Source organism: Bufo bufo, chromosome 5, assembly GCF_905171765.1.
Source record: "Bufo bufo chromosome 5, aBufBuf1.1, whole genome shotgun sequence".
Classification (NCBI taxonomy): domain Eukaryota; kingdom Metazoa; phylum Chordata; class Amphibia; order Anura; family Bufonidae; genus Bufo; species Bufo bufo.
The window spans coordinates 446710080-446929144 of NC_053393.1; the positions used below are offsets into that span (position 1 = coordinate 446710080).

Here is a 219065-nt window from a genome sequence, read left to right on the forward strand (position 1 = left end):
CAAAACTGATTTTGCATACATTGTTAACCCTTTAGGTGTTGCACAAGAGTTATTGGCAAATGGGGAGGAAATTTGAGAATTTCATTTTTTTGTCTAATTTTTCATTTTAACACATTTTTTCCACTAACAAAGCAAGGGTTAACAGCCAAACAAGACTGTATCTTTATTGCCCTGACTCTGCCGTTTACAGAAACACCCAATATGTGGCCGTAAACTACTGTACGGCCACACAGCGGGGCGTAGAGTGAAAGGTGCGCCGTTTGGTTTTTGGAAGGCTGATTTTTATGGACTGGTTTATTTACACCATGTCCCATTTGAAGCCCCTGATGCACCCCTAGAGTAGAAACTCCCTAAAAGTGACCCCCATCTAAGAAACTACACCCCTCAAGGTATTCAAAACTGATTTTACATACGTCGTTAACCCTTTAGGTGTTGCACAAGAGTTATTGGCAAATGGAGATGAAATTTGAGAATTTCATTTTTTTGCCTAATTTTCAATTTTAACCCATTTTTCCACTAACAAAGCAAGGGTTAACAGCCAAACAAGACTGTATCTTTATTGCCCTGACTCTGCTGTTCAAAGAAACACCCCATATGTGGCCGTAAACTACTGTACGGCCACACAGCGGGGCGTAGAGTGAAAGGTGCGCCGTTTGGTTTTTGGAGGGCTAATTTTGCTGGACTGTTTTTTTGACACCATGTCCCATTTGAAGCCCCCCTGATGCACCCCTAGAGTAGAAACTCCATAAAAGTGACCCCATCTAAGAAACTACACCCCTCAAGGTATTCAAAACTGATTTTACAAACTTTGTTAACCCTTTAGGTGTTGCACAAGATTTAATGGAAAATAGAAACACAATTTCAAAATTTCACATTTTTGGCAGATTTTCCATTTTAATATTTTTTTTCCAGTTACAAAGCAAGGGTTAACAGCCAAACAAAACTCATTATTTATGGCCCTGATTCTGTAGTTTACAGAAACACCCCATATGTGGTCGTAAACCACTGTACGGGCACACGGCAGGGTGCAGAAGGAAAGGAATGCCATACGGTTTTTGGAAGGCAGGTTTTGCTGGACTGTTTTTTTTTACACCATGTCCCATTTGAAGCCCCCCTGATGCACCCCTAGAGTAGAAACTCCAAAAAAGTGACCCCATTTTAGAAACGGCAGGATAGGGTGGCAGTTTTGTTGGTACTAGTTTAGGGTACATATGATTTTTGGTTAATCTATATTACACTTTTTGTGCGGCAAGGTAAAAAGAAATAGCTTTTTTGGCACGTTTTTTTTTTTTGTTATTTACAACTTTCATCTGACAGGTTAGATCATGTGGTAATTTTATAGAGCAGGTTGTCACGGACGCGGCGATACCTAATATGTATACAATTTTTTTTATTTATGTAAGTTTTATACAATAACTTCATTTTTAAAACCATTTAGTGTCTCCATAGTCTAAGAGCCATAGTTTTTCAGTTTTTGGGCGATTATCTTGAGTAGGGTCTCATTTTTTGCGGGATGAGATGACGGTTTGATTGGTACTATTTTGGCGTACATGCGACTTTTTTGATCACTTTTATTACCTTTTTTGGGAAGTAAGGTGGGCAAAATTTCAATTTTCTCATAGTTTTTATTTTTTTATTTTTATGGCGTTCACCATGCGGGGAAAGTAACATGACCGTTTTATCAGGTCGTTACGGACGCGGCGATACCTAATATGTGTAGTTTATTTAATTTTTTTTTTTTTTATTCAGTGATAAATGTTTTTTTTATCTTAACTTTTTTCACTTTTTTTTACATTTTTTGGACCCAGACCCACTTGGTTCTTGAAGATCCAGTGGGTCTGATGTCTGTATAATACAGTACAGAACCCTATATAGGGCTCTGCACTGTATTTTACTTACACTGAACAGATTTATGCTTTTAGCATAGATCTGTTCAGCACCATGGACAGCAGGACGCCTGAGCAGGCGTCCTGTTGCCATGGGAACCTTACCCGTCTGCCACAACTTTGCAGACGGGGAAGGGTAAGCACAGGGCTGAGGGGGGCTGTCGGGGGGCTCTCTCCCTCTCCATCAGGGGGCTGCAAAGGCACAGCAGCCCCCGATGGAGAGGGAGGGAGCTCCCTGACCGATGACAGTTAACTTTTTCCATACAGCGGTCCGTACGGACCGCGGTATGGAAAGGGTTAAACGGCTGACATCTGCACAGATGTCAGCCGTTTATACCAGGGTGCCAGCAATGTGCTGGCACCCTGGTATACCCACTAGAAGCCAACGATCATTCAAGGGGAGGCGGGCGGGGGATCGCGATCCCGCCTGCCGCACCGCCCGCCGCCTCCAGCAGCGCCCCCACCGCCTGCGACACCCCCCCGCACCACCCGCCGGCATCAAATCATGCAGGGGTGCAGGGGGGAGTGAAAAATATTTATTTTAGGCACTCTAAAGTTTCTGATCCCCAGAAACTGCAAAAAGCGCAGCAAACCGCAGGTCTGAATTGACCTGCGGTTTGCTGCGATCGCCGACACGGGGGGGTCACATGACCCCCCCTGGCGTTGTGACAGGATGCCGGCTGAATGATTTCAGCCGGCATCCTGTTCAGATTAACCCCTGGGGCGCCGGAATGCCTATTTAAAGTTAGGACGTAACGGTACATCCTTGGTCCTTAAGGACTCGGGAAATAGGGCGTACCGATACGTCCTATGTCCTTAAGGGGTTAAAAAAATAAATTGGGTTAAACTTCTGAATTTCAGAATCCATTCATTTATCTCTAATGGCACCCGTACGGCTAATTTCACACAGGCAAAAAATGCTGCATATTCTGCCACATCAAACCGCCATTTTTATATGGTACTATATGTATCCAAAACACCACAAACTGCTTTCCACTCATATGTGGGAAAAACGCAACCTACAGTAGTGCACATGGGCACCAGTTTGTAAGCAACTGATTTAAAAAATGCTTCAGAAGTGGTTTAGTGGTTTACTGCTTTACCCATTGAAGCTAATGAGAAAGAGGTAAAGATGCGCGAGAGTGGAGAAATGAGTAATACCTGGAGTGTATTTGGCAGCATTCACACCACAAACCACAAGCGTTTCTCAGCGGCAGATTTTCATTCTGACCTGTCAATGACTTTTAAGCTGTTTTTTGCCTATGTGATCATAGCCTGACATCCTTGTATTAAGCAGATTGAGCTGGAATTCTGGCGTACATGCCTTACACAAAATGTATTATTATCCCTAGTATAGGTCATCAGTATTAGATCAGTGGGGACCTCACTCCTGGCACCCCTTGCCCGATTAGCTGTTTAACGAGGACACAGCACAACGGTAAGGGCTGTGTCCTCATCACAGCTTTCCAAGGACAGAGCCATAGGGTGCACAGTTATTAGGCAAGCTGTATTTTTGAGGATTTATTTTATTATTGAACAACTACAGTGCTGTTGGTCAATCCAAAAAGTTAATAAACCTCAAACCTCAATACTTAAGAAAGTAAAAGTGAGATTTTGGCTTTCTTAGGAGAATGTCTATGTGTGCAGAAATATTGGGCAACTGTTAGTGTGCAGTATTATGTAACTAAATGAAAAAAGGAAAAATCTCCAATTTCACTTGTTTATCTTTGTGGTGAAATCAACCTCGCCACTGGGTTTCGGAGGGGCCTGGCTACCAGCCTCTTGCCTCAGGATTATGGCCCATACTGACTTTAAAGGAGAAGACAGACCGGCCGCACAGCTTAAATCTGTCTTTGGAATTGTATTTTATGTTATGTGAGGGTACTCAGATAGATAATCTTATTGTATTCGTGTAGTCTGAGTGCCATTCACCTAATAATATGCACTCAGACTTGAGCTATCTGGGGATATGTTAAATGTCTGTGTTTACTGTAAGGGTTTTGACATTGCATGTTTAACTGGCGATTTCTGTCCTGTTGTTCCCACATGTGTATTAGCGATTTCCCTTTGTCTTGAGAGATAATTTAATTACTCCTCGGGTGTCTCCAGGGCAGAGAGGAGGAAACCATGATGCATTGTGGGGATGTATTGTGCCTGTTTTATCCTTCATCATGTTGAGGCTGGTGTTTGGGTAACTGATCAACACTGGGGGATTGCTATACGCTGAAGATTTGCTATACTCCCCTGGCTTTACTACTAGCTCTTGTAAGAGCTGTTCCTGCTCTCTGGTTTTAGGAGAGGTTCACCCACTGGAGCCTGGAGCCTTGTCGTAGGTCCAGGGTGGGTAGGAGACGGTGAGACCTCAACAAAGCTTCGGCGGTTCGTAGGGTCTGCAGTGCGTACGGTGTCAAGTGGAGTGCTTGGAGTCCTTGGAAAGCACTAGGAGCACCTATCAACGGAGGTACCCGGTCGGGGTGCCAGGAGATCCGTTACATTTGGTGGCAAGCAGTGGGATGGTGTCCTAGTGAGAGGAGAAGCAGCTCGGAGACACCGTTCGTGGATTTACTAAATTGAGGGCAACGCTAGTATCCGTACAGCGCCCCTGGCTACAGCAGGAGGGAATCGGCTAGTCTTCGGACAGCGTTCTATGACGAGGAGGAGGAGGCAGCTGCAGACTACAGGGATTCAGACAGAAAGGAAGTCTAGTATGATGCCCTGGAAAATGCCCAGCGGCGGCAAGGTGAGAGTCTCCCCAGTTATGAGCAGCGGCTACAGAAGCGTGTGGCGATGCGGATGGGTCTCTTGGGAGAGCAGCCTCTGGATGACTGGGTAACAGAGCTCCAGAACCTGGTATGTAAGGAGCTTTGACTAGAGGACGCTTACCAGGCCCTAAGGTGGCATGTCATTCAACATTCCCCCTGGATGGCTGAGCATGACAGACCCGAGGGTGAGGATTACGATGGACCTGGGTTACTATGGGATGCCTTGGAGGAGGACATTGATCTTGGCAGCACAGGGGAGTCTAGGTTTTGGGACATCTACGACTACCGGATGGGCATGCATGTTTATGCTGACGGAAGGGAGGTGAGCAAAGACATGACCCACCTGGTAACAAGGGAGTGGGAGCTGGAGCAGACCTACCAACACCTGCTCAGCTCCATTCATCCCCAACCTACTTGACAAGCAGAGCCAGATCTGCCCTCCTACAACTGGGAAGACTTGCCGGCGATACCCCCTGCTTCCCTACCAACTCCCAAAGTAGGGAACTTCATCGACTGGTTCTGGGAAGACCTCCCGATAGCATTTGGAGATGGGACCGAGGTCTCTCCACCGGCCCTACAGAGATGCTGGGCAGTCGGCCCAGATCCCACACGGCAGCCGGAGTTTCAGGGAGATGAGACAGTTGGTCTGACTCCCCAGCAGCAGTGTGTTGTAAAGAGAGAAGAGACAACCGATCTCTCTCCCCAACCACAGGGGGACAGCACCCCTAACTCCGATGGTGCAGATGGGACCGCGGTCTCTGCACCAAGCCTACCGGGATGCTGGACGGCCGGTTCAGATCCCCCACCAACCCTGCAGGAATGCCAGGAGGAGGAGGTAAGCGATTCCTCCTCTCCACAGCCGATCTGCAACAAGGTCCTGGGGATAGGATTCCCTGACCACATCCCAGCGGAAGAGCTGGCATCTGGGCAGAGCGCAGTCGGCCTCTGGCCTCCCCTATCCTCTTATCCAGAGCCGGACATCCCACAGGCTACCCCAGCAGAAGCGCTGGCATCTGGGCAGAGCGCAGTCAGCCTCTGCCCTCCCTTATCCTCTTCTCCAGAGCCGGACTTCCCACAGGCTACCCCAGCAGAAGAGCTGGCATCGGGGCAGGGCGCAGTCGGCCTCTGCCCACCAAGTACCTACAGCTCCAAGCTAGAGAGCAACAAGGAAGCAAGGAGTAGCAGATGCCCCCTCAACAGCTGGGGACATACAGAACAGAGCCAGGCCCCAAAATTCAACAGGTCCAGTATTGGCTTGTGGGTGGACTGCCAGACTAACTCAGATACCGACCGGCATGAGGTCAGGTATCTGGTTAGTCTTCCCTGGGAGGGGGAGATGTGTGGCGAAACCAACCTCGCCACTGGGTTTCAGAGGGACCTGGCTACCAGCCTCTTGCCTCAGGATTATGGTTTATACTAACTTTAAAGGAGAAGACAGACCGGCCGCACAGCTTAAATCTGTCTTTGGAATTGTATTTTATGTTATGTGAGGGTACCCAGATAGCTAATTTTATTGTATTTGTGTAGTCTGAGTGCCATTCACCTAATAATATGCACTCAGACTTGAGCTATCTGGGGATATGTTAAATGTCTGTGTTTACTGTAAGGGTTGTGACATTGCATGCTTAAATGGTGATTTCTGTCCTGTTGTCCCCACATGTGTATTGGCGATCTCCCTTTGTCTTGAGAGATAATTGAATTACTCCTCGGGTGTCTCCAGGGCAGAGAGGAGGAAACCATGATGCATTGTGGGAATGTATTGTGCCTGTTTTATCCTTCATCATGTTGAGGCTGGTGTTTGGGTAACTGATCAACACTGGGGGATTGCTATACGCTGAAGATTTGCTATACTCCCCTGGCTTTACTACTAGCTCTTGTAAGAGCTGTTCCTGCTCTCTGGTTTTAGGAGAGGTTCACCCACTGGAGCCTGGAGCCTTGTCGTAGGTCCAGGGTGAGTAGGAGATGGTGAGACCTCAACCAAGCTTCGGCGGTTCGTGGGGTCTGCAGTGCGTACGGTGTCAAGTGGAGTGCTTGGAGTCCTCGGAAAGCACTAGGAGCAGTTATCAACGGAGGTACCCGGTCGGGGTGCCAGGAGATCCGTTACAATTTTCATCTGTTAGGGCCAGTTCACACAGAGTTTTTTGCCGCTGATTTTGGAACGTTTCTGCCCCAAAATCAAGTCCAAAAAAACATCTCAAAACAGCCTCCCATTCATTTCAATGGGAAGCAGCACTTGCTTTATTTTACACGCGGAAAAAGAAGCGTGGAAAAAAGTAACAGCATGCCCTATCTTGGGGCAGGATCAGCGCTAAATCTTCCTTTGAAATGAATAGGAAGTTGAAAATAAAACAGCTCCATGCATTTTTTTGCACGTTTTCCGAGTCTTTTTGGCACAGATCTGCTTCAAAGCATGTTTTTTTGTGCTGAAAAAAACATGTGGATTCCGTGCTGAGTTTTTAAGCATGCTTTTTAAAATTACTAGACTGCTCCCTGTCTAGTGTCCTCCACGTGGGATGCCATTTCCACATTTCCAACCACTCTACCATTTAGCGATGCTTTGATAAAGGTCTATCGCACCAAAACGTCTCCCCCAGTTATTGCAATATAGAGTGCTTCACTAAACTTACAAACAGAGATTTGGTTGATTTTTTTATAAAAATTTTTTTTCCCTTTTTTGTATTTTGAGATATATACCTGGTTTGGTGTAAAGGAGCATTACATTAAACCTACCTTTGCATATCATTTTGAGAGTGCGTGGTTTAATTTATATTGACTACAGTGGGTTTACACCCTTATACCACGGCACCTCCCCTTAGTGGAGTGCATTTTCCATTTCTTCTATTTGCTTTTGAAAATTTGTCATGTGAACTGGCTCTTAAAGTGAGAATAATAATTGCATTTAAAAAAAAATGTAAGGCCTTTACTGGCTAGCCAGGCAGAGGAGTACTTTGCTGCATGTGATGGAGAATTGTCCTGCTTAAAAATCATGGTTTTCTTGAAAGATGTATATTTTTCCTATACCACTGCTTGAAGAATGTGTCTTCTAAAAACTGGTAGTAGGTTTGGGAGTTGATTTTGAGTCCATCTTCAACATGAAAAGGTCCAACTAGCTCATCTTAATTAATACAATAGCAGTATGTGGAGCTCCACCTTCTGGAGTCTGAGTTGAGGTGGAGCTCTGTGCCCATTACTGATCCAGGCACAGTCCAATCCATCTGGTCCATCAGGAGTCATTATCATCTCATGAATTTTCATCAATCCATAAAATCTTTGAATCTGTCTTCAGATATTTCTTGGCCCAGTCTTCAACCTATGTGTCTTGTTCAGTGGCGGTCGTATTTCAGGCTTCCTTACCTTGGCCATGCCTCTAAGCACTGAACACCTTGTAATTATGGGCATTCCAGGGACGTTGCAGTTCTTGAATATGACAGCACTGGAAGATAATGGGTTCCTTGTCGCTTCATGTTTGATTCTTCTCAAATCTTTGGAAGTTATGGTAACTCGCGTGTTTTTTTCTCAACACTTTTCTTGCGACCCTGTTGACTATTTGCAACAATACTTTGATGGTTCTGCCATTATGCCCCAATATCTTAGCAATTTCAAGAGTGCCACATCCCTCTGAAAAACTTTTAACAATTTTTGACTTTTCAGTCAATCAGTTAAATCTCTTTTTTGGTCCATTTTGCCTGAGGAAAACAGCTGCCTAATAATTATGCACACTTTGATATATCTTGTTCTCCTTAGGCCACACCCTCCCTCACTACACAAATACACATCACTTGATATGATTCAATCCAATAAGCATTCAGGTTTATACAGCTTGGAGTTGGAAAATATGCATAAAAATTATGATATGGTCATGGATATGGTAACCCAGATCCATTTACTTGAATGGGACTGAGTTGCAAATAGGTCATGTGACCAGTGAGCATGATGTCATTGGTCTTGGAGGAGGTTGTGGGGCTTACCGGGGCCTCTTCAAACAGCTGGTAGAAAGGAATGCTGGGTGTCAGACCCACACCAAACAGATGTTGATGACCTATCCTGAGGAAAATTCCTTTAAGGGTTTTAGACACTTTTCCTTTGCATATGGCAAGGAGGTAGTTTAAAAGGGAGTAGGTTTGGGTTTGTGACAAAAGGGAGTAGTTTAATATGCAACACCTCAAGCCAAATGGCATCAAAATTCTGCCGCAAAGTAAGCCAAGACATCAAATAGATGGCATAAACTTACACTAGGCAGTCTATTGGGGCGCCAAATTCATCCTTTAGCCACCAGGATAAATCTGGCGCATGTTTAGACTGTCTAATCTAAGCTTACACTTTCTAAATCTGCTACAAACCATTCTATATGCGATTAAATATAGTTGCATAAATCCAAGTAGGAGCCAAAATTGCAAGTCTTAACTACTGGACTTTAAAGTGAAGATTCAGGATTTTTGGAACAAAGTTCTTCATGTCAATTTCTATCACATGTTGGTTGCAGATCAGATGTGTTCTTGATGTTCCTCGTTTAGTTCTATTGGAAAGTTAGTCTGCAACAAAACTGAAATGTTCACAAGTTCAAAAAAAAATCAAACACTTTGCTCAATGTTTACAATAAAATACTTCCATGAGAATGCTTCTCTAGTCCCCCACTGGTCTCTGTACCATCCAACTTGAAGCAGCGACGATGTTCGTCACATGTGAACTTTGCAGCCAAACAGAGGTTGCAGAAATTACAAGTAACAAGGCCAGAAAGTGGTGCCATGGGAGAATTAAGGGAGATAAGTATAGTGATATTTTTAGATTACACCATCAGCCGTATTTCTGCAGGAAAAACAGAAACAAGATCTGCACCAAACTCCCTACCTTTTCTTCTCCAACAGTGGGTCATGAAGGTTTTCTAGTTAAATTTCACATTATAATTATAGTTAATGAAACTGACCGCAATGTACGTTGGGATAGGAAATTTAGAGTATACAGTGACAATAATATGTAAAAACAAAAATGTCATCCTGATCAATCAACAAATTATATTCGAAAAATTCCTTCTTTGTTCCCTATGATACTCTGTTCAAAGAAAGCCAGCTAATTAGTAGAAGAATTGCATTTGGCTGTCCTGTAAACCCTTGAAACTATTAGTCACCATGGAAAATGTGTTGCTCAGTTGCTGAACAATAAATTTCAGAATCTTTGGAGGTCACTCTGACACTTGATGTGATCAGATGGTCCGCTGGAAGTGTTGGCATAAGTGCCTGCTCAGTGATGTTGGTGCATACCCAAGACATTGAGGTATCCTAGAAACTGAAATCTCACAAACTAGACAATGTCTTTACTATCATTAGCCCTTGTACTTATTATCTCAAGTAATGAATAGAGGTAACAATAGCATATCAGCATGTTCAGAAGTAAATTACAGGCCAGCGTCTAGGGTTAGAATGTCACATAAAGGTGCCCCACACTAAAACACTGCTAATTTATTAGATCTATTACAATTGTTATATTTAAAAAATACAGCAAAATGATGTTGCATTGTGTAGAATAACTATACTGTATAAAAACAATAAAGCAAACCGGAAACAATGAGGGACCCATGGTGCTCCATTTACCAAGAAGGGAGCATGTTAACTCAGCTTCAAGGATTCAAATAGACATATAATATGCACATATGTTACCCAGGGATGCACCACCAATGAGGCGAGGTGAGGCGATTGCCTCAGGCAGCATCAGGTAGGGGCAAGATGGGGCAGCTGAAGGGGGATTATCTGTTTCTGCAGTATAGTATTGAGAAGCACAGAGGGCACAGTATGTGGCGCTGTATTACCCTGTATGTTTTGTAGCTCTGTATGTAATGTTTTCCAAGAATGTCTTTAACAGTAGGGCTGGAGGGAAGGGGTTAGGTTAAGAAATTGGCATTATGGGGTTGGGGCGTCGTTTCAGTGTTTGCCTCAGCAGCAGAAAGGCTAGGTCCACCCCTGCAGTTACCTATTTAATGCAATTATTTGTATTCCATTTATTCATGACAAATGCTTGGCAATTCTGTTCTAGAATTATTGATGTAAAACAAACACAAATAGAAACAAGTTGCACATTTTCAAAACTCTTATAAATGTAATTCACTTAAAGAGAAATTTACTGTTAAACCAGACACACAACCTTGTAGGTCAAGCTCAGCTGAATGTAATGATGCCTTTCACTTAGCAATCTGTTGCTTCATTCTGGAGGGGGAAAATGTAGTTTTAATCCATATGCAAATTAGCAGTTAAAGAGGTTTTACCGTTTTTTAAAATTGATGACCTAGATCTGTGATGGCTAACCTCTGGCACTCCAGCTGTGGTGAAACTATGACTCCCAGCATTCTCCATTCATTTCTATTAACAGCCAAGCAAGTGTACATCTTGGGAGTCGTAGTTTTACCACAGCTGAGTCCCAGAGGTTAGCCATCACAGATCTAGGTCATCAATATCAGATTGGTTGGGATCTGACACCTGACAACCCCACCATTTAGTGATGTGGCCTCCTTGCAGCTTACCAAGCGCTGTACTGTCCATTGGATACTGGCTGTGCCTGGTATTGCATCTCAGCCACATTCACTTGAATAGGACCGAGCTGCACATTGGCCATTTGACCAATGAACGTGACATCACTGGCCTAGGAAGAGACCACAGCACTCACTGGAGGAAACACCATTCTAGCACAATCTACATGATTGTAGTTTTACCCAAAATGAATATTTTAAGGGGTTATCCAGTAATATATAATGATGACCTATTATCAGGATAGGTCATCATTATCAGATCAGTGGGGGGTCAATGTCCCGGCACCCCTGCCGATCAGCTGTTGCAGAGAGCCGCCACACTCACCAGAGCTCCCGGCATCTCTCCAAGCACAGCACCTTACATTGTATAGAACTGTGCTTGGTATTGCAGCTCATCCCCATTCACTTCAATGGGGCTGAGTTGCAACTAGGCCATGTCACCGATGTACAGGGACATCACATGGCCTAGGAAAAGGCTGCGGCGGTCACGCAGTGCCAGCCTATTCTAACAGCTGATTGGCGGGGGTTCCAGGTGTCGGATCCCCGCAGATCTGATATTGATGTCCTATCCTCGGGATAGGTCATCAATATTTATTACCAGATAACCTATTTAATAATAAATTAATGAGATCATTCCTTTTCATGACCAGTGTATTTTTATCTTAATGGGCAGCTTTTATTTGATGACCTATCAAAATTACTTTGTTTTTGCACTTTTTTTGTGTTTCAAAAAGTTAACATCAAATCTTAAAATTTCTTTGTACTAAAATATAGTCGTAAAAATAGCCACCAAGGCTACTTCCACATCTGCGCTTTGTATTCTGGTTTTGAGATCTGGCAGAGGATCTCAAAACCGGAGCAAAATGCTTCAGTTCAATTTAATACATCAGTGTTCTGCTTCACGTTATTGACTGTTGTATAACACTAGTCAGTCTAACAATAATTCAGAAGTCAAGAAACGTGAGACATCAGATCTGTAGGTATTCTTTGTTCCGAATAACTTTGTAAAACTACAACATAAGCACAAACAAAACATATGTATCAGCACATTAAACATTATACAACAGGCTCATTCCATCAGTGAGAGTACTCACGGACAATTCCATCAAAAGTCCAGGAATAGCACAGAGCTCCACTGAATGCTGCTTGCCAGATCCGGAAGCAGTCACGAAATGGAGGATAGAAAGTGAAAGTTCCAGGTTAAAGGTTACTGTCTCTCTCTCTGTGAGAATTACCACTTCCTGTCAAGTCCTGGCATAATAAAACTAACTCTGACCACTAGATGGCAGCAACGTCTAATTACCATCACAGTATAATCTATAACAGTACATTGCATACATTTGCTTTAACAGAACAATCAGGATTCATCCGTTCCGTTCGGATGCGGTTGTATTAAATCGAAACTGAACAAACCAGATCCGGCACTAAAAACAATGTAAATTAATGGGTGACAAATCCATTTTTTCCAGATCCGAATAGAACAGATCCAGCACCATTGACTTACATTATTTTTGGTGCCGGTTTCGGTTTGTTCCGTTTTGCAACGGTTTTGTGTATGGTCACAAAACAGAACAAAATGGAAAAGAATGCGTCCTGATGCATCCTGATTTGTTTTGTCCCCATTGATAATGCATGTTACACTACCACCCTATACCACATTGATGTGCTGACCACTACTGGTACATCTACAATCACTTTAAAAGCGTTGTCCGAGGTTTTAATACTGATGACCTATGCTCAAGATAGGTCATCAGTATGTCATCGGTGGGGGTCTAACTCCTGGCACACCCGCATCTTCTTCCTATCTTACCAAGCACAGCATTGTGCATTGGATAGCAGCTGTACTTGATATTGCAGCTCAGCCCTGTTCACATGAACAGGGTCATATGACCAATGAACGTGATGTCACTGGCCTAGGAAGAGGCTGCAGTGCTTAAGCAGCTGATTGACAGGGGTGCTGGGAGTTGGACCCCCACCTATGAAATACTAATGACCTATCATGAGGATAACTTAGTGTTGTCCAAGATTTTATTTTTTATATTCTCCTTCACCCAGTGGTACCTCGGAGACATGTACCCAAGAGCAATGCGCAGCAAGCCCCTGAGCCACGGCGGAGAATGGGAGTGGTAGTGGCTCTGGCTGCAGACAGTCGATCATGGTGGCTTTCCTTACACTATTTCTACCTAGGACAAGAGCAGTGAAAGAAGAGAACACCCTTCCTTCCATTGGGGCAGTCCCTGGTGTTGGGGCTCCTGCCGGATGGCAGTTTGGGGTGCTTTTGGTGTCAACGTATGTATGGGTGCAAGGCAGGGCATGTAGGGTGCGTGCTGCAAGCCCCGTAGAAGCTGGTATAGAGGATGGGAGTCAGTGGTAGTGACCCTGATGTAGGGCAGTTGTGTCACACTGTCCTACCTCAGGCTGTCGCTATCTGGGCTTCCTTCCGGGGAAAGTTGTAGCACTGAAGAATGAGGCCAGAACTGAACGTAACAGAGTCCTTTTACTAAGTGCAACGTACAACTTGAAAATACAAACAGTAGCTGCAGGCTTTAGTGTAATTCTCTTCTGTCACCAGCAAGGACATTGAGGCATGTTGGTCAGTGGTGATTCAGCACTTAGTTGATCCTGGCCTTAGTGGTAGTATGGTGATTAGGGTGTCTTTGGTCTCCAGAAGCTGAATATAGCATTTCCCTCGGCTGTCTCTTATCCTCTCAGGGCTTGAATTGAGACAATTTGATAATGGTTCTCTAACCGGAGTAGAAGCACTACAAGCTGCGTCCTCTCCACACTGTAGCTACATAGGAGCTCGCCCTTCTGGCAGGAAGCATGTCCAGCCTACCCTTCGCAAGAGGAGAGGAACAGGATGATTAACCCTGGTCCTACCAACCTTTGCCAAATCTTCCTCGCTGATACTAAAAGCCAGCAAACAAACCGTGAAATGCAATGCATAACAGTAAACAATTTGGCATACTCCTGCTCTGGGGTACTACATGTGCAATGGCCGGAGTATGGTGTAGAAGTTCGAAAACAGGCCAGATTTAATAGAATAAATGTCTCTTTACTATAATGCAAAATGACTAGTACTTGTAGTACTTCCAACTGTCTCAGAACACAGTTCCAACAATGTACAGTGCAATCTTCCCTAGAGGGTGTTGTACGGGTATAGGCCAGGCCTTCCTCTGCAGAATCGGAGGCCGGCAATGATACTTTTTGTAAGATCGCTGTAATAAGCTACTGTGGCGTACAGGTTTAGGAAATGACCAACCTGATCGTATCTAAGTGTGGATGGTGTCTAAGCAGTATTCCACTCACAGCAGTAATGTCTATAGCTTTTGATAGCAGTGTACCTTAATGAATCTCATTACAGCTTCTGTGTAAATTCTGTTTTTATAAAAATGTTAACAGAAATAGGTAATAATTATTTAAAACAGTGCAGTCAAAGGTTCTGTACGGCAATAAGTGATCCCAAATGTACAAGAATAAGTCTATCTCGTAGATAATAACAGTGGGAACATGAATAGAAAATGCACATTACTTGTGAGCTCATGTCAGAAATTATAGGGATCTAATATTTAGCAAATGTATTTGTCAAGTTAACCAAGTTGAGATGGTATTTGTTCAAAACATGTCCAAAGCATCAGCTTTTCCAATGATAAGACATTATTTCAAACAACTATCATTTCTTAAGGGGAGTCCGGCCTAGGTACAACCGAGGCCATTTTGACAGACCAGGACTCTAAGTTTAATAGAATGAGGGGAAGGGAAGAAATAGGAAGGGGGGGAAGGGGGAGGAGAGGAGTAAGGGAAGGAGGGGTAACAGGGGAGAACAGTAAACAAGTAACGTAGTCACATGTATTTAATGAAAAATCTCGGAAGTCAACGGGTAAAGCCCGTTACTCTAGATGTTTATTAAACTTATCAGACGTTATGTAATCATTCCATTTGGACCAAATCTTGAGATACGTTTTGTATTTACCTTGAGCAGACCACTTTACATTTTCAAATCTATTTACTAGACTGATGTCCATAATCCATTCTTTGATAGAAGGGACTTCCTCGCTCAGCCAGTGTTTTGGAATGAGAGCTTTAAAGGAATGGATGAGAAAGGGAAAAAGCCTGTCTTTTAAGTCTCATTACAGCTTCTGGAATTTATTTTCCCTTTATCTTTGTTTCTTCAGGAGTATTGTAATGAAAAGGCAGTCTTCTCATCCTAGATCATGTAGAAATGGTTAATCTCTGTAGCTTGAGGCCTAGTACTGAGGAGTGGAGCACATGGACTTTTCCTCCTCTCTCCTTCCCTGCTAACACTTGACTACTTTACTAGATTAGACCGAGCTACGGGATGGAGCTAACAGTCCACACCTCAGCTTCCTTAGAGGCCGTGCCAGAGTTGGTTCATTACTCCCATACATTACCATACTTGGGATACCAAACATAAATGACAGAACATAAATGAACAAAACAATTTGAAAGTACCCCCACCCTACTCTGGGGTACTGCACATGTCAGTGCTGGCTCACAGGCCCCTTAGGGACATATCATGTCTGAGGGACACATCACCTCTGAGGCCTAAAAGTCATAGAGCTGAGATGGAGCATCAGGGAGCAGGTATTTATACAGTAGATCTCATTACAGATACTTCACAGATACAAAAAAAACAAAACATGGACAATCCCTTTAAAGGGAACCTGTCACCAGGATTTTGGGTATAGAGCTGAGGACATGGGTTGCTAGATCGCCGCCAGCACATCCGCAATACCCAGTCCCCATAGCTCTGTGTGCTTTTAGTGTGTAAAAAAAAACCTGATTTGATACATATGCAAATTACCCTGAGATGAGTCCTGTCCTTGACTCATCTCACATACAGGACTCATCTCAGGTTAATTTGCATAGGTATCAAATCGGGGTTTTTTACACAATAAAAGCACACAGAGCTATGGGGACTGGGTATTGCGGATGTGCTAGCGGCCATCTAGCAACCCATGTCCTCAGCTCTATACCCAAAATCCTGGTGACAGGTTCTCTTTAACCTCACATTTACAACCCAAGGAGTAAATTTTGGTCTTGTTAGTAATAGCAATATGATTTCCTTTTAGAAACCTATTAATAATGAGCTGTGAGATGATCACCAGGATTAATGCAAGAAGTTACACTGCGGGTCTGCGACATCATCTCCTGTATACAGTCATGGGTGGCTGTGTATAGTATATACAGGGAGTGCAGAATTATTAGGCAAGTTGTATTTTTGAGGATTAATTTTATTATTGAACAACAACCATGTTCTCAATAAACCCAAAAAACTCATTAATATCAAAGCTGAATATTTTTGGAAGTAGTTTTTAGTTTGTTTTTAGCTTAGCTATTTTAGGGGGATATCTGTGTGTGCAGGTGACTATTACTGTGCATAATTATTAGGCAACTTAACAAAAAATAAATATATACCCATTTCAATAATTTATTTTTACCAGTGAAACCAATATAACATCTCAACATTCACAAATATACATTTCTGACATTCAAAAACAAAACAAAAACAAATCAGTGACCAATATAGCCACCTTTCTTTGCAAGGACACTCAAAAGCCTTGCCATCCATGGATTCTGTCAGTGTTTTGATCTGTTCACCATCAACATTGCGTGCAGCAGCAACCACAGCCTCCCAGACACTGTTCAGAGAGGTGTACTGTTTTCCCTCCTTGTAAATCTCACATTTGATGATGGACCACAGGTTCTCAATGGGGTTCAGATCAGGTGAACAAGGAGGCCATGTCATTAGATTTTCTTCTTTTATACCCTTTCTTGCCAGCCACGCTGTGGAGTACTTGGACACGTGTGATGGAGCATTGTCCTGCATGAAAATCATGTTTTTCTTGAAGGATGCAGTCTTCTTCCTGTACCACTGCTTGAAGAAGGTGTCTTCCAGAAACTTGCAGTAGGACTGGGAGTTGAGCTTGACTCCATCCTCAACCCGAAAAGGCCCCACAAGCTCATCTTTGATGATACCAGCCCAAACCAGTACTCCACCTCCACCTTGCTGGCGTCTGAGTTGGACTGGAGCTCTCTTCCCTTTACCAATCCAGCCACGGGCCCATCCATCTGGCCCATCAAGACTCACTCTCATTTCATCAGTCCATAAAACCTTAGAAAAATCAGTCTTGAGATATTTCTTGGCCCAGTCTTGACGTTTCAGCTTGTGTGTCTTGTTCAGTGGTGGTCATCTTTCAGCCTTTCTTACCTTGGCCATGTCTCTGAGTATTGCACACCTTGTGCTTTTGGGCACTCCAGTGATGTTGCAGCTCTGAAATATGGCCAAACTGGTGGCAAGTGGCATCTTGGCAGCTACACGCTTGACTTTTCTCAGTTCATGTGCAGTTATTTTGCGCCTTGGTGTTTCCACACGCTTCTTGCGACCCTGTTGACTATTTTGAATGAAACGCTTGATTGTTCGATGATCACGCTTCAGAAGCTTTGCAATTGTAAGAGTGCTGCATCCCTCTGCAAGATATCTCACTATTTTTGACTTTTCTGAGCCTGTCAAGTCCTTCTTTTGACCCATTTTGCCAAAGGAAAGGAAGTTGCCTAATAATTATGCACACCTAATATAGGGTGTTGATGTCATTAGACCACACCCCTTCTCATTACAGAGATGCACATCACCTAATATGCTTAATTGGTAGTAGGCTTTCGAGCCTATACAGCTTGGAGTAAGACAACATGCATAAAGAGGATGATGTGGTCAAAATACTAATTTGCCTAATAATTCTGCACGCAGTGTAGTGTAGCCACTGTGATGTCTCTGTAGATCTGCAAAAAAAAAGGGGGGTTAGTCGGCACCTCCAAGTGCGCAGGTGCACGCTGCCATGGCAAAGACCTAGGGCAAAAAAGAGACAATGCAGCAGCAGGCCATTATGGCACCAAAAAAGGTAAAAGGCAGAGTGGACCCAGCATGCATGTGGATCCAACACTCCCTGAATTTTATGGCGGCCATTATGGCGCATAACAGGTAGTATTTAGTGTTAGGACCCGTCTAACAGAGATCGCCTTGACGTACGGCAGACGGGCTCAGATGGTTTTGTACAAATGCATTGGCCAAGCATCTCACTTTATAAATAAGCGTAGCATTAGCACTATACTTTTTGGCATTATTGTACTTTATCTGATTTGCAGGGTGCTGCTGCATTGTCTCTTTTTTCCTCTAGGTCTTTGTAGAGTTATATGTGGGTCTCCCTTAGATGAGGGCTGTAAGCAGTACTTCAATGTGCCACATAAAAGGACAGATAAAACAAAGAAGGCTGCTTTACTCATCTGTTCTCGGCTAGAGAGAAGCCTCATGTTAAATTATTCATTTAAAAAGAATGACAATGAAGAGACGAGACCCACAGAGGAACATGTTTGATGCAAAATGCTCCCCGGTATCCCATAAATAGCAATATAAATGGATCTTCTGGTTGAGCGTTAAGAAAGACTGTTAGTTCACATTCCCTACAATGGATCTCAGTGGTGAAAAGCTCGTTTGCGAAACGACACATTAAATAAGTCTGTATTTTAGCAAATAAGTTTATGAGAACATTAAAATAAAAAGGGCATTTTGGCTTTTTAAGTAATAACATCTTGTTAAATCCTTCCTCTTGTTTTACTGCCCAGTTTTTTTCCCCACTGATAAATCAGCCCATTGTGACTATAACGATGACCGCAGTAAGTGAGCCTGCTCACCAGAAATGTGCTCCAAATATTCATTGCTGGACCATAAAAACTGTTAAAAGTCGCCTTCATTTATCCGCAGTGACTGAAATGATTGGATTTTTATTATACGTAGGCCTTCGCTGTATGCAGATGCTGCTAATGAGCGGGAGGATCTTCCAGCAGTGTCTGGCTCATTGCATTTCAGTGGTCAGAGAGTCGGTCTGGGGATTTTAGAATTGCCTTTGGCTTTGTTACATGGTTGAGAGGTTGATGGGCATCTAAGGTCATCAGCATCAGAGTAAACGTTTTCATTTAAGTACAGCTGAAGGCATAAATGGCATCATGCTCCTGCGCCACTCATATCTGGCATATGACAATGACAATTTGCTATGTTATGGGCATACCTGAATAGATATGCTGTAGTTAGGAATGGCATGGCACTAAACTTAGAAAATTCCCAGATCCTAATTTTGTGATCAGTGATAGTATAAAGATACAAGTAACAATATACAGTGTAAGGCTAGGTTCACTTCTGCAGTGGAGGTTCCGACAGAAGCCTCCGTCGCAGATTCCAGAATGGAATACATTTGAATGCAGTGGTAAAAATGGCAGTATTTATACCGGACACCCGACGGACCCCATTATAGTAAATCGTATCGCTTGGGCGCCAGCCCTGTCCAGCATATGCCAGATCAGGTGTTTACAGTATTCTGTTCCTATGCCGAACAGAATACTAGAACTCTAGTGCACATGTGCAGCGAGCACCTGAGGAGCTGGAGCAGAGGATGGGAGTGGTAGTGGCTCTGGCTATCACAGTGGTTTCCCTCAGACCGTTGCTCCCTAGGACCGGTGCTTCTCTTAGGGCACACCCTGATTCTGGGGCTCCTGTCTGATGGTAGCTGGGGATGCCCATGATGTCAGGTGTTTGTATTGGTGCAAGGCAGGGCATGGGCAGTGCAATGGCCAGCATGTGGTGTAGGAGTCAGAAACCAGGTCAGATGTAGCAGAAAAAAGTGCCAACTGGGAGTTGTAGTATATTCAAATATTGCAAAACACAGTTCAATTCTTCCCAGATAAATATGGATGGATTTAGGCAAGGATGGAAGTTTATGGCCCTCTTCCCTCTCTATCTGTTTCAAGTCTCTTCCAGCAGAATCTATGGCGGACAATTTTACTGTAATAATGGTGGCTCTAATGTCCACTGCGGCATACAAGGCTTTAGTGATACGACTGGCCAAGTCGTGTCCAGGGGTGAAGGTGGTATTCCTCACAGCAGTAAAGTCTAAATAGCTGAAGTATCAGGTTACCTTGCTGACCACTATGCATGACCATACAGATTTTAAGATCCCCAGTTCTCCACCTTTTTGTTTCTCTCCCTTTCTCTCCTTCTGTAAATCATGCAGAGATCAATGAGTCTCTGTAGCTTGAGGCCTAGTACTAAGGAGTGAAGCACAAGGACTGCATTTTCTCTCCTTCACTGCTAACACTAGATTCCTGGTTAGGGGTGGGACCAGCCCACATCGAATTTTCTACAAGGGCGAATCAAGGATTGCTAAACCTGGCAATGCCATCCATATATAGCTATGCTTGGTATATAACATGGCATAAAATTCAATACACATCAAGACCAAATTTCCTGCAGCAGATTTTAAAGTTCCATCATATACTATGTATGCAGCCAGCCAGTACCGCAGGGCCAACACGTGAGGTGCACGGTGGGCCGATGAGGGGCAAAACAATAACACACAGTTCATCGGTTTACTCACGGTTAGCAGAAAGCCTCCCTGGGCTGGCAGCACAGTGTTGAGGTGGACAGCACGAAATCCTCCGGGGCACGCTCTGAGGTAGGGAAGCATCAGCCAAGATGGTGGTTGAGGTGCCCTTGATGTCAGGGGTGCTTATGGTGCTTGTTGCGGCTGAGTCCCTTGATGGAATTTGTTGTGACGCCAGTACCGTTAATGGTGGAAAGAATGTTGGTTCCAGTTGCAGCATGTACATCAAATAGAATACAGTCCTTTGTAATTTAAAGGAATCTTGCTCATCCACTGTTAATAGGTTTGGCTGGGTTTAGCTTAGCTTGAAGGTTCTGTATCAGTGTAATTTGGTGAGGTTGCCTGCAATACCTATTTGGTATGCTTAGTCCTTTTTGTTTCTGTAACTTCCAAGCCCTTAAACAGGTAGCTAATCTGTATTCTTCAAAGTATGGTGAGGCTGCCTGTAGCTAGATTGTCCTCCACCATGTGCAAAGGTGCCCATTAAGCCTTTAGTAATGGCTGTTATCACCGATGTCTCTCTTTAGCTTGGTTAACTTCTTCCAGAGACGAAAACGCTATCCTCTGGTTTCAGGATCTAGGATCTAAGAAGGTCACAAGAGAAAAACGCTCTCCTGCGCCTCATACCTTGGCTCTACCTCATTTCTGCAGTTGGCTTCACCCACTAATGTGTAGTGTGTAGCCTCAGAGTACCACTGACTCTGCTACTCTCTCACTTTACTTCTCTCCTTCTTCCTCCTTCTCACTACACTAGGCCTGACCTAATTATTTATATGACCTAAGTGCTATCCCCATCTAGTGGTGGGATGTATAAATTACACCAGACCAGCCTAACAGGGATACAACAGGTGTTGCAGTACAAAATGACATGCAATAGGAATATGCCGTTTTAAGCTATATTGCAGTTCCCACGGGGGAAGAAGGAGAAGAAAGAGAAGGCAGCACCACCAGCATGAAGTCCCGTAGGAAAGACACAGGGAGGCACACTAAGGACGTAGGTAACACTACCAAATGATCTACACTAGTGTTATCAGTGGTTTTACATAGGACTGCAGGTAACACTACCGCATTATCAGCACTAGTGTTATCTGTGGTTTTACATAGGACTGCAGGTAACACTACCACATTATCAGCACTAGTGTTGTCTGTGGTTTTACATAGGACTGCCCGTAACACTACCACATTTTCGGTAATCAGAGAGCCATCATTGTGTTATCTGTATTCAGAGAGCTATCACTGTGTTATTTGTGGTGTTTCATAGGACTACAGGTGACAACTACTACATTATCTGTACTCAGAGAGTTAACACTGTGTTATTTGTAGTGTTACATAGGACTGCAGATAAAACTTTTATGGAATATCCACAGGAGTCCCATAGATTCAGATACCACGGGGTTTTGTTCCAACGGCATTCCCTTTGCTGCAAAAGTGACCTGTGCCCTTCATTCTCTGGGTCAGTACGAATACGTACAACGTATGTATACATTTCTTTATTGGCAACTGGGGAGGAGGTGGGATGGGCCAGGGGTGGATAGTGGGCGGGGTTAGGGGCCCAATTCTGATACTTGCTATGGGGCCCAGTCATTTCTATGTACGCCCCTGGTAGTTAATGGGTTTTTTAGTTGTTGTTTTTTTAACACAGAGGGGGCACAGAGGGCTTCACTACTGTGAAGGGGGCACAATAGGCATTTCTACTATGGAGGGAGCACTAGGGTGGCCACACAGGCCACCCTTAAAAGACAGACTTGCAGGGGTGGCAGAGAGGGTGAGTTTTTCCCTGCAGATGATGTTCAGACAGCACAGTGCTGCTGTCTGAGCGTGAGCAGTTCAAATGGACATCTCTGTGGCTGTCCAGGCCCTGCGCTGAACGGAGGACAGGTAGTCTGAAAACCGGACTGTCCGGCCTAAAACTGGACCTCTGGCCACCCTAGGGGGCACAGAGGGCAATACTACCACAAAAGGGCACAGAGGGCATTACTACTATAAAGGAAGCAAAATGGGAATTACTACTATGGAGGGGGCACAATGGGCATTATTACTATGAAGAGAGCACAAAGGGTATTATTACTATGAAGGGGGCACAATGGACATTACTACTATGAAGGGGGCACAATGGGCATTACTACTATGAAGGGGGCACAGAGGGCATTACTACTGTGAAGGGGCACAATGGGCATTAATACGAAGGGGCACAATGGGCATTATTACTATGAAGGGAGCACAAAGGGCATTATTACTATGAAGGGAGCACAAAGGGCATTATTACTATGAAGGGGGCACAGAGGGCATTACTACTATGAAGGGGGCACAAACTGTGCATTACTACTATGAAGGGGGCACAATGGGCATTACTATTGTGGAGGGGGCACAATGGGCTTTACTACTGTGGAGGGTGCACAATGGACATTACTACTGTGGAGGGGGCACAATGGGCATTACTACTATGAATGGGACAGAATGGGCATTATTACTATGAAGAGGGCACATTGGGCATTAATGTGAAGGGGGGACACTGGGCATTAATACTATGAAGAGGGCACAATGGGCATTATTACTATGAAGGGAGCACAAAGGGCATTATTACTATGAAGTGGGCACAATGGGCATAACTACTATGAAGGGGGCACAGAAGGGCATTACTACTGTGAAGGGGGCACAGAGGGCATTACTCCTGTGAAGGGGGTGGGCATTATTACTGTGAAGGGGCACATAGGGCATTACTACTGTTATGGGGGCTCAGTGAGGGCATAACTACTCTGAAGGGGCAGATAGAGGGCATTACAACTGTCAAGGGGGCACAGATAGGGCATTACTACTGTGTAAGAGGCACAGAAAGGGCATAACTACTGTGAGGGGGGCACAGAGAGGTCATAACTACTGTGAGGGGGGCACAATGAGGTCATAACTACTGTGAAGGGGGCACAATGAATGTATAAGTACTTTAAGGGGGCACAATGTAGGCATAACTACTAGTTGTACAGTGAGAGCATAAATACTGTGAGGGAGCACAGTGTGGACATAACTACCGTGAGGGGGCACATTTATGGATAAAACTACTGTGAAGGTTGTACAATGAGGGCAATACTACTGTGAGGGGGTACAATTTTTCAAGTAACAAAGGAAAGAAAAAAAAAAGAATGCGGCACTCACCAAAGCTTGAAGAAGCACAACAAGCGCGAACGGCTGATGCCTCCTAGCTGTGTTTTGCGTACCGCCTTTTTATCTGAATAAAGCTGCAAAGAGTAATTTTTGCTGAGTGTCGCATTCTTTTTTTCTTTTCTCTCCTTGATTGCAAATACTACTTGTTTTTCAGGCTGAGCACCACCACTACTCACATTCGATCAGTGCAGCACCAAATTAAATCCCACACCTAGAGCAGTGCCAACTGTATCCTCTACATGTTACTACAATTTTTTAAGTATTGGGAACCGCCCCAGGTGCCAAACACCCTAGGCATGGCACTGATATAGTGTACATGTTCTGCTCCTCAATACACCACTATTCACCTGTTAGATACCTGGGCAGTTATCTGAAAGCCGGGTCACATGATACTTGTCAGGGTCACAAGTATGAAGCGTGATCTGCGCAAAATGGGTCCCCCTGAGGACACGATGGAGTTCTTTTAATCATGTAAATAAAAGTTACTTTTTATTCTAAATTCCAAGGTGCTGGATACACTGAAAATTTGTCACTTATTTCCGAATGGAGACGTTGAAGAAACAGTCTACATCAGAGGAGACGTCACTGGCTGTAAGAGGTATGTGCGCTGTATTCTCCTGTATACTTTGTAACTTTACATCCATCCAAATATCTCTTTTACAGTAGGGTTGGGGGTGTGGATTGAGAATTTGTCCCATACTGCTGCAAACCGTCCCCAGACTTTAGTTTACACTATGCATATTCTGAATTCTGGGGCCTTCCACTCATCTACTACATTATGTGTACTCAGATAGTTATTACTGTGTTATCTGTGGTGTTACATAGGACTGCAGGTGACATCTACTACATTATGTGTACTTAGAGAGTTATTACTGTGTTATCTGTGGTGTTACATAGGACTGCGGGTGATATCTACTACATTATGTGTACTCAGAGAGTTATTACTGTGTTATCTGTGGTGTTACATAGGACTGCAGGTGATATCTACTACATTATGTGTACTTAGAGAGTTATTACTGTGTTATCTGCGGTGTTCCATAGGACTGCAGGTGATATCTACTACATTATGTGTACTCAGAGAGTTATTACTGTGTTATCTGTGGTGTTACATAGGACTGCAGGTGATATCTACTAGATTATGTGTACTCAGAAAGTTATCACTGCATTATCCGTGGTGTTACACAGGACTGCAGGTAACATCTAAAAAAAAGGGGGCATGTCCACAGGTTGGGGGGGAGGGGGCGCAATACTTGGCTAGCCCCAGGCACTGGCAACCAATGCTATGCCCCTGCATATGAGTATTTAGTAATGAGAAAAAAGTTTTAGATGAATAATGGAAATATTAAACCATTTCCATAACATGTTCCATCAGTTTTCTGCAATGCAGAATGTGGATCCACCCAATTTAAATTAATGGGATAAGTCAAATAATTGATTTTCCTCCTTCCGCCTTCAATTGATGTAATACGCAAAACAACAACAGGATATAGCACTTCTGATTGCTTTCTGTAGTTGCTCACTAAGCACATAAAGTGCTAATTAGTAATTAAATATCTTCTAAAGAAAAACTATTTCCATAAATATTCTCCAGGGGACCCACAAAACATTACACAAATTAGTTAGTAATATCATGTATATTACAGTATAAGTTCAATATGATAGATTTTGGTATATTTTACAAAATAATGGCGGGCATTACCTGACTGACGGGGCAAACATCCCTTATAAATGAATGGCCACAACATGCACGATCAGTGTAGCTTGTGAAAGTAGAGAGGTAATGCACACAGTGATGTCACCACAAATAGTAAATACAGTGATGTCACAGATATGACAGTACAGAGATAATGAATAAACACCAAAAAACGAGGATGCTATTTGTGTAAAAATAATTAATTTTATTGAATTACATAGAACAATAAATATCAGTGTTAGTCAAAAGGGATAGGACATGAAGAAACGAGCCTCTAGAATAGGGCTCAACAATGCGGAGAATTGCACCCTGAGCAGCCACAGTTGCAAAAATGTTAAGGAGTAGGATGACAATAGAATAAGTAATGGATAGTGATGACGATAACATATCACCTCAAACATTTAACATGGCCGTCCAACCCATCCTCGCATCCTCCTCAATGAAACTCAGGCAAATAGTAGGACTGCGGCTGTATAATGATATAGCTGATGGCTAATGACTACTGAATGGTAACTAATACCGCCAATCCCACCCACACAGAGTCTCTCATTACATACCCATGTTGCTGGTGCTGATGGTGTCAATGGATCCCCAAATGCCTCAACCTCGACACGTGTTTCGCCACATAGGCTTCGTCAGGAGGTACATTCAGAGGATAATGCACAGAGATTGTCACTGTAGATAAATGATGCACGCAATGATGTCACAATGCAAGAATAGTGCATACAGCGATATCACTGGACATAAGCAATGCACATAGTGATGTCACAATTCAGGGATATCTACATAACGATGGCATAGTTCAGGAAAATCGCCATCCTTAGGGCTCTTTCACACCTGCGTTCTTGTCTTCCGGCATAGAGTTCCGTCGTCGGGGCTCTATGCCGGAAGAATCCTGATCAGTTTTATCCTAATGCATTCTGAATGGAGAGAAATCCGTTCAGGATGCATCAGGATGTCTTCAGTTCCGGACCGGAACGTTTTTTGGCCGGAGAAAATACCGCAGCATGCTGCGCTTTTTGCTCCGGCCAAAAATCCTGAACACTTGCTGCAAGGCCGGATCCGGAATTAATGCCCATTGAAAGGCATTGATCCGGATCCGGCCTTAAGCTAAACGTCGTTTCGGCGCATTGCCGGATCCGACGTTTAGCTTTTTCTGAATGGTTACCATGGCTGCAAGGACGCTAAAGTCCTGTTTGCCATGGTAAAGTGTAGTGGGGAGCGGGGGAGCAGTATACTTACCGTTTGTGCGGCTCCCCGGGCGCTCCAGAGTGACGTCAGGGCGCCCCACGCGCATGGGTGACGTGATCACATGAATCACGTCATCCATGCGCATGGGGCACTCTGACGTCATTCTGGAGCGCCCCGGGAGCCGCACGGACGGTAAGTATACTGCTCCCCCGCTCCCCACTACTACTATGGCAGCCAGGACTTTAATAGCGTCCTGGGTGCCATAGTAACACTGAACGCATTTTGAAGACGGATCCGTCTTCAAATGCTTTCAGTTCACTTGCGTTTTTCCGGATCCGGCGGGCACCTCCGGCAAATGGAGTGCACGACGGATCCGGACAACGCAAGTGTGAAAGAGCCCTAAGTTATGTGCAAAGTATTTCATAGAGAACGCAGAACAGAAGCAACGCACACAGTTATAATGCAGGAATGCTATAATACACAGATATGGCACAGTGAAGTCAAAGCATAGTAATGATAAACATGGATATACAGTGTCTTAAGTAAAGTAGTGATGTCACAGTGCAAGGACATCACACATAGGAATTTTAAGTATAATGATAATGTATACAGTGATGTCACAGTTTATAAAAGTATAGTCATTATGTCAGAATAAGAAATAAAATATTCCAGATTCTGCAAAATATACAAAATTACTTTATATTTCAGAATATACACAATAATGTCACAAAATTAGAGATGAGCAAGTTCTCAAAAATTCGATTCGGTTGCTTCCCCCGAATTGCACAAAAAAATTCAATCTGTTATGAATTACTTCATCACAAATTGCATTCCATTGTAAGTAACAGGCGCAAGGATGAAGAATGTCTATGGCGCCACTCCCCCCACTCCCCGAACCCCTCAGATGCTGCGTTCATTGCTGATCGCGGATTCTCGGCATCTGACATTAAAATCGAGGGAAAAAATACGTGCTCATCTTATCCATTCGCTCGTGGAGAGGCCATTGCGGCCATCTTGATTGGAGGAACCGTGCAAACTTTTGTGCGGTGACATGATCAAGTCATCACATCATCACGCTGGCTGGGCGTGGTGATGTCATCACTGATGACATCACCACACCCGGCCAGCGTGGTGATGTTGGGACATCACACGTCACCGCATGTGAGATTTTAAATAGATAATAGTGGGGCACTCTCTATTAGTAAAGGGATCTTTATTGAATAAGATAAATTAACAATAAGATATCACAAATATGGCAATAAAATGTCAGCAATAGTTGGTAGTGTTTAACTTGGTAACGTCATAAAACCTAAAGCAATAAAAAATAAAAACATACATGCATATTCAGATCCCAATAATTAAATAAAATCTAAAAGGCAATAATGTGAGGTCTCCGATCCTAAAAGCAATAATAGTCATGAAAGGTAGTCGATCATAGATATTCGATAATAATATTCGATAAAAGTTCTTCAATATAAAATATTCGATAATAAAAATATTCGATAAAAATATCTCTACCGAATATTCAGATTAAATGCCAGCTCATGGCCAGTTCTCAACACACATTCATTTAGTGACCAAAAATTCGAAACACAGATGGAAGTCGATAATATATAGGACGACGTTCCACCTACTCATACAGACAGCGGCGTCCCGCTGTATTTGGCTGGAAAGCGATCGCTTAGTTTGGAATATGCACAGTCTTACCAGGAGGTCTTTTAGCTGGACTATAGGCCCTCGACTCGGTCCGCTTTCTGTGAAGGTTAAGGTTCCGGTCTCAAGGGCTGTTTGATCATATTTGAATTTAGCGCCAAACGAACTGCTGGATACACGTGGTCTTGTGTTTGAAACCAGACGTCTTTCGTGTAGTGATAATTTCCTTCTTTGGCAATTCAATATTCATACGATAATATCCAAGCCTCCTCAGTCTGGCAGTATCCTTCTTCCAAGTAGGGGGGTTAATACCAGACGCGTTTCGGGGTTTTAGAGCAGTGACCCCTTCATCAGTGGTTGACATCCCCCTGTTCATGCCCCACCTTTATAGTGGGCAAGGTGTGTGATTTATCAAGAATTCGCATATCTCTGCATATAAGAAAATTATTCTTCTTACTGATCATACATAAATTGACCATCTTATTACTTCCAAAAATGGGAGACACACTTAGAACATAAATAATAAATAAAACATATATAAAAACATCGAAAATAACTGTTTGCAATTAATTGAATAAAAAAACCTTTCATATGGTTACTCAACATCTCCTTCGGGATCATATGGTATAAAAAACGCACCAATATCGCATGCGATTTCCATGCGGTTTCAGTGCGTTTTTCCTAAAAGATTGGTTAAAACTTTAAAAATTTAAAGGAGGAGTTAGTTCTTATAGTCTCATCTACTTTATGATCATCTAAAAGGATAAAATACAATAAAAGTTAAAAAGTTTTTAAAAATAAAGGAATAATTTTCTCTGTATAGGCTGGCGACAACTTTAATTATCATGTCACTTTATTTTTGTTATATGTAGAATGACTTCTTAGTAGGTTTTGAGTATGCTTTATGCAGATTGTAGAATTATTGGATGGGGGCCGAATTTAGAGGAGAAACTGGACGGATTGAAATATCATCCAGTTAATCATTGACAGACGGCGCCCATCCTATAAGAAACCAAATAATTCAAAGTTCGCACTGATGACATCACCACGCCCGGCCATCACCACGATGTTGGGACATCACAAGTCACCGCATGTGAGATTTTGCTCGGTTTCTTCAATCAAGATGACCACGATGGCTTTTCCCCAAAGAAATGGATAAGGTGAGGCCATCGCGCCCATCTTGATTGAAGAAATGGATGAGGTGAGTATGCTTTTTTTTATCGCGATTACAGGAGAAAAAGATTTGTTAAAACGAAGCGCGAGGAAATTCGGCTTTGTGGCTAATCAAATTTTTTCCTGAAATTTAGGATAAAGTCAGTTCATTTGGCTTCGATTCGCTCAACACTAACAATAATCTTCATTTATAAAGCATCATATTCTGCAGCACTTTACAACCAGAGGATACACGTAAAAAATAAAACCAGACATTACAAAGTAACAAACTAATAAACAAGTCAAACAATAAGATGATAGTCGTAAACCTCAGAAAACATGGGTAGGGTTGTATACAGAGATGAGGAAAGAGATATAGGGCGATGTGAGCTTTGTGGGTGAAAGAAGTTTAAATTAAATCCTATGCTGCGTGGGCAACCAGCGCAATGACTGGCACGGGGTGCAGGTATCACTGTAGTGACTGGCATAGGGTGGAGGCAGGGCCGGCGCCACCAGTAAGGCGCCATTTAGCAGGGGGCGCCCTTTTGCGGTGTAAAAAAAAAAAAAAGTTGGTTATATAAGTTTGGGCAGGCGGTGCACTTAGTGTGCAGTTCCTTTCAGTCCGGCCAGGTACAGGAAACAAATGCTCCTGTACCGCGGACCGAACAAAGCTCGGCCACGCTACATTAGAGGTGACAAGGAAGGGAGGGAGGGGGGGTGTAAAATGAGAGTGACAAGGGGGGGTGTAAAATGAGAGTGACAAGGGGGGGTGTAAAATGAGAGTGACAAGGGGGGGGGTAAAATGAGAGTGACAAGGGGGGTAAAATGAGAGTGACAAGGGAGGGGGGAAATGAGAGTGACAAGGGAGGGAGGGGGGGAGAGAGTGACAAGGGAGGGAGGGGGGAGAGAGTGACAAGGGAGGGAGGGGGGGAGAAGAGAGTGACAAGGGAGGGGGGGGAGAGTGACAAGGGAGGGAGGGGGGAGAAGAGAGTGACAAGGGAGTCCCCAGAGCCAGACCAAGATCCAGACTGCAGCCAGAGACCAGATCATCTTATTGTCCTGGTGGTAAGTAGACAATGCAATATGTTTATTATGTAATTGTTTAGTTATTAATACTACATTGGAAACTAATTTACCTCACATTTAGGGTCCATTCACACATCCGTGTGTGTTTTGCGGATCCACAAATTACGGACAGCGGCAATGTGCGTTCCGCATTTTGCGGACCGCACATTGCCGGCACAAAGAGAATATGCCTATTCTTGTCCGCTATTGCGGACAAGAATAAGACATGTTCTATTTTTTTCAGGATCGGAATTGCGGATCCGGGTCCGCAATTCCGGATCGGGGCCGCACGTCGTGCGGCCCCATAGAAATGTATGGGTCCGCAATTCCATTCCGCAAAAAGACAGCTACAAGATTTTTTATCTTGCCTAGGGTGGCAAAAATCCTTGCACCGGCCCTGGGTGGAGGGGAAAAAAATTGCCTCTGAAGGTGTACATAGCCTTTAACCACCTCAGCCCCCAGTGCTTAAACACCCTGAAAGACCAGGCCACTTTTTACACTTCTGACCTACACTACTTTCACCGTTTATTGCTCGGTCATGCAACTTACCACCCAAATGAATTTTACCTCCTTTTCTTCTCACTAATAGAGCTTTCATTTGGTGGTATTTCATTGCTGCTGACATTTTTACTTTTTTTGTTATTAATCGAAATTTAACGATTTTTTTGCAAAAAAATGACATTTTTCACTTTCAGTTGTAAAATTTTGCAAAAAAAAACGACATCCATATAGAAATTTTGCTCTAAATTTATAGTTCTACATGTCTTTGATAAAAAAAAAATGTTTGGGTAGAAAAAAAATGGTTTGGGTAAAAGTTATAGCGTTTACAAACTATGGTACAAAAATGTGAATTTCCGCTTTTTGAAGCAGCTCTGACTTTCTGAGCACCTGTCATGTTTCCTGAGGTTCTACAATGCCCAGACAGTACAAACACCCCACAAATGACCCCATTTCTGAAAGTACACACCCTAAGGTATTCGCTGATGGGCATAGTGAGTTCATAGAACTTTTTATTTTTTGTCACAAGTTAGCGGAAAATGATGATTTTTTATTTTTTTTTTTTCTTACAAAGTCTCATATTCCACTAACTTGTGACAAAAAATAAAAAGTTCTATGAACTCACTATGCCCATCAGCGAATACCTTGGGGTCTCTTCTTTCCAAAATGGGGTCACTTGTGGGGTAGTTATACTGCCCTGGCATTCTAGGGGCCCAAATGTGTGGTAAGGAGTTTGAAATCAAATTCAGTAAAAAATGACCTGTGAAATCCGAAAGGTGCTCTTTGGAATATGGGCCCCTTTGCCCACCTAGGCTGCAAAAAAGTGTCACACATCTGGTATCCCCGTACTCAGGAGAAGTTGAGGAATGTGTTTTGGGGTGTCTTTTTACATATACCCATGCTGGGTGAGATAAATATCTTGGTCAAATGACAACTTTGTATAAAAAAATGGGAAAAGTTGTCTTTTGCCAAGATATTTCTCTCACCCAGCATGGGTATATATAAAATGACACCCCAAAACACATTCCCCACCTTCTCCTGAGTACGGAGATACCAGATGTGTGACACTTTTTTGCAGCCTAGGTGGGCAAAGGGGCCCATATTCCAAAGAGCACCTTTCGGATTTCACTCGTCATTTTTTACTGAATTTGATTTCAAACTCCTTACCACACATTCGGGCCCCTAGAATGCCAGGGCAGTATAACTACCCCACAAGTGACCCCATTTTGGAAAGAAGAGACCCCAAGGTATTCCGTGAGGGGCATGGCGAGTTCCTAGAATTTTTTATTTTTTGTCACAAGTTAGTGGAAAATGATGATTTTTTTTTTTTTTCATACAAAGTCTCATATTCCACTAACTTGTGACAAAAAATAAAAACTTCCATGAACTCACTATGCCCATCAGCGAATACCTTGGGGTCTCTTCTTTCCAAAATGGGGTCACTTGTGGGGTAGTTATACTGCCCTGGCATTCTAGGGGCCCAAATGTGTGGTAAGGAGTTTGAAATCAAATTCAGTAAAAATTGACCTGTGAAATCCGAAAGGTGCTCTTTGGAATATGGGCCCCTTTGCCCACCTAGGCTGCAAAAAAGTGTCACACATCTGGTATCCCCGTACTCAGGAGAAGTTGAGGAATGTGTTTTGGGGTGTCTTTTTACATATACCCATGCTGGGTGAGATAAATATCTTGGTCAAATGACAACTTTGTATAAAAAAATGGGAAAAGTTGTCTTTTGCCAAGATATTTCTCTCACCCAGCATGGGTATATATAAAATGACACCCCAAAACACATTCCCCACCTTCTCCTGAGTACGGAGATACCAGATGTGTGACACTTTTTTGCAGCCTAGGTGGGCAAAGGGGCCCATATTCCAAAGAGCACCTTTCGGATTTCACTCGTCATTTTTTACTGAATTTGATTTCAAACTCCTTACCACACATTTGGGCCCCTAGAATGCCAGGGCAGTATAACTACCCCACAAGTGACCCCATTTTGGAAAGAAGAGACCCCAAGGTATTCGCTGATGGGCATAGTGAGTTCATGGAAGTTTTTATTTTTTGTCACAAGTTAGTGGAATATGAGACTTTGTATGAAAAAAAAAAAAAAAATCATCATTTTCCACTAACTTGTGACAAAAAATAAAAAATTTGATTTCAAACTCCTTACCACACATTTGGGCATTTTAGGGGCCCAAATGTGTGGTAAGGAGTTTGAAATCAAATTCAGTAAAAAATGACGAGTGAAATCCGAAAGGTGCTCTTTGGAATATGGGCCCCTTTGCCCACCTAGGCTGCAAAAAAGTGTCACACATCTGGTATCTCCGTACTCAGGAGAAGGTGGGGAATGTGTTTTGGGGTGTCATTTTATATATACCCATGCTGGGTGAGAGAAATATCTTGGCAAAAGACAACTTTTCCCATTTTTTTATACAAAGTTGTCATTTGACCAAGATATTTATCTCACCCAGCATGGGTATATGTAAAAAGACACCCCAAAACACATTCCTCAACTTCTCCTGAGTACGGGGATACCAGATGTGTGACACTTTTTTGCAGCCTAGGTGGGCAAAGGGGCCCATATTCCAAAGAGCACCTTTCGGATTTCACAGGTCAATTTTTACTGAATTTGATTTCAAACTCCTTACCACACATTTGGGCCCCTAGAATGCCAGGGCAGTATAACTACCCCACAAGTGACCCCATTTTGGAAAGAAGAGACCCCAAGGTATTCGCTGATGGGCATAGTGAGTTCATGGAAGTTTTTATTTTTTGTCACAAGTTAGTGGAATATGAGACTTTGTAAGAAAAAAAAAAAAAAAATCATCATTTTCCACTAACTTGTGACAAAAAATAAAAAATTCTAGGAACTTGCCATGCCCCTCACGGAATACCTTGGGGTGTCTTCTTTCCAAAATGGGGTCACTTGTGGGGTAGTTATACTGCCCTGGCATTTTCCAGGGGCCCTAATGTCTGGTAAGTAGGTAAATGACCTGTGAAATCTGAAAGGTGCTCTTTGGAATGTGGGCCCCTTTGCCCACCTAGGCTGCAAAAAAGTGTCACACATCTGGTATCTCCGTACTCAGGAGAAGGTGGGGAATGTGTTTTGGGGTGTCATTTTACATATACCCATGCTGGGTGAGATAAATATCTTGGCAAAAGACAACTTTTCCCATTTTTTTTATACAAAGTTGGCATTTGACCAAGATATTTATCTCACCCAGCATGGGTATATGTAAAATGACACCCCAAAACATATTCCCCAACTTCTGCTGAATACGGAGATACCACATGTGTGACACTTTTTTGCAGCCTAGGTGGGCAAAGGGGCCCAAATTCCTTTTAGGAGGGCATTTTTAGACATTTGGATACCAGACTTCTTCTCACGCTTTGGGGCCCCTAAAATGCCAGGGCAGTATAAATACCCCACATGTGACCCCATTTTGGAAAGAAGACACCCCAAGGTATTCAATGAGGGGCATGGCGAGTTCATAGAAAAAAAATAATTTTGGCACAAGTTAGCGGAAATTGATTTTTTTGATTTTGTTCTCACAAAGTCTCCCTTTCCGCTAACTTGGGACAAAAATTTCAATCTTTCATGGACTCAATATGCCCCTCAGCGAATACCTTGGGGTGTCTTCTTTCCAAAATGGTGTTATTTGTGGGGTGTTTGTACTGCCCTGGCATTTGAGGGTCTCCACAATCATTACATGTATGCCCAGCATTAGGAGTTTCTGCTATTCTCCTTATATTGAGCATACGGGTAATGAGATTTTTTTTTTCCGTTCAGCCTCTGGGCTGAAAGAAAAAAATGAACGGCACAGATTTCTTCATTCGCATCGATCAATGTGGATAAAAAAATCTCTGCCAAAAAAAAAAAAAGGAGGGGAAAGGCGTCTGCCAGGACATAGGAGCTCCGCCCAACATCCATACCCACTTCAGCTCGTATGCCCTGGCAAACCAGATTTCTCCATTCACATCAATCGATGTGGATGAATAAATCATTGCCGGGATTTTTTTTTTTATATATACAAAGTGTTTGCCAAAGTATATGAACACCGCCACCTCCTCAGCTCATATGCCTCGGCAAACATATCTTTTACTGCAGAGGAGAAATCTCGTCTTGCAGCGCCGCATACACCGACTTGCGTGTAATCTGACAGCAGCGCAATGCTTCTGTCAGAATGCACATCAGTGCTGCAGCTAGTCGATCGGTTGGTCCACCTGAAAGGTAAAAAAAACAAAACAAAAAAGAAAAAACCAGGCCGCAACGCAATAAATTTATTAACTGTTGAACAGAACATAGAAACTTTTTTTTAACTTTTTTAACTGAACGTTTAACTTTTTTACTTACCGGTAATTTTTTTTTTGTTTAGTTTTTTTTACCTTTATAGAACAAACCTCTCCTTCCCCATGGGACAATGTGCAAAGCGCAAATTGCCCAAAGATGTGGCGAAGTACATTATGCACTTTATCCCAGGTGAAAGGAGAGGTTTGCAGCAGCTGTGAGTAAAAGGGCCCTAATAGCCCTGTGTGCCTGTCCTGTGAGATGCAATCCCTATGCTAGGTGTACCTGTGTGTGGTACTTCCGGAAACACTCACCAAAGCATAGGGCAGGGTGGTCAGGACAGTCAGGACAGAAATAGCGGGTGTCACGCCTTATTCCACTCCTGCTACAGACACGACATTTTTTTCGGGGTGGCGGTTGGGTTGAGGTACCAGCAACGACACTGGGGAAATGTCGCTCGTGTAGACGGCTAACTACACTGGTGGATGGGGCCACGGAGCCTCCTGGGTAAAGGAGGTTCTCGATGATCTCTTCCTGGAATTTGAGGAAAGATCGTGTTCTCCCAGCCTTACTGTAGAGAACAAAACTATTGTACAGCGCCAATTGAATTAAATATACAGACACCTTCTTATACCAGCGTCTGGTTCTGCGGGAAACTAAATAGGGAGCCAACATCTGGTCATTGAAGTCCACCCCTCCCATGAGCGCATTATAGTCGTGGACTGAGAGGGGCTTTTCAATGACACGGGTTGCCCTTTCAATTTGGATTGTCGTGTCTGCGTGAATGGAGGAGAGCATGTAAACGTCACGCTTGTCTCTCCATTTCACCGCGAGCAGTTCTTCGTTACACAAGGCAGCCCTCTCCCCCCTTGCAAGACGGGTGGTTACAAGCCGTTGGGGGAAGCCCACGCGACTAGTTCGCGCGGTGCCACAGGCGCAAATCCGTTCTAGAAACAAATGCCTAAAGAGGGCCACACTTGTGTAGAAATTGTCCACATAAAGATGGTACCCCTTGCCGAATAAGGGTGACACCAAGTCCCAGACTGTCTTCCCACTGCTCCCCAGGTAGTCAGGGCAACCGACCGGCTCCAGGGTCTGATCTTTTCCCTCATAGATCCGAAATTTGTGGGTATAGCCTGTGGCCCTTTCACAGAGCTTATACAATTTGACCCCATACCGGGCACGCTTGCTTGGGATGTATTGTTTGAAGCCAAGGCGCCCGGTAAAATGTATTAGGGACTCGTCTACGCAGATGTTTTGCTTAGGGGTATACAAATCTGCAAATTTCTGGTTGAAATAGTCTATGAGGGGCCGAATTTTGTGGAGCCGGTCAAAAGCTGGGTGGCCTCTGGGACGGGAGGTGGTGTTGTCGCTAAAATGCAGAAAACGTAGGATGGTCTCAAATCGTGTCCTGGACATAGCAGCAGAGAACATGGGCATGTGATGAATTGGGTTCGTGGACCAATATGACCGCAATTCATGCTTTTTAGTTAGACCCATGTTGAGGAGAAGGCCCAAAAAAATTTTAATTTCGGAAACTTGGACTGGTTTCCACCGGAAAGACTGGGCATAAGAGCTTCCCGGGTTGGCGGATATAAATTGTGTGGCATACCGATTTGTTTCTGCCACGACTAAGTCCAAGAGCTCCGCAGTCAAGAACAGCTCAAAAAATCCCAGGGCCGAACCGATTTGAGCCGTCTCAACCCGAACTCCAGACTGGGCGGTGAAAGGGGGAACTACAGGTGCGGCTGAAGTTGGTGACTGCCAATCAGGGTTTGCCAGCACCTCAGGGATTCTAGGGGCTCTACGGGCCTGTCTGCGCGGTGGCTGCGACGGGGTAACTAGTGCACGTGCCACCGTACCAGCTTCAACTGCCCTTCTGGTGCTCGCCACGTCACCATGTTGTACGGCAGTGCTGGTACTAGGTCCAGGAAGGGCTGCGCTGCTGGTGTATGCCTCACCACGTGATCCGGCAGCGACAGCCCCACTCTGCTGCTCTTGAAACGGATCCTGCGTAACCTGTGGTCTAGCGACACGGGGCCGGGTACGCCTGGTGCTGCCAGGGACCTCCACCTCCTCGTCCGAACTTTGGGTCAGAGAGCCACTGCTTTCCACAGGTTCATATTCTGACCCGCTAGATTCATCAGATGAGGGTTCCCACTCCTCATCCGACTGGGTCAGAATCCTGTAGGCCTCTTCAGAAGAATACCCCCTGTTTGACATTTGGACTACTAAATTTAGGGGTATTCCCTGAGACTACCCAAGAAAAAAAGCAAACCTGTCTTACAAAGGGGAGGCTAGCGAAGTACCGGAGGCTGCTGCGGTTGATAAAAAATATCAAAACTGATTTTTTTATCGCCGCAGTGCTTGTAAAGTGAATGTGCAGTGATCAAAAAACAAAATTTTTTTTGTCACTGCGGTGGGGCGGGCGTGGGTGAACGCACGTGTGGGCGACCGATCAGGCCTGATCGGGCAAACACTGCGTTTTGGGTGGAGGGCGAACTAAAGTGACACTAATACTATTATAGATCTGACCGTGATCAGTTTTGATCACTTACAGATACTATAAAAGTACAAATGCTGATTAGCGATACGCTAATCAGCGAATAAAAGTGACTGCGGTGCGGTGGGCTGGGCGCTAACTGACGCTAACTACCTAACCAAGGGGCCTAAACTATCCCTAAAACCTAACAGCCAATACTAGTGAAAAAAAAAAAGTAACAGTTTACACTGATCACTTTTTTTCCTTTCAATAGTGATTGACAGGGGCGATCAAAGGGGTGATCAAAGGGTTAATTGGGGTGCAGGGGGGTGATCTGGGGCTAAAGTGTGGTGTTGGTGCTACTCACTGTGAAGTCTGCTCCTGTGCTGGATCCAACCGACGAAAAGGACCAGCACAGGAGCAGACAAGCCATATAACAGATCATATTTACTAATATGATCTGTTATCTGGCTTCTGATTCGATTTTTTGAAAATCGCCAGCCTGCCAGCCAATGATCGTTGCTGGCAGGCTGGTGACGAAATACTTCTTTAACTTTTGCCGGCCCGCGATGCGCATGCGCGGGCCGGCAATGCACGAAATCTCGCGTCTCGCGAGAGGACGCACCGGCGCGTCCACCCAGAACAACAGGACCGCCGCAAAGACGCAATCCTGCGTACGGCGGTCCTGAGGTGGTTAAGTGAGAAGATCAATAAATGGTAGGTTCACATATGCGTTGACAGGGATTTGGCCACCTTCCAGCATAAATGCACAAAATATTTTTGCACGACCAAAAGCAGACATTTGTGCCAGAAAATTGTGATATTTACCAGTGCAACAAACTGACACAGTATCATAGTATGGGCATGATAAGCATCTTGATCTTGTTCCCATCACGCCTGTGTTCTAGCAGATTCAGGTCATCTTTCTGTTACGCAGCTGCCATGTCATGCTACACACCTGAAGTCAGAAACCCATTTTCCCAATAGTTGAGGGTCCCAACAATACATTTATAGCATGTCCAGGTATGCCATCAATGCTGAAGTTGGGAATACCCTTTGAATAATAAAATGAGGAATTCTTGAAAGCATTGCTATAGTTAATGACATGAGGAAATGCACATTCCTTAATGGTAACAATTACTTCTAGTTTCCCACATTAATTGTACATTATTTCTTGCGTGATTGTTTGGACATAATTATTATCAATTGTTGCCAGTAAACTAATTGCCATGGGGTATATATTATATGGTGCCGCACATTTTACATCAACATTAATGTTAAGACTGTATCTATCATTCTCGGCCTGAAACATCTTTCCTTTCAGAATCTTCTCACTGATAGGCAGGAGTCATTATTGACCACAGTTTCCAATTACATATTACATAACACTGGCAGCAGACAGAATATAAGTACTTAATCAATACTGTCATAAATATACCACAAAGCTGTACAAGAAAAAGTTAAATTTTATGTGGAAGACTATACCCTATGTTGAGTTTTTGCCTAATGCCTACTCACACTACTATCCAAATCCTAGCAGCAACTAGATTTCTGAACTTTCTGGCGTTTTTGACACAACCATATTACAGCTCCATAGTCTATACGCTGTATGTATACAGTAGTATTGTTACTCTATGGAAGTTTTTCTGTACCAACTGTCACGGTCCCTCCTGTGAGAGAGATGAGAAGATCGGATAGACTTGCAGCACATGAGGCTATCTGACAGGTCTCTCTGTTTTCCTCTTTGTATGTTGCGTTCGGCAGGATCTCACCTCTCCTCAGGTGCCGCTCGTTATCAGTGATGAGGCTCTATTTAGATCCGCCTCACACTGCTGAGCATGCCGTTGATAGTTTCTGCTTGGTGTTGCTAGTGCTGGTTTGTCTTGGATCTCCTGCTTCTCCATACATCTCTAAGCTAAGTACTTGTTGCCTTCGCTGTTTATTATTATCTGGTGTGTGTTGTTTCTAGGCCTCATGGAGATGCAGGTTCCTTCATTCTGGAAGGAACCAGCTGTCTCATCCCCTGCTACCTATCCTAGGGCTCGTCAGTTATAGCAGGGCTTTAGGTATCTGGTGTATCCGGATCTGCTCATACTGGCAGGAGTTAGGGAAAGGCCTAGGGATTACTAGGAGGTCACCATCCCTCTTCCTTAGCTTTTGAGGCCTAGATTGTTGTCTATTCGTTGTGGTGTGTATTTGGTGTTTTGCCTTCCCCTTAACCTGTGACACCAACATGTGCCAATGTAAGTCTGTACAAAGATGTAATTGTAAACATTTGAGCAGATTTACTAATACTCTCTAATATTTAGCCAGTGTAAGCTTAGACTGCACCAAATGTATCACAGTGCCTTATTCTAAATGATAAATCTGGCTCAACTTCACACTGTCTAGTCTATCATGGCCACAGTGTACTGCTCACTTGCTTCAGCGCTCTGGTCCCTGGCAGTACAAACCCACCCTCCACCCCCTCTTTCCCAACAGGCCCGAACACCGGAGTAGCTCTGTCTCTACACAGGTTGTGGCCTCTATTGCTAGGGTATATGCATGCTGTTTCCCCATCTCTTAAAGGGCCGGAGCATCCACCCTAACCTTCACCAACCGACAGCTGGCCACCTTGGGGTTCTTAAGGCATCTTAATAGGCTCTAGTCCACTAGTGTCCTGCAAAGGTGTGCTGCTCTAGTTTAACTATTCACCAACTTCTGACTGTTTTCTGACCCTTTGTTTACCTCCATTCTGACTCTGAACTGCCTTCCCTGACCTGGAACTGTCCCTGACTACAGTTTTGCCTCATCCTTTGGTGCTCCGCACTGGTGTCCCTTGACTCCTGTGTGTCAGCAATCTCTTGAACAGAGGGTACTCCAGGAGGAAGTGGCATGGTGCTTCCCCTGCAGCAAAGTCCAGATCCCTGTATATAGGTTAAAGGGTAAAGACCATGGGGAACATAGATTACTAATTTGGGAATAACGCCAAGCCAAATCTGTTGTATTGACACAGTGAGTCGACTGCCACTGCATAACAGCCCATTTACGATGGACCATCCCCATTTTGGAAAAATGTTCTATAAGTGTCTAAAACATTAATAATAAAGCTTATTTTTTTTTAATCAAATCGTTTTCATTGAACAATAAATACATAGTATAACATAAAACAATACGTTGTATTTTCCTTTCTTTACCCTATCCACCGTGTGGAATCAGTGAACAACAGTAATCATAGAGATACCAACACACAGTTTTATCACGTACCTATACATTGCGTGTACACATGCTAAAACAAATATTTTAGACATAAAATTACCAATATCTTAACCTTCCCAACATCCCTCCCCCCCTCACCCTGCCCTAACCCCCCCTACCCTAACAACTGGTCTTGACCATCACGAGCCTATATAACCACATGAGTATGAGATAACCATTCACTCCACATTTTGTCAAACTTCTGAGGACACCCTCTCTTCACATACACCCCTTTTTCAAGTATCAGCATGTCATGCACCTTCGGTTCAAACTCACTCAGTGTAGGCGGACTTCCCTGGATCCACCTCATAGCAATCAGTTTCCTGGCCACATATAGCAATCTCCCCACAGCTACCTTAACCGTTTCAGTCCCTCCAATCTCAGACACATACCCCAGAATACACACCTTAGGATCTTTTTGAATTTTCAATGTCAGTTTGCTATTAATCATATTCCTAACATCCTCCCAATAATTACCAACTACTGGACAAGACCACAGCATATGCAACAAGTCTGCACCATCTTCCATACACTTTGGACACTTGTCATCACTTCTCACTCCTATCTTTTTCAGGAACACCGGTGTTTTGTACACTCTATGTATGATAAATAGTTGGGACAGTTTGCCCTGTTCACTCAAGGACACCTTGGGGACTCCTTCCAATATATCTTCCCACTTATCCTTAGACATATCTCCCACGTCAGCCTCCCATTTTTTCATTCTTGAAAGCGGATACCCCTCTAAGAATTTTTCCAGTAAAAGAGCGTACACCTGTGATATTAACCCTCTTTTTCCCCCACCTGTCGGAAGAACAAGCTTATGAACCACCTCCATTTGAGCTATCTCACATCCTTTCCGCAACGTGACCTCAAGGGCATGCCTTATTTGAAGATATTTATAGAACCACTCCCTAGGGATATTAAATTCCTGCTGCAGGTTTTGAAATGACTTACATATCTTGTCCTTAATTAATTGGCCAATTCTCGTCACTCCATAAGTTTCCCAGTTCCTAAGTCCTGGTATGGCAAATAGTTCTGGCAACAAGTGGTTCTTTCCAATAGGAGAAAGTTCACTAATACCACCCACTCCTCTTAGCTGCTTCACTTTTGCCCAAACTTTTTTCATAAGTTCAATAAGAGGGAGTTTTTCCCTCCCTACATGCATTCCTGAGCCTTCCAGAATGCCCATGAGGTCACGACTGCCCAGCCAATGCTGCAATATCTGCCCAGTCATGTCCGGTGCTTGCAGATCAATCCATCCCTTAAAATGCTGACATTGGGAAGCCAAAAAATAAATCCATGCGTTAGGGACAGCTAGGCCCCCTTCCGACTTAGAATACTGTAATGTCTCCAGTTTGATCCTAGCCTGTCCGTACTTCCAAGTAAGATCTCTAAATATAGAGTGCATTTTCTTGAATCTATCCAGAGGGATCCATACGGGAGCATTATTTAGTACATATAGCAACTGGGGCATCATAACCATTTTTAAAAGGTTAACTCTACCTACCACCGAAAGAAAGAGTCTACACCATGACCTCACTTTAAGCCTAAAAGTAGCCAGCAATGGGGACAGATTAAGTTCTTCAAAATCCGATAGCCTCGGTGTTATATGCAATCCCAGATATTTAAATTTATCCACCCAGGGCACCAAACTATCTACTTGTCTGCCTGCCAGGGCCTGCCCATCAATTGGCATCAAAGAGGATTTTTGCCAATTTATCCGAAGTCCAGAAAAGCTACCAAATCTGTCAATCAATGCCATGGCCGCATCCAGGGACGCACCAGTATCGCCCATGAAAAGTAGAGTGTCATCAGCGTACATAGCCACTTTATTGTGCAGCCCGCCGTATCTAAACCCCTCTATACTTGTTGATAAGCGAATATGCGCCGCAAGCGGCTCTATTGCAAGAGCAAACAATAAGGGCGACAATGGGCATCCCTGCCTGGAGCCCCTGGCAAGAGGAAAACAATCTGACAACCCTCCATTAGCTCTAATTCTCGCCTTAGGACTAGAATACAGGACCTGTACCCACTGAATGAACCGCTCACCAAAGCCCATAGTTCTCAGGACCCCCCACAAATACCTCCATTCCACACTGTCAAACGCCTTAGCGGCGTCAAGCGCAAGCAAGGCCCTGTCTCCACTGTTATCCGCCGGAATATTTAAACTAGTGTACAGCCTACGAAGATTAATAGCCGTCGATTTCCCTGGCATAAACCCCGTCTGATCCGGGTGTACTATGGTCAGAATCACTTTGGACAGCCTGTTCGCCAACACCTTCGCCAGGAGCTTAACATCAGCCGTGAGAAGTGAAATTGGCCTGTAGGAATCCGGTATTTTAGGATCCTTTCCAGGTTTAGGTATAACCACAATTATAGCTTCCTGCATCGAATGTGGTAACGAACCTGCCTCCAATGAGTGCTCAAACACCTTAAGTAATTCAGGAAGTAATATCCCCTGCAACTTTTTGTATACCTCTACTGGGAGACCATCAGCTCCAGGCGCCTTACCACTTGCCATGTCCCCAAGTGCAGCTTCCAGTTCCTCAAGTGTAATCGGCTCCTCCAGCCTTTCTCTATCCTCTTCTGACAGCACCGATAACTGTGCCTCCCCTAGGAAATCATTCAGAGCCTCATCAGAACTAGATCCAGTGGAAGTATATAGAGATACATAAAAGCTTTTTAGAATATCTAATATTCCTTTTGTGTCCTGGCTACTGTTCCCCATGTCATCTCTCAGTTCCTGAATGCAAGAGGAGCCCCTCTGGGCCTGCGAGACCACCGACAACAAATGACCCACCTTCTCTCCTTCATCAAAAGATCTCTGACGATAAAAGCTTCTCTTTCTATCTGCGGCCTGGACTAAATGACATCTCAGCTGCTCCTGAGCTACCGCCAGCGCCTCACTACTAACCGTGGTGGGGGATCTACTAAACTCTCTCTCAGCCTCAGCCACTAGTACATGCGCCTTAACATCCGCCTCCCTGGATCTGGATTTATGCTTGTTAATTTCTTTCATCAAAACTCCCCTCAGGAATGCTTTCATGGCGTCCCATACACCTGGTATCGAAGCCAACCCTGTATTGATATCAAAAAATTCCTTAATTTCCAGAGAAATCCCAGACAGGTCACCCAACACATTCAGCCAATGAGAATTACACTTCCACAGCCTCGGTCCCTGTCTGAGCACCCCCAGGCACAAGTCAATCTGCACCAGAGAATGGTCCTACAACGACCGAGGATGATAAACAACATCCTTAACCAATGGTAGCATTATGTCGTTAACAAGGGCCAAATCTATACGCGATAGCGAATGGTGCGTGGCTGATCTACACGAGAATTCACGCTTATCTGGGTTACGCAATCTCCATACATCCTGTACTCCTACTTCACCCAAAATATTCCTGAGAGCCGCACTCCCCGGTGAACCACCTGCTCCTTCCACCCGGCATCTATCTAGGGAGTCATTCAACGTGCAATTGAAGTCCCCTACCAATAGCCACGGCAACCCAGGGAAGTCCGCCACAAAGCCCATGATCTCTCTTATTAATGGGGAAGCAAACGGTGGAGGCACATACACAGACACCAGCACCACCTGTATTCCATCCACCTTACACACAACACACACATATCTACCCTCAGCATCCACACAATCCTGCATATGTTCATACCTAATACTACTATGCACAATCATACTTACACCTCTAGAATGAGAGGAATGAGTTGAATGTAACGCATGGATCACCCAATTTTTACTCATCCAGTGTAAATGTTTTCCAGTCAAATGCGTTTCCTGAAGGCAACATATAGCCGGCTGAAACCGCCCCAAGTATTGAAAAATGCACTGCCTTTTCCGTGCATCCGCCATCCCTCTCACATTCCAACTTAAGACTCTAATCACCTGTGACATGGTAAAACTTCAAACCATATTTGAATCTCACAGCCCACTCAGACAACATTTGCTCATAGTTCAAGACCTTAACCCTTCCCCCCAACCTTCTCCCTGCCCCCCCACCCCCCTCCCTCCCTCTCATAGTCAGGTTACTGTAACTGGGGATCACTGTCCCCTCAGTATCCACTTCACACATTAAAACAGGGCAATCCGAGAGCAACCTGCCCCCCAACCTACAATAAACATAACAGTTTATAACACATTTCCTCAGGTAGAGAATCCTCCCCACATCTGAGAAATACATTTTACTTTCTTTACCGCCTGCTCCCTCCTCAGGAACTACCATGTGGTAGCATTACATAATACACTCCTTAACTGGTGCAACATTTAAAGCAATCCTAGAGTGCAAATGCATATATAAAGTGAACAAATGAAACCATATATCTGCCTCCTTCAAGTGTCCAGGGCTCCACTTCTCAATTGTCGCTCGTGGACGTCCAGCCACTGCGCCGCCTCCTCCGGATCTTCAAAAAATCTGGTGGATCCCAATGCCACCACACGCAGTTTAGCAGGAAACAGCATAGCGTACTGGACTTGTAGAGCTCTCAGCCTTTTCTTTATATCCATAAATCTACTTCGCCTCCGCTGCACTTCGTTGGAATAATCCGGAAATATGGACACTTTAACCCCATTCAGGACCATCTCCTCATTGTCCCTTGATTGCCGCAGGATAGTGTCCCGGTCTTTAAAATGCAGGATCTTCGCCAGTATGGGACGGGGAGGTCTGCCAGGCGGAAGCGGCCGCATGGGGACTCTGTGCGCCCGCTCCACCGCATATAAGGAAGATAGACCTTTTTCATGAAATAGTTGATGCAACCATTTTTCCACAAATTCGGTGGCATTATCCCCCTCCGTCTTCTCTGGCATACCCACAATCCGCAGGTTATTCCTTCTGGACCTGTTCTCCAGATCATCTGTTTTGGCGTATAAAGCAGCTATATCTTTAGCAGTTGTTTTTGCTGCCATTTGCAAAGGCTGAATAACGTCCTCAATGGTGGACACCCTCTTCTCCAATTCAGAGGTGCGTTCTGAAATTTTGTGTAGGTCATGCCTAATTAAAGACACGTCCGACCTCAGGCTGCCAACTTGCACTGTAAGCACCTTCAGTGTGCTGTTACAACTGGCCACAGCGGCCATGATATCTTTTAAAGTAGGCTCTGCATCAACCACAGCTTTAGGGCCTACCGCATCTTTTGCCGGCCGTGCAGGGGTTAATGGCGGCCAATTCACCGCATCTAGGGCCTCCCCATCGGTGGATCCATCCTCCTGTCCAGAGGAGGTATGAGCGTCCATCTCCTTTCCCTCGGCCCAGTCTCCCACATCGCTATCCGTGCGAGCAAACCTGCTCAGCTTTGCGGCCGCAGTCTGGCTCAGCTTGGGCTGTAAGGCCGGCCCCTCTTCTTCCTCGGCGCCATGCCGGCTCACCTCTGGCCTGTCGGATCGCGGCCCTTTACCGGACTTCCTCGGCATGTCGGCGCTCAGAAATTTACCACAGCACCCTCCTGTCGTCTCTCAACCACCAGATAAGGAAGGATCAGCGATTTAGGGGGTTGCTACCACTCTAAAGTCAGGATATCTGCAGGAGCTCAGTGCGGTGCGACCTACTCATGCGCTCTCAGGCCACGCCCCCAATAATAAAGCTTTTTGGTGGGAATTCTGTCATAAGTCTTGGCATTTTGATTACTAACTCAGTAAACCAATCTGGTTGCCACAGTCTAAAAATGTTGCGTCATACTCCATCAGATGCCATGTGGGTAATAATTTTTCCATAGAAATCCATACTGGGTGAAAAATTGTACCAGAATGCATAGATATGTCTAAAAACCTAAAAGTATGTTTTTCACCCTTAAACTGCTGACATGGGTGACTGCTTTTTAAGCAGATAATGCATTGGATCTAATTTGGTGCCTGTATGAAAAAAAAAAAAATATATATATATATATATATATATACACAGTATATATATATATATATATATATATATATATATATATATATATACATACATATTTTTGTACACAGAGTGCTATATGGTACTAGTTTTTCCAACAGTCATGTGCATGAGGCTTAACATGGTCATTTATGAAAGAAGGAAGGTTTACTTAAATCACTTTTTTCCATCAGTTATAGCAGTTCTCTAAGATGTTAACATTGGTGGTCTATTCTTAAGAGGTTTTATACCAATCAAACATTGATAGCCTATCTCAAGTATAGGCCATTAAAGTAAAATCCCGGAGAACCCCTTTTAATCTTTACTGCTGATAAAATACCAATGAGAATTTCAATATTTTAAGAAACATCAGTGTATTACAGTATGTTGTTTTTTTACAATTTTAGGGTCCATTCACACGTCCGCACTTTGGGTCCGGATCCGTTCCGCAATTATGCGGAACGGGTGCAGACCCATTCAATAGGGATGAACTCAATTCAATAGGGATGGAAAAGATGCGGACAGCACACAGTGTGCTGTCTGAATCCGCATTTCCAGTCTACAGCCCCGAACTTCCGGTCCGCGGCTCCGCAAAAAAATAGAACATGTACTATTTTTGTCCGCAGCGGTGGACAAGATTAGGCATTTCTATCCCCCAGATCCGCAAAACACTGCGTACATGTGAATGGACCCTTAGAGTGAAAAAAGGAAAGGATGACCTTGCACAAGTGTGGAAACCCATGTAGATTTAAGCATTCAGATAACTTTGACCAAGGTATCTGACCTTAAATATCCTCTTAGGGTTAAGGCTTGTTCACAATCATAGTTAGGAAAGGCCAGGTGATGAAAATTTCAAAGCTTTATAAATACCCAGACTCCTCTATCCTTGTCCAAAAAACACAGCAGCTATGGCTTCTCCAAAGCAGCTGCCTAACTTTTTTGAAAATGAAAATGGTTGATGCCCAATAAAGCAGGAGAAGGCTATAAGAAGGTTGCCATTTCCTTAGTTCAAAAAGTAATTAAGCAATCACAGTTAACAGAAGTAGTATAGGGTTGGACATCTCGTCAAATCAAAAGTGACAGGTCAACACGCCCCTTTCCCCACCCATAACCCCACCCACTAAGCACTGAACCCCTCCTAGTCCCTCCCAAACCACGCCTAAACACCGCCCCAAACCACGCCTAAACACCGCCCATTCAAAGCCCCTTATTCTGTTAGATCTGATATTGCGTCAGTAATTCAATTAAGTCTTAATATATTTAAAAATAATATGATACTAAGCTTGTATTAACCTCTTACTAAGCCATTATAAATATTGACAATGGCTAATTGATCCGTCTAGATTCCTAAAGCTAAAGGACCTTTAATGATGTCATACCGCCCATTCAACGCACCTTTTATTTTGTTAGATCTGATAACGCATCAGTAATTTAATTAAGTTTTAATATCTTTAAAAATAAAATGATATTAAGCTTGTATTAACCGCTTACTAAGCCATTATAAATATTGACAACGGTTAATTGATCCGTCTATATTCCTAAAGCGAAAGTAGCTTTGATGATGTCACCGAAGGTCCTGGAAGTTGAACTGACGCAGTACCATTGTTAGTGGATCTGCGATGTTTGAAATTTGCTTTAATTATATACAATCGTGTTTAATAAAATCAAAGGCGTCCATGATTTTAGCAAAATATTTGATCACCGGGTCTAATGCAGATATGTAGCATTTATAAATATTAACAATAGCTTATTGCGGCACCCAACTTTCCCGGGTGGCAACTATCTAGCTTCTAGTTGCCACCCGGGACATTTCCAGACATTTCCCAAGACGTAGCGTACATGGCCTAAGACGTTATTTAACAGTGCTGAAATCATTAAGTTTTATTATCTTTAAAAATAAAATGATATAAAAAGCTGTATGAATCTATCAAAGGTTGTATGAATCTATTAAAAACTGTAGGAGTCTATTAAAAGCTGTATGAATCTATTAAAAACTGTATGAATCTATTCAAAGCATATCAAACTCTGAGTATCAAAAGCAGAATGCAGCATTTCTCGAAGCAAGGCCTGGAAGTGCTGCATTCTGACAGCCCTCTGTGATGCTGGTAACATGTCCACCATCTATTTTTTGTACCTGGGGTCTAAGTACGTTGCCACTCAGTACTGGTCCTTGCCCTTTATGCTTTTTATACGGGGGTCCCTCTTCAAACACTGGCGCATGAATGTCCCCATTTGCACTAAACTGGAAGCGGTGGAGTGGCCTGGCTTCTGCTCATCATCCAGGATAATGTCGTCCTCGGTCTCCTCCCCCCATCCATGGACAACAACAGGGATCCCAGAAAAGTTTAAAGCATGCTCTTCTGGCTCCTCCTCCGCCCCGTCACCATCCTCTTCTGACTCCTCTTCAGACTCCTGTTGACTTGTCTCAGATGGAGTAGCCCCTCCTGGGAATTTATCCAGCATTGTGACTTCTTCATCTTCCTGCTCCTGCTCCTCGATGGCTTGATCAATGACACGATGCAATGCACCCTCCAGAAAGAAGGCATAAGGTACGATGTCACTGATGGCGCCCTGGCTGCGACTGACCAGTTTGGTGATCTATTCAAATGGCCGCAGAAGTCTGCATGCGTCGCTTGAGCAGCCACTGGCGCGGTGAAAAAAAAACAAGCTCCCAGAACCTGTTCTGCTGCAGAGTTCGTACAGGTAGTCGTTAACTGCACGTTTCTGCTGGAGCAGCCTATCAAGCATATACAAGGTAGAGTTCCAGCGCGTCAGGTAGTCACAAATCAGACGTCTGACGGGCAGGTTGTGTCGCCGCTGAACGTCAGACGTCAGCAAGGCGAGCCATTACCGTGTAAGATCTTCTAAAATGGCAAGAGATATTCCTGGCCTGCTGCAAGACGTCCTGGACCCCGGGTATTTGGCAAAGAATCGCTGCACAACTAAGTTCAGGACGTGTGCCATGCATGGCACGTGTGTCATTTTGCCCTGTTTCAGCACGCTCAGCAGATTGGCACCATTGTCACACACCACTTTACCAACTGTCAAATTGAGCGGGGTTAGTCACTGATTGGCCTGTGACTGCAGAGCTGAAAGCAGTGCACAACCGGTGTGGCTCTTGGCTTCCAGGCCACAACACAGCATGGCAACGTCTCACCTGGCACATCGAATAGGTTCTGGGGAGCTTGGGGGGTGCAGCGGAAGAGGTGGTAGCAGTGGAAAAGGAGTCAGACGAGGAGGAGATGGAGGATGGAGTAGGAGGAGGAGAAGAAGAGGCAGGCCTGCATGCAATCCGTGGCGGTAACACCAAATCCACACGGGTGCCACTGGTTGCATGCTTGACGGCTGTCAGAAGGTTTACCCAGTGGGCAGTAAAAGTTATGTACCTTCCCTGCCCGTGTTTGCTAGACCACGTGTCTGTGGTCAGATGTATCTTGGCACAGACACTGTGTGCCAGATATACATTCACTTGCCACTGAACGTGGCCATATAGCTCCGGGATGCCCTTCTAGGAGAAATATTTTCTTCCTGGGACCTTCCATTGCATTGTGCCAATGGCCACAAATTTTCTAAAGGCCCCAAGTCCACCAGTTTATATGGCAGTAGTTGGTGGGCTAGCAGTTCTGACAAGCCAGCGGTCAGCCGTTGGGATAAGAGGGTTATCCGGCGTCATCATCTTTTTACGCTCGAACATTTGGGCCACAGAAGGCTGCTTTTTGCCAGATGAACGCGACGACGGCACGGTGGAAGGTGGAGTGGAGGACAAATTAGAGGAGAGAGGAGAAAGAGAAGGAGAAGAGGTAGGACTTGGAGTGCCGGGAGTGTGACTTTGTGGGTTCTGACAGTGTTGCTCCCACTGGGCTCGGTGATGGGAGGCCAGGTGCCTTCTTAAGGCACTCGTCCCTAGGTGAGTGTTGGGCTTACAGCGACTTATGCGTTGACAGCACAGGCTGCAGATGGCAACACTATTGTCAGCAGCGGACACGTTAAAAAAGCCCACACTGCGGAGCCATGTGCCGGCATCCCGGGAGCGCCAGATGTTACCGTGCATGGTGGATGGCTCGTTCCAGATATACAGTGGGATGCGAAAGTTTGGGCAACCTTGTTAATCGTCATGATTTTCCTGTATAAATCGTTGGTTGTTACGAAAAAAAAATGTCAGTTAAATATATCATATAGGAGACACACACAGTGATATTTGAGAAGTGAAATGAAGTTTATTGGATTTACAGAAAGTGTGCTATAATTGTTTAAACAAAATTAGGCAGGTGCATAATTTGGGCACCACAAAAAATAAATGAAATCAATATTTAGTAGATCCTCCTTTTGCAGAAATTACAGCCTCTAAACGCTTCCTGTAGGTTCCAATGAGAGTCTGGATTCTGGTTGAAGGTATTTTGGACCATTCCTCTTTATAAAACATCTTTAGTTCATTCAGGTTTGATGGCTTCTGAGCATGGACAGCTCTCTTTAAGTCACACCACAGATTTTCAATTATATTCAGGTCTGGGGACTGAGATGGCCATTCAAGAACGTTGTACTTGTTCCTCTGCATAAATGCCTTAGTGGATTTTGAGCAGTGTTTAGGGTCGTGGTCTTGTTGAAAGATCCAGCCCCGACGCAGCTTCAGCTTTGTCACTGATTCCTGGACATTGGTCTCCAGAATCTGCTGATAGTGAGTGGAATCCATGCGTCCCTCAACTTTGACAAGATTCCCAGCCCCTGCACTGACCACACAGCCCCACAGCATGATGGAACTACCACCATATTTTACTGTAGGTAGCAGGTGTTTTTCTTGGAATGCTGTGTCCTTTTTCCTCCATGCATAACGCCCCTTGTTATGGCCAAATAACTCAATTTTAGTTTCATCAGTCCACAGCACCTTATTCCAAAATGAAGCTGGCTTGTCCAAATGTGCTTTAGCCCACCTCAAGCGGCACTTTTTGTGCTGTGGGCGGAGAAAAGGCTTCCTCTGCATCACTCTCGCATACAGCATCTCCGTGTGTAAAGTGTGCCGAATGGTTGAACGATGCACACTGACTCCATCTTCAGCAAGATGATGTTGTAGGTCTTTGGTGCTGGTCTGTGGGTTGACTCTGACTGTTCTCACCATTCGTCGCTTCTGTCTATCCGAGATTTTTCTTGGTCTGCCACTTCGAGCCTTAACTTGAACTGAGCCTGTGGTCTTCCATTTCCTCAATATGTTCCTAACTGTGGAAACAGACAGCTGAAATCTCTGAGACAGTTTTCTGTATCCTTCCCCTAAACCATGATGGTGAACAATCTTTGTCTTCAGGTCATTTGAGAGTTGTTTTGAGACCCCCATGTTGCTACTCTTCAGAGAAAATTAAAAGAGGAGGGAAACTTACAATTGACCCCCTTAAATACTCTTTCTCATAATTGGATTCACCTGTGAATGTAGGTCAGGGGTCACTGAGCTTACCAAGCCAATTTGAGTTCCAATAATTAGTTCTAAAGGTTTTGGAATCAATAAAATGACAACAGTGCCCAAATTTATGCACCTGCCTAATTTTGTTTAAACAATTATAGCACACTTTCTGTAAATCCAATAAACTTCATTTCACTTCTCAAATATCACTGTGTGTGTCTCCTATATGATATATTTAACTGACATTTTTATTATAACAACCAACGATTTATACAGGAAAATCATGACGATTAACAAGGTTGCCCAAACTTTCGCATCCCACTGTATTAGCAGTCTGCTTTTTGCCTCCTGTGCACTGTAAGTTCTGCCTGCTTCTCCTCCTTCTCCTCCCTATCTGCTGCTCCTTCTCTCCCTCTGAACTCCCCTCCTCTGCCTCTCTTGTGGGTACCCATGTGACGTCCATAGACACGTCATCATCGTCCCCTTCACCAACACTGACATTAGAGATCTCGGAGTAGGCAGCAACAGCGGGGACCACCCTCATTGGGCTGATCTGGGTACTGTCATCAGACTGCTGGGTGGCGACCGTTGAAACCTCCTCTTCCTGATCCAATGCCAAGAATGGCTGTGCATCGGTAAGGTTTTGGAATAGATGGGAAAATAATTCCTCTGACTCGAGCGGAGGGGATATGGTGGTGGTGGTGTCTTTGGGGGTGCCCACAGCATATAGTGAAGAGGGTGCAGATAGAGAGGATAAGAAGGGTGCAGAAGCGAAAGGCTGAGTGAGCCACTCAACCAAGTCTGGTGCATCCTTTGACGTAATCGCACGCACCTTCTGCAACTTCCCACTTAGGCTCCAGCCTGGTGCACCTGCCTGACCCCTACCACCCCTGTGGAATGGCCTGCCTCTTCCTCTGCCTGTCATTTTCAAAATGACCATGTGACAAAGGTCCCTATAGAAGAGCAGTATTTGTGGATGAAGGTATATCACACCCCTGCTTCAATAAAAAAATTTTGGGGGGGGCAACTATTATATCACACCAGTAGAAATTATTTATTCCAATAGCGTTTGTCACTCTGTGTAGCTGAGGTACTGCAGCAAAACCGCAAACAAATGCTGCACTACCCAAATGCACTATACAGAAAGTATATTATTGGTATATAACACCCCTGCTTCAATCACTTTTTTTGGGGGGCAACTGGTATATCACACGAGTAGAAATGATTTGTTCCAATATCGTTTGTCACTCTGTCTAGCTGAGGTAACGCAGCAAAACCGCAAACAAATGCTGCACTACCTAAATGCACTATATAGAAAGTATATTATTTGTATATAACACCCCTGCTTCAATCACTTTTTTTTGGGGGGGGGGGGGGGGCAACTGGTATATCACACCAGTAGAAATTATTTGTTCCAATAGTGTTTGTCACGCTGCTGACATTTTCACTTTTTTTGTTATTAAATCGAAATTGACCGAAATTTTTGCAAAAAAATTACATTTTTTACTTTCACTTGTAAAAATTTTCAAACAAAACTACATTTCTATATAAATTTTATTTCTAAATTTATTGTTCTACATGTCTTTGATAAAAAAAATGCAATAAGTGTATATTTATTGGTTTGCGCAAAAGTTATAGTGTTTACAAACTATGGTACAAAAATGTGAATTTCCACATTTTGAAGCAGCTCTGACTTTCTGAGCACCTGTCATGTTTCCTGACGTTCTACAATGCCCAGACAGTAAAAACACCCCACAAATGACCCCATTTCGGAAAGTAGACACCCTAAGGTATTCGCTGATGGGCATAGTGAGTTCATAGAAGTTTTTATTTTTTGTCACAAGTTAGCGGAAAATGATGATTTTTTTTTTTTCTTACAAAGTCTCATATTCCACTAACTTGTGACAAAAAATAAAAACTTCTATGAACTCACTATGCCCATCACGAAATACCTTGGGGTGTCTTCTTTCCAAAATGTGGGGTATTTATACTGCCCTGGCATTTTAGGGGACCTAAAGCGTGAGAAGAAGTCTGGAATCCAAATGCCTAAAAAATGCCCTGTGAAATCCTAAAGGTGCTCTTTAGAATTTGAGCCCCTTTGGGCACCTAGGCTGCAAAAAAGTGTCACACATGTGGTATCGCTGTACTCAGAAGAAGTAGAGCAATGTGTTTTGGGGTGTATTTTTTTTGGGTGAGAGAAATATCTCTCTAAAAGTCAACTTTTCCCATAAGTACACTGGAAAATGGCTGAATCCAAGATGGCTGAGGTTATTTATAGGGCTGTGACATCACAGGGCTGGCTGGCTGCTGATTGGCTACATGCATGGCATTATGGGTGATCCCTCGTTCCCAGTGTTCTTTGCTCCATTTTCTAACATGTGCAGCAGCCATTTTAGAAAAAATTGCGATTCGTTACCACAAAGCGCGAGGAAATTCAGATTCGGTGCAAATCGGATTTTTACAGAAATTCCGATCGAATTCCACTTCATCAACTTCGATTCGCTCATCATTACCTTTGACCTCACCACAAAATTCAGCACCAAAAGATTGCAAAAGAACATCTAAACAAGCCTGATGCATTTTGGAAACAAGTATTTTGGACAGATGAGGTTAAAATAGAACTCTTTGGTCACAATGAGCAAAGGTATTTTTTGAGGAAAAAAAGGGCTCAGAATACCTCTCCAACCATTAAAGCATTCAGGTGGATCAATCATGCTTTGCAGTCGTGTTGCAGCCAATGGCAGAACATTAGGGTAGAGGGAAAAATGAATTCCAACAAATTCTGGAAGCAAACATAACAGCAACTGTGAAAAGCTGAAGTTGAAAAGAAGATGGCTTCTACAAATGTATAATGATCCTAAACACACCTCAAAATCCACAATTGACTACCTCAAAAGGCACAAGATAAGGGTTTTACCACGACCCTCACAGTCCCTTTGATCTGAACATCACTGAAAATCTGTGGACAAGCCTCAAAAGTGCATGGAAGCCGGCCCAGGAATCTCACAGAACTGGAAGACTTTTGCAAGGAAGATCGGATGAAAATCTCTCAATCAAAAATTAAAAGACTCTCGCCTGGTTACAAAAAGCGTTTACAAGCTGTGATACTTGGCAAAAGGGGTTGCTGCCAGGTAACAACCATGCAGGGTGCCCAAAGTCTTGGTTTAGGCCCTTTTCCTGTTTTGTTATTTTGAAAATGTAAAAGATTTTTTTTTTTTTATGATTTTGCTTGAAATACAAAAGGAATGTGTCATCTTTGACTTTATGCTTTTCAGAGATTTTTTCATCTTCAACTTGCTGAACTTTTCACAGTAACAGTAATTTTGACCAGGGGCGCCCAAACTCTTGCATGCCACTGTAAATCTGTTACAAGGGAAAACAACAGCTTTTCATGGTGTTTCCCCTAAGGGGGTTGTGTTATGAAGCATATTCTACATTTTTCAAACCAGCACCTGAATACTTTTGTAATTGCATGTAATTTAAAATTTTGTATAGTCACTGGGCTATTCAATAAAATGTATCTGTATAGCGCCACCTGCTTTTTGTTCTTTTCTTATTTTGATTATCTGTCTCACTGAGCTGGTTGCACGTAATCAGTTTAAATCTTCAACTGCCACCAGCCATATGTTCTGTTAGAAGCTGTGGCAATTGCAGGGAGAGAGCTGCTGCAGAAAGGGCACACCCGTGAGCTGCCAGGCTGAAGAGAATCCAGCAGAGCAATTGGTACACGGCTGGTTCTAGCTTTGTTACAAAGGCATTGTCAAGTACTATATGATATCTGATTTTCATTCTTTACGTCAATCATATCATATAGGGAATACTTTAAAAACAGGGCAGAATGAGTTAAAATTACAATTATTACTCATCTTCACTGATTCCCCATAATTGTCATTCCTACACTGCTCTCCACTTTCTGGTCCTGCCCTCAACACATAAGAAATGGTTTGGACTACCTGCTCAGCCAATCACTGGGTTATGCAGGTCACCCTTGCAGCCATTGATTGGCTGAGCAGGCAGTCCAAGTTCCTATGTGTTATGCCTGGACCTAGGAAGTGGAGAGTAGTGATGAGCGGCAGGGGCAATATTCGAATTCGCAATATTTAGCAAATATTTGGGTGAATATTCATCATATATTCGCGATTATTTTCTTGATTGCGAAAATCGGCAATGTAATATGCGCGTATTGAGCACGCAATACAGGCGTGGGTCACTGTTGCTACATTTTTCAAGCTGCTAGAAGATTCCTGAGACTGGAGAAAATGGATGGTATGGCAGAACATTACAATAGCTTTATATGCAGATAGAGTGCTCCAATATATTCGCGATTGCGCAAATCGACAATTAATAATGTGCATATTTTTGCGCAATACGTGCAACTTCACATTCTAGCATGTCTGACTACATATTACTGATTAGTGCACTAAGTATTGTTGTGAACTTGTGACATCACAGCACTACAGTTGAAAGAAAAAGTATGTGAACCCTTTGGAATGATATGGATTTTTACACAAATTGGTCATAAAATGTGATCTGATCTTCATCTAAGTCACAACAATAGACAATCACAGTCTGCTTAAACTAATAACACACACAGAATTAAATGTTACCATGTTTTTATTGAACACACCATGTAAACATTCACAGTGCAGGTGGAAAAAGTATGTGAACCCCTAGACTAATGACATCTTCAAGAGCTAATTGGAGTGAAGTGTGAGCCAACTGGAGTCCAATTAATGAGATGAGATTGGAGGTGTTGGTTACAGCTGCCCTGCCCTATAAAAAACACACACCAGTTCTGGGTTTGCCTTTCACAAGAAGCATTGCCTGATGTGAATGATGCCACGCACAAAAGAGCTCTCAGAAGACATACGATTAAGAATTGTTGACTTGCATAAAGCTGGAAAGGGTTATAAAAGTATCTCCAAAATCCTTGCTGTTCATCAGTACACGGTAAGACAAATTGTCTATAAATGGAGAAAGTTCAGCACTGCTGCTACTCTCCCTAGGAGTGGCTGTCCTGTAAAGATGACTGCAAGAGCACAGCGCAGACTGCTCAATGAGGTGAAGAAGAATCCTAGAGTGTCAGCTAAAGACTTACAAAAGTCTCTGGCATATTCTAACATCCCTGTTAGCGAATCTACGATATGTAAAACACTAAACAAGAATGGATTTCATGGGAGGATACCACAGAGGAAGCCACTGCTGCCCAAAAACATTGCTGCACGTTTACAGTTTGCACAAGAGCACCTGGATGTTCCACAGCAGTACTGGCAAAATATTCTGTGGACAGATGAAACCAAAGTTAAGTTGTTTGGAAGAAACACATAACACTATGTGTGGAGAAAAAGAGGCACAGCACACCAACATCAAAACCTCATCCCAACTGTGAAGTATGGTGGTGGGGGCATCATGGTTTGGGGCTGCTTTGCTGCGTCAGGGCCTGGAACGATTGCTATCATGGAAGGAAAAATAAATTCCCAAGTTTATCAAGACATTTTGCAGGAGAACTTAAGGCCATCTGTCCACCAGCTGAAGCTCAACAGAAGATGGGTGTTGCAACAGGACAACGGCCCAAAGCAAAGAAGTAAATCAACAACAGAATGGATTAAACAGAAGAAAATACGCCTTCTGGAGTGGCCCACTCAGAGTCCCGACCTCAACCCGATTGAGATGCTGTGGCATGACCTCAAGAAAGCGATTCACACCAGACATCCCAAGAATATTGCTGAACTGAAACAGTTCTGTAAAGAGGAATGGTCAAGAATTACTCCTGACCGTTGTGCACGTCTGATCTGCAACTACAGGAATCATTTGGTTGAAGTTATTGCTGCCAAAGGAGGTTCAACCAGTTATTAAATCCAAGGGTTCACATACTTTTTCCACCTGCACTGCGAATGTTTAAATGGTGTGTTCAATAAAAACATGGTAACATTTAATTCTTTGTGTGTTATTAGTTTAAGCAGACTGTGATTGTCTATTGTTGTGACTTAGATGAAGATCAGATCACATTTTATGACGAATTTGTGCAGAAATCCATATCATTCCAAAGGGTTCACATACTTTTTCTTGCAACTGTATGTCTGTAGCATGTATGTATGGACAGCAGAACTTACACTATATCATTATCTAACCTACACTGACTATCTGGATTATATATATATATATATATATATATATATATGCGCTAACTAACTATCTAATGTAATTAAACAGTAAAGCACAGAGCACAGCAATAACACTGCTCTCTCTCAGAACTCCATAAAACTACAGAAAATGGCTGATGGGGAGGTTCTTATATAGTAAGGGGTGGGCAACTTTCCTATTGGTTGCTAGCAATGTTGCTAAGCTCAGACAAAGTTATTGCAGCCTTCTCATTGGCCCACAAGCAAGAAGGGAGGTTACTGATGAAAAAAAAAATCTAGAATATTTGTGAATATGAATATATAGCACTATATTCTAAATCTTTGCGAATTCTCGAAGTGGCAATATTCGCGATTAAAATTCGAATATTCACGCCCAACACTAGTGGAGAGCAGGGGGAGCCGAATCGGCATCAGAATGGCAGCGTCAGCGGATTGGTGAGGTAAGTAATGATTGTTATTTTTACCTATTTTGTGCATTTTTTTAAAACGATTTTCCTCAAAACTGTATTTAGCTATATTTGAAATATCAGCTTTATCTAGAGATATAATGATGATGATGATAGTACTACTATTTCTGTTGCCATGTTTCTTTACTTTTGAACCTTCTGCTGATTTTCTATAGAGAGACAAAAAAAAATAGCAGAAAGCATGTTCCCGGAATATGCCCTACAATTATATTACAAGAGGAGACCTATCTGGGATTTCATCCATACTTAGATATTAATATACAGCTCTCAACATGAAACATTAAGAACATCTATTACTGAAATGTGTAAAATAAGATTTGTCCTTACACTGTGGTTTCATCTTGAGTGGTAGGGAAGGTATCATTTCATGCAGTTTATCCCCACGCTCAAGGTCATCGTATTGAACCATTGCAATTGATCCTCTCTACACTTATTTTTACCATAAACAAAATTATAAACAGAGAATTGCGAGAAATAAAAATAAAAAAAATATTAATTTGAGATAGGTGGGTTTTTACATTTTTTTACATTTATATATTATTTTGGTAAGACATAGCATTTTTTTAAACTATTTTAGATTACACCACGCAAGAAAAAAAAAAAACTTTTCGGCTGCTACTGGGCAACCTATACTAAATCGAATGTGCGGATTACAAATCCGAAGTCAGAATTGTTGTAACACGTCACAAAATTTTGCATAAGTATGCCTAAATGAATTAAGCACTTGGAAATCATTGAATAATTTTGAACAGAACGAGTTTTACTCCAACAATTACCTGATCTACATTAAAGTTTGCGTAGTAAACAGTGTATAAAAATGCAATGGAATAACAAAATTTCAAAAAGTCTAATTTTTCAGTTTAAAAGTCTTACTTGAGCAAGGCCCAGTACTGTTAAAAGTGCTTCAGGCATCTGTTTTTGCGTTTGTGAATGGTCATATTTTCCCATGCAAAAACCAGCAGTAGTACCCCCATCATGTTGGGATTCCAGCGGCCTTGATACCAGTTCTCCATTGTTGAAATATCTTCATGGAACCGCTCTCCATGTTCGTCACTTACATGTCCCAAATTGGGTGGGAAAAAGTCAAGATGGGAATGTAAGAAAATGCACTTTCAATGACATTCGGCAGCCAAGTTGTTCATATGCTGTAAGCATGTTGTCTACTAATTCAGCATAGTTTGCAGCTCGTCTGTTCCCAAGGAAGTTCTGCACTACTAGCACAAATGCATCCCAAGCTGCAAGACGCACTTGCTTTGTCAGATTATTGCACTGATCATAAGTAGTGTATTTGCCACATACGTAGCAGAAATTGTCTGTATTGTTAACACATCTGCGTTTATCCATCTTTTAGAGGACCTTTCACCAGAATAAAACATCTAAACTAACTATACAGACATGTAGAGCGGCGCCATGGGATCCCCCTGCACTTACTGTTATACCTGGGCGCCGCTCCGTTCTCCCGGTATAGCCTCCGGTATCTTCATAGTTAGGCTCCACCCAGGGGAACCTGACGGCGTCTCATTCTCCCATGCTGTAGCGCTGGCCAATCGTAAGTGCAGGGGGATCCCTGGGCGCCGCTCTACATGTCTGTATAGTTAGTTTAGATGTTTTATTCTGGTGAAAGGTCCTCTTTAAGTTTAAAAACTGATAGCACTATAACAGATCACTTTATCAAAATCTGTCCAGCTTGCCTTATATACAGTCCTGATCAAAAGTTTAAGACCACTTGAAAAATGGCAAAAAATCATATTTAGCATGGCCGGATCTTAACAAGGTTCCAAGTAGAGCTTCAACATGCAACAAGAAGAAATGGGAGCGAGACAAAACATTTTTTGAGCATTCAATTAATTAAAAATAACGATTAAACTGAAACAGGCTGTTTTTCAGCTGATCCAAATTTTAGGACCACATGCCTTCAAAAGGCCAAATCTGTGCAAAGATGTGGATTCATTGTAATTTTCTGTCAGGTAGTCACACATTATGATGGCAAAGGCAAAAAAACTCTCCCTTTTTGAACGTGGTCAGTTTGTTGAACTGCATAAGCAGGGTCTCTCACAGCGCGCCATCGCTGCTGAGGTGGGACACAGTAAGACATTTGGAATTTCTTAAATGATCCTGAGGGTTATGAAACAAAAAAGTTAAGTGGAAGACCCCAAAAAATTTCATCAGCACTGAGCCGGAGGATCCAATTGGCTGTCCGTCAAGACACTGGACGATCCTCAAACCAAACTAAGGCCTTTACTGGTGCTGACTGCAGCCCCATAACCATCAGACGGCATCTGAGACTGAAGGGCTTCAAAAACAAAAAACGTCTTGAAAGACCTCGTCTCCTTGAACTCCACAGAACTGCTCATTTGGACTTTGCAAGAGAGCACCAAACATGGGACATTCAAAAGGTGGAAGAAAGTTTTATTCTCTGATGATTTTTTTTTTAATCTTGATGGTCCTGATGGTTTTCGTTACTGACATGACAAGCAGATCCCACCTGAGATGTTTTCTACGCGCCACAGTGGAGGGGGCGCCATAATGGTCTGGGGAGCTTTTTCCTTCAGTGGAACAATGGAGCTCCAGGAAGTGCAGGGGCGTCAAACGGCCGCTGGCTATGTCCAGATGTTGCAGAGAGCATTCCTCATGACTGAGGGCCCTCGTCTGTGTGGTAACGACTGGGTTTTTCAACAGGACAACGCTACAGTACACAATGCCCGCAGGACAAGGGACTTCTTCCAGGAGAATAACATTACCATTTTGGCCCATCCTGCGTGTTCCCCTGATCTAAATCCAATTGAGAACCTTTGGGGATGGATGGCAAGGGAAGTTTACAAAAATGGACAACAGTTCCAGTAGATGGCCTTCGTGCGGCCGTCTTCACCACTTGGAGAAATGTTCCCAGTCACCTCATGGAAACGCTTGCATCAAGCATGCCGAAAGGAATTTTTGAAGTGATAAATAATAACAGCGGAGCTACTCATTACTAAGTTCCTGTTTGGAAGTTGGATTTCTGTTTTGGGGGGGTTTAGGTTTTTTGGAGGTGTGGTCCTAAACTTTCGATCAGCTGAAAAACATCCTGTTTCAGTTTATTCGTTGTTTTCATTAAATTGAATGCTCAAAAAATGTTTTGTCTCACTCCCATTTCTTCTTGTTGCATGTTGAAGATCTACTTGGAACCTTGTTAAGATCCAGCCATGCTAAATATGATTTTTTGCCATTTTTCAAGTGGTCTTAAACTTTTGATCAGGACTGTACTTACTGCTGACATCAGCCTGAGTCTGTCCGGACAGGTCTGGACATGTCTTTTGGAATATCTCCAATATAATGCATTAATATTATAATTAAATAGGCTTTGCATGTACTTAACCCTTTAAGGACCTCCGCCGTACATGTACGGCGGAGGTCCGGTCCGCAAACATGGCGCACACTCGCACGTGCAGCAGGCGCCATAGCAGCCGGGTTTCTGCTATTTTAAATAAGGCTGATTTTAAATAAGGGTGATCGCATACATTTTCCCTTTTAGATGCCGTGGTCAAATGTGACCATGGCATCTGCGCAGTCCGGAAGCGGAAGTCGCGCACTTCCGCTCCGGTAACAGTGTTCCTCGGCTGAGATCGGCGAACCTGTTACATTGATCTAATAGGCTGAAGCCTCAAGCAGGCTTCGGTGCCTATTAGATGACTATGGCAATACAGGCCACTAGGTGGCAGCATTGTATTGGTATAGTGTAAATGAAGTGTTCAATGGTTCAATTGCCAGTTATTGTCACCTAAGGTGACTTAAAAAAAGTAGAAAAAAGTTTTTTTTGCAAATATAAAAAAAAAAAATAATTCAAGTACAAATCACCCCCCTTTCGTTAAAATAAAAAATAAAAATACTTAAACAATAAAAAAATAAACATCATGGTCATCGCTGCGTGCGAAAATGCTCATACTATTAAAATATTACAATATTAATGGCAAATGGCGTAATGGGAAAAGAATAAAAACAGCCAATTTGCCAATTTTTGTCACTTCAACTACGCAATAATTTTTTTTATTAAAAGTGGTCAAAAAGTCGCACACACTTCAAATTGGTATAACTGAAAAGAACAGATCGTCCCGCAAAAAACAAGCCCCATACACATAACTACAAAAAAGTTATAGGGGTCAGAATATGGTTATAAATTTTTTTTTTTTTCCTCAAACGTTTGAATTTTTTTTTCAGTATTAAAACGCAAGAAAAATTATACAAGTGTGGTATCGTTGTAACCATACTGACCTGGAGAATGAAGATAATAGGTCAATTTTACCACATAGTCTAAAGTGTAAAAAAATAATAAAATAAAAACCTTTATCAGAATTGTATTTTTTCCCAATTCTACCCCATTTGGATTTTTTTTCCCGGTTCCTCCTACATGGTATGCAACCACAAATTGTGCCATTATAAAGTACAACTTGTCCCGCAAAAGATAACCCCTAATAAGGCTATGTGAATGGAAAAATAAAAAAAGTTAGGCCTATGGGAAGGCGGGGAATGAAAAACGAAAACGCAAAAATTGAAAATCCTAGAGTCCTTAAGGGGTAAAATCTAGACGTGTCAGGCAAATTCCGAGTTCATATTTGGAATCAGTGCGCTCATTTTAGTATAAATCACATGTTTTTCTCTCAGTAGCAAAATTATTGTTGCGCGGTAATATTGTAGATTAAATTAGATTAGATTAGAGGCCTTAATGTTATTGTATTAGGCAAGTTTCACTCTAGCATCTTGAGGTCCGGCAGGCTGTTCCGACAGGGAACAGCCTGCCTGATCTCCCTGCATTCCAGCATTGCCGGAAGCAACCTCATTGCTTTCCTGCCCTATTCACTATAATGGGGACCGGCGGAGTTCAGTCCGCAACCCGGCAAATATGCCAAGAATCGGCTGGACTAATACCGCTGGAACTTTTGGGCCCACTATGGTATCAGACCTTCCCCCACAGGAGGATGCTCTGGTGGGCCAGTCTGACTCTTTGAGGCCAGTGATTGGCAGAGGTCACCTGTAAAAGAGCCAGTGATTGGCAGAACTACCTGTAAAAGAGCCAATATATGACCCAAGAGACTAATAGGAACTGTCAGGGCATGGCAGGCTTCTTAAAACAGAAATTAAGTTTGGAGAACCTCACTATTGAGGCAAATCAGGTTTTTTCCAATGCTCACATACCTCTGGGTCAAACAGACATAAGTGGAGCGTTCAGAAATCTAAATAACACATACAGTAAGTATATAAGATCGTGGTGGGAAATAGCTAGTTTGGAAACATACATCCAACAGGGGATGATATATAGAGGACTACGTATTCCTCTAAGACCTAATGTGCATCTGGAGGACACACAGTTCACTAAGGGTTGGGAAAGCCTGTTAACAGAGTGCTCATTAAGACTGTTAAAATACCTGGTAGACTACGAGAAAGGTTTCTTTCAAAAGATAGACCAACAGCTAGAGAAAGAAATACACGAAATGCAAGATTTCAATCAGCATCCTGAGTTCCCTGACCTAGAACAGAAAATAAAGAAAAATATAGATCTATTGCAAAACGAGATCAAAGAAAGAAAGCATAGAAAATATATTAGGGACCGTACCGATTTTGAGACGGACCGGGTATACATTTGGAGAAATAGAGGGACAAATAGGACCCCACAGCATAGATATTTTGAAAACTCTGAAACAGAGACCTCAGGCACAGAGGGATCAAATTACGGTTCAAGTACGCAGGGAAATCGAGTTAAGGGTATCAAACGAAAAACCAAAAAAAGACAGTATCCTCCTAAAAAACAACCTTTAGAGAGACGAGAATCCTTTCAATCATGCTCGGAAGGAATGATAAGGAAACAAGCTACCACAAATCTGAGTACCTCAACGGCAAATACAAATATAAACCCTATGTTGACCTATCCATCATTGCCCTCACAGCCATTCTCTTTTGGGTTGTCTCAGGGGCAGAATATGGGCCAGAATCAAACGGCTTATCAGCCCCCTGGTACATCCTGTCAGATCCCCACATTTTCATCTCAGACCAACATGGGTGCAAAGGAGAGAGCTCCCCCTATTGCCCCCCTTTTTTTAGGACAACCAGGGGTTCAGCTGAGGGACAGAGAAAAATGGGGTTACAGCAAGTAACCGAATTAACATCAGAAATGGGCTCAGATGAAAAACAGATTATAAATCTATCTACTCATATGATTACCACCTCACAACAGACACTTCTGAGTAAGGGTCTTACCTTTGCGCCAGTCCCTCAGTGCGACAAGTTTCTTTGGATCAAGGATATAAACCTTTTTGCCCGGAAATTAGCCCTACACAAACAAGAACAAAATGATGTACGTAAGATATTTGAAAACGAAAAAAGATGTGTAGAGGCCTTAGAGGATTTATTAAAAGAGAGTGAGGGCTATCAGATTATCCCAGATCCACCATTCTCGACTTTAAAACCTAAATCGAGGATTACTCCGAACTTTACACAATTTCAGGAGATAGAAACTTTTGTGCAACTAGTGACCCATGACATAAAATCTCTTAAAATGAGGAAGGATCACATAAGCTCTAATTTGAGCAAACAGGAACATGAAGCCCTAGAGACCCTAAAGGAAAATGGAAACATAATAATAAAACCGAGTAATAAGGGGGGGAACATCGTTATACAAGACAAAAATGACTACGTTGAGATGGTTCTTAGACTCCTTAGAGATAGGGAAACCTATAAAGTCTTGTCCCATGACCCCACAAAAGAATTTATGAGTGAATTAAAAAATCTCCTCACAGATGCACGAGAGGCAAATATCATCTCCAAGGATGAATATCAGTATCTTTTTAACAAAACTCCTACTGTCTCCACATTCTATGCCTTACCAAAGGTGCACAAGAACAAGAAACCCATCCCTGGGAGACCGATAGTTTCAGGGAACGAAAACCTGACACAAGCTCTGAGTGAATATGTGGATCAAATTTTGAGACCCTTCGTGACCGCCCTACCCTAATATATAAGGGACACAAAAGACCTACTTTTAAAAATTAATGATATCACTGTCACACCTAATACTATTCTAGCAAGTCTAGATGTCGAGTCACTTTATAGTAATATCCAGCACTCACTAGGAATACACGCGGTGGAATATTATTTAAATACTAAAAGTAAAAATTTCCAAAAACATAATGAGTTTGTTTTATCAGCACTTAGATTTATTTTGGAGCACAATTACTTTATGTTTCAGGAACACTACTATCACCAAATAAATGGGACTGCGATGGTGACGTCATGTGCCCCGACGTATGCAAATTTATTTTTAGGGTGGTGGGAAAATAATTTTGTTTTCACAGATGAGATGTCGTCATATGTCTGCCACATTTTATTCTGGGGCAGATATATTGACGACATTCTCATATTATGGGATGGCGGTCACGTATTGTTTCAGGAATTCACTCAGAGACTGAACAACAATGATATAGGGATGAGATACACCTTTGAGGTTCAGAATGAAGAAATAATATTCCTTGATCTCAAAATAAAAAAATCAGAAGAGGGTCATCTTTTCACAGAGGTTCATAGAAAAGCGACGGCAACTAACAGTTATTTGCATTGGAGCAGCTGGCACCCACCCCCCCTAAAAAGAGGGATACCTACTGGCCAATACTTGCGGGCACGTAGGAACTGCTCGGATGAAATCTCCTTTGATAGAGAGAGTGAACAACTATTTCAGAGGTTTAAGAAGAGAGGTTACCCGACCAGACCCCTAAAGAAGGCTTATAATAGAGCCAAAAGCCTGAATAGGGAAGAATTATTGAAAACAACAATTCACAAAAAAAGGGAAGTGATCAGGTGTATTGGTACTTACGATGGATACAATGATGAGATATGCCGTATAATTAAAAAATATTGGCACATAATACGATCTGACAGAGACCTAGGGATGGTTCTTACCCCATATCCATCTATAACATACAGGAGAGGTCCGAATCTCAAGGACCAGTTGGTCCATAGTTACCTGGGAGAAGATAAGATCCAACCTATAGGGAAAAAGGAAAAATACAAGGGATCATCACCATGTGGGAGCTGCTCCTTTTGTAAATACATACCTCGCATCAAGAAATTCATGAACCCTGGAGACAAAAAGGAATATGAAATTAGACAACTAATAACAAGTAGAACACAAGGAGTTATTTATATAGCTTCCTGCCCATGCCCAAAACTGTATGTGGGTAAAACCATACAAGAGCTGAGACGCCGGATCTCAGGCCACTTAAGTACTATTGAAACAGATAAAGATACCCCTCTGGCAAGACACGTGAAATATATACATGGGAACCAGAGTTCTATATTAAGATTCTGGGGAATAGAAAAAATATCCATGGGACCAAGAGGAGGGAATCTAGACAAAAAATTGTTACAATGTGAAGCCCGGTGGATTGATAGACTAAACACCATGAGTCCTTATGGACTGAATGAAGGCTTTTCATTCACAGCATTCATCTAGCACAAACTATATTTGTATATCAAAAGGAAACCTAATATACTTCGGTATATAGACATATATTCAAATAAATTAAAATACAAGGAATAAAAGGAAGAATTTTAGAAAGGAAGTAAGGCCAATTATCATCTAGGTTGGTGTCACACATAGGATTTCCAGTAATTAAATAAACTATATATAGGAAATTATAAAATATAAAAAATATATAGGCAACTTATAAAATAAAAAATATATATCAAATAGGTCTGAGTGAGGACTGGGACAATATGTGGTCATACTCTATAAAGTTGTATAGGAGTATGTCTCTTTAAATAGAGTGGGCGAATTCCTCCTGTAGAATATAAAATATAATAGAAATAACAGCAATAATATTCATTCAGAAGAGGATGTTCTTTGAACTCATTATGGAACACAAAACATCTAATTATCCCCCCCTTCCCCTTTTCTCTTCCTCCTTCTTTTTTTTCCCCCTTTCCCATATTTAGGTAAACCTGTATGAGTCTCCATCCATATTTTGGAGTTATTTAACTCCATATGAGAATAAAAGGGAGAACAAGCATAACAAATCCCTAAATCCATCAAATATATGTGGAGATAATTATGGGTTGAGGGGATCGGAAGGGGAATATATGAGATGGGAAGTATGTACTGGAAATCTCTAAGAAAGGGGATACAAAGTATATCTGAGTATGGATTTGGGAGAGTTTTGAGAATTGCGAGCCTAAGTGGCTGAATATGCGCAGAAGGAACCACTCACGAAATACTATTAGAGTATAGACGCATGCGTCCCGACTTGTAATTGAAAGAAGAAGCCGAAAGTAGAAATAGATGTCAGGGTTTTCTGAGTGTGGACGCATGCGCATTGATACTTTGATTATGTATTTCTAGAGACGTATTAACTAAGTGTGTGGGCATGCGCAGTAGGGAGAAATCGTGAGGAAGCGATATGAAGATTGGAGCGCATGCGCCCAGACTTAGTATCTGGAAGGAAGCGATGTGGAGAGTTAAGCGCATGCGCCTAGACTTAGCATCGGTACGGAAAATCATCCCAGCTGGACACGCATCGGAACCCGAAAAGGTAGGCGGAACAAAAATTACAAGTCCACACCTAGGTATATACTCGTCACAAATACTGGCGAATCCGTGACTGACAGGCAATCAAATAGATTGTAATTGGCCAAATCAAGTGACTATCAATCGATCGCCGGCAATTCATTGGCAATAAGGGAAGGGAAAGAACCACCCAGACGATATATAAAGGCCGAATCACAGGACGATCTTGTTGATAGTAGCTCCATTGCCCCTGAAGACGCCACATCCGTGGTGAAACATGTCGGGGGAGCTGCAAGTCTAGGTTTTAGATTAGTGTAGAGTGCATGGTGATCGGCCCCTGGTGCGCTGCAGACACTGGGCCAACCGATTTGAACAGTTATACTCAGTCCTTAATGAGGAACTTAGGGATAGAGTTATACGTACTCCATCCACCCCGGTGCAGGGCTGACAGAGAGTTCACATCTCGTCACAATCCTATTAGACCGGAGGAGGGAAACATAATAGGATCTACTCCTCAGAACTGAGATACACTATGGGAAAGACTGCAAATAAAAGCAGTAACCATTGACAAAAGAAGTGTACACTGTCACCAAGCACTAGAGCACTTTAATTTTAGATACCTTATCTTTTCTATCTTCCCGTTCATTTTAAAGAATACTTAATAAATGTTATATTTTATATTTGACCTTAAACCATTAGCCGTATGGCTATCTGAACCCTAATAAACACATGAATGTCAGGCACATAATTGCTGCAGCAAATTAACAAAGCACCACTGAAACATGGGCACTACTTTAAAAAAAAACTTGTACAGGTTCTAGATATCGAAGAGTTATTCTAGGCATAGGTCATCAATATCAGATCAATAGGGGGCCGGAAACGACACACTAGACAGAGCTGAAAGCAGACGGCTCTGTCCACTGTGTAGTGGTCATGTGGGGTGAATGCTGGTTGTGCTGCTGTCTGCTTCCACCTCCATGCACAATGCTATGTCTGATACATGCAGCTGCTGAAAAGAGCTGATGGTTGGAAGTGTTGGACCCCCACAATCTGATATAGAAGACTAGAGATGAGGAAATTGATTTCCAAATTTGATTTTCCAAAAATTCTGGTAAAATGCAAATCTGAATTTTTGGCAATTTAGTTTGGGCCATTTTACAAATCAGAAGACAGGTAAGATTAAAGGGTTTCTGTCATCAAAAAAATCGTTATGTACCTGGCTGACATTAGCGATCTGCTAATGTCAGTAGAACATAACTGTATGACTTATATCTCCCTTTGCGCTAAATAATTACTTTTATAATATGCAAATGAGCCTCTAGGTGCTAGTGGGGCATTGCTGCAGCACCTAGAGGCTCCGTCCTCTCACTGTTTGGCACGCCCTTGTAAGGCCTCTTTCACACTACCGTTTTTTTTTTTCGTTTTGAGGGCCGTTTTTTGCATTCCGTATAAGGTACCATTCATTTCAATGGGTCCGCAAAAAAAACGGAATGTACTCCGTATGCATTCCGTTTCCGTGTTTCCGTATCTCCGTACTGTGCAAAGATAGAACATGTCCTAGATTTGGCCCCAAATCACGTTCCGTGGCTCCATGAAAGTCAATGGGTCCGCAAAAAAAATGGAATGCATACGGAAATGCATCCGTATGTCTTCTGTATCCTTTCCGTTTTTTGCGGAACCATCTATTGAAAATGTTATGCCAAGCCCAATTTGTTCTATGTAATTACTGTATACTGTATATGCCATACAGAAAAACAGAATGGAAAAACGGAACCGAAACGGAAACACAGCGGAAACTGAACAACGGATCCGTGAAAAACGGACCGCAAAACACTGAAATAGCCATACGGTGGTGTGAAAGAGGCCTAAAGGTGATTGACATCTGGGTCTCCTCCGTGCCCCGCAAATCCCACACCTGTGCCATCCATTTTAGTATTAGGCGCAGGCGCAGTGAGTGAAGGATGGAGGCAGGCAGTGCTGTTGGATCGCATAATCCCAGGCAGTGTGTGTGTATAGACACGGGCAGACATTTGCCACCATTTTATTACTAGCAAAACAAGCCCCCAAACAGGCTTTTACTTCAGCGCATTTAGAATTAGTACATTATGGATTCACATTTCTACAATATACACTGTAGTAAGCACCACACTGGCAGAAGCACACAAAGCAGCTCCCACTCCGCTGAAGGCTCTGCATAACACATTAGTACATGTTCCCTTACATCCTACCAGCAGCACAGATGGGGTTAACCACCCCCCGTGGACTGGTAGGACCGGCGGAATTTTTAATGAGCCCAAGTAATAAACTTAATGAAACACTTAAGCATCCCCTATAAAGGAGGGAATCACCTCCTTCCCACTGTGTTTTTTTCTGTCCTTCGGACAGGTGGACTACGCGGTGATTCCCCCTCCCTCTAGGGGGGATCTTTTTTTCAGTTTGTCAGCGGGGTGTGCCTTCGTTTTACTGAGTGTCTTGACCGGCCGCAGGCTCTGCGCAGCGGCGCTTCTCTGCAGTGTGTTTGGCGGATTCCTCGGTCCTCTTTCCATGCGGCCGCTGGGCGCCGCCATCTTCCGGAAGTGACGTTGGAGTTCTCTGACGTCACTTCCGGAGCTTCCTTGCGACGAGATTTCGCGTCCTCTTGTGATTTTTTATTATAATCAGCGATCTTTCCTCCTGCTGGAGGATTTCTAGTATTCCTTTCTATGGGGGGGAAACTTTTTATTTGTTAATTTGTGTTTCTCCTCTGGGGCCAGGGGCTCGGTTCTGGGCCCATCCCCTCCCCTATTTAAGGAAGCATTGTGCACCAGGTTGGTCTCTGGCTGCACATGCTTTTTAAGCTAGCTCCCAGAGTCCTATAAGTCGGTGTTCCTCCACTTATTGGTGCCTTTTTTCCTCTGGTCCTCATTGTCAGCTTCCGCCCGTCTGCCTTTTTTTTTAACCTTTTCTAAAACATTTATAAGCAGTTTACAAATGTTTTACTTGGGTTCCAAGAGGAAACATTTATCTTGCTATGATTGTAGCGCTCTTTTGAAGGATAGCTGTCCCTATTCTAGGTGTGACAGCTGCCGTTCGAGGGTCCAACCTTCCACTGAACCTACGATGCAGGATATGTATCAATGGGTGAAGACCTATGTTGATGGATCTATCAAAGGAGTTATAAGCCTGCTGGATGAGGGATGAGAGGCTTCCTGCTTAGACCCCTATGGAGTCTTCGGCTTAGTTAGAGAGACCTTCCGTGGTCTCCTTGGGTTCTTCCACCTCGGATGAGGAGGAGCTTACTTCGTGCTTCTTTCCTCCAGATAAGGCGCAAAAGTTACTTAAGTCCATCAGGTCGGGGGACCATGATGTTGACCCGGGGAAGCCCTCTGATCCCGCTGGTCGGGCACTTCATGTCTTTAAAGTGGATGAGACCCTCCTCTCTGTCATGCGTACAGAGTGGAAGAAACCCCAAAAAGGTCCGGTTCTAACCAAGAGATTTAGAACCATGTTTACGATGGCTAAACCCTTGGTGGAATCGTGGGGTTCCATTCCCAAGGTTGACATGGCTATTGCCAAATTGTCCAAGCGCACTCTGGTTCCAGCAGAAGATGGGTCTAGTCTACAGGATCCCCTTGACAGGAGAGCGGAGTTCACTCTCAGGAGAAGTTATACGGCAGCTGCAGCTTCTACGGCCATTGCTGCTACAGAAGTCTCTACGTTCCTCCGGTCTCGCCTAAACCAGATCCAGACGGATGTGGATCAGAAGGTGCCTCGGGACGACATTCTGGCGGCTTTCAAGACTGTCAACCTGGCGATGCATTTCCTGTGTGATACAGCGCAGCAGCAGCTGAAATTGGCGGCCAAATCCATGGTCCTGGTGTCAGTGGCCCGTAGGCCTTTGTGGCTTAAGCCTTGGGTCGCTGACAACTCCTCTAAGTCTAATTGATGTGGCCTTCCCTTTGAGCCCAACCGTTTGTTCGGCTGGGAGCGAGATAAGATCATGGAAGGCCTGTCGGATAAGAAGGGGAAGAGTCTTCCCCAGCAGTCCTTTCGGGGCGGGGCAAACAGAACTGTGGTGGTAGGTCTGACCAGCAGTCAAGAGCCCGGAGGTACTGGGGAGCGCAGCGAAGAGGTTCGAGGAGCTCTTGTGAAGGAGCCATGGGTAAAATATCCACCTCCTGACTCCCGTTACTCCTGCCGTCCTGCCAGAAGACTTCCCCACTCCCCTGCCTCATCTTCCCGTCGGGGGTCATCTCTCCCACTTCAAGGACAGTTGAATCCGAGAGATTTCGGATCCCTGGGTCCTGAATGTCATCTCAGAGGGATATTTAATCAGTCTTACTTCTCTTCCTCCGGACAGGTTCATCAGGACCAAACTTTTAAAGGCTACAAGGCAGTCGGTTCTGGAAACTTACATTCAGCATTACATCCACAAGGGGGGTCTGGAGGAGGTTCCAGCAGGGAAACAGGGCTTAAGGATCTACTCACCAGTATTTCTGGTTCCCAAGGCGTCAGGGGATCTTCGGATGATTATCGATCTGAGATATTTCAATCGATATGTAAGGAAGGTGAGGTTCTGTATAGAGACCATCAGGTCAGTGGTTCACGTTCTCAATCCTGGAGACGTGATGGCAACCCAGGACCTCAAGGATGCGTATCTGCACATCCCGATTCATCCTGCTTCCAGGAGATATCTCAAAATGCGGTCCAAATTTCGGGGGTCATCAGACATCTTCAGTTTGTTGCCCTTCCTTTTGGCATTTCTTCTGCCCCCACACTTTCACCAAGGTGGTAGTTTCTGTGCTGGCGGCTCTAAGACTTCAAGAACTGACCATCATTTCTTATCTGGACGATTGGCTTTTAAAAGCCTCTTCCCTAGTGGTCCTGACTCCAGAAAGAAGATCCTGAATACAGAACAAGGCAGAGTTCCTATCCGTGCCTCGGTGAGTCCCAGTTCGGACTCTCATGAAGATGTTGGGGCTCATGTCAACGTCTGCGGAAGCAGTCCCTTGGGCTCTATGGCAACTCCGGCTGCTGCAATCAGAGGTCCTCTCCAAATGGAATGGCAGCCCCGCCAGGCTGAACTCTCTGTGCTCCCTGTCTTGGCGAACTCGGCATTCCCTCAGATGATGGTTCCATCTTTTAGACGGGAAGTCTATGACCCAGTCAACCTGGGTCATATTGACAACAGATGCGTCCCAAGTAGGCTGGGGCACTCACCTAGACGACTCTCCAGTTCACGGATCCGGTTCTCCTCAGGAGCGGCTCCTCTCATCCAATCTCTGCGAGATTCGAGCTATCCGGCTAACCCTCCTTCACTCGCCCCTCAGACCCGGGGCAAAGCAGTGAAAGTCCAGTCAGACAATATGACTGCGGTACTTTACATCAACAAGCAGGGAGGCACAAGATCACTTCCCCTCTTATCAGAGATCGGGGTGATTCTGGATTGGGCAGAGTCGAACCTTTCCAACTTATCTGCGATCCACATTCGAGGCTCCCTCAATATGATAGCGGATCGGCTGAGCCGCTGTCTTCAAACAGTGGAGTGGTCTTTACATCTGGAGATATTCAAGCAGATAGTCCTCAAGTGGGGGATGCCAGAGGTGGATCTTATGGCAACAAGGTTCAACACCAAGGTGAGGAGGTTTTGCTCCCTTTACAGGGAGGACAACCCACTAGTGATAGATGCTCTGTCAATATCCTGGAGCTTCAGGCTGGCTTACATCTTCTCTCCATTTTCCATGATTCCGAGGGTATTGATGAAAATCCGTCAGGATAAGGCCTCGGTGATAGCCATCATACCGTTTTGGCCGAAGAGATCCTGGTTTACCCAGCTCACCCAAATGAGTCGAGGGCAATATTGGAGGCTCCCCCCTCAGCAGACCCTGGTGTCGTGGGACACTCACCTCTGCTCAGATCTGCTTTCAGAGTCGGTCCTGAGAACGCTGTCTCATTCAAGAACAGACTCTACTAAGAGAGCCTACTCACGGATTATGAGATTATTCTCTTCTTGGTGTTCCTCAAAGGAGGTGGCGTCTGCAGATCCACCCCTCTCCACCATCCTTCAGTTTCTACAAGATGGCCTTGACAAAGGCCTTGCTCCATCTAACTTGAGGGTTCAAGTTTCAGCAATTTCAGCTTGCCTCAACAAGTCTTTTTCTCAGGACCCGCTCATCAAACGGTTCCTTAAAGGAGCTGAAAGATTAAAGCCTACAGTACTGAGACCCATTCCTCAATGGGATTTATCAGTAGTTCTCAAGGGGTTATAATCTCCCCCCTTTGAGCCTTTGGAGGAGGTAGATTTCAAGTTTGTCACATGGAAACCTGTTTTTTTCCTTGCAGTGACTTCGGCCAAGAGGGTCTCTGAGCTTCAAGCTCTCTCAGCACACGAGCCCTATACCGGGTCCTTCTAAGATTTCTCCCGTACTTTAGGCGATATCCCTCCCGGTTATTTCTACACCTTCTACCTCCTCCAAAGGAACCTGCTATACATCCTCTGGACATCTCGAGATGCCTCCGGATCTATTTGGATAGATCAAAGGAGTTCAGGAGAGATGAAAATCTTCTAATCCTGTTTGCCGGTAAGTTTAAAGGCCGTAAGGCATCTAAACTATCCATCAGTCGATGGATTAAGGAGGCTATTAGGGAATCCTTTGTTTCCCAATCTCTAGACCCTCCGGGGTTTGTAAAGACCCATTCTACCACGGCTGTAGCTAAGAGAAGTCTTCTTCCGCTCGACATGATTTGCAAGTCTGCCTCCTGGAGCTCTGAATCAACATTCATCTCCCATTATAGACTGGATGCCAGATTAGCTGAATACTCGGCCTTTGGGCAGATGTCACAAGCAGACAGCTGAGAAGCTCTGACAGGAGCCGTTCAGATCCTCCCCCTTGAGTTTCTTTGTTTGGTTTCTGTTCCTCACCTCGTTAGGCTATCTCAGCTGTCATGCAGTCAGACTCATTACCTCCCTTTATATTCTCCCCCATAAGGTAGTTGGGTGTGGCTGATACTACTTCCTGGAATGAGTGTGCATGCTGACTTCAGCTCCCAGCTCTCAGTTCACAGTCGTCTTCAGATAAGTGCTGTTTTGTATTTATGATTTTCTGTTGTCTGGATCCAGGTGACCCTGACTCCCTCCGTGTCTATGTAGGGAGCCGGTGGTCGTGTCCCCTCACTATTGTAGGGCCTTCAGGTTAAGATAGCCGAGGTACGTGGATATGCGCCCATTCACCTTTAGAGTGGTCGCATAGGCTGAGCATTAAGGGAGAGAGGCAGGTCGATTGCAGGGGTCTCCCTTTATGTTCCTTAGTTGTGGATCCAGTGAGTCATCATTTGTTATTTGTATCATCTTGTTTCCTGTACACCATCCGTGACATTATCAGCCACCAAAACCGTCTCAAGCATGGATCCGGTTTCACTTTTGGCTGAACGCTTCCAGGGTCTTTCATTGGAGGTAGCTGATCTCCGTAAGACTTTTTCTCAGTTTCAAGTGACCGGTTCAGCTTGCGTTCATGGAGTTTGTGCTGAGCCTAAGATTTCGCTCCCGGATACGTTTTCCGGGGGTAGTGAGAATTTTGTACGTTTTAGAGAGGCTTGCAAACTCCATTTTCGCCTTCTTCCCCATTCTTCCGGTGATGAAGAACGGAGGGTGGGGATCATTATATCGCTGCTCAGGGGTAATGCTCAGTCCTGGGCCTTTTCCCTGCCGGAGGGGGCACAACCCCTCCGTTCAGTGGATGAATTATTTTTAGCCCTGGGTCAGATATATGATGATCCGGATCGTATTGCTCTGGCTGAGTCTAGACTACGTCTGTTATGCCAGGGTAAACAATCCGCAGAGATATACTGCTCAGAATTTCGGAGATGGGCAGCAGATACGGGTTGGAATGATGCTGCACTCCGAAGTCAATTTTGCTATGGTCTTTCTGAGGGATTGAAAGATGCATTTGCCTTTCATGAAAGACCTACCTCCTTGAATTCTGCTATGTCTCAGGCTGTTCGTATTGACAGGCGTCTTAGAGAAAGAGGAGAGATTTCTCCTTCTTGTCATGCTCAGTCCCGGGACAGTGCACCGGTGTCATTCTGTGCACAGGGGTCTCAGTCGCTGTCAGCCCCTTCTGAGCAGGAGTCCATGCAGCTGGGGTTGATTGCCTCTGACAATAGAGGATTCAGCCCGCAGGGGAGGGTTTGCTTTTGTTGTGGAGGAATAAATCATCTGGCAAATGTTTGTCCCTCTAGGAGATTCAGGCAGTTTTCTGGGAGTAATAAAGAGACAAAAAGGAGGAAATCTTTTAAGAATATTCCGTCTGTTACTATTGGCAGGGTTGAGGCGGAAATTGAAGAATTGTCTTTTGCTTGTAGTTCCCGTTTTGTCCTGCCTGCTAGGGTGGCGCTAGAGAGCAAGAGCATTTTTTGTGAGATTTTTGTGGATAGTGGAGCAGCTGTCAACCTCATTGATAACCAATTTGCAATAACTCATGGTTTCCAGGTTTGCACTTTGCGAAAAAATATTCCTGTTTTTTCTATTGATTCAGCTCCACTTTCTCAGAAATCATTAAAGGGCATAGTTCACAATATCCGTTTAATTGTGAATGATACTCATGTTGAGGATGTGTCATGTTTCGTCCTTAGCGGTTTGCCTACTCCTCTAGTGTTGGGGCTACCCTGGCTCTCTAAACATAACCCCACCATTGATTGGCCAGCGAGGCAAATAAATGGTTGGAGTGACTTTTGCAGAGAGAATTGCCTCATAACATCTATTTCTGAGGTTTCTACTAAAACTGTACCACCTTTCCTCTCTGAATTTTTGGATGTTTTCTCTGAGAGTGGAGTTCAGGATTTGCCTCCGCACAGGGAGTATGATTGCCCTATTGATCTCATCCCAGGTGCCAAGCTGCCTAAATCTCGTTTATACAATCTTTCCCAACCTGAGAGGGTCGCGATGCGTGCTTATATCTCTGAGAGTCTGAGAAAAGGACACATACGACCCTCAAAGTCACCTGTTGCCGCTGGTTTTTTCTTTGTTAAGAAAAAAGATGGTTCTTTAAGACCTTGTCTGGATTTCAGGGAGCTGAACAGTATCACTATTCGTGATCCGTATCCGCTTCCTTTAATCCCAGATTTGTTTAACCAGGTTGTTGGGGCGAAAGTCTTTTCCAAATTAGACCTAAGAGGGGCATACAACCTGGTTAGGGTCAGAGAAGGAGACGAATGGAAGACGGCTTTCAATACCCCTGAGGGCCATTTTGAGAATTTAGTTATGCCTTTTGGTTTGATGAATGCCCCAGCCGTTTTTCAGCATTTCGTCAACAGCATTTTTTATCATTTAATGGGAAAATTTGTATTAGTGTATTTGGATGACATTTTGATTTTTTCTCCTGATTTCAAAACTCATAAGGAACACTTATGTCAGGTCTTACTCATCCTGCGGGAGAATAAATTATACGCGAAACTGGAAAAATGTGTGTTTGCGGTTCCAGAGATCCAATTTCTGGGGTTTCTTGTCTCCGCTTCTGGTTTTCGCATGGACCCCGAGAAGGTCCGCGCTGTGCTTGAGTGGGAGCTTCCTGAGAATCAGAAGGCGCTGATGCGTTTTTTGGGCTTTGCTAATTATTACAGGAAATTTATTTTGAATTATTCCTCTGTTGTTAAACCACTCACGGATATGACCAGAAAGGGGGTAGATTTTTCTTCCTGGTCGGTAGAGGCGCGTAAGGCCTTTTCTGATATCAAGGAGAGTTTTGCTTCCGCTCCCATCCTAGTACAACCTGATGTTTCCTTACCCTTCATAGTTGAGGTTGATGCTTCTGAGGTGGGGGTGGGGGCGGTCTTGTCTCAGGGTTCCTCTCCTGCCAAATGGCAACCGTGTGCCTTTTTCTCAAAGAAGCTCTCCTCCGCAGAGAGAAATTATGATGTGGGAGATAGGGAATTGTTGGCCATCAAGTTGGCTTTTGAGGAATGGCGCCATTGGCTAGAGGGAGCCAGACACCCTATTACCGTGTTTACTGACCATAAAAATCTGGCCTACTTGGAGTCAGCCAAGCGTCTGAACCCGAGACAGGCCAGATGGTCTTTGTTCTTTTCAAGGTTTAATTTTGTTGTTACGTTCCGCCCTGGGGTTAAGAATGTGAAGGCAGATGCCCTGTCACGTTGTTTCCCGGGAGGTGGGAATTTTGAAGACCCGGGTCCCATTTTAGCTGAAGGTGTGGTGGTCTCTGCTCTTTTTCCTGAATTGGAGGCAGAGGTGCAGGCAGCCCAGTCAGAAGCTCCTGATCTTTGTCCTCCTGGGAGGTTGTTTGTGCCTCTCGCTTTGAGACACAAGATTTTTAAAGAACACCATGATACGGTCCTTGCTGGGCACCCGGGGACAAGAGCCACACTGGATCTCATTGCTCGGAGATTCTGGTGGCCTGCGCTTCGTAAGTCAGTTGAGGGTTTTGTGGCAGCTTGCGAGACTTGCGCTCGTGCCAAGGTCCCTCACTCACGGCCATCAGGTCCTCTCCTTCCTTTGCCCATTCCTTCCCGTCCTTGGACACATCTGTCCATGGACTTCATAACGGACTTGCCTCGTTCCTCGGGGAAGTCTGTGATTCTGGTGGTGGTGGACCGTTTTAGCAAAATGGTGCACTTTATCCCTTTTTCCGGTTTGCCCAATGCTAAGACGCTGGCGCAGGCATTTGTTGACCACATTGTCAAATTGCATGGGATTCCTTCTGACATAGTCTCTGATAGGGGCACGCAGTTTGTTTCCAGATTCTGGAAGGCTTTCTGTTCTCGCTTGGGGGTTCGCTTGTCATTCTCTTCTGCTTTCCATCCGCAGTCGAATGGCCAGACAGAGCGTGTCAATCAGAATCTGGAGACATATCTGCGCTGTTTTGTGGCGGAGAATCAGGAGGATTGGTGTTCGTTTTTGTCCCTTGCTGAGTTTGCTTTAAATAACCGTCAGGAGTCCTCTGATAAGTCACCATTTTTTGGTGCATATGGGTTTCATCCGCAGTTTGGGACTTTCTCTGGAGAGGGCTCTTCTGGTTTGCCTGATGAGGACAGATTCTCCTCGTCTTTGTCATCTATTTGGCAAAATATTCAGGATAATCTAAAGAATATGAGTGAGAGATATAAGCGTGTGGCGGATAAGAGACGTATGCCTGGTCCGGACCTGAATGTTGGTGATTTGGTGTGGCTGTCTACCAAGAATATCAAATTGAAGGTTCCCTCCTGGAAGTTGGGTCCTAGGTTTATTGGGCCTTACAAGATCCTGTCTGTCATCAATCCTGTTGCCTACCGTCTTGATCTTCCTCAGACTTGGAAGATCCATAATGTTTTCCATAAGTCCTTATTGAAACCTTATGTTCAACCTATTGTACCTTCTCCTTTGCCTCCTCCTCCGATTATGGTTGATGGGAATCTTGAATTTCAGGTCTCTAGGATTGTGGATTCTCGTCTTGTCCGCGGTTCCCTCCAGTACCTCGTTCATTGGGAGGGTTATGGTCCTGAGGAGAGGATGTGGCTCCCAGTGATGGACATTAAGGCCTCTCGCCTCATCAGGGCTTTCCACAGGTCCCATCCTGAGAAGGTGGGCCCTGAGTGTCCGGAGTCCACTCCTAGAGGGAGGGGTACTGTCACAAGCAGACAGCTGAGAAGCTCTGACAGGAGCCGTTCAGATCCTCCCCCTTGAGTTTCTTTGTTTTGGTTTCTGTTCCTCACCTCGTTAGGCTATCTCAGCTGTCATGCAGTCAGACTCATTACCTCCCTTTATATTCTCCCCCATAAGGTAGTTGGGTGTGGCTGATACTACTTCCTGGAATGAGTGTGCATGCTGACTTCAGCTCCCAGCTCTCAGTTCACAGTCGTCTTCAGATAAGTGCTGTTTTGTATTTATGATTTTCTGTTGTCTGGATCCAGGTGACCCTGACTCCCTCCGTGTCTATGTAGGGAGCCGGTGGTCGTGTCCCCTCACTATTGTAGGGCCTTCAGGTTAAGATAGCCGAGGTACGTGGATATGCGCCCATTCACCTTTAGAGTGGTCGCATAGGCTGAGCATTAAGGGAGAGAGGCAGGTCGATTGCAGGGGTCTCCCTTTATGTTCCTTAGTTGTGGATCCAGTGAGTCATCATTTGTTATTTGTATCATCTTGTTTCCTGTACACCATCCGTGACAGCAGACTATACTTGGTTCTGTCAGGCATGATGGCCCTCCCTAGGGGTTCTTCTTGCTATCTCCCCATCTGTGCTGCTGGTAGGACATAAGGGAATCGTTAATTTCTAACAATAATTTGTTTTCCATTAGTCTTAACAGCAGCACACAAATATCCCACAATAGTAAGGCTAGTTTTTTTCTTGCTATAACACAGTGGGCTCGAGGTGATTCCCTCCTTTATAGGGGATGCTTAAGTGTTTCATTAAGTTTATTACTTGGGCTTATTAAAAATTCTGCCGGTCCTACCAGTCCATGGGGGGGGGGGTGAACCCCATCTGTGCTGCTGTTAGGACTAAGGGAAAACAAATTATTGTTAGAAATTAACGATTGCTTTATTGAGTCGATATATTTCACCTTTATTTATTTTTAAAATATCCAACATTTACCACAATTTTCTACATTTGAATTTCTCTAATTTTAAGACAGATAGCAATGCTTCATAAAAGAATTATCAATCAACATTCTCCAAATGTCATTTTATTTTTTAGGACGTTAGAAGGCTTAGAACTTTAGAGGGAATTTTTCAAATTTTCAAGAAAATTTTCAAACCATTTTTTAAGCATCAATTCCAGTATAAAGTGTTTTTAAGGGCTTACATATTTGAAAAAAGCACCAATAAATGGCCCCATTTTAGAAACTACACACCTCAAATTATTCAAAACTGATGTTAAAAACTTTGTTAATCCTGAGGTGTACCACAAGAATTAAAGGAAAATGTAGGTGAAATGTCACAAATTGTTTTGCAGATTTTTCTATGCCAAACATTTTTTTTGTTGCAACTCAGCATGGGTTAACAGCAAATTAAACCTCAATATGTATTACTCTAATTCTGTAGTTTACAAAAATACCCCACATGTGATGTTAAACTGCCTTGGGGGCACATGGCAGTGGTCAGAAGGAAAGGAGCGCCGTATGGTTTTTGGAGGGCAGATTTTGCTAGAATGTTTTTTGGGCGCCATTTTGTATTTGAAGAAACCCTAAGGTATCCCTACAGTGGAAACCCTCAAAAAGTGACCACATTTTGGAAACTACACCCCTGAATTAATTTACTAAGTGGTGTACTAAGCACTTTAATAGGTGTTTTACAGAATTTAGAAACATTTGGCTGTGAAAATGAAAAGTTTCATTTCTTCCAATAAAATGTTGCTTTAGATCAAAATTTTTCATTTTCACAAGGGGTAACAGGAGAAAAAGCACCCCATAATTTGTTACCCATTTTCTCCTTAATATGGCAACACCCCATATGTGGTGGCAAACTGATGTAGCGGCACATGGCAGGACTCTGAAGGGAAGGAACGCCATATGGCTTTTGCAGCGCAGATTTTGTGGGAATGGTTTACATGCACCATTGGTTTTTAGATGAATGTCTTATGTGGAGTTTTTGTCTACTTGGAACATTATTATTTTTTTTTGCTCACTGTGGGACTTTTGGGGTCTCATCCCCTCTACAATGCATTACAATACGTGTAATGCATTGGCTGTTAGTGTATTACCAGTGTAATACACCGACAGCCTGCCTGCCTGTGAGACCCAGGGGGGCTGAATCTCATGGGCTTCCGTAGAAGGCAGCCACGATGCCTATGGAAACCATCAGGCTGCCTTCCCAACCATCGGGTCCCCATTAAGAAAATTGCTTAACGGCAGCCCCATGGTCTATAGACACAATGGTCAGGAGGGGACCTCATTGACTTCTATGGGAGATTTTTCTGGGCAAGCTCTGTGACCTGTGCAGAGGTCATTGTACAAGGAAATAATAGATAAGCTTTGACAATCACCTATTGTGAATGGTGGATGCTGTCTTATCTATACACAGAGGTGATATCATTATAGGCAGGATAAGAATGACAGATTGTATATATATAACGGTGTGCAGCCATCTTGTTTTTTGTAAGAATGACAGATAAGCAGGTAACTGCAGTAAAGTGATTTGTACAATTATTAGACATACCGTAGTGGCCAGTGCGAAAACTGCAGGAATTTGTCTTTTTTGTTTAAATATATGGAATACATGGAAAATTGAAAGCATCATCAAAAATTCTTTAAAAATATGTTAAACATAAAAACGGGATTTAAACAATAAGTCATTTTCTAATTACACATTCTCTTTAACATGCACTTATCTTTTCACCTTGAGGTTGTCTGTCTCCTAGGTTGTTTTCATGAGCAGACTGGCTTTATCTTTCCACATTGTTGATGAATTTTATGCTTAAAACCACCAGTCACCACAAACCAGTGCAGGGTAGAAAATGTGTAAAAATGCTCTAAACTGCAAAAAATCCATTTCACAGCTATGCTGTTCTACAAACAGAGATGGGAATTTCCTTAAGATGTCAGACTATTTGCAATACATTTTCCCCCAGGGCATTCCATTGTTGTCTTCCAACCATGTTTTCTCTTATGACATTCCCTTTTCAGTAAGGAACTAGAGTTACTTTAGGATTATTTTCAAAGCCCCTTTGTAGATAGGTTAGAATTGTATATAAGTTATATTTGCTTCAACATTAGTTAACTGGTGTATCTGGAGTACTGAAAGGAATGGCGTATCAGCGGCACATTCCAAGCCTTGAAATTCAGAGCCATGACCAAAAGCAAAAATGCTTCTAACTTGCTTGTTGGGTGGAAGTGACCCTTGTCCATCTGATGTAAAGAATTAGCACTTTCCTGTTTAAATGTACGACGGAAATCCCTGAGCTGGCAACCTCTTACAGGACAGTTTATTGATTTTATTTGTCATTTTCTGCATTTTGTCTCAAAAATGACTTCAAGTAAACAATGTTTTACCGAGGAAAATGAAAACTTTCACAAATAGAGATGGTCTTCCTTATCGTGTAGAAAATAATTACCACCAAACAGGATCCGGCAGCTGAATGTTTTTTTAATTTATTTTTTATTATATAAGACTTACCCAGCAACCATAGTAGTAGATAGAATTAAGAAGAAACCTGATCCTTAACAAACATACCCATATGTCCAACTCTGAACACTGTTTCATAGTATCATACAGTATATACCGTATGCTATTTGTTTATTATCTAATATATAAAGCTGAGTGTATGTATGTATGTCCGCTAAAGGAATCTGCACCGTCGCATTTACAATCACGAAATTTTGCACACAGGTACATCGGGTGCCCGGGAAGGTTTTAGACCGGGCCTCGGCTCTCTAGCAGGTACCGTTCCTGAGATGTTCCCAAAAAATGCATTAGCCAATAGAAGCTTGGTCACATAACCCTTTTCAGCCAATAGAAGCTCGCGGGCCATTAGTCTCCACATACACACAGTTTTACACCAGGTTTCCATAACAACCCAGCCATTTTTCTTCACTGCTATAGGTCAGCTTTAAAGGGACAGGGAGCTGTGGATGACACTGTTAAGGCTACTTTCACACTTGCGTTCGGGGTTCCGCTTGTGAGTTCCGTTTGAAGGCTCTCACAAGCGGCCCCGAACGGATCCGTACAGCCCCAATGCATTCTGAGTGGATGCGGATCCGCTCAGAATGCCTCAGTCTGGCACCGTTTGGCCTACGTTCCGCTCAGCAGGCGGACACCCGAACGCAGCTTGCAGCGTTCGGGTGTCCGCCTGGCCGTGCGGAGCCAAACGGATCCATCCAGACTTACAATGTAAGTCAATGGGGACGGATCTGTTTGAAGTTGACACAATATGTTGCGATTTCAAACTGATCCGTCCCCCATTGACTTTCAATGCAAAGTCTGGACGGATCCGCCTGACTAACTTTTACACTTAGAATTTTTTCTGAAATATAATGCAGACGGATCCAATCTGAACAGATCCCATCGTTTGCATTATAGGAGCGGATCCCTCTGTGCAGACACCAGATGGATCTTCTCCGAACGCAAGTGTGAAAGTAGCCTTAGGGAGCGGAGCGCTGTGGAGGTCACAGCTAAGGGGGCAGGGAGGGTGGCCATTCAGGCCACCCTCAAAAGACAGATTTAAAAACTGCTTTGGTGGTTGCTGTTAAGGGGGCAGGAACGGTGGAGGTCACAGTTAAGGGGACAGTCCGCTATGGAGGTCAGTGTTAAAGGGTGGAGTGCTGTAAAGGTCACTGTTAAGGGGGCTGGGTGTTGTCGAGGTCACATTTTAAGGTAATGGAGCTCTGTGGAGGTCACTGTTAAGGGAGCGGGTTATTTTGGAAATCACTGTTAATGATACAGGGTACTGTGGAGGTCACTAATAAAGGGGCAGCCACTGTGGAGGTCACTGTTAAAGGGGAGGGCGCTGTGGATGTTACTGTTAAGGGGGCAGGCCGCTGTGGATGTTACTGTTAAGGGGGCAGGCCGCTGTGGAGGTCACTGTTAAAGGGGCAGGGTACTGTAGATGTCACTGTTATAGTGGATATTGTTGATATCTTTTAACAACACGCAAAAACATTAAATGAAATAGATGAAATATACCCGAGCGAAGCCGGGTCCTTCTGCTAGTACAATTTATATAAGTAAATTCGTATTTTTTACTTATCCCTGTATTATATTCCATTTATAGGACATTTATAGGACATGTTCTATTTTTTTTACAGAACGGAAATATGGAAATGGAATGCACACGGAGTACCTTCTGATTTTCTTGCGGACCCATTAAAATGAATGGTTCCATATCCGCAAAAAAACGGAACGGACTGAAAATATGTTCAAGAGGCCTTATCCTGCAAAAATTAAGCCCTCATATTGTCACGGATGTATGTGAGCAACAATAGAAATACACAGTACAGAGCTACTGACTGGACCCAGAACTAGGGAGGATAAAGGGTGACCCCTGTCCGACCCTCAACGCTCTCCCTATTCTGCTAAAGCACATGCCCGGATCCAAATGGCGGAACGAGGCATGCCCACGTGCCTAAGACTAATGGCCCCTGTAACCCCTACAATAGTGGAAGGGGCACGGCCACCAGTGCCCTACTCAGTATATGGAGGGAACCGTGGCCACCTCAGATCCAGTCAGAAAATAAACAGGAACACAACAATGTCTGCACACTTAGCTGGAGGTGTTGCAGCCGCAGAGAAGACGGATCCAAGGACAGGCTGGCAATATCCGGAGTGCTAGCTGCAGCAGAACACAGGTCCAGTGAACTGATAGCTACAAGTGAAGAAACTAAAGCAAGAGCTACAACTGAAGTGAGAACTATAATCCACATCCTATCATAGGAGGAGGGGGTATATAAAGAGAGGGAAATCAAACACATGAAAAACAGCTGTGGTGAAAGAAACCAAAAGTAAACAGAGTAGTGAGAACTCCTCCCAGCTCTAGTAGTGACATCATCACAGGGGTGGAGAAACAGAGCTGTGAGAACGTCCCAAAGCTCTGGTAGTGACAGTACCCCCCCCTCTACGGGTGGACTCCGGACACCCAGGACCCACCTTCTCAGGATGAGCCCTATGCAATGCCCTGATGAGCCGAGTGGCTTTAATGTCCGACACCGGAACCCACATCCTCTCCTCAGGACCATAACCCTTCCAATGAACGAGGTACTGAAGAGAACCGCGGACCATGCGAGAGTCCACAATTCTGGAAACCTCAAACTCCAGATTGCCATCAACCAAAATCGGAGGAGGAGGCAAAGAGGAGGGTACCGTGGGCTGGACATATGGTTTTAAGAGAGATCTGTGAAATACATTATGTATCTTCCAAACCCGTGGAAGATCAAGACGGAAGGCAACAGGATTGATGACTGACAAGATTTTATAAGGCCCAATAAACTTGGGACCCAATTTCCAGGAGGGAACCTTCAACTTAATGTTTCTAGTAGACAACCACACCAGATCACCCACATTCAGGTCCGGACCAGGCACACGTCTCTTATCAGCCACACGCCTATACCTCTCACTCATCTTTTTAAGATTACTCTGAATCTTTTGCCAAATGGTAGACAAAGACGAGGAAAATCTCTCCTCCTCAGGTAAACCAGAAAGAGCCCCTCCCGAGAATGTCCCAAACTGCGGATGGAACCCATATGCACCAAAGAATGGTGACTTATCAGAAGATTCCTGACGACGGTTGTTCAGAGCAAACTCAGCAAGAGGGAGAAATGAACACCAATCCTCCTGGTTCTCTGCCACAAAACAGCGCAAATATGTCTCCAGATTCTGATTGAGGCGCTCAGTCTGACCATTCGACTGCGGATGAAAAGCAGAAGAGAAGGACAGCCGAACCCCCAGGCGAGAACAGAAAGCCTTCCAGAACCTGGACACAAACTGCATGCCTCTATCGGAAACAATATCAGAGGGAATGCCGTGCAATTTAACAATATGGTCGACAAAAGCTTGCGCCAACGTTTTAGCATTGGGTAAACCAGGGAAAGGTACGAAATGAGCCATCTTGCTAAAACGGTCCACCACCACCAGGATCACCGACTTCCCCGAGGAACGAGGAAGATCCGTGATAAAGTCCATGGACAGGTGTGTCCAAGGACGTGAAGGAATGGGTAACGGGAGAAGGGAACCTGAAGGCCGTGAACGAGGGACCTTAGCGCGAGCGCACGTCTCACAAGCAGCCACAAAACCCTCCACCGACTTACGAAGAGCCGGCCACCAAAATCTCCGAGCAATGAGATCTACCGTGGCTCTACTCCCGGGGTGACCAGCAAGAACCGTATCATGATGCTCCTTAAAGAGTTTGTGACGTAGCTCAGGAGGCACGAACAACTTCCCAGAAGGACAACGGGCAGGTGTCTCAGTCTGGGCAGCCTGGACCTCGGCCTCCAAATCGGAATATAGAGCAGAAACAACTACCCCCTCCGCCAAAATGGGACCCGGGTCCTCGAGAGAGAGCATCAGCCTTCACATTTTTTATCCCAGGTCGGAATGTAACAACAAAATTGAATCTGGAGAAGAACAGAGACCATCTGGCCTGTCTCGGATTCATACGCCTGGCCGACTCCAAGTATGCCAGATTCTTATGGTCGGTAAAAACGGTGATAGGGTGCCTGGCCCCCTCCAACCAATGGCGCCATTCCTCGAAAGCCAACTTGATGGCCAACAACTCCCTATCTCCCACATCATAGTTTCTCTCTGCCGGGGAGAGTTTTTTAGAGAAAAAGGCACAGGGTCGCCACTTCGCAGGGGAAGGGCCCTGGGACAAAACCGCACCCACACCCACCTCGGAAGCATCCACCTCAACAATAAAAGGTAAGGAAACATCGGGATGCACCAAGACGGGAGCAGACGCAAAATTCTCTTTAATCTTAGAAAAGGCTGTAAGCGCCTCCTCCGTCCAAGAGGAAAAATCCGCCCCCTTTTTTGTCATGTCAGTGAGGGGTTTGACAACAGAGGAATAATTCAAAATGAACTTTCTGTAATAGTTCGCAAAACCCAGAAAGCGCATCAATGCCTTCTGATTCTCAGGAAGCTCCCACTCAAGTACAGCACGGACCTTCTCGGGATCCATGCGAAAACCAGAAGCAGAGAGGAGAAAACCCCGAAATTGAATCTCCGATACCATAAAAAGACATTTCTCCAGCTTGGCGTACAATTTATTTTCCCGCAGAATCTGCAGAACCTGAAAAAGATGATCCTGATGGGTCTGAACATCAGGGGAAAAAATCAAAATATCATCAAGATACACCAATACAAATTTCCCCATTAAATGATAGAAAATACTATTAACAAAATGCTGAAAGACGGCCGGAGCATTCATCAGGCCGAAAGGCATAACGAGATTCTCGAAATGCCCGTCAGGGGTATTAAAGGCCGTTTTCCATTCATCCCCCTCTCTGACCCTGTCCAGGTTGTACGCGCCTCTCAAATCCAATTTGGAAAACACCTTGGCCCCAACAATTTGATTGAAGAGGTCTGGGATCAGAGGAAGGGGATAGGGATCGCGAATCGTGATACGGTTCAGCTCCCTGAAATCTAGGCAAGGTCTCAGAGAGCCATCTTTCTTTTTAACAAAAAAAAAACCCGCGGCCACAGGTGACTTTGAGGGACGAATATGCCCCTTTTCGAGACTCTCGGAGATGTAAGTTCGCATAGCGATTCTTTCCGGTTGTGAAAGATTGTAGAGGCGTGCTTTTGGCAGCTTGGCGCCGGGAATGAGGTTAATGGGACAGTCAAACTCCCGGTGAGGAGGTAGCTCCTGAACACCGCTCTCGGAAAACACGTCCGAGAAATCAGAGAGAAATGATGGCAGCGTTTTAGTAGACACCTCTGCAAAAGTCGCTGTGAGACAATTCTCTCTACAAAAATCCCTCCACTCATTTATTTGCCTTCCTTGCCAATCAATAGTGGGGTTATGTCTAGTGAGCCAGGGTAACCCCAAAACTAGAGGAGACGGCAATCCGTTAAGGACAAAACAAGATATATCCTCCACATGAGTGTCACCTACAGCTAGCCGGATATTGTGAACAATGCCCTTCAGAGATCTCTGTGAGAGTGGAGCAGAGTCAATAGCAAAAACAGGTATATCTTTATCTAATGTGCAAACCTGAAAACCATGCATGGCTACAAATTGAGTGTCAATAAGATTGACGGCCGCTCCACTATCGACAAAAATCTCACAAGAAATGACTTTGCTCTCTAGCGCCACCCTGGCAGACAGGAGAAAACGGGAACTGCAGGTCAGAGGAAAAGCATCAAATCCTACATCAACTTTGCCCAAAGTAGCAGAACTTGATGATTTACCTTTTGAGATTTTTCTCTTATTATCGCTCTTAGTACGGTTCAAGAATCTCCTAGACGGACAAACATTTGCCAAATGACCTATGCCCCCACAACAAAAACAGACCATACTCTGAGGACTAAATCCTCTTTTATCAGGGGCAAGTCGAGCTAGCTGCATGGGCTCCTCCTCAGAGGGGAGCGAGACAGGATGAGGCCCCTGCACACTGAATGAGTCCGCACCACTGCCCCTAGACTGACAATGGCTGGACAGAGAGGTCTCGTTTCTTTCTCTTAGACGCCTGTCAAGGCGTACCGCCAATGACATGGCAGACTCTAAGGACGTTGGTCTCTCATGGAAAGCAAACGCATCTTTTAATCTCTCCGAGAGACCATGACAGAACTGACTCCGGAGTGCAGCATCATTCCAACCCGAATCAGCTGCCCATCTCCGAAATTCAGAACAATAAAGCTCCGCAGACCGTTTGTTCTGGCATAAAACACGTAGGTTAGATTCGGCCAGAGCAACACGATCCGGGTCATCATAAATCTGCCCCAGGGCCACAAAAAATCCCTCCACGGATCGAAGGGAGGGATCCCCTGATGGCAACGAAAAAGCCCAAGTCTGAGCATTACCCCTGAGCAGGGAGATGACAATCCTCACCCTCTGCTCTTGATTACCAGAAGAGTGAGGACACAAGCAAAAATGGAGTTTGCATGCCTCTCTGAAACGAACAAAATTCTCACTGCCCCCGGAGAACGTCTCCGGAAGTGAGACCTTTGGCTCGCAACAGACTCCATGAGCCGGAGCAGGGCCTAATGCTTGAAGCTGGGTCATAGATTGACGGAGATCCGCTACTTCCAAAGAAAGACCCTGCATGCGGTCAACCAGGTCAGAAAGCGGATCCATGTCAAAAAAGGACGGTTTTGGTGGATTATAATGTCACGGATGTATGTGAGCAACAATAGAAATACACAGTACAGAGCTACTGACTGGACCCAGAACTAGGGAGGATAAAGGGTGACCCCTGTCCGACCCTCAACGCTCTCCCTATTCTGCTAAAGCACATGCCCGGATCCAAATGGCGGAACGAGGCATGCCCACGTGCCTAAGACTAATGGCCCCTGTAACCCCTACAATAGTGGAAGGGGCACGGCCACCAGTGCCCTACTCAGTATATGGAGGGAACCGTGGCCACCTCAGATCCAGTCAGAAAATAAACAGGAACACTACAATGTCTGCACACTTAGCTGGAGGTGTTGCAGCCGCAGAGAAGACGGATCCAAGGACAGGCTGGCAATATCCGGAGTGCTAGCTGCAGCAGAACACAGGTCCAGTGAACTGATAGCTACAAGTGAAGAAACTAAAGCAAGAGCTACAACTGAAGTGAGAACTATAATCCACATCCTATCATAGGAGGAGGGGGTATATAAAGAGAGGGAAATCAAACACATGAAAAACAGCTGTGGTGAAAGAAACCAAAAGTAAACAGAGTAGTGAGAACTCCTCCCAGCTCTAGTAGTGACATCATCACAGGGGTGGAGAAACAGAGCTGTGAGAACGTCCCAAAGCTCTGGTAGTGACACATATGGCTATATGAATGGAAAATTTAAAAAGTTATGGCTATTGGAACATGGAGGGGAAAATGAGATAGGTACTTGTGGGCTTAAAGGGGTTTTCCAAGATATTTTAACCACTTCCCGACCACCTATTGACTATAAACGTCCTGGGTGGTAGGGGTTATCTCTGATCGGACTTTTCTGAACGTCCTTTCAGAGATGGCAGCTGCACGCTAATAGTGCAGCTGCCGATGCGGAGAGCCCGCTGTCAGTGACAGAAGGGCACCCCAGAGAAAAGGAAGGGACCGTTCCTGTGTGTCCCTGCCTTCTAGATCGCTGCATACACAGCGCTCAACCGCTGCCTGTCATGGGCCAGTGGTCATGTGACCGCCGGGGCCGGGGGAGTGCAGGAGCTGTCGGGTCTCTTATAGACCTGTACAGCGCTGTATTATGATGTACTGGGGGGTGTATTTCCACTGTAACTGGGGCTACTATGTCAGCCCCAGTTACAGGAGAAATCAATAGTAAAAAAAAAAAAATGAAGTTTAATGTCCCCCAGAGGGGGGACAGTGTAAAATAAAAATAAAAAAAAAATAAAGTTTCACATTTAAAAAAAAAATTCCCCCCAAATCCGTTATTTAAAAAATGTTAAAAATAGAAGAAAAAAAATTGATATATTTGGTATCACTGCGTCCGCAACGACCAGCTCTATAATAATATCATGTGATCTACTCCTTCAGGTAAACGCCGTAAAAAATAATTATAAACATTACGCCAAAACAGATTTTTTTAATTAGCTCACCTCCCAAAAAAAATAATGTTAATAAATCAAAAAGTTGTATGTACCCCAAAACGGTAGCAATAAAAATTGAATCTAATCCCACAAAAAATGAGCGCCCACACAAGAACATAGCCAGAAAAAAAAATGGCTCTAAGAAAATTGCAACACCAAAACATGAATTCTTTTTTGTAAAAATGCTAAATTATTATATAAAACATAAAAAATAAAAATAAAATAGACATATTTGGTATCGCCGCATCCGTAACAATTGGCTCTACAAAAATATCAAAACAGCTTTTTTTTGTCACCTCACCTGCCAAAAAACATATCAATCAATCAATCAAAAAGCTGTATGCACCCCAAAATTGTAGCAATAATAACGTCACCTCGTCCCGCAAAAAACAAGCCCTCACACGAGACTATAACCAGAAAAATGAAAAAATATGGCTCTAAGAAAATGGCAAGACAAAAACATGATTTTTTTCTAAAAATGTTTTTATTGTGTAAAACGTAAAAAAAAAAAAAATAGACATATTTGGTATTGTTGCATCTGTAATGACCGGATCTATAAAAATATCACATGATCTACCCCATCAAGTAAACAGTATAAAAAATAAAATAGAAAAATAACACCAGGTTTTTTTTTGTGACTTCACCTCCCAAAAAATTTTATAAAAAGCAACCAGAAATCCAAATGTACCCCAAAATTGTGCCAATTTCACACCCAAGTTTAAAAAATTCTATGAAACACCTGTTGAGTGAAGTGCTTGCTACACCCCTTAAAAATTCCTTTGGTGGTGTAGTTTACAAAAGGTGGTCACCTTTTAGGGGTTTTGACTGTGGGGTTACCTCAGGGCCTCTTCAAATGCAACATGGTGCCCAAAGACATTCCAGCAAAATCTGCCTTCCAAAAACCATATGGCGCTCCTTGCCTTTGGACCGTCCTGTCGTGTGTCCAAACAGGGTTAAATGGAAAATCTGCAAAAAAAAAGTGACATTTTGAAATTTCACCTCTATTTTCACCACCTACACAATCAGAGTAATAGATATTGAGATATTTTGTTGTTAATTCCTGATGTGTTACAGGACAAGAAGGATTAAAATGGAAATGCTGCAAAACAAAAAAAAGGGACATTTTGAAATCTCCCCTCCATTGTGCTTTAATTCCAATGGAATACCTAAAGGATTAACAACATTTCTAAAAACCAGTTTTGAATAGTTTGAGGGGTGTTGTTTCTAAAATGGGGTCATTTATAGGTTGACTCTATTATGTAAGCCCCACAAAGTGACTTCAGAACTGAACTGGTCCTTAAAAAAGTTGACCTTCTAACGTCCTAAAAGAATAAAATTACATTACCAGAATGATGCCAACATAAAGTAGACATATGGCGAATGTTAATTAATTTATATTTTATGAGGCATCACTATCTGTCTTAGGCCTCTTTCACACAAGCGTTTATTTTTTTCCATTTATGGGCCGTTTTTTTCTGTTCCGTATACGGTCCGTATACGGAACCATTAATTTCAATGGTTCCGAAAAAAAAAGCGGAATGTGTTCCATATGCATTCCGTTTCCGTATTTCCGTTTTTCCGTTAAGATAGAACATGTCCTATTATTGTCCGCAAATTAGGTTCCGTGGCTCCATTCAAGTCAATGGGTCCGCCAAAAAAACGGAACACATATGGAAATGCATCCATATGTCTTCTGTATCCGTTCCGTTTTTGCGGAATCATCTATTGAAAATTTTATGCCAAACCCAATTTTTTTATATGTAATTACTGTATACTGTATATGCCATACGGAAAAACGGAGCGGAAAAAATGGAACCGAAATGGAAACACAACGAAACCAAAAAATGGAAAAACGGATCTGGAAAAAAAAGCCTGCAAAACACTGAAAAAGCCATATGGTCGTGTGAAAGAGGCCTTAAAAGCAAAGAGATTCAAATTTAGAAAACAGTGAATTTTTTTCAAATTTTCGTTAACTTTTGGATTTTTTTATAAGTAAAGGTAACACATATTGACTCAAATTAACCATTAACATGAAGTACAATGTGTCACGAGAAAACAATCTCTAAATGGCTTGGATAAGTAAAAGCGTTCCCAAGTTATTACCACATAAAGTGACACATGTCAGATTTGCTAAATTAGGCCTGGTCAGGAAAGGGGTAAATGGCCTGGTCTGGAAGTGGTTGATAGATCCTCTGGATAGGTCATCAGTATCTGATCTTGGGGGTCTGACACTTAGGACTCCAATGATCAGCTGTTTAAGAAGGCACAGCTCACAGTAGTGCTGCAGCCTTCTTGTAGCTTTCCTAGGCCATGTTGGGCCATGTTCATCAGTCACATGGCCGACTGGAAGCTCAGGCCCATTTAAGTAAATGGGTCTGAGTTACGATAACAAACATAGTAGCTGTGCAATGTATGGCGCTGTGCTTGGTGAGCTGAGAAAAAGGCACAGCGCTACTGTGAGCGCCAGTGCTTTCTCAAATAGCTGATCGGCAGGATTACCAGGTGTCGGACCCAAACCGATCAGATACTGATGACCAATACAGAGCATAGGTCATCAGTTAAAAAATCTAAAAAAACAACAACATTTAATTGCTATGGACAATGTCTCTTTCCTGAATGTCCTGCACATATAGGGAGCTATGTCATGTACATAAGTAACACAATGTCATGTACATACGTAACACAAAGGATTAAGCTTTAAAACAACTCCATAATAGCACCTTAGCTCATGCCAGTGGCGTAGCTATAGGGGTCGCAGCGGTCGCAATTGCGACCGGGCCCCTATGTCAGGGGGGCCCACGGGGCCCCATCCAGGGAAGACAGAGAGTAAAGCAGCGCCCTATTTAACTATACCTGCACGGCCCGGGCTCCGGGCGGCTTCACATAGGGGGGCAGAGCCTGGCAGAGCTGTGCATGCAGGAGAGGGAGTGGCTCCCTGCGGCCGCGGCAGAGTTGTACTGGCCGGAAGAGGACAAGTGAGCAGTGAGGTGAGGGCAGTGTATAGGCGTATACCTGCATATGTCACCCTTAGGCTACCATTGTAAAAGAAGAACTGTACAGGAGCAGCACCGTCCACTGCACTATATAATACTGCCCAAAAAAACCACTGCAGCACATCCTGGGGGGAGGACGCAGTGGACGCTCTCATGGCCTCCCCCTGATGTATGCCCTTTGCAAACACAGTGTGAAAGTAGAAAACAGCCTAATGTGTGGCTGTACTGACTGGTGCATACCTACTGTCTCTGTGTCCTGATGATGCAGCAGGGACAGCCGAATAGTGAAGCAGAGAGCCATCAGCGTCTGTGCACTCCCCAGCAGCAGGGGCCATGGAGTGACGTCACACAGCACAGGCCGGGGATGATCGGGGCTTTTTATTTTATTTCGGGGTAGGGCAGATCTCAAGGGGGGCAGTGGCATAGGGATCGCCATAGCAATGGCTATGGGGCCCTACACCACTGGGAGCCCGGGCTGCCGGCTGAGGATTAAATAAAATAATAATTTGGGTGGTAGTGCGATAGGGGGCCCCCCACCTTCATTGATGGCAGCGGCAGTTCAGATCGGAGTTTCAGCAGTGTAATGCTGGGGCTCCGATCGGTTACCATGGCAGCCAGGACGCTACTGAAGTCCTGGCTGCCATGGCCAGTTACTCTGCAGCAATATACTTACATGCGCTGTGACCGCCTGGCGCTCCTCCTTCTTGTAACTCGTCACAGGTCTGTGCGGCGCATTGCTATAAGCATAAGCAATGCGCCGCACAGACCTGTGAGTTGCAAGAACAAGGAGCGTCGGGCGGCCACAGCGCATGTAAGTATGCTGCAGAGTAACTGACCATGGCAGACAGGAGTTCAGTAGCGTCCTGGCTGCCATGGTAACCGATCGGAGCCCCACCATTACACTGCTGGGACTCCGATCGGAACTGCCGCTGCCACCAATGATTGGGGGGGGGGAGGGCGCACAAGAATAGGACTTGCTCTATTTTTTTGGGGAACGGAATTGCGGAACCCGGAAGTGTGGGTTCTCAATACCGTGTCCGGGCAGCACATCGTGCTGCCCCATAGAAATGAATGGGTTCGCAATTCCGTTCCACAAAATGCAGAACAAAATTGCGGACGTGTGAGCGGACCCTTATACACAGACATTTAGATTCATACATTTCCTGCACTGGCACAAATGCGTTGCCAGTGACCAACTGTCTGTGCTCAATCCTACGCGTAACCGTTGCAAGTGCATGAGGAGCTGCGGATGTGGCAGCGAGGTCCGAGAGTTATGTGGGGGTGGGAGAATCGGGAGGGGGGCCCATAAATTTTTTTTGCTATGGGGCCCAGTCATTTCTAGCTACGCCCCTGGCTCATGCCTTGTCCTTCTTCACAATCCTACCTTTGTAGGATAGATAGGTGTCTTTTTCCCCCTAGGTTTTTGTCTCTTCTTAGTAGTTTGGTATCAATCTTAGAGTAATTCCAAATTTATTTATTTTTTCTCTTCTCTGCCCTTTTTACATACGTGTGCCATGCCTGGATCTTGTCATTCAGTGCAGCCCTCAGCCTATGTACCACTAGATGGAGAAAGTCAGCATCTGGTTAGCTGCCCCTGTTTTCTTTAGCATTGAAGCAGTCTGGAAGCTACAGTAATAGCTGGCTTTGCTTAGTGAGCCTCTTGCTAATTGCATGAGACATGTCCTTTGATTCTGTGCAGATGCCGTTGGAGGTGTGGGCATGTAGAGCAATTTCAGTTGCTGTGCCATCTTGACTTGGCAGGTCAAGATGGCACAAATGTGGCAGAATTTAAACAAAGAGTATAACTAAAGTGTACTTAATCTAAGGACTACTGTCTGTACTTTACTATTGTTTTAACTTAACAGATCATCTGGATCCAATGACTGTACCTTGAGTTGGCCACTGTAGTTCAGGCTCTCGATAGAAAAGGTGACAAATGCATTAAAATTGTAGCCTATCCACCTGCAGGATAATATGCAGAAAGGGGTCCATAAGGAGGACCTTTTGAGAAAGACCATATCCCTGTTGTCAGAAGTTCTGTGAGATGCAGCAAAACAGAGGGTGAGACTACAAGGTCGATGGCCCTCTCTACAGCTGGACATAAGGCACATCACACTTCCAAGAACAACCTAACAAGAGGATTCATGGGAAGAGGAAGGCCTTTCTCAGAAATTTCTAGGAATCTGTTCTTGAATTTTCCTTATACCCAAATCAGATGGAGGATTCAAAATGATTGATTAATTAATTCAAGATACCTCAACTGAACTCCCTTATCCGAGAGGAATGATTTTGGATGGAAACTGATCGGTGACATCCATTATAGATCCAGGCAATTATATGGTGACCCTTGACTTCAAGAATGCTTATACCTAATTTCGGAAGATACCTTAAGCAGCAAGAACAGAGTGACAACCATGCTTTCCTCTTTGGTATGGATTTTGAACCTACAAAACAATTAATTTTGATCAAAAGATGCTAGTTTCTAGAGTTCTCAGTGGATTCTGAAAATATGACCTTCTGTCTAAAGGCAATCTGTCAACACAATTCTGAACTATTATCTGCATTATGCATGAGTAGTACTGAACATAAGCAGTCCAGATTGCATTTTTTATTTTCCCACTGCCCCCTGTTCTCCCACTGTCAGCACTCGAAGCTGTACTGAAAAACCCAGTCTGGACTGCTGTGCTGCACTAACATAATAGAGAGGACACATGCGCTAGCCCAGCAGTCCTGACAATGTATTTCAGGGACAGGAAAAGAAAAAAAGAGGGGGTTAGTCAACTGGCTCTCACAATGAAGGTCAGGATACCTAACTCGCAGGGCGCCAAAGGTGTGGATCTGACAAAGAAAGATTTTAAAAAAAAAATTATATATATATATATATATAGTTGCAATTGTTTAGAATAATTAGTGGCAGTAAGTAAAATAAATATATTAAGAAGGCTGCCAATGAGATAAACTTAGCTAGGAAATGTACCTAGGCAAGGGTAAGCGATTGGAGAGAAATAAAATAAGTTTTTATCTTACAAGGGGGCGCCACTCTTTACTTAAATGATTATAATATTTACTTTTCAAATGATTATAATAGTTTGAATATTTAAAATATCTTAGAATGTTTTAAAATATTTTACCAGAGTCACTATGTCTGACAAGCTGGAGATAGATTGTACAGTAGATTTTAAGCCAATATCATATAAAACCACATCTGTAAAGTGAAACAAGGTATGTACTCACTTCACCCAGGAGGAGAGATGGGGGATAAACTCAAGACACCCCCAAACCCTTCCTCCTGCGCCTGGTTCGCTTCTAGAATATCAGGAAATGATGAAGATCCCTGATGAAGGGGATCTATATATATCCCCGAAACGCGTTGGGCCTCCTCCTCACCCCACCCTGATTTCTTAAATAAAGGAATTGACAAGAAGTTCCAGCTGCAGGACTGCCGTTATTTCCTGATATTCTAGAAGCGAACCAGGCGCAGGAGAAAGGGTTTGGGGGTGTCTTGAGTTTATCCCCCATCTCTCCTCCTGGGTGAAGTGAGTACATACCTTGTTTCACTTTACAGATGTGGTTTTATATGATATTGGCTTAAAATCTACTGTACAATCTATCTCCAGCTTGTCAGACATAGTGACTCTGGTAAAATATGTTAAAACATTCTAAGATATTTTAAATATTCTAACTATTATAATAATTTGAAAAGTAAATATTATAATCATTTAAGTAAAGAGTGGCGCCCCCTTGTGAGATGAAAACTTTTTTTATTTCTCTCCAATGTATTTCAGTGCAGCTTTAAACCCTGACAAATGGGGGATGGTAGGAAAGTAAAAAATCACTGATCTACACTCCTTATCTGCAGTGCTGCTCATGTTTTGCCACAGATAATAGTTCAAGATTGTGGTGTCAGATTCCTTTTAACTCCCCAGATAGTAAATTTCTTAACTTCTCATGTCCAATATCTGAGACACAGGCCAGTTCATGTGAGCACTCAGCCTCATGGTCAGTAGCAACAGGTGTAGGCCCATGACCTAAGTGGCATCTCAGGCCAAGATAGGCCAGATGGAAGACTCCCTAGACCAGACTTGCTCATTTTGGCAGCAGATTCCCCCTAACTGATCTGTCCATCAGAAGATGGCGTGACCATGTTTCTGGTGCCATTACCCAATGTGTTTGCACTCCCACGGAGAGAGTCTTCTCCTCTAGCACATGGATTGTTGGCTGTGTCTAAAGCACTCCATGACTTTAATCAGATGTTGTAGACTACAGCTTTAAAGAGTCCAGTCACAGTGGTCTACATCAATTGGCATGGAGGAAATGGTGATGTTTTTAACTTGGGTAAAGGCATATATGAAAGAAATCAACATACAAGTGGAGCTCAATGTGTGGGCGGATTGCCTGAACAGGTTTTAACTCATTCTGAGCAAGTGGTTTCTGGAGGTTTTTGCTCAACTGGAACATAGATAGGACCTACTATAAATTGACTTGATGGCAACAAGAGCCAAAACAAAGCTCAAGAAGTATTGCTTCACCAAAACAGCCTTAGATGCCTTCTCCATCCCATGGAATTTACAATTAGAATACATTTTCTTCCCTCATGACATTGATCCCAAGAATCATAGCCAACTCATTCAAGGTTGAGTCAGGAAATCTATTGGAGGCTTAAACTTAGACAAGACCTGGTGCTACAGAACAGCCAGCTCTTTAAGAACCTGAAGGTTTAGCCTGATGGTATGGTCTCTACACTGCTGTGTGCCTGAGGAGTGGCAACAAATAAGATCAATGCTTTTACAATAACCACATTTTAAAGTTGGGGTGATCAGAAAAGTCTAAACTCAGAAGAAACCTCTCTCAGAGACTTCCTTGAATACTCAAAGAACAAATTTAATAAATTGGCTTAGCCCTAATACTATCAGGGTCCAAGTGTCTGCACTTTTGATTTTGTTAGGATCAATCTATTCTAGACATACAGACTTGCTATATCTTGTTGAGGAGGTAGCACTTTTAGTGGCAATCATATCAGCCAAAGGGATTAGCAATCTACAGACTTTAGGCCCTATAGGGTGTATTACACACGACAGTTGTTTTTCTCGGCCTCCGTTCCATTTTTTTTGCGGATAGGATGGGGACCCATTCATTTCAATGGGTCAGCCAAAAAATGCTGATAGTTCATCCGTTTGTGTTCCGTGTCCGTTGTCCGTGTTTCCCTTCAGCAAAAAAAATAGTGCATGTCCTACTTTTTTCATATTTGCGGACAAGGATAGGCATTTATTACAAGAGATCTGTGGAAAAAAATGGATACTCCAAAAAAAAAACGGAAGCCGCATCCTTTTTTTTTAGCGGACGCACAATTCGCGGATGCAAAAAACTACTGTCGTGTGCATGAGGCCTTAGACAGCCAGATCAGACAATGGAGGATCTAGGGCTTTTTAATAGGATTTGATTAGAAATTTAACCCGTTGTTTCACTTATTTACACAGGTTGCTGCTGTTTGAATCACAGAAAATAACATCATAAGTAATTCAGAGTATATATTCTATATCAGTACTGGGAATATAAGCTTTATCAATGCCAACATACACTATAATGATTGAAGAAAAAAAATACATTTATTAACTTTATTTCTTAATTGCAGTTTCTGATGTACCAAATCTCATATCAAGCAGTGATTTCGCCTGAGACTAAATTCTAGGTTTATAGGATATCCCATATGTCAGTTCTATAATATATTTCTACTGGGGATATTATCATAAAACCACAATTTTATACTATAAAAATAAGCATTAAAGTCCAGGCATGCACAAACAAGGTAATATGCAATAAATTGTAAAATGGTAAGACACTTCAAATGTAAATGTATTCAACTCCCATTGCGATGCATGTAATTTCCATTGCTTTATTAGAAATCTTGCAGTTGTCGTGCTTCGGCAATGACTTATAAATATAGCAGCAATGAGTCAGCATGCAAATCCCTTCTGTGAAAAACAATTTGAGAGGTTTTATAGCCCAAAGCTGTTCATTATTTTATTTTTGAGATCAGTAATACAAGTTCATGTTGAAAACATGCTGAGAGAAGAATTTAAAAAAATATCTGGATAAAGTAACAAAAAAAGGACAAAATTGCAGAAGTGAGTGTGGAAAAAGCTATAATGTACTTAAACTGTGATTTCTTAGAATAACAGTGAAGATTTTATTTATGTAGCTCCAACATATTTCATATTAATATTTGAGAATTAAGTAGCTGTAATAATAAAGAAAAATATGAATTTTAAAACTTTGATGTATTACTGGCTGTAATATCAATTTATTGCAATGATCTCTATTTTTTTGGATGTGGACTTACCATACACTACGTGATTAAATATATCTAAATCAATCAGATATGGCCTCTGTCGGGTGCATATGGACAAATAGATGCATCTGGTGACACAACAGTTGTCTTCTTCCTCATGTCGAATCTACCAACAAATCATACGTGTCAACACAAAGAAAAACTTTTGTTGTTCAAATATCAGTATAAGGCCTCTTTCACACTACCGTTTTTTTTTTCCGTTTTGCGGGCCGTTTTTTGTGTTCTGTATACGGTCCGTATACGGAACCATTAATTTCAATGGTTCCGCAAAAAAAACGGAATGTACTCTTTATGCATTCTGTTTCTGTATTTCCGTTTTTCCGTTCCGTTGAAAGATAGAACATGTCCTATTATTGCCCGCAAATCACGTTCCGTGGCTCCATTCAAGTCAATGGGTCTATTGAAAATGTCATGCCCAGCCCAATTTTTTCTATGTAATTATTGTATACTGTATATGCCATACGGAAAAATGGAATGGAAACGGAAACAAAAAAATGGAACAACGGATCCGTGAAAAACGGACAGCAAAACACTGAAATAGCCATACGGTAGTGTGAAAGAGGCCTAAAGGCCTCTTACACACGAAAGTATTTTCTTTCCGTGTCCGTTCCGGTTTTTTTCAATGGGTCCACAAAAAAAACGGAAGTTACTCAGTGTGCAACGTATTTCCGTTCCGCAAAATGATAGAACATGTCCTATTATTGTCCGTCATTACGGACAAGGATAGTACTGTTCTATTAGGAGCCAGCTGTTCCGTTCCGCAAAATACGGAATGCACACGGATGTCATCAGCATTTTTTGCAGATCCATTTTTTGCATACCGCAAAACACATACGGTCATGTGCAAGAGGCCTAAAGAAGATGTTGCACCCTGCAGTACAATGTCCTGTTTGTCTTTATACCAGTGTTCAAGCAATAACCCAAAAAATGTAGATGATAAACCCATTAATAAAAACTATACATGACAATGATCATTGTGAAATTAAAATATATCTATTATTTATTGTTTATATACCCTATGTGGGGTTTCGCTCTGGTAGATAGGGTAAGCGGACGCAGTACAGAGGCAAAAGACAAGTTCTTAATGCAAAGCTTCAGTGTTTATTCACACTTGAGGCAAATGCACAAAACAATGCTTTACTTTGCAGTATTGGTGTTACTTCACACAAATTGGAAAGTTCATATAAGACAAGTCACCTTGACATCAGTTCTGCCTCCAGCAGTCCACGGCAGGCTTTAGAGGGCCTGTTTCCTTGGCCCATGGGTTTCAGTCCTCCAACCTGGCACCAAGCTGCAGATTCCAACACAGAGATCCTGCTGCTGAGCCCAGCTGCCTATTTAAGGACAGCCAGGTGCTGCCAAAAACCCAGACTGGCAATTACAATCCAGTCTGGTATTTGACCCCACCTGGCTGCAAATCAGCCCAGCAGCACACGCTGGGAGGAAAATACCTGTTTCCCCAGACAATTCCCCTCACTGTGTCACACCTATTATTTAAGGTATATTCAGATGGTGCAATTGTGTCACTTTTTTGCTATGCGGCTGAGAACTTTGCGGCAAAAACCAAACAATCTACTGTGAACTGTCGCAGCTATAACAAGTTCCACCTGTGCTACCCGCAGAAATGTGGCAATTTACAATAAATCCATATGTGGTTATTGCCACAAAGCACAATTGTAGCACATAGATTGTGGACGCACTGTGTCATGAAACAAATTTGGATTAGGGCTACTTCTAAGGGCGTTATCTAAGTGGCCCCAATCCCAATAAGGGAAGGCACCTTAAATACCCAAAGAAGGCTAGCCATAGGCCGATTCAGATGAGCGAGTTGCATACTGCAGACTTGCATAGTGAGTATAAGACAGCTCTCGTCTTGAACTCCCAGCAATTTCGGGGTCGCAGCATTCCAGAACTCTAAGGCCTCATGCACACGGCCATTGCCCGGCCATGGCCGTATTGTGGCCCGCAAACAACGGGTCCGCAATGTGCGGGCACCGGCCGTGTGCTCCCCGCATCACGGATGTGAACCCATTCACTTGAATGGGTCCTCAATCCGGAGCTGCAGTGTGGAACGGAGGCACTGAACCCCACGGAAGCACTATGGTACACTGCTTCCATGGTGTTCTGGTCTGTCTGTGCCTCCGCACCACAAAAAAATAGAACATGTTTTTTGCGATTCGTACGGATCATGAATGGGTCTCGATCTGTCCCGGCCGCCGCAACGGCCGTGTGCATTAGGCATAAGGGCCCCTTCACACGGGCGTTGTGGGTGAGGGCCGGATGCATTCAGGGTGCATTGCGGAAAACTCGAACGAGTAGGCACGCAATTTCAGTCAGTTTTGTCTGCGATTGCGTTCCCATGTTCAGTTTTTTCCACGTGAGTGCAATGCATTTTGCACGCGCGTGAGAAAAAACTGAATGTGGTACCCAGACCCGAACCCGTACTTCTTCACTGAAGTTTGGGTTTGAGTTAGGTGTTCTGCAGATTTTATTATTTTCCATTATAACATGGTTATAATGGAAAATAATAGCATTCTTTAACCACCTCAGGACCGCCGTACGCAGGATTGCGTCTTTGCGGCGGTCCTGTTGTTCTGGGAGGACGCGCCGGTGCGTCCTCTCGCGAGACGCGAGATTTCCTGTGAACGCGCGCACACAGGCGCGCGCGTTCACAGGATCGGAAGGTAAGCGAGTGGATCTCCAGCCTGCCAGCGGCGATCGTTCGCTGGCAGGCTGGAGATGTGATTTTTTTAACCCCTAACAGGTATATTAGACGCTGTTTTGATAACAGCGTCTAATATACCTGCTACCTGGTCCTCTGGTGGTCCCCTTTGTTTGGATCGACCACCAGAGGACACAGGCAGCTCAGTAATATGTTGCACCAAGCACCACTACACCACACCCCCCCCCCCCCCCCGTCACTTATTAACCCCTTATTAGCCCTTGATCACCCCTGATCACCCCATATAGACTCCCTGATCACCCCCCTGTCATTGATTACCCCCCTGTCATTGATCACCCCCCTGTAAAGCTCCATTCAGATGTCCGCATGATTTTTACGGATCCACTGATAGACTGATCGGATCCGTAAAAATCATACGGACGTCTGAATGCAGCCTTACAGGGGAGTGATAAATGACGGAGGTGATCACCCCATATAGACTCCCTGATCACCCCCCTGTCATTGATCACCCCCCTGTAAAGCTCCATTCAGATGTCCGCATGATTTTTACGGATAGACTGATCGGATCCGTAAAAATCATACGGACGTCTGAATGCAGCCTTACAGGGGAGTGATCAATGACTGTGGTGATCACCCCATATAGACTCCCTGATCACCCCCCTGTCATTGATTACCCCTCTGTCATTGATCACCCCCCTGTAAAGCTCCATTCAGATGTCCGCATGATTTTTACGGATCCACTGATAGACTGATCGGATCCGTAAAAATCATACGGACGTCTGAATGCAGCCTTACAGGGGAGTGATCAATGACTGTGGTGATCACCCCATATAGACTCCCTGATCACCCCCCTGTCATTGATTACCCCCCTGTCATTGATCACCCCCCTGTAAAGCTCCATTCAGATGTCCGCATGATTTTTACGGATCCACTGATAGACTGATCGGATCCGTAAAAATCATACGGACGTCTGAATGCAGCCTTACAGGGGGGTGATCAATGACAGTTGGGTGATCACCCCATATAGACTCCCTGATCACCCCCCTGTCATTGATCACCCCCCCTGTCATTGATCACCCCCCTGTCATTGATCCCCCCCCCCCCCCTCTGTAAGGCTGCATTCAGTCTTTTTTTTGGCCCAAGTTAGCGGAATTTTTTTTTTTTTCTTACAAAGTCACATATTCCACTAACTTGTGACAAAAAATAAAATCTCACATGAACTCACCATACCCCTCACGGAATCCAAATGCGTAAAATTTTTTAGACATTTATATTCCAGACTTCTTCTCACGCTTTAGGGCCCCTAGAATGCCAGGGCAGTATAAATACCCCACATGTGACCCCATTTCGGAAAGAAGACACCCCCAGGTATTCCGTGAGGGGCATATTGAGTCCATGAAAGATTGAAATTTTTGTCCCAAGTTAGCGGAACGGGAGACTTTGTGAGAAAAAAATAAAAAATATCAATTTCCGCTAACTTGTGCCAAAAAAAAAAAATTTCTATGAACTCGCCATGCCCCTCATTGAATACCTTGGGGTGTCTTCTTTCCAAAATGGGGTCACATGTGGGGTATTTATACTGCCCTGGCATTCTAGGGGCCCCAAAGCGTGAGAAGAAGTCTGGTATCCAAATGTCTAAAAATGCCCTCCTAAAAGGAATTTGGGCCCCTTTGCGCATCTAGGCTGCAAAAAAGTGTCACACATCTGGTATCGCCGTACTCAGGAGAAGTTGGGGAATGTGTTTTGGGGTGTCATTTTACATATACCCATGCTGGGTGAGATAAATATCTTGGTCAAATGCCAACTTTGTATAAAAAAATGGAAAAAGTTGTCTTTTGCCAAGATATTTCTCTCAGCCAGCATGGGTATATGTAAAAAGACACCCCAAAACACATTCCCCAACGTCTCCTGAATACGGCGATACCAGATGTGTGACACTTTTTTGCAGCCTAGGTGGGCAAAGGGGCCCATATTCCAAAGAGCACCTTTCGGATTTCACTGGTCATTTACCTACTTACCACACATTAGGGCCCCTGGAAAATGCCAGGGCAGTATAACTACCCCACAAGTGACCCCATTTTGGAAAGAAGACACCCCAAGGTATTCCGTGAGGGGCATGGCGAGTTCCTAGAATTTTTTATTTTTTGTCACAAGTTAGTGGAAAATGATTTTTTTTTTTTTTTTTTTTTTCATACAAAGTCTCATATTCCACTAACTTGTGACAAAAAATAAAAACTTCCATGAACTCACTATGCCCATCAGCGAATACCCTGGGGTCTCTTCTTTCCAAAATGGGGTCACTTGTGGGGTAGTTATACTGCCCTGGCATTCTAGGGGCCCAAATGTGTGGTAAGGAGTTTGAAATCAAATTCTGTAAAAAATGACGAGTGAAATCCGAAAGGTGCTCTTTGGAATATGGGCCCCTTTGCCCACCTAGGCTGCAAAAAAGTGTCACACATCTGGTATCTCCGTACTCAGGAGAAGGTGGAGAATGTGTTTTGGGGTGTCATTTTACATATACCCATGCTGGGTGAGAGAAATATCTTGGCAAAAGACAACTTTTCCCATTTTTTTATACAAAGTTGGCATTTGACCAAGATATTTATCTCACCCAGCATGGGTATATGTAAAAAGACACCCCAAAACACATTCCCCAACGTCTCCTGAATACGGCGATACCAGATGTGTGACACTTTTTTGCAGCCTAGGTGGGCAAAGGGGCCCACATTCCAAAGAGCACCTTTCGGATTTCACTGGTCATTTACCTACTTACCACACATTAGGGCCCCTGGAAAATGCCAGGGCAGTATAACTACCCCACAAGTGACCCCATTTTGGAAAGAAGACACCCCAAGGTATTCCGTGAGGGGCATGGCGAGTTCCTAGAATTTTTTATTTTTTGTCACAAGTTAGTGGAAAATGATGATTTTTTTTATTTTATTTTTTTTTCATACAAAGTCTCATATTCCACTAACTTGTGACAAAAAATAAAAACTTCCATGAACTCACTATGCCCATCAGCGAATACCCTGGGGTCTCTTCTTTCCAAAATGGGGTCACTTGTGGGGTAGTTATACTGCCCTGGTATTCTAGGGGCCCAAATGTGTGGTAAGGAGTTTGAAATCAAATTCTGTAAAAAATGACGAGTGAAATTCGAAAGGTGCTCTTTGGAATGTGGGCCCCTTTGCCCATCTAGGCTGCAAAAAAGTGTCACACATCTGGTATCTCCATACTCAGGAGAAGGTGGGGAATGTGTTTTGGGGTGTCTTTTTACATATACCCATGCTGGGTGAGAGAAATATCTTGGCAAAAGACAACTTTTCCCATTTTTTTATACAAAGTTGGCATTTGACCAAGATATTTATCTCACCCAGCATGGGTATATGTAAAAAGACACCCCAAAACACATTCCCCAACTTCTACTGAATACGGAGATACCAGATGTGTGACACTTTTTTGCAGCCTAGGTGGGCAAAGGGGCCCACATTCCAAAGAGCACCTTTCGGATTTCACTCGTCATTTTTTACAGAATTTGATTTCAAACTCCTTACCACACATTTGGGCCCCTAGAATGCCAGGGCAGTATAACTACCCCACAAGTGACCCCATTTTGGAAAGAAGAGACCCCAAGGTATTTCGTGATGGGCATAGTGAGTTCATGGAAGTTTTTATTTTTTGTCACAAGTTAGTGGAATATGAGACTTTGTAAGAAAAAAAAAAAAAAAGAAAAAAATCATCATTTTCCGCTAACTTGTGACAAAAAATAAAAAGTTCTATGAACTCACTATGCCCATCAGCGAATACCTTAGGGTGTGTATTTTCCGAAATGGGGTCATTTGTGGGGTGTTTGTACTGTCTGGGCATTGTAGAACCTCAGGAAACATGACAGGTGCTCAGAAAGTCAGAGCTGCTTCAAAAAGCGGAAATTCACATTTTTGTACCATAGTTTGTAAACGCTATAACTTTTACCCAAACCATTTTTTTTTTACCCAAACATTTTTTTTTAATCAAAGACATGTAGAACAATAAATTTAGAGCAAAATTTATATATGGATGTCGTTTTTTTTGCAAAATTTTACAACTGAAAGTGAAAAATGTCATTTTTTTGCAAAAAAATCGTTAAATTTCGATTAATAACAAAAAAAGTAAAAATGTCAGCAGCAATGAAATACCACCAAATGAAAGCTCTATTAGTGAGAAGAAAAGGAGGTAAAATTCATTTGGGTGGTAAGTTGCATGACCGAGCAATAAACGGTGAAAGTAGTGTAGGTCAGAAGTGTAAAAAGTGGCCTGGTCTTTCAGGGTGTTTAAGCACTGGGGGCTGAGGTGGTTAATACAGAATGCAAAGTGAAATATCACTTGAGGGTTAAAAATAATAAAAACATTACTCACCTCATACACTTGATTGCGCAGCCGGGATCCTCTTCTTTGTTCTTCTCGAAAGACCTGCAAAAGGACCTTCGCTGACGTCATCGCGCTCACCATGTGGTGAGTGAGGTGACATCAGCGCAGGTCCTGCTGAATGAAGATAGAAGGACCTTAGAACATGCTGCGATTTTCACGATCACCGCTCATCTGCACAGCCCCAAGTGAATGGGTCCGGTTTTTGGCTCACAATAAAACCTCATGCAGACGTCCGTGGAACACGGTCCGTGACATTTGTCGCGCAACATTTTGTCGCACCAATGTCATGTGACAATTTTCATAATAGTAGTCTATGGTGTCGCACTGCGACATGCTGCGACTGCGACATGACAGTTGCAAAAAAAACATTCAAGATGGATTTTTCTGTGACTGTCGCGATGCAGTCGCAGCATGTCGCATGTCGCAGTGTGACACCATAGACTACAATTATAAAAATTGTCACGTGACATTAATGTTGCAGTGTAGTTGTGCCCTATGTGTCGCGCGACTTATTGTCGCGCAGACCTAGCCTACCTGATCAGTTTTTTTCTAATCCTACAGAGAAGCCTATTGGAAAAATACAAGAATGCTATATCCAGAGTATGCAGCATTTTAGAAAAAAATAATAATCACTGACCGCAAATCATCAAAATGCCACAAAACCAAAATGCAGTGTTTTGTTGTCCTATTTATATTTCACTATAGAGTTTAACATTTCATCTGGCTACATAAAAATCCAAAAGAAACGCTGTGCTTGAAACCAGCCTAAGAGCTCCTTCGTCATTCACACTTTCTGGCATTTTAATAATCGCTAGTGTTTTTTTAAAATAAGTGACAAGCATTTTCTATTTATTGTCACTTTGTACATTTTTCCTGCTATTTTCAAATCCTATGCATCAGCATACCCAGAGCATGCTGCATTTTGAAAAATGCCACAAGCCAGAAAGCATATTTTATGTAGTTTGTTTTATATTTGAAAAAACTGCTTTTAACAACATAATACAAAAATGCACCAAATTCAATTTTTCACAAAAACACTGTGTGTGAATGCTGCCTAATAGACAAAACAACCACAAGCTGCTGCAAGGTAGAAACCATACAATTATAAGAACATGATGTGCCTTTCAGAGTACAAGTAGCTGCAACATCAGTCACAGCATGTGATTTCTGGTGATCATCTACAGTGACATTTAGCCTGAGATCTCTGGTGGTCATCTGTAGTGACATTTAGCCTGAGATCTCTGGTGGTCATCTGTAGTGACATTTAGCCTGAGATCTCTGGTGGTCATCTGTAGCAACATTTAGCCTGAGATCTCTGGTGGTCAACTGTAGTGACATTTAGCCTGAGATCTCTGGTGGTCAACTGTAGTGACATTTAGCCTGAGATCTCTGGTGGTCATCTGTAGTAACATTTAGCCTGAGATCTCTGGTGGTCAACTGTAGTGACATTTAGCCTGAGATCTCTGGTGGTCATCTGTAGTCACATTTAGCATGTGGTCTCCATAATCTGTAGTGACAGTGTGTGATCTCTGGTGGTTATCTCTAGTGGTCATCTGTAATGACATTTAGCATGTAATCTCTAGTGGTCAATCTCTCATAAAAATCCAGTCCCTGGTGTTCAGTGGAACATAAAGCATTTGGCCCTTTGTGATCACTGCTACATTTAGCATCTCATACCTGATGATCAGTGACAAATGTTGGTTCCAAATGGACATTAGCGTAGTCAACATTCGCTCTCTGAAGATCACTTCTATGCCCAGTAGTTTGTGCCTGGTGGTCAGTGGAATATTCCGGTAGTTTAATGTCTGTGTAATCCTATTTGTTCAGCGTTTAATGTGGCGAGTCGACATCTCTCACCTTCAGTATGCAGAACGTTGATAGCAACTGTTCACTTCATCATTTTCTATTTTGTTTCAGAAAATTGAATATGTCCATGAGTTCTATACAACACATACTTCATACTTCTGCTTAATTTACAGTATGCTTCTACACAGACCCTGAGATCAATGGCACCAGTGCAGGTCCCAAATCTCCAATGGCCATGCAGTCCATAAAAGTGGGCTAGAGATGCAATGCTGTAACCATGCACATTGATCACAATAGGAGCTCCTCATCACTCTTTACTACAGTATGCAGTGCCATTTGGCTCTCATAGTAAACTATGACTGAGTGGTCCCACGAGACAGTCATACCCATTAGACAGTCTGAAATATTGGAGACATCTGGTAATTATGACCCCTTATTACCACTGGCTCCACTTAAAGTAATATTAGTGGAGAAAGGGTACTGAAGGCCTCTGCTGTGCAGCACTTCTCTGCCGACGACCAAAGAAGTAGTGAGTCAATATGCGAATGGATCAAGAATCGAAAGATTCTTCAGACTGTATGTGAATATTGTATAAAGAGAAGAATGGCAGACAGTGTCATATCTTCGACTGAATCGCAGAAACGCTATGGGTGATAAAATAAGTAACTACCATATTCATTAAAAACTTGTCAATGCTGTAAAAACATGTCAGCTCTCTAATTACTGTAATTTTTTACTGTAAAAAAAAACAGGTAGTAATACCTATTAAAATAACATTCACCATATGTCTACGTTACATTGGCATCATTTTGGTAATGTAATTTTATTTTTTAGGACGTTAGAAGATTTAGAATTTTAGAAACAATTTTTTAAACTTTCAAGAGAATTTCCAAAATCAATTCTTTAAAGGACCAATTCTTCCGTTTTGAAGTCACTTTGAGGAGCTTACTTAAAAGAAACCACCCATAAATTACCCATTTTAGAAACTACACCTCTCAAACTATTCAAAACTGGTTTTAGAAATGTTGTTAAACCTTTAAGTATCCCATAGGAATGAAAGCACAATGGAGGGGAGATTTCAAAATTTCCCTTTTTTTTATTTTTTTTGCAGATTTTCCATTTTGATCATTCTTGTCCTGTAACACATCAAGGGTTAACAACAAAATAAACCTCAATATCTATTACCCTGATTGTGCAGGTGGTGAAAATAGAGGTGAAATTTCAAAATGTCACTTGTTTTGCAGATTTTCCATTTTAATAAATTTTTTCCTGGAACACAGCAGGGGTTAACAACAAAATAAACCTCAAAATCTATTACCCTAAATCTGCAGTTTGCAGAAACACCCCATATGTGGTCGTAAACTGCTGTATGGGCACACGGAAGGCTCAGAAGGCAAGTAGCGCCAAATGGTTTTTAGAGGTGCAGATTTTGCTGGAATGGTTTTTGGGCGCAATGTTGCATTTGAAGAAACCCTGAGGTACCTCCACCGTGAAAACTCCTAAAAAGTGGCCACATTTTGCAAACTACACCACCTAAGGAATTTTTAAGGGGTGTAGTGAGCACTTTGACCCTACAGGCGCTAGACTTTTTAACACTTGGCTGTGAAAATGCTGTTTTAGGCCCAAACTTTATTTTTCACAAAGGATAACAGGAGACTATAACCCCACAATTTGCTGCCAACAATTGTGGTCGTAAACTGCTGCTTGGGGATTCACCAGGGCTCAAAAGGGAAGGAGCAGCATTTGGATTTTCTAACATGGAATTTGCTGAAATGGTTTTTAAGAGCGCTACCTTTTAAAAATAAAAAATTTGTTGACTGAGCTGTGTGAGGGCTTATTTTTTTCGCAGGACAAGCTATAGTTTTTATTGGCACCATTTTGGGGTACATTTGGCTTTCTGATTGCTTTTTATCAATTTTTTTGTGAAGTGAGAAAATAGCTGTTTGGCGTAATTTGCTTTTTTTTATGTCATTTACCTGATGGGGTAGATCATGTGATATTTTTATAGATCCGGTCGTTACGGACGCGACGATACTAAATATGTAATTTTTTTTTTTTTTTATAATCATGATTTTACGTTGCCATTTTCTTAGAGTCATATTTTTATTTATTTTTCTGGCTATGGTCTTATGTGAGGGCTAATTTTTTGCAGGATGAGGTGACATTTTTATTGCTACCATTTTTGCGTACATACAACTTTTTGATTGATTGATATTATGTTCTTTGGGAGGTGAGGTGACAAAAAAAAAGCAGTTTATGTGTAATTTTTATGTTCTTTTTATGATGTTCACCTGTTGGGGTAGATCATCAGATATTTTTATAGAGCTAGTGGTTACGGATGCGGCAATACAAAATATGGTCTATTTTTTTTCTATTTTAAATAATTTTAAAATGACTTTGGGGAATTGATTTTGGAGTAAAAAAAAGTTTTTTTTACATGAGAAACTTTATTTTTTATTTTTATAAAATACTTTATTAAAAAAAAAAAAAAATTCACTTTGTGTCCCTCATAAGGTCATACAAGACCTCTGGAGGACATTTAACTTCACTTTCGCCCCAGTTACAGGGGAAATACAATCCCCAGAGAGGCTGTACAGCATTATACAGCGCTGTACAGCCTCAGTGCAGGGCTGATGGAGGTCTAAAGAAAACCTGGCAGTCTCCCAGCCCCAACAATCACATGACTTCCGGGCCGGAGCAGGAAGCGGCATATCACTTTCTTAGCTGTATACACGGTGCTCCTTCAGCGCTGTGTATAAAGTGATATAGATCTCTATGGGGTGTCCTGGTTGACGCTTCCTGCAGCCAACCACTGGCCATGGTGAAGACCAAATCTTCTTGCGTCATGTGACCACTTGTCATGACTTAAGGGGAACTAGTTAATCCCGCAGCCAGTGATTGGCTGTGGTCGGCATCAAACTAGATGTTTTTAGCGAAGGAGCCTAGTGGAGCATTGCAGGCCTGGAGCGGGGACCCAGCTCCAGAAAGCAGGTAGCTAAGCTTCCCTTTATAAGTTTGCATGGGAGGGGAGGTTGCCAAAACCCCCCTTCCCCAATTCATGCACAACCGCTTTAAAGGGAATCTGTTACCAGTGACCTCCCTAACAACTTTTTGCATAGACACATAGCTGTGGTTCACCTGATTAAAACACTGCTTTTCTTTTGTTGAACCGAGGCTCCATTCTCAAGTTATGATACCTTTTCTTAATATGCAAATTAGATATTTGGTGCAATAAGGGCGTCACCATGCTCTTGCACCTATACTGCGTTCCTTTCTTTTGTCAGCCCCTCCCCGGCTGTCTTGATTGGCAGGGTGATTGGGAGGGGGCAGCTGGGGCATGTGCCCCAGGTGCAGAGGCTGGGGGGGAGAGAACCTGCCAAGAGGTACATTTTCTTAGTGAAGCAGGGAGCCCTCCATTCCCCGCTTCACTGTTCTACTGATCTCTGGTGCTCCCCAGCAGGCCGCACAACATGCTGCTGGCTGTGTGGGAGGAGCAGTGAAAGCCCAGGAACAAGCCTCCTGCACAGCCAGCAGTGCAATGTGTGTGTGACCGCATCTGCTGGGGAACGCTGGTGTTCAGATCATCAGGTAAACAGGTATTTGTGTTTTTTTTTTATGGTGCTAGAAAGGGCATTAGGGGCCAAAAGGGGCACAAGGAGGACATAACTACAGCAAAGGGGCACAAAGGTGGGCAGTAATATTGTAAAAAAAAGGCCACAAAGTGGACATAATTACTGTGAAGGGGTACAAAGGTGGGCATAACTACTGTGAAGGGGCCACAAGGTGGGCATAACTACTGTGAAGGGGCCACAAGGTGGGCTTAACTACTGTGAAGGGGTACAAAGGTGGGCATAACTACTGTGAAGGGGCCACAAGGTGGGCATAACTACTGTGAAGGTGCCACAAGGTGGGCATAACTACTGTGAAGGGGCCACAAGGTGGGCTTAACTACTATGAAGGGGACATAATATGGGCAAAACTGCACTGAGGGGGCACAATGTGGGTATTTCTGCTGTAAAGGAAGCACAATGTGGGCATTAGTACTGTGTGGTAACACTAAGGGAAAATGCCCTAGTTTACCCTGTTATACATTGGAATAGTTTGGTCTTAAAGATCCAGCACAGCTCCCCCTGCTGGAAACTTTACAGGGGCAGTTACCATCCCTTCCTTATGTGATTATTCTTTTTGCTCTATCAGTATAGGGACCTTGTTTCGGTTCCAGTGGATATCATACTGACACACCAGTGAAACCCTAGAAGCGGTAGGACCAGTTGGTTCTTTCAATTAATGCAAGTTGCATTGGTACCGTTGTGTACCCTATAATAGATTTTATTAGATAAGTCGGACTGGGCGAGTATAGTTATGCATTGGGTAGAGTTAACGGATTGGCTTAGTGTAAAAAAAAAATTCATTTCAGTGGCAACAGCAGGGGGGCCGCAATGCTGAATCCTTGTCCTAGGTGCTGGAAAGCCTAGCTACTCCTCTGTCCAAAGGAGCGCCAGTTACAGGAAAAATCAGTCCTCTGTGGAGGAATTTGACAAAGGCACCTCTCCTATGCCCATCATGTGATCGCCAGGTCCAATAGAGGAGGCGGCACTTTACTGACCGCTTATAACATACATGAATGGAGCCTGGTTGTTATGGTGCTATTTAGATCAGATTCGGTTGTGATTGATTTTACAGCATATCTTTATAGTGGTGAGGGCTCCCTTTTTCTGCTTCTGAGCTGTGAATGTCTGACAAACTGAGTTGAAGGGAGCCTGTCACCTAAAAAATCAGTTTCAAAGTAAGCAAACCACCATGTAGTATAAATGTCCTGAAACATAACGTCACCTTTCTTATAAAAGTCCACTCTTCTTTTCTGAGAAATGTTTCCATTTACTTTTATGCACATAAGACTTTCGGTGTAGTTACATTTGGTGCACCGTCACTCCGCCGGTAACACTTTGTGATCCCTCTAGTCTTGTTGGATTGACAGTCCCAGAGATCTTAGAGCTGATAGTGAGGACACAAGTGATGCCCGGTTCACTGAACGGAATGTACCCACCCCCCAGAAATCTTATTTCCATACACATAAAAAGACGCATTTCTCAGTACTAGAGGAGCGGATTTTAATAATAAGAAAGCTATGGTTATATTTTGGGCCACCTACCCTATGGCATTGTGCTTACTTTGAGACCGATTTTGAGGGTGACAGGCCCCATTTAAATGATAAACAATTATCTGCCAACATCCGCCACTAGAGGGAGCTCACTGTATGCCGTTTACAATAAAACTTAAAACAGTATGTCGTAGGTGTCTAAGCTCCACCTAGTGGCTGCAGGCAGATAGACAGAAGTTTATCATGTAATAGTGGGTCTATACAATGTATTTTTGTGTTAAAAGGTAGACATTTACTTAATGGCTTGTGTAACATAAGTGTCTTATAGTTCTACACAGGAGCCACATACTGTATTTAAAGCCAAGTTTGGGATTAAATCCCGTCCTTTGAGATCCAGAAAGACTTTATTTATTATTTATTTTCTTTGAAACAATGGTGGTTTCCCTTAAAAATAGTTCTGGCAAAACCACAATAATGTAGCAACCCTGTTACTTTGGGCCACACCTTGATGCAAAATGTGTACTTGGTCTTATACTTGTCTGGCTAATGAGTTTGGATAAATGGACGTTAGGTCTGGCCTGTTTGTTTCTTGATGATTCTTTCAACTTTGATGAATGTCTTCATCAACCAACCATTTTATAAAAAGGAAAATCAGTGTGAATGTAATTTACTTGCCAGGACATTCATTGTATAGTTTGGACACTGGAACTAGGAGATTTCTTATATATGGAGGTATTATGGTAATTTTATTTCATCTAGCATTCAGTTAATGAAAATTAATTTACCTGTAAAAAGAGTATAATCACTGCTCCTTCAGCAGCACCTGCTTGGTCTGTTACATAAAAGGTGCACATGTCGCCATCAGCCCATTCTTGTTCTAGCATTATTCCCATGTGCGAAAATGCCATATGCTCTAGAAAATAAAAAATCTCACATTTTTCCATTTGAAAGAGATAATAAATCTAGCAGGTAAGGATTTTCTAATAGACACAAGTGGTTCCTGGGAAGGCGGCCATGATCTTCAGGATAAGGACCAGATTATAGTTCATGTAGTGAGAGATAGTGCCCTCTTAAGACGTACAGGTGGTGTACCTCCATGCTGGAAACACTGATAGAAAAATTGTTAAAGCTTACGCATACAACCTTATTTCTCTTCATTTACTTAGGCAGAGTGCTGAATCTCCTTAAAAAGACAAGTCCTGTGTGGAGACTTATTGACAATGCTCCATGAAAAACGAATATGCAGCAAATGTGACAAGGCTTGGCTGTATTCCCTTGTCAAATCCCAAGGCTTGTTGGAAAGTCAGATTTTGACTCATAGGGAGCTACAGGCGAGATGGTTCACTGTCTTGGGAGATACATACAAGTCAATAAGGCAAAGAACATTTCTGTTAGTTTTTTTCAAAAATCCATGTGACGGTTCAGGGAATGTCACCACAGGTCCTAATGTTGTCTGTTTTTGCAGAACATAATAACCTTTTCTATTGAAAGGAGTGAGAAAAAACAGAATACACAAAGAAGCTATCCATTTTTCAAGGTTCTGTTTGAGGACAGAAAATCAGATATAACCTTTGGCCTCATGCACGTGACTATACGTATTACAATAGCATACAGGCTCTGAGTTTCTCTAATATGACACCCATAGACATCTGTGGGGCCATACTTTACCTCCATTTGTCTCTGATTTCATAAGGAGGAACGTTTTGGTTTCTTAGTTAAATTCATCCAAAAATTAATTGTGGCATGGTCCATCAGATGCTGTTTTACATAGGTAATCTCCCACTGATGCATGTAAATACGACTAGTCCGCTTACAGAGTCCTCCATCAACATCCCAAGTTCTGCATAAAAATTCTAGTTTTGGCCAAATGGAGAGCAGACCACATATGGTTCACACGCCATTGATATGAATGAAGATAAGGATAAATATGCATGTGTAAGGAGTTGTTGGATGAAATGGATGGTTTGGCAGACATCAATGTAATGTGCACATTCAGCCTTTAAAGTGTAAACCTCATTTCTCCTATGGACATCATTCATCCACACACTTGAGTAGAATCTAATATTGGAAGTTCTGGGTGATTTTTTCTTTATTATTATTTGTAATATACTTTTGTGAAATAGTTTCTTACTAATTTGGCCTACACTTCTTCCAAATAGAGCTTTATATAAAACTAATTTTAATCCTTTTCCATGCAGAAGAGCTAAGGTCCTACATTATTAATTAAGCAACCAGAACCATGTAAAGGTTTTGCATAATGTGAGCCTATGTAGCAGCATATTATGTATTAGTATTCAGTTACATATTACACATTTTCTTAATTTTGATTCTTAAAATATATTAATATACTTTATATTCAGCCAATTACTCCTAATAATATTTTGCTGCTTAAGAATACAGTAAGCATTTCTGGCAATTATGCCTTATTAATGAACGTCAGTTGAAAACCAATATCCGTAGAGGTTTTTTTTTAACATTCAGTATGGGGAGGGGGAGGACAGCTCCATACTGCTAAAGCTTTTGACAGGATGGAGTGGTCCTTCCTCTGGAGAGTCATTGAAAGGATGGGACTGGGGACAAATTTTATTAAATGGGTTCACCTACTTTATCATCATTCAATGGCCAGCATTTATATCAATGGGGCTACTTCAGAAGCATTCCCTCTTCATCGCGGTACCAGGCAGGGCTCTACTCTGTCCCCGTTATTATTCGCTCTGTTTTTGGAACCCCTAGCCTGTAAGATCAGGGCAGATAAATCTATTGAAGGATTCGGGGGAAGAGGGATAGAGGATAAGATTAGCTTATATGCGGATGATATTATTATTTTTCTGAAATCAGGTTTGAAGGGTCTGTCCTCAGTGATTGAAATTATTGATGAATTTGGATTATTATCAGGGTACAAGACCAACTGGAGCAAATCTGTGCTCCTTCCTTTAAACCGGCCTGTTCCGTGTAATGTCATCAATGTACGAGTATTATCGCCCACGGACTATTTAAAATATCTGGGGATCAAAATTAGTGCTGACCTACAGAGATTTAAAATCTTTAAATACGCTCGCGATGATAAATAGAATTAAAGATAGGATTAGGACCTGGCAGAAACTACCGTTATCACAGGCAGAGAGAATAGCCCTTGTTAAAATGGTTTTACTTCTGATTACGTTTTATGTTCTGACCATTTGCCCAATAAGGATTGAAGACTCTTTTTTTAAGTTACTGAAAAAAATATTAAACGATCTAATATGGGGCAGAAAACGCGTAAGAATAAAGCAACAGTTCCTCAGTGGTCTTTCGCTCCCTTTTATCTAGGGATAGTACATCACAGCCCAACTACATTGGTGTATGTACGGAGGGGAAGATCACCTTCTTTGGCTCCTTACCAGAGGATACAAAGGCCCCTCAAATGATATCTTCAGTATATTGGAGACTGGTTATTTGGGTACAAAGGGGAACCTATAAGTAATATGCTTCTGCCCTATAAGTAATATGCTGCAGAAGATCTGGTATAAGATTAGGAAAATTTTGGGTATAACTCACGCTTTACTATTCACTCCGCAATGGAATAATATACACTTAGGTGAATTTGCTTTAATATTTGATCAAAATTACTCGGTTCAGAGAGGTATAACCACATTAGCACAGTTAGTGACACAAGGAACGCTGAATCCCTTAGAGAAACTACTACCGGGGGTGAAACTATCGTCACTTTGTAAATTTAGATCGTCACTTTGTAAATTTAGATATTTTCAAATTCAACATGCTTATGCTTCCACTAAGGAGAAAAACTATTTTATATAATACAGATGTATTATAAACATTTGAGAATTTATATAATAATTGATGTATGAGATATTATTTGATACTACTTAATTATATGTAATTTTGTAATTTTCTGAATAAAAAAAATATATAATTATTTTTCCTTACATTTAAGGACGTTGCAATCCCTCAGCAGATATGCAGATAAGTACTCCTGTACACAGTATTAACAATCTGACTGTTAGGTATTTATGATATGCAAGCCATAATATTTGTAAATGTATGCAGGAAATATAATTTCACACAGTATTAGGTCACTTTCACACGGACAGTATTTGGTCAAAAACAGTCCAAACACAGAAGAGCAGCAGGTTTTGGCATATAAACTGATATAAAACACTAACCAAAATACTGCAAAAAGTGATGTTATTCACATTGAAATAGTGGTTGCTTCATATAGAACAGTAAATTGTTTCTTTTTTTTTTTTTTTTTGACAAATCTTTATTTAAATTTTCTTTCGTCATTATATCATAAGCGTACATACAAGTGCACTTTATGAACAAACATAAATGAATTAACAACAAACAGTACATCTGTGGTCCAGCACAAAAATAGCATGAGGATATACATATAAATTCACTGATAGCGATGGTAATGGCTTCTCCTAAGTGAATATTGCACAATTTTTATTATGTTGACTAAGACAATCCGAGAAAAAATCCTCACCAGTGACAGTTACGTTTCCTCCTAGTTGGGCAAAGTAGAGTAGATAAATAAAACAAATAAAACATACATTTTTCAGAAGACATCAATCTCCAAAGCTCTTCATCTAAACAAGCCTACATAGGCAGGGAACCGAAAAACCCATTTTCCGTGTCCCCCAGTTATGGATCATATGAGATGTAGACACTACCAGGCTATCACCCTGTCACTTGGTTATGTGAGTCAGATCTTATTCCACCGTTAGCGATATATAATTTTTCCTGCCACTTCAGCCATGGAGTCCAAACCCTCAAATGTTTGTCATGGGCCAGGGAACTCCAACTAGACAGTTCTTCCATTTGACGTATCTCTTGCACCTTATTGATCCAATCAGCTAGGGCCGGCGGTTTACTGGATAACCAGTTCATTGGAATTAAGAGCTTTGCCGCTGCAACCAATGAAGCCAGCAATGAATGTTTTGTTAATACGAAATTGGTTGTGGGTAGATTTAGCAGTACCCCTAAGGGAGTCAGTATATTGGAGACATTGCAAATCTCTTGTATGTGTTTTGAAATCATGTCCCAAAACGGGGAAATCAAGGGACACTCCCACCATATGTGTAGCAAAGTTCCTCTATCCTCCTTACACCTCCAACACCTATCCGATTGGGAGGAGTCCATGGCATGAAGTTTGACCGGTGTGTTATACCACCTGGTGACTAGCTTATAGGAATTTTCCTGAATTCGGATACATTTAGAGAACCCGTGAGAGTGACATAGGATCTTATCTACTATTTTAGAATCAAAGGTAGTACCCAAATCTTTTTCCCATTGGGAGATAAATAGGGGTCTAGCGGAATTTTCACTGTCTAGCATTTTATTATATATCCTAGAAATAGTCCCTTTCTTGTTTTCCTGTTGAAGCAAGATAGCGTCATACCAGGAGGGGTCAAGACGGTCAGGTGTACAAGCCATGTACTGGTTACATATTTTCCGAAATTGTGAATAGTGAAGGGGAGACCATGTTATATGTGGGAACCTCGACTGTAGGCTGAGGATGGAAGGGACCGCTCTCTGTTGCAAAATGTCTCCTATTGCCACCGTGCTCAATGCCGCCCACAATCCCAGGTCATCCTGGAAACCCTTCACAACCAAGTATGGAATAAAACATATGGGTGTGAATGGTGATAAGCAAGGGGGGGAACGAATAAGTGAGGACATCTTAGACCATACCACCAAAACTCCTCTAAGGGGGTCAAGGCTTCCCCGACTATTGCCGCCTCGCACTGTCAATTTGGGGTCCCATAAACTTGCCAAGCTACTAGGGCCCAATAAATGTCTAGCTATATTGCATCCCAATTTATTTGCCGAAGGGCTGCTAATTTCAGAATGCAATCTCAATTGGATTGCCTTATAATAGGTGGCTGTGTCAGGAAGTCCAAAACCTCCTCTAAACATGGGTTTGGCTAGTGTTCTATATGCCAACCTTGCCCTGCAGTTACCCCAGACAAAAGAGGAGAAGAGGCTGCGTATTTTCGCTAAGAAAGATTGGGGAAGTGGTATTGGTAATGACTGCATGGTGTATAATAGCCTAGGTAAGATATACGTTTTAAGCAGGTTTTTTCTCCCTATCCAGGACAGAAAGGGGATCTTTATATCGGCTAATTGCTGTTTGATGTCCAGCAACAGTGGAGGGAAGTTTTGATAAAATAATTGATTGGGGTCTTTCGTCACCTTAATACCCAAATACGTTATGAAGGAGTCATGCCATTGGAAAGGGAAATTTCTCTTAAGGGATTCCGACGTTGATCGTGGGATATTAATACCTAATGCTGTGCATTTAGACAAATTAATCTTAAAGTTGGACAAAGAGCCGTAAACATCTAGCTGTTTTAAAAGGGCAGGTAATGCTTCTTCGGGCTTTGTCAAAAAGAGTAGCATATCGTCCGCAAATGCGACCACAGTATGGACCTCCCTGCCTATTCTCAGCCCTGCGATAGCTGGATCTTGTCTCAAGGCTTGTATAAACGTCTCCAAGCACAATATAAATAACGTGGGAGATAGCGGACACCCCTGACGGGTCCCGTTAGAGATCTTGAAGGCAGGTGATAGTATGCCATTAACTTGGACCTTAGCGGAAGGGCTAGAATACAGGGACAGCACCGCCTCCACAAACTGAGGAGGAAGACCGAACTTCAACAGAGTGGCCTTCATATAATTCCAGTCAACTCTGTCAAAAGCCTTTTCTGCGTCTGTACTGAGAAACACCAGCCTCTTACCATGTTTCAAAGCAAATTGTTGAGCCTGTAACACTCTGAAGGTGCTGTCTCTGCACTCCCTGCCCCCCACAAAGCCAGACTGTTCAGGGGAAACAATCCCCGGCAACAAGGGGGAAAGTCTGTTGGCTAAGAGTTTTGCCCACAATTTTACGTCTGCGTTTAGCAGGGAAATCGGTCTGTAACTGGTTGGAACTTCCAAATCCTTGCCCGGCTTTGGTAAGACAACAATATGAGCCTCTAATGCCTGCTTAGTCAAAGGGGACCTCTTTAATAATGAGTTGAAGAAATCAACTAGCTGCGGACCCAATACCGGAAAAAATTTCTTATAATAGGCAACTGTAAGCCCATCGGGGCCAGGACTTTTACCGGATTTTTTGCACCTCCTTTAGAGTGACAGGGGCCATCAAAGACAATTTAGTGGGGTCATCTAGAACTGGTAGGGTCAAATGCTGCAGATAATTCCCTATTTCGCTATCTCTAGCTGACCGTACGTCTACTGGCTCATCTGGCCTAAGGTTGTACAGAGAATGATAATAATCCCTAAATATCTTAGAAATCTGCTTAGTATCTGAGGTAACGGTCCCCCCTTGTGCTCTCATGCTTTTGATAAAGACCTGGTCATCCCGTTTTTTAATGAGAGCTGACATAATTTTTCCCCCTCTGTTACCGTGTACATATTGTTTATGCTTAGCCCTCATATAGGCCCTAGAAGCTTTAATGTTTAGTAACTCCTTAAGTTCCTGTCTTAAAGCTTTCAGATCCTCTAGGTCTCTCAATGCAAGTGATCTTTTATAGGACATTTCTAGTATGGCAATGTGAGATAACAAATCTGACATCTTGCCCATTCGCCTCTTTTTTATATGGGATCCGAGCGAAATGAATTCACCCCTGATCACCGCCTTGTGCGCTTCCCATACAATGGCGCTTGGTGTGCTAGTATCTACGTTAATGTTAAAATATTCCCCTAATTTCTGAGATATGGACTCTACTTGAGCACTGGAATCCAAGAGAGTATGATTCAATCTCCAGGGCCACTCCCTACCACACAGATCCGGGAAATTGAGGACGAAGGAGACCGGTGCATGGTCAGAGACCGTGATGTTATGTATTGTGGAGGACTTCACCTCAGGTAAACATCTATCTGAGATAAGGAGGTAATCAAGCCTCTGGTAAGACTTGTGGGGATTAGAGTAAAATGTATAATCACGCCTGTCACCATGCACCGACCTCCAGACATCACTGAGATGGAGTCCTCTAAGACGAGTCTGGACCGATTTAAGAGCGCGAAAGGAAATGGCCGATTTTCGGGTGGAAGTATCAAGTAGCGGGTTTAGAGCCAGGTTAAGGTCCCCGCCCACAATAATTGTGCCAGAAGCAAAAGCGTCAATTATACCCAATATTTCATTCAACCAAGTAGTCGGTTTTATATTAGGTGCATATACATTGCATATCGTAACAGTGTGGTGACCTATCTCTCCCCTCAAAAGGAGGTATCTACCTTCTGGATCCTTTACCTCTGACTGCATCGTAAAGGGAACACCTCTCCTGAAGCCAATACTGACCCCCTTGGCTGCAGAACTGCTAGAAGTGGCATGATACCAAGTATTAAAGGGAGAGTTTTTAAGGTTAGGCACATGTGAATTAGAAAAATGTGTCTCCTGAAGGAGTACGATATCAGCCGTAATCTTCTTAAGGACTTGAAAAATTCTACTTCTTTTCACTGGATTATTGCATCCATGCACATTAAATGTGGATAGACATAGGGTTAACGGAGCCATTGGGAATTAGCTATAGAACCACAGGCTGAGATCGTATATCCGACCAGATGACACAGGTGTACACATCAAAACTGTTATAACCGTGTAACAAAGAACATAACTGTAAAATAATTCCTGAAAAAAGCAGGAATTTTGTGCTGGGGGGAGGAAAAAATGTATTACACATGTGAATGACATGTGTATCCCGACCAGCCCAGAACCCCTACTTTCAGCCCTGAGTACCATAATACAAGGAGAAAAAATTGTACTACTCCAACATACAGTTCTGCTAGCCGGAAGTGAACAATTGTGGATAGAAAGAGTTAAACGCTTCAGCGCCACATACACCTTAACTTAAAGTGAAAAATAGCTCAAAACCATGCTAAGGAAAGAAAATAATAAAGGTTATACATATTTCCATGGGCTACTATCTTATTAGATTCAACGATCACATCAAAGCAGTCCCAGGAGAGGAAATACCTATGTATAAAATGAGGAACAAGAGGAGACTAGCTCTATAGGTAAACCTCAGTCCGGTGCTCCTTGGGTCCAGGCTTTCTTATTCTTCCCGGATCTTTGGGGTTTAGGCCGCATCCATTTTGATGCCGAAGGCAACGGTGGAAAGTCCTCCATAGGTGGGACAGGCATCCAGGAATGGATCTCTACCGGCGAAAGCTGCAGTGCTTCCCAGACTGGGGGGAGATCCTCTGGCGTACGGACGGTTATGCGACGGTTTCCAGCTGTGATTAGGATCCCAAAAGGAAAAAGCCACCTGTATGGGAACTTTGCGGTGCGGAGAAGGTCGGTGAGAGGCTTTAATAATCTCCTCTTTTGTAAGGTGGAAGCTGCAAGGTCTTGGTAGATCTGCACATTAGCCCCCTGAAGCTTTATCTCACCCTTCTTCCTAGCGGCTTGTAAGATCAATTCGGTGTCCCTATAACTCAGGATACCGCATATTATATCTCTGGGGTTGTCGCGGGATGTCGGCTTCGGCTTTAAAGCCCTATGCACCCTTTCCACAGTGACATGAACTGCTTGTTCTGGGCCCAGTAGCATGTGAAAAAGGGAATCCATTACCTGGAATAGGTCTTCTTTCTCCTCAGCTTCAGGGAGGCCCCGGAGCCTAATATTACTCCGCCTGTTCCTATTCTCCTGCTCCTCCATTTGTAGCAGGAGAGAGTTCATCGCTCTAGCATGGGAGAATAAGGATTCTTTCACCGCCGAATTGAATGTAAGTATAGCGTCTTGTGTCTGTTCAAGAGATTCTACACGGTCTCCGATCTGGTGAATGTCTGACTTTATAGATGTTAGATCAGCAGCCAGCGGAGCCAGCGCTCTCTGTAGTGCCCCTTCTAAAAATTCTCTGGTGAGAGCGGATCTCTCATCACCGTGCTGCGAGCTATGTTCGCTTGAATCATCTTCCTCTCTCAATGCCTGAGGCGCTTGTGAGGCTGAGTCGCGTGAGGCCGCGCCATGCTGTTTCGGCGCCATCTTAGAGGCCCTCGCTGGCGGCTGAGAAGCCGGCTTGTTAAGGTATTTATCCATGTCCCGGCTCGGGCTTGGGTCGTCTCTTCGCCCGGAGGTAATCGGCATACAGTCTTTCGACTGGATCTTCATGCCGGACACTGAGTAGTGCTGTGATAAGGGCTGAAAACAGGGTCTGGTGGCGAGAGCTCTGCTAACAAGCAGCCGCCATCGAGCTCGGTCAGGCCACGCCCCCGTAAATTGTTTCTTAATATCCTATTTCCGTGCTGAGAAAAGATCACTTAAAGTGTAACTGTCATATTTTTTTTTATTTGCTAGTTTATTTGAGCTAGGCATGTATCCCTGAGTTAGTCTGTCAATGATTGCCAAAAGATCTGTAATTACCTTATAATTAACAACTTTCATTAATTTCCCCTATTCCTTTCTACTGGTCCCTTAACCCTTTCCCGACCAGCGGCGTAATAGTACGGCGCTGGCCGGGTCTTTGAAGATTGCGCCCGCTCCTGAGCGGAGCGGGTGCCATAGCCGCGGGTGGCCTGCTGTTTCTTATAGCAGACACCTGCGGCTAATGTCTGCAAATGGTCGTGGACATTTAACCCCTCAAATGCCATGGTCAATCCTGACCACGGGATCTGAGCGCGTGAAACACCGGAAGTGCGGCCATCGGAGGGGCCGGAGCTTGTGTGCAGCAGCCCCTGTCTTTGTAAATGATGCATATAGTATAAAAATATATTCCCGATTCGGCAAACAGCTAAATGGAAAAAAGCGTCCAAATGGCCGAGTTTGGCGTTTTTGGTCGATTCATTTTCTACAAAAAAATTTAATAAAAAGTGATCAAAAAGTCATACACACACCAGAATGATATCAATTAAAATTTCAGATTGTCTTGCAAAAAAATTTGCCCCCACAGAGCTCCGTACACATAATTACAAAAAAGTTATAGGTGTAAAAATATGGTGACAAAAAATAGAAGATTTTTTCCCACTTTTTTATTGTTTTATCACTATCAAAACGCAAGAAAATATATATATATATATATATATATAGAGAACAAAGAAGTAGGACTGCACTCCAAGATAGTGAAAAAATCAGCAAGTGGTTTATTCACCCATAATATGGCAAGTCTTGCGACGTTTCGGCTCACAAGAGCCTTCCTCAAGCATGGTAACAGTGAAAGTGAGAGCATTATATAGGCATTTACAAAGTGTCCAACCCATAAGGGTGTGGTTACAATCAATTACAATTGCAAACATACGATGCATAGCAATACAAATAAAGTGCATGTGCATAAAGTGAGCAGTGGTATACAATTCATGACTAAGGGATGCCATCCCTACAAAGTGTATTAAAATGTATGTGATACTTCATCTAAGCTAAAATCACAATTATATAGGTGATAATATGATGAAGGTGGATCACAGAAGTCAAACCGTAGGAAGCAATGGGGCCCGCACATACCATGGCGTTCTTTGTGCGTCTCCAGGTCCTCATTGCGCATGACCACACTGACATCATCCGATGCATCACAGTGTAAAGGTCAAGCGCTCGCGCTCTGCCTGGGTCGACATGAGAGCGCCATTTTACATAAGGGAAAGACACCTAAAGGTTACGTACAGGTTATCTATTTAACTGTTGTCCACACGGAACAATCATATCTCCGACCGCTGCAGGGATCTCCTACATATATCAGCAAATGGACAGGGGTCCCGTCCAAATGGGCGGGACACCTGACCAAAGCGCCACTACAAGCACAATTGCCAAAAAAATAGCAGTCGTAGAGGGATGATCCCTCAATTGTACCAACAACCTTATCTTGTTAAAATATAATGACATATCTGGAGTAACGCATTAATAAAAGAACGCTGATGTCCACCTCGGGTCGCATAGCTTCCAAAGGGTCTGACTCTAGGATCCACATCCAATTTAGTGAAAATATAAAATCCTAAAAAGCAGAGAAAAAATATTTTAGTTTCAAAATAGATCTTTTTCATAATTGTAGATAAATCTTTCACGGTTATCAAGCACCAATATACAAAAATGAGAAAGACAAAGCGCAAACATGCCAAGGGACCGGGGGTCAGCCACAGATCCTAGGTCTCTCACCTGAACTCAATATTGAGACCCCTGGGATGCAGGCTATCCAGATCATATATCCAGCGTAACTCTCTTTTCTTCAAGAGTGTCAGGCGATCACCACCTCTTCTAGGAAGCCTGACCTGATCAATGATCCAGCATCTTAGATCACGCTCGGAGTGTCCGAGGGATCCAAAATGTCTGGACACTGGTAGGTCAGTACGTTTCTTCCTTATTGAATTCCTGTGGTTATTTAACCTTACTTTCAATTCTGTGGAAGTTTCCCCGACATATAATAGGTTACAGGGACAAGCCAACACATAAACTACATATGACGAGGAACAGTTTAGATGGAACTTTATCGGATACTCTTTGTTGGTAAGCGGGTGTGTGAAAGATCTAGTTTTACATATATATCGACAATTGACACAACCGAGACACGGATAACATCCAAGTCCCGGCTGTGTCAATGTCCGCTGTATGCTGGTTTTCTTTGGACCTGCATCCGCTCTGACCAAGTGGTCTTTAAGATTTTTGTTTTTACGGTACGATAAAAGGGGCGGAAGCTTAAACTCTGGTACATCTTTAATAGACCTGCTTAGGATACCCCAGTTGTCCTTCAGGATACGTCCTATCTCCATACTACATCCAGAATATGTGGACATAAATGGTATCCTCTGAGTTTTTTTAGAGGTGGTATGTGTTATTTCAGTATTCATATGTAGGATTTTGTTCTTATGTGCATCTAATAATCTGCGAGGATAACCCCGCTCCCTAAACTTATCTGACATCGTATCAAGTGTAGTCTCCAACTCAGTGTGGTCTGAAACAATGCGTTTCGTACGGAGGAACTGCGAATGGGGGAGGTGTTTAACCAGGCTGCGTGGATGATTGCTTTCATAACGTAGGATAGTATTTCTATCTGTCGATTTGACATATAAGCCTGTGCCAACCATACCATCAATTAGCTTGACGTTCGTGTCTAGAAATGACAATTGCGTTTTAGAGTATGATATAGTATACTGAAGATCAGGATCTATATCATTCAAATATGTGTGAAACTCCCTCAATTGTAGTTCAGTGCCCGACCACAGGAGGAAGACATCATCTATGTACCGCCACCATCTAACAACATGTTGAAAGTGGTGGGATACATAGATAAAGTCCTCCTCCATGTGGCGCATATAAATATTTGCGTACGTTGGGGCCACATTGGACCCCATCGCAACGCCGCGTTTCTGATTAAAGAAGATATCTTGAAACAAGAAATAATTGTTTTCAAGAACCAATCTCAATAGGGTATTTATAAAACATTTTGCATTCTGTGTTATGGGTGAACCATCCAAGTATTTATTGACTGCAGAGATGCCCTTCTCATGCCCTATTGACGTGTATAAGGAAACAACGTCAAAGGACACGAGAGTGACACCGTGCAAGTCACCAGCTTCAACTGACCTCAGTTGTTGTAGAAAATCGCCTGTGTCTTTAATGTAAGACTTTCCGGCCATTGAAAAATCCCTCAATATCCTATCAAGAAAGATGGATATTCTACTGAAAACAGAGTCAGAACCAGATACGATGGGGCGACCGGGGGGGTCCACAAGACTTTTGTGGACTTTAGGTAGTACATATATTACAGGAGTGATGGGGGATCCCACCGTCAAATACTCCCTCAATCCCTCATCTATGATACCCCCGGCCACCGCATCGGAAAGACTCTTGTTGATTATGTTCATAATGCGAAATTTCGGATCGCTCTGCAATACACTATATACATTTATATCATTCAATTGTCGTTCAATTTCTCTGATGTATTTGTATGTGTCAAGAACAACTACCCCGCCGCCCTTATCAGCTGGCTTAATGGTTAATAGGGGGTTGTTCTTGAGTTCGGAAAGGGCCTCAATCTCTGCAGTGGTCAGATTAGGATTGCATAATCGTGCCTCATCCCCTGATGTGGATTTCAGCATTCTGACGTCTCTCTGAACTGCAGAGATGTAGGCCTCAACCGCAGGTTCATCTATATTAGGAAAAAAAGCACTTTTGTTAGTTAAATTCAATCGTTTGAGTGAGAATTCGCTGGAGCATATTTGTGTATTTGCAAAACGTCCCTTAAAGAACACTTTCAATTTAATCAAACGAAAAAAATCATTCAAATCCATCTCTAGATCAAACCAGTTTACCTTAGTGCTCGGGCAAAAAGAAAGCCCCTTGGATAAAACACTTAGCTGGGCATCTGTTAATTCGACTGATGATAAATTAAAGACTATTGTCTCTTTCTCTGTGATGGCGTCTTTGTTGATTGTTGTCTGGTTCTGTTGTAACGTTGTTTTCCCTTGTCTTCTGTACCGGCGACCTCCTCTCCTGGTTCTGGATCTTTTCTTTTTTTTTTTTTTTTCTTTATGTCCGAGTCCACCCCTAAAAAAGCTTTATCTTCATCTATAGGGAGTTGTGTAAACCTTCTCCTTGACTTATTGTCACGATTAAAACTCGTAGATGGCTGATCAGTTTGCCATGTATAAATGTCACCTCGCTTATAATCATCTGCATCACGTGACCATTTGTTTCTTTTCCCCTCCTCCAGTTCCATCTGAAACTTATTAAGCTGATTTTTGACTTCCTCTTTATATAGTGCGAGGTCATCAGCAGGTATTTGTAAACATAATGTCCGTTCAACCTCCACCAGATCATCAGAGAGTGAAGCGACTTCTGTTTGAAGAAACTCAATGTTTAATAAAATATAATCAAGCGAATATCTGTTTGATAGTGTTTCAAAACGTTTACAAAACAGATCATTATTCGGAAACAGATTTGGGCGTAAATTTGAACGCATTCCCCTCGGGATTCTTTTATCTTTATAGTACTGTCCCAATGTGGCCATATGCAATTTCATTGCTATAAGTCGCCTAGACCACTTGGTCTTAAAGACCACTTGGTCAGAGCGGATGCAGGTCCAAAGAAAACCAGCATACAGCGGACATTGACACAGCCGGGACTTGGATGTTATCCGTGTCTCGGTTGTGTCAATTGTCGATATATATGTAAAACTAGATCTTTCACACACCCGCTTACCAACAAAGAGTATCCGATAAAGTTCCATCTAAACTGTTCCTCGTCATATGTAGTTTATGTGTTGGCTTGTCCCTGTAACCTATTATATGTCGGGGAAACTTCCACAGAATTGAAAGTAAGGTTGAATAACCACAGGAATTCAATAAGGAAGAAACGTACTGACCTACCAGTGTCCAGACATTTTGGATCCCTCGGACACTCCGAGCGTGATCTAAGATGCTGGATCATTGATCAGGTCAGGCTTCCTAGAAGAGGTGGTGATCGCCTGACACTCTTGAAGAAAAGAGAGTTACGCTGGATATATGATCTGGATAGCCTGCATCCCAGGGGTCTCAATATTGAGTTCAGGTGAGAGACCTAGGATCTGTGGCTGACCCCCGGTCCCTTGGCATGTTTGCGCTTTGTCTTTCTCATTTTTGTATATTGGTGCTTGATAACCGTGAAAGATTTATCTACAATTATGAAAAAGATCTATTTTGAAACTAAAATATTTTTTCTCTGCTTTTTAGGATTTTATATTTTCACTAAATTGGATGTGGATCCTAGAGTCAGACCCTTTGGAAGCTATGCGACCCGAGGTGGACATCAGCGTTCTTTTATTAATGCGTTACTCCAGATATGTCATTATATTTTAACAAGATAAGGTTGTTGGTACAATTGAGGGATCATCCCTCTACGACTGCTATTTTTTTGGCAATTGTGCTTGTAGTGGCGCTTTGGTCAGGTGTCCCGCCCATTTGGACGGGACCCCTGTCCATTTGCTGATATATGTAGGAGATCCCTGCAGCGGTCGGAGATATGATTGTTCCGTGTGGACAACAGTTAAATAGATAACCTGTACGTAACCTTTAGGTGTCTTTCCCTTATGTAAAATGGCGCTCTCATGTCGACCCAGGCAGAGCGCGAGCGCTTGACCTTTACACTGTGATGCATCGGATGATGTCAGTGTGGTCATGCGCAATGAGGACCTGGAGACGCACAAAGAACGCCATGGTATGTGCGGGCCCCATTGCTTCCTACGGTTTGACTTCTGTGATCCACCTTCATCATATTATCACCTATATAATTGTGATTTTAGCTTAGATGAAGTATCACATACATTTTAATACACTTTGTAGGGATGGCATCCCTTAGTCATGAATTGTATACTACTGCTCACTTTATGCACATGCACTTTATTTGTATTGCTATGCATCGTATGTTTGCAATTGTAATTGATTGTAACCACACCCTTATGGGTTGGACACTTTGTAAATGCCTATATAATGCTCTCACTTTCACTGTTACCATGCTTGAGGAAGGCTCTTGTGAGCCGAAACGTCGCAAGACTTGCCATATTATGGGTGAATAAACCACTTGCTGATTTTATCACTATCTTGGAGTGCAGTCCTACTTCTTTGTTCTCTATACCATTGGGGATTGCCGTTACCCTACGTTGGACCTTGCACCCACATGCTGGCTGGTGCTCCCACTGGACTTTTTCTTCTCTATATATATATATATATATATATATATATATACACATATACACTCACCTAAAGAATTATTAGGAACACCTGTTCTATTTCTCATTAATGCAATTATCTAGTCAACCAATCACATGGCAGTTGCTTCAATGTATTTACGGGTGTGGTCCTGGTCAAGACAATCTCCTGAACTCCAAACTGAATGTCAGAATGGGAAAGAAAGGTGATTTAAGCAATTTTGAGCGTGGCATGGTTGTTGGTGCCAGACGGGCCGGTCTGAGTATTTCACAATCTGTTCAGTTACTGGGATTTTCACGCACAACCATTTCTAGGGTTTACAAAGAATGGTGTGAAAAGGGAAAAACATCCAGTATGCGGCAGTCCTGTGGGCAAAAATGCCTTGTGGATGCTAGAGGTCAGAGGAGAATGGGCCGACTGATTCAAGCTGATAGAAGAGCAACGTTGACTGAAATAACCACTCGTTACAACCGAGGTATGCAGCAAAGCATTTGTGAAGCCACAACACGCACAACCTTGAGGCGGATGGGCTACAACAGCAGAAGACCCCACTGGGTACCACTCATCTCCACTACAAATAGGAAAAAGAGGCTACAATTTGCACAAGCTCACCAAAATTGGACTGTTGAAGACTAGAAAAATGTTGCCTGGTCTGAAGAGTCTCGATTTCTGTTGAGACATTCAAATTGTAGAGTCCGAATTTGGCGTAAACAGAATGAGAACATGTATCCATCCTCTGATGGCTACTTCCAGCAGGATAATGCACCATGTCACAAAGCTCGAATCATTTCAAATTGGTTTCTTGAACATGACAATGAGTTCACTGTACTAAAATGGCCCCCACAGTCACCAGATCTCAACCCAATAGAGCATCTTTGGGATGTGTGTGGTGGAACGGGAGCTTCGTGCCCTGGATGTGCATCCCTCAAATCTCCATCAACTGCAAGATGCTATCCTATCAATATGGGCCAACATTTCTAAAGAATGCTATCAGCACCTTGTTGAATCAATGCCACGTAGAATTAAGGCAGTTCTGAAGGCAAAAGGGGGTCCAACACCGTATTAGTATGGTGTTCCTAATAATTCTTTAGGTGAGTGTATATATATATATATATACAACAAAATCACACAAAAATAAAAAAATGGAAATCACATTTTTTAACCCATGGAGGTCTGGATTTGGAGTCACCCTCAAAATTAAAGTGGAAAAACACACTACAGGCTGATCCAACTTTGATGTAATGTCCTTAAAACAAGTCAAAATAAGGCTCAGTAGTGTGTGTGGCCTCCACGTGCCTGTATGACCTCCCTACAACGCCTGTGCATGCTCCTGATGAGGTGGCAGACGGTCTGAGGGATCTCTTCCCAGACCTGGACTAAAGCATCTGCCAACTCCTGGACAGTCTGTGGTGCAACGTGACGTTGGTGGATAGAGCGAGACATGATGTCCCAGATGTGCTCAATTGGATTCAGGTCTGGGGAACGGGCGGGCCAGTCCATAGCATCAATGCCTTTGTCTTGCAGGAACTGCTGACACACTCCAGCCACATGAGGTCTAGCATTGTCTTGCATTAGGAGGAACCCAGGGCCAACCGCACCAGCATATGGTCTCACAAGGGGTCTGAGGATCTCATCTCGGTACCTAACGGCAGTCAGGCTACCTCTGGCGAGCACATGGAGGGCTGTGCGGACCTCCAAAGAAATGCCACCCCACACCATTACTGACCCAATGCCAAACCGGTCATGCTGGAGGATGTTGCAGGCAGCAGAACATTCTCCACGGCGTCTCAAGACTCTGTCACGTCTGTCACATGTGCTCAGTGTGAACCTGCTTTCATCTGTGAAGAGCACAGGGCGCCAGTGGCGAATTTGCCAATATTGCTGTTCTCTGGAAAATGCCAAACGTCCTGCACGGTGTTGGGCTGTAAGCACAACCCCCACCTGTGGACGTCGGGCCCTCATATCACCCTCATGGAGTCTGTTTCTGACCGTTTGAGCCGACACATGCACATTTGTGGCCCGCTGGAGCTCATTTGGCAGGGCTCTGGCAGTTCTCCTCCTGTTCCTCCTTGCACAAAGGCAGAGGTAGCGGTCCTGCTGCTGGGTTGTTGCCCTCCTACGGCCTCCTCCACGGCTCCTGATGTACTGGCCTGTCTCCTGGTAGCGCCTCAATGCTCTGGACACTACGCTGACAGACACAGCAAACCTTCTTGCCACAGCTCGCATTGATGTGCCATCCTGGATAAGCTGCACTACCTGAGCCACTTGTGTGGGTTGTAGACTCCGTCTCATGCTACCACTAGAGTGAAAGCACCGCCAGCATTCAAAAGTGACCAAAACATCAGTCAGGAAGCATAGGAACTGAGAAGTGGTCTGTGGTCACCACCTGCAGAACCACTCCTTTATTGGGGGTGTCTTGCTAATTGCCTATAATTTCCACCTGTTGTCTATCCCATTTGCACAACAGCATGTGAAATTGATTGTCACTCAGTGTTGCTTCCTAAGTGGACAGTTTGATTTCACAGAAGTGTGATTGACTTGGAGTTACATTGTGTTGTTTAAGTGTTCCCTTTATTTTTTTGAGCAGTGTATATATATATATGTTTTTTTCCGGATTTGTACTGACCTGTAGAATGAAAGTAACTGGTCAGTTTTCTCGCACATGAAACGTCGTAAATAAAAATAATAAAAAAAATGTGGTGGAATTGCAATTTCACCCAATTTGGAAATTTTTCCCGCTTCCCACTACATCATATGCAATATTAAATGGTGGCGTTGGAAAGTACAACTTGTCCTGCAAAAAACAAGCCCTTATATGGCTATGTGAACAGACAAATAAAAAAGTTATGGCTCTGGGAAGGCAGGGAGCGAAAAACGAAAACGCAAAAGAAAAAAAAACTCCAGGGTAGAAAGGGTTAAATGACAGTTGCTATGGTTTCTCTGTCTCCAGCTCATTGTAAACAGAAGACAAAGGGGCGGTCCTCCACACTGTATTAGGCTTCAGAGTGAGGAGGCGTGTCTCTCAGTAATTCAATCTGATTGGCTGGCAGCAAGCTACTGGCTACAGCAAGTGTGTATAGGAAGTGAGGGAAGGCAGTTTTGGCCTTAGAGAACTGGCAGAGGAGCCATCTTGAGAAGGTCCTCATATTTTAGGGGTTAAAACAGCCGTAACTAAGGGAAAAGCTAAAGGAAAACAGTGGTACGGAAGGAAACTAAAGATTGCTTTATGCATAATGCTCCACCAGAAGTAACATATGCTAAAAATGCCAGTTACACTTTAAAGTTAAAGGCAAAACCCTAAGGCTTCCTGCACCAGGCCATGTCCGTATTTTAATCTGCAAACAACGTATCCGGAAAAAATATCTCTTCCATGTGCATTCCACATTTTTCTCACTCCTATCTCATCCACAATACAGACAAGAATAGGACATGTTCTATAATTTGCAGAACAGCACTAATCCACAATAAATACAGATATGCGGATGGTTCCATAGAAATGAAAGGGTCAGTGTGCTGTCCGTGAAAAATGTGGATAGCACAGGATGGAAAATACGGATGTGTGCGTGAAGCCTTAGGATATACAATAGACAGATTCTGATGATATCCTGCCCATCTTATATCTACCAGGTACAGTGTTGCAAATTAAGGGTGCTGCCAAACCACGTTTTTTGGGGGCTTTTTTCAGCTTGTGAAAAACACTAATGAATTCATGTATTTTTATTAGCATTTTTTTAATGGTGGTTTTTAGTATTGCTTGCTTTTTTCAGAGTTTTTTTATAGGATAGTCAATGGGAAAAAGCCATTCTACGATTTGAAAAAAAACACCAAAGTGTTAGTAGGACATTTTATAATTTCCTACTGGCCAGCATTTATCCTCTACCCACTATGTTTTTAGCCAACCCAACCCTTTTTGGAAAAAAAATATAGTGTGAAACCACCCTAAATAAGATATCACTTCCCTCTCTGGCAAATAACATCTCATTTAGGCCTCCTGCACACAACCGGTTTTTTTTTCCGTTTACTGGCCGTTTTTTGCGTTCTGTATATGGTCTTTATATGGAACCATTCATTTCAATATTTCCGTTTTTCTGTTCCATTGAAAAATAGAACATGTCCTATTATTGCCCGCAAATCACGTTCCGTGACTCCATTTAAGTCAATGGTTTTTGCGGAACCATCTATTGAAAATTTTATGCCCAGCCCAATTTTTTCTATGTAATTACTGTATACTGTATATGCCAAATGGAAAAACGGAACGGAAACGGAAACACAACGGAAACAAAAAGCGGAAAAATGGATCCGTGAAAAACGGACCGCAAAACACTGAAAAAGCCATACGGTCGTGTGCAGGAGGCCTTAGCAGGATTTTTGTTCAATTGCTGGGACTAGCACTGATTTCTGAAAAAAGTAGGGTTTGGTCCAGACATTAAGTAGGTATTGTGAATTAATAGCATTGAGATGAAGTTCTCCCCACAATGCTGGCCTCTGTGCAGAGAAAATGTGATGACGTATACTAGGAATATCCCATCACTGTTAAAGGGGTTATCCTATGATGAATGTACAAAAAGAAAATCCTACATAATCTACTAGGTGACTACCTCTTTCTAACGAAGCTAGAACCAGCCCTGTACTGCACATGGGTCCAGAGATCTCCCCATTCATTGCTCCAATTGTTCTGCTAGATTAATTTCAAGCTGGCAGTTTAGAGGGCATGTCCTGTCTCCTGCAGCTGGTGGCAGTTGAAGGATGGAACTGAGCATGTGCTTCCATCTCATTGAGCAGGACAAAGAAATTAGAAAAAGAACAAACAGCAGGTGGCGCTATACAGATAGATTTCATTGAAGAACTCAGTAGCTATAATACATTTTTATTTACATACAATTTGAAAAATATTCTGATCCAGGTGCTGGTTTGTAACAAAATAATAGCAAAGACAGGTGCACTCTGCGGTCTTCCTAAACCCTCAAACTGATTTTAAAATTGAGAGATTAGCCAACATGTCCTACGATGTAGGACATGTATGAGCCCGAGCACCGCTCCAAGGTTTCTCAAGTAGCTCGGGACCTAACACTCACCTACCTGTGCCATGTGGGCAATACCAGGGGCCAGTGGGCAAAATACAGGAGCATGAGGCCGACTCACAAACAACTCACCAGTTACCTCCAGCATGTAACCATGCTAGCAATGGGAGGAGGGAGGAGCCTGTGAGTCCCACTCAAGACTGGCTGGTATGGCCCAGAGCTGTATAAACTCCAATTTAAATGTGCCTGCTTTCCATCTACAGGCTACATTTAGGTGCACCTGTGAGGCCTGGGCCATATCAGCCAGTCTTGAGTGAGACTCGCAGACTCCTCCCTCCTCCCATTGCTGGCATGGTTACATGCTGGAGGTTACTGGTGAGTTGTTTGTGAGTCGGCCTCATGCTCCTGTAATTTGCCCACTGGCCCCTGGTATTGCCCACATGGCACAGGTAGGTGAGTGTTAGGTCCCGAGCTACTTGAGAAACCTTGGCACGGTGCTCGGGCTCAGACATGTCCTACACCGTAGGACATGTTGGCTAATCTCTCAATTTTAAAATCAGTTTGAGGGTTTAGTAAAACCGCAGAGTGCACCTGTCTTTGCTATTATTTTGTTATATTGTTATATTGATTATCACATCCACATAATTGCTATCTTGTGTAGGATGTCTATTGTGGTACTTGTGGTTCGCTGCGGGCATCCTCCACTGTATGCATTTTTGCTGGGGATCATCATTAGCAACGGGCCACAAGTGCAGGATTTGCTCCCCTGTATATATACAGGGAGTGCAGAATTATTAGGCAAGTTGTATTTTTGAGGATTAATTTTATTATTGAACAACAACCATGTTCTCAATGAACCCAAAAAACTCATTAATATCAAAGCTGAATATTTTTGGAAGTAGTTTTTAGTTTGTTTTTAGTTTTAGCTATTTTAGGGGGATATCTGTGTGTGCAGGTGACTATTACTGTGCATAATTATTAGGCAACTTAACAAAAAACAAATATATACCCATTTCAATTATTTATTTTTACCAGTGAAACCAATATAACATCTCAACATTCACAAATATACATTTCTGACATTCAAAAACAAAACAAAAACAAATCAGTGACCAATATAGCCACCTTTCTTTGCAAGGACACTCAAAAGCCTGCCATCCATGGATTCTGTCAGTGTTTTGATCTGTTCACCATCAACATTGCGTGCAGCAGCAACCACAGCCTCCCAGACACTGTTCAGAGAGGTGTACTGTTTTCCCTCCTTGTAAATCTCACATTTGATGATGGACCACAGGTTCTCAATGAGGTTCAGATCAGGTGAACAAGGAGGCCATGTCATTAGATTTTCTTCTTTTATACCCTTTCTTGCCAGCCACGCTGTGGAGTACTTGGACGCGTGTGATGGAGCATTGTCCTGCATGAAAATCATGTTTTTCTTGAAGGATGCAGACTTCTTCCTGTACCACTGCTTGAAGAAGGTGTCTTCCAGAAACTGTCAGTAGGACTGGGAGTTGAGCTTGACTCGATCCTCAACCCGAAAAGGCCCCACAAGCTCATCTTTGATGATACCAGCCCAAACCAGTACTCCACCTCCACCTTGCTGGCATCTGAGTCGGACTGGAGCTCTCTGCCCTTTACCAATCCAGCCACGGGCCCATCCATCTGGCCCATCAAGACTCACTCTCATTTCATCAGTCCATAAAACCTTAGAAAAATCAGTCTTGAGATATTTCTTGGCCCAGTCTTGACGTTTCAGCTTGTGTGTCTTGTTCAGTGGTGGTCGTCTTTCAGCCTTTCTTACCTTGGCCATGTCTCTGAGTATTGCACACTTGTGCTTTTGGGCACTCCAGTGATGTTGCAGCTCTGAAATATGGCCAAACTGGTGGCAAGTGGCATCTTGGCAGCTGCACGCTTGACTTTTCTCAGTTCATGGGCAGTTATTTTGCGCCTTGGTTTTTCCACACGCTTCTTGCGACCCTGTTGACTATTTTGAATGAAACGCTTGATTGTTCGATGATCACGCTTCAGAAGCTTTGCAATTTTAAGAGTGCTGCATCCCTCTGCAAGATATCTCACTATTTTTGACTTTTCTGAGCCTGTCAAGTCCTTCTTTTGACCCATTTTGCCAAAGGAAAGGAAGTTGCCTAATAATTATGCACACCTAATATAGGGTGTTGAAGTCATTAGACCGCACCCCTTCTCATTACAGAGATGCACATCACCTAATATGCTTAATTGGTAGTAGGCTTTCGAGCCTGTACAGCTTGGAGTAAGACAACATGCATAAAGAGGATGATGTGGTCAAAATACTCATTTGCCTAATAATTCTGCACGCAGTGTATGCACAACTGCATGTGGGTTTGAGCACTTCCTGCTTGTTTAATACCACGCCATTCTTTCCAGGTGCTGGTTTGAAAACTGTGGATTATTATTTATGGGACAACCCCTTTAAGACGGGATAACTCCTTTGAGGAGTAATGGGTTGGGTAAAGGGGAATTCTATCAAATTATACTTATGGCATATCTGTAGAAGAATGGAGATCCCATGCCCCACATTGCCATGCTTAAGCCAATCCCCAGTGGCTACAAGAAGGAAGAGAAGGCGCAATACTTTGCATCAATTTAACATGTTCTAAATACAGAACGCATTAATAAGACGGCCGTCCTTCATTAACATAAATGTCTGAATATTTATAACACTTTCTAGCACAATTCCCGGACCTGTCTGTAAAAAAAAAAATCACACTGTCAAATATGCATTAAGAAAATGCCAAACTCCCAAAGAGAATGTCACACACTGATTGTGAAACAAGAGCGATTCCAACAAGATTCATTTCTTTGCCCATATTACTCTAATTGTTCATTATTCCAAGGAATAGTAGCAGGTCTTGTTGTTTTACCGATTCCATTGGGAGCAAAACCCTTTAAGAAATTCAATACAAAAATTATAATTGACTTTATACTGTTTTATTGCACTTTATGATATAGTGGATCCCAGACGTGCCGTTTTATATAAATAATGTGCTGTTCTTACAATTCACAATTTTGCTGTTTTAGCTAGGTGTCAATGTGGAATCCCTGACGTCCTAATGACAACTCCAGCCTTTAAAACAGCTCTGATGAGTGACAAGGGAATAACATTTAAGTTTACAATTCAGAACCCACTCAAACGCATAAACTAGTTAATAGGATATAAAAATCATACTTTACACTTTCTTTTAGTTCTGTTTACCAATTTTCTGGATATTTATTTTATATTCCATCCATGTTCTGTGAACTCTGCTGGCAACATGTAGGATTGAAGAACTTTCCATTATACACCTACTAAACCGGGGCTGGGCAGCTAAAAGGGCCTTATTCAGGTAGCAATTGGGATGCAAATGCTTGAGACCTAGTAGTCTGCCTAAAGCATACAGTGAGAGTTACGTTCTAGCCATGGAGTGTCACTTACTATTTAAAGCGACCTGTGTGGTGAAGGAACCAGATCACTGGATCACCAGGATTTAAATACCACTGATTCACCTTGGACCAACAGGAAACATCTAGGTTGTCTGGAGTTCAATGTCTATGCATTTAGCATTCTTACCTTAGGGATGAGAATATTTCCAGCTCCTGATGGAAAAATAAAGTTGCACATTGAATGTAGGTTATGCTCTAAATAGGGCGAACAAGGCATCATCAATAAATAAATTACATTCAAGAATTGGACAAGTTTAATGTGAACACAAAGCAGATGTTCCTACAAGAAAGGAATGAACAAAGGGAGACCAACAGACAGGACGGCACTGCTACAGCTTCCCCTCAACTCCGGGACAACACTTTCCACTCTCACTCAGCGGTGACACCAGGACCCACGATCGAGTTCGGTGGTGCTCAGTCTCAACACACACAGTCCCAAACACAGTTAGAAGATACGAGACGGCACTCACCAAGAAGGTCCAATCTTTACTTTTATTCAGATAAACCATGAAGCGACGGCCATTTCGCGTATGTTACGCTTCTTCTGGCCTCCCCAAGTGCTGGGGAAAATTTAAAAGGAGTTTTAAACATTAATGAAACAATTATTAATGATTCAGAGCACTTGTGGTGCACATGCAATGACTTGGGGGGGGGGGGCAAGGATAGGAGCAGTGGCTATGATGATGGTAGTAGTACTCCGAGTTCATGGTGGTTGTCCTCACCCTGCCTCTCCCTGGACTGTGCAGTGAATGGAGAGTGTACCCTTTCTTCCCTCACAGCACACCTTGGTATTGGGCATTCTGTCTGGTGGTAGTTGGGGTGCACTTGATGGTGGATAGTTGGCAGGGTGCAAGGCAGGAGGATAGGTGCAGGGGCTGGCGGAGGAATGGTGGAGTCAATGGCCAGGCCCAGTTTAGTAATAACAAACAACTGTCTTTTTACTGCAGATGATCACTCATGCAGTACAAGTATTTATTTTCTTTCTTTTCCCAATGGCTGTGACTGGCAATGATGGTAGTAGTAGTCCCTGAGCCTCTCTATAACAATTCTGCCTACTTTCCAAATAGACCACGGGCATGCAAGTATCTAACAGTCAGTACTGAAGTTCCCACAGGGGGTGCAGATCTTCAAAGAGACGGCCAATCAGTTATAATAGTGGTTGGCACCAAAGCAATATACCCTCTCCACAAGCAGCAAAGTCCATAGCCATAAACAACCATTACCTATGCTAACATGTACAGTCCTATGTGATCCTAGACAGTCTATAGATTTTGTGCCTTCCTCTCAGAGGTCTGGCCCTTGGCCTCAGCATGTAGAGATGGAGAACGTTTTGTAGTAGTCCTTGTAGTAGTCCTCACACTGCACAGGCACATGCAGCTCCTCCTTTGCTAAGACTCACTGGTTGATACAATGGTTGATACAATCAGACTACACATCTCCTCCCTTAGAAGGGAAACGTTCAGCCTTCCCTCTGCTGAGTAGGGCACAATAACTAAGTTATGCCACCATTATACACTCAAATTATGGAAAGCACCAATTGTGCCAATTTTGGCAAACCCCTTCTTGGGCAGACTGAAAATGGAAGCATATTTACCCGCTCCCCGCTCTCCCCGGCCACGGCTGCTCCTGAAAACTTCCATTTTGATGTAGCTCCAGCTAATCGCTGGTCACAGCGATGACCTGCCTCCCTTGTGTCATACTCTTTTGTTAATTCACTTTGCATTTTGTTAATTTATAAAAAATAAACTATTAACACTTCTATTTTTTAAAGCATTCTTACCTTGCACCATTTTTTCCACACTTTTGCACAGTACTGCACATGCACGTCACCACTGCTTTCCAATCAATGGCCTCAGCAGTGACCTGTACAGGAAGGGCACATGACCACTGAGCCCAGGAGTCATGTGCTGTTCCTACACTACTTCACTGCTGGAAACTGTACAACCCTTGGGATCTGCCCGCAATAAAGAAATGATATATTAATATAAGCAGATATATAACGCGAGTTTGACCGCGACGCGTGGTTGATTAAGTGTGGTTGCGTAAGTGTGTCACTTAAGATTAAGTGACTTTAGATTCAGGGACTTCGGAGGGGGACTGCAATTAGCCTGTATATTATTACTACATTGTATTTTTTTCTTTTGTGGTGTAATCCCCATTTAGTATGTGTTGCACAATTGACAACGCAGTCCAGTGCACATCTTGCATGATGTATGCAGTCCTGGAACAGCCGTTCCAGGGTGAATTTCTTTGTTCAAGATGTGAGCAAATTACCCGTTTGGAATCGCTAATCGAGTCTCTAAATGGGCAAGTTGCAACACTGAGAGGCATTGACAATTTGCAAAAAAGTTTGCTTCTCACCGAGCAAGCACTCTTTGGGGTAGATGAGGGAGAGGGTGACAGAGAGGAGGCTGAGGAAAGTGAGGTAGCTAGCTGGGTAACATTTAGAAAGCGGGGTAGAGGGAAGAGTGCCAGGGAGGCTAGCCCTGATCTGACACACCCCAACAAGTTTGCACGTTTGGCAGATGAGGGGGATGTCAGTCCAGGGACGGCACTGCCGCAGCCGGACACTTCCTCTGCCAGTCAGGGGAATGTCAGCTCCGGTAAGCAGGGGACCAGGAGAGCAGGGCAGGCCAGACAGGTGCTGGTAGTGGGAGACTCAATTATTAGGGGAACAGATAGGGAAATCTGTCACAAAGACCGTGATCGCCGAACAGTGTGCTGTCTTCCTGGCGCTAGAGTTCGACATATCGCGGATCGGGTTGACAGATTACTGGGAGGGGCTGGAGAAGATCCAGCGGTCATGGTCCATATCGGAACCAATGACAAAGTTAGGGGTAGGTGGAGAGTCCTTAAAAATGATTTCAGGGATTTAGGGCAAAAGCTTAGGGGAAGGACCTCAAAGGTAGTATTTTCCGAAATACTACCGGTACCACGGGCGGGCCACACAAGAAAGGCAGCGGGAGATTAGGGAAATTAACAAGTGGCTCAAGAACTGGTGTAGGATGGAGGGGTTTGGGTTCCTGGAGAACTGGGCCGACTTCGCTGTCGGCTACAGCCTCTATCGTAGGGACGGGCTGCACCTCAATGGGGAAGGAGCAGCTGTGTTGGGGAAGAAGATGGCTAGAAGGTTGGAGGAGTGTTTAAACTAGGGACTGGGGGGGAGGGTAATTACACTATAGAAGGGGAAGATAGTGCAGATAGAGACCGGGGGCAAGGTAGTGGGACTGGGGGAGAAATGGAAGGAGGGACAAGAACAGTTCAGAAGGAAAGGTGTAGGGTAAAAAATATACATAAACCTCTCATATGTATGTATACTAATGCCAGAAGTCTGACTAATAAAACTGGTGAACTGGAATTAGTGATGTGTGAGGAGGACTATGACATAGTGGGAATAACTGAGACATGGCTGGATGATAGCTATGACTGGGCAGTTAATGTACAAGGTTACAGTCTGTTCAGAAAGGATCGTCAAAACCGGAGAGGTGGAGGGGTCTGCCTTTATGTAAAATCTTGTCTAAAGCCCACACTCCGTGAAGATATAAGTGAGGGACATGAACATGTGGAGTCACTGTGGGTAGAGATACATGGAGCTAAAAACAACAATAAATTACTAATAGGAGTCTACTATAAACCACCTAATATACCAGAGTCCACAGAAAATCTACTACTAAACGAGATAGACAAGGCGGCAAATCATAATGAGGTGGTTATTATGGGGGACTTCAACTACCCAGATATAGACTGGGAAACTGAAACTTGTATATCTCATAAAGGAAACAGATTCTTGGCAATAACCAAAGACCATTATCTCTCCCAACTGGTTCAGGACCCGACTAGAGGGACGGCCATACTGGACTTAATATTAACCAATAGACCTGACAGAACAACAGACGTGCAGGTTGGGGGACACCTGGGAAATAGTGACCATAAAGTAATAACCTTCCAATTATCATTCAAAAGAGCGTTTCTACAGGGAGAAACAAAAATACCAAACTTCAAAAAAGCTAAATTTAGCCAACTAAGAGAGGCCATAGGCCTAACTAACTGGGACAAAGTCCTCAAAAATAAAAATACAGCCAAAAAATGGGATATCTTTAAAAACATCCTAAAATCTCATTGTGAGAGGTACATACCGTATGGGAATAAAAGGTTAAGGAACAAAAAGAAACCAATGTGGATAAACAGAACTGTAAAGAAAGCAATAAATGACAAAAAGAAAGCATATAAAACCCTAAAACAGGAGGGTAGCACGGAAGCACTGAAAAACTATAAGGAAAAAAACAGAACATGTAAAAAACAAATAAAAGCGGCCAAATTAGAGACCGAGAGATTAATTGCCAAACAGAGTAAAACTAACCCTAAAATGTTCTTCAATTATATAAATGTTAAAAAGTATAAATCTGAAGGTGTCGGCCCTTTAAAGAGTAATGAGGGGGGAGTCGCAGAGAGCGACGAGGAGAAAGCAAAGCTGTTAAATATTTTTTTCTCCAATGTATTCACTGAGGAAAATAAACTGTCAGATGAAATGCTGAATGCTGAAATAAATTCGCCATTAAAAGTGTCCTGTCTGACCCAGGAAGAAGTACAACAGCGACTTAAAAAAATCAAAATAGACAAATCGCCAGGACCGGATGGCATACACCCCCGTATCCTAAGGGAATTAAGTAATGTCATAGCCAGACCCTTATTTCTGATATTTGCGGACTCTGTACTGACAGGGAATGTCCCACAGGATTGGCGCATGGCAAATGTGGTGCCAATATTCAAAAAGGGTCCAAAAACAGAGCCTGGAAACTATAGGCCGGTAAGTTTAACATCTGTTGTGGGTAAACTGTTTGAAGGTTTTCTGAGAGATGCTATGTTAGAGCATCTTATAGGAAATAAGCAAATAACGCCATATCAGCATGGCTTCGTGAGGGATCGGTCATGTCAAACTAATTTAAATCAGTTTCTATGAGGAGGTAAGTACTAGACTTGACAGCGGCGAATCAATGGATGTCGTGTATCTGGACTTCTCCAAAGCATTTGACACTGTACCTCATAAAAGGTTAGTATATAAAATGAGAATGCTCGGACTCGGAGAAAACGTCTGTAAGTGGGTAAGTAACTGGCTCAATGATAGAAAACAGAGGGTGGTTATTAACGGTAGATACTCAGATTGGGTCACTGTCACTAGTGGAGTACCTCAGGGGTCAGTATTGGGCCCTATTCTCTTCAATATATTTATTAATGATCTTGTAGAAGGCTTGCATAGTAAAATATCAATTTTCGCAGATGACACTAAACTGTGTAAAGTAATTAACACTGAAGAGGACAGTATAATACTACAGAGGGATCTGGATAGATTGGAGTCTTGGGCAGATAAGTGGCAGATGAGGTTTAACACTGAGAAATGTAAAGTTATGCACATGGGAAGGAATAATGCAAGTCACCCGTACATACTAAATGGTAAAACACTCGGTAACACTGACATGGAAAAGGATCTAGGAATTTTAATAAACAGCAAACTAAGCTGCAAAAAACAGTGTCAGGCAGCGGCTGCCAAGGCCAATAAGATAATGGGTTGCATCAAAAGGGGCATAGATGCCCGTGATGAGAACATATTCCTACTACTTTACAAATCACTGGTCAGACCACACATGGAGTACTGTGTACAGTTCTGGGCTCCTGTAAACAAGGCAGACATAGCAGAGCTGGAGAGGGTCCAGAGGAGGGCAACTAAAGTAATAACTGGAATGGGGCAACTACAGTATCCTGAAAGATTATCAAAATTAGGGTTATTCACGTTAGAAAAAAGACGACTGAGGGGAGATCTAATTACTATGTATAAATATATCAGGGGGCAGTACAGAGATCTATCCCATCATCTATTTATCCCCAGGACTGTGACTGTGACGAGGGGACATCCTCTGCGTTTGGAGGAAAGAAGGTTTGTACACAAACATAGAAAAGGGTTCTTTACGGTAAGAGCAGTGAGACTATGGAACTCTCTGCCTGAGAAGGTGGTGATGGTGAGTACAATAAAGGAATTCAAGAGGGGCCTGGATGTATTTCTGGAGTGTAATAATATTACAGGCTATAGCTACTAGAGAGGGGTCGTTGATCCAGGGAGTTATTCTGATTGCCTGATTGGAGTCGGGAAGGAATTTTTTATTCCCCTAAAGTGATGAAAATTGGCTTCTACCTCACAGGGTTTTTTTTTGCCTTCCTCTGGATCAACTTGTAGGATGACAGGCCGAACTGGATGGACAAATGTCTTTTTTCGGCCTTATGTACTATGTTACTATAAGTACTTACCTGACAAATCCCATGCCACCCCTCTGGTTCTCCCAATTGGGCTCTATTTACCCAAATGCAATGGTGATGTCATGTCGAAAACACGTGACCACTGCTCCCAATCTTTTCAGGTCCACCACTCAGGCCAGTGATTGGCTGCAGCATCAAGTGTTCACGATGTGACGTTACCAGAGCAGTAGTGTGGGAACTGACAAGTACTTATCACTTCTTTATTACAGAAGGATCCCAAGGGTTGTCCTGTTTGGACAACCTCTTTAAAGTAAAGGAATGATTGAACATGTAATGCTAATAATTATTTGTAACAAAATTTTACAATGCTAATGAGATTGAACATGGTGAACAGTTACAAAACTTCTGCTCTATACATAGGCTCTGAAGTATCTCTAGCGAAAACCTGGTCCTAATCATTCAGAAGTGAATAGATCCAAAGACTTACTGTATCCTAGAACTTGAGGAACTCTTATACTTGACAATTTTCCACTCTTGTGATCTTAACATAAACTTGGCAATCATTGGTATATATTAATTCACCTTCAACTAGCCAAAGAAGAAGTAATAGTAGTAAAAGTTCACTAATAGCAGAGTGAATGGTCTCTTCCTTGTATATTGGTCTTGGCCAGCTTTTCATCTGATAAAAGTTATTAGGAAATCTGGATTTTGAATTATTTTGATCTTTTATAGTCATTCAGCACTAGGGCATGTGTAGAAGAAGCTATTACAATATACACAGAAAACTACTACTACTACTACTATTTCACTTCTCCTCGTTTTTTAAATGGTTTGAAAAGAAAGTGTTTTGCCACTTTCTCTTCGGAAATAACCTGGTCGAAACATTTCCTGTGGAAACGTGATCCCTCCCTTAAACCAAAGCATAGTAAATGACGGAAAAATCTGGTTTTCGTAATCACACACCCTGTTGTGGTGTAGCTCCAAGCCACGATGAAAATACCTATAATATTACATGACAGATGTCAGTGTCTATTACGCTTTGGGCTACACCATGGCTGATGACAAGCCCTGTAAAAGAGGAATTAAGGACATACGAACACATATTATTTTTATCTCCTGCCAGGTACATTGCTGACTTTTCAAACAGCTTTCCTGCAGAGTGCAGATCAATGAGCGGCATTGACCAACAGTAAATAATCTGTGGAGACGTTCACTTTATGAGCTGAGGTTCTCTTTTAACACCTACTAACGTCCATTTTCACATTGCAGTCATGATCGTTATCACAATGCTGCTCTAAAGAAAGGGCAAAATACATTGCTCAGTGGGACCTCTAGAGTGGCTCTAAATGAATACGTTATGTTGTGCTACGGTACAGTCAACGAAAGTAACTTGGCAATGTATAAAAATGACCTGCCATGGGATTATATGTTGAGGGCTAGAAATCAATCCACACAACTGAAAATGTAATCTGTAACACTGATGTCAGTGAGCACTGCTGACTTGCAGTAGGGGATTCCTGGATTTGAATCCAACTTTGGGCAACACCTACATGTATGTTCTTCTTGTGGTTGCCTGGATTTGCTCGAGGTACTCCGGTTCTGTTCCACCCACATAAAAACATAATGATAGGTTACTTGTTTTCCTTTAGGCAATAATAAGATGTTTTTCCAATAGTAGATCCCTTGCCTTTCCTTGTATGGATTTCCAATGAGAGTGTAATGGGGTCTACTGGGAGTATGTTTTTAGTTTTTGCCATTGATGTGATAATACATGCTCCCCAGGTGCTTCACTATTATGGGTGAGTTATTGTATGTTTTATAATTACATATTAATAAACTAAAAAAATTTTGGTGGATTGGCTAGAGTGTTTTTGTAGGATATCTATGTTGGAGGGAGCACTTATACTTCTTCAGCATGGCTAAAAGTATTTATTAGTTATGAACCTTTGTTCTTGGTTTAGTGTATTATTTATAAGTAGTGTTAAGTAAGTAAGGCTGAGTTCACATCTGTCCTGGAGGCTCCATCACAGATTACGTCAAAAAAACCGAATGTATACTTCATACAGGGCTTTTTTTTCTCTGGTAAAAGATCAGGATTTCGAACGGAAACTGAACAGGCTCCATTGTAATAATTCTAGTCTGTTCAGCTCCGTTTGGGCACTTCTGTTATTTTCGTTCTGCTCCTCTATCGAAGCAGAACAAAGGAAACATGAAATGGTGGTGTGAAAGGGGCCCTATGAGGTGAAACCACCTTCTTGATGTCCAATTCCAAATGCTCAAATGTTCAGAGGCACACAAGAAACTGGATACATCATATCCATATATCTTCAGAATAGTGCACTAACTTCTTGTTAAAAAAAATACCCAAGGAATTTAATGCCCTCACCCTCTTTTCACATTGCAGATGACGAAAGCTGTCCTTCATAATCTGTTACTAACCTGCAAAGACTATAACATTTGTAGCAGAACACACGCAGCTCCAGCAATAAATTTAAATAAATCAGAAGTCCTTTGGACCAAAGTCTGTCAATTTGTCCTTATGATATTGAAGAAGTTGTTGGGCTCCACTTTTACCTGCAGCAACTTAGCAATAAATAATGCAAATGCAACTCTAAATGATCAAACAGCCGACATCTTTATATTCATGAGATCCTGCCCGAAAAAAACACCCAGACGAAAAGTTTGGAAACTGGTCTTTGAAACTGGGCCTTTCCATTACAACAGCTCCTAACCTGGTAGTCTGTATACTAATCATAGTGAATTTAATATAATTATGTTCTAGTTGACCTGCCAGGATGTCTATGATCAAAGAATCATTCAATGCCAGACTTCTCTTGCAATTTAAATTAGTTTTGAATTATCTGTTAGGCCTCATGCACACGGCCGTTGTGCGGCCGTTCCGTGCATTGGAGACCACAATTTGCGGTCCCTAATGCACTGGCAAAGTCTGTGCGGCAGCCGGGACAGATCGAGACCCATTCAACTCAGTGATCCGTCCGTACCGCAAAAAAATAGAACATGTTCTATTTTTTCGTGGTGCGGAGGCACGGACAGAAACACCACGGAAGCACTCCACACCGCATTTTGGGATTGCGGACCCATTCAAGGGAATGGGTCCGCATCTGTGATCCGGGGAGCACACGGCCGGTGCCCACATATTGCCTTATGCTGCCACTACACAATGCAGACCAGCAGCAGGATCTGAATGAGGATCATCACAAATCGGTGGGCCTCACTGTACTTGCCGGCCAACTCCTGTATATGCTGCTTAAAAATAACAGCATATACAGGTGCGGGCTGGCAATTCGGGGTGATAACACATCATGTACATTTACATGCAGTGATCACCTTCACAGTATGAAAACAAACAAATTGTGATCGCTCGTACAGCAGCATTAATTTTGGGCAGCAAGTGCTGTTTAGAAAGTACGAAAGTACGAAAGTACATCCCCCCCACATGTCTGGTAGCTGAAACTGCCAGTGAACAGTGGATATCTTTGGGAGAAGCTGCAGGAGGAATTAATCAGCAAGCATCTTACAAACTGTTGCACTTCTCCAGAGCAGGAACCACTCGTTGCAACAACAACTCTCTAATCTGGCTTATCAATTTTGACTGAATTCCCTGTTCTGCTGTAGCTCACAAACCTCCGGAACAGCAGCAGTCCACCTCCATGCTTCATAGTGGGGAAGGTGTACTTCTCTTCCGAGCCTTGTTGAACATGCTCCAGGCATAACATTCATGGCTGAGACCAATTTTGGTCTCATTGATCCACATTATTTTGTTATAGATGTTTTGATGCCTTTCTAGGTGTTTGGTGTATTGTAGACAGTTTTATTGTGCCTTCACCTAGTACTTTCCCAAGTACTAACAGTGTATTTTGGTATTTTCAGTAGGTAGTGTTGAGCGAATCAAAGTTCATGAAGTGGACTTCGATCTGAATTTCAGGAAATTCAGCTTTGCGGTAAACGATTTTCCCTGAAATTGTGGTAAAAAAAAAGAAAAAGAATCATATTTACCTCATCCATTTGAGTGCAAAAAGGCTGCTGCAGCCATCTTGCAAAATCTCGTGTGCTGTGACGTATGATGTCACCACACCGGCCGACGTCATGACATCACGTGACACCACGTGAGATTTTGCACTGGATCTTCAAGAAAGATAGCCACGGCGGCTCTTCACGCTCAATTGGATGAGGTAAGTATGATAATTTTTTATTTTTTTTGCTGTTGATCAACCCCTGAAAGGCATTAATATTTATCTCAGATGCCCCGTTCAGCACTGAACACGGCACCTGAGGGATTTAATGACGGGGGCGTCACAATCGCCATTCTCTCTCATTGCACCTGCTACTTATAAAGAAATGTGCTTCGCAACAAAGTAATTCGCCACAAAGCATTTATTTTTGTAAAATTTGGCAAAGCAACTTCACTCATCTCTAACAGTAGGGCTTAATTGCACAACAACCAGATGGTCACATAAAAATATATATGAAGCACATATCTACACTGGCAGACGATAACTTACTAGAATAACTCACCGATAGATGACGGGTACATGACCCAGGCTCAGAGGCTGGGGAGGCACACCCACCAGGAGCTACCCAGCAGGCTGCTCATCGTACTGCTGGTTGTGTGAGAGGAGCGGTGAAAGGCCGGTAACCAGCCTCCTGCACAGCCAGCAGCGGGATTTGTGTGTAAGCGCATCATGCTGCTGCTGCTGCTGCTAGGGAACGCTGGGTGTGCCGATCATCAGCAAAACAGATTAAAAAAAAAGCTGATTTCAAATATTTGAATATCTTTGGCCTTCCCTTGCTTTAAAAACCAACAAAGTACTGTGTTCTGGTTAATAGAGGTGGTTCCTGAGCAGGGGACCCCTATCTACATGCATTTGGACAGTGGCTATACTAATAGGCATTTACTGGCTGACATGCATGTACTAGTCTACAACCATGGTACTTTACAGTTACTGATGGGGAACTGTGTAAGATATCAAACTAAAGACTTATTACATTTTCACAGTCTATGGACCTCAATTTTGAGGGTTTTTTTTATCCCCCAATACTTCCATCGGAGCTTTAGCTAATGTACATGCATTAGGGAATTACTTAAAATATAATTCTATAATATAGCAGCTGTGAGGTTTCACTCTGGTAGATAGGGTAAGCGGGCGCAGTACAGAGGCAAAATACAAGTTCTTAACTCAAAACGTCAGTATTTATTCACACTTGAGGCAATTGCACAAAACAGCACGTAACTTTGCAGTGTTGGCGTTAATTCACATACAATGGAAAGTTCATATAATATAAGTCACCTTGCTGGCAGTTCTGCCTCCAGTAGTCCATAGCAGGCTTTAGGGGGCCTGTTTCCCCAGTGTGCGGCTCTCAGCCCTCCAGCACGGCACAAAGCCTCAGATCCCAAAAAACAGAGGCATCTCTGCTGAGGCCAGCTGTCACGACAGGTAGGTAAGCAGGGAAACAACCAAACACGGGAAAACAAACTGAACAAACGACTAGGCCCAAAAGCTAGGGAGAAAGGGTCACCTCCTAGCGATCCCTAAAAGCTTTCCCTAAGCTGCTGTGCCCATGTGCATACCCTTAGGGTGGATATGCACATGTCCTCGTGCCTAAACCTGAACTCCCTGGGCAAACCCTAAGCAGCAGGGAAAAGGGAAGAGGCAACCTGCTTCTTCAAACCAGGAAGAAGCAAGCGTCTCCCTACAGGCCAAGTTAAAACACACAAAGGGAAATGAAGGAGAGGACTTATCTTGAGCAGAGCTGGAGCAGACGATCCACAACAAATCAAGAGCTCCCAGGAAAAAGAACTATAACCCACACAGGCCGCTGGGGGAAGGAGGGATAAATAGCCTCACTAACAATGAAACCCAGTACACCTGAGGGAAGGTGGATCCAGCTCAAATCCAAATCAAAACAAACCAATAAGTCAGACATGTGCAGCCAGTCGGACAGATCTCCGCACATTCACAGGGCAAGGCGTGACACCAGCTGCCTATTTAAGGACAACCAGCTGCTGCCAAAACCCGGACCGTCACTTAAACTCCGGTCCGGTATTTGACCTCACCTGGCTGGAAACCAGCCCAGCCACACATGCTGGGAGGAAAATACCTGCCTTGCCAGACACAACCCCTCACTGTGTCACACAGCCTATATAGCTCCAATCCAAAATGCATATTAATAACCCTAAAGACATATATAGACTACAAGGCTGATCTATCCATGCTATTTAATCAGGACCTTTGTCCTTCATTACTCCCTTATATCAACCCCAAAGGTTATTTCAGTACAATCCAGTTTACCATATGCATCGACAAAGAGCAGTTTAATTGCATAACATAATAATAAAATTAAAGGAATCTTTACATGATAAATTGTTGGTTGTGCTTTTTTTTTCGGGAGGTTAATACAAAATGAAACATTGTTGACCTTCTGGACGCCGCTGACTTTTAAAGGTCAAACTCATCCATTTCACATCAGTATTAGACCTTTATTATACTTTGATCAATAATGGCTACAGGATAATTACAACAACTCTTATGTTTAGTGTTACTAGCTCGGTATATATGTTGCCAGTATCCTTTGCAATTATTGAACAAAGAAGAAAAAAATCAATTTAATGTCATAATGTTGACCTTGCCAAGCATGCATTAAAAGACAGAGCTTTATAGGTGTAATTGTGGCAGTCATTACTTTAATAACAATATTTCCTGCTTAACACATGGAAATGATGGTCATCAGCAGAACAGTGGCATCTACATAATAATAGCACAATTGGCCGGTGAATGGTACCAGAGTTTCCGTACTATGCTGAGATGACAGGTCACACCAGCAGATTTATTATGAGATTTTTTGTGTGCAGAGAAGAACAGTCTCGTCCTAACCCTCTTAACCTCTCTGAATATTTAAATCTGTTACTGGCATGTGAAATATTTGTTGTATATGGTGCAGCAAAGCTTTATCAATCCTCAAGGGAAAAGGCTACCACATGTTTTTCTCACCTCTCCAATTATTCTGTAATATATAGCCATATGTTTGACTTTGACTTTAAGCAAAAGTGGGCGATGTATCTGACAGTACTTTAGCTGCTGGTCTCATAATTTATAAATGTTTCAGAATGTAGCTATTACACAATATGGAATATAGAAGAGTAGAAAGTGAGATAAGTACAAATGTCATGTGGATCTAATATTGTTTTACGTGGACTGCAGGACCAATAAAATGTGAACGCCCTGTGGAACAATCAGATTGGTACTGGTTGTCTACAATGTAACAGTCCACATACATATTTCAGAAGACCAGCCAACCCTCCAAGGTGTATGCTCCAAACTCTTGCCTGATAGAGAAGAGAAGGGAAGAGAAGGACTGAGCACTTTGAATTTCAATTCCATATCTGTTCTCATGGAAGACAAGCCACCACCAATGGCGTTTGTGGTCTCTCCACACTGAAAATAGTTGCAGTCTTTCAAGTAACTTATGATCAGTGGCTCCTGCAGACAATGGAGTAGTTGAAGGCAAACCAAGAGATCAAGAATCTGGTGCCAGTAAACCAAACAGAAAGAATCACAGCAGTCAGACTTGTGAACCACAATAACCAAATCTGTCAAGATGTTGAATATATACTATTGCTAGCAGAATACCAGGGCAGTCTTCTTATTCCTTTTATCTTCTGTTAACATACAGTATGTCCTAACATTAGTGCCGTAGTTCACGCTGCCCTAGGCACTTTAGTGCCACCCCTTTCCATTGATGTTCATACAATTTACAATTCATTCGGAAAGTCTTCAGACCCTTTCACTTTTTCACATTTTGCTATGTTGCATCATTGTGCTAAAATAAAAAAATAAAAAATTCTAAATTCTAGTTTTTCCCCATCATTCTGCACTCAGTACCCCATGATGACAAAGTGAAAACAGAATGTACAAAATCTTTGCTAATTCATTTAAAAGGAAAAACTAAAATATTTCATTAACATAAGTACTCAGACCCTTTACTCACTTATTTGAAACACCTTTGGCAGCAATAATAGCCTCCAGTCTTCTTGGATATGATGCCACAAGGTGTGCACACCTGGAATTGGGGATTTTCTGCCCTTTTTCTCTGCAGACCCTCTCAAGGTCTGGCTAGGCCACTCAAGGACATTCACAAAGTTGTCCCTAAGCCACTCCTGTGTTATCTTGTGTGCTTAGGGTCATTGTCTTGTTGGATTGTTAGAAAGTGAACCTTCAATCCAGTCTGAGGTCCAGAGCATTCTGGATCAGGTTTTCATTAGGAATATCTCTATTCTTTGTTCCATTTAGCTTTCCCTCAACCCTGGACAGTCTCCCTGTCCTAGCCACTGAAAAACACCCTCACAGCAAGATGGTACCACCACCATGCTTCACTGTAGGGATGGTATTGGGTAGGTGATAAGCAGTGCCTGATTTCCTCCAGACATGACGCCTACAACTGAGGCCAAAAGTTAAATCTTGGTTTCGTCAGACCAGATAATCTTGTCACAGTCTGAGTTCTTTAGATACTTTCTTGCAAACTCCAGGTGGCTTTGATGTGTCTTTCATGTGTACTTAGGAGAGGCTTCTTTCTGGCCACTCTGCCCTCCTAGAAGCTTCTCCCATCTGCACAAAGGATCTTTAGAGCTCAGCCAGAGTGACCATTGGGTTCTCGGTGACCTCTTTTACCAAGGCCCTTCTCCCCAGATTACTTAGTTTAGTGGGGAGCCAGCTCTAGAAAGAGTCCTGGTTGTTCCAAACTTCTTTCTCTTAAGAATTATGGAAGCCACTGTGCTCTTGGAAACTTTCAGTGCAGCAGATTTTTCTGTAACCTTCCCCAGATCAGTGCCTCCAGTTGTACAAGCAGTTCTTTCCTGCTTGTGGCTTGGTTTTTGCTCTGATGTGTATTGTCAGCTGTGAGACCTTATATAGACAGAGTTGTGTCTTTCCAAATCATGTCCAGTCAACTGAATTTACCACACGTGGGCTCCAATCAAGATGCAGAAACATCACAAAGATGATCAGGAGAAATGGGAGGCCTCCAGAGAAAAATTTCAAGTGCCATAGCAAAGGGTCTGAATATTTATATCCATGCAAAATTTTAGTTTTTCTTTTAGATCACGGCTAAATGCTCCCTAGGCCATCAGCTATTCCTTTCCTCTACCTCTGATATTTCATATGTCAGTGTTACAGTACTTTCACATCTGCTCTTTCCGCTATTGAGATCCGTCATTGGATCTCAATAGCGGAGGAAAAAGCTTCAGTTTTCTCCCCATTCATTGTCAATGGGAACAAAACTGAACTGAAAGGAGCGAAGTGCACCAGAATGCATTCCCTTCCGTTTCATTGCGTTCCCATGATGCACACAAAAGCGCTGCAAACAGCGTTTTTAAGTGCGTCCTGGGATGCATAGCAAGACGGTTCCGTCATGACTCACAATGTAAGTCAATGGAGACAGATCCATTTTCTCTGACACAAAAGAAAACTGATCCGTCCCCCATTGACTTACAATGTTTTTAGAGACAGATCCGTCATGGATTTTAGAGATAATACAACCGGATCCGTTCAGAACGGATACAGACAGTTGTATTATCATGACGGAAGCGTTTTTACGATCCAGCAAAAACGCAGATGTGAAAGTAGCCTTACTAAGAAGGCCAGTGAAGTTAGGTACATCCAATTTATTAAGAGGCCATAAAAAGAGAGTAATTACACAATGCTCCAGCTTTTATTGCTTCAGTCCATGGGCAAAACTCCCCTGGATGTGGAGATTTATTTTTGATATTATGCAGCAGGTCCCTGGAAAGCCGCTGCTTCTGCTCTGTGACAATGGCAGGACCAGATTTTAATAATGTACTGACATTGCACTGACTAATTACACCAATTTTGTGACAAGCAAAGTACAGCTGCTCCCCTTCATGTTTACATCTGTATGCTCAAGAAGCCTAAGATGAGAGGGAGACACTATTATTTTATATATAATATTTTTCACCAATCTAATAATAAGTTAGGTAATTAGGGGACATGGTAAATATTTAAGATGTAAGGTTCCAAATGCAGAATAAAGGGAAACTGATGAGACAACAGAATCTGGAACGTCAAATCTTCTGTAGAGCTAAATGAAGAAATTCCTTAGGTCCTGTAGATTATAGTAGAGCTCCAATGGCTTATCAGCTGGACCAATAGGGTACAAATTTCAGAGATACCCACCACCTGAAGACTCACATGAAGGAAAAGCTGAAGGAAACAGATCTAAGGATGTCACAGCCTGATTTCCCATAATGCACCAGAGTCTGGTCCCCCTGTATTATAGTGACCAGATGCAGACTGTAAGAAACTTACCTGCGGGACTGCAGTGTTACGATCCTTAGCCTCGGCGTGGCGAGGAGAGACGCACTGCTGAGCCACGACCCCTGGTGAGGCGACAGCATCCTTAGTAACAGGATGCAATGCTCTGTTTCTCTCTGCAGCGGGTGTGTTTTGGGGAGACTAGCAGTGGGCTGATTGCTCAGCAGCTCTATTCCTATATGCTAGTGTTTCTGGCTAATGGATGTATCAGGTTCTGATCCAGGGACTCAGTGCTGTATTTTAACACCTTAAGGCTACATGCACACGACCGTGCCGTTTTTTGCGTTCCGCAATCCGCGGATCCGCAAAAAACGGAGGCCGTCCGTGTGCCTTCCGCAATTTGCGGAAGTGAACGGGCGTTCGTCAATATAAATGCCTATTCTTGTCTGCAAAGCGCAGACAAGCATAGGACATGTTATATTTTGCGGACCCAAACAATGGTCGTGTGCATGAGGCCTTATGGCCATATGCCAGTGCCAGTGATAGTCCCTGACTCACTAGATTTGTTTCTGATTCCTTGCTCATTGCCCCATCTTGTCTTCCGACCACTCTGTCTCTCATTTGGTACTGCGCTGTCCGTCTGGTTCTGATCTCGGCTTGTCTTCTGACCACTGTCTCTCATTTAGTACTTCATAGCTTGTCTGGTTCTGACCCATTTACGAACAACCCTGGTATTGTGTTTGTCTGTCTTTGTTGTTTGTCCGTCTGTACATCACATTGCCTATTGCCAGTGCCAATGCTCCTCGAGCCCATGGCCAAGCTTAAAAGGTTTCTGCAGCACTTAATTTTCACAAAATATCAAAGGGGTTTTCCAGGTTGTGAAAACAACACCTGCATTGGTCAGCTTGGTTTCTGAAGTTTGCAGGATAACATGTTAGGGGGGCATGACATATGACTGCTGAAGCCAGCAGCAGTGATATGTGGGGTGCTGCCAAGTCACACTTCCAGACTAGGCGTGGCACATTAATGCTGAGGCATTTGATTGTCTGGGCGCAGTTACGTGCAGGGCATCAACACATCACAATACCAGCCAGGCAGGGTCCGGAAACAGCAGGGATGGAGACGTACCTCAGGAACCACGATGGCCAGAGCAGGTGGTTTTTCTTTTTACATGGTCATCTCCAATTTTTTCAGGGCCCAGACAACCTCTTTAAGATCTGTTCTGTGATCCTACAGTCCAGTAGACTTTGTCTGCTTACGGGTCTGCTCAGTCTGTAGTCCAGCTCAAGTCTGGTTACCTTTATCTCTTGTTACAATACAAAGCCAGAAGTCACACCGGGAAAGCGTACTGCACCAAACCAACAAACAAGGTAACAAGATGCACCTGAATCAGATCACATTCTGGAGACAAAACTAGAAGCCAATATACCAGATAACTAGTGCAGAAACAATGGATGGGTGCTGACAACCAGACTCTCAAGCAGAGAAGGCAAGTATAAATGAGGTCAAAATGGCTTCATCAGTAGTAGTATCCCAATACTCGATGCCTGGTGTGCGAAACAACACTACTGGAAACAGGCGCAAATATTAACTAAAAACTACGCCAGCCAGAGTCTGGCCTAATTTTTACTCCAGGCGCACGGACTGCCACAGATGCGCCTAATTTATGACGAGGCGCACGCCTCATCGTAAATTAGACATATCTAGCGGAAGCGCAGAGGAGAAACTAGGACCGGTGTAAAAAGTGAGTCTTAGTAAGTGTGCCCCAATGAGTTTTTCAGAAGTGCCAGCAGCCTTCCTCTCTAAACAGAGTATTCATACTTACCTGCTCCCCACCACTCCGGTCCTCCGTGCTGCCTCCGATGTTTGGGTCCCTGCAGTGTTTACATATGCAGCCATAGACTGGCTTTAGCGGTGATGTGACATGGACAGAGACCGGACTTTCCATCTAGATGGCCACCACTGCATCACCACTGCTCCTGTGCTGACCCACAATGGCCTAATTATCATACCCTCTCCAGGCCTGGCATTTCAGTTGGGATTAAGGGAAGTATTATACCATATTTTCCTCTCTCTGCTACATCGATAGTTACTTTGAATAGCCTTTCCTACTGTTATTCCAATTTTACTTATACAGTCATATCAGTACTATCAGTAGTTAACTGGTCTGCGGTATACTTGAAAAGGGGCTCATTAGTATCAGCATTGTGGACATTGGGTGTGTGATGCAGATGCATTATATTTGGTCCCAAATTTGTGGGAATTGTTATTCTTTTTGGCCATGAGAATTACCATTATCATATGGGCATTATCACAATAGTTTAATCTGATTCGCACACATAATATTGCCTCCATTTTTGTATTGTTTTTTTTTTTGTGGAGGTTTTCTGTTATATGTGGTCCCCTGATGAACTGACCCCAGAGAACGGTTCAGAGAAACGCATCGGGACGAAGTTTGCATTCCTGGGACATATGGTATGCGCTCCTTTTTGCCGCTGGTGATCATAATTGGACGCCACTGGTTTATTTGGGAGCATATATGTATTATGTGCGGATATTTATCTATGTTGTGACTTTATTATTTTCTAATATTTCAAAGACCCTTTAGACCCAGGAAATTCTAATTATATAGTTCAAATAGCCTAGTTTCCTAGACGAATAAACTCCCGTTTCCGGTCAAATAAAAATATAACATTTATTTTTCTTATTAAGAATAATATAAAACGGGAGAACAAAGTTATTATTTTCTGATACATACATTGACCAATGACAATTACTGTTCGACTGTAGTCATAATAGCTCTCTTCTCGGGTGGCGGTATCTATCCCTTGTCAGGGACATATAGGGCCTATCAGGAGGTTCCTGGCACTGGATCGCCCCTATTGGGGCGGCCATTCCATTTTTGCTAGGCAGGGCTTGTAGTTTGATAGGGCAATTGTGAGGGTTAGGGCTCTTTCACACTTGCGTTCTTGTCTTCCGGCATAGAGTTCCGTCGTCGGGGCTCTATGCCGGAAGAATCCTGATCAGTTTTATCCTAATGCATTCTGAATGGAGAGAAATCCGTTCAGGATGCATCAGGATGTCTTCAGTTCCGGAACGGAACGCTTGTTGGCCGGAGAAAATACCGCAGCATGCTGCGCTTTTTGCTCCGGCCAAAAATCCGGAACACTTGCCGCAAGGCCGGATCCGGAATTATTGCCCATTGGAAGGCATTGATCCGGATCCGGCCTTAAGCTAAACGTCGTTTCGGCGCATTGCCGGAGCCGACATTTAGCTTTTTCTGAATGATTACCATGGCTGCCGGGACGCTAAAGTCCTGGCAGCCATGGTAAAGTGTAGCGGGGAGCGGGGGAGCAGCATACTTACCGTCCGTGCGGCTCCCCGGGCGCTCCAGAGTGACGTCAGGGCACCCCAAGCGCATGGATCACGTGATCGCATGCGATCACATGATCCATGCGCTTGGGGCGCCCTGACGTCACTCTGGAGCGCCCGGGGAGCCGCACGGACGGTAAGTATACCGCTCCCCCGCTCCCCACTACTACTATGGCAACCAGGACTTTAATAGCGTCCTGGGTACCATAGTAACACTGAAAGCATTTGGAAGACGGTTCCGTCTTCAAATGCTTTCAGTACACTTGCGTTTTTCCGGATCCGGCAGGCACCTCCGGCAACGGAAGTGCATGCCGGATCCCAACAACGCAAGTGTGAAAGAGGCCTTAGATATTTTTTCTTTCCTTTTCCAGCCCAGCCTTATTGCCAATTGCTTTTTCTGGGAACAATCTGGGTGAGTTTTATTAATCATCAGTAAAGGTTACGTTTTACACTGGTGACGATACTCTGTGATTAAATTTAGCGGTGATGTGGCCACAAGAAACATGCCACTGCTGAAGCCAGTCCGTGGCTGGAGAGGTGCAGATGTCAACACTGCAGGGACCCGAACATGCAGACACCAGAGGCAGCGAGGAGGACAGGGAGCAGGTAAGTATGACTCTTCGGTTTAGAGAGGCAGGCTAGTGACACTTTAAAATATAACACATTATTCCTGGAGAACTCCTTTAATGTGGAAGTACTGAATCATTGTGTATTCTTTATGGCAAATACTTTTATTCGCAAACTTTATAATTGGACTTGAAGAGATAAACTGTAAATGGTCAACAACATTTTATAAAATAGCACAAATTAAAATAATACTAAAAATATTTTTCTTGACATACTTAGATTCAACATAGTACGTGGCAAGGTTTTCTTTGATGCAAAGCTTGATGTAAAATGTATCTATTCAGAACAGGAGGCAGACCTAACAGAAAATCCCGTGGAGAAAGATAGAATTGCAGGAGTAATGACATGAAATACTTTCACACATAGTGATTCTGCCTCTTCTTAGACAAAGGGAGTTTATTATCTTTACTGGATATTTTAAATTGTTTTATGCTTGTAAAAATAACTTTATTAGGGTTCACCTTTTCACGTTTCAATACCTCACATAATTAATGGGCTCATTAAACTTAATTCTTCTCCTTTTTAGATCATTCCTATAGTAATACAGAATTTGCTGTTTCAATAGAAGCCATCCAGCTTTTACTGAGAATCTTGCTCCCCCTTGTGGACAGCATGGATACTGCAGCTGATTTATCAGTCAATAAACTCTAAACCATTATATGGTGTTAGGTAAAAAAGAGGCGCCACTATAGAATATCCCAGCAAGACAAAAACTGCAGGAGGGAATTCTTCACTCTTCAGGCAGGCATGTCAGCAAAGCCAGCATAATACTCTGAAGTTAATAGAGGCATAAACAATTTGTGGGTTTATAGGGGCACCCCACTAGTGTTCACCATAGGAAGAAAGACCATAAATTTAAGAAGAACCTCAGTATTTTGCCATGTGATTGACAACAAGAATAATGGTTTATTTAAATAAAAAATTACCAAACTCTGGATACCATCTGTTAATTCATAAAGCTTATTTGCATGTTTAGTTGGTCTTAGTTGGTGATTGAAATAACACATTAGAGACTGCATTACACTGACGACTGCAGAGAAGGATGAATGGGGAAATCTGCCCTTTGTAGTTCAGACCAGTGATCCTGTTTCTCTATGCAATTCTAGAAGATTACTAATGCTTGCTAGGTTCACATTAGCTTCAGGAGATCCAGCAGCTTGTTCGAGTAGTCTTTCAGCCGAAAAAGTCTTGCATGTACAAATTATTGTCCATCCAAAAACCGGCATTATTCTGAAAAGCATCCAGATCCCCGTAAGACACCATAGTCAATGTGGATGCAGCAGTTTGGAGTATTATCTGTCTGTGCTGGATATGGTGAACTCCAGAAGTCTGCTGGATTTCACAACGCAGATATGAATGTAGGGTAACCAAGACCAAACATAAAGGGAAAATCCACTTTATACAAAAGATGTAGAAATGTGTAATGATGTTATGATTCCTATAGGGGGCAGATATTACTGTATTATATACTGTGCACAATACAAGGGCAGGGGCATACAAAGATCTCATAGGGCCCCAAAGCAAAACTTATTATGGGTCTCCTACCCCTCCTAGTTTTCTAGAGTATGTGCGTCAATCACTCCTGGGCAAAGCAAAGCAAAACACAGAAGATTTCTGACGATTTTACACTTCTTTTTATTAAGCAGAAGAAATTTTTATTTAAAAAAATTGTAATTATCCAACTCCTATGTTGGAAAAAGTGGAACAGATGCTTCGTAAATATGGTGCTTATTCTGAGCGCCATATTCCTCAATGTATTTACACCAGACATCTGACATAAACACATCTCCTGCTTCCCATCTATTACAAGGCTGACTGCAACCACCACTAGGGGGAGCTCAGTGCATTGAAATTTTCTACAGCTACCATTTATTGGAATGGAAGCTAAAATAATCTCTTTGCATTGAGCTCTCCCTAGTCTTGACTGCATGACAATGTAGTGTTTTTTATCCAGAAGAGAAATAAGAAGAAGGATTTCAGTACTGCTCCTCCCCTGTTGCTGCTCTGCCTCCATTAAAGGTACCCAGCTGTACAAGGTTGTATCTAGAGGATTATTGTAAGGCCTCATGCACACAACCGTATTTTTTTGCGGTCCGCAAAACGGGGTTTCGTTGGTCCGTGATCCGTGACCGTTTTTTCGTCCGTGGGTCCGTGGGTGTCCGCCTGGCCGTGTGGAGCCAAACGGATTCGTCCTGAATTACAATGCAAGTCAATGGGGACGGATCCGTTTGACGTTAACACAATATGGTGCAATTTCAAACGGATCCGTCCCCCATTGACTTTCAATGTAAAGTCAGGAGTTAATATACCATAGGATCAGAGTTTTCTCCAATCCGATGGTATATTTTAACTTGAAGCGTCCCCATCACCATGGGAACGCCTCTATGTTAGAATATACCATTGGATTTGAGTTACATCGTGATGGGGACGCTTCTAGTTAGAATATACTACAAACTGTGTACATGACTGCCCCCTGCTGCCTGGCAGCACCCAATCTTTTACAGGGGGCTGTGATCAGCACAATTAACCCTTCAGGTGCCGCACCTGAAGGGGTTAATTGTGCATATCATAGCCCCCTGTAAGAGATCAGGGACTGCCAGGCAGCAGGGGGCAGACCCCCCTCCCTCCCCAGTTTGAGTATCATTGGTGGCCAGTGTGCGGCCTCCCCTCCCCCCCTCTATTGTAATTTCAGGTAATTTCATTGGTGGCCAGTGTGCGGCCTCCGTCTGCCCCCCTATATTGTAATTTCATTGGTGGCCAGTGTGCGGCCCCCCTCCCCCCCTCTATTGTAATTTCATTGGTGGCCAGTGTGCGGCCCCCCTCCCCCCCTCTATTGTAATTTCATTGGTGGCCAGTGTGCACACATGGAAGTCTATTGGCTAATACTGTATTAGATGCAGCACACACAAGTCTTGTTTTGTAGTGGTGTTTTTTTCACCACTGAGGTGCATTTTTGGGGGGTCAATGGTGTTTTTTTTAAAATCACAACATTCTGGGTATGGTCTTTTTACCTCATTGTCTGGCGTTTTTGTCCCCTAGACATCCATTGTTTTTTTGCCCTGCTTGAAAAAAACTATTCACACAACCATAGGAATTAATGGTCAATTATGGTTACAGACAATTGGGTACCCAATGATAAACAATTAAATAGAACAAATGGTGGGTGACCTTAATTAATACTTAACTTTTAATATCCAATTAAAATAGTAGCCCATTAAAGAGAAACAAACAATCGTAACATGTAACATGTAACACGCAATGGTGAAAATTCAAAGTTGCTGAACCATACCAGGGTAATGTCACCAAACCCAAGCAGGATATTGTCGAGTTGGCCCAAGGCCAGTGAACCGCGTTGGTAAGGTGTAACTATCTTTGGGAAGGTGAAACCATCTTTGTTCATACCAGGGTGCTGGTTGTTGTATCCCTCTCCCTGATGAAGCTGGGCAGTCAATTGGCATAGCGTAGGGATAAGAAGGGACATCCAAGGAGTTAGGAGTGACACGGGGGGGGGGGGGGGGTCGCCCTTCTGAGCGTGAGCAGTTCTCCTGTTTAGGGATAGATAGATAAATTAGAGTAGGGACTTGTAGGGGAAGAGACTCAGCACGTGGATCCCCTCCTTTCCCTACCAATATCCTTCTTGGGTTTTATGACATTACCCTGGTATGGTTCAGCAACTTTGAATTTGCACCATTGCGTGTTACATGGGTCTGCACCATTGTGTGCGATTGTTTGTGTATTGTCTTTAATGGGCTACTATTTTAATTTGATATTAAAAGTTAAGTATTAATTAAGGTCACCCACCTGCTTGAAAAAATACAGTTGCCAGTGTGTGTTGCGCTTTTTAAGGCTACTTTCACACTTGCGGCAGGACGGATCCGACAGGCTGTTCACCCTGTCGGATCCGTCCTTCCGCTATTTCGCCGTGCCGCTGGACCGCCTCTCCGTCCCCATCGACTTTAGTCCGGCGGAGAGGCCGCCGGACTAAAAAGTCGGACATGCAGAACTTTTAGTCCGGCGGCCTTTCGCCTTGCACTGCCGTGCTGCGCCGGAGCTCCGCCCCCGTCCCCATTATAGTCAATGGGGACGGAGCGGCGGTCCGGCGGCACGGCGAAATAGCGGAAGGACGGATCCGACAGGGTGATCAGCCTGTCGGATCCGTCCTGCCGCAAGTGTGAAAGTAGCCTGTGTTTTTGCATGGATTTTTTTTGTACCAATGTATCCTTTCCATACTGCTCTGCAGAGGAAATTACCTTACAAGATACATACTCAAAAACAAAACCCAAAATACCCAAAAATAGATCAGACTGCTATCTATATCATTATCCACATCGAATAGAAATATATATTGCACACAGTGTGAATGAATATTGATTAATTATATCCGGATCAAGAGATACAACTATGGTATACACTGATTCATGAATGCAATAGGATCCATATATATATATACACACAGTATATATACAGGGAGTGCAGAATTATTAGGCAAGTTGTATTTTTGAGGATTAATTTTATTATTGAACAACAACCATGTTCTCAATGAACCCAAAAAACTCATTAATATCAAAGCTGAATATTTTTGGAAGTAGTTTTTAGTTTGTTTTTATTTTTAGCTATTTTAGGGGGATATCTGTGTGTGCAGGTGACTATTACTGTGCATAATTATTAGGCAACTTAACAAAAAACAAATATATACCTATTTCAATTATTTATTTTTACCAGTGAAACCAATATAACATCTCAACATTCACAAATATACATTTCTGACATTCAAAAACAAAACAAAAACAAATCAGTGACCAATATAGCCACCTTTCTTTGCAAGGACACTCAAAAGCCTGCCATCCATGGATTCTGTCAGTGTTTTGATCTGTTCACCATCAACATTGCGTGCAGCAGCAACCACAGCCTCCCAGACACTGTTCAGAGAGGTGTACTGTTTTCCCTCCTTGTAAATCTCACATTTGATGATGGACCACAGGTTCTCAATGGGGTTCAGATCAGGTGAACAAGGAGGCCATGTCATTAGATTTTCTTCTTTTATACCCTTTCTTGCCAGCCACGCTGTGGAGTACTTGGACGCGTGTGATGGAGAATTGTCCTGCATGAAAATCATGTTTTTCTTGAAGGATGCAGACTTCTTCCTGTACCACTGCTTGAAGAAGGTGTCTTCCAGAAACTGGCAGTAGGACTGGGAGTTGAGCTTGACTACATCCTCAACCCGAAAAGGCCCCACAAGCTCATCTTTGATGATACCAGCCCAAACCAGTACTCCACCTCCACCTTGCTGGCGTCTGAGTCGGACTGGAGCTCTCTGCCCTTTACCAATCCAGCCACGGGCCCATCCATCTGGCCCATCAAGACTCACTCTCATTTCATCAGTCCATAAAACCTTAGAAAAATCAGTCTTGAGATATTTCTTGGCCCAGTCTTGACGTTTCAGCTTGTGTGTCTTGTTCAGTGGTGGTCGTCTTTCAGCCTTTCTTACCTTGGCCATGTCTCTGAGTATTGCACACCTTGTGCTTTTGAGCACTCCAGTGATGTTGCAGCTCTGAAATATGGCCAAACTGGTGGCAAGTGGCATCTTGGCAGCTGCACGCTTGACTTTTCTCAGTTCATGGGCAGTTATTTTGCGCCTTGGTTTTTCCACACGCTTCTTGCGACCCTGTTGACTATTTTGAATGAAACGCTTGATTGTTCGATGATCACGCTTCAGAAGCTTTGCAATTTTAAGAGTGCTGCATCCCTCTGCAAGATATCTCACTATTTTTGACTTTTCTGAGCCTGTCAAGTCCTTCTTTTGACCCATTTTGCCAAAGGAAAGGAAGTTGCCTAATAATTATGCACACCTAATATAGGGTGTTGATGTCATTAGACCACACCCCTTCTTATTACAGAGATGCACATCACCTAATATGCTTGATTGGTAGTAGGCTTTCGAGCCTATACAGCTTGGAGTAAGACAACATGCATAAAGAGGATGATGTGGTCAAAATACTCATTTGCCTAATAATTCTGCACGCAGTGTATATATATATATATATATATAAAATGAAAAAATGCTCCGGCACCCAAGGACGTTCTGTGCAAAAAATCCCGGTCTTTATTTATTCTTCACCAAAATACAGGTACAGACAGCAACAGTGACACGAGGACCCCACTGCTCCCCACGACTGGCTTGAGTCCGCCCCGTGCACCATCGCATAGGATCGGAAGGTGAGCTGGCTGTAACCTTTTTCTATTATATATATATATGTATATATTTATATTTTTGTTTTTTGATCACGACCATTGATTTTTTTACTAATAATCACGGACATTGATCCTCTCATTAATAATCATGCGCATCGATTTATAAATCGTATGGACTTTACTAACTTTAAAATCATGACCATTGATTGAAGATACAAAGGGAATTATGAAGTAACTGTGCAAAATTGGAAATCATTGAACATTGATTTTTCTTCAAAAAGGACATTCTTTAGTATATATACGGTATTCAGCGCATGAAATAGAAACAATAAGGATTAATAACAATTCTTTCTATTTTGGATTCATGATCGTGCAGTCATCTGATGTGGTGGATTCCTGTCCTTCTCAACTAATGAGATACACTTACAGCATATGTTGCCCACATTGAGGTGGACAGGAAACGCCATTTTCCTTTGAAAAAAAGATTTTTTGGTGTACATATCTGCTAGATAACAATAAGGCCTCATGCACACGGCCGTTGTGCGGACGTTCCGTGCATTGGAGACCGCAATTGCGGTCCCCAATGCACGGGCAACATCCGTGCAGCGGGCCGTACCCATTCAACTTGAATGGGTCCGTGGTCAGTCCGCACCGCCAAAAAAATATGACATGTGATATTTTTTCGCGGTGCGCAACAACGGAAAGAAACACCACAGAAGCACTCCGTAGTGCTTCCGGTGTTCCGTGACTCCGTTCCGCATCTCCGGAATTGCGGACCCATTCAAGTGAATAGGTCCGCATCAGTGACGACCGTGTGCATGAGGCCTAATACTAAGTTGTTTTTCTCTTGGAGTTAATAACAGTATGAATATTTGATGGGATGTGTTCCTGTCCTCCTCAGTCGTAGAAGACACCTCTGCAACTGGTACTCAGTTGGAGAGGAAAACATAGTACTATTGTGCTGTTGATTTTAAATTGGGTATATTTTATTTTTTATCAACTTTTATTTTCTTTATGTTGGGGTATTTTTGTATAATTTATCTATGTGAAATTGGACGCAAAAAATATTTGTCCTTGGTGCAGTTCCTGGTGACTGAGTGCCTGTTAATCCAATTTATATACACCAAAAATACGTCATAAACACCTAAAACATCACTGAAAAAAGGTCGGCCAAGTCAGACAACAGCACAAAACTATGTGTATAAGCTATCTTGTATCCATCTTGCTTGATCCACTGCTGGCTTTGCCTCCAAGAAAACTGCTAGGAAAACTGCAAATATTTTCCAAAAGAATCTGTGAATGAAACCACCTTTAAAAAAAAAAGCACCTGTCAGCAGGATTGACCCTATTAAACCAGGCAAACTGCCTAATAGGGTTGATCCTGCTGATTCAAATGATCCAAAAACAAAAGCAAAACCCAACTCACCACTTTTACCACTTAATCGTTGGTGAGTCCAAAGATGGATTTTTAACCCCTTAGTGATCACCCATATGCCTCGGTCTAAGCGCTGCATGGTTCCCCCATGCAGCGGACAGCGGGGGTTCAACAATTACATGAGGAGTGCAGATACGGGATTTTTAACCTCATGTAAGCGGCGACAGAGGCAGGGGACTCCCTCTGTCTCCCATCAGCATCCCGGCCCAAGCCTGCCTTGAGTGTTCCCCAGAACGCTGCACCTCTCTGGTGCAGCCTGCTGGTCAATGTCAGTATAGCACTGACATTAAAATGCAATGTACGGTACTATAGCAGGAGGGCAATTTTTGCTGCAGAGGGCCATTTGGATATTTGTAACATGGTTCGCGGGCCATACAAAATGCTCAATTTAAAAATATGACTGCTATATTTGGTCAAACATATAACTGACTTTGGGGTAACACAAACCAAAGTAGAGGCACAGCCTTTAATAGTACAATTTGAGAAACATCTCACATTACGTAACTATCATATATTGCTCAGTAAGCACATGCCTATGGCAAGAAACAACAATATAAATACCTATAAAAAGACTACCAGACCGCATGAAGTCAATAGTACAGATTAATGTATTAAAAACAAATGCAGGGGAAAGACGGCATCAACCGAAAGGGGGAACAAATGGTAACAGTTCATACTAATCCAACAAAATGAAATCCAAGTTAAAGTGCAAGGAATAGTAATACAAGTATGTAAAGGACAGAATCAATTACCCATAGTGTGCCACCTCTGGGATGGGACGACATGCAGGCCGCATACGGTAACTATAGGGATAGTGCATTGTATTTTAAAGGCAATCAAAAGATTGCCTGTTATAGTCCTCTAATGGGATTATTAAGTGGTTAAAAAAATTTTAAAAAAAACATTTGTTTAAAAAATTCAAATAAAAAATACACTTTTTTTCTATTGCAAATATGCTTTCAATCTCCCCCACATGTTTGGTATCGTAACAACCTGCACTACACAAATATCATGTAAACTATTCCCTATGGTGAACGCTGTAACAAAAAAACAACTAAAAAATTCCAGAATTGTTAATTTATTCTTAGACGCCACCGAAAAAACGTAGCAAAAAAATTATACCAATGAAAACTATAAGGCCTCATTCACACAGACGTGTATTGTCACGGACCACGGTCCATAAAAACCCGTCCTGCTGAGTGCACGAGCGCACGGCATCATTGGTTGCTATGACGCCGTGTGCTTCGTAACGCTGCCACTGAACAGTAATATACTAGTATAGATCATACGAGTGTATTACTGTACAGCGGTGGCGGCATAAAGCGCACAGCATCATAGCGACTAATGACGCCGTGCACTTGTGCACTCAGCAGGATGGGTTTTCACGCACCATGGTCCGTGAAAATACACATATGTGTAAATGAGGCCTAAGTCGTCAAATCAAGCATTCACAGAACTCCATAGAAAGAAAAATCTTCCGGGCTTCTTACTGGCATCCTCTGTGGCCAATGAGGATGCCGGTAAATGGTATCAATATGCTGGGTCTCTCTGAAGAGACCCAGGGTATTGAAGTTGAATTTCTTATTTTGGACAGCAGGTGGCAGGCCAACATAAGAACTGAGCAATTCTGCTCTTATTATGGATCCATAAGAACCATGATGGTTCAGAATAAAAAAAGAAAAATAATGAGTTTTGTAGCTTCAAACATGAGCTACAATAACATAAAAAAAGTTTTTAAAAAAACGTAAATATATATAAAATTTACCCCCTTTCCGCACAATAAAAAAAGAAATACATAAATATAAACATCATGGGCATCACAAAGTCTGAAAACGCCCGTTCTATTAAAATATAGTGATCCAGTACAGCGAATGGCTTAATGGAAAAAATGGTCAAAAGGGCCGATTCACCATTTTTTCATCGCTTCTCTTACCCAAAAAAATTTAATAAAATGTGTTCAAAAACTCACACTCCAAAATAGTATTAATAAAAAACTCTGGCAAAAAAATGATTTTTGCTAATCCAGCTGATTCCTGTGCAGCCGTCTCACTTCCGTTGCGGCTGCATCCCTTCCGGTATAGCGTTCTGGCAAGGTATAGAAATCTGGCAGAACACCGGCAAACAGAGCAATTGCCCGGGGCCCCCTTTCCAAAGGGGGCCCCCTGCTGTTAGATACTTAAGTGGGCCATTTTACTCCCTGGAAAAAAAGACTCATGCATATTTTTATGCATTGTCTTTTTCTAGTCAGGAGCGCTGTATCAGAAGCTGCAGGTCCGACACACATGAAGCCCCGCCCCTCACGGACATCTCTCTCACCAGGAGTAGCTGTAGACTACATTGTGGTTATAAGACCTGTGGTGATGTCACAGTCATGTGATCAGCCGTGTGTGTGGGAGGAGTTAGGAGAACACAGACTCTGGGTAGGACAGTGCTGGTGGAGAATGCAGCGGTACTTTATGTATGGAAGGTGTGTATAAAGCAGGGCTATGTCAGTGTAACCAGTCTATTGTTAAGTTTTCTGTGTGTAATGTGCACATAGTAGTTCTATCTGTGTAATGGACATGTAGCAGAGCTGTGTGTGTAATGTGTATATAGTAAACTATCTGTGTAATGGGCATGTGGTAGAGCTGTGTATGGCAGCGTCAGGCAGGCGTTGTGTATGGCCGCGTCAGACGGGCCCCGTGTATGGCAGCAGTGGTCTTATGTTTAGTGTATGATGTTGGATAAATGTAAAATTGTCTACATTTATTTCTGTATGGGAGACTAGCAATGGTTTCCCTGCAGAAATATCAGCCTCATAACGTTATGTGGGCCTATGTATTATATATATGAACTAGCAGAAGGACCCGGCTTCGCACGGGTATATTTCATCTATTTCATTTAATATTTGTGTGTGTCGTTAAAAGATAGACATTATCCCCCATAACTATGACCTCTACAGCACCCCGCCCCTTTAACAGTGAACTCCACAGTCCCCCACCCCTTAACACTGACCCCCCACTTTAAAATGGGTCCTCCACAACAGCCCATTACCTTAACTTTGACCTTCATAGCAGCCCGCCCCTTTAACAGTAAGTTCCACAGCACACCACTCCCTCGACAGTGACCTCCACAGTACCCCGCTCCCTTAACAGGGACCTCACAGTACTCTGCTGCCTTAACAGTGACCTCCACAGCAGTTGCCCCTTTAATAGTGGCCCATGCCCCCTTAACAGTGACTTCCACAGTGTCCACCCTTTTAACAGTGACCTCCACAGCGCTCCTTAACAGTAATATCCACAGTGAACACCTCTTTAACCTCTTGGGGACACAGGGCGTACCTGTACTTAGGTACAGGTACGCCCTGTGTATTTACGATCAACCACCGTGCGGCGGGCGGTGATCGGAACAGAGTGCCTGCTGAAATCAATCAGCAGGCACTCTGCAACAATGCCGAGGGGGGGTCCTGTGACCCCCCCCCCCCCCCTTTTCGGCGATCGCTGTAAACCGCAGGTCAATTCAGACCTGCAGTTTGCAGCGTTTACGGGTCATTCCGGCGGGGATCGGCAGTGCCATCGGGTCCCTGTGCTGTTGTAATGGGGACCCGATGGCATTGAAGGCAGCGCGATGTACTCCTTAGGCATCGGGGCTGCCTTCCAGTGAAGAGCCTGTGAGATCCAGCCCCCTGGATCTCACAGGCAGGAAGCTGTATGAGTAATACACACTGTATTACTCATACAACCAATGCATTCCAATACAGAAGTATTGGAATGCATTGTAAAGGGGATCTGACCCCCAAAAGTTGAAGTACCAAAGTGGGACAAAAAAATAAAGTGAAAAAAAAAGTTGAAAAAATAAAGTTTTCCGCCGAAAAAATTAAAAGTTCAAAGTAAAAAAAAAATAATTAATTTTCCCAAATAAAGTTAAAAAAAAATTGGTAAAAAATAGGGAAAGAAAAGAAAAGTAGACATATTAGGTATCGCCGCATCCGTATCCACTGGCTCTATAAACATATCAGATGAATACCGTAAAAAAATAAAAACTGTGCTAAATAAACAATTTTTTTGTCACCTTACATTACTACAAGTACAACAGCAAGCGATCAAAAAGGCATATGCCCACCAAAATAGTACAAATCTAACCGGCACCTCATCCCGCAAAAAATGAGCCCCTACCTAAGACAATCGCCCAAAAAATAAAAAAAAACTATGGCTCAGAATATGGAGACACTAAAACAATTTTTTTTGTTTTAACAAAGCTGTTGGGCCCCTTTCACACGGGCGAGTTTTCCGCGCGGGTGCAATGCGTGAGGTGAACGCATTGCACCCGCACTGAATGCGGACCCATTCATTTCTATGGGGCGGTGCACATGAGCGGTGATTTTCACGCATCACTTGTGCGTTGCGTCAAAATCGCAGCATGCTCGATATTGTGCGTTTTCCACGCAACGCAGGCCCCATAGAAGTGAATGGGGCTGCGTGAAAATCGCAAGCATCCGCAAGCAAGTGCGGATGCGGTGCGATTTTAACGCATGGTTGCTAAGATGACAGTCTATTCACTGTATTATTTTCCCTTATAACATTATAAGGGAAAATAATAGCATTCTTTAATACAGAATGCTTAGTAAAAGGTCAATTGAGGGTTAAAAAATAAAAATAAATTAACTCACCTCCTCCTCTTGATCGCGTAATTGCCGATCTCTTCTTACTTCTTTAATCATGAGCTGCCGGCTAAAGGACCTGTGGTGACGTCACATCACATGGTCCAATCACATGGTCACCGTGGTGATGGACCATGTGATTGGACCATGTGATGAGCTCAATGACATTACCACAGGTCCTTTGACAGGTCCTGAAGAAAGAACAGGAGACCGGCAGCTACGCGATCAATTGGAAGAGGTGAGTTAAATATTATTATTTTTTTAACCCTCAATTGACCTTCTACTAAGCATTCTGTATTAAAGAATGCTATTATTTTCCCTTATAACCATGTTATAAGGGAAAATAATTACATCTACACAACACCGAACGCAAACCTGAACTTCAGTGAAGAAGTTCAGGTCTGGGTACCACATTCAGTTTTTTATCACGCGCGTGCAAAATGCATTGCAATGCACCCGGGACGCATCCGGACACGTTCGTCTGCAAGGGGCCTTATTGTGTAAAACTTAAGTAAATTTAAAAAAGTATACATATTAGGTATCCCCACGTCCGTAATAACCTGCTCTATAAAAATATCACATGACCTAACCCCTTTGGTGAATACCGTAAAAAAAAAAAGTGTAAAAAAAGCCATTTTTTGTCACTTTACATCACAAAAAGTGTAATAGCAAGCGATCAAAAAGTCATACGCACCCCAAAATAGTGCCAATCAAACCGTCATCTCATCCCGAAAAAAAATTAACCTCTACACAAGACAGTTGCCCAAAAAATAAATAAAACTATGGCTTTCAGAATGTGGAGACACTAAAGAATCTGTTTTATTTTTTAAATGCTTTGTTATGTAAAACTGAAACAAACAACCAAAAAAAGTAGTCATATTTGGTATTGTCGCGTCCGTGACAACCTGCTCTATAAAAATACCACATGATCTAACCTGTCAGATGAATGTTATAAATAGAGTTGAGCGAACACCTGGATGTTCGGGTTCGAGAAGTTCGGCCGAACTTCCCGGAAATGTTCGGGTTCGGGATCCGAACCCGACCCGAACTTCGTCCCGAACCTGAACCCCATTGAAGTCAATGGGGACCCGAACTTTTCGGCACTAAAAAGGCTGTAAAACAGCCCAGGAAAGGGCTAGAGGGCTGCAAAATGTAGTTAAATCCCCTGCAAACAAATGTGGATAGGGAAATGAATAAAAATAAAAATAAAATAAATAAAAATTAACCAATATCAATTGGGGAGAGGTCCCATAGCAGAGAATCAGGCTTCATGTCAGCAGAGAATCAGTCTTCATGTCATAGCAGAGAATCGGGCTTCACGTCACCCAACATTGGAACAGTCCATTGTCATATAATTTAGGCCCCGGCACCCAGACAGAGGAGAGAGGTCCCATAGCAGAGATTAAGGCTTCATGTCAGCAGAGAATCAGTCTTCATGTCATAGCAGAGAATCATGCTTCACGTCACCCAACATTGGAACAGTCCATTGTCAGATATTTAGGCCCAGGCACCCAAGCAGAGGAGAGAGGTCCCATAGCAGAGAATCTGGCTTCATGTCAGCAGAGAATCAGTCTTCATGTCATAGCAGAGAATCAGGCTTCACGTCACCCACCACTGGAACAGTCCATTGTCACATATTTAGGCCCAGGCACCCAGGCAGAGGAGAGAGGTCCCATAGCAGAGAATTGTAGGATTTTACTAATTTATGACGTAAAGTCATGATTTTATGAAAGACACGGAGGCGAGTATTGCTTAACTCTTTCTTTACTTGAAAATAGCAGCAAAGATGATAATCTGAAAAAATAATTATTACAGAGGTAACATAAGCCCCTCCCCCTTAGTCCTCCATAAAGGGACCTCCTCCACATCTCCACTTCCTCTTTCTTTGGTAACGGATCTGCAAATCGAACTGGAAACCGCCGAGAATCCAAACAACTGGCGTGACTTCAAACGATGCTTAACAACGGAACGATCCCCAAACGAAATCCTGGTAGGACGTGACAACACTGGGGAACACCAACCACAGACTGCTGGACCTTGTAATCAACCTGGAAAGAAACATAAAAATAAATAGCGAGGAGCCAAGAGGAGCTTCAAATAGTCGTACTGATACCTCACAGGTAATGCAAAGTAACATCAATTTATGCATATAAAAATAGTACAAAAATATTTAATAAAGGGAGGGAGAAAAGAGAGGGTGGGGCAATACTCGCCTCCGTGTCTTTCATAAAATCATGACTTTACGTCATAAATTAGTAAAATCCTACAATTTTATATCAAGACACGGAGGCTTCATATTGCTAGTTTAAAGCCGACTCACAATGGATGAAAACACATGCGGGCCCGGTCTGAAGTAGAAATCCCTGAAGGTAGAAACTCGAGACCAGTTTGCTAGCCTCATGACATCCTCCAATTTTGCCCCCGATAGGGTAAGGGACGTGGCCGCGGCACCTCGAACCGAATGCGCCGTGAAAATGGAGGTGTCAATGCCAGATAGGGATAAAATCCATTTCACCCAACGTGATAAAGTGACACTAGTGACAGGAAGGTGAGGTCGACGGGAAAGAGATGAACAGCTCCGAATGAGAAGTAGTCCGCAGATGCGAAGTCCGCGCTTCGTATTCCCTAAGACACGCAACCGGACACAGGATAGAGGATTCCTGAAAAGCCGGATAATCCACAGACTTAATACTGGTCTTAGTGCGACGTGAGATATTAAAAGTCACACCTTCCGGGGTAAACGAACGAGCATCGTAGTCCAACGCCCGAACGTCCGAAACCCTCTTACAGGAGACCAGACAAAATAAAGTAACTAACTTGGCCGAAAGCTGACGCAAAGAGAGTTCCGAATTGACCGGCCAAGACGACAGAAAAGATAAAACTATGGATACGTCCCAAGAACTCGAAAAACGAGGACGGGGAGGACGTGTAAGGCGAGAGCCCCTAAGCAAACGACAAACCAGGGGATGACGCCCAGCTGGGTAGCCTTCGAACCCCCTATGGCCAGATGAAATAGCCGACCTAAAAACATTAATGGTACGATAAGCCTTACCATCCTTGTACAAAGAAGAAAGGAACAAGATAATATTATTCACCGAGGTTGTAACGGGATCCAGATTCCTGAGCAGGCACCAACCAGACCAAGACTGCCATGCCGACTTGTAAGCTCGTCTGGTGCCAGGGGCCCACGCGCTCTCCAATAGGAACCTAGCCGTCTCCGAAACATCCGTGGTTGCATCGGAGTTCCCGAAATCCTGCAAGCCAGCAGGCGTAAGGAGTCCGAAACTACAAGAGGGTGTGATTGATTCAACGGCCCCCGCAATAGGGCCGCTGAGTGGGGCAACAACAGAGGATAGTCCACCAACAACTCCAGGAGCTGAGGGAACCACGATTGAGTGTTCCAGAACGGGATCACTAAGACCAACTCCGCCTCTTGGTAACGCACCATGGCCAGGACCCGTGGAATCAGGGAGAAAGGAGGAAAGGCATACATCAGGCTCCCTGACCACCGTTGTAAGAAGGCACCTACTGCCTCCGCAGATGGGTCCGGCCTCCAACTGAAGTATCTGGGGAGCTGAGCGTTCCAACGAGATGCGAAGAGGTCAATGGAAAACGGACCCCAGAGGGATAACACAGAAGCGAAGATTTCCTCGTCCAATCTCCAATCGCTGGAGTCGGACATGAAACGAGAGTTCCAATCGGCCCGAGTATTGTGGAGTCCCGGTAAGTACTCCGCCACCACCGAGACGTTGTTGGAGAGGCAAAAGTCCCAAAACTCCTTGGCCAGATGAGTTAACATCTTGGAACGGGTGCCACCCATGGAGTTGATATACCGGACCGCCGAGACGTTGTCCATCCGTAGGCGTACACACGCTCTGGCCCGTCCGTTGACAAAACTGCGGATCGCAAAGGATCCCGCAAGGAGCTCTAGGGCATTGATGTGCAGGGATGACTCCGAGGATGCCCAAGGGCCTCCGGTGGACATTCCCTCGCAATGGGCCCCCCAGCCCAGGAGACTGGCGTCGGACTCCACAACCAGGTCCGGACGAGGGCCAAAAATGGCCCTCCCGTTCCACGCGGACAAATTGGCAATCCACTTAACTAGCTCCTCCCGAGTGTCTGAGTCTATAATGATGAGGTCCGCATAGGTGGCTCCCGCCTGCAGATGAGCAATCTTCAGGCGTTGCAAGGCCCGATAATGCAGTGGGGCTGGGAAGATCGCCTGGATAGAGGACGATAGGAGACCTATCACTCTGGCCAACTGGCGAAGAGATACCTGAGGCAGAGCCAACGTGCGACGCAATTCCTTGCGTATGGAACTGACCTTTACTGTGGGGAGACTGAGAGACAGAGCCTCTGAATCCACCAGGAAACCTAGGAACTCCAAAGTCCTGGACGGGACCAAACAGGATTTCTCCCGGTTGATAATGAACCCTAAGCTGGTGAGAAGGGACATTGCCAGATGTAGATGATTCAGGATGGTGGAATAATCCCCGGCCATGATCAGGATATCGTCCAGATATACTATAAGCCTCACACCTCGGCTGCGGAGCCAGGCCATGACCGGGCGAAGTAACTTCGTGAAGCACCATGGGGTGGATGACAGGCCGAAGGGAAGACACGTGAACCGCCACAGGGCGTTCCGCCAACGGAACTGCAACAGATCCCTTGAGGATGGAGCAATTGGTACAGTAAGGTATGCGTCCTTTAGGTCTAGTTTCACTAGCCAGTCCTGAGGAAGTAGCATATCCCGAAGGAGGTGGATGCCCTCCATCTTGAAATGCCGGTATCTCACAAAGGAATTTAGGGCCTTCAGGTTTATAACTGGTCGGAATTGACCCCCTTTTTTCTCCACGAGGAAGATATTGCTGATCACTCCCTGAGAGGACAGGGAGGCTGGTTCTATGGCTCCTTTCAGGAGCAACTGATTCAACTCCTCGTCTATGAGGGATTGGGCCGACAAGGACGCCTGAATGTGTGGAAGGGACCTTAAAAGATACGGGCTTGACACAAGTTCTATGTGGAACCCTAGTATTGTGGATAGAATCCATGGATCTGAAGTGACAGTGGTCCACACATGGGAAAAGAAACGGAGTCTGCCCCCTATACATAGGTCCGAAAAAGGGTGAAGAAACTGTTGACTTACCGAAAGGGCGTCGAAGGTTCGGTTGTCCCCGATAGGATCTGCCTCGTCCAAAAGAACCCCGTGCTGGAAAGAAGGATGGAGGCTGTCTGGGGTCCTGGCCAGAGGACCGGAAGGATGACGAAGAGGGACCTCGTCCCGAGCCACGGGACTGGAAGGAGGAACGGCCGGCCAGATGGCCCCTTGAACTGCCGGCCCTGGAGGAAACCCGGTTACTGAAAACCTTGCGCATAGAGGTTTGCGCCTTATCAAGGGCAGTAAATGTGCCCACAAACTTTCCCAGCTCCTTTATAAAGGGATCACCAAAAAGGAGTCCCTGGGCGTCTTTGCCCGACTCAGTAAGAGCCATGTTGGCCAACTTAGGTTCCATCTTGATTAAGATGGCCTTCCTGCGTTCTATGGCAATAGAAGTGTTGGCGTTGCCTGCCAGGCATATGGCCCGTTGGACCCAGCCTTTAAGTTCCTCCGGGTCTACTAGTCTGCCCTCAGACTTAGCCGATTCCGCCAAGTCAAAGATTTTGGCGAGTGGCCCCATAATGTCCAATAACTTGTCCTGGCATGCCCGAAGGGCTGAGTCCAGGCCTCTACGGGGACTAAACCCTGACTTAGACAAGAATTGTACGACCTTAGGGTCGACTGTGGGCGTTTCACATACCCTGTTTGGTATAGTTGGACGGGGGCATTCCGCCCGCAGTTTGTTTCTAGCCTCCTTGCTAAGGGGCTTGCGGGCCATGGACTCAATATAGCCAGCGACATGAGGAGCCGGCAGCCACTCGGATGACCTGGGATGATGGAGTGAGTCCGGGTCAAACAATGGGGAACCAGATGGATCCGTAAGGGGTGCCAGTGCGTCGGTCGTCGCAGGCGACTTAGACGTAGACGGCCGGGAGACCGGATCAGGCTGCCCCTCATCCAAGTCCAACTCATCTCCCTCAGAGTTAACTGGGGAAAGTAACTCAACCTCCTCCTCAGACTCCTGAGAGTCAGACTCTGGTTGCGGCTGGGCTCTAGCCGCTTTCCAGTTCCGTGCACATTCTGCCTTGCGCGGATAGGCTCGTTTGCGCGACCGGAGCGCGCTGTCAGATGATGGAACTAAGCCATCGGTCAATGAGTTTCTGGAGGTATTAGGCAAAGACACAGTAGTATCATGTGTCATGGTAACTGTCTGGGCACAGAGGACCTGAGACAGGGAGCTGGTGAGGGCTGAGGAAACAGAGCCCATAGCAGATAAAATAGCGTCTGAAATGGACTGTTGTAAGGCCCTAGCCTGGGCATCTGCCATGGAGGGAATAGCTGCTCCAGAAGAGGTGGGCACAGCCTGGGGAGCAACATTATTAGTATCTAGCAAAGGGCTGCTAGCAATCAGAGAGGGGGCTGGAACCAGGGACATGATGGCAGATATGGGTAAACCAAACAGTACCTAAATAAAGAACCTAATAGGTAACTAACACAGCGACCGGGCAGGAGCGGTAAGTCGAGGTGACCGTTGATGCTGCACTGAACTCCTTCCGAAATCTCGCGCGATCTCGGAAGCCGGGAGACCAGAAGAGGCCGGAGAGTGCGCGCGCGCCCGAAATCCCGCAATCGCGAGATCTCGGGCGCAACCCAAAATGGCCGCCGAACTCCCGCGATACAGCAGGCGCGTCAGAAGAAGGAGAAAATGGCGCCGAAGCGGCGCAGAAGGAAAACAGGAGACCCCTCCGAGGCCGGTAAGAAAAAATCAAAGGCCGCGATGCGGCCGGAGACCACCGGAGAGTGGGAATTAGCCTCCAGAACAGAAAAAGATGGCAAAAAACGAACGCAGAGCGAAACAATGAAAAAAGGGGGGGGGGTTAACAACCCAGATACAAATAAATCAGAAAGGGGAGAAAAACGTGACCCCTAAAAGGAACCCTAAGGAATAAACAATTGCTAATACAATCCCTAAGGAAAATACAGGCAGTACAATGAACAAAATCAATAAATATACACAAATCTTTCACCCATAGCCCAGAGAACTATGGTGAGGTACTTATCTGAATAGCAGCAGCAAAGAAAGAGGAAGTGGAGATGTGGAGGAGGTCCCTTTATGGAGGACTAAGGGGGAGGGGCTTATGTTACCTCTGTAATAATGATTTTTTCAGATTATCTTCTTTGCTGCCATTTTCAAGTAAAGAAAGAGTTAAGCAATATGAAGCCTCTGTGTCTTGATATAAAATCAGGCTTCACGTCACCCACCACTGGAACAGTCCATTGTCAGATATTTAGGCCCAGGCACCCAGGCAGAGGAGAGAGGTCCCATAGCAGAGAATCTGGCTTCATGTCAGCAGAGAATCAGGCTTCATGTCACCCACCACTGGAAAAGGCCACTGTCAGATATTTTTAGGCCCCGGCACCCAGACAGAGGAGAGGTTCATTCAACTTTGGGTTGCCCCGCAATATAATGGTAAAATGAAAATAAAAATAGGATTGAATGAGGAAGTGCCCTGGAGTACAATAATATATGGTTAAGGGGAGGTAGTTAATGTCTAATCTGCACAAGGGATGAACAGGTCCTGTGGGATCCATGCCTGGTTCATTTTTTTGTCTGTAATGACGCCCCCTGCCGTGCTGAATACAAGTTCAGACAAAACGCTGGCCGCCGGGCAGGCCAGCACCTCCAAGGCATAAAAGGCTAGCTCTGGCCACGTGGACAATTTGGAGACCCAGAAGTTGAATGGGGCCGAACCATCAGTCAGTACGTGGAGGGGTGTGCACACGTACTGTTCCACCATGTTAGTGAAATGTTGCCTCCTGCTAACACGCTCCGTATCAGGTGGTGGTGCAGTTAGCTGTGGCGTGGTGACAAAACTTTTCCACATCTCTGCCATGCTAACCCTGCCCTCAGAGGAGCTGGCCATGACACAGCTGCGTTGGCGACCTCTTGCTCCTCCTCTGCCTTCGCCTTGGGCTTCCACTTGTTCCCCTGTGACATTTGGGAATGCTCTCAGTAGCGCGTCTACCAACGTGCGCTTGTACTCGCGCATCTTCCTATCACGCTCCAGTGCAGGAAGTAAGGTGGGCACATTGTCTTTGTACCGGGGATCCAGCAGAGTGGCAACCCAGTAGTCCGCACACGTTAAAATGTGGGCAACTCTGCTATCGTTGCGCAGGCACTGCAGCATGTAGTCGCTCATGTGTGCCAGGCTGCCCAGAGGTAAGGACAAGCTGTCCTCTGTGGGAGGCGTATCGTCATCGTCCTGCGTTTCCCCCCCAGCCACGCACCAGTGATGGGCCCGAGCTGCGTTGGGTGCCACCCCGCTGTGAACATGCTTCATCCTCATCCTCCTCCACCTCCTCCTCGTCCTCCAGTAGTGGGCCCTGTCTGGCCACATTTGTACCTGGCCTCTGCTGTTGCAAAAAAAACCTCCCTCTGAGTCACTTCGAAGAGACTGGCCTGAAAGTGCTAAAAATGACCCCTCTTCCTCCTCCTCCTCCTGGGCCACCTCCTCTTCCATCATCGCCCTAAGTGTTTTCTCAAGGAGACATAGAAGTGGTATTGTAACGCTGATAATGGCGTCATCGCCACTGGCCATGTTGGTGGAGTACTCGAAACAGCGCAACAGGGCACACAGGTCTCGCATGGAGGCCCAGTCATTGGTGGTGAAGTGGTGCTGTTCCGCAGTGCGACTGACCCGTGCGTGCTGCAGCTGAAACTCCACTATGGCCTGCTGCTGCTCGCACAGTCTGTCCAGCATGTGCAAGGTGGAGTTCCACCTGGTGGGCTCGTCGCATATGAGGCGGTGAGCGGGAAGGCCGAAGTTACGCTGTAGCGCAGACAGGCGAGCAGCAGCAGGATGTGAACGCCGGAAGCGCGAACAGACGGCCCGCACTTTATGCAGCAGCTCTGACATGTCGGGGTAGTTGCGAATGAACTTCTGCACCACCAAATTCAGCACATGCGCCAGGCAAGGGATGTGCGTCAAACTGGCTAGTCCCAGAGCTGCAACGAGATTTCGCCCATTATCGCACACCACCAGGCCGGGCTTGAGGCTCACCGGCAGCAACCACTCGTCAGTCTGTTGTTCTATACCCCACCACAAATCCTGTGCGGTGTGGGGCCTGTCCCCCAAACATATGAGTTTCAGAATGGCCTGCTGACGTTTACCCCGGGCTGTGCTGAAGTTGGTGGTGAAGGTGTGTGGCTGACTGGATGAGTAGGTGGAAGAAGAGGAGGAGGAAGCTGAGTAGGAGGAGGAGGCAAAGAATGTTGCCCTGCGATCCTTGGCGGCGGAAGGACGTGCGCCAAACAGCTCTCCGCCTGGGGCCACTACATTTACCCAGTGTGCAGTTAGGGAGATATAGCGTCCCTGGCCGTGCTTACTGGTCCACGTATCTGTGGTTAGGTGGACCTTGCGTTGCGCAGTGCACACTTGATTTTATCGGATACTTGGTTGTGCAGGGAAGGCACGGCTCTCTTGGAGAAGGAGTACCGGCTGGGAACAACATACTGTGGGACAGCAAGCGACATGAGCTGTTTGAAGCTGTCTGTGTCCACCAGCCTGAATGACAGCATTTCATAGGCCAGTAGTTTAGAAATGCTGGCATTCAGGGCCAGGGATCGAGGGTGGCTAGGTGGGAATTTACGCTTTCTCTCAAATGTTTGTGAGATGGAGAGCTGAACGCTGCCGTGTGACATGGTTGAGATGCTTGGTGACGCAGGTGGTGGTGTTGGTGGTACATCCCATGTTTGCTGGGTGGCAGGTGCCAACGTTCCTCCAGAGGCGGAGGAAGAGGCCGAGGTGGCAGCAGCAGCAGAAGAGGTAGCAGGGGGAGCCTGAGTGACTTCCTTGTTTTTAAGGTGTTTACTCCACTGCAGTTCATGCTTTGCATGCAGGTGCCTGGTCATGCAGGTTGTGCTAAGGTTCAGAACGTTAATGCCTCGCTTCAGGCTCTGATGGCACAGCATGCAAACCACTCGGGTCTTGTCGTCAGCACATTGTTTGAAGAAGTGCCATGCCAGGGAACTCCTTGAAGCTGCCTTTGGGGTGCTCGGTCCCAGATGGCGGCGGTCAGTAGCAGGCTGAGTCTCTTGGCGGCGGGTGTTCTGCTTTTGCCCACTGCTCCCTCTTTGTCTTTTGCTACGCTGTTGGCTCGGTCTCACTACTGCCTCTTCCTCCGAACTGTGAAAGTCAGTGGCACGACCTTCATTCCATGTGGGGTCTAGGACCTCATCGTCCCCTGCATCGTCTTCATCCCTGACCTCCTGTTCAGTCTGCACACTGCAGAAACACGCAGCAGTTGGAACCTGTGTTTCGTCATCATCAGAGATGTGCTGAGGTGGTATTCCCATGTTCTCATCATCAGGAAACATAAGTGGTTGTGCGTTAGTGCATTCTATGTCTTCCACCGCTGGGGAAGGGCTAGGTGGATGCCCTTGGGAAACCCTGCCAGCAGAGTCTTCAAACAGCATAAGAGACTGCTGCATAACTTGAGGCTCAGACAGTTTCCCTGATATGCATGGGGGTGATGTGACAGACTGATGGGCTTTGTTTTCATGCGCCATCTGTGCGCTTTCTGCAGAAGACTGGGTGGGAGATAATGTGAACGTGCTGGATCCACTGTCGGACACCCAATTGACTAATGCCTGTACCTGCTCAGGCCTTACCATCCTTAGAACGGCATTGGGCCCCACCAAATATCCCTGTAAATTCTAGTGGCTACTGGGACCTGAGGTAGTTGGTACACTAGGACGTGTGGCTGTGGCAGAACGGCCACGTCCTCTCCCAGCACCAGAGGGTCCACTAACACCACCACGACCATGTCCGCGTCCCTTACTAGATGTTTTCCTCATTGTTACCGTTCACCACAATAAGAAAAATATTATTTGGCCCAATGTATTGAATTCAAATTCAGGCCTTTTTTTACAGACACCTAACACTATCTGGCTATCTATTTAGGTACCGTATTACACTAATACAGGCACAGCAGTAATGACAGATTTAGCTGAATATAAATTTGAGGCCTATTATTTAGGCGCTGGGTGACAGGTATATGTTTACGGACAGAATTAGACTTGGATATGCACAGTAGCGTGTGTATGAAGTTATTGAGAATGACCCTATCAGCACCTTGAATCTAATATACCCTTTTAGGGATAGATTTAAAGTAGGCCTGATACAGCAGAAACCACTAATTTAGAAAATTGCTAGGTTGGGAATTGTATTTCAACCCAGAACAAAAACTGTGCTTTGACAGACACAAAATAACTTGAGCAGCTACAGCAATAGCCACAGATTTAGCTGAATATAAATTTGAGGCCTATTATTTAGGCGCTGGGTGACAGGTATACGTTTACGGACAGAATTCGACTTGGATATGCACAGTAGCGTGTGTGTGAAGTTATTGAGAATGACTCTATCAGCACCTTGAATCTAATATACCCTTTTAGGGATAGATTTAAATAACCACACTATTGATGGTTAAATGGACTTGGTGGCAGCTTGCCCCTGATGTAGGATATAGCCAAAAAATAACCACACTATTGATGGTTAAATGGACTTGGTGGCAGCTTGCCCTTGATGTAGGATATAGCCAAAAAATAAGATCGATCACTGTCTTAAGTGTTTTGGAGGAGTTAATCACTGCCTAATCTCGCCCTAACGTCGCAGCTGCAACCTCTCCCTACACTTGTAACAGCAGAGTGACGTGCAGCGCTACGTGACCCAAGCTTATATAGAGGCTGGGTCACATACTGCACTGGCCAATCACAGCCATGCCAATAGTAGGCATGGCTGTGATGGCCTCATGGGGCAAGTAGTATGACGCTTGTTGATTGGCTGCTTTGCAGCCTTTCAAAAAGCGCCAAACACCGAACCCGGACTTTTACGAAAATGTTCGGGTCCGTGTCACGGACACCCCAAAATTCGGTACGAACCCGTACTATACAGTTCGGGTTCGCTCATCCCTAGTTATAAATAACAAAAAATAAAAACGATGCCAAAACAGCTATTTCTTGTTATCTTGCCTCACAAAAAGTGTAATATAGAGCAACCAAAAAATCATATGTACCCTAAAATAGTACCAACAAAACTGCCACCCTATCCCGTAGTTTCTAAAATGGGGTCACTTTTTTGGAGTTTCTACTCTAGGGGTGCATCAGGGGGGCTTCAAATGGGACATGGTGTCAAAAAACCAGTCCAGCAAAATCTGCCTTCCAAAAACCGTATGGCATTCCTTTCCTCCTGCACCCTGCCGTGTGCCTGTACAGCAGTTTACGACCACATATGGGGTGTTTCTGTAAACTAAAGAATCAGGGCCATAAATATTGAGTTTTGTTTGGCTGTTAAACCTTGCTTTGTAACTGGAAAAAAAATTAAAATGGAAAATCTGCCAAAAAAGTGAAATTTTGAAATTTTATTTCTATTTTCCATTAACTCTTGTGGAACACCCAAAGGGTTAACAAAGTTTGTAAAATAAGTTTTGAATACCTTGAAGGGTGTAGTTTGTAAAATGGGGTCATTTTTGGGTGGTTTCTATTATGTAAGCCTCACAAAGTGACTTCAGACCTGAACTGGTCCTGAAAAAGTGTGTTTTAGAAATTTTTAAGCCTTCTAACATCCCCAATAAAATGGCATTCACAAAGTGTTCCAAACATGAAGTAGACGTATGGGGAATGTAAAGTAATAACTATTTTTGGAAGTTTTACTATCTATTATAAAAGTAGAGAAATAGAAATTTGGAAATTAGCTAATTTTTCCACATTTTTGGTAAAAAGAAAACAATCTCAGAATGGCCTCAATAAATAAAAGCGTTTTAAAGTTATCACCACTTAAAGTGACACATGTCAGATTTGCAAAAAAATGTCCTGGTCCTCAAGGTGAAAATTAGCCCTGTCCTCAAGGGTTTAACAGTGACCTCCACACTGCCGGCCCCTTTAATAGTGACCTCCACAGCGCCCTGCCACTTTAATGCTAGGGTTACATGACGACATGAGTCGCACAACATTTTGTCTGAATAGCCACCCTACCTGCCCCTGAACTGAGACCTCCACAGCACTGTTGGGCGCGAATATTCTAATTTTAATCGCAAATATCACCACTTGGAGAATTCACGAAGATTTAGAATGTAGCGCTATATATTCGTATATATTCTAGATTTTTTTTTCAACAGAACCCATGATCCCTCCCTGCTTCTTGCTTGTGGGCCAATGAGAAGGCTGCAATGTCTTTGTCTGAGCTTAGCAACATCCCTAGCAACCAATAGGAAAGTTGCCCACCCCTTACTATATAAGAACCTCCCCAGCAGCCATTTTCTACAGTTTTTTAAAGTTCTGAGAGAGACAGCAGTGTTATTGCTGTGCTTTCCACACTACATTAGATAGTTAGATAGCTTATATGTATATTATACAGATAGTTAGTGGGAGATTGTCAGTGTAGGTTAGATAGTGATATAGTGTAGGTTCTGCTGTCCATACATACATGCTACAGACATAGTTCTGTGATGTCACAACAATACTTAGTGCACCGATCAGTAATATGTAGTCAGACCTGTGTGGGGATTCGCTCTGGTAGGCAGGGTAAGCAGACGCAGTACAGAGGCAAAAACAAGGTTGTAAAGCAAAGTTCAGTGTTTTTTTCACACGTAAGGAAAAACAAGCCAAAAGTAACAGTGTTCAGTTTTGGTGCCTGTTCACACCACACAAAGTCCACAGAGCAAAAAACCTTCACCTGGTCAGCAGTTTTCCCCCCGCAGTCCACAGCATGCGGCTCTCAAGACACAGACTCCACAGCTTCTCAGTCATGGAGGATAATCCACACCAGTTGAACGTGCTGGCTGGGTTTTTATATCCCAGCCAAAACCCGGCCTGGAACCGTGGGGAACAGCCATCCACCCTGCTCTTTGGCTGCTCCCAGTAAGAACCGGCCCGGATCGGCTTTACAGCCACACTAACAGCTGAAGTGTCAGACTGCAACTGCAAAACTGACACTTCAGGGAAAAACCCGGTTCTTACCTCACCGAGGCCAGGAACCTCGGTGACACGTATCTTCCATCAATGACGGCCCCTTGTTCCTTCTTACACCTGCTAAAATGTGAAGTTGCACGTATTGCGCAAAAATCTGTGCATCATTAATATTCGTGAAATATCACTAATTCGAATATTGCCCCTGACGCTCATCACTAGAGGTGATAAGAGGAGAGGAGAGAAGGAGGTCTTGTGAGGATCGGAGATTACGTGTGGGGATGTATTGGGAAAGTAGCATAATTTTTTTATTTTAATGCACTGAAATAATATGTTGATTGCAAAAATATAAATGCCCTTTAAAATCATATTCTGTATCCAACCATATTTCACTATTGATACTCCAAAAAATACATTCACACTGTTACCATTTCCTGCCTTGACTATTGTAATATAGTATTGCTTCTACTTATCAAATTATCTTTGCTTCAATACATCCCAAATGCAACAGCCAGGCCAATTTTTGACCTTAGCGATGTGCTAATGTCAGCACTACATAACAGTGTGTTTTTTACATTTCTCCCTGCAGCCATTCTGATAAAATAACCACTTTTATAATATGCTAATGAGCCTCTAGGTGCTATGTGGACGTAAAATCAGCACCTAGAGGCTCCGTCTACTCACCCTTTATCCCGCCCAGGTCCCCTGTTCTGCCCGCCCCGCTCCTCTTGATTGATGTCACAGTTCGCAGCATCGCTGACGAAATCCCTCGCCTGCGCCGTTCACTTCTGTATTCGGCGCAGGCGCAGTGAGTGAATGATGCGCTCCTGGTGCCGGATTCCTCACTGCACCTGCGCCGACTACGTCACAGTGAGGAAGCCGGCATCAGCACGGGATTTCGTCAGCGATTCTGCGAACCGTGACATCAATCAAGAGGAGCAGGGCAGGCAGAACAGGGGACCTGGGCGAGATAAAGGGTGAGTAGACGGAGCCTCTAGGTGCTGATTTTACGCCCACATAGCACCTAGAGGCTCATTAGCATATTATAAAAGTGCTTATTTTATCAGAACGGCTGCAGGGACAAATGTCAGAAACATACTGTTATGTAGTGCTGACATTAGCGCATCGCCAATGTCAGTCAGCTACATAACAGTATTTCTGGTGGTAGAAACCCTTTAATCTCTCCCTCTTAACTTGGTATACCATCCTTCTAATGCTCTTACAGTAGATCTGCTCATGATTTGTTACTCCTGACACATCCTTTTAGTCCTCTCTGGTGCTCTGGGCCATGTCAACGGCTGCATCCGGTTGCCAGACAATGTTTTCCCTTCTCCTGAGCTGGGGTCCCACCTTGTGCCGAGGCTGTGCTGCTTCAGACCACAACTCTTATGCTCAGATTGCACAACAGCATCAAGTTGCTAAGGTGAGATAAAAATGTTTCCCTAGAACTCCTTTTAAAGAGTCTTCAATGTATATAGTCAAATCTTCTCTGCTGTCTCTGCTCTACTGCACCTAAAACAGGGGCCGTCAAGTTCTGCATCCTGACATAAAAACTGACTTGGAACAATTAGGCTTTGGTGGATCCTTTCTATGAAGGAGTACTTGGCCACAAAATCAATAAACTGGTCACGATCAGGCCATGCAATTGGGCTATGTTACAAGAAGAGAGAATGTTCAGGTTGACTCAGGGACTACACCTGTATTGTGTTCCAGTTGTCCGAGGAATTAATAAAGTAGTTTATATTTTATTCTAAATTATCAGCATTTTAGTAACCTTATTGTAGGTTAGGTGAAATTAGAACCCAGTGTGCTTGCCATGGATTCAGTGTCCGACTGCAGACTGGAAATTTTTTTTTGATGCTAACGGCAATTATTAATGATCATCTTAGACAAGAAGCCACAAAGAATATGTTTTCTATCCTCGGATTGGTGGAAGACATCCATTCAAACGTTGACTGAAGAATCATCGACTTCTATGCCACCTGTAGAGGAAAAGGGCCATGGCTAGAACCATGAGAGCCACGGCTGGTAAGATGGACAGAAGAGGAGGTGTCCGTTTGCCTCTTACTCTGTATATAAACATATATACAGTATATTGGTGTGCAGGGTTCTTTTTTTTCTCCAAACACAGCGTTGTGCATTTGTGTTAAAAAGTTCCACTTTTGGCTCATTTTCAAAGAAGTATTGTGAAACATCCAGGTGTTCTTGAGCAAACTTGAGACGACCTCAAAGTTTTGGACAGTAGCACCTTCCTTCTTTCACAACACTACATTTGGAGGAGGAAGACCAATGCTGTTGCGTTGGTGCTCTGTGCCCACCTTTAGCAGCATTTTTAGGGTTTTTCCCTCCTGTTTCTTTATTCTGATACTAGTAGAAGGACTTGGTTTTGCACTGGTATATTTCATCTATTTCATTTAATGTTTGTGTGTGTCGTTAAAAGATATCGACAGTATCCACAATAACAGTGACATCTATAGTACCCCGCCCCTTCAACTGTGACCTGCCCCCTTGACAGTAACATCCACAGCGCCCTCCCCTTTAACAGTGACTTCCACAGCGGCAGCCCTTTTATTAGTGACCTCCACAGTACCCCGTCTCGTTAACATTTCCACAATAACCCGCCCCCTTAACATCGATCTCTACAGAGCTCTGCTCTCTTAAAATGTGACAACACCCTGCCCTCTTAACAGTGACCTCTACAGCAGTGGCGTAACTACCGGGGAAGCGGCTGCTTCGGGGTCCGGCGCCCGGCGCCCCGGCAGCGTGTGTGACAGTTTATTTTCAAGTTAGTTAAATATGATCGATTCTTGTCTTAATGTTCAGGGCCCCTTCACAGCAGCAGCGGACCAGGCCCCCTTGCTAATGTGATCTAATCTTACTGTCTCCTGAAGTCTCCTGATGTGTCTGGGATTTGAACCCACAACCTCCATGTACCATGTATAAGAGGCAAAGCATTTACCCACACAGCCATAAGGGCTGCATTGCTACTGATTGAAAAAATATGAGACTTCTACTGTTATAGCTGGCTAAGTGTACATCTATACACATGACAGCTGCCCCAACACACCCAGCACTGCTATATCTCTTTATGACAGCTGTCCCAGCACACTCAGCCCTACTATATCTATATATATGATAGCTGCCCCAGCACACCCAGCTCTGCTACATCGAATACACATGACAGCTGCACCAGCACACTCAGCTCTACTATATCTCTATATATGACAGCTGCCCCAGCAAACCCACCTCTGCTACATCTATACACATGACAGCTGCCCAAACACACCCAGCACTGCTACATCTATACACATGACAGCTGCCCCAGCACACTCAGCTTTGCTATATCTCTATATATCTATCTACTGTATAGCAATACTTAGAGATATATAGATTCACTGGAGCCCAGAACTGTACACAGTACTCCATGTGTGGTCTGACTCTAGATGCTGGAAATGTAGAATGGATAACGCAGATTTTATCCACTTGATTTGGTATTGCCCTTTCATACAGGTCTACTGGACCCAAGTATTTAAAGAGCTCACCAGAGCAACTGGTAGTACTGCGCCACTGGAGATCTCGATAGCTGTGCTTGGATACATTAGAGAAATTGGTTTGGAAAAAAAATGTGAGATGAAATGGGAAAGAGGATTAATGTTGGCGCGGGTCGTAGTGGCTAGAGAGTGGGCGGCGGATAGACCACCAAATGTTGAAGAGTGGAAGAATCTATGTGAGAGGGTGCAGAGATATGAACATACCTGCAAGATAAAATGAAAGTAAAGGGGAAAGCAAATAGATAGAAGGAAGGAGGGGGAAAAAGGAGAGAAGAATGAAGAGGCAAAAAGTGTTGAATTAATAAAGAAATGAAGGAAGGATGACTGAAATCCCCGATATGAGATCATGAAATCATTTTTTTCTGGAAACATCCAAGACAACCTAGGGGGGCTAAAAAATTTTCTTTTTCTTTTCTTTTCTATATATCTTTTGTATGTGAAAGGAAACAACGATAAGGATAGAAATGTGATGTTATCAACGATAATCATGTAATATTTATTGTTTGAGCAGGCAGCTCTTATGGTCGTGTGGTTAGGTGCTTTGCCTCTGATACAGAAGGTCGTGGGTTCGAATCCCAGCAGAAACTTTTCTGAAATACAAGCACTGACTCCATATATGGCACATGAGGGGCACTATATATGGGGCATTTTATACTGGTACATTATGGGGGGCACTAGCAGGAAGGGGGGAGAGAAGCACTTTGGGGGAATTTACTGGGGGCACTATATAGGGGTATTTTATACTGGGATATTATGGGGGCACTATGGGGACATTAGCTCAACTGGGGGCATTACAAGGGGGTATTTTTGCACTGTCACATTATAAGGAGAATTATTTCTTCTAGGGGGGCATTATGGTGGGCTTTATTACTCCCCCATGGTATGAGCCCCTAGTAGCAGCACCAGCCTCTCCCTGCTCTGCTATTCCTCTGCCCCTTCTCCAAATCCTTATTATGAAATCATTCTCATTAGGATAAAGCACAACATCAGCTCCACCGAGCCCCCGACCAAAGTGTGGAAGTGGCGTCCGAGATCCCCAAGGGCCAAGTCAAGTAACTGTAAGTTTTCATATGAAATATGTTTGTTATACACATATAGCATACACTGTGCCCCACAATATACAGTATACCGCTACACTGTGCCAAAGGAGTGGGGTTTACACAGGAGGAGGGAGGTGCGGAGCGCGCTGGGGGGGCCCTTACAAATATTTGCTGTGGGGCCCAGTCACTTCTAGTTACACCCCTGCTCTACAGCACCCCACCCCTGGCTGATAAGGGACATGTGACTGTGTATATGGCAGTTGGGATATGAAGAGAAAGACTTGCAGGTTTGTATTGGCTAATGGAGGTCATTTTTGGGGATTATCTCAGGAACGGTACATCCTAGAGAGCTGTGACCCCCCATAGGATTTCTTTCCAGGTAGCAAGGGATGTGTATACCAAGTTTCGTTGAAATGGATGGTTGCGTTTTTGAGTGATCGCAGAACATACTGTACATACACACATACAGTACAGACCAAAAGTTTGGACACACCTTCTCATTCAAAGAGTTTTCTTTATTTTCATGACTATGAAGGCATCAAAACTATGAATTAACACATGTGGAATTATATACATAACAAACAAGTGTGAAACAACAGAAAATATGTCATATTCTAGGTTTTTCAAAGTAGCCACCTTTTGCTTTGATTACTGCTTTGCACACTCTTGGCATTCTCTTGATGAGCTTCAAGAGGTAGTCCCCTGAAATGGTCTTCCAACAGTCTTGAAGGAGTTCCCAGAGATGCTTAGCACTTGTTGGCCCTTTTGCCTTCACTCTGCGGTCCAGCTCACCCCAAACCATCTCGATTGGGTTCAGGTCCGGTGACTGTGGAGGCCAGGTCATCTGGCGCAGGACCCCATCACTCTCCTTCATGGTCAAATAGCCCTTACTTTCAAAGTTTTCCCAATTTTTCAGCTGACTGACTGACCTTCATTTCTTAAAGTAATGATGGCCACTCGTTTTTCTTTACTTAGCTGCTTTTTACTTGCCATAATACAAATTCTAACAGTCTATTCAGTAGGACTATCAGCTGTGTATCCACCTGACTTCTCCTCAACGCAACTGATGGTCCCAACCCCATTTATAAGGCAAGAAATCCCACTTATTGAACCTGACAGGGCACACCTGTGAAGTGAAAACCATTTCAGGGGACTACCTCTTGAAGCTCATCAAGAGAATGCCAAGAGTGTGCAAAGCAAAAGGTGGCTACTTTGAAGAACCTAAAATATGACATATTTTCAGTTGTTTTACACTTGTTTGTTATGTATATAATTTCACATGTGTTAATTCATAGTTTTGATGCCTTCATAGTCATGAAAATAAAGAAAACTCTTTGAATGAGAAGGTGTGTCCAAACTTTTGGTCTGTACTGTACATATACAGTGCCTTGCAAAAGTATTCACCCCCCTTGACTTTTTTCGTATTTTGTTACATTACAGCCTTTAGTTCAATGTTTTTTTAATCAGAATTGTATGTGATAGATCAGAACACAATAGTCTAAGTTGGTGAAATTAAATAAGAAAAATATATAAATAAAACTATTGTTTAGAACTAGAAAACAGAAAATTGGCATGTGCTTATGTATTCGCCCCCTTTGTTAGGAAGACCATAAAAAGCTCTGATGCAACCAATTACCTTCAGAAGTCACATATTTAGTAAAATGATGTCCACCTATGTGCAATCTAAGTGTCACATGATCTGTCATTACATATACACACCTTTTTTGAAAGGCCCCAAAGGCTGCAACATCTAAGCAAGAGACATCACTAACAAAACACTGCCATGAAGACCAAGGAACTCTCCAAACAAGTAAGGGACAATGTTGTTGAGAAGTATAAGTCAGGGTTAGGTTATAAAAAATATCCAAATCTTTGATAATTGCCAGGAGCACCATCAAATCTATCATAACCAAATGGAAAGAATATGTCACAACAGCAAACCTGCCAAGAGACGTCTGCCCACCAAAACTCATGGACCAGGCAAGGAAGGCATTAATCAGAGAGGCAGCACAGAGACCTAAGGTAACCCTGGAGGAGCTGCAGAATTCCACAACAGAGACTGAAGTATCTGTACATAGGACAACAATAAGCCGTACGCTAAATAGAGTTGGGCTTTATGGCAGAGTGGCCAGAAGAAAGCCATTACTTTCAGCTAAAAACAAAAAGGCACGTTGTGAGTTTGGGGAAAGGCATGTGGGAGACTCCCAAAATATATGGAGGAAGGTGCTCTGGTCTGATGAGACTAAAATTGAACTTTTTAGCTATCAAAGAAAATGCTATGACTTGAGCAAACCCAACACATCACCCAAAGAACACCATCCCCACAGTGAAACATGGTGGTGGCAGCATCATGCTGTGGGGATGTTTTTCAGCAGCCGGGACTGGGAAACTGGTCAGAGTTGAGGGAAAGATGGATGGTGCTAAATACAGGGATATTCTTCAGCAAAACCTGTACCACTCTGTGCGCGATTTGAGGCTAGGACAACGTTCACCTTCCAGCAGGACAATGACCCCAAACACACTGCTTAAAGCAACACCTGTGTGGTTTAAGGGGAAACATGTAAATGTGTTGGAATGGCCTAGTCCAGTGATGCCCAACCTACGGCCCGCGGGCCAAATGCGGCCTGCAAAGCCGTGTCATGCGGCCCGCATAGTGACAGGACTTTATCAGCACAGGGCACGCTGCGAACGGCACAGGCAGCAAAGCGATGATGCCTGTGCCTGCAATCTCCACGCCCAGCGCCGCCTCCTAGCTAATTTATTCACTGCACTTGCCTCTGTGAAATTGAAGAGAAGCGCCGTAATCTTGCACAGGCAGTTATTTCTGGTGAAAGATTATAGGGGCGTATTTCAGTACTACAAGAAAAATATATATGCACTTCACTTCTGCAGTTATTTCTGGTGAAAGCGTATAGGGGCGTATTTCATAAAAAATATATATATATACGCACTGCACTGTTGCAGTTTTTTCTGGTCAAAGCGTATAGGGTCGAATTCCAGTACAACAAGAAAAATATATTCTCAGTGCATTTCTGCAGTTAATTCTGGTGAAAGCATATAGTGGCCTATTTCAGTCCAACAAGAAATATATATTCTCAGTTCACTTCTGCAGTTATTTCTGTTAAAAGCGTATAGGGGCGTATTACAGTAAAAAATGAAAAATATATACGCACTGCACTGTTGCAGTTATTTCTGGTGAAAGCGTATAGGGGCGTATTTCAGTACTACAAGAAAAATATATACGCACTTCACTCTTTCAGTTTTTTCTGGTCAAAGCGTATAGTGGCCTATTTCAGTCCAACAAGATAAATATATTCTCAGTTCGCTTCTGCAGTTATTTCTGTTGAAAGCGTACAGGGGCGTATTACAGTAAAAAAAAATATATATATATATATATATATACGTACTTCACTGGTGCACTTATTTGTGGCAAAAGCATTCAGTGGCCTATTTCATTATAGAAAGAAAAAAAATATACGCACTTCACTGGTGCAGTTATTTGTGGCAAAAGGCTTTAGTGGCCTATTTCAGTACAGAAATTTAAAAAAAATACGCACTTCACTGGTGCATTTATTTCTGCTGAAAGCGTTTACTGGCCTATTTCAGTACAAAAAGAAAAATATATTCTCAGTTCTTGTCAGCGGTTATATGTGTTTGAAAGAATGGCTGGAAGTCAGCAGGGTGGCAGCAGTAAGAGGTTGGGAGCCAAAGTGCCCAGGGTAGAGCACCTGATTCGCAGCAGCCTACTTACCCGGGAAATAGTGGTGCAGGGGTTCACGGAAGTAGCGGTGGTAGCAGTCAGTCAGTGCAATCTTTATTGAAGTACTTTGGTTGAAAAACAAAATTTACTCAGCAGTCAGCGCTGTGGTTATATGCGGTAAAATTTCCATGTCTCCATGATAAATCTGCAGCGTGGGCCCCGTGTGGCTTCTACACACTTTTACAATCATCCTTCAGCAGAGCGAATAGATGCCGGATGACCGGACGCTCCATGATCTTCCCAGGAGCTGCTGTCGGGAGCAGCGGTTCATTTCTGAGACGTCCGTATAGTGCGGGGGGAATCCGAACACCCTCTCAATCTCCGTACTCCATTATATGTGGTAAAATCTTTATTGACGTATTTCTGTCGCAGATATATGTGGTAAAACCTTTTGGGATGTATTTCGGTGGAAAAACTAATTGTATTCAGCGTTCAGCACTGCAGTTATATGTGGTAAAATCTTTTGTGACGTATTTCGGTCGAAAAACTAAATTTATTCAGCATTCAACACTGCAGTTATATGTGGTAAAATCTTTATTGACGTATTGCGGTCGAAAAACCAATTTTATTCAGTGTTCTGCGCTATAGTTATATACGGTAAAATCTCCATGATGTCTCCATGATAAGTCTGCAGTGTGGGGGCCCCGTGTGGCTTCTACACACTTTCAAAATCATCCTTCAGCGAAGCGAATAGATGCCCGATGACCAGGACGCTCTATGACATTCCCAGGAGCTGCTATCGGGAGCAGTGGTTCATTTCTGAGATGTCCGTATAGTGCGGGGGGAATCCGAACACCCTCTCCAATTCCTGTGCCCAGTTATATGCGGTAAAATCTTTTGTGATGTATTTCGGTGGAAAAAACAAATTTTATTCAGCGTTCAGCGCTGTAGTAATATGTGGTAAAATCTTTATTAAAGTATTTCGGTGGAAAAACAAAATTTATTCCGCGGTCAGCGCTGTGGTTATATGCGGTAAAATCTTTAGTATTGTATCTTGGTGAACTTCGCGACTCTTCCGGGCTCAAAGCTATCTTGACGCTCTATCTTGTCATTGTCTGTAGCTACTAGAGTCCTGTTCATGCCAGGCAGGTTCCCCCAGAAGTATCTTGGTCGATCGACACTGTCATTGTGCCATTCTGTGGCTTCCTCATGCTGCTGCCACCTCCACACTCTGTCATTGTGCCACTCTGTGGCCTACTCATGCTGCTGCCACCTCCAGACTCTGTTGTTGTGCCACTCTGTGGCCTACTCATGCTGCTGCCATCTCCATACTATGTCACCTTGCCACTGTGGTCTCCTCATGCTGCTGCCATCTGTACACTGTCACCTTGCCACTCTGTGGTATCCTGCTGCTGCTGCCATCTCCACATTATGTCACCTTGCCACTCTGTGGTCTCCTCATGCTGCTGCCATATCCACACTATTTCACTTTGCCACTCTGTGGCTTCCTGATGTTGCTGCCACCACCAAACTATGTCACCTTGTCACTCTGTGGTCTCCTCATGCTGCTGCCATCTCCACACTATGTCACCTTGCCACTCTGTGGTCTCCGGATGCTGCTGCCACCTCCAAACTATGTCGCCTTGCCACTCGGTGGCCTTATCATACTGCTGCCATCTACAGACTCTGTCATTGTGCCACTCGGTGGCCTTCTCATGATGCTGCTGCTGCATCCGCCACCTCCAGACTCTGTCATTGTGCCACTCTTTCAAAGTGTTTTTTTTCCCGGTAATATTGATAATAGTGACTGCAAAACTCCTTTTGCTGTATGAACCGAATGACGTTGTGGCGAAATGTTTTCTTTCAAATTAGTTTTTTTGGGTAAAAATGATGGGTGACTTAAAAACTCCTTTTGCTGTATGGACCGAATAACGTGTGAGGTCGTGTGACATCTGAAAGTATGAGGAAAATATATATTATGAAACAACAAATATACAAAAAATACATGAAAACAATGACAACCTCTTAATGCTGCCACCACCTCCAGACTCTGTCATTGTGCCATTAGGGGGCCTCCTCATACTGCTGCCAACTCCAGACTCTGTCATTGTGCCACTCGGTGGCCTCCTCATACTGCTGCCAACTCCTGACTGTCATTGGGCCACTCTATGGTCTCCTCATGCTGCTTCCACCTCACCACTTTGTTATAGGTCCACTATGTTGACTTCTCATGCTGTTCCTACCCTCTCCACTTCATGATTGGTCCACTATTTTGGCTTTCGGCCTGGCTGACATCATCATTTATTTGACCTTTCTTCTGATCTGTCAGAAGGAAGGAAAAATGAGACGCACAACGGATCCTGTCTGTGTAGCAGCTGTAAGGCCTATATGGTCCCATCAGAATTGGCTTATGATTTGGTAGTCAAAAGCAGGAGTGGGTACAAAACACAGAAGACATGCAAATATTCCATTCACGTGTCATCTCTGTTTTAGATCCACTCCTGTTTTTTTGGGTTTTTTTGGGCATTAGCAATACTAATGGATTATTGAGCAAATGCTGACCGAGTGAAGGCGGATGCTCCACAGACAGGATCAGTTTTTTGTGGGTTATTGTTCTAACGGATCAGAGGAGGGAAAATTAATCAGTGACGTCAACAAAAAATTACTACTGACACCCTCTCCACTCTGTCAGGGAGGCTCTACTTGTATACATACACCTTTAATAGAACAGGTTCTGTTGACATCGATGTGGAATCAGCTGGCGACTGTGTAAAAGGAGTGCGCTTCTTCTTGGCGCTAACAGCGACCTGTAAGGCTGAGTTCATACTTGAGTTATTTGGTCAGTTTTTGGCCCCGTGACTGCCCTAATAAGTGAAGTGTGCAGTGATTCTAAGAACGACGCCTGTCATCTGCGTATCATACGGACTCACAGTAATATTTCACTACCAAAGCAGACTCCCTATGCGTGTTACTGCAAGGCACAGTGTTCTACACCACTATAAAGGCTCTCAGCAGCCAGGAAATAGCAGTTTTTAATGTAATTCGACGCAAATATATTCAGATCAAATCGAATTTTACCCGAATTTGGCGAACCGGCGAATCTAATTTTTAAAAAATTTGCTTATATCTAGTGGTTTTAATCTGCTTTTTGTGATCTTCAACGCTGCCTGCCATTGAGATATCTGGCAAGCATAAAGGATGTGGCTGCTGGCGTGTTTTCGCCGGAATTTTGGCATGGCTGTCCGCACCATAATTCTGCAGTAAAACCCGCCATGTGAACAGGCCCTTAGACTGGTGATACCTCTAAGAACTCAGTCATAGGCTGAGAGAAGAACTTAAGTGACTCATAGTGTTACCTAGGTGCATCAATACAGATATCTCTGTAAATGTTTCACCGGTGGTTTTGATTATACCATCCCTGTGGCATCTATTCTTTATTCTTCCCGTCCATAAAAACAAATATGCTTGTAGAATAGTTTAGATTAGATAATCTACCAATAATAAACATGATATTTATGCTTATTAAATATATTATGTAGAAACAAAAAGAATTAAAATGTGGAGTATGTGCTAATTGATTCCATCTCATGTGGACCCCTACTTGTTATGTTCTTCAAAAATCTAATTAATGCAAAGACAATAATTCGGTTACATATACTTTCAAAGCCAATGTGTTCGTAAATAAATTCTTCTGATTCTTTATGGCCTAATTTAGGGCCTCTGTATTAATTAGGAAGGTGTCACAGTTGAGTATGTCCTTGTCTGAGGTGGCTTTTTGTTCAAATACCATATATAATGAAGACCAGCTAACAACAAGGATTCTCTAAATCAGCTGTACAACCAAGGAAAATGGGCAGGTTCTCATCCAGTAACATTATGCTCTTTTCTCTCTGTAGTTTTTCTATTCTCTTTGCCTTTTCTGTCTGTTCTGAGGAGACGGCAACAACAAATCTGGAAAGTCCAGAGGAATATGACGACTTATTTGAGGTAAGGTTCTTCATTTACAAGTGTGGTTCCCAGTTTCGGGATACTTTACTTATTAGTGATGCTAAGGCACTGAATTTACATTTCCCCTGATATCTTTGTATGCAAAATATCTCTTCTCCAGATAAAATATATAGAGCTAATCTGAATATTTTCCCAAGGAGCATTGCCTGTAAGACTCCTTAAACCAGCTGGATCTGGTTTAGAGTCAGTGTTCCCCAAGAGCTTACATTTTTGTATTAGTGTTCTAATTATTCCAAAGCGTTGGAGATAAGAAGTGTGTTAGTTTATATGAACATATGAGAAATATACTGTGTATACATAACATGTAATATGTTTTCAGAGTTTCTTTTAATGTATGTAGTTGGAAGAACTTATCAACCTAAGGGTTTAAGAAGGTTAGAAAAATGGTCTGCATTCTTCCATAAATAACAGCACTCTTGTCCATTGACTGTGTCTGGTATTGTAGCTCATTCCTATTCAGAAGAGTGAGGCCTCTTGCCCATGACCGTATTCCCTCCGAGATATACGGTCCGTGAGCGGGCCATATGTCCTGGAGCGGCATTGATCGTGCGCACGGGAGCACATAGAAACATAGAATGTGTCGGCAGATAAGAACCTCTAGTCTGCCCAATATACTGAGTACTATGGATAGCCCCTGGCCCTATCTTATATGAAGGATAGCCTTATGCCTATCCCATGCATGCTTAAACTCCTTCACTGTATTTGCAGCTACCACAATGTCCTCTTGTAGCAGTTTTTCTTCTTTTAAATAGTCTCTCCTCTTTTACCTTGTTGATTCCCTTTATGTATTTAAAAGTTTCGCCGCTCCGGGACATATGGCCTGCTCACGGACCGTATATCACGGTCATATGGCATATGGTCGTGTACAAGAGGTCTGAGACTGAGCTGAAATACCACTCTCAGCCCATATACCGGAGTGGTACAATCATACCATGTTATAGTGTCAACTACTTTACAGACATTGGGGGAGATTTATCAAAGCCTGGTGGCGAACCTTGGGCTATGATACCCAGGCGCACTGGTGCGGCTAATTTATGATGAGACGTACGCCGTTCAGCAGTGGGTGCATCTCAATCGGCTGGCATAGATTTCAGTGTTCCTTTACACCAGATACTGATAAATCTGTCCCCATTAATTTTATAGGACGCCTGAGAGCGTAACATTTTTTGTACAGACGACCAATAACACCTCCCTCACATTAAACACAGACCAGCCTTTTCTAGATGGCAAAGTCAGGATTCCACCTTATGAGACATGATGGAGACTTAACAGAGGCAGACAAGGATGTTATCTGCATTAATTGCACTCAGAAAAAAAGGTCAAGCAATCATACCAGAAAACTGTCCACACACCTGAGATTACTGATGGTTCCAAACACAATCTAATGTGTAATAAAGCCTTCAGATGTCTCAGATAGCAAATATCTGGGAACACAAGGAGGGCATGTTGGATTTTAACATGCTCAATCCAGGGGCGTAGCTAAAGACTAATGGGCCCTGGTGCAAGAGTTCAGCTTGGGGCCCCCTTTCCCTCAGGGCTTTGTGGCCAGTGGCAGGGAAGCACATTAACCTTCCTGATGCCTGAGGCACCTTCCCCCCCCCCCATGCCAAATTCTTGTCCTAACCCCTTCCCTCCAGCCAGAGGTGTAACTTGACCAGCATGCACTTTCTATAATACCGGTGTCTTCTCATGTGGTACAAGGGTCTTTGGGCCCCCTCAGGCTCCTGGGCCCGCTAGCGACTGCTACCTCTGCACCCCCTATAGCTGCGCCCCTTGCTCAATCCTTGTACTGCTGGAAGTGACTCCTCTCCATAATAAAATAAACATGTTTTAGATAAGTAGAGAGTGTACATGCATGCTTATAGGGATCCAGGGATACTCTGTCTCCTTGTGGAGAGCACCTAGTAGGCATAAAGAGTTTCATAGGACATGAAGTGCTTTACTGGGTTAAAGGTATGCAAATTAGGCTACTTTCACACTGGCGTTTTGGCTTTCCGTTTGAGATCCGTCATGGGCTCTCACAAGAGGTCCAAAACGGATCAGTTTGCATTCTGAATGTAAAAGGATCCGCTCAGAATGCATCAGTTTGCATCCGTTCAGTCTCCATTCCGCTTTGGAGACGGACACCAAAACTCTGCTTGCAGCATTTTGGTGTCCGTCTGATGAAACTGAGCCAAACGGATCCGTCCTGGCACACAATGTAAGTCCATGGGGACGGATCCGTTTTCACTGACACAATCTGGCACAATAGAAAACGGATCCGTCCTCCGTTGACTTTCAATGGTATTCAAGACGGATCGTCTTGGCCATGTTAAAGATAATACAAACGGATCCGCGCAAAACGCGTGTGTGAAAGTAGCCTTAATTAGCTCTCTTTCCAACAAATAAAAACTGTGCCTCTGGTGCCACCAATTGGAAGGTAGCTATCCTGTAAGTTAATTGTCAGTCTTTTAAACAGACTTTGAGGCATACTTTAGTATTATAACGAAGCCAGGACCTCATTTGCAGACATCTGTTTTGGTGCGATTGCCCCTTGTCAGTGCAGAGCAGACAGAACTGACTGGGTGAGAGGGTATCATTACTTTGAGGTGAGCGTCTAGTAGGCATAAGGAGTCTTATAGGCCATTCAATGCTCCTCTGGGAAAAAGGGTATGCAAATTAGCTCTATTTCCAAAAAAAGAAAAGAAAGCTGTTTACAGTGAAAACAGGGAAGACTAATGTTAAATAACCACTTGCTGACTGCCCTTTGACTATATATGTCTGCCCATCTGCATTTAACCCTGCAAGGACATACCTGAATGTCCTTGCAGAGTTAGCAGCGGTATAGAAATTGTGCAGTTGCGGGGGTGGGAGTTGGATGTCAATGAGAAGGGAGAGATTAATTTTTTACCCTCCCTGCCTTCTTCCTGCTCTGGTCTTAGTGATTATGTGATCACTTTGTAACTGCAGGAGCTGCAAGGTCTTAGCAGACCCAGATCTGTGCAGTAAGGCTTAACACCCTAATTACAGCCTCAGGGGCCTGTGTTCTCCCTATAAGGCTACATGCACACAAACGTATGTGTTTTGCTGTCCGCAAATTGCGGATCCGCAAACAAAAAAACGGATGATGTCCGTAGGGCATCCGTTTTTTTTTTTTTTTTGCGGATCCGTTTTTTTGCAGATCCATTGTAATAATGCCTATCCTTGTCCGCAAAACAGACAAGAATAGGACATGCCCTATTTTTTTTGGGGGGGCTACGAAACGGACATACAGATTCAGATAGTACACGGTGTGCTGTCAGCGTTTTTTGCGGACCCATTGAAATGAATGGGTCCACATCCTATCCGCAAAAAAAATGGAACGGACATGGAAACAAAATACGTTCGTGTGCATGTAGCCTAACTGGGGCTAATATGTCAGCCCCAGATACAGCAGATACAGAAGAAATCAACAGTTTAAAAAAAAATTATGTTTAATATCTCTCAAAGGTCCTGTATGACCTTATGGGGGTAGGGGTGTGCAAAGTGTAAACTAAATAAAAAATATAAAAAAAATAATAATAATCAATAAAAATTCCACCGCATGCCACACTGCTTCCAACCCTGCCCTACAGCGACCATAAACTATATATGCCCATATATCAAAATGACCGTTACAAAAGGTACATCATTTAAAAAAGCATTTTAGGTGTGTTGTTAAAAAAAACATACAAAACAGACTATTTTTCCTTCTGAAAAAAATTAAAGCCTAATGTATCGCCGTAAAAAAGTTGCAAAATTACTTAAATAACCAAAAGAAAAAAGTTCTGGCTTTCAAAGCTATAGGCAGCAAAAAATTAAAAATGTGTCTGGTCAGGAAGGGGAGGAGGTTAAAAGTCCAGTCTTGAATTGGTTAAACGAGCAATCGTCTGATATCTATCTAATATATAATGTAAGCAATGAGTATAAAAGGATCTAAGCTGACAAATTTTCAAATAAATTGAACTGTACCATGAAATACAATACACATACTCAAAGCATTCCTACAGTTCTGAACAAATCTTTTGTAAACTTTTCAAACTCTTTTTTTTTTTTCTCTGCACAGTCCAGAGAAGATCTCCAAAATCCGAGGAACATTAATTCTAATGAGTATCGATACTTGAGAGCAAAAGGCTTAAGTGACATGACTCCTGCAATCTTTCCAATACTTGAGAGGGAATTCCTTGAGGAGAGAGGCCTGAAGCCTGGAGCAAACCTCCCACTGAGATTTGGAAGAGCATCTGATGACAAAGCGGGTAAGAGCGTCCCAAACCTACCTCTTAGGTTTGGGCGGTACATACCTGGAAAGGCCAGCATGCAGTCAACAACCAATTTGCCTCAGAGGTTTGGAAGATCACAATACGGTGGCCATTTTCTTCAGTCATTTGCTACATTACCTCTTCGATTTGGAAGAATGACTAATTTTCAAAGATTACAGTATGATAAGAACACCCATCTTCCAGAAGTAAAAAACCTTGATGAAAACAATGAAAGGTATGACGCTTGATGATACAGTACTAGTATGATGCCACTATATATAGCGCTGCTGGAATATGATTGCTGCATGGAAATAGTAACGTTTTTGTTTGTAACCAGAAACGGCACCACTGTTGCCCATTGGCTGTGTCTAGAATTGAGGCTCAGCCCCTTTTAACTGCAATACTAGACACAGCCTATGGACAGCAGTGGCAATGTTTCTGGGGGAAAAGCTGATTTATTCTTTTTTTTTTACTAACCTCAGTCATACATGGTTTTATGCCACATATCTGGTTTAAAGAACATGTTTAAAGGAATTTGCTTGTATGAAATGTAAACCTTGTAAATCAAAATTCATTTAAAGGGCATCTGTACCTATGAAACTGGCTGAGCTGTTACATGTGCGCTTGGCGGTTGAAGGCATCGGTGGCCACATTGCCTAGAAAAATGAAGTTTTAATATACAGTACAGACCAAAAGTTTGGACACACCTTCTCATTCAAAGAGAGACTCTGATCTCACTGCATCTGCCGCCTCTTCTGCACTTTGATTGACAGGGCCAGGTGTGATGCCTTTTTCACTGCCTGGCCCTGTCAGAGTAGAGAGGGCGTGGGAGCTGCAGAGAGAGCTGAGCCTTTAGGTGTAATGGTAACGCCCCCATTGCTCCTAGAGGCTCATTTGCATATATTAAAACATTGTTTTTCTCAGCGATGTGGGCACATAGGAACATGGGATTAACACAGATGCCTTAAGCTGCCAAGCGCACATGTAACAGGTACAAATCTGCCGATAGGTGACCTTTAAGTTTGAATGACATACAAAAGGCATCTTTAGTTTAGAGCCCTGGAATGGTTTACAGCAGATGTCTACCTGTGATTGCACTTTCTGCGACACACACATTCTATACTAATTTAGTAGTAAGATTTACTTTGGAAACCTGCCAATAACAAAAGGGACATTTCAGGGTAAAGTCCCTTTTACATGGATAGATTATCAGTAAATGTACTGCCAACCGCATGCCAGATGAGCAAAACGCTCGCTTATTGGGTGATCCATGGTATTTTTGGCACAGAAAATAGCCATTTGTCAGAAGCACACCATCCTTTGTAAATAGAGATGTGCTGCCAACAAACAATGAATCTCTATGAGGATTAACAATCGCAGTTGCGATCATTCATCCCCATACGGAGAGAGGATGATGTGCAAATGTTCTGTTCCCGACCATTGCCTTGTGTATCATTCCATGTAAATGGGCCCTAATTTACCAGAATATGTGAACTGGTATGACAGCACAACAGAAAGCAAAGTAGTCATGTATAACTGAAATTGTAGCACGTGCGCGTATTGCTTGACTCTTTTATGAGGATGTCTTGTTGTCAGTTTATAGGTTTTATAAACCAGTAGTCTCAACTCTAGCTGCTGTGAAACTAAAACTTCCAGCATGCCCTAAAATTTTTCATGACCGTTTTTTCACAGATGCCTTTTTAAAATATGGCCATTAAAAATGTTCGTCTTGAATTGTATGGGCTGTGAAAATGGAGAAAATAGGATATGTCCTATTTTATGACCACAGGTATTCACGATCCGTTAAAAAAAACGGACGTGTAAGTACACCCATAGATTCACAACATTCACTTGCCCTAAACTGTCAGTGACATAATAAAGGCATGTTTTGTTTTATTTTCAGAAGCCAGACAATGATGTATGACTATGAGAGGAACCTTCATATGTAGCATCGGGATCTGTGGTTCATTCAGATAAACCCAAGCCAGCAGGGGACTATATTTTCCGATGGTTCGAACCTCACCCTTTATCCACAGTTGTGACCTCAGGTTCCTGTTGATGACAACTAGCAAACCTGAATAACAGCAACGACTGCACGAAGTGACAATGGCTAAGCCTATTTAATTTAGAAAATTATGACGTCAAAATGTATTATTAACATGATGAAATAAAATGACGACAGAAGATGAATACCATGGTCTTTCCTTTCTTCTCAGTTTTGGTTCTGAGCAATAAAGTACATGATTCACTGTTCTTTATTTACAAAGGAGCTGAGAAAGTCAAACTTATTCAATATTTCTCCTCCTATATTTTTCTGGTTGTGGTTTTTTGGAGAGTACTCCGTCAGGCATGGGTGCAAAAGGCAGACACCCCATCCATCAGAATATAATAGAGTTGTAAGCCAGGAGCGGGGCCGGTGAAGTTGAGTTTTAAATAATGTTGCAGACCAAGTTCAGGTGCAGCAAAAACAGTTCAACTCTACTGGTGTTACAGCACTATGGCAATATGGCCCAGAGGGATAGACAGTCTTCTCCAGAGACATAGTTCCTCTACATTACACAACTATAATCCACCCTGGTGCACAGCTCAACTTACCGGTTTGCCAACTGGCAAAGTAGGCTACAATGACCCCTTCTTTGATTTTATATATCTTCTCTGATAAAGTGGTATCTCTTTACAAGTTCTGCACTGCCTCCTTGTCCTGAGTCCACAAGGAGCAACTTCTACAGTTTGCTGGGAGGCTCCCTGGCAACTTCACCCACTTTTGCCAGATTTTATTAATTGAGATAAGTACCTGTACTTGCGGGGTACCCCCCGCTGATGCTGTCACCCTGCCTGTTGTTAAAATAGCGCTCCTGTGCCCCCTGGTATTTTCCCCGCTCAGTATGCTAATACTGAGCATCGGAGCAATGAGGAGGAGACTGAGTCTTTCTCCATGGGCGTCTGCTTCTTCTGTCCAATTGCAGCGCAGAACATCACAGCCTGGGAGAAAAAACCTCCCTGGCTGTGATGCTCTCCGATACGATTGGACAGCGCTACAGCCATGGGAGAAGGAGACACTTTATTGGTCCATGGCCTATCTCTCAAGACTAATTTACTTTGCCCACAGTGAGACATCCTACCCCTGGGCCATAATTCCCCATCACCACCTGACATGGCATGGACAACTCAACTGTAGCTAGAAGAACCATCAGAATCCATATAATAACTGAGATAAATAATATATTCATATATAATGCAATGGTACATATTGAACAGGACAACATTGCGATACTGGACCCCATCACAAAACCTGTGACAAGCTAGGATAACATGTTAAAGGGACAAGCCCAAAGAAGTACAGTAATAATTGTATAGACCACATAGACCATCAGTAGTTTGTATGTCGATATTCACCCAACGTTGTGCACCTGCAATCCGGCCCTGGTATACATTGAGAGGACTCCTGAGTATGTGCACATAAAGGAGAGGACTCCAGGAGAGGTGTAAGGGAGGGATGAGAGGGCGAATCTGCAAATGGTACTAGAAAGAAAGCTCCCAGACTGTTTCTGTCATCTCTACCCATACAGGCATCCCCTGTACCTAATCAGGATATTTCTTGACTCCGTGACAGAAATGTTTATTAACATCCAAATCATGAAGATTTTTGGTCTTTTTAATTCTGGTGAATATGTAACCTGTAGGCATAAGTGCCATGTATAAACTCTCCACCTCTTGTACTTTTATTTTAGGAGGCTCTGCTTGGGTTCAGACTTTTAGCCTTTTAGCCACATCAATTGTTATGCATTTTTACAATTAATGTATCAGTTAGTTTGATGCAAAAAGGTATGTAGGTGCCCATGACTGTGCTGGATGTTTTTTTTTGTTTTTTTATAATGTGACAGTACTTTCATGAAATGCATGGATATAGGGTATAAATGGATTTTTAAATATATACACTGCTCAAAAAAATAAAGGGAACACAAAAATAACACATCCTAGATCTGAATTAATTAAATATTCTTCTAAAATACTTTGTTCTTTACATAGTTGAATGTGCTGACAACAAAATCACACAAAAATTAAAAAATGGAAATAAAATTTTTCAACCCATGGAGGTCTTGATTTGGAGCCCCCCTCAAAATTAAAGTGGAAAAACACACTACAGGCTGATCCAACTTTGATGTAATGTCCTTAAAACAAGTCAAAATGAGGCTCAGTAGTGTGTGTGGCCTCCACGTGCCTGTATGACCTCCCTACAACGCCTGTGCATGCTCCTGATGAGGTGGCGGACGGTCTCCTGAGGGATCTCCTCCCAGACCTGGACTAAAGCATCTGCCAACTCCTGGACAGTCTGTGGTGCAACGTGACGTTGGTGGATAGAGCGAGACATGATGTCCCAGATGTGCTCAATTGGATTCAGGTCTGGGGAACGGGCTGGCCAGTCCATAGCATCAATGCCTTTGTCTTGCAGGAACTGCTGACACACTCCAGCCACATGAGGTCTAGCATTGTCTTGCATTAGGGGGAACCCAGGGCCAACCGCACCAGCATATGGTCTCACAAGAGGTCTGAGGATCTCATCTCGGTACCTAATGGCAGTCAGGCTACCTCTGGCGAGCACATGGAGGGCTGTGCGGCCCTCCAAAGAAATGCCACCCCACACCATTACTGACCCAATGCCAAACCGGTCATGCTGGAGGATGTTGCAGGCAGCAGAACGTTCTCCACGGCGTCTCCAGACTCTGTCACATCTGTCACATGTGCTCAGTGTGAACCTGCTTTCATCTGTGAAGAGCACAGGGGGCCAGTGGCGAATCTGCCAATCTTGGTGTTCTCTGGCAAATGCCAAACGTCCTGCACGGTGTTGGGCTGTAAGCACAACCCTCACCTGTCGATGTCGGGCCCTCATATCACCCTCATGGAGTCTGTTTCTGACCGTTTGAGCAGACACATGCACATTTGTGGCCTGCTGGAGGTCATTTTGCAGGGCTCTGGCAGTGCTCCTCCTGTTCCTCCTTGCACAAAGGCGGAGGTAGCGGTCCTGCTGGACACTGCAAACCTTCTTGCCACAGCTCGCATTGATGTGCCATCCTGGATAAGCTGCACTACCTGAGCCACTTGTGTGGGTTGTAGACTCCGTCTCATGCTACCACTAGAGTGAAAGCACCGCCAGCATTCAAAAGTGACCAAAACATCAGCCAGGAAGCATAGGAACTGAGAAGTGGTCAGGTCACCACGTGCAGAACCACTCCTTTATTGGTGGTGTCTTGCTAATTGCCTATAATTTCCACCTGTTGTCTATCCCATTTTCACAACAGCATGTGAAATTGATTGTCACTCAGTGTTGCTTCCTAAGTGGACAGTTTGATTTCTCAGAAGTGTGATTGACTTGGAGTTACATTGTGTTGTTTAAGTGTATTTTTTTGAGCAGTGTATATATATATATATATATATATATATATATATATATATATATATAATTTAGATTTTATTTGTGTTTGTCAAAAGTTAAAACTGCCCTGGCACTGAAAGCACTGCATATTTATGTCCTAAATTATTGATTAAATAAAAAGATGATGTCTCCTAATGGTACTAAAATACATTTGTAAAACAATAAAATAAAATGGAGTAAAAAATAAAGTAAAATTAACAGGAAATAACATGTTAAGTTATCTGATACACCCTATAGTGACTTTATTTTCAATCCCCTCCTAGTTCTTTTTTTATTTTCAATAGGACCCCAGGATAATCGTTGGACTATTTTAAGGGATCAATGTAATAGATAATATATACAAGATCCACTAGAGGGCAGCGTGCGCCATACAGCAGCATGTTAAAGGGAACCTGTTGCCATGAAAGGCAGTGCAATCTGCTGACAGCACGTTATAGAGCCGGAGGAGCTGAGTAGGCTTACATGTAGCAATGCTCTAAATGAGTGTTCAGAAGGAAAATTCATTTTCAGTGTTCAGTGCTACGAAAATACTCCTAATCACTTCCCCTACACATAAAAAATATTTAAATACTTAACATGAAAAATGCGTAAACCAAATAAAAAATACCCCATCACTTCCTGCCTTAAAGTGCAGCTGTTGTTTCAGAATAAGCTGTCATCTGTGAGTACAGGAGGAATAACACTATTTCTAGACTACATATGACTGTAACGGTTTTCCCCCGGCAATTTGTCAGTAATTCCCATTTTTCCTGAACTTGTTACTGGAGACTAGTTAGTATGATGTTCGCTCAAAAGCTATGTGCATACTTTCACTTTTGGGACTCCCAAATTGTGGAAAAACACAGCAACAGCTTCTATAAACTACAGTGGAGAGAGCAATATGCATGTAGCCCCTTCTCCATCTCATCTCCTCCACTCTGAAGTGGCAAACAGGGGACCGGGGGTCCTCCACTCTCCTGATATATGGATATCCCAGAGTTGGAACCTCCGCCTCTCAGATATTTATGGCATATCTCGACATTAGAGGCAAGTGTCTGTCTTTACACTGTCTTTCAATCCGGTGGGACACAGACAAGTATATTTGTGTCCTGATGGGAGAGGGAAGGGGGCAGCTAGAACAACATTTTGGACCACCGCTAGTACCACAGGATGCAAGATGTGCTCTCCTGCTCCAGTTATATTTTATTATTGCAATGTACTAATAATATTACTAAACCCTTGACAGGAATGTAGTACTAGGTACAAAACCTGTAATTGTGCAGTGTTGCAATATAGACACTTGTTAGTTACCGCCATCACAATAATATTAGGATGTGGGATAAATATAACAGAATATTGTATTAAAATAATGTTTACATTCAATCTTCTATTTTTTTATTGAATTATAAAAATTACTTCCTTCAAGTATCTTAAAACCACAATATGTCTAGAAGAGCAGGTGGTGTAACTCCAAAGAGGATTTGCCAATGGACTAATTAAAACCATGCCATGAACCCTTAAAGGGGTTATAGTACATGTCAACCTCTTTCTAACAAAGCTAGAACCAGCCCTGTACTTCACATGGATCCAGAGATCACCATGGGTGTCCATGCTCTCCTATCACAGCTCAGGAGGCAGTTGAAGGATGACTGAGCATGTGCGACCATCTCAGTGAGCAGGACTAAGAAATAAGAAAAAGAACAAACAGCAGGTGGTGCTATACAGATACCCTTTATTGAATAACTCAGGGGCTTTACAAAATATTTAATTAGATGCAAATACATCGAAGGCGCGATGACATAGTCACGCTAAATTGCGCTCTCCTCCTACCCCTCGCTGCTCTGATTCGCTCCGATACACACCCGTCGATGCTCTACGTTGGGTGATTTGTGCGCTCCACCGCCCTCAAGCTTTGCTGCGCCTCCGGACCTTCTCTCTACCTGCTCCGGGCCTCCTCAGCGTCCCCTCTGCTGTCCTTCCGTGATGTGACTATCTAATGCTGTGTGCCGCTCTGTGGAGGATTTTTTCCCCTGCTCTTTCCTGCTGCCTCTCCACTCCTGGTTCTTCGTTCTCCGGTGCTCCTGGGATTCAGGTTTGAAGAGACGTGCACCTTCCCCCCTACCCCCCCCCCCCCCCCCAAGTCCTCCCCTGTTTGTTTGATCCAGTTGTCCCTCCCTTCCCTGTGTATACCCTCTAACCAGTGGCATACCGCCAATATAGGCAGACCACGGCGTTACTATGGGGCCTGGGGCACAGGGGGGCCCGGAGCGCACAGAAGGACCCGCCCCCTCTATCTACTCTGCACAGACAGTTATTAGTTATTATGCGGCAGCGGCACTTGTGTTCTCCCTCGGTCCGGGCTGCGGGCGTCACACTGGCCAATCAGCTTTTCGCAGCGCAAAGATCCTGCTGCTGATTGGCCAGTGCGTAGCTGGCAGGCAGCAGTTCACACACACCCTGCCAACTAGCATCCTCTCGGTCCCTGCGCTCACGTCTGCCACCCTAAAGTCATTAGCCAGTGGCAGTGAGTGCAGCCCCCCCCAGCCCAGACTGAAGGACTGCTCTGGACCGCTCGATATGGTTGGTTGGATATGGGTATTCTTGAGGGCAGCAGCAAGCAGTGGGGTTTTGGGGGAGCTCAGAGAGGACTCGGGGGGTCTCATAGAGGACTCAGGGGGACAGTGTGCTTTCCTCCTACATCCCCCCCCCAGGCATTTTGGGGGGCATTAGGGGTTGGATAACCCCTTTAACTTCTTGCTGCTGATGCTGAGTGTGCACATAGCTACCAAACATATCCCCCCCCCAGCACATCAGTCACATTTAGGGGGGGGGGGGGGATATGATTGGTGGCTATGTGCACACTCAGCATCAGCAGCAAGAAGTTAAAGGGGTTATCCAACCCCTAATGCCCCCAAAATGCCCGGGAAGGGAGGGTATGACACTGGCAGGGGGAGCAATGTGTATGCAGGCTCCTTCCCTGCACTCGTTCAGCTGTGCTTGCATACATATCGTGCCATGTCGTGACAAGCGGTGATGTGTGATGTGATCATATACTGTATATTGTATGTATGTGTGCGTGTCCGTACCTGTGTCCGTGTTTGTGTCACCATCACCATACCAACAGTGTTCCTACGTCTTGACGCAGCTGCATCAGGTCGTTTTGTGCGGGGCAAGAGAAAGAAGGAAGAGGAGGCAGAGACGCCAGCATGGAGTCCATGGGAGAGGCACAGGGAGGCACACTAAGGACACAGGTAACACTACCACATGGTCTACACTAGTGTTATCTGTGGTTTTACATAGGACTGCAGATAACACTACCACATTATCAGCACTAGTGTTATCTGTGGTTTTACATAGGACTGCAGGTAACACTACTACATATTCGGTAATCATAGAGCCATCACTGTGTTATTTGTGGTGTTACATAGGACTACAGGTGACATCTACTAGATTATCTGTAGTCAGAGAGTTATCACTGTGTTATTTGTAGTGTTACATAGGACTGCAGATAAAACTTTTATGGACTATCCTCAAGAGTCCCATAGATTCGGATACCACAGGGTTTTGTTCCTACGGCATTCCCTTTGCCGCAAAACTGACATGTGCCCTTCATTCTCTGGGTCAGTACGAATACGTACAAACGTATGTATACATTTCTTTATTGGCAAATGGGGGTGTGGCAGGGGAGGAGCCAGGACAGGAGGTGGGATGGGCCAGGGGTGGGTAGTGGGCGTGGTTAGGGGCCCAATTCTGATTCTTGCTATGGAGCCCAGTGACTTCTATGTACGCCCCTGCCTCTGACTCTCCCGGTTGTGCTTTATCAGATCAAAGATTTGAATTACTGGCTGCTAGTGATGGCCTTGCGGTTCGCCCGGCGGTGGGTTCACGGCAAACTTTGGGCATTCTCGATCCGCCGAACATACGAACATATGGCGATGTCCCCGCGCCATATTCTTTTGCATTGCGCCAAACTTTGACCCATGACACATCAATCAGGTGGGACAGGGCAGCCAATTGAGACGTTTCAGCACGTGAACACGTGGCAAAACACATAATGTAAAATGGCTTCCATATAGGGTTCTGTTATAGGGTCGGGGGGACCCTATAACAGAACCCTATATGGAAGCCATTTTACATTATGTGTTTTGCCAGTGTAGGGAGAGGTTACATTTTGTAGCAGGGACAGGCTGTTAGGAACTTAGGGACACCAAACGGTAGGTAATAGGGCCACAAAAGACCTTTTAAGGACTGGTAACGTTGTGCTATGGATAGGTATGATACACAGAGGGACGTGATATACTTATAATATACTTTATAACATAGAAAGTAGGGTTGTCCCGATACCGATACTAGTATCGGTATCGGGACCGATTCCGAGTTTTCTCGGCGGTACTCAGCCGCCGATACCCCGCCCCGATACATAAATAGAATACTATGGGCGTAACTATGGGCGGGGCCCGGTGCAGTCACTGTACTCTTACACCGGGCCCCGCTGCTCACCAAAGTATTTATAAACGTGAATCCTTATCCTGTTATTAAGTTGAACTAACGCTGCCCTCTCCCATGTTCCCCTGTATCCCCCTGTATCCCCACAGCACTTACTTAAGCTTCCATAGCAGGCAGAGCAGACGGCAGCAGTAACGTCACTCACTGACGTAGAGCGCCTGCTCCGCCCACTTTATGAGTGAAGCAGGCGGAGCAGACGCGCGACGTCAGTGAGTGACGTTACTGGTGCCGTCCGCTCTGCCTGCTATGGAAGCTTAAGTAAGTGCTGTGGGGATACAGGGGAACATGGGAGAGGGCAGCGTTAGTTCAACTTAATAACAGGATAAGGATTCACGTTTATAAATACTTCGGTGAGCGGCGGGGCCCGGTGTATTGGGGGACACTGTTATGAGGGGGATCTGTGGATGACATATAGCAGTGTCATCCACAGATCCTCCCCATAACAGTTCCATCCACAGATCCCCTATAACAGCACCATCCACAGATCCCCCACCAAATAACAATGCCATCCTCAGATCCCCCCACCCCATAACAATGCCATCCACAGATATCCCACCCCATAGCAGTACCATCCACAGATCCCCATAACAGTGCCATCCACAGATCCCCCATAACAGTGCCATCCACAGATCCCCCATAACAGTGCCATCCACAGATCCCCCATAACAGTGCCATCCACAGATCCCCATAACAGTGCCATCCACAGATCCCCCATAACAGCACCATCCACAGATCCCCATAACAGCGCCATCCACAGATCCCCCATAACAGTGCCATCCACAGATCCCCCATAACAGTGCCATCCACAGATCCCCATAACAGTGCCATCCACAGATCCCCATAACAGTGCCATCCACAGATCCCCCATAACAGCACCATCCACAGATCCCCATAACAGCGCCATCCACAGATCCCCCATAACAGTGCCATCCACAGATCCCCCATAACAGTGCCATCCACAGATCCCCCATAACAGTGCCATCCACAGATCCCCCATAACAGTGCCATCCACAGATCCCCCATAACAGTGCCATCCACAGATCCCCATAACAGTGCCATCCACAGATCCCCCATAACAGTGCCATCCACAGATCCCCCATAACAGTGCCATCCACAGATCCCCCATAACAGTGCCATCCACAGGTCCCCCATAACAGTGCCATCCACAGATCCCCCACATGACAGTGCGTCATCCACAGATCCACAGATCCCCCAAAACGGTCACATGACATTTAAAAAAAGTATCGGTATTCGGTATCGGTGACTACTTGAAAAAAAGTATCGGTACTTGTACTCGGTCCTAAAAAAGTGGTATCGGGACAACCCTAATAGAAAGTATATTATAGTGCATTTGTATGCTTCCAGAAAATACTGATTGAAGGCTGCGATCTATCAGCTTCCACAAACAGTGATTGAGTTTTTTCATATACCTGCGTCCACAAAATTACTGCTTGAGGGTGATATACCAGCTTCAACTAACAACTGATTGAGTCCTGCCATATATCAGCTTCCACAAAATAGTGATAGAGGTTTTCCATATACCTGCGTCCACAAAATACAGATTGCAGGTTATGTGCTGTTCCTTTCATATTGAATTTCTGCACTGTATTATTTCTTGTTTTACCTATGTTGTTTAAGTCTATTGTTCTCTGCTGCCATCTGCTGGCCGGAATTTGTATGCTGCACGCCTTCGTTCTTGTTAAATAAAGTTTTATCTCTGGGCGTGGTTTTAGCAGCCTTGGGCCTGGTCACTTCCTGTAGCCTTTTTCAGTGCTGCATTCTTTGTGACTGGAGACACGCACCTCGGCTTGTGAAGGCATCAGTTTTTGACCAGCAGTAGCCTCAGCAGTTAGCCTCAGGAAAGACATCCACATGACAGCATCTACTGCATTACCGTATGTCACTGCTCTGGATCAAAAAAACCCACGTTTGATTGCATCCTCATGTCTATGTCTGGATCCATCTAACCTGAGCATCTGCCGGTCCGGTCTGCTCCACTGCTTGGATACGAAGGTAGGCCAGTCACAAAGCCATTATCAGTTACACCTTCATTCGCCTTCATGTGGGGACAGAACAGTCAAAAACTGCCTTAAAGCCTAATACCCCAGTCAATATCCGTCTGAATGTCCAATGCCCGTCTACAGGTTCCCTCAGAGCCCAGTGCCACACTCAGGAACCTCCCCTGCAACAGGCCCACTCCCAGCAAATCTGCCCAGCAACAGTGCAAGGGGAAGCACAGCGTGTCCGCAGTAGATATACTCTCGCCTGGAAGTCCTCCACTACTCGCCAAGCCACTTTCTACATCCTATATTAACCCTTGCTCGCATGATATAAGAACTGTTCACGCACGCGGGGCCTCCCTCAAACCAAAACCCCGCAATTCACTCAAAACACCTTGGGAAACTCATCGGGGTGCCTCATCTGAGCCGCACTGCAATTTTCAGCCCCCAATTCAAAAGTTCAATTTCTTAACCACCTCAGCCCCCAGTGCTTAAACACCCTGAAAGACCAGGCCACTTTTTACACTTCTGACCTACACTACTTTCACCGTTTATTGCTCGGTCATGCAACTTACCACCCAAATGAATTTTACCTCCTTTTCTTCTCACTAATAGAGCTTTCATTTGGTGGTATTTCATTGCTGCTGACATTTTTACTTTTTTTGTTATTAATCGAAATTTAACGATTTTTTTGCAAAAAAATGACATTTTTCACTTTCAGTTGTAAAATTTTGCAAAAAAAACGACATCCATATATAAATTTTGCTCTAAATTTATTGTTCTACATGTCTTTGATAAAAAAAAAATGTTTGGGTAAAAAAAAAATGGTTTGGGTAAAAGTTATAGCGTTTACAAACTATGGTACAAAAATGTGAATTTCCGCTTTTTGAAGCAGCTCTGACTTTCTGAGCACCTGTCATGTTTCCTGAGGTTCTACAATGGCCAGACAGTACAAACACCCCACAAATGACCCCATTTCGGAAAGTACACACCCTAAGGTATTCGCTGATGGGCATAGTGAGTTCATAGAACTTTTTATTTTTTGTCACAAGTTAGCGGAAAATGAGGATTTTTTTCTTTTTTTTTTTTTTTCTTACAAAGTCTCATATTCCACTAACGTGTGACAAAAAATAAAAACTTCCATGAACTCACTATGCCCATCACGAAATACCTTGGGGTCTCTTCTTTCCAAAATGGGGTCACTTGTGGGGTAGTTATACTGCCCTGGCATTCTAGGGGCCCAAATGTGTGGTAAGGAGTTTGAAATCAAATTCTGTAAAAAATGACGAGTGAAATCCGAAAGGTGCTCTTTGGAATATGGGCCCCTTTGCCCACCTAGGCTGCAAAAAAGTGTCACACATCTGGTATCTCTGTACTCAGGAGAAGGTGGGGAATGTGTTTTGGGGTGTCATTTTACATATACCCATGCTGGGTGAGAGAAATATCTTGGCAAAATACAACTTTTCCCATTTTTTTATACAAAGTTGGCATTTGACCAAGATATTTATCTCACCCAGCATGGGTATTGTAAGGAAATTATGTCTATATCCACACACGTTCACATATATATGGAATAATTCAGCCTTATATGCTTGTATTAAATATGCAAAGTTCTTCTTTAAAGGAAATATTTTATACTCTTATAACAGCAAAGTCTAGCAACACAGCTAACAGGAAATAGAGGTCGGTAGCTTAAAACCGCATGGCTAGAAAGAGATATGCAGGCTTTAGCAAACAGATAGATTTTACATTGATACCGGTTATGTATATAAGCAGTTTTGTATCTTGACGTTCACCTCTGGTTTAGATTAGTGAAGGACATTTTTTTATCAGGTATATGTTGGTACAAAATAAACGAAGATAATTCCGCGAAATATCTGAACAAAGCTAAAGTCAACAAAGATTATGGTTAGATATCTTAATTCCAAGAATTATAAATGCATCACATATGTATCTTGTTTCTAGGAAATTATCATGACTTTTTCACTAAGGTTGTATAGAGGTGAGATTAATAAATTCGTTACCTGATTGGATTAAGTTTAGGGGAGGTATATGATAATCTTGTGGTTTACATCTATAAATTGTCCACGATGTCTAATAAACAGACAACCATTTTAAACCTATCAACGTGTATTGGTCTTTAGTGGTTGCCCGGCCGGAGGTTCACCCACAGACAAACCAGGGGCCCTTTCAATTGGTAGCAGAGGATGGTTCACTGACTATCCAGGTGAGTAAATAATTTCTGCCACTATTTATGTTGGTTGGAATGTTTCTCTCCTGGATACGGTGAATGTCTGATGTATACTGGATGGCAGGGTTAGTGACAGGTTAGTTTAGTGTTCATAGGACTGTGGGACAGACACGAGGCAGCACTCAGTGTTCTGCGTATCCTGATAGGAGCGGCGTCTCCTATAGGCACAGTGGTTGGCAGGGGATGTTGTTCCAGGAACATACATCATATTGATGGCAGGGAATTTTTCGAATGCAGAACTAGTCTCTTCGAACGTTGGCAGGGATTTTTCAAATGGGATTAGTCTCTCATTTGACGGTTTATTGAGTTAAAGGATAACTCTGGATTTATGTGATTGAGTTAAAGGATAACTCTGGATTTATATGATTGAGTTAAAGGATAACTCTGGAAATATGTGAAACAAGGTACCCGGAATATATGTATAAGGAAAAGGAATACATATGGAAAAAAAAAAAGGGGTGAGGGAAACGCATACATCTGAATGCAGATGTTGGTTTCTAACTCACTAGGATTGTCTGTGGAGTGAATTGTTTATTAAACATAACTGTACAGTTAAAACTTGGAAAGTGACATTGAATACTGCAGTCTATTAAGTTCGTAAATGGTGTTGCCCATATAAGATATTTTTACACGTGTTATAAGAATATTGTGCTAGTGGAAAATCTGATTGTGCTGACTTAATTGATTCTCAACATAACAATACTAACACAATTACTTCCTGCTATTTGCTGCTATTTCCGCTTCATTGTTTGCTGCTTGAAAATATATGTATAGAGTTCATTGTCGATTTCATTATACATTATGGGTAACGACGTGGGAAAGGATCTGGATGGTGAGCCAGAGACCAGACCCACACCGCTACATTTTGTATCAGGCACCTGTGGGATTAGTGTAACTGATCCATTTTGGGTAAATATCTGTGACCGCAGTCAGCAACTGCGTATTACGCAGATCAGCGATGTCGGTCCCCGCAATGAAAGTGACTGGGAAGAGGTTAAAAAAATGGTGGGGCTGCACCCAAAATATAACTATCCCGTTGGTGCCTGGGATGAAGATTATATGAAAACATGTTTTAAAAAAATGGGAGAAGGCATTAAAAGAATATAGAAAGAGATTTCCACCAACCCATCACATATACCTAAAACAAAATAGAGAGACAATTAGTAAAAAGGAAGAAGTCCCATGGTCAGAAATTCTGCCCGCCTTGCCAGAAAAGCCACCGGCATATGATGTGACGATATTAGAACCACAAAAGGCAATACTCCCAGCTGTCTCTACAGAAAGCATGCTACAAGTCCCTTATGATAAGGTCCCCTGTCCAGAACAAGCAACCGCACCAGAATTATTATTATTTTCTGGTAAGAATCAAAAGAGAACCGGACTGTACCCGGATTTGGGGGATAGAGATTCCCTTTTGAGTACTGCAGTTATAGTGGCAGCAGCACTTATGGAACAAGCAGATGTGACTCCACAAGTCAA

General features: G+C 43.6%; 1 protein-coding gene across 1 annotated transcript; it reads left to right on the forward strand.

Annotated features, from left to right (window-relative positions):
• Nucleotides 1-13320: 13320 nt before the first annotated feature.
• Nucleotides 13321-205454, forward strand: NPVF (neuropeptide VF precursor). Its single transcript, XM_040433997.1, has 6 exons — nucleotides 13321-13454; nucleotides 21705-21729; nucleotides 24283-24374; nucleotides 199049-199139; nucleotides 203224-203651; nucleotides 205320-205454. Exons 1-6 carry the CDS (start codon nucleotides 13321-13323, stop codon nucleotides 205363-205365), a joined length of 816 nt encoding a protein of 271 aa, XP_040289931.1. The 3' UTR covers nucleotides 205366-205454.
• The last annotated feature ends 13611 nt before the right edge of the window (nucleotides 205455-219065 follow it).

Coding starts and splice junctions, on each gene's coding strand:
- NPVF (XM_040433997.1), top strand. CDS start 13,321: ATGGTGGCTTTCCTTACACTATTTCTACCTAGGACAAGAGCAGTGAAA. Junction 21,730..24,282: donor GGTTTTACATAGGACTGCAG/GTAACACTACCA, acceptor CTAAATTCCAAG/GTGCTGGATACACTGAAAAT. Junction 203,652..205,319: donor CTTGATGAAAACAATGAAAG/GTATGACGCTTG, acceptor TTTTATTTTCAG/AAGCCAGACAATGATGTATG.